The sequence below is a fragment of the Sceloporus occidentalis genome, unplaced genomic scaffold (genome assembly GCF_023333645.1).
Source record: "Sceloporus occidentalis isolate IW3139 unplaced genomic scaffold, rSceOcc1.0.p SCAF_69, whole genome shotgun sequence".
In the NCBI taxonomy this organism is placed as follows: domain Eukaryota; kingdom Metazoa; phylum Chordata; class Lepidosauria; order Squamata; family Phrynosomatidae; genus Sceloporus; species Sceloporus occidentalis.
The window spans coordinates 2,952,916-3,173,916 of record NW_028317049.1 but is presented as its reverse complement, the minus strand read 5'-3'; the positions used below and the strand labels follow the sequence as shown (position 1 = coordinate 3,173,916).

At 44.8% G+C, this 221,001-nt stretch overlaps 3 protein-coding genes and 1 non-coding gene across 13 annotated transcripts in view; 3 read left to right on the top strand and 1 right to left on the bottom strand.

Moving 5' to 3' along the window:
• The window catches only part of LOC149286408 (BTB/POZ domain-containing adapter for CUL3-mediated RhoA degradation protein 2-like), a 19,925-nt gene extending 3,354 nt beyond the window's left edge, over window positions 1-16,571 (top strand). For 4 of the 6 annotated variants that reach the window (XM_089494040.1, XM_089494039.1, XM_089494037.1 and 1 more), the window contains exons 2-8: window positions 887-964; window positions 8,455-8,793; window positions 9,284-9,453; window positions 10,888-10,977; window positions 13,150-13,202; window positions 13,673-13,868; window positions 15,373-16,571. In XM_089494040.1, coding sequence (XP_089350166.1) covers window positions 8,580-8,793; window positions 9,284-9,453; window positions 10,888-10,977; window positions 13,150-13,202; window positions 13,673-13,868; window positions 15,373-15,594 — 945 coding nt within the window. In that variant the 5' untranslated portion in view covers window positions 887-964; window positions 8,455-8,579 and the 3' untranslated portion in view covers window positions 15,595-16,571. Of the gene's footprint in view, window positions 393-886; window positions 965-5,633; window positions 5,715-8,454; window positions 8,794-9,283; window positions 9,454-10,887; window positions 10,978-13,149; window positions 13,203-13,672; window positions 13,869-15,372 lie in introns of those variants that run through there. The other 2 variants (XM_089494041.1, XM_089494042.1) reach the window with 2 other exon arrangements.
• Window positions 16,572-39,500: 22,929 nt separating this feature from the next.
• LOC149286407 (U2 spliceosomal RNA) lies at window positions 39,501-39,697 on the top strand. The gene has a single exon (XR_016277636.1). It is a non-coding gene; the product is annotated as a U2 spliceosomal RNA (small nuclear RNA).
• Window positions 39,698-89,538: 49,841 nt separating this feature from the next.
• Window positions 89,539-146,730, top strand: LOC149286406 (small G protein signaling modulator 2-like). 4 transcript variants are annotated; one of them, XM_089494077.1, is made up of 22 exons: window positions 89,539-89,696; window positions 96,072-96,236; window positions 99,626-99,693; window positions 101,267-101,412; window positions 103,381-103,515; window positions 109,446-109,570; window positions 112,339-112,406; window positions 115,758-115,921; window positions 116,765-116,900; window positions 118,638-118,772; window positions 123,525-123,675; window positions 125,856-125,920; window positions 126,384-126,529; window positions 129,752-129,880; window positions 130,072-130,248; window positions 131,989-132,393; window positions 134,151-134,275; window positions 136,243-136,325; window positions 138,234-138,343; window positions 139,343-139,439; window positions 140,631-140,705; window positions 144,339-146,730. In XM_089494077.1, the coding sequence occupies exons 1-22, from the start codon at window positions 89,560-89,562 to the stop codon at window positions 144,425-144,427; spliced, it is 2,931 nt and encodes a 976-aa protein (XP_089350203.1). In that variant the 5' UTR covers window positions 89,539-89,559; the 3' UTR covers window positions 144,428-146,730. The 4 variants fall into 4 exon arrangements, with proteins under 4 accessions (XP_089350203.1, XP_089350202.1, XP_089350204.1 ...); XM_089494076.1 differs by having other exon boundaries at window positions 140,538-140,705; XM_089494078.1 differs by lacking the exon at window positions 118,638-118,772 and having other exon boundaries at window positions 140,538-140,705.
• A 4,355-nt stretch (window positions 146,731-151,085) lies between these two features.
• LOC149286405 (max-binding protein MNT-like) lies at window positions 151,086-220,534 on the bottom strand. 2 transcript variants are annotated; one of them, XM_089494129.1, is made up of 6 exons: window positions 220,188-220,534; window positions 192,425-193,007; window positions 189,102-189,143; window positions 186,858-186,969; window positions 154,736-154,928; window positions 151,086-152,690 (listed from the first exon to the last, which is right to left on the bottom strand). In XM_089494129.1, exons 1-6 carry the CDS (start codon window positions 220,258-220,260, stop codon window positions 151,978-151,980), a joined length of 1,716 nt encoding a protein of 571 aa, XP_089350255.1. In that variant the 5' UTR covers window positions 220,261-220,534; the 3' UTR covers window positions 151,086-151,977. The 2 variants fall into 2 exon arrangements, with proteins under 2 accessions (XP_089350255.1, XP_089350256.1); XM_089494130.1 differs by lacking the exon at window positions 189,102-189,143.
• Window positions 220,535-221,001: the final 467 nt, after the last annotated feature.

The following is a 221,001-nucleotide window of genomic DNA, read 5'->3' as shown; positions in this document are numbered from 1 at the left end:
ATGTACAGCGAAGAAAGCAGCTAGGAAGAAAATCAACTCATTTGAGATGTGATGCTGACGAAGTTGAAACAAAAAGACAAACAAATGGGTTCTAGAACAGATCAAGCCTGAACACTCTCTGGAAGCCAAGACGACTTAAGTGAGGCCGCTATACTTTGCCCATATCATGAGAAGGCATTAGAATAGGCAGTCATGTTAGGGAAGGTAGAAGGTAGTAGAAAGAGAGAAAGACCACATGCCAGATGGTTAGACTTAATCAGGGAGGTCACAGACCTGACTTTATAGGACTTAAGCAAAGCAATGGAAGACAGGGAGACTTGGAGATGTCTTATCCACAGGATCATCATGAGCCAAAGTCAACTCAAGGGCAGCTAACACCAACAAGGAGTTTGGTGAGATGTTTAGCCTTCCCTTTCAGAGAGCTCTGGTGCCCCACCAAACTACAAACCCCAGGATTTCATAGGATGGAGCCGTGGAAGTTAAAAGTGGCGTCAAAGTGCTTTATCCCTGCAGTGTGGCTGCAACCACACATAGAGGTGTGGTAGGCTACACCAGGTGAATTTTTGCTGGTTGCAGTAATGCGTAGGAAGGCTTGGTAAACAAAGGTGGTTAGGCGAGGAAGACCATTGGAGGTTGTTGATGTTGTTGTTGTCGTGTGCCGTCATGTCGTTTCCAACTTATGGCAACACTAAGGCAAACCAAGTCATAGAATCATAGAGTTACAAGAGACTACAAGGGCCATCCAGTCCAATCCCCTGCCATGCAGTAACTCACTGTCCTATCTGTGAAGCTTTGGAATATATGATACACTTCTGTTGACTTTCTGAAAACTGTTTAAAACTTTTTAAGTAAAGTAAATGGTGTGTATTTTTTCTTTGTTTTACAGAGGAGTGAGTATCTTACCACCAGCACTGCCTATCCTGCCTGACCAGTGTCTTTTATCTGCTGGACAGAAATATATCAGGTATGTTATATCTCAGCGCATAGCGATGGGGAAGTTGAATTTCTGCTGTGTGTTAAGACAAAACAGCTAAGGTGCAAAACGCACTGCAGAAATAATCCAGTTTGAGACCGCTTTAACTGCCCTGGCTCAGTGCTAGGGAATCCAGGGAATTGTAGTTTATTGTGGCACCAAAGCTCTCCGACAGAGAAGGCACAATGTCTCACAAAACAGTTCCCAGAGTTGCCTAGCACTGAGCCAGGGCAGTAAAAGCAGTCTCAGCCTGGATTATTTCTGCAGTGTGTTTTGGAGCTTAGTAGCTTTTCTGCTCCAGAAGGAAAATAGTAATTCCAAGCTGAGGAAGTGGTTGGAGAGGAGAAATTCACTTCTGGATTTGAGGACTATCTGAAGTAGAACAGGGCTGACTTATAACTGAATACCTGCAGGTGGATGGGGTGCAGCCACAGATGTTTTTCCACCTGAGATGAAGGATAAGATGCCTCTTTCCCTTGTATAGAATTGAATCAGGAAGGTTGCTGAATTTCATTCAGTGGTGGTGATAGGAACAAGCTCACTAGCAACAGAAAAGTTTTGGCTGAGCAAGATATGGCCCACACAGCCCTCTCCTCCAACAAAGGGGATTGCTTTTGCTGCTCCCACATTGGCCATTTGAGGCAGCTGCTTCACTGGAAACTACCCCTTATGAGGTAACTATCCCCTATTAGGTAACTGGATATATTTAGTCTAGGTAAGAGATTGTTAAGGCAGTGATATGACAGCCATGATTAAATATTTGAAAGGATGTCATATTGAGGATGGAGCAAGCTTGTTTTCTGCTGCTCCAGAGAATAGGACCCAGAGCAATGGATTCAAAGTACAGGAAAAGCAATTCCAGCTCAACATTAGGAAGAACGTCCTGATGGTAAGAGCTGTTCGGCAGTGGGATACATTGCCTTAGAGAGTGGTAGAGTCTCCTTCTTTGGAGGTTTTTAAACAGACGCTGGATGGCTGTCTTTCAGGAATGCTTTGGTGCATGGCAGAATGGGGTTCGATTGAATGGCCCTTGGGAAACTGTTCTGTCTTGGTGATTCTCTGATGCTCTCTAATGGTAGACAAGCATTGAATGTAGGAGAAGGAAAAGGTGTACTACCCCAGGAGCAGTTGAGACAACCATCTCTCTTGGGAGGAAGGAAACTGGACTGTGCATTTCAGGGTTATATACCACACATTATGTTGAACGTGTGTCGGAGTGACGTATCTGGATGCTGTGCTTACTGTCTGTGTGCTCATTGCTGCCTCACTCCCAAAGTACCCAAGGATTGCTTCACACATTACTTGAAACATACAAAACACATTTTTCAAATAACTCCATAACACCAAGCAATCATGCAGAGTAGATCTAAACTATAGCCTTTCGATATCGCTTTAACTTTCACGTCTCTGTCCAACCAAATCCTGGGATTTGTAGTGTGTGTGGTAGCTGTCCTTCTCTGCTGCAGAGCTGTAGTGCGGTGGTTTTCGATCTTTGGTCATCCAGATGTTTTAGACTCAACCAGTTTGGTCAGTTGAAATCTGAAACTTCCAGAGGACCAATAGCTTTGTGGCTCGGCAGGGATTTGAACATGGCTCTCTTGTGCCCTGGTACTATATTCAAACCACTAAACCCCATGGGGTTTTAAACAGCTTATCCAGGTGGCCTTAAGATTGCTTGCAGCTTCTCATTGCAAAGATACAACAGTATCTGTGTATGCTGCTTCAGGGCTAAGAATGTAGTAAGTTAAAAATAGACAACGGGTTCCCACGCTCGTCCCTCTCAGTATGGACCAGGTCCAGAATTAAACCAGTCTTCATTTTTCCCAGAGCCCTAGAACAGATTGTTCCTAGTGACATGTGTGGGGGAATCAGAGAATGAAGGCTTCTCCTTTGCAGGCAGTGGCCTTTCATGGGCCTGTTCCAGACAGCCAAAATAAAGCTGCTTCGAGTCACAGTGGAGGTATGGTGTTTCAATGATGCACCATCCTAAGAGTCCAGAAGCCACACCAAAGCCATGATCCAGTCTTGAGCGTGGCTTTGGTGCGACTTCTGGACTCTTAGGACGCATGCATCATTGAAACACCATACCTCTACTGTGACTCGAAGCAGCTTTATTTTGGCTGTCTGGAACAGGCCATGGTTTGTCTTGTGATGCCTCTCACAGAGCAGCTTTTTCTGTGGCTTGGGCCTCTATGCATATGCTGGGGAAGGAAAGATCCATTTAATCTGTGCCAGGACTGGCCTAAACCTAGACAGACCAGGATTAACAGTTGTTGTTTTGAGAATAAAAGGGGAGCAGATTACAACCAGTCCTCCTTTCTGTCCATGGATTCAAGCATCCACAGCTTGAAAATAGTCAGGAAATAGTATAAATTCCAAATAGCATACCTTGGTTTTCCATTTTAAATAAGGGACACCATTTTGCTCTGCCATTATATTTAATGGGACTTGAGCATCCACGGATTTTGTTATCCGCAGAGGATCCTGGGACCAAATCCGAGAAGATAACAAGGTCCCACTGTATTTCTGCAATGCATTTTGGACCACCATCAATTTTTTTCATTCTTTCTCCTGTATCATTTTTAATACCTTTGGCTGATGAAGAAGCCATGCATAGCGTGCATTTTGCAACATGTGTAATGTGCGTTTTGGTTGGTCCAAGGAAACTATCACTGTTTTGTGGATTTGGGATGATATTGTCCTTTTTTTATATATATAGCCAACACGGCTACTCCTAGATATGCTTCCAGGAGTAAAGAGTGTGGATGCTTCTGACAGAGCTGAGCCCAGAAGTATTTGGTGTTTCAAGCGGACAAGCAAAATGCTTCTATCCACCCCATCTTGAAAAACTGCTACCAGTCGGAGTAGTCAGCACTGAAATACATAGACCATGGTTTTATGACTCTTGGGCCTGTTACAGACTGCCAAAATAAAGCTGCTTCGGGTCTCTTTGGAGGTATGCTGCTTAAATGATGCATGCATCCTAGGAATCCGGAAGCTGCACCAAAGCTGCACTCCAGTGCTTAGGAATGGAGTGTGGCTTTGGCGCGAGCATCCTAAGAATCCGGAAGCTGCACCAAAGCTGCACTCCAGTGCTTAGGAATGGAGTGTGGTTTGGTGCGAGCATCCTAAGAATCCAGAAGCTGCACCAAAGCTGCACTCCAGTGCTTAGGAATGGAGTGTGGCTTTGGCGCGAGCATCCTAAGAATCCAGAAGCTGCACCAAAGCTGCACTCCAGTGCTTAGGAATGGAGTGTGGTTTGGTGCGACCTCCGGACTCTTAGGACCCATGCATCATTTAAATAGCATACCTCCAAAGAGACCCCAAGCAGCTTTATTTTGGCAGTCTGTAACAGGCCTTGGAGTCTCTCCCAACCCTAGGATTGGGATTTGTAGTTTGTTTTGCCACCAGAGCTCTTTGACAGAGAAGGCTAAATATCAACAACAAATCCCAGGATTTCATAGGATGGAACCATGGCAGTTGAAGTGGTCTTATGCTGTATTATTTCTGCAGTGTAGATACTGCCTATGGCTCAGTTGCACAACACTTGCTTTCCCAGCAGAAGGTGAACCGTCAGTCCCTGGAATTTCCTTTTACAAAGCATTAGGGATGAAGTAATGGTCCTTTTTCAGACTGTGATTTTGGAGACTTCATGCCAGTCAAAGTGGACCATACTGGGATAGGTGGAAAAACAATCCAACCTGGTAGAGTCTCATATTCCAGCTGTTTCTTGGCCACGTAGTTGCAGCAGTCCATATCAAGGGAGGGCAACTTCTTTCAGCCAAGGGACATTTAAGAGAACTTTTTCAGAATAGTATCGTCGTAATGCACAGGCCCAATGACAAAAAGGTGGGGACCCAAATCCCAGCTTATTTTAAGCTTGAAACTCTCACTGCCAATATATGAGACTTTCGGAACGGAAGGGAAATGGACTCGTAAAAAAGTTGGGCAGTCACTCAAAAAGATGGTAGAATTAAAATATACAGCCATGTTAGTCTGTAGAATCGGTATGCAGAGAGATCTTGTAGCACCTTTGAAACTCACCGAAAGAAAGAAATTGACAGTATGAGTTTTTATAGACTGAAGTAGACTGAAGTCTACGAAAGCTCATGCTGCCAATCTTTTTCTTTCATTGAGTCTCAATGGTGCTATAAGATCTCTCAAAAAGGTGGTATCATTCAGAAAGGGACTTGACCATCTGGGGAGGCTTAGAGGGCCAAATGCAGACTCTGGGCGGCTTGGATTTGGACCCCTTATTTCCAGCTTTAATACTGTTGCAGTGTCTGGACTCGGTTGCTATCAGCGGTTCAGCCAAGTTGTATTCTTGCTCAAGGTCTTGCACAGCTTGGTCCTCTCTTCGTTCCCATGAACTCTGGTATTTCCACAGCCGCTCTTGTCAGCCTTGCAGATGGCGCACGCCCTTTCCGAATACCAGTGGCATTGCCTGGCGAGGGAGATCAACGCAAGCGCTGTTGGAAGCTGAAGCTTGTTAAGCCTTTGGGTATTTCCAGTGCATGTTTAAACAAACAACACACAAAAGCAACAAATGCCAGAGCTGAGCCTCCGGTGGAAGGGAAACGGAGGAAGTGTTCCTATTGTATGGGACAGGCTGAGTCAGACTCATCACAATATCCGGCAGCGCTGTGATGCAGTGGGCTGAATGATGGACTTTGCTCTCATTTGGAGGGCAGTTTTAGTAGCTGGAGGGCCACCCTGAAGAATTGCAACTGGGAAAACGCAGGTATCGCCTTTTTCTTCTTTGCTTCCTATCCAGTCCCCACCCCAATGCCTTTCGCCTTTTACATGTTCAGTCAGAGTCGGGGTGTTTAATAAGTCAGCTCAATAGCATCCTTTTGGATTGAATAAAAACAATCCAGTAAGCTAACCAGGCAGATTCGTCCCCTGTCCCAGCAGTAGGACACTTTTATGAATCCTACTTTGGCTTTACCGGTTTGTAAACCTTTGACTTTACAGGTCGTTCTAGGCTCATCTACCATGAATGAGGGATAATTCTTCAGCTTCCCTCTCCCTGTCTAAGGGATACCAATTTACTTTGGCAAGGACTCTCTGAAATGGTTTTGCCTGTTCATAGGCAAACCTATAGGACAGTGTATGTGATGGATCTCTTCTCTGAGAGGTCAGGCTTGTATTCTTCCTCTTCACAAACCAAACAGCCATGCAGGCATACCTCAGTTAACAAAACCTCTAGTGAAGAAGGTTCTTTTAATAAAGTTTTTGTGCCTCCCCAACCCATACCTTTTCCTCCTTTTACTTTTTAAGCAATATCAGCATTGGCAGGAAGGTGAAGGAGGAATGGAGAAACAGACTTTATTTCAGGTTGCAGTGGCATGCCTGCAGTAAGCAATGCAATGAAGCTTGATCTGGGAAAGAATGGGATTCTGTTCTAGACAGTCCTACTATATGCCTATATGACAGGCAAGGTAAACAGTAGCTGACTCTAGATTTGGCCACCAAATGGCTGTCAGCAACTCATCTGAGCCATATAGCCAATGCTGGCATATAGCAGAGTATAACTGGCAAATTCAGAAATGTGGTTCACAGCCCTCAGTAGAGATAACAGCAACTGCATGTCTTCCAGGAACTGAAGAATGCAGGAACCTCCGGGGACTCTCAGCAACCGATGCCAGGCTTCAGCTGATTAACAACCAGACTAGCCAAGTCTCCCGAAGTGCTATCCTTATTTACAGAGTGCTATCCAAATCACCAACGCTATAATACAGATCAGACGAATACCAACTCCTACCACAACCCACAAGCAATTCCTGGAAGCCCTTGAGTTTATATAGCCTTCAGACCATGCGGTCTCCCAAACTCAGTCACTTGCTGTCCCACACTCTAAAGTGTCCTCCTGTGCAATCCAGACACATATTTTGTCATCCAGGTTTAGTGCACGCAGGCACCAGAGTGTCCTTGAGCCTATGAGCATCAGCTGTGTATGATCAGCCTTGTCCTTCCCAGTGCTGGATGCTCATGGTCAGACCCACACACATCTAAGCATTTCCCAGTGTGCTGACTTTAACCCTTTGACAATGGCAATGATAACAAAAGAGGGGGCATTCAAAGAAAAATCTCATTTTGGAAGAAGCTTCCAAGGCATTTCTAGAAGGCTCAGAATGTTTCTGCTTGCTTATGTGAGGCTTACCCGGTCTGGTTGTTTCATTTCACATGTGCATATGTTCGATAAAAAGTTTGCTGTTGAACTACTCTTCTTTTATTTCTGCATCTGATACCAATTTCTGAAAGAATACCCAGGAACACATCTATTTCTTAAACCAGGGTTTGCCTGTATCTTTCTGTAGTCCTTTGCTTAGGCTCAACATGAAATCTTCAGTGATGCTGCATGAGTGATGAATGAATCCTGGTCGGAGTTGCAGTCGGAATCCAGGGAAACCCTGGCCTGTTACAGACTGCCAAAATAAAGCTGCTTGGGGTCTCTTTAGAGGTATGCTGTTTAAATGATGCATGCCTCCTCAGAATCCGGAAGCTGCACCAAAGCTGCACTCCAGTGCTTAGGAATGGAGTGTGGCTTTGGCACGACCTCCGGACTCTTACGACCCATGCATCATTTAAATAGCATACCTCCAAAGAGACCCGAAGCAGCTTTATTTTGGCAGTCTGTAACAGGTCCCTGTTTTCTTTTATGATCTGGATTTTTTTCAGTAAAACAAGCAGATAGTTCTAATGGCTGTTGAGGGGGGAAAAAGTTTAGCCAAATATGACCTGCAAGTTTGCAGAGAGGCTGAGCAAGAGTTGCAAGCTTAAAAAAAGAGAGAAGGCGGGTTTCCTAAAACATAAGCCCTAGCCAGTGATGAAGAATTATGGGAATTGTGGTCCACACTTGCCCACCGTATCATGCAACCTCTCCAAAACCCTACTAAGGGGATCTAGTTTGCAACCTAGGAGTGGGAAACATGTGGCTCCCCAGAAAATATTGGACTGCAACATTCATAATCTAATCCATAGCTGTGCTGATAGGAGTAGGAGTCAACGTATGTGTATGTAGTTGTTTCTGACTTATGGTGACCCTAAGGCAAACCTATTGCAGGGTTTTCTTGGCATGTTTCTTCAGAAAGGGTTTGCCATTGCCATCCTCTGTGACTTGCGCGAGATCTCCCAGTGGGTTTCTATGGCCGAGTGGGGATTCAAACACTGGTCTCCCAATGTCCTAGTCCAGCACTCAAACCGCTACACCACACTGCCTCTCAGGCGTCAACATAGGAAGGACCTAACCCTAGTCTGTCTTCATCAGTCAGGAGGTTTTGGAGATTTGGGCATCCCCATTTTCCCCTCACTTGCCCTAAAGATCAGATGATGACCATGACCTCAGCTGCGGAGATGATGCATATCTAAATTATCAGAATTATTTTGCTCTTATTGTCACTATGAAAGGGAATTTATAGTTCTTCCAACTGATCTTGTTTCTAACCTCTATTTCTCTTCTTTGCCTTTTTATTTTTCAGCTCAAGGTCCAGCAAAGATCCTTTCAGCCCCTCAAACTGGTGGCCCCGCATCCTCCCAGCCACCCACCACGGCGGAGTCTGTCAAGCCCACCCTCTGTAGAGTCATCATCTACTTGCAGAAGGAGATGTCCGGGGACACTTGCCTGACAGCCCTCTGCCCCACATCAGGAGCCAAGCCCAAGGGCTGCGGCTTCAAAGCAGGTGCCCCCGGCAACAAGTATGTGCGGCTCAATGTCGGCGGCTCCCTGTACTATACCACGGTGCAGGTGCTGACACGACACGACACCATGCTGAAGGCCATGTTCAGCGGCAGGATGGAGGTCCTCTCAGACAAGGATGGTAGGTCCCCATTCTGATGTCTTACAAGGATGGTGGGTCCCCATTCTGATGTCTTACAAGGATGGTGGGTCCCCATTCTGATGTCTTACAAGGATGGTGGGTCCCCATTCTGATGTCTTACAACAATGGTGGGTCCCCATTCTGACATCTGATGCTGAAAGCAGAAGGGTTGCATGCTTCATCCTCAGCTGGAGGGAAGGCTGTTGTTCATACTCCATTTCACGCCTCCTCTTGAGAGAGATCAAACAGGAGCATGTTCCGTAGATTGTAGGACCCATGTTCTAGCCATGTTGGGGGCCACAGCACCTCCTGAAAGTGGGGGAAGGCAGAGGTCAATCTTAAAGTTTCCTTTAGAAAAGTGCGGGGCTTCTTAGTTGAAACAAAGTGCCTAGGGACAGCAAGCAATGGCATCCTCTGGGATAACTCATGCAATGTGTTAGATGCGTGTGAGACACCAAACTTTGTGCCACCTTTTCTCTCTTTCTCTCAGGCTGGATCCTCATCGACCGCTGTGGGAAACACTTTGGGTCTATTTTAAATTATCTCCGGGACAACACAGTTGCCCTGCCAAAGAACCGACAGGAGATCAAAGAGCTGATGGCTGAAGCCAAGTACTACCTCATCCAGGGTTTGGTTGAGCTCTGCCACGCAGCCCTTCAGGTAAGGGGCCAGAGCTCCCAAATTCCCCATCATGCTTGGAAGCTGTTGGGAAGGGAGAGCTGTTGATCAGGGTGCAAGAAGCTTCAAAATAAAACATACAGGTTGAGTCTCCCTTATCCAAAATGCTTGTGACTAGAAGTCTTTTGGATTTGTCTCCCCCTTCCCAGATTTTGGAATATTTGCATATAGAGTAATAAAATATCTTGGAGATGGTACCCATGTCTACACATGAAATTCATTTGCGTTTTGTATACCCTTTATACACATTGTCTGAAGGTAATTATATACAGAATATTTTAAACATTTTGTGCATGAAACTAATTTTGTGTGCGCTGAAGCATCAGAAAGCAAAGTTGTTACTGTCTGTGCCAACCATGGGGACAATTCTGGAATATTTTGGATTCTGGAATTCCAGATAAAGGAGACTGTAATTGTTTGAAATGTGTGGCTCTCTCTAAAGGGTTCCAGCCAAGATTTTTTAAAGTGATTGAGATCCTTTTTTGCAGAGCAGAGGGTGGTGATGGGCCTTTTTTGTATTGGGGGGGACAGACAGAGATACAACAGGAGCCTGGGGTGCCCTTTGCCCGCCTGATCCTCACCCTATTCTTCTGAGCTACTTCCCAAAGAGCAAGGATGATAAATCTCTTTCAATCCAAGAGCCAGGTTCCATTTCAGAAAAGTTCTAGGGAGGTATATTCCAGCATTTGGCAAATAGCTAGGACTAAAAATATTAGCATGTTGTAGCTTAAAGATCTTACTGTCAGTAACTAAAGCCTGTTCCAGACTGCCAAAATAAAGCTGCTTCAGGTCTCTTTGGAGGTATGCTGTTTAAATGATGCATGCATCCTAAGAATCTGGAAGCTGCACCAAAGCTGCACTCCAGTGCTTAGGAATGGAGTGTGGCTTTGGCGCGACCTCCGGACTCTTAGGATGCATGCATCATTTAAACAGCATACCTCCAAAGAGACCTGAAGCAGCTTTATTTTGGCAGTACCTCCAAAGAGACCCGAAGCAGCTTTATTTTGTTCCTCTGTAACAAGCCAAAGTATGTAAAATTTCAGCTTTCTTCTCTCCTATGATAAGTCTCTCAAGGTGTTAAATTATTTTGCTTTAGTCTTTGTATTGATAACCTTTTCCTATTTAGTATGCAAACATGTAGCATGTTTGAGACTAACTGCAAGAAAGAAGCTGATAGCATGAGCTTTTGTAAACTGAGGAAGTAGATTCAAGTGTACAAAATCTTATGCTACCAGCGTCTTTCTTTCCAGACTAACATGGCTATGTCTTTGAATTCTGCCAGTAACTAAGGATATATCCACAGCGCAGAAATAAAGCAGTGTAACACCATTTTAACTGCCAGGGCTCCATCCTGTGGAATCCTAGGACTTGTAGTTTGATGGGATGTCCCTTTGTTGCTGTGTTTCTTTTGCACAGGACAAGAAAGAATCCTACAAGCCTGTCTGCAACATCCCTGTCATCACGTCCCCCAAAGAAGAGGAGAGACTCATAGAATCTGCCATGAAGGTGCGTGAGTCCCTAAATCATCATCTTGAACTCGAATGTCAGCTTAAGTGTTTTTCACTAATGACTGGGAACTTAAAAAACGAGAGATAGGAAGGGCTGCCCTCTTTCAAGGATGGGCCTTTCTCTGTGTTGCCACCATCTTCCCATAGGTAAAGCTTCTGGGCTACATTCCTGTATTAAGAATCCAAGTCCCATTTGGCAAGTACCAGCGCACACTGCTAGAGATCTTAGCATCTGTTGTTCACTTCTATGTCTGTTTCTTTTTCTTCTTCCCCTTCTTGACCCCCCTTTTTACCTACTACTGGCCAGTCAGGGGAGAGTCAGATACTCTCGCTAGAGGCTTTTGCTGATGACTTGGAGAGTTGCTTTCAAATTAGACCAAGGGCCACAGATCGTCCACCCCTCTTCTATAGGAACCTGTTTCTTGGAAGCCATCTGCAATAAGCCTCTTGTTGTTGTCAACCCAATAAATTATTAACATACCACCATCGAAGACCGGCTGTCACCCACGTGAGTTAAAGCCTGGCTCTTTCCAGTTGGTCCAGGCAGACTTTTCCCAGCATTCTGTGGGCTGTTGCCAAGATGATAGCATGGCTTGTCAGATGTCTGTTGGAAGGGGCTGGAGGCTTTGTCAGGCTCGTGGGAGCCATCCCAAGCAGATACTTGTCCCTGTTGTACCCTCAGAAAGCACGGTCTGTATGCCAAGTAGCATGTAAATGATAAGTATATAATCTAGAAGAGTGAAATAGCAAAGCTTTCCTGTTTATATGTCCCCTTTAGTACTTTTGCTGCACAGAGAGAATTGGCATGCTCAGCTAAATCCTTCTCCCAGCTACATTAATTTTTGTATATGTAGGAAATGGATGAGAGTGTGCAACTGAATGCACAATTCCCTTCTTTTTCTCCCCTTTCCTTGCCATCCCTGAATAGTACAGTCTGGGAAAAGTTTTACCAAGTGGTTGTGCTGAATGTATCCGGCCCTAAGAAAAGTATTACTGCCTTGGTGATTCTACAATATCAGGACCTGTGGCCTTCCAGATGTTCTTGCCTTCTAGCCCCAATCACCCACAAATCATTGGCCATGATGGCTGATGTGCAGCAGGTTTCCCAGGACTGGCATTTGCAGTGGCCAACCATATTTCTCTAGGAAACTAGGAAGTTATGACAACAGTTAGCATTTGGTCTTTTTGCAGAAGTACATACATTGCTGTAGAATTAAAGGCAGACCTGCTAGTTCCTAAGGTACTTGCCAAGTTCCGCAGCCATTTTAGGGGCCACCACCATTAAGGTCTGCCCTCCCCATTCCCCTCCTATATCATCCTGCTGGATTTGGAGTGACCATTTAAACTTCCCACAAATATCTTGTATCATTATCTGGCAACCCAGGCGCTGTGAGAAATTGCAGTGGTGCTTCCAGTCTCCCTTCTGAGTGCTTCCACAGTGTACGGGTTAAGCTTCATAGAATCATAGAATCGTAGAGTTGGAAGAGACCACTAGGGCCATCCAGTCCAACCCCCTGCCATGCAGGAAATCCAAATCAAAGCATCCCTGACAGATGGCCATCCAGCCTCTGTTTAAAGACCTCTAAGGAAGGAGACTCTATCACCTTCCGAGGAAGTGCATTCCACTGTCGAACAGCCCTTACTGTCAGGAAGTTCCTCCTAATGTTCAGGTGGAATCTCTTTTCCTGTAGCTTGCATCCATTGTTCCGGGTCCTGTTCTCTGGAGCAGCAGAAAACAAGCTTGCTCCCTCCTCAATATGACATCCTTTCAAATATTTAAACAGGGCTATCCTATCACCTCTTAACCTTCTTTTCTCCAGGCTAAACATCCCCAGCTCCCTAAGTCGTTCCTCATTGAGCATGGTTTCCAGACCCTTCACCATTTTTGTCGCCCTCCTTTGGACACGCTCCAGTTTCTCAATGTCCTTTTTGAATTGTGGTGCCCAGAACTGGACACAGTATTCTAGGTGGGGCCTGACCAAAGCAGAATACAGTGGCACTATTACTTCTCTTGATCTAGACACTATCGAGATCATTAACTTAAAAGCAGAGCTTGGAAGGGTTTTTGTTTTAGACTACAACTCCCAGAATCTCCCAGTCAGCATGCCTAGATTTTTCATATCACACTTTTCCCTTGAAGTGACATGTCCCTTTTCTTCCCTCTTCCCAGCCTGTGGTGAAGCTGCTTTACAACAGGAGTAACAACAAATATTCATACACAAGGTAAATTTCTCTGCATTCCACATTGAGACTAAGCTTAAGGACACAAGAAGAGCCCTGCTGGATAATTCAAAAAGGATTCTCTAATCCATCATTCTGTCCCTGCAGCACCTCTGGGAAGCCACTAGCATCCTTCCACTGGTACTGCAAGGCAATGTGTTTGGCATTCTTGGTGCCAAGCAACCCACTTTGGGGGCCAGTGATAGAGCATATATAGAAGGTTCCAGATTAAAAAGAAACAATTTTGGGGACTGGAAAGCACCCACAAGTCTATATAAAGTCCCACCTGTTGGGAATGTTTTGATGATGTATACCTGCATGGCAGAATGGAGTTGGAGTGGATGGCCCTTGCAGCCTCTTCCAGCTCTATGATTTTGTGATTCTAAACTCATATACAGAAAATTAAAATAGGCCAAGTGGACACTTGCATTCCCCAATTTCATGTTGACTTTTCTTCCTCCCTGTTGTTTCAGCAACTCCGATGACAACTTACTGAAGAATATAGAACTGTTTGATAAGCTTTCCCTCCGCTTCAATGGGAGAGTCCTCTTCATCAAAGATGTGATTGGGGATGAGATCTGCTGCTGGTCCTTCTACGGTCAGGGACGCAAGCTGGCTGAAGTCTGCTGCACCTCCATAGTTTATGCTACAGAGAAAAAGCAAACCAAGGTATGAAGACTTTGGCCTACCGTTCAGCACAGACATTCCTTTATGCATGGCTTGTTTCTCCCAGGCAAATTTTCAGCACTCGTGGTTGATTATTTAACAGGGGCTCCATTACTAGGGGAAGCAGGTTAAGTGGAGTTTGTCAAATTGGTGTTGACAACAATGAAACAGAGGCACTTGTGGAAAAAGAGGAAAGCACATGACTCAGTCAGCTGTATCCTGGTTGATCAAACATTGGGTTCTACCAGCATATTTAGAGTCAAGTGATGGAAATTAGAATCATAGAGTTGGAAGAGACCCCAAGGGCCATCCAGTCTAACCCCTTGCCATGCAGGAAATTAAATCAAAGCATCCCTGACAGATGGCCATCCAGCCTCTCCTTAAAGACCTCCAAGGAGAGAGATGCCACTACACTCTGAGGAAGGAATGTGTTCCACTGTGGGACAGCCCCTACTGTCAGGAAGTTCCTCCTAATGTTGTGGAGGAATCTCTTCCTCCAGTTTACATCCATTGTTCCAGGTCCAGTTCTCTGGAGCAGCAGAAAACAAGCTTGCTCCTTCCTCAATGTGACATCCCTCCAAATACTCCAAATCCAGGCTAAACATACCCAGTTCCCTAAGTCGTTCCTCATAGGGCATGGTTAGGTGGGAAGCATCTTTTTGTCTATGCATATGATTTCTCTTTGCATAACTCCTGCTGCTTATGGGGTAGACGCAAAGAGCTAAAGGCAGAAGCTGTGAGCCCCTGAAACTCTGCTCAGCCCAATCCCTGACTGCCTGGTTTAGTGGGGGGAAAGGATGGGAAGCAGGAACAGATCTCACAAATGCTAATGTTTGGTTTATTAGAATAATGACTCATCCATGTTAATCATTGCAGATATTATAACATTAATGTGTTACGTTAATCATTAGCAGCACATGTTAGAGACGTGTCACCTTTAGGTATTGGTGGGGGCTTTAAGAAAAAATGGAATGAGTAAAAATAGTCAACTGTGCCCCAAAGCTACAAATTAAAATAACATGAAGCATGGAAGCATTACTCAGACCACATTGTTGATGATAAAAGGAGTAAAATAATATAGTTGTATTTTATTGCTTAACAAAAACTATAAGGAATTATGGGCAGCAATTTGATTTTGAATCCCAAGGTCTGGCCAGGAGATGCTAAATAAACCAGCTAAGTCTTTGGCAGCTGGTCTCTACTGCAGGAAGATTTGAACATTGGACCATGACTGGAGACCAGGGTTCAGTTCCTAGCTCAGCTAGGAAACCCACTAGGTGACTTTGGGCAAGTCACATACTCTCAGCCTCAGGGGAAGGCAATGGCAAGCCTCCTCTGAACAAATCTTGCCAAAAAAGACCATGATAGGGTCGCCATAAGTCAGGAATGACTTGAAGGCACACAGCAACAACAGAGAGAGCAATAGGCCTGCAGAAGAGTCTTTGGAGAGCATCTGCTTCTCTTGACGTATGTGTGCACGCCTGCTTTTGTCTCCTCTGTCTCCCAGGTGGAATTCCCCGAGGCCCGCATCTATGAGGAAACGCTGAACGTTTTGCTGTATGAGACCCCCAGAGTACCCGACAACTCCCTTTTGGAAGCGACAAGCCGGAACCGAAGCCAGGCTTCCCGGAGTGAAGACGAGGACGGCAGCTTCGAGTTGCGCGACCGGGTCCGACGCATCCACGTGAAGCGATACAGCACTTACGATGACCGCCAGATGGGCCACTAGGGACCGCAAGGCGCGGCTTTGCAAGGTCCTTCTGTTGGGGAGTTTTTCTGTCTTCGAAGCACAGGCCTGTGCTGTTCCTGGGTTGGCCTTTCTCTCTCACAGATTGGAAGTGGGCTCATAGGCCGACTTGGCTTTAGTTTCAGCAAGACTCCCACTTCATGTCGTAGGAGGCCTGCAGTGCCCAGCGCCAGCTGGTATAAACCATTTTTAGTTTTAGGCACTATTTTTTTCTTTTTCAAAGAAGTGCATCTTTTCTAGAAGCTGACACCTTATTCTACCTTAAGAAAGAGGCCATTAATTCCTTTTCCAGATTCAAGATTGGTGCTTGCAGAGGAACTTTCTCAAGCAGAGTGCCTCCAACTCTGCTTGGAGAACTCTTTTTCATTTTTAAAATCCAGATGCTGAGGACAATGAATGTATTCTGAAACACTACAGCTTCGTAGCCGTGCGTCTCCTTTTGTTACGAAACTCTCCTCGCGTGGCGACTTCTTTTCTTTGTTTCTCTCCGATGGATGCGATGCTGCATTTGGTGCAGCCTGAAGCTGGGAGAAGTTGGAATGTCCTTTGGTGCAATATTTGCAGCTTGGTGCCAGAGCACTGAAAAACTCCATGGGAATCTCTGCCAACATTTGTATCTGATGGGAAATTGGAACTGAAGGGGATGGTGGCATGACACAGAATGCCTTCTCTGGATCCTTTCACCCAATCGCTTGTAGATTTGATGGTTTGTGTATTGTGAATGGGGATGGTTTTCACATGGTCAACTTGCATCATGGAATCTTGGGCCTTTTGTTTTTGACCACATTTGCTAAAGGCAAGAAGAGAAAAGGCACTAAGAAGGGCAAAATCCTCTCAGGCCTATGGACAGGAGCGGCAGTGAGGTGGGAGTGGGAAGCAGGTCAACTGGTGAAGCCTGGAATGTACTGGAATAACCCAGAATAATGTACTTCTGATAAATGATTTTTGTCAGCTGAGAAGTTTGTGTGTGGATCTCTGTGAAGCGGATCCCCTTGGGTGAAGTGCGTCCTACACGTTTCTCAATGTCTTCCACTGTCAGGAAGTTCCTCCTAATGTTGAGGTGGAATCTCTTTTACTGTAGATTGAATCCATTGCTCCAAGTCTTATTCTCTGGAGCAGCAGAAAACAAGCTTGTTCCATCCTCAATATGGCACCCCTTCAAATACTTGCAGCCATGCATTAAGGTATAGTCAAAGCATTCCCAACAGATGGTCATCCAGCCTCGGTTTAAAAACCTCCAAGGAAAGAGATTCTCTCACTGTTGAAAAGCTCTAACCATCAGGAGATTCTTCCTAATGTTGAGGTGGAATCTCTTTTGCTGTAGTTTGAATCCATTGCTCCATGTCCTGATCTCTGGAGCAGCAGAAAACAACTTGCTCCCGCCTCAATAGGACATCCCTTCATATATTTAAACAGGGATATCCTATCACCCCTTAGCCATCTCTTCTCCAGGCTAAACATACCCAGCTCCCTAAGTCTCTCCTCATAGGGCTTCATGGTTTCCAAACCCATCACCATTTATTCACCCTCTTCTGGACACATGGCTCCAGCTACTCAACATCCTTTTTGAATTGTGGTGCCCAGAACTGAACACAGTATTCCAGGTGGGGCCTGACCAAAGCAGAATAGAGTTTCACTATTACAAAGCAGAATTGAGTGGCACTATGACTTCCTTTGATCTATACTTGTATTGATGCAGCCTAGAATCGCATTGGCCTTTTTAGCTGCCGCATCACACTGTTGACTCATCTTCAACCTGTTGTCTACTTGAACTCCTAGATCCCTTTCACATGTAGTTTCATTCAGCTAGATGTCCCCCATCCTATATCTATGCATTTCATTTTTTCTACCTTTATGAATAACGTGTCATTCTGTAACAAGCAATGGTTTATTTAAAACTGTATAAAGCATAGCAATTCTTCACAGAGTTGGCCTGCAGACATGTGCGCATACGTATTTGTGTGAAGGTGCCACAAGCAAAGTGCAGCCATTGCCTGGTAGTTCTCCTTGGAATTAGCTACTAAACAACTTGACGCAAGAACACAAGGTACATCTGCGCCGCAGAAACAATGCACTTGGATGCTGCTTGAGCTGCCTTGGCTCAGTGCTATGCAATTCTGGGATTTGTCGTTTCGTGAGAGATTTAGCCTTCTCTCTCAGCTCTGGTGCCACAACAAACTACAAATCCTTGGATTCCATAGGACGGAGCCATGGCACTTAAAGCGGTGTCGAACTGCATGAGTTCTCCAGTGTATCAGCATCTATAGAGAACATCAGAATTCATCAGACTTCATGGCTAGAAACCTGAGTTTGAGATTTTTCTTTTTAAACCAAACCACAGGCCTGTTCCAGACTGCCAAAATAAAGCTGCTTGGGGTCTCTTTGGAGGTATGCTATTTAAATGATGCATGGGTCCTAAGAGTCCGGAGGTCGCGCCAAAGCCACACTCCATTCCTAAGCGCTGGAGTGCAGCTTTGGTGCAGCTTCTGGATTCTTAGGATGCTCGCGCCAAAGCCACACTCCATTCCTAAGCGCTGGAGTGCAGCTTTGGTGCAGCTTCTGGATTCTTAGGATGCTCGCGCCAAAGCCACACTCCATTCCTAAGCGCTGGAGTGCAGCTTTGGTGCAGCTTCTGGATTCTTAGGACGTTCGCGCCAAAGCCACACTCCATTCCTAAGCGCTGGAGTGCAGCTTTGGTGCAGCTTCTGGATTCTTAGGATGCTCGCGCCAAAGCCACACTCCATTCCTAAGCGCTGGAGTGCAGCTTTGGTGCAGCTTCTGGATTCTTAGGATGCTCGCGCCAAAGCCACACTCCATTCCTAAGCGCTGGAGTGCAGCTTTGGTGCAGCTTCTGGATTCTTAGGATGCTCGCGCCAAAGCCACACTCCATTCCTAAGCGCTGGAGTGCAGCTTTGGTGCAGCTTCTGGATTCTTAGGATGCTCGCGCCAAAGCCACACTCCATTCCTAAGCACTGGAGTGCAGCTTTGGTGCAGCTTCTGGATTCTTAGGATGCTCGCGCCAAAGCCACACTCCATTCCTAAGCACTGGAGTGCAGCTTTTGGCACACCTTCCGGATTCTTAGGATGTATGCATCATTTAAACAGCATACCTCCAAAGAGACCCGATAAGCTTTATTTTGGCAGTCTGTAACAGCCCATAGTTTATTAAGAAATCAGCAAAAGAAGATTACAAATAAACCATTTGCTAAAAATAACAAAATATAGACCAAATGAAACGACGTAATTCATAGTGACTCCAAGGGACACATTTCATCATCTGCCATATTTTATATATGTGTTGCTTCTTTTCTTTTTACATCATTATAGATTGAGAACACCTGGTACCAATTCGAAGCTTGGATTCAGCTGGGCTGAAGGTACATTTTCTTCCTTACAGTTTGAAGAGGAAAGGGATGAGCCCATTTTATGCCATTTGTTTTCTCTCATTAAGACGGCGTTCATCTTAACCGGAGCTGGTTTTGTTAGGAGTGGATTTTAGAAATCGTCCGTTTGGAGGCTGACATTCCCAGAAAGTCCTAACAAAAACAGCCGGCAGCCATGAAGGCTGGGAAGATTTTCAGAGCTGTAGTCTACAGAGGTACGTTAATCATAAATAGCATTCCATCATTTTCTTTTTCAAAATTCATTTTTAGTGTACCCCGAAAACAAACACACAATAGAGAAAGAGAAAGAAAGAAAAAAGGAAAGAGAGAGAGAGAGAGAGAGAAAGAGAAATCATGTGTTTGTTTTGGGTGTAAGTCTACAGAGGTAACTTAATCATAACTAGCATTCCACTATTTTCTTTTTCAAAATTCAATTTTTAGTGTCCCCCAAAAACAAACACATTATTTATATATATCAATCATGTATGTGTGTGTATACACACACATACACATATATACAGATATATCAACCATGTTTGTCTTGGGGGTAAGTCTACAGAGGTAAGTTAATCATAACTAGCAATCCATTATTTTCTTTCTTAAAATTCATTTTTAGTGTACCCCAAAAACAAACACATTATATGTGAGTATACCTCAAAAACAAGCTCTCTCTCTTGCGCTCTGTGTGTGTGTGTGTGTGTATAGCGCATAATATCGTTGATATGTATATGTATGTACTGTATATCTTTGATTTTAGTGTACAAAGAGGATGGATAGTGCATGGGTAGTGGGCATAGTGGTTTGACTTTGTGATTCTGGAGACCAGGGTTCGATTCCCAGCTCAGCCATAAAGCCCACTGGTTGACTTTGGGCAAGTCACACTTTCTCAACCTAGGGAAGGCAATGGCAAACCTCCTCTGAACAAAGCTTGCCAAGAAAACCCCATCATTTTAGGATTGACATAAGTCAGAAATGACTTGAAGGCACACCACAACCGTGTGTGTGTGTGTGTATACAGTGGAACCTCGCCATAGGCGGGCGCGCCATACGCGGCCTTGAGCATACGCGCTCAAGCCGCGGCGCGTGCGCGGGGCGGAAGGGGTGGCGCGTCCCATTCAGTTGAATGGGCGCGCGCGCCCGTTGCGCCCTGCGCACCTCCGCACCGCCGTGCACGAGCCCCATTGTTTACAATGGGGCTCGAGCATAGGGGGAAATTGCCATACGCAGCGGGATCCGGAATGGATCCCCAGCGTATGGCGAGGTTCCACTGTATATGCATGTCTAAAACTACCATACCCTACATACTACAAACAAAACCTTTAGCATACGATAAGTGTTTGTTTTACTGTTCGGTCCTTGCTTGTATAGTTCTGGCATTGCACCCTTTGCATAAAACAGTGTGATAGGTAAACATTATTTGTGAAACAACACAAACCTAACAACTGAACGCCTAAATACAAACACCTCTGACTTCCTAAGTGATGGATACATCCCAGTATTAGCTTGTTGTTATTGCATGCCAAGTAATGCTTGATTTATGGTGACTGGAAGGCGAGGGTTTTCTTGGCAGGTTTCTTCAGAGGGAGGTTGCCATTGCCATTCTCTGAGGCTGAGAGAGTGTGACTTGGTCAGGGTGGGTTTCAAAGCAGAGTTTGGAGTCGAACCCGGGTATCTAGAGATGTGACCCAACGCTCAAACCAGTGCGCTGGCTCTCCCGCAACTGCTTGACCACAGAATTTAATGTTATCATCCTTATGGTCCCAAGAGATTTTATGTTAAAATAATGAAATAAATGCCAGGGGAATGGAATGCTACAGACAGATAAATGTCCCAGACGCAGAAGCATAAATGTCAGAGTGAAGGTTAAGCATTCGACATTTATCAAACTGCAAGAGACAGAGATCCATCAAGGCCACTGCGCGAATCTCCTAGTTGAAAAACAAGGACTGGGAACGTCTAGGAGCAACTGGGAAGGAGGTTTCGGGGATGCTTCCTTCTCAAAATGGATCTGGTACCAATGACAAAACCTTGCAGAGGTATGTGCATTCCTTAATTCAAGTTTTTGTTCACCGGCCATGAGCCACACATTTGCACCGAAATAACAGAATCAATGGTTAGGGTGATTGGCTGAGACTTGGCGAGACCTGGGTTCTAGTCCCTCCACAAAGGCATGAAACTTGCAGTGTGATTTTGGAAGGTTTCTCTTTCTCTTAGCTTGACTTCCCTTGTAGGGCTGTTGCGAGAGTAAGGGAAACCTTCCAAAATCACTCTGCAAGTTTCACACTTTTTGTGCAGGGACTAGAAATAGAGATTTGATTGAGAGTTCCTGCATGGAAGAATGAGGTTGGACTGGATGGCCCTTGTGGTCTCTTCCAACTCTATGATTCTAAGAACCCAGATCTTGCAAAGTCTCAGCCAAGCGCCCTAACCATTGCCCTCCAATGATTCTGTTGTTTCAGGTGCAAACGTGTGGCTCATGGCCGGTGAATGAAAACTCGAATTAAGGAAAATACACACAGAGTTTTGGCACTGGCACCAGACCCATTTTGGGGAGAAAGCATCCCCGAAACCTCCATCCCAATTGCATGTACACCACATTTCTTGGAGGAAAGGCCAAAAAGAAGTGCAACTAATACATCATCATTATCATCATCATCACTTAGGTTTTTTTGTGGGTTTTTGGGGCGATGGGGCCATGTTCTAGAAGAGTTTCTTCCTGACGTTTCGCCAGCATCTGTGGCTGGCATCTTCAGAGAATGCGGGCATGGAAGTACCCCAATTGCCCTTTTCACATCCATGCCAGCATTATCTGAAGATGCCAAAGCCACAGGTGCTGGCAAAACGTCAGGAATAAACTCTTCTAGACCATGGCCACATCGCCCCAAAAACCCACAAAAAGCTATGGACGCTGGCCATGAAAGCCTTCGATGTCACAATAAAAGCTTAGGTTTCCAATAAAAGCAAAGCAGATTCTGGAAGCCTGAAATTTGCCCACCCCAGAACTAGGTTGTTGTTGTGTGCCTTCAAGTCATTTCCAGCTTATGGTGACCCTAAGGCAAACCTATTCTCTTGGCAAGTTTCTTTGGAGGGGGCTTGCCATTGCTATCTATCCTCTGAGGCTGAGACAGTGTGACTTGCACAAAGTCACCCAATGGGTTTCATGGCAGAGCCGGGAATCGAACCCTGGTCTCCAGAGTTGTAGTCCAATGCTCAGACCACACTGGTTCTCCAACAGCTACTCCACCACCATCACCTCTTTAATTTAATTTAGCATCATCCTTATGGTCCAAGTAGACTTGTGGGTTTCCATGGCTGAGCTGGGATTCGGACCCTGAGCTCCATAGTCCAGTTCTGAAACCATTAAACCACGTTCGTGGTCCGAATTAGGTTACCTAAAGACTCCACACAAGGCAGTTGGTACCATGTTCCTGAATTATGTCTGCCGTACTTTTGCATGCACCCAGTTGGTCGGTTTCGGGGTTCTAGTAAATCCTTGCTAAAGTTACATTTTGGGGCCTCAGCTCCCAGAATCCAACACGCCTCCAAAGTAAAAAGTAACTTTTCCAAGCTATGGTTCTAGGCGCATTTCCCTGGCGCTCCAGCAGAGGATGGCATCACTCCTGGTCTGGAGAAAAAAGCTCAGTGACTGGATTGAAAAATCAGATGTGATCTACTGACCTTTGCAGCAAATCACTAAGGGTTTCTGTCTCTGAACTGAAAAGATTCCAGACACCAGATTAAATTCTGGCTGGAAATCCATAGTAGTTTGGGGTTATTTTAATTTTTGAAAATGTTAATATCAACATTACATAACAAAAAAAGTCATATAACGAATTACAATTAATAAAGTAAAACGAACATAAGGGCAAATGAAAGTTTTTCTTTCCCATCTTTTAATATACTCTTCTTTCAGTACTTCCTTTCTTATCTATGCTACATATTATTTATACTGTTCCTTTTCCGATAATACTTCTTGATTCTATCTTATATAACCGATTATGTTTTAAATGATTCGACCAACCTAAGTTCCAAATATACGTACAATAGTCAGTTTCCATTAGGCCTTGAAACCAATAATTGATATGTATCATTACCGGTTCCCTATTTCCTATAGATTGACCTAAGCTTTCACGTTTCATTAACCACATTGATTTATCTAAATCTGCCACATCTCAATTAATTTTTGTGACCAATCTTGTCTTGAAGGGATTGAACTCTCTCCATTTCTGAGCTATAGCGATTCTAGCTGCTGATGTCAGGTAATGCAATATGTACACAAGGATTTGTATACACAAGGTTTGTGAATTTTGGTTATGGAACTGATGACAAACTCATAGTAGGCACTTCACAGGTGCTCAGAGGTACCTTAGTTCTCATTTCTTAGCACATGCCTACCTAAGCACCCAGACCTCATAAATGGGACCTAGCAAAAAGCAAAGAGCACATAGGCCTGTTACAGACTGCCAAAATAAAGCTGCTTCGGGTCTCTTTGGAGACATGCTATTTAAATGATGGATGGGTCCTAAGAGTCCGGAGGTCGCACCAAAGCCACACTTCATTCCTAAGCGCTGGAGTGCAGCTTTGGTGCAGCTTCTGGATTCTTAGGATGCATGCATCATTTAAACAGCATACCTCCAAAGAGACCCCAAGCAGCTTTATTTTGGCAGTCTGTAACAGGCCTTAGTTTGGTAAAGAGACACAAAAATGTGGAATTCATCTGCCTCCGCCTAATTTTAGAGCCATTTGAAAGGGATAGATACTTGGCCTAGGGCTTGGGAAGCATATTTTGGACCACAGCTCCCAGACTCCCCCAGCCAGCATGGGCCATTTGTCACAAAACACCACCAGCACCAAAACTGCATTATTTCTGCAGTGCAGATGCAGCCCTTGCCTTCATTGTATGGAGCTGAGAAAGTTCGAATCTCTGCAGGATGTAGCTCCTTATCTCCAGTCATTGGAGATAAGGGCAGAAGCAGCTCTGTGAGACGGATGGGGAAACGTCTGTGATCTGGGTTAGGCTTGCAAGAGCTTTATGGTGGAGATGTGACTAGTGGATATATTAGCATAAATTATAGTATCGGGGTCAGTTTCCTGTGGGAATCTCAGGCCCTGGGGCTTCCCCATACAGTCATAGAGCTGGCAGAGACCCCAAGGGCCATCCAGTCCAACCCCATTCTGCCATGCAGGAACTCACAATCAAAGCACCTCTGTCAAATGGCCATCCAGCCTCTGTTTAAAAACCTCCAAAGGAGATATTCAGCTACACTCCAAGGCAGTGTCTTGTCCGGAAGTTGCTCCTAATGTTGAGGTGGAATCTCTTTACCAGGAGCTTGCATCCATTGTTCCGGGTCCTGTTCTCTGGAGCATCAGAAAACAAGCTTACTCCATCCTCAATATGACACCCCTTCCAATACTTAAACATGGCACTGTCATGTGGTGGTTTCCCAGTTTAACATGTTGTTTCTCCTTTCTGCAAGGCTTTTCCTAAGGCAAAGGATGCACCTGCACTACACAGTTGCAGCACTTCGACGCCACATTTACTGTTATGCTTCCATCCGATGGTATTCTAGGATCTGTATTTCAGCGAGGTACTTAGAAATTGGTGCCAGAGAATTAGAAAAGCCATTTGTTTTGTTGGAATTACTATTTCTCTCTCTCTTTTTTTTTTAGTTGTTTGTTCAGGATATTTTTTTTAAGTGAGTATTTCTCGATGGTAAATATTTTCACCAGTGGAAGGTACGAAGTTCATAGTCTGTTTTGCTCACTCCCTTCCTGGCTGCTTTCTGCCTTTCGGTTTGCAATCAGCTAGCGAGAAATGTGCTCTTGGCAGAAGAAGAAGTGTCAAAACGCTTCTTGGAAGAAGCAGTTTTTGCAAGCTCCCTGGTTTGTTTTCAAGCTGCAAAGAAAGTTTATAGGAAGCAGATGGCCCAGCCGGCTTTAAGAAAGAGGGGGATCCCAAACCGGCAGAGAAACCTCTGCTTTCCACCCCAAAAGTTGGAAGGATGTCCCATCATTGGTGCCATTTGGAGACATTGACTCCCAAGATCCATCACTGTAGGGCTGCCATGGACTGGAAAATAATAATGTAATAGTAATAATGTAATAACATCGTTATTATTAATATTATGACTATCATTATTACTGTGTCCCGCATTTCTCCCATTTCTCAAGGTGGTGAATTTGGAAAAATGTTCCAATGGAGAAGAAAGACTGTCCTGAGATCTGTAGTTTTGCAAGGTCTTTAGCCAGGTTTCTGTAGGATGGAGAGATGGCAGTTAAAGTGGTGTCAGACTGCATTATTTCTACATTATTTCTCGGGACGCATTCCAGCTTGTCAGCCTCTGTCTTGAAATGTGATGTCCAGAACTACAGTATTTCAGGTGAGGCTTGACCAAAGCAGAATAGAATCCTAGAGTTGGAAGAGACCCCAAGAAGGGCCATCCATCCAACCCCATTCTGCCATGCAGGAACTCTCAATCAAAGCATCCCTGACAGACGGCCATCAAGCCTCTGTTTAAAGACCTCTAAGGAGGGAGACTCCACAACACTTTGAGGAATGAGTCTGTTCCATGGTCGAACATCCCTTACTGTCAGATTCTTCCTAATTTTAAGGGGGAATCTCTTTTCCTGGAGCTTGCATCCATTGTTCCAAGTCCTGTTCTCTGGAGCAGCAGAAAACAAGCTTGCTCCCTCCTCAATATCAGATCCATTCAAATATTTAAACAGGGCTATTATATTACCTCTTAACCTTCTCTTCTCCAGGCTAAACATCCCCAGCTCCCTAAGTCTTTCCTCATAGGGCTTCATGGTTTCCAGACCCTTCACCATTTTAGTCGCCCTCCTTTGGACACATGGCTCCAGTTTCTCAATGTCCTTTCTGAATTGTGGTGCCCAGAACTGGACACAATATTCCAGGTGGGGCCTGACCAGAGCAGAATAGAGTGACATTATTACTTCTCTTGATCTAGACACTATACTTCTATTGATGCAGCCTAAAATCGCATTGGCCTTGTTAGCTGCCGCATCAGACTATTGACTCATGTTCAACTTGTGGCTTACTAGGACTCCTAGATCCCTTTCACACGCATAAGTCTCCTTAAACCAGGTGTCCCTCATCCTATATCTATGCATTTCCTTTTTCCGAAAACAAAATGCATAGGTATAGAAATACATAGAAAACAGAATAGAGCGGTACTATGACTTCCCTCGATTTGGACACTATACAGATGATGGAGCCTAGAACTGTATTGCAGGGAAAGCCAGAGGAAGAGAAAGAAATTGGAACATTTTAAAAGCATTGGAATCATCATCATCACCACCACGAGCTGAAAAAGTGGATCAACAGAGGATTAATTGGGACTGTTCCTACCAAGTCGACACAGTTGAATGAAATACGTGGTTTTACTTCTTCAAATATCTGAAGATCTGTTGTGGGGAAAGATGGGGTGAAGCCAAGTCTCCAGGACCAAATGAACTACATCCAAAGGTATAAAAAGAACTGGCAGAAGTAATCTCAGAGCCATTGGCAATAATCTCCGAGAATCATAGAATCGTAGAGTTGGAAGAGACCACTAGGGCCATCCAGTCCAACCCCATTCTGCCATGCAGGAAATCCAAATCAAAGCATCCCCAACAGATGGCCATCCAGCCCCTGCTTAAAGACCTCCAAGGAAGGAGACTTCACTACACTCCGAGGAAGGAGTGTGTTCCACTATCGGACAGCCCTTACTGTCAGGAAGTTCCTCCTAATGTTGAGTTGGAATCTCTTTTCCTGGAGCTTGCATCCATTGCTCCTAGTCTCTGGAGCAGCAGAAAACAAGCTTGCTCCCTCCTCAATATGACATCCCTTCAACTATTTAAACAGGGCTATCATATCACCTCTTAACCTTCTCTTCTCCAGGCTAAACACCCCCAGCTCCCTGAGTCGTTCCTCATAGGGCAAGGTTTCCAGACCCCTGGAGAAGTCCCAGCAGACTGGAGGAGGGCAGACGTTGTCTCCATCTTCAAATAGGGGGAATAAAGAGGATCCCAACAGTTATCGTCCAGTTAGTCTGACGTCTACACCAGGAAAGATTCTAGACCAGATCATGAAACAGTCAGTCTGTGAGCATCTAGAAAAGAATGCCATAGAAAAAGTCAACATGGGTTTCTCAAAAAGTCATGCCAGGCTAATGTGATCTCCTTTTTGGATAAAATGACCAGCTTGGTAGATGGAGGGAATGCTGTGGATGTAGTATATCTTGATTTCAGTGAGGCCTTTGACAAGGTTTCCCATGACATTGTTGCAAATGAGCTAGTAAAAGATGGGTTAGACAATGCAACTGTTAGGTGGATTTGTAACTAGTTGACCATCCAAACCCAAAGGATGCTCAGCAATGGCTCCTATTCATCCTGGAGAGAAAGCGTTTGCCGTTGCCTTATCTTCTGAGGCTGAAAGAGTATGACTTGCTGAAAGTCACCTTGTGTTTTTCAAGCACTGTATTTTCAGCACATGGGAAGGGTCCTCAGGGGCTTGGGGACTGTCTTTTGGGGAGCGTCTCCATTACCAGGTTGAAAGCAGAGTCCCAATATCCAAGACCGCTGGCCCCATAAAACTGGATGTCGAAGTTGTCATAGTTCCTCTGATGATGAACAAGTTAACCTCCTTGACAGGAGTAAAGCGCATGAAATAAGAAACTAAATCAGAACTACTTTCTCATATATGTGTGTGTGTGTGTGTATATATATATATATTGTGTAGCCAGTCAGTACGAATGAAATTTAAATAGTGGTGACATGTTCCCCCCGCCTGCATTGAATCCCCAAAGAATAAAAAGGACCCAGATGCAGAAAAACACACACACGGTTTTGTCGATTTCACACTGGACAACTCGAGGGGAAAAATAATTTGTTGCCACAGTTACCGGTGGAGCATTCACCACCTGAGCATCTCTCCCCCATGCGGTATAACCTTCCACCTTCATCTCCAAGGGAGATGATGCTTTACATATATATTTATATGGCAACATCATGGGTGAGTCTCTCAAAAAAAGATGCTGCATCCTGGAGCGAGACGAACAACGCAAACCATTTTTATGGGTCTCATTTCCCGGAGTTGAATTGCGACGCTTGCCTCCCACTCCTGGGCTTGTTTTATTTCTTTTGCCCGTATTCATTTGACTAGCTCCCAAAGGCCTTTAGGCAGGTTATGACCTATTAAATTGTGTACAGCAGCTGCAAGATTAATATAAACCAGGGATCATCTTCACATTGTAAAAGAAATCAGTCGATTCACTGTTACTAGTGGACAGATCCATCGACTTTTGCATTGAAAGGGGAGAAGTGAGTGTTGCAAAGAAAGAAGCATGAGGAGTTTTCTAGCAATGCACACTTATGTTGCAAAGACAGAGGCATGCTTCATTTTTTCGCTGTGCACACCTATGTTGCAAAGAAAGAAGCATTATTTTTTGGCAATGCACTCCTATGTTGTAAAGAAAGAGGCATTTTTGGCAGTGCACACCTATGTTGTAAAGCAGGGGTCGGCAACCCCTGGCCCACGGGCCGGATGTGGCCCGCGGAGGTGGCAGGACCGGCTCCAGCCCGGTCCTACCGCCGCCAAAGCCGCCTCCTCCTCCACCTCCTCCTGGGCCGCACGAAGGGGCCCGCGGAAGCGGCCTGCCGCCTCCGTGGGCTCCCCCCAGGGCCCTTGCGGCCCCAGGCCTCTCCCTCCGGAGGGAGGCCTGGGGCTTCATGGGCCGAAAGGGGGCCCGCAGAAGCGGCCTGCCGCCTCCATGGGTTCCCCCCAGGGCCCTTGCAGCCCCAGGCCTCTCCCTCCGGAGGGAAGCCTGGGGCCGCACGGGCCAAGAAGGGGCCCGCGGAAGCGGCCTGCTGCCTCCTGGGCTTCTCCATGACCCTTGGAGCCCTTTTGGCCGAAGGGAAGGGCCTGGGACAGGTGCCCAAGCCCTTCCCTTCGGCCTCCCTCCCCTTCGGCCAAAAGGGCCCCTTGGAGCCCGTTTGGCCGAAGGAAGGGACTGAGGAGGAGAGGGCAGGCACACGCCGCCTCCTCCCCGCGGGGCTTCGGTGGAAGCTCCGCCCCTGGCATGTGGCTCCGCCCCCGGAGGGTGGAAGCTCCACACCCCGGCTTCGCCCCCCCCCCCCCCAAGTTGTCTGAGGGACAGCAACCCGGCCCCTGGCTCAAAAAGGTTGCTTACCCCTGTTGTAAAGAAAGAAGCATTATTTTTTGGCAATGCACAGCTATTTTGTAAAGAAAGGCATTATTTGCATATCTATGTTGTAAAGAAAAAGGCATTATTTTTTGGCAATGCACACCTATGTTGCAAAGAAAGAGGCATTTCTGGGGCAATGCGCACCTGTGTTGCAAAGAAAGAAGCATGATTTTTGGCAATGTGCACCTATGTTGTAAAGAAAGAGGCATTTCCAACTATGCACACCTATGTTGCAAAGAAAGAACCTTGATTTTTTGCAATGCACATCTATGTTGTAAATAGGCATTTTTGGCAATGCGCACCTATGTTGGAAATAAAGAGGCTTTTTTTTTTGCAGTGCACACCTATGTTATAAAGAAAGAGGCATTTTTTGGCAATGCACACCTGTGTTGTAGCAGACATAGTTTTAGGGGGGCATTCCCCAAAGACCTCCGAGAAGGGATGCTGCTTCGTAGGCTGCATCTGCACCGCACAGATAACCCAGTTTGACACCACTTTAACTGTTACGGCTATGGAATTCTGGGAACAGTCATTTGTTGTGGCACCAGAGCTCTCTGACAAAGAAGGTTTACAGGGTTGTAGTGAAAGGAGCCCTTAGTCATCCAGGCCCTTCACCCAGTGACCCAAGCTCTTGCCAGTGGATCTCTTTATGTGGAAGAGCCTCCTTCATAAAGGCACTTTGCCCATGCTCAGGCGCCTCTTTTCAATGTTGTCGAACCTTTCCAGGCAGGGTCCTTTTGTCTGCATCCAAACATACCTTGCAGGGTTGTTAAGAAGATTGAAAGGAGATGCACCTTGGTCTCTTTAGCAGGAGCTGAAAAAAGGAAAGAAAGAAAGACATGGATCCTTTGATGTCAAAAAGCCTTGTTCCAAAAGGCACTCTGCCCATGCTCAGGAGCCTCCTCCCTAGGGAGTGCCCTTTTGTATGCGTACAAACAACCAAAGGTGCTGAGTGTCCTACTTTGCAGGGTTGTAAGGAAGGTTGACAGGACCGGAACCTTGGTGTCTTTGGAAGAGGAGAAGCTGGATCAATGAAAGAAAGAGGTGGCATTCCAAAAAGGGCACTCTGCCCATGCTCAGGCGCCTCCTCCCAATGTGGTCCAGCCTTTCTAGGGAAGGGCCTTTTGCCTGCATGCCAAGCAGACCTTGCAAGGTTGTTAGGAAGGTTGAAAGGAGAGGCATCTTGGCCTCTTTAGCAGAAGAGGAGCTGAAACAATGAATTAAAGACATGGATCCCTTGACATTCCAAAATGCACTCTGCCCATGCTCAGGAGCCTCTTCTCCAGGGAGCTGTGTTGGGTTTTCTACCTTGCAGGGTTGAGAGGAAGGTTGAAAGGAGGGGCACCTTGGTCCTTTTGGCAGAAGAGGAGCTGAAGCAATGAACTAAAGAAAAGGATCCTTTGACATTTCCCAAAAAAATTGCACTCTGCCCATGCTCAGGAGGAGCCTCCTCCCATTGTGGCCCAGCCTTTCCAGGGAAGGGCTCTTTTGCAGGGTTGCAAGGAGAGAGGCATCTTGATCTCTTGGGCAGAAGAGGAGCTGAAACAATGAACTAAAGCCATGGATCCCTTGACCTTCCAACAAAGGCATTCTGCCCATGCTCAGGAGCCTCCTCCCCAGGGAGGTTCCTGGCCTTTTGTCTGCATGCAAACCTACCTTGCAGGGTTGCAAGGATCTTGATCTCTTGGGCAGAAGAGGAGCTGAAACAATGTACTAAAGGATATTGATGTTCCAAAAAGAAGGCACTCTGCCTATGCTCAGGAGGAGCCTCCTCCCAGTGTGGCCCTGGTCCTCCAGCCTTTCCAAGGAGGAGCCCTTTCCAAAGAGCACAGAAACTCTGATGTGTTATTTTCCCCAAAGTCCTCATGGCAGCCCTCCATCATCCTCATCATCATCATCCTGATACTCCTATTAATCCTCATAAGGGCCCATTATGACCCTCCCTCTCCTTGTCCCTCCCCCTCCCTCCTGGGGGAGGCCCTGAGTGACGTCAATGGAGGGGGCGGGGCGGAGCAGGGGATGCCCCCCTCCATCCCTTGCATTGCATCCCTCTCTGGCTGCAGGAGAAGAAGAGCCTACCGTCACCCCAGATCCCTTTGGATCCAGGATTATCTTCTCCCCAGATCCCTCCTGGCCTTATCCCCTCTGGCACCATGAGCTGCTCCGAAGAGGCAGCCAAAGAGAAGTTGCTCTGGAATGTCAAGAAGGAGGTAAGGAGGGATAAGGGAAGAGAGGGAGCACTAGATCTCCCTTCCTTTGCTGCTGCACCTTTGGCATTGGGGAGCCAAGGGGGAAGGGAGGGGGCAAAGGCTTCCCCTGCTGGGTTCCACATTGGGGCACATGCATCATCACCATCATCATCACCATCACCACCACCCCCACCATACCATCATCATCATCATCATCATCATCAATATCTTACATTTACTGATAAGTGGGGTGGACATGTACTTGCTGTCCCTTGCTATTGGTATCAATTTAGTTTCAGGAGGGACCCCATGGCGGCTCACAGGAAAAAAGCCACCATATAATATATATATATATATATATATATATATATATGCACATGCATATGAACTTCTCGGGTGTGTAGTTTATATGTAATAGATAGATAGATAGATAGATAGATAGATAGATAGATGAAATATATAATATATATGGACTCTTGGGATATGTATTTTATGATATATATATATATATATAGAGAGAGAGAGAGAGAGAGAGACTCCAAGCATGTGTGATATATGTATATGTATATGTGGACTCCTGGGGTGTGTTGTTTATATGTTAGATTTTATATTACCTATAAAATAAAATACACATCCTAGGAGTCTCTCTCTCTCTATCTATCTCTCTATCTATCTATCTATATATCTTATGGACTCCTGTGATGTGTAATTTATATGTAATATAAAATGTGTGTGCGAGTGTGCAGTTCTGGGATGTGTAGTTTATATGCAATATATATATGGGCTTCTGGACTGTGTAGTTTGGCCAGGTCTTTTAAGCCTTCTTTGCCGAAGGATGCTATGCATTCCAGGATCTTGTAGGATGCAGCCTTGGCAGTTAAAGGGATATCTAGCTGCAGTGTGTGTGTGTGTGTGTGTGTATAGTATATATAATTACAATCATCACCTTGCTTTGTGTGTGTGTGTGTGTGTTTGTGTATATATATATAGTATATATAATTACAATCATCACCTTCCTTTGTGTGTGTGTGTGTGTTTGTGTATCACAAACAGCTAGGGTGTATCTACATGGTAGGAACAATGCCTTGAGTCCTATATGGACCCCTGGGATGTGTAGTTTGACCAGGTCTTTAAGCGTCCTCTGCCCAAGCATGCTATGCATCCCAGGGTCTTGTAGGATGGAGCCCTGGCAGTTAAAGGGGAGCTCTGGATAAGCTCAGAGACCCCCTTTTCTCATTGTTGCATTGAGGGCAGTGCTGATAGGTTTGAGTGAAACCCAGCAACATGGTTTGCATGGGCTCCATGTATTTCTTGTTGTTTGTTGTGTACCTTCAAGTTGTTTCTGACTTATGGCAAGCCAAAAGCAGCCCTATCCTGGGGTTTTCTTGGCAAGATTTGTTCAGAGGAGGTATCCCTGAGGCTGAGAGTGTGAGACTTGCCAAAGGCCACACAGAAGGTTTTATGGCCAAGACGAGACTTGAACTCTGGTCTCCGGAGTCCTAGTCCAACGCTCAAACCACTACACCATGAAGGCTTCATAGGCGCTGGTGTCCAAAAAGTTGAGATTTACCTTCTTCGGTGACACGGTTTGTTACAATCAATCAGTCAATCAATCAATTCATTTATTATGGCAGAATTCAAAGATATAGCCGTGTTAGTCTCTAGAATCAGTATGCAGAGAGATCTTGTAGCACCTTGCAGACTAAAGGAGCTACAAGATCTCTCAACATATTTATTATGGCAAATAGCCAGCATAACAGTTTATTACAGCAACTGCGTTGTAAACCCTCCCTTTCCCCTATGAAAGCTTGTGCCAAATAACACTTTTTAGCCTTCAAGGTGCTCCTGGGCAATTTAAAAAATACTAATGTTGTGACATACTAACACAGCTACTCATCTGGTTAGGAGTGCATCAGCCCTTTGCAATAATACTGTTTTGATGCGAACCTCTTGAATAAAGTGCATGCATTTGATCCACTTTTCCATCTAAATCCCCCTCTTTAGAACATGGAAGATGTAACTAGAGTATCCGGGGCATGTACAGAGTGTTTTTGTGTTCCCATACAGGAAAGCCCACAGCCTGTTTGTTGCATCTGTTGTTGTTGTTTCCAGATTAGGAAAGCATGAATTTGTTGTTGGTGCACATATGTTGTTGGTGCAATGTGCGGAATGTGTCCTAATCCAGTGGTAGAGAATATGCTTTGCAGGCAGATGATCTCAGGTCCAGTCTTTGGTATCTCCTATTAAAAAGAGGTTGCGGGTACCCGAAAGTCCCCTAAAGACGCTAGATCCCATCTGATCTTGGAAGCTACGCAGGGGCAACCCTGGTTGGTACTTAGATGGGAGGCTGCCAATGAATACCAGGTTTGCTGTTGTGTGCCTTCAACTCGTTTCTGACTTATGGCGACCCTATCATGAAGTTTTCTTGGCAATGTTTAGAGGATGTTTGCCATTCTCTGAGACTGAGAGGGCGTGACGTGCCAAGGATCACCCAGTGGGTTTCCATGGCCAAGCCAGGATTCAAACCCTGGTCTCCAGAGTCATAGAATCATAGAGTTGGAAGAGACCACCAGGGCCAACACTCAAACCACTAGACCACGCTGGCTCTCCGAATCCCAGGTGCCATTGGTTATATTTCGGAGGACGGAACTGGCAAAACCGCCTCTGAGGATTCCTTGTCTGAGAAAACCCTGCCAACATTCATGAGGTTGCCGTTAAGTCAACGTGAAGCTTGAAGGCGCACATACACAACACAGCAACAAAGACATCCCCTCTGCCCATAACTTTAGAGAATTGCTGCCAGCTGGAGTCACCAGCATTAGACTAGATGCACAAATACTCTGGGTTGATGCTCAGATCTTTACGATGTACCGATATAAACCCACTGGGTGGCTTTGGGCAAGTCGTGCGCTCTCAGCCTCGGAGGATGGCAACGGCAAACTCCCTGTGGAGGAACCTTTCAAGAAAACCCCATGATTGGGTTGCCTTGGAGTCGCCTTAAGTCAGAAATAACATGAAGACACACCACAACAACTATATGAAGTGTGTGCAGAAGTCTAGACTCCGCTCATGGTGGGTTGATGGGGACGTTTCCAAATGGACGCATGTGTGTTTTTAAGACGCTAGGCCTCACCAAGGAAGATTACCCTTGTCTCAGTCAATGAGAAAGTCATAGCAAGCTGAGGAGATTCATCTAACCCTGGTTGGCAGCATCTCTCAAGACATGCTTGAGATTATCTGGACCCATTTCAAACCGGCTTCAGAGCAAGATACGGAGTTAAGTCTGCCATGGTCGCCTTAGTCGATGATCTCCGTCTGGGCATCGACCTGGGAAGTGTGACCTTGTTGGTGCTCTTGGACATCTCAGCGGCTTTCGATACCATTGACCACGGTATCCTTCTGGAACGCCTGAGGGAGTTGGGTATCGGGGGCACTGCGCTCCAGTGGTTCCGATCCTATCCCTGGGGAAGATTCCAGATGGTGCAGTTGGGGGACATTTGCTCCTCTAAGAGGGAGCTGACATCTGGCGTCCCTCAGGGAGCTATTTTGTCCCCCTCTTTGTTTAACATTTACATGAAACCGCTGGGAGACATCATCCAGAGTCACGGGGCGCGGTGTTATCAGTACGCTGATGAAACCCAAATATGCTTCTCTGTGTCTCCGACTAAGGATGGCGTCTCTCCCCTGAATGCCTGTCTGGAGTTGGTAATGGGCTGGATGAGGAAAAACAAACTCCAGAGAAAACAGAAGTACTTGTGATAGGTTCCCCAGACCCGGAGAAGGAAATTTATCAGCCTGTCCTGGACAGGGTCACACTTCCCCTGAAGGGCGAAGTTCGCAGTTTAGGAGTGCTTCTGGACTCGTCCCTGCAGTTGACATCTCAAGTAGATGCAACGGCCAGAAGTGCTTGCTATCAACTTTGGTTGATATGCCAACTGCGACCCTACCTGGGCCAAAGGGACCTTGAAACAGTGGTACATGCTCTGGTAACCTCTCATCTAGACTTCTGTAATGTGCTCTACATGGGGCTACCCTTGTACCAAGCTCAGAGGCTACAGTTAGTACAAAATATGGCAGCCAGATTGGTCACCGGTGCATCCAGGTTTGACCATATAACACCTAAGCTGAAAGATCTTCACTGGCTGCCTATTCGCTTCCGAGCACAATACAAGGTGTTGGTTATCACCTATAAAGCCCTACATGGCTTGGGCCTGAGATACTTGAGGGACCGCATCTCCCCATATGATCCGCCCCACACACTTAGAACATCTGGTAAGAATTTATTGGAGACACCATCTTCCAAATATGTCTCCTCATCTCAAAAGGCCTTTGCAATGATGGCCCCGAGGTTGTGGAATAGCCTTGCTGATGAGCTCCGTCTCACGACCCCCTTGGAAACATTTAAAAAGAGACTTAAAACCGTGCTCTTTCACCAAGCTTTCCCCCCCGAGGAGTGATAACCAGTCTGCCTGTCTGACAACGATATTCTGCCCTTGCCCCTGGAGGTTTGATAAGCTATTGATGTTGATGTATTCTGATTTTAGTAGCCTGTAACCCCGCTTCAATCCATCAGGAGAGGTGGGGAAACACAAATAAATTGGAGGAAGGTCTTTTTTTCCTATTAGCTTGGCAAGATTTGTTCCGAGGCCGAGAGAGTGTGACTTTCCCAAGTCACAAAGGGAACCAAAGCAAGGGCTTCCTGCATGACAAAGAAGCTTCTCAGCCCCTGAACATCTCATGAATAGGACCTTAAAGGCTGAGAGAGGCTTCATTTCAGAAGGTTTTTCCAACTGGGCAGAAGATTGGTCTGGATTTGCTGGAAACTGGGGAGGACCTGCGATCCTCTGTTTTTGGACAGTTGCAGCAAAAAGACCTCCAAATCTATAGGGTCATTTGAAAATGTACCTTTATGGTTTCAATTGCATATGGGATTGTAACTGGAAAGATCATTTTGGATACTGTCTCTTGGCACATGGGTTCCCGCATGAAAGGGTTGCACCCCTGTTCGGCTCTTTGTTGTGTGTCTTCAAGTCATTTCTGACTTATGGCAACCCAAAGGTGAACCTATAGTGGGGTTTTCTTGGCAAGATTGGTTCAGAGGAGGCTTGCCATGGCCTTCCTTTGAGGCTGAGAGAATGTGACTTGCCCAAGGACACATTATTATTGTTACTAGTAACATTAGTATTTATTTATATAGTGCCATACGTTATGCACGGCACTTGACAATCCCAAAGGATTTCATGGTTTAGTTGGGAATTAAACCTTAGGGCCCATACAGACAGGCCAAAATAAAGCTGCTTCGGATCACTTTGGAGGTATGCTGTTTAAATGATGCATGCGTCTGAAGAGTCCGAAAGCCGCGCCAAAGCCATGCTCCAGTCCAAAGGACTGAGGCGCAGCTTTGGCACAGCTTCTGGCCTCTTAAGATGTGTGTGTCATTTAAACAGCATACCTCCAAAGTGACCCGAAGCAGCTTTATTTTGGCCTGTCTCTTTGTTGCCCTTAGTCTCCAACATTCAAACTACCGTGCCACGCTGGCTTATCTTCGGCTCTTGCACTCGAATCCTTGGCTCAGAATGACTTTTAACTTTAAGCATAGGTTTTTGGGCTCTAGGCTCCGGCCGATGGATCTTTATTTCAGAAATCCCAAACATCAACCCTGCAAGCCTGAGCTCTGCCAGTCCTTGAACACAAGGGATGGCATTATGAAATCCTTTTGGAAGCATATTCACTTTGCATTCCTGGCAAGGGTGAGAATCATGTGCCCTTCCAGATGTTGCCAGACTACAACTCCCAGGAGTTTGGAGCATTATAACCAGCGGATGTGGGATGCTGGGCGCTGAAGTTCATAGCCAATGGTGAGGGTTGTGTGTCTCCCGCTCCTGATTTGGAAACCTGGTAATGCAAATATTGGAGCCAAACAGTGTTGGCAATATGATGTCGAAAACTTTCATGGCCGGCATCCATAGTTTTTTGTGGGTTTTTCAGACTTTGTGGCCATGGTCTAGAAGGGTTTATTCATGAGGTTTCGCCAGCATCTGGCATCTTCAGAGAAAGGGTTGGCAGTGTTTCTTTTGCAAATGCTCTCCATTCCTCTCTCTGTGTGTCTCCTTTTGAATGAATCTTGAACCAAGATAGACAGCTGCTCTTCGGCATGTTTTTAGGACCAGGATGGTCTGCCTCTGGGGCTGGATCCAGGGCCTGTCTCATTGCTGTCTTTTCTCCCCCGTGCAACGCATGAAATGACGCAAATGCTGCTGCTGCTATCTCGCTTCCCCCCCCCCCTCTGTGTGTGATGGAAAGAGGGAGGAATGAACATTCATTCAAAAACAAGGACAGCTCCATATAGCTCTATGCCACTGATGCCATTTGAGTCACACTCTTTGCCTGATGAAGATCATCTTCCTCCATTAACCTGCACTGAATGTTAAGCCGTCAGTTTGTTAAAAAGCTGCATGGGTTTGCATATGAATTTTTAAGCAAAGGTTTTTGAAGGGAGGGTAGGCGAAGCAATGTCTCTTTGGTCTGTAATTTTTTAAGGCGATGCAGAAATGTGTTAGTCGGAGGAGCATTAGTCAAAGGAGGCCTTTTCTTTGGTGAAGACGTGTGTGGGACTGGGAAAGTGAAGTCTAGGAAAGTTCATGTTGCCAACTTCTTTCTTTCAAGTGAGTCTCAAAGGTGCTACAAGATCTCTCTGCATACTGATTCTACAAACTAACATGGCTATATCTAATAATGATAATTTTGGCCTGTTACAGATTGCCAAAATAAAGCTGCTTCGGGTCTCTTTGGAGATATGCTATTTAAATGATGCATGGGTCCTAAGAGTCTGGAGGTTGCGCCAAAGCCACACTCCATTCCTAAGCACTGGAGTGCAGCTTTGGTGCAGCTTCTGGATTCTTAGGGTGCATGCATCATTTAAACAGCATACCTCCAAAGAGACCCCAAGCAGCTTTATTTGGGCAGTCTGTAACAGGCCATAGATTCTTGGTGATGGAAGTGTGTCGGCAGCAAACAGTGCAGCAAAGCCCGAAAAACCCACAAACAACAATGCAATAAAGTGTTAGCTGGAAAAGAATGGGGTTTTTCTCTAACTGATCCTACTGTAGTGACGTATGCTTCCCTACAACAGACAAGGCGAACAGCAGCTGCATCCAGTCTCCATTACTGAGCATGCGCAAACAATAAAACAGAGAGCAAAAAGCATAACAAATAAGTGTGTCTCACTATTCCACATGTGCATCTTGTTAGTCTTGCTGAAGCATTTTCAACCCCTCGTCGTCTTTTTTCATGATGTAGGAACCCATCCTCCTCCTTTCTATGCGATTTCGGCCTCTGCTACCGAATTGTCTGTTAAACAAAGTAATGGTCAGGAACGCATCGACTTTGTTAACTGAGGTATAACTGGTTCTCTGCGTCCATGGATTCTGGAAAATATTTCGTGGGGAAATTAAAAATCACACATAACAGATCTTGATTTTGCTGTTTTATATAAAGGATCCCATTTTCCTACTTCCATATCCACGGATTCCTTATCCACGGTTTGAAACTATTAAAAAACATATATAGATTCCCAAACACAAACCTTGGGTTTGGCATTTTATATCAGGGACAGCATTTCCCAATGCCACTGTATTTAATGGGACTTGCGCATCCATGGATTTTGGTATTCATGGTGGATCCTGGAACCAAACCCCAATAGATATCAAGGGCCCACTGTGTGTGTGTGTGTGTGTGTACAGTATGTACAATGTATGTTCAGGCTGGATCTTTAAAAATAACATGAGCATGACTGTGAACTCACATACCATATCTTTGACTCCAAATCTCCCTACTGTCCAAATCCATCTCCTTCATAAATGGCAAATGTATATAGGCCTGTTACAGACTGCCAAAATAAAGCTGCTTTGGGTCTCTTTGGAGGTATGCTATTTAAATGATGCATGCATCCTATGAATCCGGAAGCTGCACCAAAGCTGCCCTCCAGTGCTTAGGAATGGAGTGTGGCTTTGGCGCAACCTCCGGACTCTTAGGACCCATGCATCATTTAAATAGCATACCTCCAAAGAGACCCCAAGCAGCTTTATTTGGGCAGTCTGTAACAGGCCTCTGTCACTTCTTGGCCTTTTGGCTAAGATCAAGTGCAGTATAGTGGGACCTTGCAATCCTCTGGGATCTGATTATTATTATTATTATTATTATTATTATTATTATTATTATTATTATTATTATGTATAGCCTGTTCTTTTCCCAGAACTGGTTCCCAGACCCCCGTGGATAACAAAATCCATGGATGTTCAAGTCCCATTAAATATAATGGCAGAGCAAAATGGTATCCCTTATATAAAATGGAAAATCAAGGTTTGCTATTTGGAATTTATACTTTCTTTGAATATTTTCAAGCCATGGATGTTTGAATGCGTGGATAAAAAAATCCGTGGTTAAGGAGCGCCGACTGTATTAATAAGTAATCACAATTTTGCTGGAGTAAAATTGAAGTGCAAGGCATTTCTGACTTATGGCAAGCCTAAGTCCATAAGGTTTTCTTATGGCAAGATTCTGTGATTCTGTATTGTGATTTCCTGCCTGGCCCTTGTGGTCTCTTCCAGCTGTATGGAGTTTATCACACTGGAGCTGATTTTGGCACTAAAGAGAGATTAAAGCGCATGTGAAGCATCCCACAAACAAAGCGACAGTGGCGAGTAATTGCACGAATGATTATCACGCGCAGTTGTGCAAATAATTTGATATTGGAAATGCATTGTCGCTGAAATCCGAAAGTAAAAAAGAAGGGTGTTAATGTTTCTTTGTGACCACTTTAATGTCAGGTTTTGTGCAACGTCATGTGAAATCGTTCACACAATTCATGATTTTTCCGGGATATTCACGGGATAAACTGCCGATCACCTTCGTCTGTTAAACTCGGTGGAGGTTTGCCATTAAGTGTTTTGATTCTTGGACTATGACTCTGGAGACCAGGGTTCGATTCCCGCTCGGCCATAGCACCCATTGAATCACTTTGGGAAAGTCACACTCTCTCAGCCTTGGGGAAGGCAATGGCAAACCTCTGGACAAATCTTGCCAAGGAAAACCCCATGACAAGTGTGCCTTAAGGTCACCATAAGTTGGAAGCGACCAGAACAAAGTGGCATATTAATAACACAGCGCTCTGCAAATAATAAGTAAGGTTCACCCATTACTTTGAAATGAGTAAGTACAGTAAAACATTATGTAAAAGAAATATATCTTTTCAGACATTGTCCGGCAATTGAACCATAGGCCTGTTACAGACTGCCAAAATAAAGCTGCTTCAGGTCTCTCTGGAAGTATGCTATTTAAATGATGCATGGGTCCTAAGAGTCCGGAGGTCGCGCCAAAGCCACACTCCATTCCTAAGCGCTGGAGTGCAGCTTTGGTGCAGCTTCTGGATTCTTAGGATGCTCGCGCCAAAGCCACACTCCATTCCTAAGCGCTGGAGTGCAGCTTTGGTGCAGCTTCTGGATTCTTAGGATGCTCGCGCCAAAGCCACACTCCATTCCTAAGCGCTGGAGTGCAGCTTTGGTGCAGCTTCTGGATTCTTAGGATGCTCGCGCCAAAGCCACACTCCATTCCTAAGCGCTGGAGTGCAGCTTTGGTGCAGCTTCTGGATTCTTAGGATGCTCGCGCCAAAGCCACACTCCATTCCTAAGCGCTGGAGTGCAGCTTTGGTGCAGCTTCCGGATTCTTAGGATGCTCGCGCCAAAGCCACACTCCATTCCTAAGCGCTGGAGTGCAGCTTTGGTGCAGCTTCTGGATTCTTAGGATGCTCGCGCCAAAGCCACACTCCATTCCTAAGCGCTGGAGGGCAGCTTTGGTGCAGCTTCTGGATTCTTAGGACGCTCGCACCAAAGCCACACTCCATTCCTAAGCACTGGAGGGCAGCTTTGGTGCAGCTTCCGGATTCTTAGGATGCATGCATCATTTAAACAGCATACCTCCAAAGAGACCCGAAGCAGCTTTATTTTGGCAGTCTGGAACAGGCCATAGAGTCCAAGGGGCCTCAGAAACCATAAAGTCCAACCTCATTCTGCTCTCCAGGTAGATCATCTCCAAGAGATACCTGTCCAACCTCTTTTGGGAGACATCCAAAGAGAATCATAGAGTTGGAAGAGACCCCAAAGGTCATCCAGTCCAACCCCATTCTGCCATGCAGGAACTCTCAGTCAAAGCATCCCTGACAGATAGCCATCCTATGCTTAAAAGCCGCCAAAGAAGGAAGCAATTGGTTACCCACCTCTCTGGGCAATTGGTTCCATTCTCAAACAGCTCTTACCATTTTTAATTTCTTATAATGTGCAATTGAAATCTGCTTTCCTGTAACTTTAAACCACTTGACCTAGTCCTAATGCACCTTCCTCCCTTTTCAAAAGGGGCTGCTGAAGCTATCTTGAACTCTTTGTGTCCGTTTCTAGACCTTTGTGCTCATCTTTGAAAGACGCCTTGATTTTTTATCCTTTCCACGGTTGCGTTGTCGACGGCCTCGAGTTGGAGATGCGCTTCAGAAACGCGTGAAACAAATACACGAAATAGACGAAGCATCCATTCAAGTGCTCCTAAAATCCCATCCCAGCTCTTGCTGTGTTGGAAATATTTGGATTTGTTCTTAAATGGCTTATTCTCAAATGCTGTGCCGCTGAAAGAGTCGGTGCGACTCTTGAGTTTGCAAGAAATGCCGCCACTGGTTTTAAAGAAGCGGCTTCCATTGTAACGCTTGGTTTCTTAGGAATGTGTGGCTTGTACTGGAAGCTGTTTCTTTGTCCTTGGATCATGGAAACCAGGTAAATATTTTCATATCTTGCCCTTGGGAGATGCTGCAGAACTTTATTGGCATTCGGTCTTGCCATTCTCCCTCCCTGCAGCGGATTTATTTCTTTGGCTTTAATAAAAAAAGACATGCAGGTAGTCGGTTTTGAAAATGTTGACTCTGGCCTGTTACAGACTGCCCAAATAAAGCTGCTTCGGGTCTCTTTGGAGGTATGCTATTTAAATGACGCATGGGTCCTAAGAGTCCGGAGGTTGCGCCAAAGCCACACTCCATTCCTAAGCACTGGAGTACAGCTTCGGTGCAGCTTCCGGATTCTTAGGATGCTCGCACCAAAGCCACACTCCATTCCTAAGCGCTGGAGTGCAGCTTTGGTGCAGCTTCTGGATTCTTAGGATGCTCGCGCCAAAGCCACACTCCATTCCTAAGCGCTGGAGTGCAGCTTTGGTGCAGCTTCCGGATTCTTAGGATGCTCGCACCAAAGCCACACTCCCTTCCTAAGCGCTGGAGTGCAGCTTTGGTGCAGCTTCTGGATTCTTAGGACGCTCGCGCCAAAGCCACACTCCCTTCCTAAGCGCTGGAGTGCAGCTTTGGTGCAGCTTCTGGATTCTTAGGATGCTCGCGCCAAAGCCACACTCCATTCCTAAGCACTGGAGGGCAGCTTTGGTGCAGCTTCTGGATTCTTAGGATGCTTGCGCCAAAGCCACACTCCATTCCTAAGCGCTGGAGGGCAGCTTTGGTGCAGCTTCCGGATTCTTAGGGTGCATGCATCATTTAAACAGCATACCTCCAAAGAGACCCCAAGCAGCTTTATTTTGGCACTCTGGAACAGGCCTCTATTATCATTGCCTCTGAATCTGCTCTTGCAGTGTTTCCTTTCTCCATGGGAAAGTGGCCCATGACATGAAGCTGTGCAAAGAGGGATTTGCTCACATTCCTTGGTAGGGTTGCCAGGGTGAGAACTGGAGTGGGCGCTTGCACCTTTAATGGTTGTAGAATTGAAAGATGTTGCCTGTAGGGTCAGTATGTAGAGAGATCTTGTAGCATCTCTGAGACTGACTGAAAGGATGAAGTTGGCAGCATGAGCTTTCCTAGACTTAAGGCTACTTCTCCAGATGCATTTAATGGTTGTGTTTGTTGTTGTGTGCCTTCGAGGCGTTTCTGACATACCGGGACCCGAAAGCAAACCTATCACAGGGATTTCAGAGCTTTGCCAGTGCTATCCTTTGAGGCTGAGAGAGTGTGACTTGCCCACCCAGTGAGTTTCAATGGCTGAGCCGGGATTCAAACCCTGGTCTTCGGAGTCATAGTCCAACACTCAAACCACTATGCCGCTCAAGAGGCCATTTCAGCCGGTGTTGGTTGCGTGGCAAGCTGCATCTGCTTCACTGCCTCCATTCATTTCTAACATATGGCTGACCCTATCACGGCGTTTTCTTGGCATGTTTTGTTCAGAGAGGGGTTTGCCATTGCCGTCCTCTGAGGCTGAGAGAGTGTGACCTGCCTGGGTCTCCCAGTGAGTTTCCATGGCTGAAAAGGATTCAAACCCTGGTCTCCAGAGTCATAGTCCAAGGCACAAACTACTACACCACATTGCTCTTGAATCGTGCCTTGAGTAAGCTTTAGCTTTTCTGAGGAACGTTGGTTTCTCCTTTAAAAAGCTGCTTTAGACCAAATCCTTCCAAATGCTTGAGAGCAAAGCATCACAGCTTTTCTTTTGGCAGAATGCAAAGATATAGTCATGTTAGTCTGTGGAATCAGTATGTAGAGAGATGTTGAGACTAACTGAAAGAAAGAAGTTGGCAGCATGAGCTTCCCTAGACATTTGGTTTTGCCAGCTGTGCCCTTGGGACTTTGTGCCACTTGATATAACCATCTGCTGCCCTCTGTCCCGGCTGCTCCTCTCCGAACTTGGCTTGTTCCCAATGCATAAAATGCCGACTATTGTCGGGTGGCAGGTTGCGATTCTCCTGCCAAGGCAAACACTCTTGTCCAACCGGGGAGACACCCTGTTAGGTCAACAAGGGTGCCCAGGTGTTGCCAGAGTAACGAGGCTACTTAATGGGGCAATTTCCATTCGCTGTTGCTTCTTGCAAAGCCTAAGTACTTTAAAGGCACCGCCTGATCTTGGATGGTAAGCCAAGTCATCCCTGGATAGTAGTCCTTGCATGAGAGAATGCCAGGGAATACCAGCTGTTCTGTTTCAGAGGATGGAACTGGCCAAAGCACCTTGAAGGCTTCCTTGCTTAAAAAAACCCCATACAATTCATAGTGTTGCCAGACGTCAGCAGGGGACTTGAAAGCACACAGAGGACACACTATAGTGTTTTGGGGGTTATGTAGCCATGCTCTAGAAGAGTTTATTCCTGATGCTTCGCCAGCATCTGTGGTTAGCATCTTCAGAGAATGCTGGCATGGAAGATGAAGATGCCTGCCACAGATGCTGGCGAAACGTCAGGAATAAACTCTTCTAGAATATGGCCACAGAGCCCGAAAAACCCACAAAAAGCTATGGATGCCGGCCAGGAAAGCCTTTGACTTCACAGAGGACACACCGTTTGGTCGTTGGCCAACCGTCCGCCTCCTACCATTTCTCTGGATTTGGCTTGTGCCCAGTGTAAACAGTGGCACAGCACGGTTTTGTGTGGCAGATCGTGCTTCTGGATTGCAAAACCTACTACTACTACTCCTGATATTATAATAATTGGCAAACTTGAATGTGCATCCCTGAAAAGTTTAGCTGAAAGAAGTTGGCAGCCTTTATCTCTTGTAGACTGCATTTGAGAATAAATGAATCTAAGGAAGCAGACTTAAGTCTTTGAAAGCTCCTGCTGCCAATGGCCTGTTACAGACTGCCAAAATAAAGCTGCTTCGGGTCTCTTTGGAGGTATGCTGTTTAAATGATGCATGGGTCCTAAGAGTCCGGAGGTCGCGCCAAAGCCACACTCCATTCCTAAGCACTGGAGTGCAGCTTTGGGTCAGCTTCTGGATTCTTAGGATGCATGCATCATTTAAACAGCATACCTCCAAAGAGACCCCAAGCAGCTTTATTTTGGCCATCTGTAACAGGCCAATGTCTTTCTTTCAGTGAGTCTCAAAGGTGCTACAAGATCTCTCTATATACTGATTCCACAGACTAACACGGCTATATCTTTGCATTTGACCAAAGAAAAGTTGTGATCCTTTGCTCTCAAACGGTTGCCAGAACATGGTTTTTGTTGTTCTTTCGTTTTGCCTTTGGCTTCATCTACCCCTGGAATGCATCTCTGAAATCGAATTTGGCCCTCGGGTTGCAAAACGTTTCTCTTTTTGCCATAAGAACATTTCTTATTTCATCTGGTTGCCTCCATCCTCTCTCTTTCTCTTTTTCCTACCTGTATCCTCCATTTCGCTTGCAAATCATCATCCATTCCATTTGCTTTCTGGTGCAGCTGGAATATTAGATGATGCCAGCAAGTGTGTTGCTCCTGAATTGTTGCTGCGAAATGTCAGAGGGAAAAATAGCAAAGCAAACCTGAAACATGTCTTCTGACACAGCCGCCGGGTCAGTGGGCCCGATTCTGGTCTTACACATTTGTTCTGATGTGCCGGAAAGGTCAACGCAAAACCTTTAAGGAAATGTGTCTCCTCTCTTTGCAATTTGGGAACCTTTTAGGGAAGGTGTGTGTTGCTGCAAAGCAGCTGAAAGTGCCGGATAAAAGCACTATCATCTTGAATGAACAGATGCAGGGATGCTGAAAGATGCACTAAAGGGTTTGGGTTTGTGGCTCAGACTGATCATTAAAGTGGCTTTGTATGTTGGACAGAAAGAGGAGTTGCACACACATTGCATCCTTTAGGTGTGCTGGACTACAATCCCTAGTATCCCCAACCAGATTGGCCAGGAATTGAGGATGGCAGGAGTCAGACACTCAAAACATCCCGAGGTCTTCCCATTGGTAAGTCTGGGGCTTATGGGGATTGTAGTCCAACACATCTGGAGGATGCTGGGTTGATGCAACAAGACAGTTACTTAGGCGTGTTACAGATTGCCAAAATAAAGCTGCTTTGGGTCTCTTTGGAGTTATGCTGTTTAAATGATGCATGGGTCCTAAGAGTCCGGAGGTCGCGCCAAAGCCACACTCCATTCCTAAGCACTGGAGGGCAGCTTTGGTGCAGCTTCCGGATTCTTAGGGTGCATGCATCATTTAAATAGCATACCTCCAAAGAGACCCAAAGCAGCTTTCTTTTGGCAGTCTGTAACAGGCCTTAGGCAGCATTTGAAGCAAAGTTAAAAGTCATTCTCTCTTGCTGAATGTATAGATAATAATAATAATAATAATAATAATAATATAATAATAATAGTTTATTTACATAGCACCATAGGTTTTGTACAGCGCTTTACATAGTCATCAAACAAGATGCAGATAAAAACCTGCCTATGGCGTATTATTATTATTATTACTATTACTATTACTATTCCTGAATCCTGGAGTGTTGCTACCATTCAAAGTTTGCCAGAAAAATAACGGTTCAGTTCACAATAAAACACATTATATGGAATATAGCTAATCCAATAGCATCCAAACAATGATCCCTTCATTGGGCCAAGCGAAATGTACAACTATATGTTGCAAGCTTTCGAAGTCACACTGGCTTCTTCATCTGGCAAATAGGAGAAAGAAGTTGAAGATGTTAGTCCTAGGCCTGTATTTTCTGTTTCTGGTCTTAGTTCAGATGGTAGGGAGGGCTGTAAATAAACCGTATGAAAGAATTTTATCTCTATATGAGTGCTTTTAGTTTTAATTTGGTGATGTCCTTCACGGCGCATCCGGATGTTGGATTGTCCACCACTGCCACCTTTCCTCTTTGCAGGTGACCAAACTGCAAAGGAGGGCAAAAATATATGAGGCTCAAGCTAAAAACGCCCATCTAAATTGTAGGATAAATGGCCTGGGTGAAGACAGCTACCTCTCTTTTCTCCCCTGCAGCATTTTTATGCCTCTGCCGCGCCAGTTTCCATTAACAGCCGCTGCCTTTCTTTTTACTTTTCAGGTAAAGCAAATAATGGAGGAAGCAGTCACCAGAAAGTTTGTCCATGAAGACAGCAGCCACGTCATTGCGTTGTGTGGTAAGCGACAAAGCCTCCAGGCGGGTTGTCGTTCCTGCCCCAACTTAGTCGTGATTCCTGTTGTGCAATGTGTATATTTTCATTTTTTATGATTTGCTCTTTTGGCTTTAACTTTGAAATGTGATTCTCTTTTCCCAACGCGTGATGCAAATAGCCACTTTTGCAAGCATTCAAGCCACTGGGAACTTTGGAAGTGGGTTGGTGTGGTGATGGGGATGCGGCATGCGCTGGATCAATGGCGCAGGCTGCCTCCACACTGCAGAAAACTTGAACTGCCATGGCTCGATGCTAGGAAATACTGGGAATTGTAGATTTGTGTGACATTTAGCCTTCTTTGTCAGAGAGCTCTGGAGCCACAATAAACTACGAATCCCCAGGATTGCGTAGCACTGAGCCAAGGCAGTTAAAGTGGTCTCAAGCCGGATTATTTCCGCAGCGTGTTTTGGACCATACTCACACTGCCACTTCTTCTCTCCCTTTGAGGTTGGGATGGAGGAATGGCCTCTTTTCTTTGGGAAAGAATTTGAGGAGAAGGAGCATATCTGAATGAGGAAAAGTCTACATGTAAATATGCAAGGGATCTCGTTTTTGGATGAACGGAAAATGTATCTGAAAGCGGTTCAGAACCATTGCTTCTTGCGCACCAAACTACCAATGAGATCTATAACTGGATGTTTTGTTGTTGTACGCCATCATTTCCAATTTATGATGACCCTAAAGCAAACTTATCATGGGGTTTTCTTATTTATTTTATTTTAAAATTTTTTGGCAAGGTTAGTTCAGAGGAGGTTTGCCATTGCCTTCCCCTGAGGCTGAGAGAGTGCGACTTGCCCAAGTCCGCCCAATGGGTTTCATGGACGAACAGAGAACCGAACCCTGGTCTCTAGAATCATAGTCCAGTCATCAAACCATTACACTGGCTCAATCTGAATATTACTAAGCTTTTATTAAGCAATAATGCACTTTATTTTATTTTTTTAATCATTTGTATTAAAACATACATTACTGTCAAGCAATACATTATACAGACATTTTTTTTACACCTGGATGGAAGAGATATTTGACATTGTCACACACAATTGGACACACAAGCGTGTCCAAAGGAGGGCAACAAAAATGGTGAAGGGTCTGGAGACCATGCCCTATGAGGAACGACTTAGGGAGCTGGGGATGTTTAGCCTGGAGAAAAGAAGGTTAAGAGGTGATATGATAGCCCTGTTTAAATACTTGAAGGGATGTCATGTTGAGGAGGGAGCAAGCTTGTTTTCTGCTGCTCCAGAGAACAGGACCCGGAACAATGGATGCAAGCTACAGCAAAAGAGATTCCACCTGAACATTAGGAGGAACTTCCTGACAGTAAGGGCTGTTCGACAGTGGAATGCACTCCTTCCTCGGAGGGTGATATAGTCTCCTTCCTTGGAGGTATTTAAACAGAGGCTGGATGGCCATCTGTCAGGGATGCTTTGATTTGGATTTCCTGCATGGCAGGGGGTTGGACTGGATGGCCCTAGTGGTCTCTTCCAACTCTACGATTCTATGATTCTATGATTCTATGATTCTAATTCATATTGTCGGGGCAGCAGAAAACAGGCTTGTTCCATCTTCCATGTCATTGCCCCTCAAATATTTAAAGATGGCCATTGACATCACCTCTCAGTTTTCTCTTTCGCTGGTTCAGACATACCCAGAAACTGTTCCTCGTAGGACTATGGTTTCCAAACCTTTTACCATCTTGGTCACCCTCCTCTTGAGAATATAAAATGGGTGACACCTGATAACAAAACACATTAAAATGACTTAGCAGACCGCTGGTTACAATGAGCCAACAGTGTGATGCAGTGGCCAAAAAAGCCAATACAGTTCTTGGCTGTATCAACAGGAGTACAGAATATCAAGGGGAAATCATAATACTATTCTATTCCGCATTGGTCAGATCTCACCTGGATTACTGTGTCTGGTTCTGGGCATCACAATTCAAGGATATTAACAAGCTGGAATGTATTCAGATCAAGATGTTAAAAGGTCTGGAAACTAAACCCTAAGAGGAATGGCTTGGGGAACGTGGAGAAGATAAGGTTGAGAGGTGATCTGATAGCCATATTTAAATACCTGAAGGAATGTCAGGTAGAAGATGGAGCGAGCTTGTTTTCTGCTGCTCCGGAGACACAAACCAATAGGTTATATTACAAGAAAAGAGATTTCACCTGAATATTAGGAAGAATGTCTTTACTGTAAGAACTGTCCCAACGGCGGAAAGGACTGCCTTGGAGGGTGGTGGATTCTTTTTCTTTGGAGGTCTTTAAAGAGAGGGCGAACGGCCGCCTTTCAGGAGTGCTTTAGATGTGTATTCCTGCATGGCAGCAGGTTAGACTACATGGTCCATCTCTGTGATATCCAACCAGGACTGTTTGAATCTCCCTCTACATTTTCTTTCATATTAGTTCAGGCCATAGTATGGTTTAGTATAGGAAATGTTCTTTGTATAAGTTGTGGGAGGAGCGGTTGGATCCCCTGCATTTTTCCAGGTCTGGATTGCCCTTTCCCAGCAAGCTCTGTTTTAGCTAGAGGCTTTTTAGTTTGGAGCAGTCTTTGCTGTGAGCTGGCAGAGAGCTGTATTTTGGTGGCAAATAGGCCCAGGCAGCCGGAAAGGGCATTACTTACATGTTAGCCAAATCAGTTACCAGGTACAGTGCTACCTCGGGTTACGAATTTAATTCATTCCGCGGTGCCGTTCGTAACCCGATACATTTCGCAACCCGAAAAGGCGCTGGAAAGCGCTAGCCGCGGCTTCCGATTTGAATTTCACGCCAAAATTAATTTCGTAACCCGAAAAATCTTTCGTAACCCGGAACAGTTTTTTCCAATGTAACTTTTTCGTATCCCGGAAATTTCGTAACGCGGTGAATTCGTATCCCGGGGTACCACTGTACTAGTTAGCCAATTCAGGCCTGTTACAGACTGCCAAAATAAAGCTGTTTGGGGTCTCTTTGGAGGTATGCTATTTAAATGATGCATGGGTCCTAAGAGTCCGGAGGTTCCTAAGCATTGGAGTGCAGCTTTGGTACAGCTTCGGGATTCTTAGGACGCATGCATCATTTAAACAGCATACCTCCAAAGAGACCCCAAGCAGCTTTATTTTGGCAGTCTGGAACAGGCTTCAGTTACCAAGAACAAGTTAGCCGATTTAGTGACCAAGAACAAGTTAGCCAAATTAGTTACCAGCATCAAAGAAGACAAAGAGATCAGGAGCTGAAAGACCCTGCACCAGCTCCATTGAGAGAGGAGATCAAACCAAGATCAGACCCAGAAAGATGAGACCCTGAAGATTGCTGAAAGTCTGTAAAGTATCTTTTATCTAGAGCTGGGGAGGAGAAAACTCTTTTTGTTCTTTAAATTAAACTTCCCCCTTTTTGAACTTTACATTCAGCATCAGAGCCTTTTTGGGTAAAAGAGTTTGATCTCACCAGGGTACCGGCGTTGCACACCCAAACCTGCCACCACCTTTAGCTGGGTGTGTCTTCACAATCTCTATGGAGTTTATCACACACGCACCCGTTTCTGCACGGGATTTTACCAATCTGCCCTCCGTGTGATAAACTCCTATGATGTGCAACCTCTGTGAAAGCAAATAACTTACATAACTATTTTTACTCGAGTACAGTGTCCCTCCAATGATTTTAATGGCTCTCCGTGGCTGCGAACCAAAGTGCTTTCCCTTTTCCTGCATTGATTTTTAAGGCGCGATTTCTTTTCTTATTTTAAATCGTCTCGGTGTAACACAATCCAGCCTGCTAGGCAAATATATATATATATATATATATATATATATATATAGTTAAGCCTGAGATGCAAAAGAAGCTGGATTCTATGCTCAGCAGCACATTCCCTGCTCTTACAAGGAAAGTGCAGTCAATACACAGCCCTGATGAGAAATGGCGCTGTGCTGCCTGCTGGCAGGAATCGATACGGCCGCGGCACCCAGATCTCCAGCTCATTTCAGTCAGTTGGCATTAAACAGCCTTTGAGCATTGCCTCTAGTAACGGACTTCAGGAGGTGTTTGGGCACTGCCTCCGGTGCTTAGAGTTAAAATGCCCTGTTATTAAGCTGATTTCGGAAGGCTAGCAAGAAACCGCAGTCGGGCAGAACTTATGTGTGTTGTGCTACTTTGCAATTGTATTGTATTGTTTGTATTGTTGCTTCCTCCTATCTCTGAATTGTGGACAAACTCCTGGGTGGAACAGTTTGACTCAGCCATCCACCCTTTTGTAGGTTGGTCAAATGAATCCCAAGCTTGTTGGGGTCATAGTAATCCAGTTCTGTGTCCAAAACTGGACACAGTATTCCAGGTGAGGTCTGAACAATGCGGAATGGAATGGGATTATGATTTCCCTTGATATGGATTCTGTACTCCTCTTGATAGAGACAAGAACTGTATTGGCTTTTTTGGCCACTGCATCACACTGTTGGCTCATTGTAACCAGCGGTCTGCTATGTCATTTTAATGTATTTTGTTATCAGGTGTCACCCATTTTATACTCTCAAGAGGAGGGTGACCAAGATGATAAAAGGTTTGGAAACCATAGTCCTACGAGGAACAGTTTCTGGGTATGTCTGAACCAGCGAAAGAGAAAACTGAGAGGTGATGTCAATGGCCATCTTTAAATATTTGAAGGGCAGTCCCATGGAAGATGGAACACTCCTGTTTTCCGCTGCCCCAACGGAAACGGAGTCCATTCATTTTTAAATATTATTCTCCTTTTCTTATCATGTGGAATAAACATTTAGTAATAAAAACAGGGTCTAAAAGTGAAAGAGTCAAAAAATTGCAAACGGACAGAAATGAAATTCCAAGTAAACATCTTGACAGCAGGAAAACATATCCATCGCTTATGTCAATTCCATGGAGTCTGATTTACAGACTGGAAACTGCTTAGAGAGTGCTGAGTTCACTATGAAGCGTTACAGAAATGTAAATGCTATTGCTATTATGCATTAGGGGAGTGCGGGGATGTGGACCACATCGGGTGACAACATCGGAGGGGTGATACTGGGCAGCAGTGAGGCATCCCAAGCCCTGGACCTTTCTCTCTGCTCCCCAATCCCATAGTCTCCTCCTCCTGATCTATTTGGCTCCTTTCCGCTATTGTGCTCTGGGGGCGTGTAAGTTGTTTGCTGTGTCTCCCTTTATCCTAGAGGGTGAAGATCTTTTGTAGCTATAAGCTGTCCTTGCTCAGGGGGGCATCTCATATTTGCTGTCTTGGATGCAGGGGAACAGTGCTGTCAAACAGTTCATATGGTCAAGAGCTTCTTCCTAATGTTGAGCTGGAATCTCTTTCCCTGTAATTTGAATCCCTTGCTCTGGAGCAGCAGAAAACAAGCTTGCTCCCTGCTCAATATGACATCCCTTCAAATATTTAAACAGGGCTATCATATCATATCACCGTCTCTTCTCCAGTCTAAACATCCCCAGCTCCCTAAGACTTTCCTTATAGGGCATGGTTTCCATCACTAGTCACTAATCTGATGAGAAATGTTGGGACTTGCAGTCTAGCAGCACCCAAACGGTCACACTTTGCCCATCCCTGCCTTGTTGTTGTTGCGTGCTGTCAGGTTGTTTCTGACTAAGGCAAGATTTGTTCAGACGGAGCCTTCCTTTGAGGCTGAGAGAGTGTGGTTGCCAAAGGTCCCCCGATAGGTTTCCCTGGACGAGCGGGGATTCAAACCCTGGTCTCCAGAGTTGTAGTTCAATGCTGAATCCACTACACTGGCTCTCAACATTTTGGCATACTCTGTGAAACCTTCCTGTGTATTATCTGTTGTGGCGGGAGGAGATGAAGTATGACAACCACTTGTTTAAATCTGTTGTTCACTGGCATCAAAGGAAGGGGGAGAAACTGAGTTAATTTACTGCAACAGTTAACAGCTAGCCTTTGTCCCTTCTCCAGTTCCCTTGGCCAAATTTGACATTACAGGGGTGAGCAAACCGACAGCTTCCAGATGTGTTAGACTTCTGTAATCCTTGACCATTGCTGGTTGGAGTTAATGGGAGTTGTAGTCCAAAATATCAGGAGTTTCCTCCCAGTTTCCTCCCCTGTGATGACATGAATGTTGTCCCCAGACACGCTCCCTCTTTACCCTTGCTTTAGGTCAAGCCTATTGATAACAGTCACCCCGCCAAAACAAAGTGTCAGGATGGGAAGTCAAAGGCTTTCATGGCCGGCATCCATAGTTTTTTTGTGCGTTTTTCGGGCTATGGGGCCACGTTCTGGAAGAGTTTATTTCTGACGTTTCACCAGTATCTGTGGCTGGCATCTTCAGAGAATGTTGGCATTGAAGTCACACACTATATATATATATATATATATATATATATATATATACATATATACCCCACTCACTTCCATGCCAGCATTCTCTGAAGATGCCAGCCACAGATGCTGGCGAAACGTCAGGAACAAACTCTTGTAGAACATGGCCACAGAGTCCGAAAAACCCAAACAAATAATGCCAGGAGTTTCCTTCCAGTTTCCTACCCCGACAAAGCAAAATATCAAATACCGATACCGATACCAATATTCTGCTTCGGTGGGTTGGGAAATTGGGAGGAAACTTCCGATCTTTTGCTTCGACAGGGTGGGAAACTGGAAGGAAACTGCGGATATTCTGCTTTGGAGGGGTGAGGGTTATCAATAGGTTTGACCTAAAGCAAGGGTGAGGAGAGAGTGTGTCCAGGGATGGGATTTCATTGTGCTTTTGGCCTTCTCTTGGCCATTTTAGGCCCAGGGACATTGCTCCGATGTCCCCTTGGAGAGGTATTTGGAGGTAAAATTCAATGAAAGAAAGGCTGTAATGGAGGAGTGTGGCCCTCCGAATTCTCCTAGGGGTCTAATATAACCTCTTAGGTGTTCAGGTTAACATGTATGCTAGCCAGTTTGCCGTTGCTAAGCCGCCTCTCCAGCCTGAAATGTGAGCGGGTGTCCAAAATGAATCTTTCGCAATGGCAAAGGTGAAGTTGGGTGTTACGGCTAGCTGAGAATGAGAAACATGATCTGCCATTCCAACAGGTTTCGAAGGATGGCCTCCTTGGCTCAAGATCGCTCTTTTCTCTCTTTTCCTTGTTCTCCCTCTCCTCAAGCTCATTGTGAGTCTTGTTCCCTTTCTATTTTAGAAAGCCACCCCGCTCGGAGTGTGAGTCACTTGCTGCCAGTGCGGCACTTTGTACTAAAGAGTTTCTGTTCTTCTGGCGTGGCGGCGGCATGATGATTTGCGCCACCGTGGAGCGGAATCTGGGAACGTTTCCCAGACAGCATTTCGGCACAGGCAATTCACTCTCTTTGCTAGGATTGTTTACGGAGCAGATTTGAAGTATAGGGCACTATATTATTTGAACTGGATATATATCATGTTTGTAAAATATAGAGATTTTATTCTGTTTGGGATGGAAACATATTTTTTGGACATGTGCAGTAGCGCTATAATGATGCGTGCATGAAACATCCAATCATGAATGTGGAACATGACTTCATTTTTGTTGGGCAAGTCACACTCTCTCAGCCTCAGGATCGTGTCCAAAGAAGGGCGACTAAAATGGTGAAAGTTCTGGAAACCATGCCCTATGAGGAGCGATTTAGAGAGCTGGGTATGTTTAGCGTAGAGAAGCGAAGGTTAAGAGGTGATATGATAGCCCTGTTTAAATATTTGAAGGGAGGTCATATTGAGGAGGGAGCAAGCTTGTTTTCTTCTGCTCTAGAGAATAGGAGCCGGAGCAATGGATTCAAGCTACAGGAAAAGAGATTCCAGCTCAACATTAGGAGGAACTTCCTAACAGTAAGAGCTGTTTGACAGTGGAACACATTCCCTTGGAGAGTAGTGGAAGTTTTTAAACAGAGGCTGGACGGCCATTTGTTGTGAGTTCCTGCATGGCAACGGGTTGGACTGGATAGCCCTTGAGGTCTCTTCCATCTCTGTATTCTAAGATGGCAATGTCAAACTCCCTTGTGAAGAAACGTGCCAAGAAAACCCCATGATAGGGTTGCCATAAGTTGGAAACAACAAACCACTCCCTAAATTGCAAATCCCATGATTCCATAGAATGGAGCCATGGCTGGTAAGGTGGAATCAAAGTGCTATATGTGGGCAGTATAGATGCACTCTTCATTTGAACGCACCCATTCCTAGCCTTGCCTTGCCTTGTCCCAGATGCCTTCATCAGCATGTGCCAGTAGATGTTCTTGTTGGCACAGAGGTGGCAAACGTGATGCCTCAATCTCTCACTGTGGTTTATTCTCTCTGCTTGTTGCCGTTTTTCAATCCATCGACCAGCTATTATTTTGCAGGGAAACCATGGGGATCGCCTGGCTGTTTTGGCACATCATAACAGGAGCTTTCTTGGATTTCACCTGCAGGTCTGGTGTTACTGCCATCTTGCATAACCTGCAAAGCACTCCTCCAAAGGTCTAGTGGCTCCTGTCCTTGCTTGGATTATTGAAGCCCTGCTAATGTCCCTTTGCAGAGGAAGTTCTTCCTGTGCCTCGGTCCATTAGGTACTATTAATAGCCACCGAGGGTACAATATAATTGTCGTGCAATATTTATTACTGGCAGGAATCAGGAAATGGCATCTGATCGCTGGGTTCTTGGTGGGCAGAGAGAGAGAGAAAAAGCGTGCGTGGGACAATCTCTCTCTCTTACGGATGATACAAACAGCAAGCATCCACCTTCCGCCTCCAGGAAAACAACTGGAAATGTTTGACTGATCTGCTCTGACATGGCACTGTGAGAAAGCAGTGCGAATTAGAAATCTGTAGGGAAGGCCGGGTCAGATGGATTAATGGTCTGATGCTGGTTTCAGGCAGGATTTTCTGTCCTTGCTGCCATAGATATGTGGGTTTAATTTACCAAACATTGCTGGGAAATGCTTGGGCTTCGGAGTGAAATGCCTTCGGCGCCTCAGGTTCAGATGGCAGTCTGTCGACCTCCATGTTTTGGATTCTCACACTGGTCCAAAACACACTGCGGAAATCATTCAGTTTGAGACCGCTTTGACAGCCCAGCTCTGTGCTAGGAGTTCCTGGGAATTGTAGTTTATGGTGGCACCAGAGCTCTCTGACAGAAGGCACAATTTCTCGCAAAACGACAATTCCCAGAATTTCCTTGCATTGAGCCAGGGCAGTTAAACTGGATTATGTCTGCAATGTGTTTGGGATCAATGGCCTGTTACAGACTGCCAAAATAAAGCTGCTTCGGGTCTCTTTGGAGGTATGCTATTTAAATGATGCATGCATCCTAAGAGTCCGGAGGTTGCGCCAAAGCCACACTCCATTCCTAAGCACTGGAGGGCAGCTTTGGTGCAGCTTCCGGATTCTTAGGATGCATGCATCATTTAAATAGCATACCTCCAAAGAGACTCGAAGCAGCTTTATTTTGGTAGTCTGTAACAGGCCAATGACTCCAAAAGCCTTAGAACCGGGGTGTGCAAAAAGACGGCTGGGATCGCTGGGTGGTTTTTAGTGCATCACATACAGTTCTTTAATGTTAACAGCAGCAAAACGACTCCCTGGAAATTAAATAAGACCATGAAATGCAGAGAAAGTGGGGTACCAAGAAGCTGGTTTTTGTGCAACGGGACTCAGAACTCACACTGGAAAACAAATCCCTGGGCTTGAAAGACAAGTTAGATTTTTAATTCCCAAAAGTGTATCCTTTTGACCTGACTCAGACTGGAGGATAGTAGGGACCTAGTTAAAATAGCAAGAAAGTATGCATGATACAGTGTCCAGTTTTGAGCACCATAGTTCAAGAAGGATATTGACTAGATGGACTGTGTTCAGGGAAGCACAGCCTAAATGTTGCCAGGTATTGGAGATGAGAAGGTTCAGAGGTGATATGATAGCCAAGGCCTGTTACAGACTGCCAAAATAAAGCTGCTCGGGGTCTCTTTGGAGGCATGCTATTTAAATGACGCATGGGTCCTAAGAGTCCGGAGGTCGCGCCAAAGCCACACTCCATTCCTAAGCACTGGAGTGCAGCTTTGGTGCAGCTTCCGGATTCTTAGGATGCATGCATCATTTAAACAGAATACCTCCAAAGAGACCCCAAGCAGCTTTATTTTGGCAGTCTGTAACAGGCCAAGTTTAAATATTTGAAGGGATCTCACATTGAGGATGGAGCAAGCTTGTTTTGTGCTGCTTCGGAGACTGGGACATGGTGCCATGGATTCAAACTATAGGAAAAGAAATTCCACCCCTACACCAAGGTTCTGTAAAGTTCTTATCATGTAATCCCAGTTTAAGCTGTAAAAAGCTTTATATGCATCCATGAAGAGCATTCCAAATTTCCTTTGGATGCTTTTTTCAAAAAATTCAATGATGTTTATCACGGTTCTAATGTTTTGTTTTAGATGTCTTGCAGGTAAGAAACCTGTTTGATCTTGATCTATTTGAGATACTAACACTCTTTTTAACCGTTCTGCCAGAATATGTGCAAAGATCTTATAGTCTATATTAAGTAGAGAGATTGGTCTATAATTCTCCACACAAGTGTTATCCTTTTCCTCTGCGTCTTGGATTGGACTAGATGGCCTTTGTGGTCTCTTCCAGCTCTATGGTTTTACGATTCTGCGATCACAGATCTGGAAACCAAGCCTTATGAGGAATGATTTAGACCGATGAGTGTGTTTAGTATGGAGAAGTCAGATATAGCCATGTTTGTCTGTCGAATCAGTATGCAGAGAGCTCTTGTAGCACCTTTGAGACTCACTGGAAGAAAGAAGTTGGCAGCAGGAGCTTTTCTAGACTTCAGTCTACTTCCTTAGATGCATATATAGGGTCAAGTATGTGGAGAGATCTTGTAGCACCTTTGAGACTCACTGGAAGAAAGAAGTTGGCAGCAGGAGCTTTTCTAGACTTCAGTCTACTTCCTTAGATGCATATATAGGGTCAAGTATGTGGAGAGATCTTGGAGCACCTTTGAGACTCACTGAAAGAAAGAAGTTGGCAGCAGGAGCTTTCCTAGACTTCAGTCTACTTCCTTAGATGCATATATAGGGTCAAGTATGTGGAGAGATCTTGGAGCACCTTTGAGACTCACTGAAAGAAAGAAGTTGGCAGCAGGAGCTTCCCTAGACTTCAGTCTACTTCCTTAGATGCATATATAGGGTCAGGTATGTGGAGAGATCTTGGAGCACCTTTGAGACTCACTGAAAGAAAGAAGTTGGCAGCAGGAGCTTTCCTAGACTTCAGTCTACTTCCTTAGATGCATATATAGGGTCAAGTATGTGGAGAGATCTTGGAGCACCTTTGAGACTCACTGAAAGGAAGAAGTTGGCAGCAGGAGCTTTCCTAGACTTCAGTCTACTTCCTTAGATGCATATATAGGGTCAAGTATGTGGAGAGATCTTGGAGCACCTTTGAGACTCACTGAAAGGAAGAAGTTGGCAGCAGGAGCTTTCCTAGACTTCAGTCTACTTCCTTAGATGCATATATAGGGTCAAGTATGTGGAGAGATCTTGGAGCACCTTTGAGACTCACTGAAAGGAAGAAGTTGGCAGCAGGAGCTTTCCTAGACTTCAGTCTACTTCCTTAGATGCATATATAGGGTCAAGTATGTGGAGAGATCTTGTAGCACCTTGGAGACTCACTGAAAGAAAGAAGTTGGCAGCAGGAGCTTTCCTAGACTTCAGTCTACTTCCTTAGATGCATATATAGGGTCAAGTATGTGGAGAGATCTTGGAGCACCTTTGAGACTCACTGAAAGAAAGAAGTTGGCAGCATGGGCTTTCCTAGACTTCAGTCTACTTCCTTAGATGCATATATAGGGTCAAGTATGTGGAGAGATCTTGTAGCACCTTTGAGACTCACTGGAAGAAAGAAGTTGGCAGCATGAGCTTTCCTAGACTTAAGTCTACTGGGGAGACTTAAGTCTAAGAAAGCTCATGCTGCCAACGTCTTTCTTTAGTTAGTCTTAAAGGTGCTACAAGATTTCTCTACATATGAAGACGAAGGCTTTCATGGCTGGCATCTATAGTTTTTGTGGGGTTTTGGGGCTATGTCGCCATGCCCTAGAAGAGTTCATTTCTGCTGTTTCGCCAGCATCTGTGGCTGGCATTGTCGGAGAAAGCCATCTTCAGATGCCAACCACAGATGCTGGCGAAACGTCAGAAATAAACCCTTCTAGGGCATGGCCTCATAGCACCAAAAACCCACAAAAAGCTATTTCTTTACATAGTTTGGAGATGACCTGATAGCCATCTTGAAATATCTGATGTTCTGTTCATCACTCAGAAGATGGAGCAAACTTGTTTTCTACTACTCCAAAGGCTAGACCACAAACCAGTGCATTCAAATGACAACAAAAGTGATGCCATTGAAACACTGGGAGGCATTTAGTGACTGTAAAACTGTTTTGACAGTGGAATACTTTGACTGTACTTTGGGTGGTAGTGGACATGTTGTCTTCGGAGATCTTTCAGCCGAGGGTGGCTATTTTTGGCAGTGCGTTAGCTGTGTATTCATTCATAGCAAAGGGTTGGACTACATGACCCTTAGGCACCCTTCCACCTCTGAGATTCTATGATTCTATAAATGAGTCTGTTGGAAATTTACTCTTCCCCAGCTCTTGCTTCAGGATACTTGACAGATTGGCTTGTTTAATGGATCTCTTTGGTTTCTGCATGGCAGGGGGTTGGACTGCATGGCCTTTGAGGTCTCTTCCAACTCTGTGAATCTTTGTTTTATGATTATGATATTGCACATTTTCCTCTTCAAAGTGCAATGGATGGCGGGATAGAACCTTTTTTGGAAACTGCAGGTGACATCCATTAGGAAGGCTCACCTTGTTCCTCCTTTCAGACCCTTGTTAGGCTTCAGGCGTTGAGATGAGGTGGTCTTGTTCCAGCAGGCTTTGGATGTCTCCGTCTGAGAGTTATTCCTTTGTTGCTTTTTCTGGATAAGTGTGTTAAATGTTGGATTTTAGTGCTGACAAAGGTACTCATGATTCCTCTTCCTCTCCTCTCCATAACCCTCTTGTAAACACAATAATGGCTGGAGAGGGACTGGGTAAAATGTTCTTTTAAAAATAAATCTCACACATGCCAGCTTCAAAAGAAAGCAATCGTGGGGTGCCACCATGCTGAGACTTTTAGGGTGCCACTATGTTAAGACTTATGGGATGCCACCATGCTGAGACGTATGGGGTGGCACTATGTTGGGACTTACGGAGTGCCACTATGTCAAGACTTATGGGATGCCACCATGCTGAGACGTATGGGGTGGCACTATGTTGGGACTTACGGGGTGCCACTATGTCAAGACTTATGGGATGCCACCATGCTGAGACGTATGGGGTGGCACTATGTTGGGACTTACGGGGTGCCACTATGTCAAGACTTATGGGATGCCACCATGCTGAGACGTATGGGGTGGCACTATGTTGGGACTTACGGGGTGCCACTATGTCAAGACTTATGGGAGGCCACCATGCTGAGATGTATGGGGTGGCACTATGTTGGGACTTACGGGTGCCACTTGTTAAGACTTATGGGATGCCACCATGCTGAGACGTATGGAGTGGCACTATGTTGGGACTTATGGGATGCCACTATGTTAAGACTTATGGGATGCCACCATGCTGAGACGTATGGGGTGGCACTATGTTGGGACTTACGGGGTGCCACTATGTTAAGACTTATGGGATGCCACCATGCTGAGACGTATGGGGTGGCACTATGTTGGGACTTACGGGGTGCCACTTGTTAAGACTTATGGGATGCCACCATGCTGAGATGTATGGAGTGGCACTATGTTGGGACTTATGGGGTGCCACTATGTCAAGACTTACGGGATGCCACCATGCTGAGACGTATGGGGTGGCACTATGTTGGGACTTACGGGGTGCCACTTGTTAAGACTTATGGGATGCCACCATGCTGAGACGTATGGGGTGGCACTATGTTGGGACTTACGGGGTGCCACTTGTTAAGACTTATGGGATGCCACCATGCTGAGACGTATGGGGTGGCACTATGTTGGGACTTACGGGGTGCCACTATGTCAAGACTTATGGGATGCCACCATGCTGAGACGTATGGGGTGGCACTATGTTGGGACTTACGGAGTGCCACTATGTCAAGACTTATGGGATGCCACCATGCTGAGACGTATGGGGTGGCACTATGTTGGGACTTACGGGGTGCCACTATGTCAAGACTTATGGGATGCCAAAATGCTGTCTCTTGTTTCCAGTAGCTACAACTCCTTTAAGGTCCTATTTCAGTCTCCAGTTTTCTTCTCAACAGACCTGCCTGGTTGATGTATAAAGTGGGGAAAACACCCTTACTGCTGGAATGAAAAATCTGTTCCCCAGATAATGGTGGACTAAATCTCCCATCATCTCTGGTCTGTGCTGGCTAGGGATGATGGGAGCTGGAATCCAATAGCATCTCAAGAGGCAGTGGATCCTCTATCCTTGCTTTATTTTGCTGGGATTAAAAATGGGCATTAACAGCTTCGGGGTTGTTGTTTTTTGCTCTCGCACATACACACGCCATTCGTATTTTGACAGTCTAGTGCAGCTTACAACGTATCCGTAGCAAAACGGCTGTTTTAATTGCTTTGTGTAACTGACATTTGGGTCTCTAAATCTGTCACTTTCGAAAGTGGAGATCAGTCTCGTTGTATATTTTAAAAAGAACCTATTTTATGCATGAGTGCAAAAGCCTATTACCAGCAATTAAACCGATTGGATTTTGAAATGGAGAAGCTTTCCAGACCGAATGGAAAAGCCCACACACGCACTTGTCTGGAAGGCTTATCTTCCCCAAAATTGGCTTTGGCGGTTTTGAAATCTCACTCGAGGAAATTATGTTACGAAGGGGAAGAAAGAGAGCGGAGATTCTTTTGAAGCGTACCTATGAGAAGGAGAATCTGGGGAGAAAGGGTCTGCGGGATGAAATTTGGATCTAAGGTTGCAGAAGAGTGTTTTGTTCATTGCCGTCCAAAACCTCAGGACTAGATCGCATAGGTGTAAGTTACAGGGGAGTAGATTTTGGTTGAACATTATGAAAATGCATCTGAGGAAGTAGACTTAAGTCTACGAAAGCTCATGCCGCCGACTTCTTTCTTTAGTTTGTTTCAAAGGTGCTACAAGATCTCTCTACATACTGACCCTATATATGCATCTGATGAAGTAGAGTGGCGTCTGCGAAAGTTCATGCTGCCGACTTAGTTCTTTAGTCAGTCTCAAAGGTGCTGCAAGACGTCGCTACATTATGAAAATGGCTTTTAAGATGTGAAAACTGCTGAACTATCCAGCCAGTTACCTAGACTGGTGACGGTCCTTCTTTCTGGAGGTCTTCAGGTAGATGTTAGACAGTCACCCTTGGAGATGCTCCATTGAGTAGATACTGTTGGACGAGATCCCCTCCAAATACATGCACTTTCTTTATCAATTTTGTTCATTTTCATTGTTAGCATTATCGTTTTCATTAGTCTTCAAACCTGCATGTTGTCCATATTGATTAATAATGTTTAATAGAGGAGTTATTGATTCCGATGGATTAGATAAAGTAATTGTCATATCATCCGCATAGGTTTGACTTTATGTTCTGTGTTTTTGACCTTTATTCCTGTGGTAAGTCTTTCAAATACATGCACTTTCCACCTCCGTGAGGCTAAACCCTTTCTGAAATGTTGCAGCCAGGACCGTCCGCTGTATTCAAGATGCCCTGACCCCACCGAGAGAGTTGGGATTAGCTGTCTTATTCACTAGTAAAGCAAACATAGGCCTGTTACAGACTGCCAAAATAAAGCTGCTTGGGGTCTCTTTGGAGGTATGCTGTTTAAATGATGCATGGGTCCTAAGAGTCCGGAGGTCGCGCCAAAGCCACACTCCATTCCTAAGCACTGGAGTGCAGCTTTGGTGCAGCTTCCGGATTCTTAGGATGCATGCATCATTTAAACAGCATACAGTACCTCCAAAGAGACCCCAAGCAGCTTTATTTTGGCAGTCTGTAACAGGCCATTAGCTATCAATCTCTAAATAAATAAATAAATAAATAAAAGTTTTATTTATATACCGCAGCCTTCCATAGATCAGGGCGGTTTACAACAATGAAAAATACATAAATCAACAAATCGCGCGCAAACAGTGCATCAAAAAACAATAAAAGCAATGAAAAGGATAAAACCCCAGTTAGCCCTTCCTCATGGCCACGGAAGAGGAGGGAGGCCCTAAAAAGATGTTCATGGGGGGAATGCTTGATGAAATAAGAAGGTCTTTAAATCCTTCTTGAATTGGGCCAGGGAGGTAGTCGAGCGGAGCTCAGCGGGCAGCGTATTCCAGAGGGCCGGGGCGGCGATGGAAAACGTCCGCTTAGTGACGGAAGAAAGCCTAGCCCCTGGCACCTTCAGGAGTTGCTGCCCAGATGTTCTGAGGGTGCGGGACGGAATATATGGGGAGAGGCGGTCCTTCAGGTATCCTGGACCCAAGCCATTTAGGGCTTTATAGGTAATTACCAACGCCTTATATTGAGCTCGGAAGCGAATAGGCAGCCAGTGAAGATCTTTTAAAATCGGTGTTATATGGCTGGTCCTGGGAGCACCAGTGACCAGCCGGGCTGCCATATTCTGCACCAATTGTAGCTTCCGAGTTTGGTATAAGGGTTGCCCCATGTAGAGTACATTGCAAAAATCCAATCTTGAGGTTACCAGAGCATGTACGATCGTTTCAAGGTCCCTCTGGGCCAGGTATGGGCGCAGCTGGCGAATCAGCCGAAGCTGATAACATGTGCTCCTGACCGTCGCACTCACCTGAGCAGTCAGGTGAAGCGACGAATCCAGAAGCACCCCCAGACTGCGCACGGAGTCCTTCACAGGGAGCGTGACCCCGTTCAGGACAGGTGGAACCACCGCCATTCCTGGACCAGGGGAACCTATCACTAGTACCTCCGTTTTCTCTGGATTCAGCTTGAGTCGGTTTTCCCTCATCCAGCCCATTACTGACTCCAGACAGGCCACGAGAGGAGAGACACCATCCCCAGTCACTGCATCAGTCGGAGACATAGAGAAAATAATTTGGGTGTCATCAGCGTACTGATAACCCCGCGCCCCATGTCTCCGGATGACCTCTCCCAGCGGTTTCATGTAAATGTTAAATAGCATGGGAGACAGAATGGCCCCTTGAGGGACCCCGGTTTTAAGGGGCCTCTCGTCGGAGCACACGTCTCCCAGCTGCACCATCTGGGACCTCCCAGAGAGGTAGGACCGGAACCACTGAAGCGCAGTGCCCCCGATTCCCACCTCCGCTAGGCGCCCCAGAAGGATACCATGGTCTATGGTATCGAAAGCCGCTGAGATGTCCAAGAGCACCAGCAGGGACACGCTTCCCCTGTCGATACCCAGACGGAGATCATCGACCAAGGCGACCATGGCCGTCTCAACCCCGTAACCCGCCCGGAAGCCAGTTTGAAATGGGTCTAGATAATCCGTTTCATCCAAGACCGCCTGAAGTTGGATTGCAACCGCCCTCTCGATCACCTTCCCCAAAAATGGCAGCAGCGAAACTGGCCGATAATTATTATATACCAGGGGGTCGAGGGAGGGCTTTTTCAGAATAGGTTTTACAATGGCCAATTTGAGTTCTGATGGAAATTGGCCCTCCCTCAAAGATGTATTAATAATCCGGCGTAACAACGAAGTTACCGCCGGTCCCCCCTGGGCCGCTAGCCACGAGGGACAGGGATCGAGAGAGCAGGTCGTCTTCCGAACTCTTCCGAGGATCTTGTCCACATCATCGGTACTCACCAACTCAAATCGATCCAGTACAATAAAGTCCACGGAGGCTCTGGACACCTCTACCCTAGGTTTTGCTTGAATGTCGGCGTTAAGACCTTCGCTTATCCGAGAGGTTTTATCCGCAAAAAAGTCGTTAAATTGGTCACAGCAGGCCTTAGAAGGTTCAAGGATCTGGTTCAGGGAGGGGGGGAGCTGAGTTAGCTCCCTGACCACCCTGAACAACTCTGCTGGACGCGACTCTGCGGACGCAATGCGAGCAGCATAGAACGAATTCTTTGTTGCTCGTATTGCCTCTCCGTAGTCCTCTAACAGTTGGTCTAGGAGAGCCTTGTCGTCTAAGCAAAGGTATTTCCGCCAACGGTACTCTAGCCGTCGCAGTGCCCGCTTCCTTGCCCGGAGGTCTTCCGTATACCAAGGCTTACATTTGGAAGCGGGCCTGAGAGGGCGCTTCGGGGCGATACTGTGTATAGCCCTTGAAAGACCGGTATTCCAGATACCGGTGAGGGCATCAACAGAATCGCCGTCGCTACCAACCATGAGCCCCTCTAAGGCCTCTTGGAACCTTCCAGGTTCCATCAGCCTTCGAGGGTGGACCATCCGAATAGGTCCACCACCCCCGGGGGGGATCTGGGTAGAGACCTTGATTTTTGCCTCTACCAGGAAATGATCCTGTTACAAGCCCCTTCTGAAGCAAGCATGGATATTTATTGAAGGTCCTCCTGAACAGTAGAAAGAACAGGGACAAGGGCATTTTAGTTTCCCCAAGCAGGGAAATCTAGCGTTTAGGAGCAGCCACCAAGAACACTCAGTCTGTCCTCTCCACCAAATGTACCTGAGAAGGATCATGGCTGAAGATTACAAAGTCAGGGAGGATAATATGGAAACTACAGCCTGTTACAGACTGCCAAAATAAAGCTGCTTGGGGTCTCTTAGGAGGTATGCTGTTTAAATGATGCATGGGTCCTAAGAGTCCGGAGGTCACACCAAAGCCACACTCCATTCCTAAGCACTGGAGGGCAGCCTTGGTGCAGCTTTCGGACTCTTAGGACGCATGCATCATTTAAACAGCATACCTCCAAAGAGACCCCAAGCAGCTTTATTTTGGCAGTCTGTAACAGGCCATAGCTAGTTTAGTCAAGCCTAAAAAACTTTTTAAAACACCTTTTTACTCACCTACCAAAACAGGAATATACTAAAAACATTCAGGGGTAACTTTGTTGGCCATTTAACAAATGCAAACAAAAATCCATCAGTGATACCTTTATCAGCCAAGCAAAATGCACAATATACTTGTTGCAAGTTTTTGAACCTTCCTGGGCTTCTTCGTCAGGCAAAATGAAGGATATTTCCAATTGTTTTTTTCTTCTTGTCCTGTTTGGTTTGTAACTTCTTGCCTGATGGAGCTTCGAAAGCTTGCAACAAGTCTGTTGTGCATTTTGGTTGGCCGATAAAGGTATCATGGATGGATTTTTGCTGGAATATACTAAATACTCTAAAGGCACCAGATGCATCAGATCTTGGATGCTAAGCAGGGTCAGCTCTCTTTTGTACTTGGACTAGGGCCCAGAGCAATGGATCCAAGCTACAGGAAAAGAGACTCATCATCGAATCATAGAGTTGGAGGAGACCCCCAAGGGCCATCCAGTCCACCCCCTTCCATGCAGAAACTCTCAATCAAAGCATCCCCGACCGATGGCCATCCAGCCTTTGTTTAAAGACCTCTAAGGAAGAACTTCTTGATGGTGTGAGCTGTTCAATAGTGGAAGATGCTGCCTTAGAAACTGGTGAAGTCTCCTCTTTTGGATCTTTTTAAACATAGGCTGGATGGAGGTTTTGATGGGGTCTTCCTGCATGGCAGAGGGTTGGATTGGATCTTGGGGGTCTCTTCCAACTCTTTAGCTAGCCTCAGTCCTTCAGCAGATCCTTTCCACTCAATAGCACACACTCCAGTTAAACAAGAAGTGGTCCTCGCTTCCCTTTATGGATGCATTTGGGTCTAGTGGCATATTCGGTGCCACCCTGCACTCAGAGTGTGCCACGTTGTGCAAAGTACATCTGGAAGCCCTGTCACACTCCCCAGCTCCTGTTTCATTTGTTGCCATAGTAGCAACTGTTGCTTCCCCCGGATGGTTTTCCCTACCTCTCCCGCACCTGAGGACGTGAGGATGCTTGGCGTGTTGTGTTCTCTGATGGAAGATCCGATTATCAGTTAATTATTCTTTGTGTATCAACAAGCCCCTTTCCCCAAGCTGGCTAATGACAGACCGTGATGCTAACTGTGATGAGACAATTAATGCAATCTGGGCTCTGCCCCACCTGCTTTTAAGATCTCTGTTTGCATCTCGTTGCACATTTCTTTGCCTAGGAACAAAGGAAGCTAATGCTGCAGTTTCATTTTATGAAGGCCTGGAGGGTGAAAAGGGCTGGTGCAATTCTCCGCGCCGGGCAGCTTTCTTCTTTAGTTAAAACACCTCTGAACCTTAGCAGTTGCCGTTCGTTGCACAATCCTTTCAGGGGTGAACATGTGATAGTCTATTGCAGCAAAAAAAAAAGTCTGCGTTGTGACAGTCTGCATTTCTCCATGTACCGATTCAAAGACTGTGGGGAAGTTACATGTTTTAAATTGTTAAATTTTTGTTTTGGCTTGAAATGCTAGGGCAATGCAACCTATGGGGATAAGGCCATTCAAGGAGTGCTAGTCCGTATAATAATCTCTGCTGTAGGAGGGCTCAAATTATGGGCCATTGCGACTGCATGGCATGCATCCCAGTCCCATTTAGCATCAGCAAAGGAGGAACTGAGGTGCATGGTGGCACGCCATAAGTCTCAACATGGTGGTACCCCATACGTCTCAGCATGGTAGCACTCATAAGTCTCAACATAATGGCATGCCATAAGTCTCAGCGTGGTAGCACCGCACAAGTCTCAGCATGATGGCACCCCATATGTTTCAACATGGTGGTATCCCATAGGTCTCAGCATGGTAGCACCCCATAGATGTCAACATGGTGGCGCTCGATACATCTCAGCATGGTACCACCTCATAAATCTCAGCATGGTGGCACCCCATATGTCTCAGCATAGTAGCACCCCATAAGTCTTAACATAGTGGCACCCTATACGTCTCAGCATAGTAGTATCCTATAAGTCTCAGAATGGTAGCACCCCATACATCTCAGCATAGTAGTATCCTATAAGTCTCAGAATGGTAGCACCCCATACATCTCAGCATAGTAGTATCCTATAAGTCTCAGAATGGTAGCACCCCATACATCTCAGCATAGTAGTATCCTATAAGTCTCAGAATGGTAGCACCCCATACATCTCAGCATAGTACTATCCTATAAGTCTCAGAATGGTAGCACCCCATACATCTCAGCATAGTAGTATCCTATAAGTCTCAGAATGGTAGCACCCCATACATCTCAGCATAGTAGTATCCTATAAGTCTCAGAATGGTAGCACCCCATACATCTCAGCATAGTAGTATCCTATAAGTCTCAGAATGGTAGCACCCCATATGTCTCAGCATAGTAATACTCTATAAGTCTCAAATTGGTCACCTCATAAGTGTGTGTGGGGGGATGTTCCTGTGATACTGGTAATGCCTTCTAAGCTTTGTAAGTGGCAATGGGAAGGATTTTGTTGGTAGCTGATTTTGTTAAGTTTGGTGCACAAATCAGGTCTTAAATTGCGAGGGGCCTCTTTTGAAACAAACGTTATCGTTTACCAACGATTCAGCTATAGTTTTGGCAACCCTATGCGTGAGATACCTCCAAGTTCCTTGGTCAAGAGCCCTGCTCAGGTCTTGCAAACTCAGGGCAGCCATGGCTTCTCAGTGCCAAATCTGGCTTTCTATGGCACAAAATTCAGAGATGGTGTTTTTGTTTGTTTGTTTGTTTGTTGAAGGTGCTGTTTTTAGATTATTTTTTGGCATGTAGTATACTCAGCTCTCCTGGCAATCTTTGGTCCTCTTTAGAGGAAGGTAAAGAATGTTTTTAGGATCCAGAATTTACAGCCCATCAAGGACTGCAGATTAGGGTACCTGTAATGTGACGCGTAATCATAAACCATTCAAATGATAAAGACAGATCAGAAAACCAAACGAGATAAAATACCCCATAAATGATTCACAGTACAGACTGAAAGCTTCATCAGAATTTAAATCTCCGAAGAGTGAGTGACAAGATACATATCTTTAAAAGCTCACTGATTGTGTGATTTTATTTCAGAAATGCTAAACCTGATATTGAGCTGTTCATACATTACTCACAACAGACATGTGCAAGAAGCAAATACGTACGTTCCAATCCAAAAACATTGTGTTTCGCCTATGGCAACATTGCAGAGAGTTGTGCTCAGGGGGGGAAAACGATCCAAGTCATTGGCGACTTGATTTCTGATGGATGCGCTTTCCAGGATTTGCAAATGCTTCCCAAAAGCTGAAGACCGTTTATTGGGTATAGATTCCAAGGATCAATAGGAAGGAGGAAAACCAATTTACAACATGAGCGCTCAGAAACCACATCCCATCCTCCAAATGCAATATCATGATTTGCATTCATAGAAAGACATGGAAACATGGTGTGTGCTTGTGTTCTTTGATGTCTTATGTTTTGGGCCTGCAAAGCAAGCAAGCGTTGGCTGTCCCTATCCCTGGGGTCAGTGTCCCGGATTAATAAATTATTATTATTAATAATAAATCCAGGACTTTCTGGATTTACTATGCATAAGACCCTTTCCTTCCTGTCCTATGCATAGTGAACTCTGGGATCAATATTTCATGAGTGTATGGCACAAGGAAACACAAATCCCTGCTCCTTCCAAAGACTAAGTCCTAGTTTTTGGATAATAATTAATAATAATTTGTTTTATTTATATACTGCTATTCCAAAGATCATAGCGGTGAACAGCAGGTAAGCTAATTAGCAAGTAAGCTAATTTGCCCCCAACAGTCTGGGTACTCATTTTAGCTCCCTCCTCGGAAGGATGCAAGCCTGAGTCGAGCTTGGGCCCTTTGCTGGTCTTGAACTCGCAACCTTGTGGTTGAATGGCTGCAGTACAGGCATTTAACCACTGCGCCACCAGAGACTGTGACTCTGGAGACCAGGGTTCCGATCCCGACTTGGCCATGAAACCCACTGTGTGACTTTGGGCAAGTCACACTTTCTCAGCCTCAATAGGGGAAAGCAATGGCAAACCTTCTCCAAACAAATCTTTCCAAGAAAACCCCGTGAAAGGATTGCCTTAGGGTTGTCGTAAGTTGGAAACGACTTGAAGACACGCAACACAAACACAACAGATGCAGGTGTCAGAATGTTCCAGAGCTTCTAAGCTTTGGTGATAACCCTATCTATGCTCCATGGCTTCCACTTGTTACTCTTGAGTTCGTTTTTGTCCACCGTGAGAGAAGATTTGTTTTACACTCGTCCCTCAACATTTGCGGCTTTGACTTTTGTGGCTTTGATTATTCACGGATTTTATTAATAGGTTCCCTCTAGGAATATCTAGGTCCTCCAGCGCAACTCTGTGGTCAACTTTAACCAAAAGTTGCACTGAAGGACCTAAAGATTCCTAGGGAGGACACTCCACTAGGACTTTGTAGCTCCTCCAGTGCAGTTCTATGGTCAGTGTCTGGCAGACGTTGACCGTAGGGTTGCGCTTGAGGACCTAGGATTCCTAGAGAGGACACTCTACTAGGACTTTGTAGCTCCTCCAGTGCAGTTCTATGGTCAGTGTCTGGCAGACGTTGACCGTAGGGTTGCGCTTGAGGACCTAGAGATTCCTAGAGAGGACACTCCACTAGGACTTTGTAGCTCCTCCAGTGCAGTTCTATGGTCAGTGTCTGGCAGACGTTGACCGTAGGGTTGCGCTTGAGGACCTAGAGATTCCTAGAGAGGACACTCCACTAGGACTTTGTGGCTCCTCCAGTGCAGTTCTATGGTCAGTGTCTGGCAGACGTTGACCGTAGGGTTGCGCTTGAGGACCTAGAGATTCCTAGAGAGGACACTCCACTAGGACTTTGTGGCTCCTCCAGTGCAGTTCTATGGTCAGTGTCTGGCAGACGTTGACCGTAGGGTTGCGCTTGAGGACCTAGAGATTCCTAGAGAGGACACTCCACTAGGACTTTGTGGCTCCTCCAGTGCAGTTCTATGGTCAGTGTCTGGCAGACGTTGACCGTAGGGTTGCGCTTGAGGACCTAGAGATTCCTAGAGAGGACACTCCACTAGGACTTTGTAGCTCCTCCAGTGCAGTTCTATGGTCAGTGTCTGGCAGACGTTGACCGTAGGGTTGCGCTTGAGGACCTAGAGATTCCTAGAGAGGACACTCCACTAGGACTTTGTAGCTCCTCCAGTGCAGTTCTATGGTCAGTGTCTGGCAGACGTTGACCGTAGGGTTGCGCTTGAGGACCTAGAGATTCCTAGAGAGGACACTCCACTAGGACTTTGTAGCTCCTCCAGTGCAGTTCTGTGGTCAGTGTCTGGCAGACGTTGACCGTAGGGTTGCGCTTGAGGACCTAGAGATTCCTAGAGAGGTGTCCTCTCAAGTAAAAACACAGTGGTTTTGTTATTTGCAGTTGTTCCACATTCACAGGGGTCTTGTGCCCCTGACCCCAGCGAATGTGGAGGGACAAGTGTACTTCCTTCCGTACTGAATAGTGCTTCATCACTCTTTTCACATCTTCTAAAACCCTCTAAAAACGCTCCATGTGTGGTGGGAACCCTCTGATGGTACTGGCTTTGCTTATTATGCCTTGGCAAACATCTTATTCAGACCTGTTTCATCTACCACTGAAATGGCCTCTCATTCCTTTGTAAGGCTGTGGACTAGGCAGTCCAAATAAACCTTGTACAGAGACTGGGGATGTATAGCCTAGAGAAGAGACGGTTAAGAGGTGATAGGATAGCCCTGTTTGAATGTTTGAAGGGATGTCATATTCAGGATGGAGCAAGCTTGTTTTCTGCTGTTCCAGAGACTAGGACATGGAGCTGTGGATTCAAACTACTGTACAGGAAAAGAGATTCCAGCTTAACATTAGCAAGACCTTCCTGACAGTAAGAGCTGTTTGACGGTGGAAGACGCTCGCTTGGAGTCTGGTGGAGTCGTCTTCTTTGGAGGTTTACACAGGTTGGATGGCCATCTGTCAGGGGTGCTTTGGTTGTTTGGTTCATACGTGGCAGGGGTTGGATTGGATGGCCCTTGGGGTCTCTTTCAATATCGGTCTATCGGCCTATATTGCTTATTGGGGTGACTATTAAGACAACCCAACAAAAGTATCCTCATCAACATTGTAGGACAATTTTGGGTTGACATTTCTGAGATACATTTGGACACCAGAGGTTTTGTTCCAGCCCAATGGAGAACTTGTTCAGTTCCTTGGTTCCTTCAGCCTCTTCGTCCTACAGATATACTCCCCTCCTGCTCCTCCGTTTCCAAGATATGTAAGGCTCAGACGGGCTGGAGAAGGCCTTCCCATGATAATGACCAAGAGATCCAGAATTGAAAGGAAGGAAGAACAAAGACAGAATGAATTTTGTACCAACTCTGCTGCATCAAAGAATACATTGATCAGTGCCTCCAGACGGACGGTGATCATCATGCCTGCTTTGAGTCCAACGTCTCCAACTGTGATTGATTTGATGCCTCTGTGTTGGAGGAGATGGGGTTTGAACATACTCTTTTAGAAAATTGAATGAGATTCTCCATGCTAGTCATTACATCACCCCTAAAAACATTCACATCATCTTCTGCGTCATCTATCAGAGAGATGCCTTTTTTCCTGTAACTGTCAGGCCACAGCATCACACCTTTTTCTGTTGTGTAACAGGTCTTTTTGGACGAAGCCTTTCTTTCAAAGCACCTTGTTCCCTTACTGAGTGCATGGTAGCTATAGTTTCCTTTCCCAGAGTTCAAGAAATATTTCCTTGCGCAGGCAGCTGACTCCTTTCCTTTTCAGAACGCAAATTGCTAGGTGATGTATATCGTGTGCTTCCAGTGCTTCAGGGCCTGCAAGGCAACCTAAAGAACATGATGCGGTCCATGCTTCTTGTATAGTCCCTGTCAGACAAAGTATATTCAAGCATAGTTTGGATGCGTTTTTCGGGCCATGTGGCCATGTTCTAGAAGAGTTTATTCCAGACGTTTCGCCAGCATCTGTGGCTGGCATCTTTGGAGAATGCTGGCATGGAAGTGAGTGGTGTGTGTGTGTATAATGTGTGACCCTGGGTTGGGAGGAGTGATTTCCATGTTAATCTGTGTATTGTTCAGTTGTTGAATAGCAAGGTCTCAGGGCGGGAGGATATGCAAAAAAGATTTGTGTCTGTTTAGGTAAGCCGTTCCGATTGCTTATACAGAGAAGCAGGATACAAATAAAAGTTTTATTAATTAATTAATGAATTAATTAATTAGACATTCTTTGTCTGCTGGGGAAAAACCCTGACCCTGAGTGGTTTTCATTTGCATTTTGCTGGGTCTTGATTTTGATGTTTTTCAGGACTGGTCGCCAAACTTTGCTAACTTTAAGGGTTTCGTCTTTCCTGTTGAAGTTGCTCTCCACACAGGGCTCAGATGTGTCCTTTCTCAAAGGCAGGCATTGCTGATGGGGTGCCCTGAGCTGTAATAATAGATCCCACAGATCTACTATGGGGCATGAGTTTGGGTTGCCAGCTCAGGATCATCCCAGACCCTGAGGTTTTCTGGCCAAAACTTGTGACATAGAGACGGCCCTAGGTGATGCCATTAAGGATTAAGTACCTAACACAGTTGCTGACATTTTGTCATTCAAACCCACATACACAGAGGAGTAGGAGAGCAAGAGAACACATTTTCCTGTTTGGGAACTACAACAGCAGTATTAATGTCTTCTCGCTTACTTAGGGAGATGGGATAAGCAACAATTAATCTAGCCCACTTACTTCTACCCAAAAGATGGATACAGACTAGAGTGGAGTGTTTGGGGATTTCAGTGGCTTCCCTGTGCATTCTGACCTGATAGTTGTTGGCATGGTCCAGAATTTCAGTGTTTTCAAACAGCATTTTGTGCCCAGGATGGTTTATAACGTGTTCTGCTACCGCTGATTTTTGTGGCCGACCCAGTCTGCAGTGTCTCTCATGTTCCTTGATTCGTGTTTGAACGCTGCATTTGGTGGTCCCTATGTAGACTTGTTTGGAGCTGCATGGTATGTGGTAAACTCCTGCGGCCGTAAGAGGGTCCCTCCTATCCTTTGCTGAGTGCAGCATTTGCTGGATTTTCTTATCTTGGTTGGTTTGTAAACCATTTAGAGGTTGTGTTTTCTCACCTGTTTCCCTATTCTGTCTGTGACTCCTTTAATATATGGTAAAAATACATTCCCTTTGGGTTGTTTGCTATCCAACTGCACAATACAGGATGGATTTTGGGGATGGTGGAAGGAAATGTACTAATTCATAACCACTTATCTAGCTACTAACTCCAGCAAAAGTGTGCATTTACCAACTTGGGGTTAGGGTTGCCATAGCGCCGGACCTCAAAACCGGGAAAAATGTAGGACAAAATTTTCAAATGTAGGACACAAAATTGTGTCCTACATTTGAAAATTCTGTCCTACATTTCCCTGGCGATCGCGGCAGGGAGCGAAGGCCAAGCGGCGAAGGAAACCCTCCACTTAAGGAGGCTTTCCCTTCCCGCCTGGGCCCCGGGCCTCACCGCGATCGGAGGCCAGGATCGGGGCCTCTCCTCGTTCCTGGCCCCCGCTGGGACCAGGAAGGAGGGGAGCAGGCCTGCGGCGATCGCCCCGGCCTCTCCTCGTTCCTGGCCCCCGCTGGGACCAGGAAGGAGGGGAGCAGGCCTGCGGCGATCGCCCGGCCTCTCCTCGTTCCTGGCCCCCGCTGGGACCAGGAAGGAGGGGAGCAGGCCTGCGGTGATCGCCCCGGCCTCTCCTCGTTCCTGGCCCCCGCTGGGACCAGGAAGGAGGGGAGCAGGCCTGCGGCGATCGCCGCGGCCTCGCCTCGTTCCTGGCCCCAGTGGAGGCCAGGAAGGAGGGAGGAGGCTGCAGGGAGGCGGGGAGGTTGACGCGGCTGCGCCCAAGAGGCGCTGCCTCCCTGCAGCCTCCTCCGCCCCAGGCCTCGCTGCCCTCCTTTTCCTCCGCGCGACCATGCGCGATGGAGGAGGAGGAGGACAGCGAGGCCCCAGGGTTGCCCAGCAACCCTGCTGCAACCGGGCTTTTCCCGGTTTTTGGCTGCACCCGTGTCGTGACCGGGCAGGTGCAGCCAAAACCGGGAAAATCCCGGTTGCAACCGGGTTATGGCAACCCTACTTGGGGTGGGACCTGGAGGGCACATGATACTTTCGCCCATGCTTTGGATTGCAAACAGGGGCGTTTGCGTTTGTTGTATAAGAGTTATCCATGAAGATTTAAGGCTGCTCTGTCTCCATCGGCTGCAAAAGCTGCCTCTGTGAGCCTCCTGCAGAAGGAGCAAGATTGTGCTGGAAAGATAATTGGATTTCACTTTTTGTCTTAGAAATGCAATTAGGAAACTCTGGTTGCCTGATTTCTGAAGCCGGCAGTTGTGCGCATCCATGTGTGTGTGTGTGTGTGTGTGTGTTTTGTGGCCTGATCTACGGTGTGAGTAATGCAACAACAGCCTTTAAACACCTCAGAATGAAAAGCAAATTGGATGAAAAATCAGGACTTATACCAGAAGCCAAGGTAGCTAGATGTACTCTCCCTCGGCTGTGAAACCCATTGGATGACCCTGGGAAAATCACACTTTCTCAGCCTCAAAGGATTTGTCTTCTGAACCAATCTTGCTAAGAAAACCCTGTGATAGGTTAGCCTTTTGGTCTCCAAAAGTTGGATACGACTTGGAGGCACACAACAGCTTTGTATCTCATACCCCCATATATAGGTATACCTGACTTCACAAAGTAGATATCTTCCTTCTTTAATAGAAAAATTGGTACCAGAGGCAGAAATAGCATGGGAAAAAGGAGAGAGAGGTTCCTAGACCAGATGTTTCAACATGCTTCAGGAAACCTTTTGTTCAGAACTAACAATGTGCACACGTGAAATGAAACATCCAGATCAGGTAAACCTTGAAGAAGTAGACAAAGCCATGTTGGACTTGCTAGAGAGCGCTTGAAAGCTTCTTCCAAAATGCATCTGTTCATTATCCTAGGCCATGAATGATACTTTCCCCAGCATCGCCAATAGGAGAACACACCCCATCATCCTGCTTGAGTGCGTATAATGCTCAGTTACGACAGTTACGCAATGTAGGGCATACCATATATACTCAACTGTAAGTCGACCTCATATGTAAGTTGAGGACAGGTTTGGGGGCCAAAATTATGGGTTTTGACATGACCCGTGGATAAGTCGAGGGTAAAACTTAGGGCTACGTAAGGAAGGATGTAAAGGAGAAAGCAATGGAAAATGATGTCAAAGAGCTTACACAATTTTAGCAGGAATAACTATTTGTATTCATATTAAAGGCTGGATGGATGAGAGAATAGAGCGGGTCAGTGCTTCCAGGGCAGATTAAACTCTTGCCTTTCACCAGGGGATGGTATTTAGATAGACAGACAGACAGACAGACAGACAGACAGACAGATAGATAGAGTACGGTACTTACATTAATCCGTGGATTGGGTTTTTGGGGTCAGTTTTTGGGGTCAGCCTGCCTCTACTAGAAAATTGCTATCGTTTTAACAGGTTGAATTTTTAAACCGTATTGTATTTAATCCTGTTTTAAAGGGGGGGGGGTCGATTTATTTATTGAGCGTATGTATTATTCCAATATATTCTAGTCACGTAAGCCGCCTTGATTGCTGCAACAGAAAGGCGGGGTATAAGAATAAAGTTTATTATTATTATTATTATTATTATTATTATTTTAATCTAAATTTCTAGACTTATACATGAGTACGGTCAACTCCTCCTAATGCGCAGATCCAAGATCTGCATTCTTGAAGATGCCACTTGCAAGGGTGCGCACCCTTGCCCCGCGCACAAGGGCGTGCTCCATTCAAGCCTATGGGGCTTGAATAAGCGCAAGCCTCCATTTTCGAGGGGTGTGTGTGTGTCCAGAACGGACCCCCTGCAAGAACGGAGGGCCAACTGTATATGCAGTTATCTTAACAGGCACTCTGTTCCATACCGGCTTTGTCCCTGAGCCGTTGTCTCCAAAGGGCAAGTTTAGAATAGCGTTATTAAATGGTTAAGTAACCTCGCACGTTTCGAGGCCGGATGAGTAGTTAAGTCTCCATGATCTAGGAACTCTTGGTTCAAGTGGTTGAGTGGGAGGAAGCAAGGAGATGCTCATAGGCATGCCCCAGGCCAGCTCTGAGCAGAAGAGATGTAATGATCTACTAGAGCAATAAGAGAGAGAGCTGAGCAAAATTGCAACGGGAGAGGTCCAGTTACGTTTCTGTGGTCCGTAATCGTCACTTTGTCGGAAAGCCTCCCGGCCGAGTCCTGGGTCTTCTCCTCGTGTCGCCCTCGCCTTTTCCTTTTGGATGCATGCGCCATTATCTCTGCTGACACGCAGCGGGCCGGTTGATGTACGATTTCATTCGTTTCCCTCCCAGTCTCTCCAGGTGTCGTGCCAGCGCGAAGCTGCTTTTGTGGCTCTCCCGGCGAATTGCATGGACATTTGCACTCCTTAATATTCGGTGACTGCCTTGCCTCTGGGATAGCAGCACAATCCTGGTGAGAGCCGGGATGCTACAAGTCCCAGGGGCCCTTTTTGTTTCCTTGCCGCGTCTGCCTGAACCAGGATAAATCTCATTTCTAAATGGGTGGTTAGACATTTGCTTAGGGCCTGTGAAGATCTCCAAGGCAGCATTTATGCAGTCAGTAAGGCAAATGGGATCAACGCAGAATTCAAAGATATAGCCATGTTAGTCCATAAAAGACCAGCATTAAAACTGGACTTATTATTATTATTATTATTATTTATATAGTGCTGTAAATTTACACAGCGCTGTACAATCAATCAATTAAAATAGATTAAATGAGCCTGCCTATGAAATTACAAAAATAATTAATTAATAATACATATTAATACAGGTTAACACTCAAACAATAAAATGTAGCCGACAACAAATTAAAATAACATTAGATAACCATCATGGAACAATCATGGACTTGCTATTTCACTTCCATGCACAAAAGATTTTGAATTTGAATTGAGAACCTCACATACCAATGGCATATATATGTCTGTCCTTGGCTTCCACTCCACCAAATGCATCTGAGGAAGTAGACCGAAGTCTAGAAAAGCTGATGCTGCCACTTTCTTTCTTTTAATGAGTCTCAAAGGTGCTGCAAGATCTCTCTATATACGGGGCCAACATAGCCAGTTTAATCCCCTTCTTTGGAGGCCTTGAACCAGCTTAGATGGCTCTCTTTCAGGAGGGCTTAAATTGGGTATTCCTGCATAGCAAGGGGTTGAACTGGATGGCCTTTGGGGTCTCTTGCAACGCTTTGATTCTTTACTATTGCACTTTGAACTCCCGCCATTGAAATATGCTCAGGACAAAAGGGGGAAAGTGAGAGGAGGCAAGAGGAAGTGGAATGTTTTACATTGCAGCTGAACAAGTGGGATGACAGATTTTCCAATGCTATGATCCTCTGTACCTGGATGCCAGGGATGTGCAATGATTAGAGCAGCTTTTCCCCCAATGGGATTCCCTCCAGATGTTTTGGATCAGGGCTGCAATAATCCTTCACTGTTTAACATGTTATAAGTGGCTGATAAGGAGGTATAGGCAAAAACGTCTCCAAAGGTACATGGTCCAGTCTGAGCAACCAAATTTGGGCCATGAGCCGATCAGGGCTGCTGGATGCCACCTGGCCTTTCCCCAATCCCTGGCATAGAGAGAAAAAGGAACACAACAGGTTCTAGCAGCCCTTGAACACCAGAATAGGGCCAACATGGACTTTGGCTGTTTTTGGAATACCTAACATAAAGGCACTGTGAGAAGAGGGACTATATACATTTGTCCCTCCATATTTTCTCGGGTTAGGGGCACAAGTAGACTACAAGTTGAACATGAGTCAACAGTGCAATGCGGCAGCTAAAAAGGCCAATGCGTTTTTAGGCTGCATCAATAGAAGTATAGTGTCTAGATCAAGGGAAGTCACAGTGCCACTCTATTCTGCTTTGGTCAGGCCCCACCTGGAATATTGTGTCCAGTTCTGGGCACCACAATTCAAAAAGGATGTTGAGAAACTGGATCGTGTCCAAAGGGAGGGCACACAGAATGGTGAAGGGTCTAGAAACCATACCCTATAAGGAATGCCTTAGGGAGCTGGGGATGTTTAGCCTGGAAAAGAGATTCAGATGTGATATGATAGCCCTGTTTAAATACTTGAAGGGATGTCACATTGAGGAGGGAGCAAGCTTGTTTTCTGCTGCTCCGGAGACTAAAACACAGAACAATGGATGCAAGTTCCAGGAAAAGAGATTCCACTTCAACATTAGGAGGACCTTCCTGACAGTAAGGGCTGTTTGACAGTGGAACAAACTCCTTCCTCGGAGTGCAGTGGAGTCTCTCTCCTTGGAGGGCTTTAAACAAAGGCTGGATGGCCATTTGTCGAGATTGCTTTGGTTGAGAGTTCCTGCATGGCAGAATGGGGTTGGTCTGGATGGCCCTTGTGGTCTCTTCCAATTCTCCGATTCTATGTTTCTAAGAGTCTGTAAATGGGGCTAGCTGAACTACTGCTTTGGTGGCCATCTTCCATGGCGGTGAGGGTACAGGCAGAGATAGGTATGCATACATGCACGCATTCATGTGGGATGCCGCCACAAAGATTTATCAATAAATTTATCATTTATCAATAAATAATAATTATGTCTGTCTCTCAAGTCCCACTCCAGCACTCTGGGCACTGTCTTAAACAGGTTCGGTTTGTTCAATCAATCGGTCAATCAATCAAATAATTTAGTTACTGGACCAGCATTCGCATGCAATCGATCGCAATTCCTGCAGCGTAAGGTAGCAAGTGTCGGGGAAGCTGTCTGCAGTGAAATGGCCCTGATGGTTAGCTGGAGCACTTTGAAACAATTAAAAACATCATCTGCTTTGTTGTGTTTCGTTAGTTTAATGGGATGCTTTTTTAAAAATGTAAACGGTGATAGCCAACAGCACAATTCCTTGTTCCTAAGCAACACAACCACTCCTTGCGCCACATCTTTTTCAGAAGCTTCATTGAGAATGTGCAAAACAGCTGTTTATTCCTTGCATTTTGGTTCTATTTGGTTCTGAAATAACAAATCCAGCAGCGTTGCATGTGGTTCGCTTGGTGCTCATTTCCCAATGATCCTTTCCTGGAAGCCAGTTATTCCCCCTTCAAGATTCGCCTCTTTTGGGTTCAGCGCATGCCGCAGTCATGCTAGATGCCTCTACAGCATGTATGTGTATTGTGGTTGCGCAGCATATAATATCTGCAGCTCATATATGTTGCAGTTCATTGTATATTGTGTGTCGTGGCTGCCCATCATATATTTGCATTGCCATTGCATGTTGCAGTTGTCCTTTGTATACAAGATTTCTTGACAGTAAGAACAATTCAACCACGAAACCATTGGCCTTCCCCTTCCCTGGAGGCCAAGGCAAAAACAAACTGCTGCAGCCTTCCCTACCTTTCCTATCTATTCCTCATTAATAGTCTTTGCCATCTGAACCACACTGCGATGTTGCCTGATCGCATGTTTCATTTGTGAAATGTTGGCCTGTTACAGACTGCCAAAATAAAGCTGCTTGGGGTCTCTTTGGAGGCATGCTGTTTAAATGATGCATGCATCCTAAGAATCCGGAAGCTGCGCCAAAGCTGCACTCCGGTGCTTAGGAATGGAGTGTGGCTTTGGTGCGACCTCTGGACTCTTAGGACCCATGCATCATTTAAATAGCATACCTCCAAAGAGACCCGAAGCAGCTTTATTTTGGGCAGTCTGTAACAGGCCGTTGAGTTGTACAATATTCATGGCATCACGGACTTGGAAGAGACCCCAAGGGCCATCCTATCCAATCTCCTGCCATGTAGGAAGGTTTATTGTTGGACTCCCATAAATGTCACATAGTCAGGGATGGTGGGAGTTTATAGCTCTTGGTGGGTTTTTTGGGCTCTGTGGCCATGTTCTGGAAGAGTTTATTCCGACCGTTTCTCCAGCATCTGTGGCTTTGGCATCTTCAGTGAATGATGTTGGTGAAACGTCAGGAATAAACTCTTCTAGAACATGGTCACATACAGACCCACAAAAAGCTATGGATGCCGGCCATGAAAGCCTTCGACTTCACAGTTATATTCTAATTTCTTCATCCATGAACTAGTCAAAAGGCTCCCCTCTCCTCTGAGAAAATCTGACGCAACTATAGAACTATTTTATAACACATTAAATGTCAAAATGTACCAGATTTGCCGTTTACTGTCCACGTTTGTCTTCCTCCCCAACGCATCTCCCTTATTGAATGGTGCAGAAAAGAGCTTCTTTCCTTGCTTTAAGGATGCGAGGCTTGTTGTGTGTTTTCATTTTGTCAGGGAGTTGCTCCGTCGGGGATCTTCTGTCATCTCTTAATGCAATCGCTCCAGCCTTGCATCCTGTCTAATTGTATAATTGTCTTGCACTTATCCAATTTCCTACCTTTTATGTTCAGGCAAGGTTTTTACGCTTTAGACGTCTTTGTGTGTTTCTCCAGGGTTTTATCTTTCAAGGGAGATCTCTCCTGATATATATATATATTACAGCAGGCCTGGACTCAGGGTCATGTTTGGTGTTGGTATCAGGACTGCGACATTTAATCCATTAACCTTGCAGGGGGGAAAACCCCCAAAACCTTCCTTCATACTGATGTTAAAGCAGTGCCCCTGATATATTGGACTGCAATTTAAAGGACAATAAAATTAACAGCAACCTGAGAGTGAGAGTTGTTTCACAATGGAATATGGCTTCCTCGGAGTGTGATGGAGTCGTCTTCTTTGGAACATACTGCCAAGTTGAAATGTATGGATGCCTCTTACGGTCAGGACGTTCTTCCTAATGTTTAAGTGGAATCTCTTCTCCTGTAGTTTGAACCCATTGCTCCATCTTCTAGTCTCTGGAGTAGCAGAAAATAAGCTTGCTCCATCTTCAGTGTGATATTTTAGTGGAATCTCTTCTCCTGTAGTTTGAACCCATTGCTCCATGTTCTAGTCTCTAGAGTAGCAGAAAATAAGCTTGCTCCATCTTCAGTGTGATATTTTAGTGGAATCTCTTCTCCTGTAGTTTGTACCCATTGCTCCTAGTCTCTAGAGTAGCAGAAAATAAGCTTGCTCCATCTTCAGTGTGATATTTTAGTGGAATCTCTTCTCCTGTAATTTGTACCCATTGCTCCATGTTCTAGTCTCTAGAGTAGCAGAAAATAAGCTTGCTTCATCTTCAGTGTGATATTTTAGTGGAATCTCTTCTCCTGTAATTTGTACCCATTGCTCCATGTTCTAGTCTCTAGAGTAGCAGAAAATAAGCTTGCTCCATCTTCAGTGTGATATTTTAGTGGAATCACTTCTCCTGTAATTTGTACCCATTGCTCCATGTTCTAGTCTCTAGAGTAGCAGAAAATAAGCTTGCTCCATCTTCAGTGTGATATTTTAGTGGAATCTCTTCTCCTGTAATTTGTACCCATTGCTCCATCTTCTAGTCTCTGGAGTAGCAGAAAAAAAGCTTGCTCCATCCTCAATGTGACATTTTGGTGGAATGTCTTGTAGTTTGAACCCATTGCTCCATGTTCTAGTCTCTGGAGTAGCAGAAAACAAGCTTGCTCCATGCTCAATATGACATTCCTTGAAATAGTCAAACATGGCTATCATGTCACCCCTTAACCATCTCTTCTCCAGGCAAAACATACCCAGCTCCCTAAGTCTCTCCTCGTAGGGCATGGTTTCAATAACCTTCACCATTTTGATCACCTTCCTTTGGACACGCTCCAGTTTCTCAATGTCCTTTTTGAATTGTGGTGCCCAGAATTAGACACAATATTCCAGGGGAGGCCTGACCAAAGCAGAATATAGTGGCACTATTACTTCGCTCAAATCAAGACATTATACTCCTAGGAAGAGGAAAAGGAAGAGAAGGAGGAAGCTGCAACCGTTTAGATGGAGTGGATGGTGCTGTCAGTTGCTATTTCTACAGCAACAAAGCTGGAGATGGGACTGCAACATGAGCCACATGCATCCTATATCATCATCATCATCATCATCATCATCATCATCATCATCATCTTATATCTTGCCCTTTCCCCTAAACTGGGACTCAGGGCAGCTTAGAATATTAAAGAACAAAGGCAGTATGTTATCCACCTCTGCATTTTCAGTATGACAGAGGTATGACAAAACCCATCATTGGATTTCACTCTTCGGGTTGTCAATCTACTTTGTTGACAAGCTGCGCCTTCTCTCTTATTCGTTCTCCTATTCAGAGCCGTTACCTCGCTTGCCTTCTCTTTCTCTTTTGCATTAAACTCATCCATAGTCATGGCCAGCCTGTGTGTAGGAAACCTGGAAGGTGAAATCGCTGCTTGGCCTTCTCTGCCACCCACACAGGCACTGGCTGCAATCTGGTGCCTAACCGGCATGGATGCCACATCCAGGCACCATGTGCAACCAAAACAGAATTAAGACGCACGCAGCTCAGATGGTTCCTGTCAGGAAGTCCACGCATTACAGCCAAGTTGGAAGAAATGCGCTTTGCATCCAAGGTTTCCATCCATGACGTCAACCTGCGGTTGGGATTACCTTCTTTGGAAGATGGTTTTGCTCAGCTTGATATGTCTGGATCATGACAAATCAAGTGTCGTTTACAGGAGAAGAGTCTTCGTTGGCTTGGAATGGCAAAACATATGGCTTACCAAATGAGTTTTTAACTGCTGATTGCAAATATTTGTCTAAATCATAGAATCATAGAGTTGGAAGAGACCCCAAGGGTCATCCAGTCCAACCCCATTCTGCCATGCAGGAACTCTCAACAAAGCATCCCCGACATATGGCTATACAGCCTTTGTTTAAAGACTTCCAAAGAAGGAGACTCCAAGGAAACGTATTCCACTGTCAAACAGCTCTTACTGTCAGGAAGTTCCTCCTAATATTTAGGTGGAATCTCTTTTCCTGTAGCTTGCATCTGTTTTTCTGGGTCCTATTCTCTGGAGCAGCAGAATACAAGCTTGTTCCATCCTCAATGTGACAGCCTTCAAATATTTAAACAGGACTATCATATCATATATCCTATCATATATCATATCAGGGCTATCATAAATGCTAATCATGGCTCAGACAAAGCTGGGCAAAGGCCCCCAAAGCCCAATTTCTAGGGCTCCAGGGCATCATACAGTCCCTGCATTAACTGGCACATGTCAAAGAAGCTTCCAAGCATGAAAAACAAGAACTTTAAAAAAACCCAAAACAAAAATAGGAAATAAGGGCCTGTTACAGACTGCCAAAATAAAGCTGCTTTGGGTCTCTTTGGCGGTATGCTGTTTAAATGACGCACGCATCCTAAGAGTCTGGAAGTTGCGCCAAAGCCACACTCCATTCCTAAGCACTGGAGTGCAGCTTTGGCGCAGCTTCCGGATTCTTAGGATGCATGCATCATTTAAATAGCATACTTCCAAAGAGACCCAAAGCAGCTTTATTTTGGCAGTCTGTAACAGGCCAAGCTTAGCACAAATAGAGCAGATAGCAGTCCCACTCACTTTTGGCTCAGGCCCTGCCTTGGCTGGCTTAAGCCCACAGCAACCATACAGCCTTTGGCAAGGGAATGGGAACTTAGATTAAAGGTGGCTATAGTTACACTTTTCAAACATTTGAACTGTGTGTTCACAAACCAGATGGAACAGTTTTGTCGGCGGGAGCTAAAACAGTGGATTAAAACAGAGATTTTGATTGATCATTGACGGAAAAAAACCAAACTTCCCAGTGTTAAGAGGTGTTTGGCACAGAGAGGATGACTACACGCAGCTTTTACAGCCGGAAAAAAGTGGCTTTGGAGATACTTATCGCAGCACGACACCTCCAACCCATAGCTGCTGTCCCCAAAGTGAGGTTAAGGTGTCCCTTTTCATTGACGGGGGAAACCCATCAATGGCCTCCCAATTGACCTAATCCACAAGTGCGAAACGTCGCTGCAAGGGCAGTTGCGATACTGGCAGTCATCCAGGGCCAGCATTTTCTATTCTCCCCCATCTTCCTCTTGCTTATGCTTGGTTCACACATAGCCACAAAGCTTAGCTTAGAGCTGCCTGTATTCTTTTTTCTCCTTGCCATTTAAGGCGATGTGGATTTTATAGGTATTTATTGATTGCTGCGGCAGCTGTTAACATCATCCATTACGCTTTCATTCCAGCTCTTCAGCTGAAGCCCAGCTTTGACTGAAGGAAAGGTAAATCTTTATATATTTTAACATTACATGTTTGCTGCTACAATTGGTGTAGAGGTTGAACCTCATTTCCCATCAATCCCAAATACAGGCAACGCTGAAGGATGATGGTCGTATTACTGTAGTTCTTCAACTCTGGAAAGTTGAAGGCTCACTCCCTCCAAGTTTACATACTTGCTATTTCAGGATAACTTTCCCACCGATTCATGTTTCATGTAGTGTAATTTTGGCACCTGCAAACTTTCTGTACCCAAAGGATTTTGAATTTGAATTAACATTCTCACATACCTATGGCATATATATATGTGTGTGTGTGTGTGTGTCCATCCCTGGCTTCCACTTCGCTAAATGCATCTGAGGAAGTAGACCGAAGTCTACAAAAGCTCACGCTGCCAACTTCTTTCTTTTGGTGAATCTCAAAGGTGCTACAAGATCTCTCTACATATTGATTCCACAGATCAACATGGCTATATCTTTGAATTCTACAAATCCCAGGATTGTGTAGGATGGAGCCATGGCAGTTAAAGTGGTGTCAAAGTGCATTATTTCTGCGTCAGGTCAGACCTTAATTTCACGACTGACGCCATTAGCTTTCTTTGTTGGGACCACAGTGGAATTATACCACTCAAATGAACACAGAGACTTGTTATTTTTCCATTGGTCTGCTATAGCTGGTTTGAGTTGGTTGGTGTATGCGCATGCATTAAGAGAGAATTTCAGCCTTTTAGAAAGCAAAAGAATAGCTGTCTTTTGCACTGAATTGTTTCTTCGCTCCCCAAAGCTGGTTTGCTTCCCCAAAGTCTCAATGCAGTAATGGATACAGCTGAACACAAAATATTGTGGTTATATCAGTCTGGAAGAGTTTGATCCAGCTTTCTCTCTCTCTCTCTCTCTCTCTCTCTCTCGTTCTTTCTTTCTGGAGGTGTGGGATGAGTTGGAGAAATCTGCATGCCTCTATAATTCTTTTAATCACAGATCAACAGGGCTTGTTCATGGATGAAAACGCTCTGTGGGTGTCGAAGTGCCAGGAGAGCTGGGTAGTTCAATTGAGTGGATAGCTACCAGATTAATGAAGTGGGCATCTTCTGGAGCGGTGAGCAAAGGGGAAAGAAAAGGAGCCAGTTTCTACCTCGAGTAATTTTACAAATGCTTTATACAGGCCTGTTACAGACTGCCAAAATAAAGCTGCTTCTGGTCTCTTTGGAGGTATGCTGTTTAAATGATGCATGCATCTGAAGAATCCAGAAGTTACACCAAAGCTGCACTCCGGTGCTTAGGAATGGAGTGTGGCTTTGGCGTGAGCATCCTAAGAATCCAGAAGCTGCACCAAAGCTGCCCTCCAGCGCTTAGGAATGGAGTGTGGCTTTGGCGCGAGCATCCTAAGAATCCAGAAGCTGCACCAAAGCTGCCCTCCAGTGCTTAGGAATGGAGTGTGGCTTTGGCGCGACCTCCGGACTCTTAGGACCCATGCATCATTTAAATAGCAGACCTCCAAAGAGACCCGAAGCAGCTTTATTTTGGCAGTCTGTAACAGGCCACAGTGTGTGAAGATGCCTTCTCTGTTGTGGTGCCCGACTTCTGGATTGCCCTTGCCCAATCTTGCGGGCCGGATTGGTACTGAGGCTAGTTTTTATTCCAGCACCAAGTTAGAACCAGGTTCATTTATTATATCTTATGTTTTAATATGTTTATTAGTCATTTATAAAATTAATCACGTCGTCCATTTCCAGTCATTACAAGGCGCGATTTCCAAATCGAATCAGACGTTCAAAATAACATTCATTTTCCAGTTAAGTATTGCTTCTGTAGGATCTCTTATATTAACTACTATATGGTATATATTAACTACTATACAGTATTCCTTCTTTTCGTACTTACATACATTACTTCATTCATTGCGGTCTTCTGAATTTTATGCCAAATTTCTCTTCTTTTTGGGCGGCTATCACGTATTTCATGTATGACTTTTCACCATGCACCCACATGTTTTAAGCTATACATTTTATCTAATTATCTTTCCGTCTAGTATTTATTTTCTATTTACTTCAAATTATAATGTCCCCCCACTCTTTCTTTAAATATTTCATGACCTTACTCCAGGTTCATTTACTAATAGCTTAATTGTTCTTGTTCAAATTTTTGTTTTGTGCGTTGTTTTAAAGGCTTCTGATACATAGCTTAACTTGTTAAATGGTTAAATGTGCTTTTAGTTTTACACATTTGTCTGTTGTCTTGCAATTTTAAAGGGTTCAAATTGATTTTATTTGTAGGTGTATCTTGGAATCCTGTGATAGAGAATGGGATAGAAACAATATATATGCATACATGTGCATGGGAGGGTTGGTGTCCTGCTATCATGCTGCGACAGAATGCCAAAAGTGCAGTAGCCAAAGCAACAAGCAGTGTCTGATAACAGTCTGAGGTCAAGAGCTGTAAATTAAAGCAGAGTCCAAGTAGCAGCAGCAAGATATCAGAGTCAAGAAACAGTCCAGGGTCATAAATCACAGGGTTGTATTTCACAGTAGATGTAGAGAAACCAAATTTGCTTCTTGCAAACTAAGTGGGAAAAGGCCCCTAACTTATAAAGCCATCCAACTCAGCCCCAGCCCAACTTGCAGACCTTATTTCAGCTGCACGCACGCAGCCTCTCCGCCTCTGAGTTTGTGCCAAATGCTGAATCCTTTGCCTTTCCCTTTCCCAAAGACATGGAGCTTTCTTTCTTACCTCTTCCTCCTCTGTTTGCCAACCGTCAAAGCCAAAATAAAGCTGCTTCGGGTCACTTTGGAGGTATGCTGTTTAAATGATGCATGCATTCTGAAAGTGCGGAAGCTGCTCCAAAACTGCGCACTAGTCCTTAGGAGTGGGTCGTGGCTTTCGCGTGGCTTCTGGACTCTTAGTAAGCATGCATCATTTAAACAGCATACCTCCTAAGTGATCTGAAGCAGCTTTATTTTGGCATGTCTGTATGGGGCCATAGATTGTAATTGTTTGCATGGAGCCGCAGATGGGTTACTGCTCTTCATTCCAGAATTCTGCTTTCCCTGCCAGTGTAGTATAAACGTATGGTGGAATAGAACCTAAAAGGAGTCATGCTGGTTCAGATCCAAGGCCCATCTAGTGCTGCAGTTAGTCTATTATGGCTCCCAATGGCAAATCAGGTGTCTATGGCAAGGCCACAAGCAGGAAAGGAGGTCCAATCCAATTCTGAAAGCAAAGGAATAGGTATGTTGTATACATTACAGGAATGGGCAGATGGCATATCATGGCCTACCAGTAGATCTCTAGGTGATCCTCTGCTGGATCAACTTGAACTGTGAAAGGTCTTCCTTTGAATATCACTTGAAAGAGAGATTCAGAGAATGGGGACAAAGCTGTTTAATGGAATGCGCTCTCCATTGAAGTCTGCATGGTGCTTTCAGTGACAGGTTGCACCAGTTGCAAGACATTTGGAGGGATGTAGTTACCCCAGAGCAGTGGTTCCCAACCTTCCTAATGCAGCGACCTTTTAATACAGGTCCTCATGTTGTGATGATCCCCAACCATAAATGTGGGCAGACCTCCTCAAGACGGATAGAGGAGTGGTGTTTTCCAATGGTCTTCGGCGACCCTGTGAAAGGGTCCTTTGACCCCCAAAGGGGTTGCGGCCCACAGGTTGAGAGCCGTTGCCCTAGAGTCAGACATATCATGCTTGTGCATCTTGTGGGATAGTAATCCATGTTTGTCCAAGGAGCTTATCACACGAGGAAAGAAAGCGGACGTTCTGCCAGATAGTAGCGCCTTACCGCATGATGTCGTAGTTCTTCAGTTCTCTTCCCATGGGAGATGGTTGTAAAACTTTGATCAAATGGGGTGATAAAAAAGGCTTGCTTTTATGACTGTCTCCCATGGGAAAAGAACAGAAGAACTACAATATCATGTGGTAAGGCATTAGAAAGGCACAACTCTCTAGCTAAACTTTATGTTTCTTTCTTCACACGATTAGACCCCAAGAGAGCTGCCCTCTGGATTGGGTTGGCATTGCTTATTGGCACTCTCTGTTTGCTTTTCCTCTTCCAGGGGTGGTGGAAGCATGCCTTCTGCACATGCTGAAGCGGCGGGCGGCTGGTTTCCTGCGGACTGACAAGATTGCCGCTCTCTTCACCAAGGTTGGCAAGACATACGACGTGGCCAGCGATATCTGCAGGAAGGCGCAGGAGCTGCTGCAGCAGGTAGAAGGCAGGTGAGGGCAAAAGTCTATCTCCAAGGGACACCTAAAACAGAGCAGAATATCATTTTGCACAATGCAGTCCCTCTTGCTCCCTGGGAGGGGGGCACCGTTGTAGGAAAGGGCGCCTCTTGGACCACACTTTGCTAAGGGCTTTCTGTGCCACCTTCACCAGGGCTAGCATTGGTCCTTTCCCCTTTATCATTGCCAGAGAGATTTGGACACACGTCTCCGTTTGGGGAAGCTCGGGGTCCTTTCACACTGCAGAATTATAGTGCTATGGCTTTAACGTCCACGGCAACATCTTATGCAATCCTGGGATTTGCAGTTTGGAGTGGGGTATTTGGTATTCCCAGCCAGAGAGCTCAAGTGCCTCACCAAACTACAAATCTCAGGACTGCGGTCTATTATTTTGAGTGGTTGGAGGCTTGGCCCAGCTGATTCTGAGCTGAAGCCTAGGGCCAAGTTACATCACGATTGTAGAACTGGGGAATTGTTATCTCACTTCTTTCCCTGATCGATCGTTCCCAAATTCATAGAATTAATTGCAGGTAACTAGTTATTTCTCACTAGTTATTTCAAACTCCGTTGGGAATGATGAAGTTTTAGGTGGCCCTGATCCCAGACAAATAATGGCCTGTTACAGACAGCCAAAATAAAGCTGCTTCGAGTCACAGTGGAGGTATGGTGTTTCAATGATGCATGCATCCTAAGAGTCCAGAAGCCACACCAAAGCCACACTCCAATTCTTAGGGCTGGAGCGTGGCTTTGGCGCGACTTCTGGACTCTTAGGACGCATGCATCATTGAAACACCATACCTCCACTGTGACTCGAAGCAGCTTTATTTTGGCTGTCTGTAACAGGCCAATAGCAATAGCAGCTTAATTTATATACTGCTTCATACCGCCTAAGCAATCTCTAAGCGGTTTAGAACTGTAAGCTAATATAATCAATATATAATAATTATAATAATAATCAATATATTTCCCCCTGACTGTAACCTGAACTAGCCACAAAATAAAATGTGCCCATTTTTTCCCCACTTTTTCAGGTCATCTAAAAGAAATTGGGAGAATATAGGCAGGAGGTTCAGCCATCAGACAGCACTTCTCTCTCTATTCAGGTTATTAGCTTAAGTCAAGCGAGAATAAGATAAAAGAAGAATGCTCTTTTCATTCTCTATTATTGTCTGGTGAATTCTAAGAAAGAAAGTCTTATTTGATGGATTCCTTTCCTCTCCATCCTTCCAGTTTCAACTGGAAGTGTAGTCTTCAACCAGCATTTCTTAACGTGGAACGCTTCACGTATGACGGACTACGTCTCCCATCATTCTCCAACCAGAATACTGGCTGTCATGGAAGTTATAATTTGATACACTTTGAGAGTTGGGGAAGCTAAGCCATCCATCCAAATTTTGGTCCTCCGGGTGTTTTGGATTTTAGGTCCCAGATGCCCCAGCCAATTTGGCTAACCGTCAGGAATTCTGGGACCTGAAGTCCAAAATAGCTGGAAGACCAAACATTGGAGCTTTAAAAAGTTATTTTTCTGTGTGCAGCACTAGGCTGGTGCCAAGATGATTTGGAGACTCTGGAAGTTGTAGTCCATAGAGTAACTTTTCCAAGCTCTGCTTGGGGAAGAAGTAGGTCTCCAGAGGTTTTGAACCCGAACTAACATCATCTCCTGCCAGCATAGCCAATGGCCAGGAGGATTGTGGAAGCTGAAAGTCTAAAACATCTGGACCTCTATGTTTTCAACTGCACTCTTTCATGGGAGCAAAGCTTGGATGTTAAATCTGTGAGCGGGACAGGACACATGTTATTCTAGTGCTTGTCTTTGCAAATGCGTGTGCATGAACTAAGGTAGAGAGAGACTGGAGTAACAGTTTGCATCACACAAAAGTTAGTGGCATCAAAAATATCCCTATTTTCATCTGGGAGAGCATAGCAGGTATGCACAGGATCTATGGGAAGGAGCAATAGGGGACTGCAGTAGATGCAGGAGAAACGTCAGGGACAAATTCTTCCAGAACACAGCCCAAAAACTCACAAGAAACTGTGGATGCCAGCCATGAAAGTCTTTGACTTCGTAATAGGGGTCTGTGTAATGAGGCAGCGTGGTTTGAATGTTGGACTATGACCTTGGAGAACAGAGTTCGAATCCTTGGTCAACCATGGAAATCCACTGGTCACACACTCTCAGCCTCAGAGGATGACATTAGCAAACCCTCTCTGAAGAAACTTGCCATAAGTCAGAAATGACTTGAAGGCGAACAACAACAAGGATACTGAAGTTGTAGCCCTCTGCCCAACCTACAGTCGTTTGGGATTATATTTGAGTCTAGTCTGCACTGTGGAAATATTCCAGTTTGACACCATTTTAACTGCCAGGGCTCAATGCTATGGAATTCTGGGATCGGTGGTTTTGTCAGCCCTTTAGATTTCTGTGTCTGAGAGCCCTGGTGCCAATGACAAACTACAAATCCCGCTGTTCCACAGCATTGAGCCATGGCAGTTGATTTTGCAGAACAGACCCAAGTGAGTGTTTCTTCTGGAATCCAGAGGACCAGAAACTTGTGTGTTTAATCCAATGAAGAAAAGAGATAGCAATTTGGCGTGGCATTCATGGAAGGCTGTTAAAACAAGAGAAACGGTGCATTAGGCTTTATTGTTTTGGGAAATGAGCTCCGTCATGCCGGTCTCTTATTCCTGCATCCCTCCATTCCTTCCTCGCTGAAGCTTTTCTTTTGCAATGCCTGGTTGGCTTGGCCTTGTAAGCATTAGCATGCCCGCAAGCGATCTTTTTGTCATCGCCTGTCATCATATCTGGAAAGGCTCTTGAATCATCCCTATAGCATTAACTTGTCCATATGCCTACAGAGGAAAAGGAAAAACATGGAGGCGGAAGGTGTTCAATAAGCTGTTATGTCTGTTTGAGAGCGGCAGACGTACCCTTGGTCCCCCCCCCCTTATAAAATTTATTGCATTGCTTGGGAGAAGCCAGCAGATCAAATGCCATTGTTGGAGCAATAGGGATCAATGGCGCAGGAATCAGACCAGATAATCCAGACTTGGGACATTATGGCAATGTTTTGCAAAAATGGCAGCAAGCCTGAAAAATAATATATGGCTGCTTCTCCGCTGTATAATGACAGGGAAAAGGGCAATGCACAAGACAAAAGTGGAAGAATGATGGGAGATGCCAGTCAGCTCAGGACTGGAGTGGCAAACATCATACAAAGAAAATCCCATACTCAACCCTTGTCTGTTTTGCAAAATTGTGATGATCAAACATGCAGGTTGAGTCTGAAATACTTGGGACCAGAAGTGTTTCTCAACATGGAGTGTGTATGTGTGTATATAGACACGCACATATATATATATATACACACACATACATACATACACAGCGGGCCCTTGTTAGCTGGATACCAAAATTCGTGGATGCTCAAGTCCCATTAACTACAGTGACATTGTAAAATGGTGTGCGCTGTATAAAATGGTAAAGTCAAGGTTTGCTATTTGTAATAGCTATTTGGAATTTATACTTTTTTGGGGGGAATATTTTGGAATTTATACTTTTTTGGGATATTTCCCAGCCTTGGATACTTGAATCCGTGGATAAAAAAATCCGTGTCTATGGATGGCTGACTGTATATCTGTGTCTGTGTGTGTGTTTGGATTTTGAATTACCTGTATTTGCACATATGCACAAAATGAGATATCCCAGGGATGGGATTTGTCTAAACACAAAATTCATTTATGTTTCATATGCACCTTATATACACACAGCCTGAAGGTTATTATACTGTATCCATGGATTCTTTATCCACGGATTCAAGCATCCATGGCTTGAAAATATTCCAAAAAATACATATAAATTCCACAAAGCCAACCTTGATTTTGCCATTTTAATCATAATAATTAATAATTTGTTTTATTTATATACCGCTATTCCAGAGATCATAGCGGTGAACAGCAAGTAAGCTAATTAGCAAGCAAGCTAATTTGCCCCCAACAGTCTGGGTACTCATTTTAGCTCCCTCCTCGGAAGGATGCAAGCCTGAGTCGAGCTTGGGCCCTTTTGCTGGTCTTGAACTCGCAACCTTGTGGTTTTGAGTGAATGGCTGCAGTACAGGCATTTAACCACTGCGCCACCATAAGGCACATCATTTTACTATCTATTGTATTTAATGGGACTTGAATATCCATGGATTTTGGTATCCACAGGGGATCCTGGACCCAAACCCCAGAGGATACAAAGGGCCAATTGTATGCAATTTTTAAAAAGTAATTATGGGCTTGAAACAAAGTTTAACCATCAGATGGCAAACATTTCGCTATCTCAACGACTCATGGGAAAGTTTTGGGTTTTTTGAGTATTCTGGAATTATTGATAAGGGGGACTCAACCTGTAATAGAAAAGATAGATTACAAAAATACATTTCTATCTATGTTTATATAGAACCGTAAGAATCTTAGAGCTGGAAGGCAACATAAGGGCTATCCAGTCAACCCTTTTGCCAAAAAGGGACAGTCTGAATATCGATTCCAAATCTTGCAATCTACTAATAGCAAGCTCATCCCCTGATCATTTCTAAAAACCTTTTCTACATCTTTATAGAAGAGATTGGTTTGCTTTGATTGAGAGTTCCTGCATGGCAGGAGGTTGGACTAGATGGCCCTTGTGGTCTCTTCCAACTCTATGATTATATGATTATAGGTATTTAGATACAAGTCTCATGTATCTAGGAGAGCAATAGAATAGCTTTAACATAAATTAAAACAAGGAAACAAGGTAAAATAGCAAACCTTCTCTGAGTGTTCATCCTCTTGTGGCCAAAATGACGCAAGATGGAGGAATAAGTGGGCTTGGGAGAATGCTCAGCCTTACGGAAATGCACACGAGGCTGGGTTTTCTCTCCGGCAACCACCTCCGTTGTGACATTCCCCTTCCTCAAGGAATTCTAATTTCCTTCTGCAAGGAAATCCCATCCTTCCAGAAGATGGTCGCAATTTATATTATCCCATGCAGCATTTTGGTTTTTTAAATGGTTTTAAACTTATATTTTTATGCTTCTTGGCTGCATTCGCACTGCAGGCATAATGCACTTTGACACCACTTCAAGAGACCACTTGGACCGGAATTCCACAGGGTTGAGCCATGGCAGTTAAAGCGGTGTCCGACCGCATTATTTCTGCAGTGTGGCTGCCGCCTTTATTGCATGCTAATTTGTGGGTCCTGGTGAACCATAAAGGAGTAATACGTTAATAAATACTTAGAATCATAGCATTGGAAGAGACCTCAAGGGCCATCCAGTCCAGCCTCATTCTGCCATGCAGGAACTCTCAATCCAAGCATCCCCGACAGATGGCCATCCAGCCTCTGTTTAAAGGCCTCCAAGGAAGGAGGCTCCACTACACTCCGAGGGAATGTCTTCCACAATCAAACATCTCTTACTGTCAGGAGGTTCCTCCTTTTGTTTTGGTGGAATCTATTTTCTTGTAGTTTGAATCCATTGTTCTAGGTCCTTTTCTCTGGAGCAGCAGAAAACAAGTTTGCTCTCTCCTCAGTATGGCATCCCTTCAAATACTTAAACAGGGCTATCATACCTCTTAACCGTCTCTTCTCCAGGCCAAACGTTCCCAGCTCCCTAAGTCTCTCCTCATAAGGCTTCATGGTTTCCAGACCCTTCACCATTTTGGTGGCCCTCTTTGGACATGCTCCAGCTTTTCAACATCTTTTTTAAACTGTGGTGCCCAAAACTGGAGACAGGATTCCAGATGAGGCCTGCCCACAAGTTAAACATGAGTTGCTAGTGTGATGCAGCAGCTGAAAAGGCCAACACAATTTTAGGCAACCAAACAAGGTTGGCAAACAAAATGGTGAAGGGTCTGGAAACCTTATGAGGAGAGACATAGGGAGCTGGGTATGTTTAGCCTGGAGAAGAGACAGTTAAGACGTGATATGATATCCCTGTATAAGTATAATGTTATATTGAAGAGGCAGCAAGCTTGTTTTCTGCTGCTCCAGAGAATAAGACCTGGGGCAATGGGCTCAAACTACAAGGAGATTCCACCTAGACATTGGGAAGAACCTCCTGACAGTAAGAGGTGTTCGATGTGGGAATATGCTGCCTTGGAGTGTGGTGGAGTCTCCTTCTTAGGAGGTTTTTAAACAGAGGCTTGATGACCATCTCTTGGAGGCATTTTGGTTGTGTATTCCTGCATGGCAGAATGGGGTTGGATGATCCTTGGGGTCTCTTCCAGCTCTAGGATTCTATGATGGCATGAGTCAATTTGTTTTTTAATTGCGTTGAAACAGATGCCAAGACCTACTTCTTGGCTTTGGGTACTCTTTTCAAGTCTTGAACTTGTGTTTTTGTTTCCCAGCAAGAAGTACCAGCCGGCTGGCCAAGAATCCCTTAAGCGGCAAAGCTCTACCACAAGCAAAGCCCCCAGCCTCACCCCACAAGCTATCAAGCACATTTGGGTGCGCACCGCTTTAACGGAGAGAGTGCTTGACAAAATTGTGCAGTACATTGTGGACAATTGCAGGTAAGGAGCACTGCAGTGAGAAGTGGGCTTTATGGATGCTGTTGGTTACACTCTCAATAAATGTGAAGCAACAGCACTTATTTGGGAAGAGTATTCCCTTTGCCTGCTGGAGGTCCCGAGATCAGTCCTTTGCACCTCCAGTTGTGAAACAATGCAGAGCTTGGAGACGTTAATGTTTTGGACTACAACTCCCAGAATCAACCACAGGCAGGGGCTTTGCTTGTTGGAGGATTCAGGGATTTGTAGTCCAAAAGGTAACAGGTCCAAGTGTAGCTTTCCCCAACTTGGCACCCACCGAATGTGCTGGGACACAGCACCCATCGTTGCCAGCTAAAACAGCCAGTGTTTGGGGAGATGATGGGAGTTGCAGTCCTACACAATGGGTGGCAAGTTAGGGAGTGCTGTTCCAAGAGAGCCACCAGATTTTCCTTTCTGTCCGTCATGTGAAACATGACATCGTCCACTTTCATGCCACATTTCAAAGATGCCCAAAGGAGTTCTGAGGATGGTGGCATGGTCTGAACTCTGCTACGATCCTGCCCTCTGGAAATGTTGGGCTGCAACTCCCATCAATCCCAACTGGGATGGAAATGCAATTTGCAGGCTGACACATCTGGAGATAGCAAACCATCCATAGTGGTTGGATCTTACCTAGCTGAGATTTATTTCCTAACATGGAACCCAGTTTATGATACCCAGCATTAGAGTTTAGAAATGTTCTTGTTGGACTACACCTTCCAGAATCCCCATCCAGCATGGCCACTGACTTGTTGGCTAGAAGAGCCTTACAGCTGTGGTCCTAAAAGCTATTTCCCTGGCCTCTGTTTTGTGCGGGGCTAGACTGAGAAAAGAAATTGGATTTTCTCCATTGGACGCAACCCATGGTTGGACAGTGTCCCAGGAGGTCAGGAGAGCCGCTTGTTACAACATGAACCACAAAATATATATGTCCGTGAATGTGAGTGTGCTCATCTCTCCTTTGGCTTGTGTTGAACTCTTCAATATGTCCAACACACAGCCACTGCTTCTTTTTGTAGCAGGGAAAAAATAGTTTTTGTGGGTTTTTCGGGCTGTGTGGCTGTGTTCGGGAAGAATTTATCCCTGGCGTTTCACTTGCATCTGTGGCTGGCATCTTCAGAGGAAATATGTGGGGTATATATATTGTGTGACCCTTGGTTGGGCAGATAACATTAACATGTAAATCGCCCCCATGGGTCACACAGTATATATACCCCACTCACTTCTGTGCCACCAACCTCTGAAGATGCCAGCCACAGATGCAGGCGAAACATCAAGGATAAATTCTTCCAGGACACAGCCACATAGCCCAAAAAACCCACAAAAAACTATGGATGCCAGCTGTGAAAGCTTTCAACTTCACATCAGAAATAAAAATATTTCTGGGCTGAAGGAATGACATCACTGTGTTAGCATCTCTGAGCACGCATGGCTTAGGAAAGATGCTCCTGCCCCATCTAGTGGTACATTATCCCCAGCATTCAAGGCTGTACATCTTCACAGGAACATAGGACGCTGCTTTATACCAGGTTAGACTGCACAATGTCACATTACGCTGTTGTAGCGCTCTTATTCCACTTTAGCTGCGTGACAATACCCAACAGCATAAGTACAGTCAGCCCTCCATATCCACAGATTCTTGACTCACAGATTCAAGCACCCATGGCTTGAAAATGTTTTAAAAAGCATAGATTCCAAATAGCAAACCTTGGTTTTGCCACTGTATATAAGAGACACCATTTTGTTACTCCATTGTATGTAAAGGGACTTGAGCATCCATGGATTTTGGTATCCATGGGGGGTCCTGGCACCAAACTCCAGTAGATACCAGCGGTCCTCTGCACATAACAGCAACAATACCAAAGCCCAAGTAATGCCCAAATGCATCTGAAGACTAGGATTTTGCCATTGTACATAAGGAACACCATTATTGCTACATCATTGTATGTAATGGGACTTCAGCATCCACAGATTTTGGATGGGGGTCCTGGCACTAAACTCCAGTGGATACCAAGGGTCCTCTGTACATAACAGCAATAATAACAAAGCCCAAATAATGCCCAAATGCATCTGAGGCAGTAGATTGAAGTCTAGGAAAGCTCATGCTGCCAATCTCTTTCTTTCAATGAGTCTCAAAGGTGCCACAAGATCTCTCTACGTACAAAGCCCAGATAAAACAATGAAACAATTAAAACGAACAATTTAAAAGCAGATAGCCTCATATAGAATCCTAATGTTGGAACGGACCCCAAATGCCATCCAGTCTAACCCCTTGCCATGCAGGGAGACACGATCCAAGCACTCCCGACAGACATAAGCAACTAGCAACATTAAAATGGTACCTTTAAATTGCAATACCCTATGCACAGCCTAAATACACATTATCCGATGTTCTTTCCTTTCTCCTCCCAGTGAGCCTCACCCCATTTACCCCATTTTTTCCACTGAGTTCTGATATTTTAAAGGGATGTCAGAGCCTGTTTCTACTGCAAGACAAATATTGGGGAGCAGTGGTGTCACCCCACTTTTAGGGTGTCATCTGGTGTGGTCTGTATCCCTTACACTCCCCTACTGAAACCCCTATTGAGAGGAAAGAATTGGCAAAACCACCTTGGAGTATTTCCGACCTAAGAAATGAAATTCATGGGGTCGCCATAAGTCAACTTGAAGACACTCAGTCATGGCTAATAGATGGTGCTGGTGTAGAAGAGCAAATAAAGTCAGCCCTCCTTATCCACGGATTCTTTACCCACAGATTCAAGCATCCACAGCTTGAATATATGGGGGGGGGGGGGGGGAGATATAAATTCCAAAAAGGGAAGCTTGATTTTGCCATTTTATATAATGGACACCATTTAACTACCTCATTGTGTTTAATGGAACTTGAGCATCCGGGGATTTTGATATCTATGGAGATCCTGGAACCAAACCCCAGTAGATACCAAGGACCCAAAGTAGTCTGTTCTGGTGTAAGTCATACAGCTTCCTACAATAAAAAGCCACCTTGCTCCATTCAAAGTAAGACTGTTGTTTTTGTGTGTTTTTAAATAACCAAGCAGAGGTTTTAAAATATAGCTGTGTTAGTCTCTGAAGTCAGTATGTCGAGGGATCTTGTAGCATCTTTGAGACTAACTGAAAGGAAGGAGTTAGCACCATAAGCTTTCATCGACGTGAACCATCCGAGGAAGTAGACTTAAGTCTACAAAAGGCTCATGCTGCCAACGTCTTTCTTTCAGTTAGTATCAAAGGTGCTACAAGATCTCTCTCTATGAGCAGAGATGGTTTGCAAAGCTTTCCATGCATTACAAAATGTTATTATTGCCTGTGAAAAGTATTTTTGTTCATTGTTATTTTGGGTTGGTCTCTTCCAGCAAATATTATGAAAAAGAGGCCTTATTGGCAGATCCAGTCTGTGGGCCCATCTTGGCATGCCTCCTGGGTAAGTCTCTTTTCAAAAACGTTGTTTTTGTGTGGTTTGGAAGAGCTCTGTTTTGACAGTCCCCGTGTGGTTTGTCAAAGACGTTTGCAGAAACTCTGCCTGTGAGTCAGAAATTTGACGTGATTCGACCAAAAGAAGGAGAAAGGCGGAAATGAAAAGATGCTTTTGTTAAGCCTTATCTTCAATTCAACTAGACTTTAATGCTGGAGTTAGAGTTTATATATGTGTGTGTATATATATAAATGAAAGTAAAACACATACGGCATCCACTATTTCATGCGGAACTGAAGATGTGCCTTTGCAGCAAAGGAACAAACAAGAAAGGACAGGTTGCTTACCTGGAACAGTATTTCTTCGAGTGGTCATCTGCGAATACATACAAATGGGTTGCACTGTGCAGGCGCAGTAAAACCCATTTGTATGATTCGCAGAGACCACGAAGAAGAAAGGATAATATTAAGCTTGTTATGTTCAGCAGGATGCTTCTCCTCTGTTGAAGGAAAGCGCAGTTAATAAGGGATGGTTTATAAAGAAATGCTGAGAACTGCAGAACCCTGCAGCTCTCCAGATGTTCGTGAACTACAGTTCCCAAAAGCACCAGCTAGCTTGGCCAGTGGTAAAGCATGATGGGAGTAGTAGTCATCCATCTCCAAAGGGTAGGAGAGTCTCCACTCCTGCCTAAAATCATCGCCTGGTTTTCCCCGAAAGTCAAAAGAGATATGAGTGATAATTGGGTGAATCCACTAAATGCATATAAATTGATAGAATCCTAGAGTCGGCAGGGACTCCCAAAAGCCATCTAGTCGAACCGCTTGCCATGCAGGAATACACAATCCAAGCGCTCCTGACAGATGGCCATCCAGCCTCTATTTAAAATCCTCCAAAAATGGAGACTCCACAATTCTCCAAAGCAGCCTATTCCACTGTCAAATAGCACTTACCATCAAAGGATGTAGTTTGCATCCATTGCTCCGTGCCTCTGGAGCAGCAGAAAACAAGCTTGCTCCGTCCTCAATATGACATCCCTTCAAATATTTAAACGTGGCTACCATGTAAACCTTTAACCTATGTTTAAACAAATGCAAATAGCAATTGTCCAGATCTTGGACCTGTTTCTTCTTGAGTATCTCCAGACCATGTTAGAGAGAAGATTCTCGGAGCTGTATTTTAAAAAGGTCATTTTTTGAAACTTGGCAACCTTGAGAGAGAGGGGACCAGCAGCATCAGGATGGAGGGGAAAGGACTTTGGAGAGAGATGGCCTGACTTCTCTAAGAAGTTAGTTTCAGAGTCTGGGAGCAGCCACAAGAAAGGATCTCTCCTGTGTTCCTCCTAAATGTTCCTTTAAGGTGGTGAGTTCAAGATAAGAGCATCTTAGTACTTGGGCAGATGCAGATAGCCCAGAACTGGGCCATATAGGACTTTGTAGGGCGTGGGCAACCCTTGACATTGTGCATGGAAACAGACTGGCAGTGAATGGAACTGTTCTAAAACAAGGGAGTTGCATGCTCCCCACAATGGCTTCCTCTCCAAATAATGAGTGTCCGAGTATCGTTCTCTCTTTTCTATTTTCAGTTGGACCATGTGCCCTTGAATACACCAAGCTGAAAACAGCTGACCACTTCTGGACTGACCCCTCGGCGGATGAACTCGTCCAAAGGCATCGGATTCACGGCGCTCACGGTCGGCAAGACTCTCCGTCGAAACGGCCAGCACTAGGAGTAGGTCAAACTTGATATTATCCATTTAGACTTGAATTAATTTTATCTTGATATTGATAAGTTTTCTTGGCAACAACGAAAGACTCTCAAACCATTTCACTGTAATATAACAGGATTTATGGCAACATTATTGTTCCCATGAACTTAAGTTAACTGGATTGATGGGGTGTTGGTGTTGCTTTTGTGAATTGCCATTCATTTGGATTCAACTTATGCTGACCCTTATGAATGAAAGACCTCCCAGAACCATAGTTATTGACGGCCCTGCAAACTCAGGGATATGTTTTTTGTGGGGGTTTTGGGCTATCTGGAAGAGTTTATTCCTGATATTTCGCCAAAATCTGTGGCTGGCATCTCCTACTCACTTCCATGCCAGCATCTGTGGCTGTGGCTGGCATCATCAGCGAATGCTGGCATGGAAGTGAGTGGGGTATATATACTGTGTGACTTCCATGCCAGCATTCTCTGAAGATGCCAGCCACAGATGCTGGCCGAACATTGGGAATAAACTCTTCCAGAACATGGCCACATAGCCCCCCAAACCCATAAAAATCTATGCATGCCAGCCATGAAAGCCTTCGATTTCACATCAGGGATATGGCTTTCTAGATTGGGTTTATCCACCTACAATATGGTCTTCGTCTTTTCCTAATGCTTCCCACTTTACTAAGGATTATCGTCTTTTCTAATGAGCCACGTTGTCTCATGACATTGCCAAAGCACTATTGACTATTTTGGCTTTTAGTACAAATTCAGGCTTGATTTGCTCCAGGACTCATTCATTTGGAAAGATCAGAGAGTAGGAGATGGAAAGGATCTTCCTCTGGAAAGATGCTGCCATACAGAGCTAGATGGAATCATAGACTCTTAGTATTGTTAGTCACTTGGGCAAGAAGTCACACTCTCTCAGCCTCAAGGGAAGGCAATGGCAAACCTCCTCTAGACAAATCTTGCCAAGAAAACCCCATGATAGATTCACCTTGCAGCCTTGAATAGCAGTCATGGGCAACACATGGCCTGCAACCCACATCCCTTTTTGTAGGTCATCCTCAACCACTCTTGGCACAAAGGTTCTCTTCCTTTGGGTTGAAAGAAGAGAAAGAGAGAACCAGCACAGTGTACTGGTTTCAGTGTTGGACTAGGATACTGGGAGACCAGGGTTCAAATCCCAGATCAGCCATGGAAACCCATTGGGTGACCTTGGACAAGTCACACAATCTCAAAGGAGGGCATTGACAAACCCCCTTTGAAGAAGCCTGCCAAGAAAACCCCACAATAGGTTTGCCTTAGGGTTGCCATGAGTCGGAGATGTCTTGAAGGCACACAACAAGGGGAATGCACATTCTTGGAAGTATCCAGGAGTTCCAGATCTTTTCTAAAGCAAGGCCCTGAGTCTTTTGGTAGGAGATTCCCAGAGATCTGGATATGATCCACATAGCATCAGGGCCTTGGAAGATCTCACTTGCCGCTCTGACACCTCTGTGCACCCCATACTCTTTGAGAAAATTGGCCACTACCAGTTTTTTGGGGGGAGGAAAGACCCCCATAGCCAGAAAACAAACACTCATTGCCATATAGGACAAAATAACCCATCTTCACTCCATTTTGGCCCTGGAAGCTGTGAAGGCTGGATTTGACCCACAGGTAGTAGCTTGTTGGCCCCTCTTGCACACCTTCTTACAAGGTGCCTCCAAAACTGGAATTTCTAGGTATGTCCTGTATGGGAAGGAACCCCACATTTTTGGCATGGGTGCTCCTTGTGGCAGATCCCAGGGATCCCTAGCCTCCCAGAGCCACCAAACTTGCCCATCTCTATTGTCCAAGGTAGGTTCTTCTGATACTTCATTAAGTGCATGATATAGACTTGGAAAGGTGGTAAGTATCTGTAGGTCACATGTATGACTGGTATAATATATGCAGTTTGCGATTGATGTAATTTGTGATGCTGACACTGGGCTCTTGTGCTAGATAAGGAAACGGCACTCGAGCGGAAGCATGTCGGAGGACCGTTTTGCTGCTTCAGCCAGAGATTATGTGGAGTCGCTGCACCAGAATTCAAGGACACATTTGCTCTATGGGAAGAACAATGTGCTGGTTCAGCCGGTAAGTGCTTGGGCGGGAAAAGCTCATGCGCATGACACGTGGCATGGGGTGTCAGGTCCGTGTTTTCAAGTGAGTGGCAGGATCCCTTCCTTTTGCAGAATGTTTCATAAAAGCATAAGATTGGCAGGAATTGGGAGGCAGAGTGTTGTGTGTGTCTGTGTGTGTGCCTTCAAGTCAGCTGTCGACTTACAGCAACCCCATTAATTTCATGGGCTTTTCTTAGTCCAGAGGTGGTTTTGCCATTTCTCAAATACAGCCTACAGCATCTGGTATTGGTTAGCGGTCTACCATCCAAGAACTAACCATAGCTGGCCCTGCTTAGATTCCAAGATCAGATGGCTTTGTCTTGGCACCTTTTCAGATAACCCTTCATGTCATCCCTTCCAATATTTAAAGATAGCTATCATGTTACCTCTCAGTTGTCTCTTCACCAAACTAAATAAGGTTTATAATTTTTTGTGGGTTTGGGGGGCTCTGTGGCCATGTTTTAGAAGAGTTTATTCCTGATGTTTTACCAGCATCTGTGGCTGGCATCTTCAGAGATGCCATGCAAGAATAAAGAGATGGCATCTTCTGAAGATGCCAGCCACAGATGCTGGTGAAACATCAGGAATAAACTCTTCTAAAACATGGCCACATAGTCCCCCAAACCCACAAAAAACTATGGATGCCAGCCATGAAAACCTTTGACTTCACATTAAATAAGGATTGTTACAGAAAATTTTAACTGGCCACAAAAGAAGATGGCATAAATCACAGTTTCTCAGCCACAGTCCACCTTTCTTATAGTATAATGATGGATTTTATACCCCAAAGCAGTGTGGTAGATTGGTGAGAACAGCCATCTCCAATTCTGGTATCCTCCATGTATATTGGACCAATTCCCATCATCTCTAGCTAACAAGGTCAATGGCAGTGCTGGTTGGGGATGATGGGGGTTGCAATTCAGCGCGTCCAAGGAACAACAGTTTGAGGAAGACTGGGTTAAAGTGTTGGGCAAGGATTCGGGAGACCCGAATTCAAATCTTTATGGACTCAGTTATGAAGCTCACTTGGGCCAAGCACCGTCTCTCAATCTGACTTGTGATTGCAAAAAATGGAATGAGGTGAGAAGGAACTATGTCTCTCATACTGAGTTTCATGGAGATAACACAGGGCGCGGTGGGTCCTTGGTATCCACTGTAGTTTGGTTCCAGGCCCCTTGTGGATACCTAAATCTATGGATATTCAAGTCACATTGTATACAGTAGCACAGTAAAATGGCATCCTGTATATACAGTGGCCAAAATCAGAGTTTGCTTTTTAGAATATATATATATATTCTAAATATATTGGATGTTTTCAAGCTGTGGATATTTGAATCCATGGATAACCCGTCTAATTAAAAATAATAATAATCGTAAGCCTCTCTTAGAGCCTTTAGGGCTGAAGAAATAAATACAATAAAGAATCTGTGGCTGTGAGGGGCCGACTGTGTGTATCTCATATTGAACTTCTTGAAGATAAGACAGAATATAAATGTAATTACTTTTGACACTTCCCACACCTGTTTTCTATTATATCACAATGTATGAAGGAGGCTTTTTTCTGGTGCTAAAATATGAGGCAACCATCATTTAAACTCATCTGTCTCTGAGTCATGCCAAGGAGGAAAGAAATGTTCTCCCCCATCCAATATAACATCTTTCTTTATAAATGGTCTACCAATTCACAACAGATGCAATCCTGCAGCTTACTCCCAGATCAGTGTGCATACTAAATCTGAATTTAATTTATTCCTCCTACACTATCGGTTCGAAACCTTTTTAGGGGATGTAATTCTAAAAGACGTTTGGAGAGTGCCATTATCCAAGGATATTTTTTTGGTCATGGAGAGGAGTATTGAAAGAGAGAGCGAAGAAATGAAGGTATAACTCATCTCATTAGCCAGTGTCACGATGCCTCTCGAGCCTGGAATATTAAAGTACAGCATTGCAAGCCTGATCGGGACTCGTGTCCCCATCAGAATAAAAGCTAGGAACCGGACACTGATAAGTGAGAGATGGTTTAAGGACATGAGTCATGAATGGGCGGCGAAGCAAGAAACCGGGGGATGAGTCACCGATTCATGTGAGTCAATGGAGGAAAAATGAAATGCCAGTTTCGTTTATATCTAACCAGCTGGGTCACACAGACCTCTGCCTTTGGCATCACGCTTTAAAAAAAATGTTGTCAGGGCATCTCAATCTTTTGCATTCCCACCAGATCCTTAAGATCTTGCTGGCCACATTTCCAAAGTCTTTCTCTTCTGCACAGTGGGCGAAAAGAGCTGGCCGTTTCTGCCAGAGCAAAAAGAGAGCTGGTTTTGTTTTGGGTGGAGAACCTCTTTTCAATCCAAAGGCTAAATCCATTTTTGGGGTCCGCATTCGAGCTGACAGTGGGTTGGAAGGCAAAAGGATGGGACAAAAGTACAGGTTGAGTCTCTCTCATCTGGAACTCTGAAATCAGAAATACTCCCAAATCCAAAATGGTTTACATGGGTGGCTGGGACAGTGACAACTTTGTTTTCTGGTCACTCAGTGTACACAAAGTTTGTTTCATGCACAAAATTAGTTAAAATATTGTGTATAAATGTATAAATATTATGCATAAAATTACCTTCAGGCTATGCATATAATGAGGTGCATATGAAACATAACTGAATTTAATGTGTATATTTGGGACCCATCTCCAGGATACCTGATTACCTAACCCCAACCTTAACCCTCAATATTTACACACATTATATATATGTGTGTGTGTGTGTGATAATATATATAATATTAATATATATATTAATAATAATATATAATATTGTGTGTGTGTGTATTTTATTTTATATTTTATATTATATTATACATTTGGCCCTCCGTTTTTGTGTGGGATCCATTCCAGACCCCCCCCCCCCCCCCGCAAAAATAGAGGCCTGTTATAGACTGCCAAAATAAAGCTGCTTCGGGTCTCTTTGGAGATACGCTGTTTAAATGATGCATGCATCCTAAGAATCCAGAAGCTGCACCAAAGCTGCACTCCAGTGCTTAGGAATGGAGTGTGGCTTTGGCGCGACCTCCGGACTCTTAGGACCCATGCATCATTTAAAGAGCATACCTCCAAAGAGACCCCAAGCAGCTTTATTTTGGCAGTCTGTAACAGGCCAGAGATTCACCCATAGGTTTGAATGGGCATGTGCCCGTGAGTGTGTGCAGGGCGTGTGCCACGAGGGTACGCCCCATTGAAAGTAACAAAGGTCGCTCCTCCGTCAATATTCAAGACTGCAGCTCTCAAATCCGCAATTATATTTGCAAATATTAGACAATATATATGGATATTGCATACATATAATTTCCATATATTTTCAAAATCTGAAGTACTCCAAAATCCAAACCATTTCTGGTCCCAAGCATTTTGGATAAGGGAGACTCAGCCTGTAGTGGCATATTTTTGCTTCAAGCTCTTTAAAGTTGCTTAAAGCTCAGGAGGTGCAAATTGACCTTTCAGAAGCGGGAGAAGCCCGTGCAAAAGATGGAAAGCTACCAAATGGTGATGCGGAAAGAGGAAAGGGGTGGCCATCTGGAGAACTCCCAAGAGAGCTGGATTTGGCTTCAGTTGAGGCCAGTCATGCAAATAGGTTTGACACCAGAGACGGTTGTAGAAGACAAGAGATCATGCTCACTCTGCCAAATGCCAACTCAGAGGAACTGTTGCCAAGCAGCATAAGAAGACACTACTCAGGGTCAGACCGCAGATCTGTGTCATAAGTGGGCAACCTTCTGGGCTACATTTCAAAATCCCAGTGCGAACGGTCAGTTCAGGTCTTCGGCAAGAGTGGTCTGTTCCAGCAGCTGAATTGATGTGAAGGAAGAGAGTGACAGGGAGCATTGAGAGAAAAGAAGAAGCCCAAGTGCATTTGAGATTTGAGTCTAGGAAAGCTCATGTTGCCAACTTCTTTCTTCATTAGTCTCAAAGGGACTACAAGGTCTCTCTACTTACTCTTTACTTAGATGCCTCATATCTGTCTTGACTTCACCTGCTGCTGATTTTGGCTCTGCTCCCTGCCAGCCCAAGGCACATCTTTGCCTGGCTTGCAAGGGAATAGTTTCATTTACAAAAGAAAAGTTGCCAACATCTGGTGGATCATAGGCCAGTATTTGAGCTGGGTATGTTTAGCCTGGAGAAGAGATGGTTAAAAGGTGATATGATAGCCCTGTTTAGGTCTTTGAAGGGGTGTCATATTGAGGAGGAAGCAAGCTTGTTTTCTACTGCTGCAGAGAATAGGACACAGAGCAATGGATGCAAACAGCAGGAAAAGAGATCCCAGCTCAACATTAGGAGGAACTTGCTGACAGTAAGATATGTTCAACAGTGGAACACACTCCTTCCTTAGAAAGTGATGGAGTCTCCTTTGGAGCTTTTTAAACAGAGTCTGGATGCCCATCTGTTGGGGTTGCTTTGATTCTGAGTTCCTGCATGGCAGGGAGTTGGACTGGATGGCCCTTGTGGTCTCTTCCAATTCTATGATTTATGATTGTGTTCCCCAGAAGCCAGCCACAAGCCCAAAAGCAAGATGTGAAAGCTGAAACACTCTCTCCTGCTCTTGCTTCCCAGCAACCTGTATCCAGAGATGCAGCACCCCTGAACATGGAGGTTCTTTCTCTAGTTGCCAACCTGAGAATCCCGCAAGCAGGATGCAAAGTGGGGCTTGGAGGCAGCACTTACACCTTGCAGCTTTTGCTGAGAAGAACACTGCGTCGAAATAGCCATTGTGTTTAGTACCACCCTGAGTCCCCGCTTTTCAAGGGCGACTTCTGGATGACAGGTGTGGGTTCAAATTCTCCACTTGTCATGGGAGAGAGAGAAGGCGGCATGCAAACCTCCAACTGGACATGTGGAGAGATCTTGTAGCACCTTTGAGACTAACTGAAGCAGCATGAGCTTTTGTAGACTTCAGTCTACTTCCTCAGATGCATTTAGTAGAGTCTACGAATGCTCATGCTGCCAACTTCTTTCTTTCAGTGAGTCTCAAAGGTGCTACAAGATCTTTCCATATACTGATTCTACAGACTAACAGGGCTATATCTTTGGATTCTTCCAACTGGGCAGAGAGCATTCTAGCCACTTAATGCACTTTGCAAAGGTTAATTGATTTAAATCAAGTCTGGCAGTTTGCAAAGACACTTAATTTCCAGCCGGGAAAAGACATTTCTCTCTCTGTCTCGGTCTCTCTCTTTGTGTGTGTATGTTTTTGAATGACAAAGCTGTAGACAACCGTGGTTGCTGATAATGCGTAATAGTTAATGTTATAACCAGGTCCTTCACCATGACATGACCAGAGTCATGACATGACCAGAGTAGGACTCAGATTTTGACCTGGAGATCTCAGGGCTTGGGATGATCCAGATCTGGAAACCTTCATTATATTGCAACAGCTTCTTTGTACCGTAATACAAAGCATACTCTTCAAATAGTGGTGGACAACTTGTGATTCTTCACATATTGTTGGACTGCAACTCTCATCAGCCTTATCCATTATAGTGAAGGTTGGGGATTATGGGAACTGCACAACAGCAATATCTGGAAGGAAACAAGTTAAAGGTTCCGCTGGAGATCTTGGGCAAGTCACACTCTCTCAGCCTCAGGGGAAGGCAATGGCAGACTTCCTCAGAACAAATCTTGCCAAGAAACCCCATGATTTTAGCCTTAGGGTTGCCATAAATCAGAAATGACTTGGAGGCACATAACAACAATGAATTGTGATGGGAATGCAGCCCTGCTGGATCCCAGTGGGACTAATAGAGGGGTCTCCTAGCCTCCAACACATGCGCACCCCGATCTAATGTTTGTCCTAGAAAACATGGCACACATTCCATTAGTTTCTCCTTGCTATTATTTCCCTTTATTTTTTCTTTTAATAGAAAGATGACATGGAAGCCATCCCAGGCTACCTCTCGCTTCACCAGGCGGCTGATTCTTTGACTCTCAAATGGACGCCAAACCAGCTCATGAATGGGACGTTGGGGGCTTCGGAACTTGAGAAAAGGTGAGGCTTGTTGGTGGAGGTTCCCTTGATAGAAAGGCAAGAGGTGGCCAAAGGAAAAAAACAAACCAGGTAGGTCTGTGTGTTTACTTGGCGCAGCAAAGATAGCCAAACTTTGCTTGCTGGGGTGCATCTATACTGTCGAAATAGTGCAGTCTGACTCCACTTTAACTGCCATGGCTCAATCCTACAGATTCCTGGGATGTGTAGTTTTGCGAGGCACCAGCCCTCTTTGGCAGAGAAGGCTAAAGACCTTGTAAAACTACAAACCCCAGGATTCCAGAGGATGGAGCTACAGCATTTAAAGTGGTCTCACGCTGCATTGTTTCTACAGTGTGGATGCACCCCTAGATCACTTGCAGAAGGTCTCTATAATCCTGTTTAAGGAACAGGATTATTTCATGCTCAGGCATTTATTTGGGGTTTTCGGACAGTCCTTCCACCCAAAAGGTTCCTCCAAGCTTTTTCCATTTCAGCACTATATTTTAGGGTGGAAAGGAATCATGTTGATTTTGTTACTGCCATTAGAGAGCAGGAATCCTCTATTAACGTACTGCAAATTGCCAGAGATCCTGATCTACCTACTTTTAACCCCAAATCTGTGAACTACATGCAGGGAATTTTTGTCGTCTTCAGTGGAAGGAAGCTTCCAAAAACAGTACATGAGCCAACAGTACAGATTGGTACCATCTCTTCTGCAATCTCAAAGGCTGCTGGCTTCAATCAATCTTGTATCTTGAGTAGGTTTTAAGATATCCTTTTTTTTTTTTTTACTGCATGCGGTTGCGCATGCTAGGGTTTCTGAGCTTTGTAGTTTTAAAAAATCACTATTAATGTTTCCAAGCTTGGACCCTAACTGCATGAGCCAAAAGGCCTGGTTCCCCATTTCTGGTGTTGTCCTTTTTGGACAACACACGTCCCAAATCCCAGTTCTGGTGCAAGCAGTCCAGACAGCATCTGGCATGTTAAACACAAGTACCTGGGTATTACAGCCTTAAACTGGTTCAATATATATACACACGTGCACACACAGTATATACTCAACTATAAGTCGGTCTCATGTATATGTCAAGGGCAGGTTTTGGGACCAAAACTGTGGATTTTGATATGATCCATGGATAAGTCAAGGATAAAACTTAGGGGCATCTAACGAATTGTGTAAAGGATGAAGCAAAGGAAAATAATGCCAAAGAACCTACAAAATTCCAGCAGGCATAACTACTTGTGCTCACACTGAAGGCTGGATGAATGAGAGAATAGAAGGATCAGTAGTTCCAGTACAGATTATATTCTTCCTTTTCCCCAGGGGATGATTCTTTTTTAAATTACAGTGCTCACATTGACCTGTGGATAAGTTGACTCATGTTTTTGGGGTCAGTTTTTTCACCTAAATGTCCAGACTTATACATGAGTATATACAGTACTTGTTGCTTTAAATCTTCTGGGAAGATCTGGAGCTTTCCGTTCCCACGCTGAGTTGCCTGGCGTGTCCGTCTCCATCATGGGTCACTCATTCTCAGGTCAGAAGGTGATTGCCATTGGGTGCCCTGTTCTGACCCAGATGCTAGTGACCCATGGCGATGGTGGACATACTAGGTGGCTCAGTGGGATGCCCATAGAGACAACCACGGCATTTCAGAAATGGAGTGACAGGTAACAGGGGTACGTCAGGGCAGCTGCAGGGCCAGGAATACTTGGGGCTATCCTGATGCATGCAGACAGGGCCTTGGAAGAGTGGTTAAGAATCCATTCCTCACTGTCATTTCACTCATTCCAGCTTTTAATCAGCTTTTGAAGCCTAGAAGGAAACAAAGGGGTTATTTACATGTTCTCTTTTGCAATGTGACTGTGTGAATAATCTCACGCATGCATTTTACAAAGGCCATTGGACAAAAGCAATAAAATTTGACTGACTGATACTCATGCATTTTGGATTTAATGGAGTGGAAGTTCCTGGACTCCACTCCACTAAATACATCTGAGGAAGTAGACTGTAGTCTCCGAACGCTCATGCTGCCAACTTCTTTCTTACTGTTAGTCTCAAAGGTGCTACAAGATCTCACTAAAGACTGACACAGCTATATCTTTGCATTCTGGGTTTCTTATCCACACTATGAAATCGCATCTATACACATCTCTGTTGCTCACCCATGTCAACACTGCGAATAAAGATGGGAGTTGATGATGCGGATGTGTATACGAAATACATTCAAGGCATGCAGAGTTTTATCCCAGGTCTATCCACATCTGTTACCGTATATACTCATGTATAAGTCTAGAAATTTTAATCAAAAACTTGACCCCAAAAACCTGAGTCGACTTATCCATGGGTCAATGTAAGTACTGTACTTTAACTCTTATTTAAAAAGGAACCCTGTTGCAAAACAAGAGTGTAATCTCCCCTGGAATAACTGACACACACATAGACTTTGCTTTCTTATCCATCCAGCCTTTAGTGCGAACGTGTCAATTCCTTGGCGTTGTTTTCTTTTATTTCATCATTTACATCATTTGTCGTGTGCCCCTAAGTTTTACCCTCGACTTATCCATGGGTCATATCAAAACCCATAATTTTTGCCTCAAAATCTACCCAGAATGAACAACACAGCGTGAACCCATGTCCAACCAGGATTATTTACACCATTTGAATAACCTAACGAGAGAAGGGATTGTGATGATTATAGCTTGATTATTTGATCAGACAGAACCTTTCATAAAAGGTTAACCTCTTCCATTTCTTTTCCCACCCGCTTCTGTTGACCCGCTTCCAGCATCTACTGGGACTACGCCCTGATCGTGCCGTTCAGCCAAATCGTCTGCATCCACTGCCATCAACACCGTAAGCCTTTCATTGCCTGGCAGCCTTGCCCAATGCCTTCCAGATGTGTTGGACTACAGCCAGCAGGAGTTGTGGTCCAACATATCTGGAGTTTGTCAGGCTGTATCAGTAAGGAAGGGGTACTGTTCATTTAGGAAATGCTGTTTAGCACTGTCATTGGGTTGGCTGAATCTTGCCTTGAAATTCATTAGATGCGTTTCTCAATTAATAAAGTGTGTGGGGAAGGCATTAGAGCATAGAAGGGGAGGCAGGTGCAAAAGAGCTTGGAGCTTTTTTTTTTTACAGCATTCAAACTAGTGTTTAGCCATTTGATCTGGATTTATCAAGGGTTTTCTGCTGCTCCAGAGACTAGGACTCAGAGCATTGAGTGCAAGCTGCATGAAAAGGAGTTCCACCTCAACATTAGGAGGAAGATCCTGATAGTAAGAGCTGTTCGACAGTGGAACATACTCCTTCCTCAAAGAGTGGTGGAGTCTCCTTCCTTGGAGGTCTTTGGATGGTCATTTGTTGGGGATGCTTTGATTTATATTTCCTGCATGGCAGGGGGTTGGACTGGATGGACCTTGGGGTCTCTTCCAACTCTATGAATCTGTGATTCTATGATCCTACGGGAGAAAAGAAGATGAACATGCATAATGATGACCATTGGAAATGGATCTCACAGACAGCCAGAATCAACTCCTGTCCTAAACACACACATAAGTAAATAATAACCACTTTTTCAGTACAGGGGATTACATGGAATCATAGAATCATAGATGTGGAAGAGATCCCAAGGGTCATCCAGTCCAACCCACTGTCATGCAAGAAGATGCAACTGAAGCACACCTAACAGAAGGTCATCTACTCTCTGTTTAAAAACCCTCAAAGAAGAAGACTGCACCATACTCCAAGAGAGAATATTCCACTGTCAAACAGCTCTTACTGTCAGGCGGTTCCTCCTAATGTTTAGGTGGAATCTCTTTTCCTGTAGCTTGCATCCATTGCTCCATGTTGTATTTGCTGGAGCAGCAGAAAACAAGCTTGCTCCATCCTCCTCAATGTCACACCTCCTCAAATATTTAAACATGGACAGCACATCACCTCTTTACCTTCTCTAATGTTATTAATTACATTTTAAATTACGTTCCAGGTTTGTTCTATTACGTTATAGCTGTACGATTATTAGCTGCCGCCAACTTATTACCCAAAAAATGATTTTTGGATAATATTGTTGTTTGGTTGGTTGTTTTTATATCTCACAGGATGGGAAGGCAGCTCACATCAAGTAAAGAACAAAGTATGCCAAAAACCTATTTGATGCAAAAGTTTTAAATGCATTACATAAAGAATTTCCTGAAAAACGCTCAATTGCAACAAATAAAAGCACATTGAAAGATAGTTTAAGAAAGAGACTACAGCTGTCCCTCCTGATTCGCGGACTTGGAGTCTGCGGACAGTAAGCAGGGAGGGAAAAAATGGTGCACGCGCCACCATTGAAACCAATGGCAACTCCAATGTTGGCGCTTTTACGGATTTGTGGGGAATCTCCCGTGAACTGGAAGGGCCGACTGTGTACCCCTTTAAAAGGATTCTCCACCAGCCACTTAAACACCAAAATATTTCATTTACAATAATATTCTTGCTTGTAACAAACTACTTCCAAGAACATGTTATTTGCATCATGTGGCCATTACATGCACTGAAACTATTTGGACAATTTCACTTTCCAGCTCCTAAAATTGCATCTGCATCTGAATTTTCTTTTGAATCCTCACTAATCCAAAGTGCCACTATATCAGGGGTAGGCAACCTTTTTGAGCCGGGGGCCGGTTTGCTGTCCCTCAGACAACTGGGGGCCGAAGCCGGGGGCGGGGCCGCATGCTGGGGGTGGAGCTTCCACCCTCCGGGAGTGGAGCCGCATGCCGGGGCGGAGCTTCCACCGAAGCCCCGCGGGGAGGAGGAGGCGGCAGCGGCGTGTGCCCGCCCTCTCCTCCTTGGTCCCTTCCTTCGGCCGAACGGGCTTCAAGGGGCCCTTTCGGCCGAAGGGGAGGGAGGCCGAAGGGAAGGGCTTGGGCACCCGTCCCAGGCCCTTCCCTTTGGCCGAAAGGGCTCCAAGGGGCCCTTTCGGCCGAAAGGGAGGGAGGCCGAAGGGAAGGGCTTGGGCACCCGTCCCAGGCCCTTCCCTTTGGCCGAAAGGGCTCCAAGGGGCCCTTTCGGCCGAAAGGGAGGGAGGCCGAAGGGAAGGGCTTGGGAACCCGTCCCAGGCCCTTCCCTTCGGCTCTTCCCTTCGGCCGAAAGGGCTCCAAGGGGCCCTTTCGGCTGAAGGGAAGGGCTTGGGCACCTGTCCCAGGCCCTTCCCTTCGGCTCTTCCCTTCGGCCAAAAGGGCTCCAAGGGCCGTTGAGGAGCCCAGGAGGCGGCAGGCCACTTCTGCGGCCCCCTTCTCGGCCCGTGTGGCCCCAGGCTTCCCTCCGGAGGGAGAGGCCTGGGGCCGCAAGGGCCCTGGGGGGAGCCCGCGGAGGTGGCAGGCTGCTTCCGTGGGCCCCTTCTCGGCCCATGCGGCCCCAGGCCTCCCTTCCACAGGCCCCTTCATATGGCCCAGGAGGAGGTGGAGGTGGAGGAGGAGGCGGTGGCCTTAGTGGCGGCAGCGGCGGCAGGACCAGGCTGGGGCCGGTCCTGCCGCCTCCGCAGGCCGCATCCGGCCCACAGGCCGGGGGTTGCCGACCCCTGCACTATATTATTTGATTTAAAAACACTGTCAGTTTTCCTCCAATGAGGAAACTTAAGGTGTGTGCTTGTCCTCCCAAGCAGTCTCCTATCCAAGGCACTGACCAGACCTTGGGTGCATCCACACTGTAGAAATAATTCAATTTGACACTACTTTTACTTCCATTTACATCCTACAGAACCCTGAGATTTGTAATTTGGTGAGGCACCAGCACTCTTGGGCAGAGAAGGCTAAGAATCCTTATGAAGCTACAAATCCCTGGATTTGATGAGATGGAGCCACTGCACTTAAAGTGATATCCAACTGCATTATTTCTAGTGTAGATGCCATCCAGGATTGCTTAGCTTTGCTGTATTAGGTACCTTCAAGCCGTACCTAGCATAGTGACAATGCTGTATATCTTTTGGTTGCTTGTTTTCCAAAAAGCTAATAATAAAGCTTTAATGAAATAACTCACGAAATGTATAAAATCTTTGCACCGATTTCATTGACTGATATATGAATGAATTTGAAAGAAAGTACAGTAGTAAGATATTGTAACAGAAATAGAAACCAACAGTGTTTATTCATTAATGTTTAATTTTTTAATGGAAACAAAGTTTAAAAAAGAAAAGTGAATACAAAAGCAAATTTCCTCCTGCAGCGGAACGCGGGGGGACCTTGGTGCTTGTGAGCCAGGATGGCATCCAGAGACCCCCACTGCATTTCCCTCCCGGGGGGCACATTCTCGCTTTCCTCTCTTGCCTCGAAAACGGTCTTCTGCCCCGTGGACAACTGGAACCTCCATTGTGGTCCCAACAAGGAAAGGTAATAGCGTCAGCTATGAAATTAAGGTCTTGATTTTGTCTGATGGCACATGTTCTTATGCTCTTCAGTCACTCCAACCCATACTCTTAGCCTCTTTAGAAGCTATCTAAGGCTGCATCCACACTGCAGGAGTAACGCAGTTGGACACCACTTCAGCTGTTCCATTGCTCCATCCTATGGAAAACTGGGATTTGTAATTTCTTGTGGCACCAGAGCTCTCTGAGAGAGAAGGCTAGATGTCTTACACAACTACAGAGCCCAATATTCCATACCATTGAGACATGGCAGTTAAACCGGTGCCAAACTGCATTATTTCTGCAGTGCAGATGAGCCCTAGCACAGCAGCTGTCCTTGCCTCTTAGGGCAGCAAAATCCCAGAGTTCATTTTCATTCAGAAACGTCTTTCTCGTCAGATGTCTGAATCTAGTGTTGGTCAGCTTCTTTTGCCTGAGCCCCTTCCCCATTGGTTCTTATGTCAGGCTAAGGGTTGGGCAGGCGGGCACCAACCAAAAGCTATCACCCATGTTAGCAATAGCAATAGCATGTACATTTCTATACTGCTTCATAGTGAACTCAGCACTCTCTCAGGTGGTTTACAGTCTGTAAGCCAATTGCCCCCAACAAGCTGGGTCTTCCTTTTACCATCCTACAAAAGGATGGAAAGCTGAGTCAACCTTGGAGCCACACAGGGATCAAACTCACATCTTTGCGGCTGCAGTACTGGCATTTAAACAATGCACCACCAGGGCTCCTTGTGCCAGGCTAAGGGTTGGGCAGGAGGGGACCAAGCAGAAGCTATCACCCATGTTTGCATGCTTTTTGATTGCCCTGCTTCTTTTATAGGGCAAAGTGTTTCCAAAACTTCGGAAACGGAACAGCCACAACAGATCCGTGGACCTGGAAGAAATGCCAGCGGTCGCGGGGACTACAACTGATTATGTCTTCAGGATCATTTACCCGGGTCACAAGCACGACAACAGTAAGAGCCTCTGCTGTTTTCTTCTCACCCATGAGGGCAGGTGGATGGTGCAATGGAACGACACGGGCCATTGGTTGGGTGAAGATGCTTTCCGTTCCAATTATTCTCGCGAAATTCAACGGTCTTGGAGAGTGGTGGAATCTCCTTCGGAGGTTTTTCAACAGAGGCTGGATGGTCATCTTTTGGGGGTACTTTGTGTCTTCTTGCATGGCAGAGGGTTGGATTGGATGACCCTTGAGGTCTCTTCCCACTCTGTGATCCTAAGATTCTATGAAATATTATTATTATACAAGAGAAAACCCTTCCAACTTCCTTACCTGCACATATACTCACACTTGTGTGTTCCCACACACGCAAAATACACACACATATCCGTACTTGGGATGGTTCATAAATGGGGTCGGAGCATCAATCCCTTCCCTCCCATAAAAAAAAACACCTGACTGTTGGATCTGAGCAGTGATGGATTTTATGCACCAGCCAGGTAAGTTATAGTTTAAAGCTAAAATCCATGAGAGTAATGGACATTAGTTGGTCGTGTTATATGAACACCATTTTGTTACGCCATTGTATATTATGGGACTTGAATATCCATATCATGTTATATCTTGAGCATCAATACCATGGTATTTCATGGGACTTGACTATCCATATCATGATGTATTGTGGGACTTGGGCATTCATATCATGGTATATCGTGGGACTGGAGGATCCTTGACCATCCATATCATGGTGTATCATGGGACTTGACCATCCATATCATGATGTATCATGGGACTTGACCATCCATATCATGGTATATCATGAGATTTGAAAATCCTTGAGCATCCATATCATGGAGTATCATGGGACTTGACCATCCATATCATGGTATATCGTGGGACTTGAAGATCCTTGAGCATCCATATCATGGACTATCATGGGACTTGACCATCCATATCATGGTAAATCATGGGACTTGACCATCCATATCATGGTGTATCATGGGGCTTGACCATCCATATCATGGTTTTATCATGGGACTTAAGCATCCCTATCATGGTATATTATGGGACTTGACCATCCATATCATGGTGTGTCATGGGACTTGAGCATCCACTTGAGCATTTGGGTATCCATTGGGGGTCCTGAAAGCAAACCCCAGTGGATACCAAGGGCCACCTGTATAATCCTATAGTTCCCTCTTCTTTGCAACAGCTCTAATGAGTTTAATAATAGTTAACCTAAAAACAAAAATAAAGAAAGCTTGGCCCTTCCAGCCTGGAAAGTCATCCCATGGAAGTTGACAATCCCTGACTGAGGTCCTCATGTGTCTTATGTCTAGATCTATTTCAATATGTTCCTTCTGGCAACACAACATGAAGCCAATTGTTTTTTCTTTCTTCTTTTGATATGCTTAGGACTAGGTGGTCCTCCTTTTATTGTGATGTTCTCTGTACTGGGCAAGAGGTGCAACCTCCTAGTAGCCCTTTGGTTCCCTGGCCATTGGGTAAGGCCAGAGAGTGTTCCCTCCAGTTCTTAGGTTTCAGTCTCTGGCAGCCGGAGCCAATTTCTTTGACAGTAGAGAATATCAGATTGAGTAGGGAATGGATATGGCTTGCTGGAACTCCTTGCTGTTGGAGCTTTCAATGGAGAGGATGACCCTTTGCATTAAACATGTCCTTTTAAGAGTTGATTGTAGATCCCAGCACCCATTTTGTTTTCTTATGCTCCTCTTTCACTATTTTCTTTGAGCAGTAACTATTAACTACCACCACTTAGCTGCCAGCCGCTCTGCCTCCGTCGACGATGACGAGGAGGAAGAAGATAAGCTGCACGCAATGCTATCCATGATCTGCAATCGGAACCTCACAGATCCTAAAAGGATGAAAGGTTTTTATCCTTCTCCTACCTGCCTCCCACCCACTGCCTCTCCATCCCCTCCTCCCCCAGTGCCACTGGAGCAGCAACGCACACACGAGGTACAACCGTGTTGGCATTACTCTAGCGTCCATGTGCTATTTGCAAAATCTTCCAGGTTAGAAGATCTGTGTGGTGTCTGACTTGGAAAGAAGGAGAGCTGAGAGACCCTCCACTTTCCATAACAACCAGTTACTAATCTTTATTTCATCTTCTTCATATATTGGGGTGGGCATTTTGGTGCTGTTATCCTTCCCAGTGTTGGCCACCCGCCCTGAAAACAAAACTCGAAGTGGCCAGGAGTTGACATTTTGTAAAAACGTTCTTCTTTAGAGAAATATGAGGCCATGTATGGCCACCTTGTTTTAATGAGAATCGTGGTTCCTGGAGGCTTTGTCTTTTTGTGTGTGTAAGTTTTTTGGGGAGGGCACTGAGCTTCTGGGGACTGCAGAATCATGCAAGCGGGTCCATGCAGACTAAATAATAATAATAATAATAATAATAATAATAATAATTTATATTGCCCACTCTGCCTTACATGCCTGTGGGCTAAAGGAGAAAGGCTACTGTTGGAAGGAATTGAATTACTAACTTGATTGAGTAGTGCTAGTACAGTTGGCCCTCCTTATCTGCAGATCCTTTATCCATGGATTTGGTTAAATCCATGGCTTGAAAATGCTCAAAAATGTATACACATAAACATCACAAATTCAACCTAGACAGTAAGGAAATTGAAGTAAAGATTTCCCATACCTTGGATCAAACATCGATCAAACATTGATCAGAATGGCAACTGCACTCAAGAAATCAAAGATTAGGAATGGGAAGGGCAGCTATGAAATATAGACAAGATCCTAAAGCTGAACACTAAAGTTAGACTTGTCCAAAGTGTTGTATTCCCCATTGCCATGTACGGATACAAAAGCTGAACAGTGAAGAAAATGGAGAAGAGGAAACTCAACTCTTTTCAGATGCGGTGCTGAAGATACTATAAACAGCCAAAGATACTATGAAACAGATAAAGCTGGAAATTTCCCTGGAAGCCAAGATGATCAAATTAAGGCTGTTGTACTTTGGCCACATCACGAGAAAGCATGATTCATTAGAAAAGACAATAATGCTAGGATAGGTGGAGGGCAATAGAAAGAGAGGGAGATCGTACGCCGGATGGATGGACTCAATTGGCATGAATCTACAAGACTTAAGAAGAGTGGTAGAGGAAAGGGGAGTTTGGAGATGTCTCATCCACAGGGTCGCCATGGGTTGAAATGATTTGAAGGTGGTTAACAAATTCTGCCTTGTTCAGTCCACACACAGAATAGTGTCCCCTGATCTGGGTACCACAGTTTTAGAAGGAGACAGACTATCTGGAACATCCAGAAGAAGGTGTCCAAGATGGTAAAGGGTCTGAAAACTATGCACTACGAAGAGGGAATTGAGGATGTGCAGCCTGGAGAAGGGAAGATTAGGAAATAATATACCAGTTTTCTACATATTTGGAGTGCTGACATGGGATGGAGTGAGCTTGTTTTCTGCTGTTCCCGACCTTAACCAGTGGGTTAGATTATGGAAAAGAGGTTCCTACTTAATATTAGGAAGGATGTCTTCATGGTAAGAGCTGCATGACAGTAGAATGATCTAACTTGGAAAGTGGTGGACTCTTTTTAAGCAGAGGTTGACTGGTGACCTCTCAGGGATCCTTAACTCTGGATCCCTCCACTGGAAGCAGGCTGGACATTAATAATAATAATAATAATAATAATAATAGCCCTTGGGGTCCCTTCCAGATCAATGGCTCACTTAAGGTGGAGGAATACTTAGATGCTTGACTTGTAGAAGCTAAGAGATGTGAAAATCGGTTTTACAGAATCCCATCAACATTCTCATCCTTCCCAAGTTCTTAGCAGATTCCCAACCCCATCCTGGACAAAAATTCACATATATTTTCATACATATTATTATTATTATTATTATTATTATTATTATTATTATTTATGTTACAGGGACTCAAGGCAGCTTTTCTGTTTTCTTAGTTCATAGGACTATGGTGTATGGTCCTCAGTGCCCTCTTCAGCAACATGGTGGGGAATGGTACCATCTTATTTCTGTGAAGTGTGCAGACAACTTGTTGGGATCATACTTTGTATGTACAGTCGGCCCTTGTGGCTTTGGCTTTTGCAGACTTGATTATTTGCGGATTTGATTAGCATGTTCTGTCTAGGAATCTCCAGGTCCTCCAGCGCAACTCTGCTGGAAATTGACCATAGAGTTGCACTGGGAAACTTAGAGGTTAGTAGAAAAAACATTTCTCTAGGCATTTGTAGATCCTCCAGCATGATCCTGTGGTCCACCTCTGGCAGATGTTGAACATAAAGTTGCTTTGGAGGACCTAGAGATTCCTAGAGATGTAAAAAAAAGTGTTGTTGTTGTTTTTAAATTTGTGATTTTGCCACTTTTGTGGGTGTCCTGTGCCCCTAATGTAATGTATGTAATTGGAGGAAGATTGGGAACGTATCGTATAGATTTCCCTCCTAAGATACTCAGAGGTCTCAGGCCAGGCTAGATTGGTGTTTGCCCATCTCCTTGAACCAGTGGCACCTGTGGGGCAGAAATCCAGGGCCCCACTGGTCAGTATGAGCAGCAGGACCATTGCCACCCTATGAATGCAGTAATGTTCATTGACTGACCCGAATTTGAAGCCTGCATGGTGTAGTGGTTTGAGCATTGGACAACATCTCTGGAGATCAGGGTTCAAATCCCCACTTGGCCATGGACTTTGGGCAAGTCACATTCTGTCAGCCTCAGAGGATGGCAATGGCAAACCCTCTCTGAACAAATCTTGCCAAGAAAACCCTGCGATAGGTTTGCCTTAGGGTCGCCATAAGTCGGAAACAACTTCAAGGCACACAACGACAATGCAATGGAGGACAGCCATAGGACCATTGGACTAAATCCAGGTGTTAGTTCCCAGTTAGAGTAGATACCCTGAATTAATGGTGTTACCGAGAAGGGTTGGTTTGCATAATCTCACTCATTCAGGGGATCCATTCTAATTGGGATTAACCATTGGATACAGTTGATTCAGTCCAGGGTAACCTAACCCCATTCATGCCATGAAAGCTTCACCCCAATGGATTAATGCCAACACTGTTGTACCCAGTTTGCTCCCCCAGTTTGCTTTGATTTCTTTGCAACCTCTTTCGACTCTTTGCATGTGACCGAAAATTTGGCAGAGACCCGCCACCGCAAACCAAACCAATAAACCTCATTCCGAAGATGCTGTTCACTCTAATTCTTCACTAATTCAGGTACCTTTCATCTGAATTCTTAGGTTCTGTGGGGTTCACCTTAAAAGGACACTGTTTCTATTTTTTGTTCTTAAAAAATAAGATGAAATCAAAAAAATTTTAAGTTCTTTGGTCTACGGAGGGGGAAAGGCGGAGGAGCCAAAAACACCACCACCACCCCTTTAAGATTGGTTGTCTTTAGGAGACGTTGCCATAAATACTGGCTTGTTCAGCTCGTTCCTGAAGAATTAAGGTGAAGAGCATTTTTGTGCCCGTTCTCTTTTGCATCCATGGTGTCGATGTGCTTTTGCAGCATGCTCTTTGTCTTTAAAAAAACACTAACCACATCTGTCCATCTTGTACCTCGCCTGTTAACACGCCTGTTACATTGCAAAAATGGCTAGATATGTTAGCTGCCCCATAACACCTCCCCAAAACCCACTTTTGGGGAGAATATGACCATGAAGGAACAACTAGTACAGTGCAAACCTTGGAGGGATGGTATTTAAAAACAAATAGCCCTCTCCTTCTTACCCAATATTGAAAAGCACTGCTACTTTTACCCCCCAAAACCCTAAAACTGACCCACATTTTGCTTCTCACACAGCTGCCTCTGCTGCCCAGATCTTTTGCCTTAATAGACATTGTGGATGAGCTGAAGGCCAGTCATTTATGAAAAGCATCATCCGTTGTTAGTTTTTAAAAATGGTTAAGATTTCAGAACTTCAGATGTTTCTAGAACAATTTGTAACGTTGGAAAGAAACAACATGCTAATACCATCTGGGAGATAGATGGGAGCAGAAGTTAAATACTGTATATACTCATGTATAAGTCTAGGAATACTAGTCAAGAAATTGACCCCAAAAACTAGAGTTGACGTATCCGCAGGTCAATGCGAAAGGCAAAGTATACATTGCCTTAGAAGCACTGACCTTCCTCTATTCTCTCATCCATCCAACTTTTAGGATGAGTACAAACACTTCTGGAATTTTGTAAGTTCTTTGGCATTGCTTTCCTTTGCTTCATCCTTTAGATCCTTTCTTATGTGGTCCTAAGTTTTACCCTCGACTTATCCATGGGTCAAATCAAATTCCATCATTTTGGCCCCAAAACCTGCCCTTGACTTATACATGAGGATGATTTATAGTCGAGAATATGGTAAGCTCATTTTTGGACTTCAACTCACAGAATCCTTCAGTTGCCAGGCTGGGAGTTGTGGTCCAACCTGTGTTTTTCCAAGCTCTAGATTGGAGCCGCACGATACAAAAAAAAAAAATGCGATGCAAAAAGACAAAAATGTACTGTTATGTCTTCTTTACCTATTTTCCTGGTTCATATCACAGCTGAATGGAAGCATGCTCTACTATAACCTGCCAAGGACCAAAAGGCTTTGTACATCAGCTTAACATTTCTCCATCCTTCTCTCCTCTTACCTAGATATCAGTGACAAGTTGGAGATGCAGGGCTTTGGAGCCGGTTTATTGTCGTGGCAGCTGGACCCTTGCAGCCAAGGATCTTCGTGTCTCTCATGTTCCACGGGCAGCTCTCCTTACGACATGCCGGCCTGCTGCAGCTGCATTCATGACAGGTGAAATCAGACTTTGGGATGGATGCAATGAGTTGCTGCCATAGTGCCCAGCCTTCCTCCCAGAAGGGGCATCTCTAGAGGAGTACAGGGGGTGCAGGCTGCTCCTCAGAGCAGGGTGACACTCAGTAAGGTTCACAATCCATCCCAAGACGCTCATCTTTTTAAATACAGTGTGCCTGCGTCATACGTGGCCACACCACACTGGAAGCTGCCGGAAAAAAGCCTCCCGCGTCCCAGAAGGAGTAATGGAGTGCGCCATGGGCACGAGCCTCATTGCTTCTTATGGGGCTTGAGCTTATGCGCATTTTCTCTTACATGGGGTGGTCCGGAACTGATCCCTGCACAAGAGAAGGGTGCACTGTAAATTCTTTTGGGGGATATTTAGAACTTCCAAAATCCCCTAACCAAGGCCTGAGACAGACAGGCCAAAAGGCACATGGTGATGGCGATACTAGGGTTCTGGACCACACAGCAACCACACGGTCTGGAACCCTAGTATGTAATGCTGGCGGCCTGATGGTGGAGTCCTGGCCACACGGCCGCCACCATTTTCACATAACGGAGGCATAGGCCTGTTACAGACAGCCAAAATAAAGCTGATTCGAGTCACAGTGGAGGTATGGTGTTTCAATGATGCATGCGTCCTTAGAGTCCAGAAGTTGCACCAAAGCCACACTCCATCCCTAAGGACCAGAGCGTGGCTTTGGTGTGGCTTCTGGACTCTTAGGACACATACATCATTGAAACACCATACCTCCACTGTGACTCGAAGCAGCTTTATTTTGGCTGTCTGTAACAGGCCACTGTGTCCACACATCATGATGCGTCCATTGTGTCACGGCCGCCTACAGACTTTCATTTTCGGGTGGTCTGTACTGCGCCCAGCGTAGCCAAGCGTTCTCTGAAAATGCCAGCCAATGATGCTGGCAAAATGTCACAAAGAAACTCTTCTAGAACATGGACACATAGCCCAAAAAACCCACAAAAAACCACAGCCAGAAACCTTTTCAAACTCTGAGTAAAAGAAATTCATCTGGGATTTTGTTACTTAAAATCTTTGTGCATCGCTTTTTCACCTTTACGGTATTTCCTGGGTAAAAACAGTGTTTTTGTGCCAAAATAATAATTTTTTTTTCATTCAGAAAAAACAATTGCCAAGATCCGTCACCAAGAGATGAAGTGACATTTCTATATTATTATTGTTGTTGTTATTATTGTTATTATTGTTATTATTGGTGTTTATTTATACAGCGCCATAAATTTGCATGGCACTTTACAGAAGTCATTAAAGCAACAGATGGCCTGCCAAAAGTCATGGAATATAAAATAATCCAAAAGTCATGGAATATAAAATAATATACAGTAATTATGCAATTTATCCATCTAAAATACAGCTATAAAACTGTAAAAATTATAAGACAGATAATGCATCATTAATCCATTTTATCAAAGAATATTTATATTGCAATCTAAAAGTCAGATTTAAAACCAGCTAGGGAAGTAATAGGGAAGCGTTTGCGAAGGCTTTCATACACCATTGCGATTAAAGCGGACTTATCCCTGCAATAACCAGGTAATAACCAGCAACAAATCATTCACAGGGAAATCCCATGAATGATTTGTTGCTGGTTCTTCCCAGGATAATTCTTCTTCAGTCGCGATGTATGTGAAAATCTTCCCGCAATCGCACAACTTTCCCGGGATAATGGCAGGTTAAATCCCCAATTTGCCCTCGATTTTCCTCGGTGTGATAAAATCCACATTATTATCTCTGTGCAACATCAACAGGGCGGGGGGAACATGCCCAAAAAAGACAATTTGCACACAGAAGAACACTTTACAGAACATGTGAGCATTTTTGTGTGTGTGCAAATTTGGTATCGTTTTAAAACAAAACCCCGATTTTGTACAAAATACGTTCCTAGAAATGGGGAGGGAGTTGCACTAAAAAATCAGTTGTTGCAAAGATAAAAATAAGTGACAACCTGGATATTGCCTATTCTGAGCAATAGTTGCTTTTTGACTGCAACTCACAGAATGGCTTGGGATCATGTTTGCAGGCGTTGGAGGCCAAAAAAGAAAAAGAGGAGAACATTTTTGCAAGCTTGTTCTAGGAACGGTGGACTAAAATAATGTAATTAAAACTGCTTCTGTAACGTTTCGGGCGTTTGTTCCAACAGGACCCCTCTGAAAATGTTGTGCCAAAGTATGAAGAGACAGATTGTTTCCAGAGCCTTCTACGGATGTAAGTATTTGCTTGGATGGGGTTGGGGTCTGGGCTTACTTAGCATTCCCCATCTTGATGCACTGCAATGTGTTAGACTCCTGTTATCTCAGGGAGTATGACAGCTCACCTTGTTGGTTGGACACATCATGAGAAGGCATGAATGTTAGGAAAGGTTCAAGGAAATAGAAAGAGAGGAAGGCCACATGCTAGATGGATGGACTTTATTAAAGAGATGACAAATATGAGTTTGCAGGAGCTGGGCAGAGCAGTGGAGGACAGGGGGTCCTAGAGATGTCTCATCCATAGGGTCACTATGGTCGCGATCTGTGCGAAGATGGTTTACAACAACAACAAAAAGCAAACCCTGCAGTCTCTTGTGTTTAAGAATTAAGAAAGCATGCATTTTAACATTTTGTATAGCTTGGCTGAAGTGCAGGCCGTTTCCCCATCTTTCTCTTTTTCTCTACCCCATTCAACACAGGGCTTGCTTACTGCCGGCACTTGTCCACGGTCCGGACACACTTGTCTGCTTTGGTGAATCACACAATCATCCCTCCAGATAAACCCACAAACGCTGCCGGTGGGCTGACCAAAGAGGTCTGGAGCAAATATCAGAAGGACAAGAAGGTAAAATATATGTTTTTGTATGTTTTTAAAGTGAAATTGTGCAGTTTGACATCACTTTAACTGCCATGGCTCCATGCTATGGAATACTGGGATTTGTAGTTCATTGTAGCACCAAGCACACTCTGACACCAAAGGACAAATATCTTGCAAAACTACAAATCCCAGAATTCCATAGCATGGAGCCATGGCGGTCAGACTGCACTATTTCTGCAGTGCAGATGCAGCCATGCACCATTCCCCCCACAGCATTAAGAAAATTGAGAGACACAAAAAATAGTAGACACTACATAGTGCACCCATGTAGTTGCACAGACAAACTCATAGAATCATGACTGGACGCATACACAACTACATAAACAACATCCATGCAAAATAGCACACACAAAGGCGCAAACCTCCAGCCCTTGCACTTTTAACATTTCAAAGGATGGGAGGATGGAGCAATCTTGTTTTCTGCTGCCCCAGAGAACAGGGCCCAGAGCAATGGATGGAAGCTACAGGAAAAGAGATTCCAGCTCAACATTAGGAGGACCTTCCTGACAGTAAGGGCTGTTTGACAGTGGAACACACTCCTTCCTCTAAGTGCAGTGGAGTCTCCTTCCTTGGAGGTCTTTAATCTCGGGGATGCTTTGATAGAGAGTTCCTGCGTGGCAGAATGGGGTTGGACTGGATGGCCCTTGGGGTCTCTTCCAACTCTTCTATGATTCTATGGCCTGTTACAGACTGCCAAAATAAAGCTGCTTCAGGTCTCTTTGGAGGTATGCTATTTAAATGATGCATGCATCCTAAGAATCCGGAAGCTGCACCAAAGCTGCACTCCAGTGCTTAGGAATGGAGTGTGGCTTTGGCGCGACCTCCGGACTCTTAGGACCCATCCATCATTTAAATAGCATACCTCCAAAGAGACCCGAAGCAGCTTTATTTTGGCAGTCTGTAACAAGCCTAAGATTCTATACTATTTGACTCCATGGTTCTTATGGTTTTTCCTATTTGTACCCATGTGGAGCCTAAATCGTGCCAGCCACACCTAAGAGGAGACATGGCAGCTGACATAGGGGAGACCAAAGGTGTGTAGAAATAAATAGGTATAAAATCTTGACAAAAATAACCAAAAAGGCTGGGGCATGCAAAAACAGCAGAGCAAACAGCAGGGCTGACTTACTGAGTGACCAAAAAATGTTAGGTGTCCAATGTTGGGACTGGCTTACCAGTTAGACTGGCTCAGATGCAGAAAGGTATAAGCAACAAGTGTTGGAAATGCCGCCAGCAATTGGGGACATTTATCCACATGCGGTGGAATTGCAACTATGCAAGAATTTATTGGAAGGATAGACATAATTTAGTCACCAAAATTATTGTCTTCTCAAGAAAATATGGACCCCAAATATTCTTCGTTGGGGATGTGTACAAATGAATCACTGGAAAGAAAACATGGGAAACTTTTATTCTGTATGGCTACTGCAGCCGGAGTCATATATGCAGCTAAATGGAAAAGGAGAGAAAATCCAGGAATGGTTATTGAAACTGTCAGACTGTATGGTGGCAGATAAACTTGACAGTATTAATGAGAGGAGGATCGTAATTAATAATAATAATAATAATAATAATAACTATTCATTTGTATCCTGCCTCTCCCTTTTGAGATTGGGAGCTTTGATACCTTTGATATCTTTTCTGAAAGAAAATGAATATGAACAAATGATTGTAGAATTATAGTTACGATAAAAGCTTTTTGTTTTGAAATTTAAAATGGAAGGACGTAGTATAGATGAATGAGATGTGTAGGATTGTTAATACAAGATGGCATTACAATTTCACTTTAATAAGATAAGGAAAGGATTGGAAGAACTATAATTTGGACGTAAGAGATTAGGTTTAAATGCAGAAGCGAGGGATATAATACGAAATACTGAAATAACCTAGGAAGTTGTTAAATGTTTTTTTTGTTTCTTGGTCTGTTTTTGTTGGTGTGTGTACAAATGGATAGGTGTATGTACAGTATTTATGCAGTTATGTATTTAGTCCTTCCTGAATCTTCGTTCGCAAAGCAAAGCCAGAGAGAGAGAAATTAAAAATAAAGTTAAAAAAAGAAAAACAGCTTAGAAAAAGAGATTCAGGTTAGTTTTTGTCTATGGGACAGTGTTCATTGCAGAATGCTATGTTCATCCACAGTGTTAACGTTATGTTAATACATTATGTCTAGGTCAAGAGAAGTAATAGTGCCACTGTATTCTGCTCTGGTCAGGCCCCACCTAGAATATTGTGTCCAGTTCTGGGCACCACAATTCAGAAAGGACATTGAGAAACTGGAGCGTGTCCAAAGGAGGGTGACTAAAATGGTGAAAGGTCTGGAGACCATGCCCTATGAGGAACGACTTAGGGAGCTGGGGATGTTTAGCCTGGAGAAAAGAAGGTTAAGAGGTGATAAGATAGCCCTGTTTAAATATTTGAAAGGATGTCATATTGAGGAGGGAGCAAGCTTGTTTTCTGCTGCTCCAGAGAACAGGACCCGGAACAATGGATGCAAGCTACAGGAAAAGAGATGCCACCTGAACATTAGGAGGAACTTCCTGACAGTAAGGGCTGTTCGGCAGTGGAATGCACTCCTTCCTCGGAGGGTGATAGAGTCTCCTTCCTTGGAGGTCTTTAAACAGAGGCTGGATGGCCATCTGTCAGGGATGCTTTGATTTGGATTTCCTGCATGGCAGGAGGTTGGACTGGATGGCCCTAGTGGTCTCTTCCAACTCTACGATTCTATGATTCTATGATTCTATGAATACAGTAATAACACATAGACATGTGTCCGCTAAAACAAATCAAAGACAAGCAGAACAGTTACTTGCATATGGCAAGGGGATAGCATGGATGATTGAAGATCGATGATATTGATCATTCTAGGCTCCATTAATAGCAGTGTAGTATCTAGATCGAGGGAAGTAATTCCCCTGCTGAGGTATTCTGGGAGTTGTAGTCCAAAAGGTAACTTTTCCATACTCTCAGCATAGTTGAGAGTGAGATGCAATGGAATTTTCAAGAAGAAGCCATGGTTAGCTGGCGGGAACATTGAATAAGAGCAATTCATTTTGCAACCTTTTCTTACAGGTCTCGCTTGTTTTGTCCAAAAATTGTGGCTTTTGTGCGTGTTTGTGTGTGCTTTGATTTTGGAAAGGAGAAGACCCTTGCCAATTTTCTCATACCATGTATTTCTTTTTGTCGTGTTAGAATTACAGAGAATTGGAGCTGCTGAGACGGGTTTACTATGGTGGTGTGCAGCACGAGATCCGAAAGGAAGTTTGGCCTTTCTTGTTGGGACACTACAAGTTTGGCATGAGCAAGAAGGAGATGGACAGGGTGGGTATTTGCACCAGGATTTAAAGGAGAATATTTGGAAGCGGGGTATGTTGACACATGACTTGAAGGCGCATATGGCGAGGGCGCACTGAATCTGTAATCTCAAATCCATCAACAGTGAGTTGAACAGGCAATGGCTTCCTAGCACGGTACACATACTATCTTTCTTTTCTCTCTCACTCTTTGCACAGGCGGATGAGGAAATTGCACTCCAATATCAGAAAGTGATGGCTGAGTGGAAGGCCTGCGAAGTGATTGTAAAACTCCGGGAGAAAGAGTCGCAAACAGCCCCCAAGTTTTCTTCTGGCAGTAGCATAGACAGTCATGTCCAGCGGCTGCTCCATCGGGACTCCACCATCAGCAACGATGTAAGTCAATGAGTCTCACCAACTCAGCTGGGATCATAAGAACATCACAAGACCCTGGCAGGATCTGAGTAAAGGTCCATCTTCTACTCCAGGAATAAGCATCCTAGTATCCTCCAGCTGCTTGGTACTACACCTTCCATTAGCTCCAGCATCCATTTGGTAGAGGTTATAGCCCAAAGCATCTGGAGGACCTTATGTTGACTACCATCATCTAGTTCAGTGGTCACCAAACTTTGGTCTCCAGATGTTTTGGACTCTAGCTCCCAGAATTCCCGACAATTGGCCAAGCTGGCTAAGGCTTCTGGGGGTTGAAGTAGTAATAATAATAATAATAATAATAATAATAATAATAATTCTATTTCCCGCCTCTCCCTGCGGATCGAGGCAGGATCCCATCAATATCAGCTATACAATTTACAAAATACACAACAGATTAAAAACATCATCATATAACCACAATATACAGTAAAATATAATACAATACAATACTAGTCAACGCTAGTCAGCCAGCAATATTACAGTAGGGGAAACAACACATCTGATTCATCTGTTTTTCCATATAATCAAATCGGGGTGGGAATCTTCACTATAGCAGGTCGCTGGAAGAGATCCGTCTTTAATGCCTTCTTAAAGGCTTCTAATGATGTAATGAGACGGATCTCTTCTGGCAAGTTGTTCCATAATTTTGGGACCGCGGCTGTAAATGCTTTTTGGGAAGTACAGTCCGACCCCGCCTTACGCAGGGATCCGTTCCGGACGCGCGCCGCGGCTTGAGCACATACGGTCAAGTCCGCGTATGCCACGCCCGCGTATGCCGCAGGCACACTGTAGTGACCAATCTGGGGTTTGTTTGTTTTTTTGTACTTGGAAGACTAAGCTTTAGGAACCATGATCTAGTTGAACTTCCCTGTTTGCCAACACTGGCCAAACAGAAGCTTCTGGGAAGCTCAGACATAGGACAGAAAGTAGGCTTTGGCAGAAAAATGCTGCAGCTTCCAGAATCCCTGGCATGACCACTGGCTCTTTGGTGTTTTCTTCAGATACATTGATAAAATACAGTGTATGCCGTAAGTACTGTATATACTCAACTATAAGTCGACCTCATGTACTGTATAAGTCGAGGGCAGGTTTTGGGGCCAAAATTATGGATTTTGATATGACCCGTGGATAGGTCGAAGGTAAAACCTAAGGGCATGTAACAAAGATCTAAAGGACGAAGCAAAAGAAAACAATGCCAAAGAAATTACAAAATTCCAGGAGACATAACTGTATTCACACTAAATGCAGGATGAGAGAGTAGAGGGGATGGATTATATCCTTGCCTTTCACAGAGGATGGTTCCCTTTTTATAATTAGAATTAAAGGACAGGACTTAAATTGACCTGTAGATAAGTCAACTCTGGGTTTTGGGGCCAATTTCTTGACTGAAATCTCTAGACATATGCATGAGTATATGCCGTATTTAAACACAGTTGCATAGGTCTGGGGTCTATATGAAATCAGTCTTTAAAAAGAAACCCCACTAAACTTATCCCCTACCCCAGTTTCCTTGTTTTACTGAAACACATTTATTTCTTTGGTAGCTGTATTCGTATTCTTAAGTGAATATTAGAATGTTTTCAAGTCTTCCTCTGCAGGATGCCTGATTCTTCCTATCCCTGCTCCATTTCGGCAAATCTACACATACCTACCGGATCCCTTCATGCTATTTTAATCTTTCTCTGTGGTCACCATTTTCAGGTGTTTATATCTGTTGAAGAAATGGATTCGGCAGAGAAAGACCCAAAGGCACAGGAAGACGCATCCATGGTGGGAGGTTGCATCGATGCGCCAACGGTGATTGTGGCAGTGGAACAACAGCAGTCAGTAGAGTTTGACTCTCCAGATTCGGGTCTCCCGTCTTCCCGGAATTACTCAGTCACTTCAGGCATCCTCTCCAGCATTGATGATGGGCAGAGTGTCTGCTTTGAGGATGGGCCGGAGGAGGAGACGGTCCCTGATCCACAGAGGCCGGATCCAGAAAACAGTCTGCAAATCAAGGGTTTGGAACTCAAGGGATCGGAAATGGAGGCGCCGATGGGTCCTCAGACGGACTGTAAGCCAATGGCAGAGGAGAGCATCTCTATGTGTTTGGCAGCTTATACGGTAGGTGACTGCTAGGTGTGTTATTGTATTGTGCATGCCTGTCCAAATACTGCATTTGTCCCCTGACTCTTTTCTGGCTTCTGTTACCATCTGTTAAATAGCTGGATGGATGATAATTGTGTCACTCTATTCTGCTTTGGTCAGGCCCCACCTGGAATACTGTGTCCAGTTCTGGGCACCACAATTCAGAAAGGATGTTGAGAAACTGGAGCATGTTCAAAGGAGGGCGACTAAAATGGTGAAGGGTCTGGAAACCTTGCCCTATGAGGAACGCCTTAGGGAGCTGGGGATGTTTAGCCTGGAGAAGAGAAGGTTAAGAGGTGATATGATTAGCCCTGTTTAAATACTTGAAGGGATGTCATATTGAGGAGGGAGCAAGCTTGTTTTCTGCTGCTCCAGAGACTAAAACACGGAACAATGGATGTAAGCTCCAGGAATGGAGATTCCACCACATTAGGAGAAACTTTCTGACAGTAAGGGCTGCTCGACAGTGGAACATGCTCCTTCAATGGAGAGTGGTGGTAAAGAGAGACTGGATGGCCATCTGTCGGGGATGCTTTGATTGAGAGTTCCTGCATGGCAAGAGGTTGGACTGGGTGGCCCTTGTGGTCTCCTCCAACCCTGCAATTCTATGATGACCAGGGTTGCAGTGCAAAAACAGAAGCAGGGGTGGTTTATTGTGGGTTTTTTGGACTATGTGGCCATGTGCTAGAAGAGTTTATTCCTGAGGTTTCACCAGCATCTGTGGCTGACATCATCAGAGAATGCTCTGAAGATGCCAGCCACAGCTGCTGGGGAAACGTCAGGAATAAACTCTTCTAGAAAAGGCCTCATAGCCTGGAAAACCCACCAAAAACTATGGATGCTGGCCATGAAAGCCTTTGAGTTCACAGAAGTAGGGGTGGCTATGCTAAAACTCAAATCAGAATCACAGGAAGGAGCAGCAGTCAGCACCAAAGCAAATCAGACTGCTCCAAAAGCACACAACTGCAAAACTGATGTGAGATAAAGCAATATACGGGCATGCGTCTGTTAACAAAGCCTCTGATAAAGAAGTGCCTTTTTTCCAAAGCAGCATGCCTGCAATAAGCAATGCAGTTCCCTTCATCTGGGATACAACAGGATTCTCTTCTAAGCAGTCCTACTGCAGCTGTGTGTGCATGCCTACAACAGGCAAGGTATGCATTCTACCTGCGCACGCATGAACAGCAAAACAGACAGAAAAGGGAGAGCAAAAGTCTGCTTCACCAGCCAAGCACATAAAAGCATAACTCTTGGAAAATTGAAGTTGAAAACATATGGAATAGTAAAGATTGAGAACCACTGGTGTACCTATGCCATGTTACATACAGGCACGCCTTTCTGCACCAGGGATGATCCTGATTATGTTGAGTTCTCTTCCAAGAGTATGAATATATAATTAACTGCAGAACCGAATCGATCCTACATTGCAATAGCCACAGAGACCTAAAGTTTTCTTTGTGCAAGATAAATACGATCTGAAAATAAAAATGCAGTTACTCCCTGAGCTTGAACAACATTAGCTTTGGCTGAAGGCCTGCACTCTCTGGTTTTGGTTTTTGTCTTTGTAGTAACAGCAACCTTTAGTGGCATCTCTTGTCTCCTTTCCCTGCAGATATTCATTTTGTAAAAAGGCAGACATCCTACTCCCATAGAAATGGATCATCTGAGATGGGAACGGCTTGTGCCCGGTTTTGTTCACCAACACGTTTGTGACTTTTGTTTGTATCTTCCAGATAGAAATGTTGGACACTGTTGCCTTAAACTTGCACAGGATTGATAAAGACGTTCAGAGGTGTGATCGCAATTACTGGTATTTCACTGCTGAGAACCTCGAGAAGCTTCGAAACATCATGTGCAGGTGGGTTAATTTGTAGTATATGATGAAGTTTAGCTTATGAAATGAAGGCTGTCAGAGTGGAGTGGAGCTTGGGACATGAAGAGTATATACGCTGCTTTAAAGGACAGAGCCTGGTTGTGCCTTGTTTCCCCCCAACTCCCTTGGACTTGCTTAGTCCAGCATTATTGTCACAACTCCCATGGGCTTTCAAATATATAATAATAATAATAATAATAATAATAATAATAATACTTTATATATCACCTCTCTGTCAATGACAATTGAGGCGGTTTACAAGTTAAAAATTACATACAGAATCCCATATCCCAATATTCCACCCTCCCCTAAAACATCAATTAAACAATTAACAATTTAAAATTGTACATTAAAATAAACAAATGGAGCAAATCGTGGATTCAGAGGGGTGGCAAGTTCAGGATTGGTGACCAAGTTTTCTGTTCAGGACAGGCCTGAATGCATTATTCTTGTATTGGTGTCCATCTGTCTCAGTTATTCTTTCTCATCTACAGTGAGCCCTCCACATTCGTTGGGTTTAGGGGCGCAGGACCACCCACTATTTTTTTTTTTTTATCTGAGAAAACACCTATTTAGGAATCTCTTGGTCCTCCATTGCAACTCTATAGTCAATCTCCAACCGAAGTTGACCATAGACTCATGCTGGAGGACCTACGAATGCCTACAGAAGTGTTTTCTCTAGGTATCTCTAGGTCAGTGATGGCGAACCTATGGCACGCGTGCCAGAGGTGGCACTCAGAGCCCTCTCTGTGGGCACATGTGGGTTTTGGGTTGCAATTTGGACACTCGGCCTCGAAAAGGTTCACCATCACTGCTCTAGGTCTTCCATTGCAACTCTGTGCTCAACCTCCAACAGAAGTTGACTGTAGATTCACACTGGAGGACCTACAAATGCCTACAGAAGTGTTTTCTCTAGGTATCTCTAGGTCTTCCATTGCAACTCTTTGGTCAACCTCCAACAGAAGTTGACCATAGAATTATGCTGGAAGATCTACAAAGAGTATTGTTTGCTCTGAGAATCTCTAGGTCCTCCATCATGGTTAACCTCTGGCAAAGTCACATTGGAGCACCAAAAGTCAAAGCTGCAGATGTGGAGGGATGACTGTACACTGTAGATATAATGCAGTGTGATACTACTTTATCTGCCATAGCTCCACATCTTAGAGAAACCAAGGGTTTGTAGTTGGTGAGGCACCAGCCCTCTTTGGCAGAGAAGGCTAAAGACCTTGTAAAATGTCATATCTCAGGATGGCACTACTGCACTTAAAGTGGTGCTAGACTGCATCATTTCTGCAGTGTAGATGCACTCTGAATGTGCAGTAGTCTTGTGTTTTGTTTTAAATGAAGGAATGATGAGAATGGTCCATCTGAGATGGACATGCAGCAAACATTCCAATTGAAGACACCTTTGAACCAAAGTCACACACACAGCATACCTACCAATGCTGCTCCTTTGACAGTGTCTCTTTGCTGTACATAGGATCACAACACCATCATACTCAGAGGACCCATTCACCCCAGTGTGATTTAAACTTTTGTAAATGTGCTTAAGTTTTTTGTGGGGTTTTCTGGCTATATATGGCCATGTCCTAGAAGAGTTTATTTCTTATGTTTCCCCAGCATCTGTGGTTGGCATCTTCAGAGAATGCTGGCATGGAAATGAGCGTTCACATGTGTAGGTTTGCAAATCCTCAGTCTCTTAAAGACTTCTCTGGGCATTACTCGGTCCTCCAGCGCGATTCTGTGGTCAAATTCTGTTGGAGGTTGACCATAGAGTTGTGATGGATGAAGCACCTCTTCAAATAGGGACTTGGTTCAAATAGGATCCTATTTTATTTGGGGACTCCTTCTGAAAGCATCCCCTGAACCAAACTCAGATAAAGTTTAATGTTCGGAAAACATATTCTAGTGTGTCCTTCTATCTTTTTCTCCAACTCATCCCACGTTTGCAGCTATGTTTGGGAACATTTAGATGTTGGCTACGTCCAAGGAATGTGTGATCTTCTGGCTCCTCTTATGGTTATACTTGACAAAGGTAAGAACATGTTGTCCTCATGGTCTTCCTCTGGTCATATGTCAGAGCCATGTGACATAGTAGTTTGAGTGTTAGACTATAATTTTGGAGGCCAGGGTTCGATTTCCAGCTTGGTCATGGAAACCCACTGGGAGACTTTGGGCAAAAGTCACATTCTCTCAGCTCAGGGGAAGGCAATGAACAACTCTTGCCAAGAAAACCCCATGATAGGGTTGCCTTAGGGTCACCATAGGTTGGAAACGACTTGAAGGCACACAACAACAACATCAACAACATGCCCATTTTATGTCATATCTACCAACAGAGCTCTCTCTTACCTGCATTTCAAACGTTATTTAGCCAAAAATGCCCCATTGTACACACAAAGGGGATGTCAGAACCCCTTCATTCATTTATTCATTCGGGGTTCTGTCATGATGAGGTAAAGAGTTTAGATTAAGTCATCTAAGTCAGAATCCACCTTCAGGCAGTCATTCAGGGTGCATTCTGCCATGAGGGTTGTAGAGATAGATAGATAGATAGATAGATAGATAGATAGATAGATAGATGATAGACTGCAGAATGGGTGCCAGTGAATAGGCTCTCACACACAAATAGGGATAGATATAGATGAGCGTCTATAGAGAGGGAGTAGAGATCTTGGCCTGTTACAGACTGCCAAAATAAAGCTGCTTGGGGTCTCTTTGGAGGTATGCTGTTTAAATGATGCATGCACCCTAAGAATCCGGAAGCTGCACCAAAGCTGCTCTCCAGTGCTTAGGAATGGAGTGTGGCTTTGGCACAACCTCCGGACTCTTAGGACCCATGCATCATTTAAATAGCATACCTCCAAAGAGACCCCAAGCAGCTTTATTTGGGCAGTCTGTAACAGGCCATAGATAGATAGGCATTTTTGGGAAGGAGGACTGCCACCATGGGTCACGTATCACCGACAGGCAGTTTTATGAGGGCTGGATGGGTAACAGATACCTTAGATGCATACCTCCTTAGATCTTTCCTAGTTAAAGGAACTAGGAACCAAATGGCTACTTCTCCCCTTCTTCCCCCCTTCAGCACAAAGGGAAGAATTTTACATCAAAGCTGACCAGAAGAAAGTGCCATTTGAAAAAACAACCAAAGGGGAGGGGTCTGGAGGATTTTAAAGTGCTGTCTCTATCTGGAGTTCTCCAGATTCTGCAAAGACGTGGTCCCGGGTGCTTCTACATTATCTTTTACAATAAACTTCTTGTTTTACATTAGTTTGTTGTGGATTTTTGGTCAGAGCAATCCCAAGTCTCACAGGGGAGATAGCAGGTGGCTTGGAGGAACCCAGATGTTTGCAACTTGAGTGATTCAGGAGTGTGATAATGGGAACTGACATGTTACGTTAATGGGGCGTTTAGTTTCTCATTTCATACTTTGCATGCATGTTCGGTTAGACCGTTAGAGGGTTTAAAATGGATTTGTCACATTGATTTTTGACAAAAGGTTTATGTCTTAAAACGAAGAGTAAATTGGCTTCCCCCCAAATACAATTAATATAGGCTGTGCTATTGCAGAGTTATTGCAAAAGGGTTTATTAGTCCTGAGATTTATTTTAATAGAAGTGCTTGATTGGTTGGATTAGGATGCAGATCTAAATCCTGTCAAGGCCAAATCAAGTCAACAACAACAACAGCAACAACAACAACAATAATGTTTTCTTTATATCTCACCTCTCTAGAAGGATCTAGCAGTATAGTATGTAGAGTATGTAGAAAGATCTTGATGCACCTTTGAGACTAACTGAAATAAAGAAGTCCTAGACTAAAGTCTGCTTCCAATGTCAATGTATCAAAGCATGTGAGGATTCATTAGAAGGCCGATTAATAAATATCTTTTTATGGTCATAGTTCACATAAATTAAGAGCTCTTTGGGTCTTATTTCAGATGAGTTGGCCTACAGCTGCTTCACCCATCTGATGAAACGGATGAGCCAAAATTTCCCCAATGGAGGTGCCATGGACACACATTTTGCAAACATGCGGTCCCTTATCCAGGTAAGTCTTTGTAGCCAGAGGCTCAGTCCAACACAGTTGTCCAGTTTACTATTTAAAATGAAGGTGGACGAAATGAGGGATTGGTAGGTTGCAATATGAGACAGCATAGGCAATGGGAAGGAATGCTGGGAGCTGGAATCAAATAACAACTGGAAGGCCATACTTTGCTTGAATTAAAAGATCTGTAGCTTCTTTGTTTTGCAACAAAAGTTCTGGCCACAGAGGATTCACCCACCTGGAACTGAACTTCTTGTCATTGCCTGTTGAACAAAAATGCCTCTCATGGGCCCCATACGTTCTGAAACTGTCCCCAGGTCAACTGGATGGGCATTGTGGTCATCTTGGTACAAAAAGGGTTTTGGTAAGGCATCAGAAGGGTGCCCCCTCCATAAAAAAAAACCCTTGTGTGCCAAAGTAACCTTGCAACCTCTGACTGTTTCTCAAACCCCAAAGAAAACCAGAGGCACCTTAGAAACTGCAAAGCCGAGGCTCTGCTAATCAGGGTGCATCCACACTGTAGAATTAGGGCAGTTTGACACCACTTTAACTTCCATGGCTCCATCCTACAGAATCCGAGGTTTGTAGTTAGGTGTGGCACCAGCACATTTTGGCAGAGAAGACTAAAGACCTTGTAAGACTCCAAATGATGTTTGGAGCGTTTATGATGTTCCAGCATTTATAAGTGGTGTTGAACTGCATTATATGTACAGTGTAGATGCACTCTAAGTCTTTATCCCTCCTTTGAAAAATGGTCTGGTGTCACCTTAATCACTGCAAGGCTCCTTCCTTGAATTCATAGGCAAAAACTTTTGGGGGCTGACCTTGCAATTCCTTTTTCTGTGGTCTTCGATCATCAAGATTAAAATCAGAAAGCGTTGCAAGTCACTGATCGTGAAGTTGTGTTTTGTCTAATACTCTCCGTTCATCACAATAAGACCTGAAGCATGATTTCATTTCCTTTTGGTGTTTATGGTGTGGGTTGTTTTTATTATTTTACAGATTCTGGATTCTGAACTCTTTGAACTGATGCACCAGAATGGAGATTACACTCACTTCTATTTCTGTTACCGCTGGTTTCTTCTGGATTTTAAAAGAGGTACATTTTTTGCACCTAATAATGATTCTACAGACCTTGGAGAGGAAGAAAAATACCCCTCTTATTTTGGACCACAGCTCTCAGAAACCCCATGCTGGTTGGAGGGGGTCTGGAAGCTGTTGTTTAAAAGTAACTTGTCCAAACTCTGATAGTCTCATCACGTTTTAAACTTTGGAAAGAATATTAGAGATCATCTAGCCAGTGGTTCTTAACCAGTGAGTCACGAACCCTTTCACAGGGGTTGCCTAAGACCCAGGGTTGGCGCCATAATCTATGGCCAAAATAAAGGCCAAAATAAAGCTGCTTCGGGTCACGTTGGAGGTATGCTGTTTAAATGATGCATGTGTCCTAAGAGTCTGGAAGCCATGCCAAAGCCATGATTCAGTCCTAAGGACTGGGGCACAGCTTTGGAGCAGCTTCCGGACTCTTAGGACGCATGCATCATTTAAACAGCATACCTCCAAAGTGACCCGAAGCAACTTATTTTGGCCTGTCTGTATTGGGCCTATAATACTCTAATGCAGTGGTTCTCAACCTGTGGGTCACAACATTATGAAGGTTGAGAATCTTAGCCTTCCTGATTCTGTGTCACGTTTCACAAAAAAGTCAAATGGCTTTTGGACTACAAGTCCCTGAATGCCAGCTTCCATGTTGCTGATGACAAGTGCCAGTTTCCAATGTTGGCTGATGGGCATTGTGATCCTGACTGGCAGTGAATTTCAAGGTCCCTCCCCATTGTTTTTCTGTCACTTGACCTCTATCATTAAACACAACACATTCACACACATACACACATACCAGGGATGGTACCAGGGACCTTGTCCTTGCCAACCATGGCCATCTGGATGGTCATCTGTCAATGGGGATGCTTTGATTGAGAGTTCCTGCATGGCAGGGGGTTGGACTGGATGACCCTTGGGGTCTCTTCCAACTAGGATTCTGCGATTCTATGCTTCTAACCATGTCCTCCATCGCTATCAACTCGTCCTCGGGGACTTTTTATAAACTTGATGATCCCCCATTATGGGGAAAACTGTTGACATTTCTATGCGCTTGAGTAATTGGATGCTCTTTGTAATGTCTATTCCTCCCCTTCAGAATTGTTGTACGAGGATGTATTTACAGTGTGGGAAGTTATTTGGGCAGCAAAGCACATCTCTTCAGAACATTTTGTACTTTTCATTGCCTTAGCACTGGTGGAGGCCTACCGAGAGATTATCCGCGATAACAACATGGACTTCACCGATATCATCAAGTTTTTTAACGGTAAGGGAGCAAAGTTCGGAGTGGCGTTGGTGCTGGTTGTTTTTCCATACAGTGTGTGTGTGTGTGTATTGCTTTCAAGGTCTAAACATCCCCTTTTGGTTTGCAGCGCAAGACCACAAGCTTGGTATCTTTGGCCTGTTACAGACAGCCAAAATAAAGCTGCTTCGAGTCACTTTGGAGGTATGGTATTTCAATGATGCATGAGTCCTAAGAGTCTGGAAGCTTCACCAAAGCTGCACTCCAGTCCTTAGGACTGGAGCGTGGCTTTGGTGCGGCCTTTGGACTCTTAGGACACATGTATCATTGAAATACCATACCTCCAAAGTGACTCGAAGCAGCTTTATTTTGGCTGTCTGTTACAGGCCTTTGTTCTAAGCAAAGATTAAAACTAATCTTTGCTTCATCTTTGGGGGTTTGAAAGAGCCTTTTGTGCTCATGGCAGAAGATCGGAAAAAAAGGAACGACGAGTTTGCTTCCGCTCACTGCTGTTTTAAACTGGCTCCAGTTTTACTTCTTAGGGTGCCTTATGTTTTGGACAACTCCCATAGGCTCATAATTACAATGCGAGGATGAAATAATAAATGAAATACAGTTGGCCCTTGTTATCCGCTGGGGTTTGGTTCCAGGACCCTCTGCGGATAGCAAAATCTGTGGATGCTCAAGTGCTGATATATACAATGGTTCAGTAAAATGGTCTCTCATATAGGTTTGCTTTTTGGAATTTATATATATATACAGTGGGTCCTTGTTATCCGCTGGGGTTTGGTTCCAGGACCCTCTGCGGATAACAAAAATCCGTGGATGCTCAAGTCCCATTAAAGACAGTGGCATAGCAAAACGGCGTCTCATATATAAAATGGAAAATCAAGGTTTGCTATTTGGAATGTACACCTTTTTGGGAATATTTTCAAGCCGTGGATGCTTGAATCTGTGGATAAAAAAATCCGTGGATAAGGAGGGCTGACTGTATTTTTAAATATTTCCAAACCCTGGATAGTGGAATCCATGGAGATAAGAAATACGTGGATATGGAGGGCTGACTATAGTAATGACATATATAGCAACTAGGGTGCTACTTACTTTGTGACTTTGAGCCTATGGAAGTTGTGTCTAAAACACTAGGATGGACCACAAACAGATAATTGGATTAATGCATATCAAGTATATTGCTCCAAGAGCCCCTTAATCTCTCCAGCAAACTGGTCCCATATACATCTCAGGTAAAGTGGCCTTTAGTCAGATCTAGCATTGATTTTACTATGTTGTTGCTATTGTTGTTCGGTTGTTGTTATGGCTGCCTGGCTTTTAGGAGTCAGATAAGATATGGAGGTGTCCGGGAGCCCTAAAAAGAACCCGCTCCTGGGTTAAAACTTGATCACATACTTTGTTGTGTCTTTTATAACCAGTGCTATAACCGGCTTATTGAGAGGCAAGCCGGGTCGTTCTGAATTATTTTACATTTTATATTAATTATTTTGTATTTTATATTGTTGTTGCAAGATTAAATGGTCAGAGTGGATGCAATCCCATGTCCACCTTGGAGGAAAGGCATGGTTATACATGTGGGTTTTTGCTCAGATCTCCAAGGTTTATTTGCTAGCAGCCGCTCCTAATCCCATCACAGGGTTATGTTTAGAGGGAATATTAAAGAGGGGCATGCCCCATATAATGTTCCATGTCCTATGGGTGCTGTAGTTTGCACCTTATTTCTTTGCATTCCCATGCGCTGAGCCTCTTTGTTTCGCTCTCAGGTCTGGGAGTATAGCTCCAGAGTGCTGTGGGATTTGCATGTTGCTCCATGGGACAAAGCTCAGGCCAAGCCTTTAACCTCTCCAGCAAACTGGTCCCATATCTCTCCACATACTGATTCTATAGTTTATCACACTTGCTATGCTGCCAACTTCTTTATTTCAAGATAAGATCTTGCTACATACTGATTCTTAGTTTATCACACTAGGGAGATCCCGAAGAAAAACGGGATTTCAACTAGATTTAAAGCACAAAAACCTGCAAGTGGCGAAGTTTATCAGACGAAGTCTTTCGGAACTTCCCGAAAGTAAAACACCACCGTTTTTCCTCTGCTTTGCGTTTGGTGTAACTTTGCGTTATTTCACTTTGGGGGTCACTTATCTCAGGTAAGGAGTGGATAAGGAATTTGGCTCGTAAGCAAGATCATGCAACCTGGGGTACTCCAAACGTTGCAGAATGGCAACGTAATGGTGGAATTCCAAGTATAGAAGTTTATCACACTAGGGAGATCCCGCTGAAAAACGGGATTTAAACTAGATTCGAATTTAAAGAAAACTTGCAAATGCGGGGAGTTTATCACACTAAATGACCCCCAAAGTGAAATAACGCGAAGTTAAACCGAACGTAAAGCAGAGAAAAACGGCAGCTTTTTACTTTGGGGGGGTTCCGACAGATGCCGCCTGGTAAACTTTGGGCATTTGCAGGTCTTTTTGCTTTAAATCTAGTTGAAATCCCGTTTTTCTTCGGGATTTGTGATAAACTGTAGCATCAGTATGTAGAGAGATCTTGTAGCACCTTTGAGACTGACTGAAATAAAGAAGTTGGCAGCATAGCAAGAGCTGATGGGCAAGAAAGAAAATGGCCAGATAAGCCACTGACAACTCCTTGTGTATCCAGGGCTGTGCAAATACTATAATTCCATAGGAGATCACAAAGGCCTGAATACTATTGCTAGTCCCAATTGAAGTGGACTCAATGGAATTAATGGGATTTACTTTGGATGACCTTATTCATTTGGTGGATCTATGTTTGCTGGGACTGGCCAGTAGAATTTAGTAAAGGAACGGGAACCATGCAACCCTCCAGATGTTGTTGGACTGCAGGCCCCAGCAACCCTTGCCAACCAGTGGTAAGGTGGCGCTGAGAGTTGCAGTCCAATGGCATCGGAAGGGACACAGCTTTCCTATATGATTTAACTGAAAGAACTCTGAATGTGGCTTTCAACTTGGTTGCAAAGACCTGCACTTTGGAGATGTTACATTTTTTTGCTTTGAATCCAGCCACACTGGATGCTGGGAACTGTAGTTGAACGAAAAGGAACTGTTCCAAGAAGTGTTGAGGCTACAAAATGTGGTGGCCTGTGTCTATTGAATGTCAGAAGCCAAAGGTGGGCAAGGCTGAACAGAATGCTTTTAAAGAACGGCCTGGGGTACTATATTGTTTTAATGTATTTTAAGCATTTTTATCTTTTTAAAGCATTTGAAATTTTTGCATTGAATTTGTTTTAGTTATTATAGTAATTTAATCCTATTTTAATGTAATGTTTCTGTCTGGTGTTTTTTAAGGTTGTAAGTCGCCCTGAGTCCCAGTCTTGGGAGACGGGTGGGATATAAATACTACTACTACTACTACTACTAATAATAATAATAATAATAATAATAACAATTAATAACTGTGGTTGTGAAGTGAAACAAGGGATCTTGCAAAGCTCACTGCTCCCCCAGAAGTGGAACCATTATTCACCATTACTTAATGGGTATAATCTCCATTGATCAAGCTTTTCTGGGTGGATCTTTTCAAAAAGACATTCAGCACAGCATGCACAGAGTCCCACTAACATTTTACTAACCCCCTGCGTCTGTGTGCGCATGTGCTTTTGTGCAGAGATGGCCGAACATCACAACGCCCAGGAGATCCTGAAGATTGCAAGGGACTTGGTCTGCAAAGTGCAAACGCTGATCGAGAACAAGTGAGCCCAGAGGCGAGCGGACGGAGGAGCAACTGGCGTTGCTGGCGAAGCCTTTCTGGAACTTTGTTGGGGGGGGAGATGGGGAGAGCGCATACCTGCACTGGTCACTTCAACCGATGTTTAAATTGCATCTTCCATGTAATGTAGTAAATACGTCAGATGTTTCATCAGAAAACAAGGGAAGGTTTGGAGAGCAGCCCAAAGGTGGTGTGTGTGTGTGTGTGTGTGTGTGTGTGTGTGTGTGTGTGTGAGTCCTCATTCTGATCAGTGAATGTTGGCACCCTCCAAGTGCTTCTTGCCTATTTTGTTTTCCCCGTCTGTTGCATTTCTCAGTCGCTTAAGTGCCTCCCCACACTGGGATGCCCAGCCGGTAAGGTTTATAGGAAGAATCTTTCCTCCTTTACCACCATGCCAGTTGCAAGTTGAATCTTGCACCTAAATTTTGCAAGGCTTGTCGACTTCATAGTACCCCAGTGGAGAGGTAACCAAAGGCAGCCTTGGCCATGCAAGAACATCTCCTGTTCGAAGCGGTGGAGGTTCCTACAACTCTTTCTCCTCCTTGGATGGGAATCTGAGTAGGCCGAGTCAGGGCCTCCTTTTGCTTATAAACCCCCAGTGCCTCTGCAGCTTGTGCAAATGAGAGGCAGTCATCTCCCTCCACTTCTTCCCCACCTCCCACTTTCAAGGCTTACTGGGAAAAGACCAGTGGGAATAAGTGCCAAATGCAGGTTTCCCTCTTGTTACGAAAGGGATTTCGTACTTCGCTCTGGAATGGTTTGGTTAACCATTTGGGGGGCATCAAGAAAACAGACCCCGGCAAATACAGGCTTCCCTCTTGCTATGAAAGGGATTTCGTACTTCGCTCTGGAATGGTTTGGTTAACCATTTGGAGAGCATCAAGAAAACAGACCCCGGCAAATACAGGCTTCCCTCTTGCTATGAAAGGGATTTCGTACTTCGCTCTGGAATGGTTTGGTTAACCATTTGGAGAGCATCAAGAGAACAGACCCTGCCAAATACAGGTTTCCCTCTTCCTATGAAAGGGATTTCGTACTTCACTCTGGAATGGTTTGGTTAACCATTCAGAGGGCATCGAGAAAACAGACCTTAGGAAAGGGAGTTCATATTTCACTCTGGAATGGTTTGGTTAACTGTTTGGAGAGCATCAAGAGAACAAAGCCTGCCAAATACAGGTTTCTCTCTTCCTACGAAAGAGATTACATATTTCACTCTGGAATGGTTTGGTTAACCATTTGGAGAGCATCAAGAAAACAGACTCCGGCAAATACAGGTTTCCCTCTTCCTATGAAAGGGATTTCGTACTTCACTCTGGAATGGTTTGGTTAACCATTTGGAGAGCATCAAGAAAACAGAGCCTGTGGTCCATTAAAGGTGAAAAAAGAATCAGAGTAGAGAACATAGCAAGCATTCTGGGTGATATGCCTAGGTTTTTCTCCTTAATTCTGAGGGCTAGAAATTTTTTTATAGATTGGGTGTTCAAAGGGGCATTGAATTCAATGGATGCATGGGGCGCAAGTTATGTGAGAGAGGCATCCTTCTCTAGTGCCAGTCTCATGCCAGTCTCAGTTTGTTCTGTAGATCTGCATGATCACATGGGGAAACGGCATCCTTGGTTTGCACAGCCTTTCATTTCCAGCTTGCGGTGTGCGTATGCGCGCGCATGTGTGTGTCTCCGCATGTGTCCAATTTGGAGTTGAATTTTCTAACTGCAGCCACCCTCCCAAAAGCCTGCATGGTGGCGCAAGTGCCACAGAAGGGGGAGTGGGGCACATGCCCTGAAAGCATCATTGAGCTGTGTCTGGGTGCTCTTTCTTTTCTTGTTTTCCTTGGAATCCAAGACAAAACTTCTATCAGGAAACGTGACTTCTTTTGTAATGCTGGCATGCTCGCTGTCCCTTCTGTCTGTCAGGTTTCACCCCCTTTTTTGTGCCCAGTGTTTGACCCATGCATGGTTCTGCTGGACAGTCTCATGGCAGAGGACAAAACGGCGTTCTTCTTTCTCTACGTTTTCACTTAGCGGAAAAGTCTACGTGACAAAAAAACAACAATACCCTTCGCACCGAGGGGATAGATGTTTTACAAAATCGAAGCATTGCACTGTGTTTTTGGAGAATGTATTATACGACACTTTACTACGTAAAAAACAACAACAAAAAATTAATGATTTAACTGTGGAAACTTTGTTGTACTTGTTTATTATACCGTCCTGGCATCATGGGTATTTTATGAATATTGTGTACTGCCTTATTTATTTTTGTCAGGAGCAGAATATTTTCTTTATTGTTTGAGAGTTTATTTATAAGTGCAACCTATGAAAATATATATATATATATATATATATATATATATATACACATATCGTCAAAAGATTTTTCTAATGGATGCCATGTATTCTTTTTCGAAATGTGCCGCCCATCATCCCCTTGCATGAATGTTAAGAAAAGGCCCGCTGGCTCTGGCCAGAGGACCATCTGCGCTGGCAGGACGCTTCCCATTGTGGCACGAGCTCTTCCCTGGCACCAAGAGTTGGCATTCAATGGCACCCTGAGCACCAACTTGCAAGCCACCTCGTCCTCGTCCAATCCATTTGTTTGCAAGGGATGCAGGATAGGATTTGATATGCAAGTAAGAGAGAAAGTGAGGTGCCACATGGAGAGTGGCAGAAGCCACCTCTTCCATCTGGAGGGAAATCCGACCGTTGCATTGGCACAGTGCGTGTTTGTCTGCCGCTCTCCTCGTCTCGGAGAGCGCCAGCTGGCCCAAAATGGTGGAGAGATGCTTCTTTTTCTTTCTTTTTGTAAAAATGATAAATTGTCCAAGATAGGAAGCTGCTTTGTAACATGCTGACCCAACCGTGCACCTACTTCCGTAAAGGCAACATGGTATATTGCAATGCTCCAAGGTGCCCTGCTGTATTTGGAACAGGTAAGAATCCAAACTCAGACTTTGCCCATGCAAAGAGGAAACTCACCTGGAGTCAATGGTGGAGGACAAAAATTGTGGGCAGGGAGATACAGGCATTGTTGTGTGTCTTCGTTTCCAACTTATTGCGATCTTATTGTTATAAGAACAGACTGGGATGTTGTACCATCTCAAAAAAATCTGATACGATTTACATATGTCTATCTATCTATCTATCTATCTATCTATCTATATACACAGTATCAGATTTTGAATGCCAATTCTTGCTGCCAGGGAAGAGCTGATGCTTATCTTTTAAAAGGTGATTTATTCTTTTATTAACTATCTGTTTTAATACTGTAATAATTTAATTCCTTTTTAACGTACTTTTTCTATGTTTTTAATCGTGCTTTTTTTTAATGCTGTGAATGCAGAGTCCCATTCCTGGGAAAAGAGCAGCATACAAATAATAATAATAATAATAATAATAATAATAATAATAATAATGAGAGTGAGTGGGTTTCCATGGCCAAGCGAGGATTCGAATCCTGGTCTCGAGTCACAGTCCACTCTTCAAGCTGACAAGAGCCATGCTGGTTCTTATTACTAGCCATCAGACCTTCTATTATTACTATTATTATTATTATTATTATTATTATTAATTATGGCGTATCTGTCCTGTGTTTTTGTTGGTCGGATTTATTCAGAGGTTTGCCATTGCCTTCCCCTGAGGCTGAGAGAGTGTGACTTGCCCAAGGCCAGCCAGTGGATTTCCATGGCCAAACGGGGATTCGAACACTGGTCTCCGGAGTCACAATCCTAGTCCAAGCTCCAAGCTGGTGCCAGTACTGAGACCGGAGGGTGAAAGTTACAACAAGCTTTCAGGAAGCTCTTCACAAGAGGGTGCCTGAAAAAAGGAGGTTTGCCATCAAACTGAAAGTGGGAACAGATAGCAGAGAGGTAACACTTAATGGATGCGAGGCACAGCCATGAATCCAAAAGTGTCATCAGGAACTTCAGCACCAGCGATGCGGGGATGCTTTGTGAGTTCCTGCATGGCAGAATGGGGTTGGACTGGATGGCCCTTGGGGTATCCTCTGACTCTACAATTCTATGAATATGTGCCCACAAAAACCCAGCTCCTAAGAAATATGGAAACCCTTGGTGAAGTCACCCTCTCCCTGAGAGGAAAGCAATGGCAAACCCACCGCAGGCAAATCTTGCCACGATAAAGATGAGACAGGTTTGCCTTCATGTTTCTGTAAGTCGGGAACAACTTGAAGGCACGCAGCAATGGCCAAGAACCAATGAGGTCTCCGAAAAGTTCAGGGTGTCCCCAAATTTGCAAAAGTAGGGAGAGGAGAGAACGAATCCTCCCAAACATAAATCCGAAAGGCTACCTGTCGCAGCTTGTTTTTTAGGTGCTCCAGCGGAGATGCCCTGAATCGAAAGGTTCAAATTGCAAAGGAGGAGATTTCAAGACAGCATTCCTGATGGTGAGAGCTGTTTGATATTGGGACAGATTGCCTTGGTCGGTGGCGGGTTAGAATCACAGAATCCTAGAGTTGGAAGAGACCACAAGGGTCATCCAGTCCAACCCCCTGCCATGCAGGAACTCTCAATCAAAGCATCCTTCTCTGGAGCTTTTGGAGCATGGCTGGGAGCCACCTGAAAGTTTTCTGCAATGGCAAGGACCTATGGACCCATTCTGATTCCAGTTGAGGTCAAGCATACTAGAAAAGGTGAAGCAGAAACTAATTTGAACCGTGCAGGAAAAGGAGTCTTGGAGACCTCTCATCCACAGGGTTGCCATGGGTCGAGATCAACACGAGGGCAGTTAGCACAACAAAAATGGTCAGTAATCAAGAAACGTGTGTGCAAGGTGCTAGTGTGAAATGATTTTCTGGAGGAGGACATGACAGTCAACTGAAACCCTGAACAGTCTTGCTTGTATTAGGACAGAACTGAGTTGGACTCCCAATTTAAACGTCATTAGTATAGGTTGACTTTTCCTATGCGTTTCACATTTAGATCTGGGTCCCGTCTTCAAGATGTCTCATGATGTACATGCAAAATCGGAAAAACTCTGCAATCCAAAGCATTTTGGATAAGGGAGGCTCCACCTGTGTTGCCATCTAGTGCTACTGCAATCCAGTAGTTCTCTGCTTTAGCACTAGGTGGCAAACGAATCTCACTTTCAAGGCAAGCCAGACGCAACAAGTGGAGGGCTATGATGAAATATTGCAGTACACAAGATTGCGACTTGGTCTGCCAGCCAGGCATGCCCACGTCTAGAATCCCGCAGCCAGGCGTGCCAACTTCCAGGAGCCTTGAACGTACGTTGGATCTTTTGACCAAAGATTTGGGTATGTGTCCTGCACTGAACAGTTGCCAAGATGGCCTGTGTGGGTCCTTCCAAGTGTATGGTTTGATAGGGCCTTATCTCTTTGCTCCAGTTCTTCCTCTTCCATCTACTAATCACAAAGTTGTAGAGTTGGAAGAGAACCCAAGAGGTCATATAATCATAGAGTTGGATGAGACCACAAGGGCCATCCAGTCCAACCACATTCTGCCATGCAGGAACTCTCAGTCAAAGCATCCCCAACAGACGGCCATCCAGCCTCTGTTTAAAGATCTCAAAGGAAGGAGACTCCACTGCACTCAGAGGAAGGAGTGTGTTCCACTGTCGAACAGACCTTACTCTCAGGAAGTTCCTCCTAATGTCAAGCTGGAATCTCTTTTCCTGGAGCTTGCATCCATTGTTCCAGGTCCTATTCTCTGGAGCAGCAGAAAACAAGCTTGCTCCATCCTCAATATGACATCCCTTCAAGTATTTAAACAGGGCTATCATATCACCTCTTAACCGTCTCTTCTCCAGGCTAAACATAATTTGTTTTTTTTATTTTTATTTATTTATATACTCAGCTCTCTAAGGCGTTCCTCATAGGGCATGGTTTCCAGACCCTTCACCATTTTAGTTGCCCTCCTTTGGACACATGGCTCTAGTTTCTCAATGTCCTTTTTTGAATTGTGGTGCCCAGAACTGGACACAGTATTATTCCAGGTGGGGCCTGACCAGAGCAGAATAGAGTGGCACTATTACTTCCCTTGATCTAGACACTATACTTCTATTGATGCAGCCTAAAATGGCATTGGCCTTGTTAGCTGCCGCATTGCACTGTTGACTCATGTTCAACTTGTGGTCTACTTGGACTCCTAGATCCCTTTCATATGTTGTCTCCTTCATCCAGGTGTCCCCCATCTGTGCATTTCATTTTTCCGCCCTAAGTGCAGAACCTTACATTCCTCCCTGTTGAAGTCCATTTTGTTAGCTTTGGCCCAGCTTTCTACATACATGACAGTTGACCATCCAACTCTGTTTACAACAAAGAACCACCCGCCACTGCCCAAGGTTGACTGTTACACTGCCAATCTCCTCTGTCAAGATGTTTGTCTTAATGTTTAGTTAGAATCTCATTGTTTTGGGTCCTATCCTCAGCAGCAGCAGAAAACAAGTTCGTCTTCTATTTGACCGCCCTGTAAATATTTAAAGATGGTTGCAGTACTATTATTCCGCCTGGATCTACATGCAAACCCATTGAGCCACCCTGGCTCTCACTATTTCAGCATACTTTTAACCAAAGGAAACAGCAAGGAAAAAAAGATAGTACCAGAATCATTGCTAAAACCATTTTTCAGACTCACAAGCGACAAGGTCCAGTTGTAAGTAGTAGTTTGGGTTTTTGTTTTAAACCTTTTTATTAGACAGAGGATTTCCTTAAAATGCCATAACAAGTCACAGTGATTATAGATGGTTTTACTGAAATGCAAATATACTGAAAGGAAAAAAAATCGTAACAGGTTTTGTTTTTTTAAATATGATTTACCCTGGTCCACCAAACCATCTGTTTTTCGAAAGATGCTTATTTTAGTTTTAAAAGGATGCTCTGTCTTTTGTCACCGAAAGGAAAAGGGATCTGTGTTAATGTTGTGTCTAATATTCCTGCAAAAGAATCAGCCTTATTAGCAAAGGCCTTCATTCATAAACGTAGTTATATATATATAACTAGTTATATATACATATATATATGTAGCTACAGGCAGGTAGATATATATATATATATATATTTCTAGGATTTCATTTTTTTTCTTCTTAATCTATGCGAAGTCTCGGTAAAGAGATCAGCCGTTTAAAAAAGAAAAACCTACAAAGAAGCAACACATCAAAATAAAAAAAGGTGGTGGTGGAAAACAAAATTAAAAGTCTTAAGAACATTATTATAGTCATATTTCACTGATTACATGTAAAAGGGGGGAGAAAGTTAATAATCACCGTGAAGGACTGTCCATTAAATGTTTTTGCTGATTCGGGGAAATTCAAGTGCTGAAGCAGCCCTGGGGGCTCTCCCGTCCCCCCACATTACCAAGTTGCTTAAGGTAAATCAGAAAAGGGGGATCAAAAATGGGGAGGGAGTATCTTCTGCCTGTATCCCCCCCCCCCCGACCTCTTGCACAATCATCTTGGCACTCTCTCACACTCACTCTTGCATACACACACATACACAATCTTTCTAACACATCTCAGAACAGGGACACGGTTGGAATGTACGGAGTTGCTGCTGGCACGGGTTCCTAAGCCAGCTTCAAGGTGCTCACTGGGAACGGAGGCATCGTGACCATCGTCACGGGGTTCAAGACCGTCTGCCCCACCAACTGTTGGTGATGCACCACCTGAGTCCCGACGGCAGGCTTGGCCATCACCGCCGGCTGCCCGAGGCCGGCAGTGCCGTTGACCTGCTGCTGAGAAATGGTGTGGCTGATGTGGCTGACCACCGGTTGGCTGACGGCCACGGGCTGCGGGTAGAGGGGGAGCTGCTGGCTCAGGTGGGCGACGTGGTTGAGGGCGGCCGGGTGCACGGTGATGTGGCCGATGGGCTGGGCCGTGGTGGTCAGCTGGACCGGGCTGGCAGTGGAGGAGGGCGCGATGTGGGCGATGTGCTTGGCTTGGGGCCCTTGAAGGACGTGGTTGACAGTCTGGATGACCGAGGCGTGAGTGGTGGCCGTGTGGGCAATAACAGTCGATTGCACCGTGGAGGCTGCCACCAGGTGAGTCTGTGCGGGGACCATGGCCTGCTGGGGCTGGAGTGGTGGGTGGGTGTGGGGCAGGGCATGCTTCTGCGCCAGAGGCAAGACTGACGGGTGGTGGGTGGCGGTGGTGGGCGCGGTGGCCGCAGCAAGGGGGGGGACCACTTTCAAGAGCTCGGGGTGCTGGCGATGGGTGAGTTTTGGCATCGAGTTCACAGGCCGGTCGTCCTCCATATCCTCATCTATGTTGTCTTCGCCTTCTGCAAAGGGGGAGCAAAAATAAATAAATAGTGAGTTAGTTAACATTCACATATCCACATTTCACGAAAATTTCATAAATATAAAACACTTCATTCACATATGCACACGTCATTCACATGTGGATGATGTGTGATTGAATATGTGATTGATAGAATATATGATTGATTGATAGCATATGTGATTGATAGAATATGTGACTAATATGTGATTGATTGATTGATTGATAGAATATGTGATTGATAGAATATGTGATTGATTGATAGAATATGTGATTGACAGAATATGAGACTGATAGAGTATGTGATTGATTGAATATGCAACTGATAGATAGAATATGTGATTGATTACTTGCAAGGAAAGTAGTTGCAAAATAAATCAATCAAAAATTATATATATATTGTTAGAAAAACTGGGAGTATCCTTCATAATTTTAACTTGAATTGTAAACTGCCCAGATAATTCTTCTGCTATGTGATTGATAGAATATGGGACTGATAGAATATGTGATTGGTAGAATATTTGACTGGTAGAATATGTGATGTGGTCCAGATCCAGGTTGACCAATTCTGTAAGAATAAGGCCTTTGCAGCAGATTTCAGCATGGAGGACAAACAGAAAGAATCCTCAGCAGCTGTTCTCAGTGACAGTGGTCCAAAACACTGCAGAAAGAATCCCATTTGAGACTGCTTTAATTTCCCTGGTTGAATGCAAAAGAATCTTAGGATCTGTAGTTTATTGTGGCACCAGAGTGCTCTGAGAGAGAAGGCTAAATGTCTCACAAAGCTACAGTTCACAGAATTACCTAGCATTTAGCCAGGGCAGTTAAAGTGGTCTCAAACTGGATTGTTTCTGCAGCATGCTTTGGACAAGAGAAAGTTTTTTCCTAGGGCTCATTTCTACTTGCATTAGTTGAAATACTATGGTAAGTACTATATATACTCAACTCTAAGGCAGGTTACAGACTGCCATTTAGGACGCACTCCGTGCATCCTAGGGTTAGGAAGGGGCATGCTAGGGTTAGGAAGGGGTGCCCCTTCCTAACCGGCCCCGTTCCCAACACGCGCAGAGCGCGTCCTAAATGGCAGCGCCCATCCACATGGGGGCTGCCATTTTTAGGTCTTGGACGCACAGCGTCCAGACGTGGCGCACCGGAAGTGATGCCGCGAGTGCGTGCCTCGCGCTTTGTGGCGCCACTTCCAGGGGCCAAAAAGGAGCGCCATTTCGGCACTCCTTTTTCGCTGCGGCCAGAAACCTCGCGGCCTGGCCGCTGAGGCTTCCCGCTGCAGCTAATAGCGGCGGCGGCAGACCACCCGCTTTAGGGCGGTCTGTAACGTACCTAAGTCACCCTTATGTATAAGTCAAAGGCAGATTTTGGGGCCAAAATTTATGGATTTTGATATGACCTGTGGATAAATCGGAGGCAATACTTATTAGGCACAGGTGGGGGTGAAAAATAAACACATGCATATCAAAACGGATGAAAAGGCAAAGCAAAGAAAATGGTGACTATATTAGCAGTGACTATATCTTGTAACGTTGAATTTTAACCCAGAAAAGATGACCAAACACAATTGCATATATAACTGTCATATACAGAGATGTCTTATTCAAATCTTTCAAAGCCCAATTCCACTTGGGGCTCCTTTGAGGACAAGAGCAAAAGAGTCGTCACCACCATTTTCCTGCCTAGGCATATACAATGGCAACAATCAAGGTTTGCTTCTTGAAATTTGTATGTTTCAAACCATGGATGCTTGAATCTGTGGATATAAAATCCATGGCTACAGAGGGCTGAATGTACAGTACTTACACTGACCCATGGATAAGCTGACAGAGTTTTTGGGGTTAATTTCTGGACTAAAATTGCTTGACTTACACATGAGTATAAGCAATAACTCATGTCAAAAAAATAAAAGCAAAGGAATGGAGCAAGCAAACAGGTTTGCATGAACAGGTTTTGCTCTTAGGTGCACAAATGTGCAGACACACAGAGCATGGTGCAGTTAGAACCAAACAACAGTGCCATGAGGCATTTCTGCCGTACCTGATGCAGTCGAGGTAGATGCTTGATCGTCCTCTGGCTGAACTGTCTGTCGGATAATCCGGTCGATCTCCAAGATATCCATCCACTGGCTCAATTCATTCTTCAGCTCTGCCAGCCGCTGCTGTGTGGCAATCTTCTCTCTTGCCAGCCGCTCCATCTCATGTTCATACTCTTTTTCCTTGCGCTTTAAGGTCTACAAAGCGAACACGCCAATCATCATCATCATAATCATAACAACAACACAATATCCATTTAGAAACACTAATCTGAAAATGTGAGAGTACATATACAAACAAGGATATGCAGATTACCAACACAGCGAACAACTAACCATATTCGGAGGGCCAGGTGCAGATTTAAACCAGTGGTGTTGGCCAACCAGCTAAACATTAAATACATTAAATCAGTAAAGGTTTCTATCATCAGGCTTAAATGTTATACTAAGTGACCTGGCAAGTGAATGGGGAACCTGAAGGGTTCTAGTATTCATGTACTTAAGTGTGTTTTTAGTGCACCAATAGTGCACCGGGGAAGGGCAACCTCAATGAAAGCATGCTCTAGTGCGCATTGCACCTTGAATTCGTGTGGAAAAAAGGCGAGAAGAAAAACGGTATGGAAACTATCAACCCCTATGAGGAGTGACTTAGGGAGCTGGGTATGTTCAGCCTGGGAAACAGAAGGTTAAGAGGTGATATGAGAGCCATGTTAAAATACTAGAAGGGATGTCCTGTTGAGGATAGAGTAAACTTCTTTTCTGCTGCTCCAGAGCCGCAACAGATTCAAGGTACAAGAAAAAGAGATTCCACCTAAACATTAGGAAGAACTTCCTGACAATAAGAAATGTTCAACATTGCCTCGGAAAGTGGTGCTCTCTCCATTTTAAATAGAAGCTGGATGGCCATCTGTCAGGGGTGCTTTGAGTGTGTATTCCTGCATGGCAGAATGGGGTTGGACTGGATGGCCCTTGGAGGTCCCTTTGGACTCTAGTATTCTATGAAGAGTTGGAAGAGACTCAAAGGGCCAATCGTGGGTCAGTGGCAATTTTACAGAGATTATTTTCAGACCTACGACTGCACACTTCCTCTTCTTTGTGCCCTTCCAACCCAGCCCTTGTCTTTGCTATAACTAATGTTCCAGTCCAGCCTTCCCACAAACTATCAAACCTGCAGCAGAGCAGCCGATGAAGGACTCAAGTCCTGCAACGCAGAAGCCAGGCTGGCTGGGAAGCATGAATGCATGAATCAAGTTCAGTCATGACGTTGCTACGGCATTCATGGGCGAGAGGGAGGGAGGCAGCGAGAGCGGCTCCAAAGGATGAGATCAGTCCTCCAGCCGCACGTGATTTGACTCTGCTCCTCCACCACTGTGGTCTGAGTGGAGACTCCAGAGGCCCACGCAAACCAAGCATGAGACACATTTGTAGTGCAATGCAGCCAGTCTTGAGTGCAGCAGGCTCCCTGGTGTAGCTTGGTCTTAAAGCACTAAAGGGGACATTTCCCTGTGGCATCTGACAGCAGGTATTGCTCAACAGTGTTACCCATGTCTGGTAGCATTTAGCAGTAGCATGTACATTTCCATACCACTTATCAGTGAACTCAGCACTCTCTACACCATGTAAGCCAATTGACTCCCCCCCCCCCCAACAAGCTGGGTCCTCATTTTCCTGACCTGCAAAAGGATGGAAGGATGAGTCAACCTTGGAACCCTGGGATCGAACTCAAAACCTTGTGGCTGCAGTACTGGCATTGCACCACTGCCACAAGGTTGTGAGTTTGATCCCAGGGCTCCAAGGCTGACTCAGGGCTCTTGTGTGTCACCACTAGGCACTGCTGTCTGTGGCATGGAGTGCAGGAAGCTTGGTGCATAATGAGACAAACCGTTAGGCTAACTAGCTCAGTGCTGGTCACTGGCAGAGCCTTGGTTTAGTTTATTGGCACCGTGCTCCAAGTCCCAGTGAATGCCACCTATTGTATGCTATAAGAAGCTGGCTCATGCACAGTCAGAACATAGCTGCATTTTTGGACTACAACTCCCAGTATCCTGCAGTCAGCATGACACCATGGGATTTGGGGAGCCATACTACAAAAAAGGTGAGCTGGCATGATGGAGTGGTTTGAACGTTGGTCTAGGACTCTGGAGAGCAGGGGTCAAATCCCAACTCAGCCCTGAAGACCCAGTGGGTGACTGTGAGCAAGTCACACTCTCTCAGCCTCAGAGGAAGCCAATGGCAAACCCCCTTGAAGAACGTTGTCAAGAAAACCGCCATAGGATCACTGTATGTAAGGAATGACTGGACTACTGTGTCCAGTTCTGGGCACCACAATTCAAAAAGGATGCTGAGAAGCTGGAGCATGTCCAGGGGAAGATAACTAAAATGGTGAAGGGCCTGGAAACCATGCCCTATCAGGCAATGCTTAGGGAGCTGAGTAATTTGGAAAAGAGAAGGTTGAAGGGTCACCTGAGTAGTAGTAGTCGTAGTAGTAGTAGTAGTAGTAGTAGTATTTATATCCCGCCCTTCTCCCAAGACTGGGACATGAGAGCCATGTCTCAGTATCTGAAGGGTTGTCATGTTTAGGATGGAGCAAGCTTGTTTTCTGCTGCTCCAGGGAATAGGACCTGGTGCAATGGATTCCAACTACTGGTAAAAAGATTCCACCTCAACATTAGGAAGAACTTTGAATCACAGAGATGTTGCAACAGTGGGATACCCTCCTTCAGCGTGTGTTGGGAGGTTTTTAAACAGAGGCTGGATGGCCATCTGTCAGGGGTGCTTTGATGGTGAGTTCCTGCATGGCAGAATGAGGTTGGACTGGATGACCCTTGGGTTGCCTTCCAACTCTGATTCTATGATTCTCTACCAAAAGCATGCCCCTTTCTTACACACAATCTAAGCCAGGGGTAGGCAACCTTTTTGAGCCGGGGGCCGGGTTGCTGTCCCTCAGGCGACTGGGGGGCCAAAGCCGGGGGTGGAGCTTCAACCCTCTGGGGCGGGGCCACATGCCGGGGGTGGAGCTTCAACCCTCCGGGGCGGGGCCACATGCCAGGGGTGGAGCTTCCACCCTCCGGGGCGGGGCCGTGTGCCAGGGTGGAGCTTCCACCCTCCAGGGGCGGGGCCGCATGCTGGGGGCGGAGCTTCCACCCTCCGGGGGCAAGGCCTCCCCATCTTTGCTGGCCCCTGACGGGGCCCCAGGCCCCGTCAGAGACCGGCAAAAAAGCTGGGGGGGCCGCCAGCGCTGGAGGGCCCCCTGGAGGGCCCCAGCGACGGCACCGGGCCTCCCAGAGGCCCCCTGCCCCCCTCGGAGCCCTCCTGGAGGGCCCCAGAGACGGCAGCGGGCCCCCCAGAGGCCCCCTGCCCCCCTCGGAGCCCTCCTGGAGGGCCCCAGAGACGGCACCGTGCCCCCCTCGGAGCCCTCCTGGACGGCCCCAGCGATGGCACCGGGCCTCCCAGAGGCCCCCTGCCCCCCTCGGAGCCCTCCTGGACGGCCCCAGCGATGGCACCGGGCCTCCCAGAGGCCCCCTGCCCCCCTCCGAGCCCTCCTGGAGGGCCCCAGAGACGGCAGCGGGCCCCCCAGAGGCCCCCTGCCGCCCTCGGAGCCCTCCTGGAGGGCCCCAGAGACGGCAGCGGGCCTACTAGAGGCCCGCCACCACTGCCGCCCATCGCAGCTTTTTGCCGCTCTGGGTGCCACCATTTTGGGCGGCAAAATGGCAGCACCCATAGCCCCAGAGGCCGCTATGGGCACCGCCATTTTTTCGCCCAAAATGGCGGCGCCCAGAGCGGCAAAAAGCCGTGATGGGTGGCCGCGGCGGTGGTGGCGGAAACAGCTGCCAGGGGCTGGTCGCCAGTCCTCCGTGGGCCGCATCTGGCCCGCGGGCCGAAGGTTGCCGACCCCTGATCTAAGCAAAGCTCTGTTTGCACCCTCGCACCCACTCTTCCATGTCCAGCACTAGCACAGCTACAAAAAGTGAACAACTTGAACTTCTCCTCCTGTTGAGAAGCAACGTAAATCAGAGGGTAGAGCAGCAGCTGCTCTGGTTTGGCAAACCCACGTCTGCAGTGTTGCCGGCTTCCCTCCATGCCACCCACGCAATCACAGCACCAAGGTATGCATCCCATGTGTTCCACTTCTGAAAGACAGACATATCAAATGAGATATTTCACATTAAGCCTCCCAGCCGCAATGTATTTCCCTTAAGTAAGTCCTATTGATTTTGATGGAGTCGGCTCGCAAGGCAGCAAGGTGTAAGATCGAAGACTTATTTGTTGTGTTGTTGGATTGCTAAATCCACCGTTGTAACCCGCCTTTATCTTTGGAAAGGCGGGCTAGAAATAAAGCTATTATTATTATTTATTTGGGATTTCTGCTTATGGTTGAGTTATATTCTTATGTGAAAAGTGTCTGTCTTTCAGTCAGGCGTCTGAGTAGAGAAATCTAGCATATTGGCTGTGGGTTCTGAGAGCCGTATCCCCCAAAGTAACTTTCCCAAACTCTCACTTCCACACTTCTGCACCCTGAAATCATGCAGGAAGGCACTAGGAATCAGAAACCAGCCTCAAAATATGTCAATATCTCCCTGACTCCCTCCTAAATCCATGCAGAGGGAATATAATTAAAAACAGAGCTTTCTGCTTTCAAAGTCACAACAACCATGCGCCCTGAACACACAAATTCAGCATGGACCAGCAAATATTCCTCTGTCTAGCCCACTTACATACAGCCAGCTGCAAAAGAAAAGTAACTCCTGGAATCAAGGTTGAATCCTTGAATCAAGATTCAAATCCACCCCGTCGCCCCAAATGATGTGCTCCCTCCAGTTACACCAGCTCCCAAGGGACAACAACAAACTACAATTTCACAGCATGGAGCCATGGCAGGGAAAGTGGTGCCAAACTGGATTATTTCTGCAGTGCGGATGCAGCCTCAGTCAGGCAAGGTGGAAGGGCACTGCAGGAAAGGTGGCTAATTCAGATGTTGGGGAGGAGAGAATGAGAGGGACAAATGCAAGGTGCCCATCAAGTAGCAAGGTAGCCATCAAGGCTCAAAGGTTAGCTGTCTTTGATAACTATAACAACACATGGAAAAGGGAAGAACACTTTTCTCTAACCAGGTCACTCCGGATATACGGATCTGTTCAGTCAACTGCAGAACGCTGACTTAAAAAAAGACTTCAGTCATGTTGAGGGTGGGTAGGATGCTGCCCACCGGAGGAGACGACAGACTCCATGGAGCAATGCTCTGGTTTGGTGTAAGACAACTTGATATAGCAACTTTCCAGGGTATCCAAAATGCTGTGTCCAGCTCTGTAATGCAGCTAAGCCGGAGCCATAGGGATGCACAATGCTCTTGGGCTAATTCCAAAAGCTCTTTGCAAATCAACTATTCAGACTTTTGCCGAGACCAAACAGTCCTTTCCCCAGTGCTTGAACTACCATATATACTCGACTATAAGTCGACCAAATGTATAAGCCGAGGGCAGGTTTTGGGGCCAAAATTACACATTTTGATATGACCCGTGGATAAGTCAAGGGTCAAATGTAGGTAACCAAGGATCTAAAGGATGAAGCAAAGAAAAAGCATGTGAAAAAAACTTCCAGCGGGCATTTAGGGTTGCTCACCCTGAAGGCTGGATGGATGGGAGAGTAGAGCAGGGTCAGTGCTTCCAGGCCAGATGACACTCTTGCCTTTTCACCCTTTTTAATAAGAGTTAAAGTACAGTACCTGTCGATAAGTCGACTTAGGGTTTTGGGGGGTCAATTTTTGACTTTTTAAAAAATTACATTTAAATGTCATACATTGTACAAGTTACGTACAGAAATCTAGATGCTCTTGACTTAAAGAATAATGCTAATTTAAAAAGCTGGTATTTTTGACTAAATTTTCTGAATTTATACAAGAATATATAGTATACAGTAGGTTTTGTTTGACTGGGAAAAGGCATAGCTGGCACATCAGACAAAGCTGGGCCCAAGTACTCCTAGCCACAGAGCCCACCTGGACCTCCAGAAACAGAGATCGATCCAAGATTACTCCTAAGTTACAAACCTGCTCCTTCAGCTAAATGCAACCATTCAGAGCAGACATCTTACCCAGTTTCCAGACCTGAGAACCACCAATCCACAGACCCTCCATGGATTAGGATCCAAATTATGAGGGTGTACAGACTAGTACTTTGTGCCGCCCTGGACCCAAACTAGGATTCAGCGTGGGCCGAGCGTTTACATGCTTGAAACTCTTGTACCGGCACCCAGGCACCATCTTGGCGCACGCCTGATATGCAACCATGATGACATCACTCATGCACAGCGCCCAAACATGGTGCTTATGGTGCCCATAGCAGTGCAGATAGGAGCCGCAGCTCCTTTTCGTACTGGGTTGTGCAGTTGCCGCATCCCCAATCCAGTGCTTTGAGGGGTGGCATAGAGTGTTTGTACAGCCCCTATGGTTTTACCATTGCCCTTCCCCAAACTATACCAAACAACAGGTCCATTACAGAGAAAAAGGCTCAACGGCAGTTCATAATCACAATGCAAAGTACAGGATGCACAAGACGTATTGCACATATTGCACCATGAACAATCTCATTTTGAGTAGCCATGTCTTATTGGCTCAGGAACAAAGAGAAAATTGCACAACTGCAGTTCATAGCCACAAAGTGTATGCAAAGTATAGGATGCACAACACACAATGCACCATGAACAATCTCATTTTGAGTAGCCACATTTTATTGGCCCAGGAACAAAGATAAAAATGCACAACGGCAGTTCATAAGTGCAATGCAAAGTATAGGATGCACAACACATAATGCACTATTAACAATCTCCAATTAACAATCTCATTTCGAGTAGCCACATTTTATTGGCACAGGAACAAATCATGGATCTTCCCACTCCCTCTTGCATGCACAGCTCTGGTGAGAACACCCTGCTTTCTTAAACAGTTTCAATGGATACCCAACTGGCATGCCTTAAGGCAGTGCTTCCCAAACCTTGGTCCTCTACTCCTCTGGATATTTTGGATTTCAGCTCCCAGGAGTCTTGCCTGTTGACCAAGCTGGTTAGGACTTCTGCAAGTTGGAAGTTCAAAACCCCTGGAGCACCAAAGTTTGGGCTTTAAGACCTTTCTCCAAACCTGGATATTAAAACCAGACTCAGATCCTGAGTCGGAGACAACTTCCAACATGGGCACACGGATGGGAGAGGGTGAGACTGTATTGGCACACAACTTGCTCCAAACTTTGATAAACCCTGGCTGAAATCTGATTCAAGAGTTTTACATTGGAACCTGCAAACAATTCAGGTTCCCAAAACCCATTCCAAACCACAATTCTCTGCTTCTGCTTTTGCTGCGCAGTTGCAAACCGTCATTTGTTGCAATGGTACGCATGAGTTAAGCATTTGTAATTGGACATATTCTCTGAGCTGAGCCAAAAAGAATGAAGTCAGGGACAGAGTTCACTGTACTTTTACAGAGATTTGCCCTGGTCCAAATGTTTGCTCAGTCATTTTCCATCAGTGGGCATAAACCAGGCAACATGACCAGTTTCATTTAACTTCCATCCTAATTCCTGGAAAGCAATCACGGTGACCTCAAGGCTAACACAGCTGAAAACTGCAAGCAAATACCATTTTATGAGCATGACCGGGGGACGGGGATGCAATTATTCCTTTTTTAAACAAAGACAAAAAACAAATCTAGGTATATTTTTTTATCTGGATATAGACTTAGGTAGGGGTACACTCCAGAGCAGTGGTTCCCAACCTTTGGTCCTCCATTTATTTTGGACCTCAGATCCCAGAAGACCCAACCAACTTGGCCAACGGTCAGGAATTACAGGAACTGGAATCCAAAACATTGGTGGCAGGACTTCCATATGTCCAAAAATGGAAAAATAGTGACAAAAGAATGGATTGTGAAAGTCACGGGAATGGCTGAAATAGATAAACTAGTCATATGCATCAAAGAAAAGTCTCTAGATTGGGAATTGGGGTCCCATCTCCCAAGATCGCGTGTTATGTATATGCAAATGTTCCAAAATCCAAAACCCGTCTGGTCCCAAGCATTTCATATATGGGAAAACTCAACCTTTGCTTTGGAGATCGGGAAGTCATCACTCTACCTTAAGCTCTGCATCATATTCCATGGTTAATTTTTGATTACTATACAATGTATATATGTTTGCTTGCATATAATGTATATTGTAAATATATAATTATGTAAATATATAATAAAACAAATTATATGACACACGCACACACAAGGCATTCTCTCTCGAGGGAGTGGTTGCTGTAGCAACCATGCACCTACAACACTGGGATGCTGTTGCTGCAGAGCTGCATCTCTAAACTGCATTTGGCACCTGGATGGTTTGGATTGTTCTTATTTTGCTGCTGTTACCTTTACAGTTATTTCCAACCGGCATGGCTACCAAATCATACTTGAATGTCTCAATGGGGAGGGGAAATGTCCATACTCTGACCAGAAAGCAGAGAGGGGGATGCCCCAACATATATATTTTATTAAAAACCAGAGGCATGCTGGATGGGGCCAGATCCAAACCGCTAGAGCTGACTTTGGAGGTGCCAACATATGTGCCAACTGCAGACAGGGCAAGAAGGGAATTCAGGAGGGGCAGAGGAACTGCAATGAGGTGTTTATCTGTCCCTGTGTTGTGTGTCTTCAAGTCATTTCTGACGCACGGCGACCCAAAAGCAAACCTACCATGGGGTTTTCTTGGCAAGATTTGCTCAGAAGAAGTTTGCCCTTGCCTTTCCGAGTGTGACTTGTCCAAGGTGACCCAGTGGGTTTCCATGGCTGAGCCAAGAACTGAACCGTGGTCTCCAAAGTCCTAGTCCAACACTCAAACCACGCTGATGGCTCATCTCTCTACATACATACATACATATTTAAATACATGTTTAAGTGTGGTTCTTCCCCATACCCTTCCGAAGGATCACTGTTTCTCCTGCCCATGTGGGTTGGACAAAGAGCAAAGAATCAGGCCTCTAAATTGTCTATACCCTACCAGAGTTTCTTACACGCCTCCGTTCACCTGTTGAGGATGACGTGTCCTGGAAGAAAGCAACCCATCGTCGTACTGCAAGTTCCCGAAAGATCAATAGACTGAGTCATCAATTGAATTTGCACACTGATAATACAGAAGATGGATTCCCTGGTTTTTTTAGGTAGGAATATGTGCCACATGTTCAAAATGACTCGAAGCCACACAACACACACAAAGGTCTGGTGCCACAACAAACTACAATTCCCTGAATTCCACAGCATTGAGCCATGGCAGTGGAAGTGGTGCCAAACTGGATAATTTTGCAATTCGGATGTAACCTCAATCTCTGTGCTATTCCTTCCCACTCTCCAATCCATAGTTTGAGCATGATCACAACAGGATAGCCAAATAATATCCAGCTTTCTAGATATTAGAAATTAGTCCCTGGTGGAATAGACAAGCTCTGGGTGTCGCTTCCATCCAATGGATCCCTAGATGAAGACCAGAAAGAAGTGCAACACAAAACCTGGGACTAAATGACTGTCTTCAAGGGATGGTTTGTTTGCTACAACATCCTTAAAAAGTGGCAAAATCTTGCATCCGGGTGCAACCCGCCTGCCGCAACTTTGGCAAATAAGAGTGCCAGCGTCTCTTGCACAGTGGCTTGCATTTGTCACTGTACACATATTTTCACATTTTTACAGCCGACTGTAATTAAGTCACTCATTCTTGCGTCTGGGTGAAGAAAACAAAAACTCCAGGGGCATTTCTCGCTCTGCCTCGCCTCCAGAACTGCGTTGTGCCGTGCCATTTGTATTCAAGGAGGTTTCTGTCTTAAGGGTCTTACTACAAAAAAGGGGGGGAAAGAAGGGGAATAGCAAACTGCTCGCAAACACTGGAGTAGCACATGTAAAAAGAGTATTGCGACAGGTTAGGCAGACCGAGATGGTAGATTATGTACCTATACGTCTCACACTATGGGTGGAAAGGGCATGATTTTGAATGCTTCACCTACAAGGGAAAAAAATCCGTAGTCTACAGAAAGCTAACAGATCAGGGAGAAATATTGATTTGCACTGCTGTGCTAGCTTGCACATGCAGTGAGCTTTTTACTACGGAGCGGTCGTGGTGTGTTGTTTTAAAGTATATGTTTTTATACTTTATGATATGATTTTATCATTTTAAAATGGTATTCTATTTTTAAACCAGGGGTTCCCAACCTGTGGGTCGGGACCCCATTGGGGGTCACAAGGCCCTTTCCCAGGGGTCACCTAGGACCAGCAGTGAGGTAATGTGTGTGTGTGTGGGGGGGGGAGCCTTCGGGGCCAGGAGGAGGCGGAGGCGGCGTTGCTTGGGAGCAGAGCCTCTTGCCGGCCGTTTGGCCCTTTGGGGCCTGCGGTGGAAAGGAGGCGGCTGCGATCATGAGGAAAAGCAGGGGCTCCTCTGGATGGTCCTGGCTGCTTACCCTTGGCTCCCTCCCTCCTCCTCCTCCTCCTCCTCCTCCTCCTCCTCCTCCTCCTCCTCCTCCTCTGCCCAGGTGAGCGACTTGTCCACACTCCCTCGCTTTTCTTTCTCCCTCCCTCTCTGCACTTTGAGACCCCTTTCACTGACCCGGCTCAATGCTCTGGAACTCTGGTGTCTGTGAGGCATTTGGCCTTCTCTGTCAGGGAGCTCTGGTGCCACAATAAACTACAATTCCCAGGATTCCATAGCACTGAGCCCTGGCAGTCAAAGCAGTGTGTTTCAGACACAGAGATCCTCCTTTTGTGAGTTCACGAATGAATCTAGTCCTTAGCCTTTATCTCTCTTCTCACACACACTTCAGGAATAATAACCCACTTTGAGACTGCTTTAACTGAATGCTAGGGAATCCTGGGAATGCGAGTGTTTGGGAGACATTGAGACTTCTCTGTCAGAGATGGCTCAGAGGCCACAATAGACTACAATTCCCAGGATTCCCCAGCACTGAGCAGCCTCAAACTGGACCATTTCCTCAGTGTGGATGCACCTGGTGAGGCATTCTGGGCACTGCAGTTCAACTACATTTGGAGGGTTATGTGACTCCCTGTCAGAGATAGCTCTGGGGCCACAGTGTACTACAATTCCCAGCATTCCCCAGCACTATCCCATGACAGTTAAGTCACTCTCGAACTGGATTCTTTCCTCAGTGTGGATGCAGCTTTGGTTTGGAACTCTGGGCATTTCAGTCCAGCTATTTTGGACCAGAGACAAGGTGACCAGACATCCTCCTCCTTTTCCAGGACATGTCCTCTTCGGTCAAATTTCAAAATGTCCTCATTTGGATCATGGCTAAGAAGCATGGATTTATAATTAGATGGGTGTTTTTAGCTTTTATTTTTGGCCATGTCCTACATTTTTTGCTTGAGTGCCCTACATTTTGGGGTGAGGGCATTGGTCACCTTGGTCAGTGAACTTTACAGGGGTTTAACTGCCATTCTGCTGTGGTGCTGGAACAAACCACCATTCCCAGAATTCCATAGCATTCAGCCGAGGCAGTTAAGGTGGTCTCATACCAGATTATTTCTCCAGTGTAGATGCAGCCCAAACCTTTTGCCGCTCTTATGCCTGAGATTTCAAAGCCCAGCCCTGGCACCACAACAAACTACAAATCCCAGGATTCCATAGGATGGAGTGATGAGAGTGAAAGCAATGTCAAACTGCTTTAATTCTGCAGTGTGGCAGCAGCCTAAGTGGGCCTAATGCAGTTCTTAACATGGTCCACCTCTTGCATACCGAGTCTTGCAAGACTTTTTTAATAACTTGTACCCACTAACTCCATTTCATGTCTCCAATACAGGCAAAACAAGGCAAAATTTAATTAATTGATTGATTAATATCCCACCTTTCTCCCAGTACAGAAACCAAGGCAACATACAACTTCAAAAACACAATACAATTCTTAAAAATCCTGTTAATACAAAAGTTAAAAAACAACTAAACCAACTTTAATTTAAAAGAGGTCTATCATATATTGTATTGCAGTGGTCTGAGTGTTGGACTAGGACTCTGGGAGATCAGAGCTGGAATCCCCACTTAACCATGGAAACCCACTTGAACTTGGGCAAATCACACTCTCTCAGCCGCGGAAGAGGACAATGCCAAACCCCCTCTGAGCAAATCATGGCAAGAAAATCCTGCGATACGTCACCCTTAGGGTCTGCCATGTATCAGAAATGACTTGAAGGCACAGAACCACAAAGTGGAACAGGACTGGATCCAGAAGGTTCTGCAATGCTGTGAGAAGACTAAAACCATCAGAAAACACATATTTCCGATGCTCTTAGGAACCAAGACCCCACTCCAATATAGTTGGGGGTCACCGCAACATGAGGAACTGTATTAAAGGGTCGCAGCATTAGAAAGGTTGGGAACCACTGTTTTAAACGAATGATCTTTTAAATACTGTAATGGTTTCATACTATTCTAATTGTCAATCTGTAGGTTTTAACGGCATTGTGTTCTTTAGACTGTAAGCCGCTTTGGGGTCCCAGTCTTGGGAGGAAAGCGGGGTAGAAATAAATATGATGATGATGATGATGATGATGATGATGATGATGATGATGTAGCCTTCTCTGCTAAAGAGCCTGGTGCCTCACAAAACTACACATCCCAGGATTTTGCAGGTGAAACCATGGCAGTTAAACTGCACTATTTCTACAGTATGTAGAGAGATCTTGCAGCACCTTTGGGATTCACTGAAAGAAAGAAGTTGGCAGCAGGAGCTTTCCTAGACTTCAGTCTACCTCCTCAGATGCATTTGAGAATAAATGCATCTGGAAAGTAGACTGAAGTCTATGAAAGCTCATGCTGCCAACGTCTTTCTTTCAGTGAGTCCCAAGATCTCCCTGCAAACTGATTCTGCAGACTAACACGGCTATATCTTTTTATTTCTGTAGTGTAGATGTAGCCTAAGGTTTCGCCAATCCACTCCCATGAAGTCCACAGACTTTACTTACTGAATATACTCACGGTATCCGTCTAGAAATTTTAGTTAGGAAAGTGAAGATATTAACTGTCAAAGTGAATGTGTGCAAATGTGCACCGAATGAGCACAAATAGTTATGCCTGCTGGAATTTTGCATGTTCTTTGGCATTGTTTTCCTCTGCTTCATCTTTTAGATTCTTTGTTACATGCCCCTGACTTATCCATGGGTCATATCAAAATCCATCCTTTTGACCCTCGACTTATACATGAGGTCGACTTATAGAGTTGAGTATATATGGGTATATATTCCAATACTAAACCTTGGTTCTCAAACTTCGGAGGTTCAGATGGCAAAGCTTACAATAAAGCCCTCGTCCATAAGGTGCCCAAGGAACAGAAATAGAGATCCTGCAAAGATCTGGGTACCCATCTTACGGAAATGGATCTACCCAATCATGCAAAGCCAGCCCAAGCCTATGCCTGTTGCAGCATGGCATCCCAGAGCGCAGCAGGGTGATGCCACGTTGTGGCAACATTGCGGGATCGGGCTCTCAGCACCAGTGAGAGATCCCGATGCTGATTTCATATTCTACATGTGTGAAAACTTTGTCGGTTTCCTTGGGAACCAAAGCTAGGGTTGCCATAGTGACAGTTTCCTGCGACCGGCTTTCAGACAGTGGCGCCGACGGTGGAAAGAGGTTCTTTCCGCAATGCTCCTGCCACAGACGCAACAACTGGGCACCGGGTGGCGGCGGGGAAATCTCCACACTATCGTCGCATACGCATGCAAGAAAAAGGAGAGGAGGTGAGAGGCATGGCAGCACAGAGGGACATTATAGAATCATAGAATCGTAGAGTTGGAAGAGACCGCAAGGGCCATCTAGTCCAACCCCCTGCCATGAAGGAACTCTCAGTCAAAGCATTCCAGACAGATGGCCATCCAGCCTCTGCTTAAAGACCTCCAAAGGAGGAGAATCCACTCCACTCTGAGGAAGGAGGGAGGGTATTCCACTGTCAAACAGCCCTTACTGTCAGGAAGTTCCTCCTAATGTTGAGCTGGAATCTCTTTTCCTGGAGCTTGCATCCACTGCTCCAGGTCCCAGTCTCTGGAGCAGCAGAAAACAAGCTTGCTCCATCCTAAACGTGACACCCATTCAAATACTTAAACAGGGCTATCATATCACCTCTTAACCTTCTCTTCTCCAGGCTAAACATACCCAGCTCCCTAAGTCGTTCCTCAAAGGGCTTCATGGTTTCCAGACCCTTCACCATTTTAGTCGCCCTCCTTTGGACACGCTCGTTTCTCAACGTCCTTTTTGAATTGTGGCGCCCAGAACTGGACACAATATTCCAGGTGGGGCCTGACCAATCCAAAATTTTCTTCTTTAAGCAACTAAAACTTCAGTGCGAGAATGCTAGCTGCACTGCCACAAAAAAAGAAAGAAACAGACCAGGTCCATGCATAATGCACAATGAGAGAGAATCACAGCACACTTCAACCTGGAATGGACCCCATGGAGCATTTCATCCAATCCTCTGCCATGCAGGAATACACAACTAAGGTTAATCTACATAGACCCACAGAGCTGGAAGGTACCACAAGGGCCATCTAGTCCAACCCACCATTCTGCAGGAAGACAAAACTAAAGTACTCCTGGAAAAGATGATCATATATATAGATTCTCATAGATATATACACAAACATACTCGCTGTTTTGTCATATTGAGGAGGGAGCAAGCTTGTTTTCTGCTGCTGCAGAGAATAGAATATGGAACAATGGATGCAAGCTATTCCAGCTCAACATTAGGACTTCCTAACAGTAAGGGCTGTTCAACAGTGAAATACATTGCCTTAGACTAGAGAGTGGTGCGAGTCTCCTTCTTTGGAAGTCTTTATGGCCATCTATCAAGGGTGCTTTGATTGTGAGTTTCTGCATGGCAGAATGGGGTTGGACTGGATGGCCCTTGGGGTCTCTGCCAGCTCTATGACTGTATGGGGAAGCCCCAGGGCCTGAGATTCCCACAGGAAACTGACCCCGATACTATAATTTATGCTAATATATCCACCAGTCACATCTCCACCATAAAGCTCTTGCAAGCCTAACCCAGATCACAGACGTTTCCCCATCCGTCTCACAGAGCTGCTTCTGCCCTTATCTCCAATGACTGGAGATAAGGAGCTACATCCTGCAGAGATTCAAACTTTCTCAGCTCCATACAATGAAGACAAGGGCTGCATCTGCACTGCAGAAATAATGCAGTTTTGGTGCTGGTGGTGTTTTGTGACAAATGGCCCATGCTGGCTGGGGGAGTCTGGGAGATGTGGTCCAAAATAAGCTTCCCAAGCCCTAGGCCAAGTATCTATCCCTTTCAAATGGCTCTAAAATTAGGCGGAGGCAGATGAATTCCACATTTTTGTGTCTCTTTACCAAACTATGTGCTCTTTGCTTTTTGCTAGGTCCCATTTATGAGGTCTGGGTGCTTAGGTAGGCATGTGCTAAGAAATGAGAACTAAGGTACCTCTGAGCACATGTGAAGTGAGCACACACTGAAGATGCGCATTCTGAATAATACCGTAAAAAGGATCTAAAGCAGAATACTACACATCTGACTCACACACGCACATTTCAGTTCAAGAGAATTGTACTCGCTAAAAGTATTTCTCGCAAAGACTTCGTTAGCATTGCTCACACATTTCCAAGTCTTAACAGTAGACAATATTGCTATTTTGTGATACTTTTGCTTTTGGGGATTTCTGTGTTTTTGAACATTTTCAGGCCATGGATGGTTGAATCCATGGATAAAGAATCTATGGATACAAAGGACCAAGTTCTCCTCTACTAAGTTTCTTAGGGAAAGTGAAGTTACTTTTTAATGAACTGCAACAGCAGCTAGTTACTTTTTGTAGGTTTGGGATTGCAACTTGTTTCCAAAACCATATTTCCAATGACCAGCGTCAGTTCCCGCTCCTCTGGTTTCAATGTACATCCACCTGAGGGCACAGATATCTCAAAATGCTGGACCATCAAGGATGCCCAGGCTGGATGGCAAAGGGGCAAAACATGGGCAGAGGGGGTACAGGAGAGTCCTGAATGCCAGAGAAGTGGGTATGGGGTTCAGTCTACAAAACCCAGCAAAGCACTAACAGATCTTTTGGGCATGCCCTCTCCGCTTTCGTGTGGCATTTGCACAGGGCTGCGCTTGCAAGGCTTATAAAAAAAAATCTAATCTTGCCAATGGCTGGTGTCCTCTTGACCTACTTTTGTGTGCTATTAAATGCAGAAGCAGCCAGCTAAGGGTAGGAAAAAAGAGTGCGACACACACACACACACACCCCAAACACACATACACAAAGTGACAGTGATGTGCGAATGGCTTTTACTCCAAGTCTCGAGTCTCTACCTTCAAGCTTCAAGTTGAGCCTCAAGTCCTTGCAAGATCTTTTCAAGCCTGGGAACCAACTTTAACAGAAAATTAAATTAAATTAAAAAAGGAGGAGGTGGTGGAGTGTATGGAGTTTTATTAATAACTATAAAATCAAGATGTGCAAAAAGTTAGGTTTTCAAAAAAATTAAATTCTCATAGGCAATTTATCAAGACTGCATGAGAACTACAGCCAATCCTCCTTACCCATGGATTTTTTATCCATGGATTCAAGCATCTGCGGCTTGAAAATACGTTAAAAATATACACATTCCCATAAGCAAACTTTGATTTTGCCCTTTTATAGAAGGGGCACCATTTTAATACGCTATTATGTTTAATGGGACTTGAGCATCCACAGATTTTGGGATCCACGGGGGGTCCTGGAAACAAACCCCAGCGGATACCAAGGGCCCACTGTACTTGCTCAGCAGCCTGTCTCCACTGCACATCGGAGGAGCTTTCTAAAGCTTTTCCTAAGAGCAGCAGCAGGCAAGACTCACCCCAATAATGTGGGGTGGTGGAGCACGAAGGGGAACAACAAATGCACTGGCAAATGCACTGGCAATGGGCTTGAAGTGGAAGGATCCTTTAGAAGGCTCCTCCAATGTGCAGTGAAGACGGACTGCTGAGCAGATGTCAAGCCCATCGCTTAATGCGTTTGCTGTTTCTGCATTTAGTTAGTTGCTAAAAATATAGACATTGCGAGTCGAGACAAGTCAGAGCATTACTTATTACCAAGTCGAGTCCGAGTCAAGTCACTGAATTCCAGTCAAAGCAGACCTCAAGCCCATCGCCTAATGTGTTTACTGTTTCGGATTTAGTTAGGCCAAGACATCAGTTGCTAAAAATATAGAAGCTGTGAATCGAGTTGAGTCAGAGCATCACCTATTGCCAAGTTGAGTCCAAGTCAAGTCACGGAAGCAGCCTGAATTCAAATCAAAGCAGACCTCAAGTCCATTGCCTAATGCACTTACTGTTTCTGGATTTTGTCAGGCCAAGACATTAGCTGCTAAAAATACAGACATTGCAAGTCGAACTGAATGAGAGCATCACTTATTGCCAAGTAGAGTCCAAGTCAAGTCACGGAAGCGACCTGAATTCAAATCAACAATATTTGAATGAAAACAAAAATCCATCAAGGATACGTTTATTGGCCAACCGAAATGCACAATGTGCAAGGTTTCAAAGCTTCATGGGCTTCTTCGTCAGGCAAGATGTCACAAGCCAAACAGGAGGGGAGGAAAAACAATTGGAGATGTTAGTCAGATAGATGCCTGCATGTTTCGGTCCTTAGTAAAGATGTTATGATGAGGAGGATATCTTTAGCAGCAGATTCCTCTTTCTTCTAGCCATGCTGCAATAGGGAGATTTTCAGAGTCCAGGAAATTTGAGGTCCATTTGCATCTCAACAGGGACTCCTCTTTTGCAATCTAATATGTCTCCTTTCCAGAGAGGTCAGAGGCCTCTTTGTAGGCAGAGTCTCCCTGTTTTTGCATCAGGAACATTTTGGTGACGGAGAGGTAAAATATGAATGAAATGGCTAGAAACTGGATCCCAGTAGCAGAATTGCAAAAAGAGACACTGCTTGGAATGAGCTACATTATCAAGTGATACCTCGCATCTGACTCACTGACAGTCCAATGACAGTAACAACGATGATGGATAGGTATCTACATCAAATCTACATCGCTGCAGAGTGGAGCTTTAAAGCCATTTGGAAATGGTCCTATCAAAATGAAAGAAGAGCCATGCTAAATCAGGCAGAAATTACATCACTAGTGCAGACTTCAGCTTCCAACAGTGTCCAAGTAGATCTATGCCTACTATGAAACCCACAAGCAGAGCATGAACACAGCTGCCTTCTCCTATTCCTGTTCCCCAATAACCCAAGGCACACTGCTTCCATGTTGAGCCACTGGTCCTTTTAGCTCAACATTGCCTTTTAGGCTGCATCTGCACTGCAGAAATAATGGCGCCGGACCCCGCTTCAACTGCCGGCTCCATCCTATGGAAGTCTGGATATATGTACTTTTGCACAATCCCTCCACATTCACGGACTTTTTTTATTCCCAGATTCAAGGCTTGAAAACATTTTTTAAAAACATACATTCCAAAAAGCAAACCTTGATTTTTGCCCTTCTATATAAAGGACACCATTTTATTATACCATTGTGTTTCATGGGACTTGAACATCCGTGGATTTTGGTATCTATGAGGCGTCCTGGAATCAAACCGCAGCAGATACCAAGAGCCCACCATAAGACATTTAGAGAGCTCTGGTGCCGCAACAAACTACATATCCCAGGGTTTCATAGGATGGAGCCATGGCAATTAAGGTGGTGACAAACTGAATTATTTCTGCAGTGCAGATGCAGCTTAAATCAATACTTCTCAAGCTATCTGCTATCGTGGACCAGCACTTTTTTTCTCCCATGGACTGGTACCGTATTTGTGCCATATTATTTTGCACCTGTATTTTCCTGGGACCAGAGGCAGCCTGTGAACCCTCACTTGGAGGAGCACTAGTCTACAGCTGCATCTGCACTGCAGAAATAATGCAGTTTGACACCACTTTAACTACCATTGCTCAGTGCAGTTCTGGAGTCTGTAGCTTTGTGAGGTATTTAGCCTTTTTTGTCAGAGCGCTCAGGTGCCACAACATGCTACAAATCCCCCGTGAAGTGGAAAAACAGAGGGCCGTCCCATGGAGAACTAGGACCATTACTTTTCAAACGTAATTGAAAATCCCAAAGGTAGCTCAAGCAATGTTAAGACTACGACGGGCTTTTTAAAGCAATGCACTGCATTACTCTTGGCACTATTCATATTGCAATTTCTGACTGATGGGAATGGTTTCATCTTTAATAGCAGTCACTGGTCTAAATCCAAATTTTTCTGACGACAGAAGACAAACTGACAATTGCTGCAGTAAGCACATATCTATCCATCATCGTTGTTATTGTTGTCGGACGATCAATGATTCAGATGTGAAGCATGGCTGGGTAATGTGGCTCATTCCAAGCAGTGTCACTTTTTGCAACTGTGCTACCAGGAGCCAATCTATAGCACATTTCATTCATATATTGTGTCCGTCTGCTTGGAATTGGTCCCAGTGCACCTATCACTACTGGAACCACAGTTGTTTTCTTTTCCAGAGTGCTGAATCTGACTGTAGGTCTTGAGATACACACACACACACGGATTATAGATGTGGCAATCCTGGAGGACAGCAGAATCAAGGACAAAGAGAAGGAATATATGTGTGTGTGTATGCATATGTATACACCCACACATGTACAGCATGCCCACGTTATACACGGGCTCGCTTTACGCGGACTTGAGCATATACATTCAAGCCGCAGGAAGTGTGCGGGATGCAAGGGGCTGCATGTCCCATTCAAACGAATGGGGCACACACCCATGGCGCCCCATGCACTCCCGCGCACAAGCCCCATTCAAATGAATGGGGCTCAAGCATATGCGAAATTAGCCTTACACGGGGGGTCCAGTACGAATCCCCCGCGTAAGGCAAGGGTCCACTGTACACAGACTGTACATATGTATGAATACACACACACTTGTTACATCTATAATCCAAGTTTTGTCTTCTCTTTTCTCAACCACACTTATAGTTGACATACTACGTTTTATGTGTTTGTCAGTCCGATTTTTACATCACCATTTTAGACAACTTTCTCCGGCTAATTGTCTCCTTTCTGTTGTTGTTGTTGTTGTTGTTATTATTATTATTATTATTATTGCTATCAATATTAACCCACCTTTTGACCAAGACCAGGACTCAAGGCAGCTTGGAAAAATAATAAAAGCACATACAAGTGTGTACATTAAAACATACAAAAGGTTATTTGTAAGATGCAATTGGCTGAGAAGTCAACAAAAGAAACTATTAAATCCCTTGCAATCACTTCCTAAAAATCCATAATAATAATAATAATAATAATACGTTTTATTTATAGACCGCTATTCCGCAATGATCATAGCGGTGTACAATAAAAATTACAATACAAAATTAGCCCCTACCCACCCCCTCACTCCCTCCAGGCTGGACGATGACAGTTGGCCGTGGAGGGAGGGCTCTGTCCCTTCAGGGCGGTCTCGATGGTGTTGGACCCGCCCCCTCACTCCCTCCAGGCTGGACGATGATAGTTGGCCATGGAGGGAGGGCTCTGTCCCTTCAGGACGGTCCCGATGGTGTAGGACCCATCCCCATCAGAATAAGCATCCTAGCAGTCCAAATGAAGCTGTTGTAAAGCATGAGAGCAGCCACCAAGGAGGCCCTCTCCCATATTCCCACCAAACATGGCTGTGAAATTACAAAATTCCTATATGTTTACTGGATCCGCTTTAGCTGGGTTTACCAATTGGAGTAGGACATGCTTACTTCTGTTAGCATCGCTATGCTGTCGGTGAAGATAAGAGGTAGGTTGTGTTTCTATGGTAAAGGCAACCCTTGAACCCAGGACTCTTGGAACTGAAGTCACTCACTAGTTCACTGGTAGTGGGAGGAAGGCGGGACGAAGGTGAATAAAATAATAATAATAATAATATTGATCCATATCATGCTATCTCTGTTCCCAAACCTGAAAATTAAAGAGACTTCTTCAGGCATAGCAAGAAAGGTGTGCGCCTTGAGATTCTCGCCCTTGTGGCACAGAAAATTGTGGCCCTGCTGGTGGATGAAAGGAAGAAAAAGTTGCACAACTTTCAGAACGAAGGCGGAACTAAACAAAGACATCTTTCATAAACATTGCATTGTAGCATCTCAGAGTTGGAAGGGATCCCAAAGATCATCTAGTCCAACCCTCATTGTGCGGCCCACTTTCAGTTCTGATCCCCGCTTGGTGATGCGTCGCCATCATCTATGTGTTACGATCATTTTCCAACAGCAGCCAGAAAGGAAAAACCTCTGATCTCTAGCTGGCTATTTAAAGAAAGCAGGCTCTGACCTTAATCAGTTCTTTCCTCTCCTCGCCAAAAGAGCCATTTTAAAAACAACAACGCTTTGCCCGGGGTCAAGACGTTCGCCGCCAGACTGCCAACTATATGCGTTAAAAGGTGCAATCGCAAGGACCAAAAATCATAGTTATCCAGCACTTCCAAAAAGAGCCATGCTTCTAGTCCTCATAGTTAGGGATAGACCAAAGTTTCCAAAGTGGGAATAAAGTGATGGGTCTTGCACCAACTACACATTTGGTTGTACCTTCCCCTATCCCCCCAAATCCATTTACCTTCCTCACTTTGTTCCTCCAAGTTCCTTTATTTTGTGTGTCACACATCGGAAAGCATTTTGCGCATATATTGTTTTCAATTCATTAAATGCAATCGGGGAGGAGGTAGCATTTTCCAAATTGCAACAGAAGAGTCTGATCTCCAGTTTTTTTATCTTTTCATTTATGAATTCATTTATGAATTTAATTTTTTTCAATTATCAATTCATAAATAACTCTGCTGCTTTTGAAAAATTAAATAAATTGTATTACCTTTATTGTGTGGCACAGTGGTTTGAGTGTTGGACTATGGCCCTGGAGTTGCTGCGTGCCTTCCAAGTTGTTTCTGGCTTATAGCAACCCGAAGGCAAACCTATCCTGGGGTTTTCTTGGCAAGGTTTGTTCAGAGGAGGTTTGCCGTTGCCTTCCCCTGAGGCTGAGAGAGTGTGACTTGGCCAAGGTTACTTAATGGTTTTACATGGCTGAGCTGGAAGTTGAACCCTGGTCTCCAGAGTCCAATGCTCAAACCATGGTGACTCCTGGAGACCAGGGTTCAATCTCTGGCTCAGCCATGTAAAGCCGCTGGGTGATCTTGCGCAGATCACACTCTCTCAGCCTCAGGGAAAGGCAACACCAAACCTTCTTTGCACAAATCTTACCAAGAAAACACCTTAGGATTGCCGTAAGTCGGAAACAAACTTGAAAGCACACCACAGCTCTAGGGCCATAGTCAAACCGCTACGCCACACCGGCTCTCCATCTAGAAAGGCAATGCAATGTTATTTCATTTTATTTTTCAACAAAGCAGCCCGCTTATTTATTTCAGTGGCTTGGTAAATGAAAAAATTAAAAACGTGGCGATCGGACTTCTCTAGCGTTGTAATTCTGAAAATATAGGGTCCCCGTAAGTCGGAAAAGACAGCCACAAATAAAATGCCGGTTCTCCCCTCCAAACCCTTATAGTGTTTATACCAAAAGGTTTTCAATTGCATGCCCTCCATGCTGTGTTTTCCCTCCCCTATGCCCCCCCCAAACCCCAGACACCGGCGCAAACAATCCTTTGACGGCTGCACATGAACCGAGGGCATCAATCCAGACTGCCTACAACTGGAATATCTTTTATTCCGCACTGTAAAATTCAGGCTAATGAGCCTCAAGGCACTGAATAGATCAGGCCTGGTGAACAAGAAGGGATGGCACCGCTTGGCACGTGAGGGTCAAGCACATGGGGATCATGGATGGAGGAGGAGGAGGAAGACGAAGAAGAAGAGGCAGCTATCCCGGCTATGATCAGGCCCAGGTTTTATGGGAGGCTGTTTTCTTGCCTGGAGGTTACTACGTGATGCAAAAAGCAATGAGGTTAGAGACAGACTTCTCTGCAGATCAGGGATGTACCATGCGCTTTCAGTGCCACATCCCTTCTACTTCACTCAAACAATTCAAATTTGACGTTGTAGGGATTCTGAAAGGTTTCTTCATCGGGTCCCCCCCCCTTCTTCTTCCTATTTGAGTTATTAAAATTAAGACTAAACTGAATATAGGCATTCCAAATTACCAACATTGATCCCTGGAAGTTAAAGTGGTGTCAAAGTATAGATGCAGCCTCAGGCAGGTTCATATATGGAGATAAGGACTTTCAGATAGTCTCCATCTCTGCTGTGTAAGGTTTTGCCAGTTGCAATCAGCTTCTAATGTTTGCAAACCATTTCTGGCTGCATCTATATTGAAGAATGAATGCGGTTTGACACCACTTGAATTGCCAGGGCTCCATGCTCTGGAATTGACTTGTCGGAAACTTCTTGGAGGCACACAACAACAATAACAAAGTAAATGTTTGGGGCCTTGCACAACCATCCTCTGGCCTCCTCCTCTCACAAATCGAACAAGCTAAGCTGGTCCTCTTCATAGCAGACATTCCAAAAGATGGAAAGCAAAGTCCATTTACCTTAAGTCTCTTGCACAGATTGTGTCCAAGATCTGGAAAGAGGCAGACTACTTGAAACTCTATGTACAGTGGGCCCTTAATAATAATAATAATAATAGGATTTATTCATATACCGCCCAATCACTGGGAATCCGAGCGGTTTACAACAGAGGGGATAATAGACGGTTCCCTGCCCTCAGGCTTACAACCTAAAAAGACACGACACAAAAGGAGAAGGGAATGGTGAGGGGGGAAGGGGATCAGGTCCAGCAGTTCGTCTCTCCCTCTGAGTAGGGATGCCATATCCCGCCTGTAGGCGGGGCAATCCCGCTTGGGGCGGTGCCATCCCGGTCCCGGTCCAGTTTGGTGCCAAGACCGGGACGGCACCACCCGCGGCCACCTCCGCCCCCGCGTGCGCCGCGGGGTCCTCCAAGGCCTCGCTGAGGCCTGGGAGCACTCTCCGTGGTCGGAGCTCCGGTCGCGGAAACGCTCCCTACCAGGCCACAGCGAGGCCTTGGAGGCAGCTCCGCAATCACGGGGTCCTCCAAGGCCTGCAATGCCAAGCGGCCCCCGCGCCCCTTCCCAGTCTGGGAGCAGGCCTAGGCTTCCTCCCAAGCCGGGAGGAGGAGGAGGCCGCTTGGCACCGCGGCAATCGCCGCGATGACAAGCGGCCCCCGCGCCCTTTCCTGGTCTGGGAGCAGGCCTAGGCTTCCTCCCAAGCCGGGAGGAGGAGGAGGCCGCTTGGCACCGCGGCAATCGCCGCAATGCCAAGCGGCCCCCGCACCCTTTCCCGGTCTGGGAGCAGGCCTAGGCTTCCTCCCAGGCCGGGCAGAGGCCGCTTGGCACCGCAGCAATCGCCGTGGTGCCAAGCGGCCCTCGCGCCCTTTCCCGGCCTGGGAGCAGGCCTAGGCTTCCTCCCAAGCCGGGAGGAGGAGGAGGCTGCTTCGCACCGCGGCGATCGCCGTGATGCCAAGCGGCCCCCGCGCCCCTTCCCGGCCTGGGAGCAGGCCTAGACTTCCTCCCAAGCCGGGAGGAGGAGGACAAGGTTTAAAAATGTAGGACCTTTTTTAAATTTTCCTGGCCAGGAAATTTAAAAAAAAAAAAAGTCCTACATTTTCAAACCTTGTCCTACATTTGTCCCGGATTGGAGGTCCTCAGGTATGGCAACCCTACCTCTGAGGCCTGGACCAAGGCAGATGGACCGGAGGGAGGGCGCTCTATCTTCAGGCTAGCCCTGGGACCTAGCCTGCCTCTCTCTCCCTCAAGATGGTGGATGAAGGGAAGGCTTTCGTCTTCCAGGCAGGCCTGATGGACCCTTGGTACCACTGGGGTTTGGTTCCCGGACCCACGTGGATACCAAAATCCGTGGATGTTCAAGTCCCATTAAATACAGTGGCATTGTAAAATGGTGTCCCTTATATAAAATGGAAAATCAAGGTTTGCTATTTGGAATTTATACTTTTTTGGAATATTTTCAAGCCGTGGATGCTTGGATCCGTGGATAAAAAATCCATGGATAAGGAGAGCTGACTGTATTGTTTAAGGAGTATTCCCAAGTACCTGACTTTCCTGGTTAGTCTTTTTACGTTTCTTGGTTCAGAGACCTTTTGTGTACAAGGGCACATACCTACATTTCCCTTTTTGGTCTCCTAACAAGTAAACCATCATTATTCCCCCCTCCAAAAGAAAAATCCATGTGCAAACACACAAAAATAAATTCAAAGATTTGGCCGTGTTAGTATGTTAGATCAGTATGTAGAGCTCTTGTAGCACCTTTGAGACTCATTGAAAGAAAGAAGTTGGCAGCATGAGTTTATGAAGGCCTAAGAAGACAATACGATGAATACACCCAACTTCAGTTTACTTCCTCAGATGCATATAGTGCATATAGATCCCCGAAATACATCTAATAGACTGAAGTCTACAAAAGCTCATGCTGCCAATTCCTTTATTTCAGCGAGTCTCAAAAGTGCTGCAAGATCTCTGTACACAAAGATAAAGGCTTTTTAAGGAACTCTGAATCTGCTTCTCTCTATCCCCAGCCAGAGACTGACTGCGTATTGCAACTCCTTTGCTGCCAAGGAAAAGAGAGGCAGGCGGGCACTAAATAAACACAGTTTAAAAAAAACCCCAACAGAGTGAAATGGTGCAATAGCATAGAGATGGTTGTGCAAACAGGAGCCTTTTGCCAAATCCCGCCTGGGCATCTTTGCAAAAGAGCCAGCCAGGCAAGCATGCACCTTCCCTCCCCCACAGGCCGCAGCTGGACGGACGAGTAACCTCATGTGGCTTGTTCCAGCTTGCAATCCCCCTCTGGGCGGGCAAGCCCTGGGTGACGTCACCCGGCTGGGGCTAGCCATGTGTTCCATGTACACGTGGCCATGCTGTCGAAAGCTTGGAGATGGGAGGAGGGAGGCAGGAGTGGCCAGACGGGATGTGGCCAGGAAGGCCGCCTCGGTGACCCCCCGGCCACAGGTCTGAAAGGGAACCGTGCATCCTGAGCAATAGTAAATACCCATGCGCACCAAAAAATATTCCTTCCTAAGAGCAGATTCTAGGCCCACCGCCTTTGATAGCCAAATAACCACACAGCCGACTGCACCGCACAATTGCAAAGCATGTGCGGTGAGGGGAGGCGCACAAAGAGGAGTGCCAACATCGCCCTATAGGATTGCCCAACAGTCAATTTTAGAAAAAGCAATGGGAGAAGAAGACAAACACATGCAACGAGCAAAGCTAGGAAGCAGAGCCTGGGCCAAGATCTGTGCAACTAGGATAAGATGCAGATTTCCAGCAAGATACCTGGTACAATAAACGCACAGAGAGGGGTTATTCCAATGTTGGGTTCTTTTAGTACAACGACGCAAATCATCTCATGCATTCTGGTTGTTGTCTTTTTAACTGCCTGCATTTTAATATGATGTATGTATATATTTATATATGTATATACAGTCGTCCCTCCATTTTTGCGGTGGATCCGTTCTGGACCTCCCCGTGAAAACAGAAATCCCCGATATTCAAGCCCTATTGGTTTGAATGGCGGCACGGCCCCACGGACAACTGTGGGTGCGCACCCCGTTTTAAATAAATAATAATAATAAAGTTTTTATTTATATACTGCCCTTCCATCAGATCAGGGCGGTTTACAGCAATTAAAATACAATAATAAACAATTAAAAACATACCACAATTACAAAAGACATAAAAACAAAAGGCCCCAGGTTAGCCAGTCCCGTTGCCAGTGCGGCGGAGGAGGCCTATAGGACCTTATTCAGGGAATGCGGTCCGGAACAGAAAGGTCTTTAGGTCCCGTCTGAATTGGGCCAGGGAGGTAGCTGAGCGGAGCTCTATGGGCAGCGTGTTCCAAAGGGCCGGGGCGGCCCTTGCTCCTTGTGAGTAAGCGAGGGACACAGATCCGAAGTCCGCACAAACGGAGGGATGACTGTATTTATATTATCTTACATATACACGCAAAGAAGCCTATCGTTCCTTCTCAAAGTATCACCTACCATGCCAAATACATAACATTCCCAAAATTCTTCTTGCATTCTTCCTGCACTTCTGATTCCTTCCTCCTTGGCAGGCTGACATTTTCTAATTTCTCCTGCTGTTCATTTATTACTGCTTCTTGCACCAAGAGATGCTTTTGTAACACCTTTGAGGCTAACTAAAGAAGTTGGCAGCATGAGCTTTCGTAGACTTCAGTCTACTTCCTCAGATGCATTTGGTGGAGTGGTAAGCCGGGGAGAGGCTTATATATACCTTAGGTGTGTGCTAATGTCAACTTGAATTCAAAATCCTTTGTGCATGGACATATATGGCATATATAACTCTGTCCCTGGTTTACCGCTCCACCAAATGCATCTGAGGAAGTAGACTGAAGTCTAGGAAAGCTCATGCTGCCAACTTTTCTTTCAGTTAGTCTCAAAGGTGCTACAAGATCTCTCTACATACTGATGCTACAGACTAACACGACTAGATCTTTTATTTCTACAGTGTAGATGTACCCCAAGGTTTCATCAATCTACCCCCATGAAGTCCAGAGATTTTACTTAAATTTTCCAAAACTAGACCTTAGCTCTCAAGCTTCCGAGGTTCAGATGGCAAAGACTATAATAGAGACCTGGATCAGAAGGAGCCCAAGGAGGCTAACATATTTAAAACAGTCCAAGCATGCAGACCCAAAGCTTGACTAGTATGGACACTGCTATCATTTTGGCACAGATCAAGATCTACTCATTTATCCTTGCATTTTAAAATTTGATGCAGGCATTTATTGCATTTTGCTCTGTTTTTAATGTTACTGGGTGAACCTTGGGCAAGTTACACTCTCTCAGCATCAGAGGCATTCCACATTAAGTATCACCTCCTCTTCTCCTGTGCGATCATCGGACTGGCGTTTTGCAAGTTGGAGAAGTACCAACAGATAGCTGGACGTCCGTCTGTCGTGGATGCTTTGATTGTGAGTTCCTGCATGGCAGGGGGTTAGAATGGATGGCCCTTGGGGTCTCTTCCAACTCTATGATTCTATGATTCTAATATGTCTTTACCCTTTCCAAAATTTGGGTGCTTGGCTTGGCAGGGGTGAAGGAGCATTTCCCCTTTTACCTTTCTATAAGCTTTGGCTAAAGCAATGGTGAACACATGGCTCTCCAAATCCCATCAGCTCGAGCAAGCATGACTGTTGGGGTTTATGGGAACTGGAGTCCATCATCTGGTAAGCCACAAACATCTCACCCGGGGGCATTGGTGGCGCATCAGATGATACTATTTCCCTGTTCAATGAACTCAGAAAGGATGCTCTCACCCCTCCGAGAAGCAGCTGGGTTCACAACTTTAAAATGCGACGCAGCCAAAAAAAGCACATGCAATTTTGCAACCTCTTCCCCAGCCGCTGAACTTAGAGAAGACTGCGAGGCGGAAACCAATATGGGGGAAGGGAGAGAAGGCTGGTAAATGGCTTTTACCGCAGCCAGGATTATATTTTGGCTTGCTGTACATGGGGATTATGTCTGGCAGCCATCTGAGGACAAGGCGCTGGCTTGCGCTCATCTCTCACGGAGGGCGAGAATAAGAAAAGAGATGTTACTCCTTCTCTTAACCAGGGGAGGCAGTGGTCACTGGCGGCAAAGAAAGGTGCTGAGATTTTAGGATGATTGGCGAGCACATTACTTCAATAGGGAACGGGCGGTGAGAAGGAGGATAGCAAAAGTACTCTGCCAGTGCCTTCCAAATAAGATTTGCTGGATTGCAAAGGATGCAAGAATCCTCCAAGGGATCAGCAGTTGCCCATAGATGGGGAAGGGGGGGGGGGGGGAATCAATATTCACAGAACGTGCTGGCTCACGGCACTGTAGATATTCCCATTTGTGAGACCTACACAACAGCGAGGGGAAGGGATTTCTGTCCCTTTCTTGCCAATAAAGGATCCACCTAAACCTTCAACCCAATCCAGATCAAACAGATCAACTGAGCTCACGCTTCTTCTGCCGGACATTTGCATCCTAAGAAGAGCTCTAGACTTGATCAGACCCAAAAGGTTCATCTAAACCAGTTTGGAAAGATGACTTCTTAGGACTAAAATGTCACAAATCCTGCAGTACTTTTAAGCTCTGGATTCCCCAAGCATCCCAAAGGTCATGAGATGCCCCCAGGAATCCTTCAGAACTCATTTGGATCAGGCCGAAAAGGTCCATCTAAACCAGAGCTTGGAAAAGCTGACTTTTTAGGACGAAAACTCCCCAAATCCTACAGTACTTGCAAGCTCTGAATTCCCCAAGCATCTCAATAGTCATGAGATGCCTCCAGGAATCCTTCAGGCAGGACTTGGAAGCAACAGACCCTCTCACATCCATGCCCACCCTCCCACCAATCCAGGGAGACAAGGGCTGCATCCACACTGCAGAATTAATGCTATGGAACATATATGGGTGGCCTTGGGAAAGTCACAATCTCTTGGCCTCCAAGGAAGGCAACGGCAAACCCCCTCTGAACAAATCTTGCCGAGAAACCCCTGTGATAGCTTCGCCTTAGGACGGACATGATAAATTGTTATCCACTGACCACAACCTCCCTGCATGTCAGCCCTTCGAAACTGGCCAGAGGATCACACAACTGGTTCATCCCAAAAGCTACCTCCAGTAGATCTTCATGGACAGGCAATGTGAACCACCAGAGATTGTAGCTCACAGCATGCATGAACACTTCAGATCCTCACAATAAATATCAGACAGATAGGAATACTACTGAGCCACAGACTGCAGATGTGTCACATTTTTCATATACTCCTTGATATCTCTAACAAGGAGTCCCCCCCCCCCCCCGCCCTTCCATCAAGCATGACCTGGGTTGTCAGTGATAGTGCTTTGATTCAGCTCTGATAGCAACACCACAACATGGATTTTTGAGACCAACATCAAAACCACAACATGGACTTCTGAGACCAACATCAAGACCACAACATGGGCTTCTGAGACCAACCTCAAGACCACAACATGGACTTCTGAGACCAACATCAAGACCACAACATGGAGTTCTGAGACCAACATCAAGACCACAACATGTGCTTCTGAGACCAACTTCAAAACCACAACATGGACTTCTGAGACCAACATCAAGACCACAACATGGACTTCTGAGACCAACATCAAGACCACAACATGTGCTTCTGAGACCAACATCAAGCACAACATGGACTTCTGAGGCCAACATCAAGACCACAACATGTGCTTCTGAGACCAACTTCAAAACCACAACATGGACTTCTGAGACCAACATCAAGACCACAACATGGACTTCTGAGACCAACATCAAGACCACAACATGGGCTTCTGAGACCAACATCAAGCACAACATGGACTTCTGAGGCCAACCTAAAGCACAACATGGACTTCTGAGACCAACATCAAGACCACAACATGTGCTTCTGAGACCAACTTCAAAACCACAACATGGACTTCTGAGACCAACATCAAGACCACAACATGGACTTCTGAGACCAACATCAAGACCACAACATGTGCTTCTGAGACCAACATCAAGACCACAACATGGGCTTCTGAGACCAATCTCAAGACCACAACATGGGCTTCTGAGACCAACCTCAAGACCACAACATGGGCTTCTGAGACCGATATCAAGACCACAACATGGGCTTCTGAGACCGATATCAAGACCACAACATGGGTTTCTGAGACCAACATCAAGCACAACATGGACTTCTGAGACCAACATCAAGACCACAACATGGACTTTTAAGACCAATGTCAAGACTACAACCTAAACTTTTAAGCTGCCACTGTCAGCATTTTAAAAAGTCAACATCCAGGTGTTCCCACAGCACAAACTTTAGGAAATCTTCCAACAGGTTTAGCCATGGTAGAGCCAGTGTGGTGTAGTGGTTTGAATGTTGGACTACAACTCTGGAGACCAGGGTTCAAATACCTGCTCCACCATGGAAACCAATTGTGTGGTCTTGCATGAGTCACACACTCTCTGACTCAGTGGAAGGCAAAAACAAACCCCCTGTAAATAAATCTTGCCAAGAAAACCCCACAATAGGGTCACCATAAGTTGGAAATGACCTCAAGGCACACAACAACAACAACAACAACAACAACAACAACAACAACAAAGATTTTTCCAATGAGAAGACTGTAATAGCACCACAATTACAATAAAAACAAAAAAGGCAACCCACAGCACATGGAACTGGAGATTGAAAATGCTGAAGGAAACATTGTCAGGATAAATACAAAGCGTAGTGCTGCATTCGGACATCATATCAAACAAAGTATAAGGAAGATCAATTATGTCTGAATTGAACATACCAAGTTTTGCTTCAACCCACAAACCAAGAATCAGGAATCAAGATCTGCAGATGGGTTTGTAAGCCATGAGTAGCACTAACTTCAATAGAAAGAAGCGAACGGCGGCCATCCAGATGCTGATGGACAGGTGCTCCCAGAACTTGTCTCAATCGGCTATGCTGGCAAGGCTGATGGGACTTGCATTCAGACAACATCCAAGGGCTGCACTTTTGCCCAACTCTGGTCTACCTATTTATCAAGGTCTGAATTGATAAACTGTTTCTCTGCCTCCAGAGGCTGGATCACCAATCATATAAATGCTGAGATAATAAAAAGCAACACAACAAGAAAGTAGATATAAACCATGGCTCAGCTCAGGTACATTGCCACTGAGAATGGAGGGTCCACTAATAATTTCCTCTGAGGTTCTCCTTCATGAATTTGTTCTTTTAAAACCAATACCACACCTTAATCAAATTCCATAAATTAAGTTATACATAGTGTCTTTCCTTTTGTGTACTATCTATCTCCTATCCATCACAGAATGGCTGACACAATCTTCCAAAGTTCAGGAGGAGATGGGCAAGGAAGAGAATTCTGTCCATTTCTTCCATATCATGCATATTTTTTTCATAACCCAAATCACAAATCACATTCATGTGCCACCGCTACCCTCAGAAACCAAATGGCCAAAAAGAACAATGCATCAGCTCTGCTAACATAAGATGCTCAAAGAGCATGAACAATATAAGAGGTCAAATACATGAAAGAACAAAGTTTGAGGCCCTACCTGGATATATCTCAAGGCACTCCTTAGGACGCTGAGGTTTGAGGTTTTCTTGTCATCGACGTTGGGGATGTTCCGCTTAAGGGTCTCAAAGCATTCTTTCAAGTGGGCACGCCTATGGAGACAAATCCCAACGTCAGCCCTTCAGCCTCGAGTTCTTTGGTAAAGATGCAGGAGTAAGGGATTCACAGCATGCAATGCAACAAGGGACGAAACAGAACCAAGGGGTTGTGTGATCAAGAAATTATGGGTAGAATAGTCAAGACTGTCATGGCTGTTTGGCTTAGAAGCTATGTTCAGTGATGTCTACTGAAATGGGATGGAGAGGATCAGAGCTCCAGTGGCAGAACAAATACACCGGCGTACAATATTTTTTAATAATTATGTGCCTGAAACAAAGTTTGCGTACACCAAAGCATCAGAAAGCAAAGGTGTCACTATCTCAGCTACCCATGCAAAAGGTTTTGGAATAGTTCAGATTTCGGAATTCCAGGTAAGGGAGACTCAGCCTGTATCACATTTTGGGCTTTTTGCATCATCCAGAAGCTGGCTAACAGTTTTGGGTACAGTCTAGGTACAGTTTTAGATACTATTTCACAGTCTTCTGTGAAGAGGGAAGATGTTTAGCAGCAGAACACAAGCCAAAAAATTATCTACTGTGGGGCAAACCAAGGCCTTCCGGATGCATTTGATTCCAGCTCCCAACAGCCTCAACTAGCATGATCAAGGATGATAGATGCTGTAGTCTAGCACCATAGAGGAGCCTTGGGTTCTTTATCCCATTTTAAACCTTGCTTGATGAGGGGCAGAGGAATTTTAATCATACCACAATGGTCCTTCCAACCTGAAAAAGTGGACTGCAATGGCAAAGTGGTCAAGAGCACATGGTGGTAGGGACAGAAAAAGGGAGTGGAGAACTGGAAGCAAGACAGCTGTGCATACAGTACATGGCAAATACAGATGGTAATGCTGGAAGGCAGTGATTTCCAAATTCTGGTCCTTCAGGTGTTTTAGGACTACAGCTCCCAGAAGCTTCTGCCATCTTGGCCAAGGGTCTGGGATTCTGGGAGCCAAAGACCAAAACACTTGGAAAACTAGAGGTTGGGAATCACTGCTGCAAGGAATCAAATTAGGATATGCAGTGAAGAGTTACCAAACTGATATAACAGGTGGTGAAAACTGTAAATTTGTAAATCTACCAAAGTTTCATACTACAGGAGAAAATAAATCATCGCAGACAAAGCTGGTTCAGACGACCCACCCCACAAAAGAAGATCAACTATGGTTGGGCACAACGTCTGAATTCACAAACCATGGCTTGCAACTGGGCTGGCAACAACAGAGAAACAGAAATGATGGTTTGAAGCAGGTTTGGAAGGCACGGCTTGGGCACCATGCGTGAACTGGCAAATCTGCGCTTGGAGAGCCAACAACCAAATGAGTATGCAAAAGCTACGACAAACCATGGTTTGTGATTCAGATGAGTTTGGTGTAAGATGGGAGTTGAAAAGTCGGTGGTTGCTGTCGTTCTGCATCTGGAGCAAAGAAACAGCAGCCTGGGGTGGTCAGAAAAATCTCCCCCTTTCTTTGCCTCCAAACCCACTACTCTCTCCATTTTCTCCAGAGGTATCCACATTTCTGTTCCAGCGGTCAGTGTGCATACAACCGAGAATGCAGACGGAAGAATGGATCTTGATCCCCTTCACTCCCTTGCTGTGCTTTTGGTGCAGAGACTGAACTGAGCTTTTGTCACCTTCCCAGGCAACCCAGTCTTCTCTGGGAGCAACTACTGTATATACTCATGTATAAGTCTAGAAAATTTAGTCAAAAAATTGATCCAAAAACCCTGAGTCGTCTTATATAAGAATTGTACTTTAATGTCAATGAAAAGGGAACCATCCCCTGGTGAAAGGCAAGTGTCATCTATCCTGGAAGCACTGAACCTGCTTTACTTTCTCATCCATCCAGCCTTTAGTTTAGTTAAGCCTGCTGGAATTTTGTATGTTCTTTGTTACATGCCTTTAAGTTTTACCCTCGGCTTATTCACGGGTCATAACAAAATTTGTAATTTTGGCCCCCAAACCTACCCTCAACTTATACATGAGGTCAACTTATAGTTGAGTATATACAGTACTACAATAACCATTTATTCCACCTAGAAAGCCCAAAGCTCTATTGGCTGCATGCCTTCATTTTGCAACTTGAGTGCGGGGTTTTTAATTTAATGTTTTTTTTAAAGCTACATACCTGTTCTTCTCCAACTTATTATGGACTTCCCTGGTGCCAACCCTAAAATCCAAAACAAAAAGAAAAGCAAACGAGTAAAAAATCACTGTCGGCATGAAATGTCATGTAGCCTCTCTGCTTAAACTGAGATGCTGGGCGATTGAGAGGGCTGCAAAAGAATCTGCAACTATTGGGAAGCCGCTGTTGGAGACCTTACTACAAGGAAGAAATTCTGCACACAGTAAGGATGTGTGGAAGGAATATATGCTGGCTGCCGTGCTTCCCTCGGCTGATTCATAGTGATCTCAGCATCTGGGTTTCCCTGGAGTAGCAAGCATCATAGCCCGTTTCCATAGGCTCGCATGATGTGTGTGGTGCACTAATGGCCACAGCCCTGTTGCCTTGGAAACAAATGCATTTGTTGTTTGCAGCCGGTCTGGGGAGAGAAATATGCACCGCCAGCCACATGCATGCAGACCCACAACAACCATGGATTCCCATGCACCATGGACAGGCAGTGATCTGGCCACAGAATGTAAGAGCAAAGCCTTAGAGGCCTTTTAATCCCATCCACATGAATGGACTTTTCATGTTGCCTAAAGTGGGTCCCTCTAGTTGGTTGGAGGACTAGAACACCCATCATCCCCCATACTGGCTAGGGATGGTGGACATTGCAGTCTATCAACACATTTGGCTGGGGTACATTGTTATCCAGAATTATGCTCCTTTCTATAACTGGGTTTGCTTTCTTAGTTCACGGAAACATCATTGTTGGCATGTATGAGTCTTCCATAGGGTTTTCTTAGGCAAGGAATATTCAGAGGTGGTTTTGCTATGTGTTGCTGTGTGCCTTCAAGTCGCTTCCAACTTATGGCGGTTTTCTAGGCAAGATTTGTTCAGAGGAGGTTTGCCATTTCCTTCCTGAGGCTGAGAGTGTGTGACCCAGTGAGTTTCCATGGCCGAGATTCGAACCCTGGTCTCCAGAGTGACAGTCCAGCACTCAAACCACTGTGCCACTCATAACAAAAATACGCCTGCCTAGATTTGGGGACACTGAATACACAAACTCAGTCGTCCCCCAGAGGTTTCCATGATTAAGTTCCATTTATATTCCACCTCTCCTACAATGGGCTTGAGGTTTACATGGTTCTCCTGCTCACTACTTTCTCCTTACAACAACCCTTTGAGGTAGATCAGGCTGGGAATCACTGGTCCAAAGCAACTGATCAATTTTCAAGTCTCAATGGGGACTTTGAACCAAGATCTTCCAATTTATGGGACCATTTAAACATCCCAACCACTGTCCCAACCCAAGTGCCATCCTATAGAATCCTGGGATTTATAGCTTTACAAGGTCTTTAGCCTTCCCTGCCAAAGGGTGCAGGGGTCTCACTAAACTACAAATCCCAAGTTTATGTGGAATGGAGCCATGTGAGTTAAAGTGGTGTCAAACTGCATTGTTTCTACAGTGTAGATGCACCCTCCAAAATAAAAAGAGAGGATATTGATATCAGATCAGTGCTATCCCCCCACAAGCAAATCAAACTAGAAGAAGAGTAGGACAAAGTGCCGTCCTTTAAACAGTGTTGGACTACAACTCCCAGAGGCCCCAGCCATCATGGATAATGATGGGGAATGCTTGGAGTTATAGCCCAACAATATCTTGTTGGGCTTCCCACATCCCCAAAAGGGCCACTCTTTGGGGATGTGGGAAGAGTACAGTTGACCCTTGTTATATGCTGGGGTTTGGTTCCAAGATCCCCCATGTATAACAAAATCCGTGTATGCTCAAGTCCCATTAAATATAATGACAAAGCAAAATGGTATCCGTTATAAAAAATGGAAAATCAAGGTTTGATATTTGAAATTTATACTTTTTTTGGACATTTTCAAACCGTGTATGCTTGAATCCGTGTATAAAAAATCCTTGTATAAGAAGGGCCGACTGTATATCTAAGTTTCCATATACAAAGCAGGAGGTTTAACCCCTGGTTAACCTGAAGCATCTAAAGACAGGATTTATTTTAAAATAACAGTAATAATTTCACGTTTATGAGCCGCTCTTTGACTCAAGTGTCAATCAATCCACAATGTGAAAAATGACACGTAGGGCTTTGTGACGGAACAAAAGCAGAAAGTCACTGCACCAGTGCAATGTCCTATATATTTAATTTCCAGATTTTAAGTCTCCACAGAGCAAGAGGAGTTGTTTTTAAAGCAACAGGGATGTTATTCCAGGCTTTAGTCCAGAAAATGAATTTTTCTGCAGTTGATGGTGCCTACATTCGCTTAATACCAGTGGCTCACAACCTTTGGGCCTCCATTTGTTTCAGACTTCAGCTCTCAAAAGTCCCAGCCAACTCAGGCTGCATCCGCATTGCAGAAATAATCCGGTTTGACAACACCTTAATTGCCATGGCTCCATACTATTGAGTTCTGGCATCTGTAGTTTTGTGAGATACTTAGCCTTCTCTCTCAGAAAGCTTTGGTGCCACAATAAACTACAAATCGCAGGATTCCATAGCATGGCACCACAGCAGGTAAAGCAGTGTCAAACGGCATTATTTCTGCAGTGCAGATGAGACCACAGAGACCTGCCTTTATCAAATCAGATTATTTATCCATCTACCAAACCACAGTTTGCTCTGACTGGCAGCAGTGCTCCAAAATCTTCCATGGAGGTCTCTTTTAGTGGAGGCATGCGTTTTGAACTTGGGACCTACTGCATGCAAAGCGTGGGCTCTACCACCATTGAGCCATGGCAGTTAAAGTGGTGTCAAGCCGGATTATATCTGCAGTGGGGGTGCAGTCTTAGTCCACAACAGGGATTGCAGTTGGCCCTCCATATTTGCAGTTTTCACCATTGTAGATTTGATTATTTGTGGATTTGATTAATACGTTCTCTCTAAGAATCTCTAGGTCCTTCAGAGCAACTCTGCCAGAAGTTGACCATAGCATTGTGCTGGAGAACCTAGATGTTCCTAGAGAAAACACTTCTCTGGGCATTTGTAGGTCCTCCATCATGATTCTATGATCAACCTCTGGCAAACATTGACCACAGAGTTACACTGGAGGATCTGGGAATGCCTTGAGAGGTGTTCTCTTAGGTAAAAAGAACAGTGTTTTTATATTTGCCGTGTTTCCACATTCATGGTGGTTCTTCACCCCTAACCCCAGCAAATGTGGAGGGACCACACGAACTGAAGTCCCAAACATCTGGAGGATCTAAGGTTAGGTACAACTGACTTATACCATCCTTGCTTTGGGGGGAGAAAGACAACAGGGAAGCACATGGGGAGAAACATGAACCTTTGTGACAAGGGGCTCTTGGTGACGCCACTCACCCGCCTGGTCTCTTCTTCTGCTCGCTTGGTTTGGTGTCTTCTGAGGGGGCCATCTTGACCCCGAGGGGTTGTGGGGGAACCTGGTGCGGCTGTAGAGGCGGGTGCGGGACCGGAGGCTGGGGCTGGATAGGTTGCTGGACCAAGTGATGCTGGGAAATGGCCAGTACCGGGGCAGCGTAGTGCGGGAGCTGGCTCGGGCTCCCCGACGGAGGCGTAAGGACCTTGATGTCCGGAAGAATGGGCCCAGAGGCCTTCTGGATCACGGGTGCCACCAAGGGGGCTTCCTTGCCAAGGCCTGGAGTGCTGAGGGGCTGGTGGTGTCGCTGGATGAGCGGGGGAGACAAGGTGTTCTGGGCCATCGGATGCGGGGGGCTGGTGACCACGGGGATGGGGATGACCGAGATGGGGGCCGCCAATGGTGGGGCCGGTGGAGGGGCCGGGGTGGCCTGAGACAAGGACCCCACCGGGGGGACTTCGACGTGGGGTTCCTCGTGGGGTGCAGCATGGTTGACCCTTTGCACGCTGGCCTTCTGGTGCTCCTGTTCGCGTTCCAGGCGGAGTTTCTCATGCTTCTCATTTTCCTCTGGAGAGATTTAAAAAAAAAAAACCAGAGAGGGAGGGAGGAGAGAAAAAGAAAGAGGAAATGATGAGTGCTAAAAGAAATGTAAGAATCTCTGCATGAGTGCAATGGAAACGTTCACCAGGAAACTGATAATCTATGCAATACCCAGTGAAGCGGGATAATGAGGCGCCTTGACTCTTGGAAGAAGTACCTTTTACTTCAGCTGCATCCACACTGCAGCAAGAATCCAGTTTTGACACCGCTTTAAGTGCCATGGCTCAATGCTACGGGATTGTTGGATTTGTCATTTTGTGAGATGCGGTGCAGATATAGCCTAAATCAGTACTTCTCAAGCTAACTGATATGGTGGACCAGCAGTTTTCTCACAGTGTGCCATGGACTGGTGCCATATTTGAGCAATATTGTTTTGCACAGTTTCCTGGGACAAGTGCCAGCCTGTGAACCCTCACTATGAGGAGCACTGGTCTAAGGCTGCTTCCGGACGGCAGAAATAATGCAGTTTAACACCACTGTAATTACCATGGCTCAATGCTCTGGAAATCTGGAATTTGTAGTTTTGTGAGATATTTAGCCTTCTTGGTCAGAGAGCTCTGGTGCCACAACAAAATACAGTTCCCAGGATTCCATACCACAGAGCCCCAGCAGTTAAAGTGGTGTCAAACTGCATTATTTCTGCAGTAAAAATGCAGCCATAGAGCTGGAAGGGACCTCAAAGGCCACCTACTCCAACCCCCATCATGCTGCAAGACAAAACGAAAGCACTCTTGAAAGATGACCATAGGTTTACATGCGCATGGATTTCTGAATATACACACAAACATTCTACAGAAGGGAATACTGCTAATGGAATTCCAATTTTATCTCCTGGACTTTGGAATGCTTTGCTCCCAGTGCCACATATCCAGGAGGAGGGACCGGCTTGCATAGATAATCCTATACAGAACAACATAACAACAACACCTTGAGAAAATGCAAGCCTGGGACTAATATTGTCTTTTTATAATTCATTTATGTATGATTTTTTAGCACCTTGGCCTGAAGAAGAAGCCAGCAGAGCTTCGAAAGCTTGCATCATGTATCTTGTGCATTTCAGTTGCCCGAATAAAGGTATCACTGTTTTGTGGATTTTGGATGTCACTGTTTTTTTGTTGTTAGGTTTTGTGTTGGAAAATATCTATTTATTTAAAAAAAACCTATTTCATGAATGTTAAGCTTTCCCTGCTAGCAGGAAAAAACCCTTTAGTGACAGGTAAGGTGTTCCAAATAGTTCTGAATCAGATTTGCCTCTGTCTGAATCTGAGCAAACTCCTGCAAGTGATTCTACAGACCTGGAGCCTTCGCCAAAGTGAATTAAACTCTGCAGAAAGTATACACAGGAATGATCCCAGTGTATCTTGCTGTGATAAAATTCCTGGGTCAACAGTCCTTTTGACTTTAATTTGAACAGCTAATGTCAGGGATGTACAAGCTATCATAAAAACGCATTTTAAAAAGGCAAATATTCTACAGCCTGAGTATCCCTTATCTGGAATTCTGAAATCCAAAGTCGCTGCATTTCTCTCTTAAAGACATCTTTCTTGCTCATTACTGTTCAAGTCGTTTCCGACAGCTGGCAATCCTAAGGCAAAGCTATCATGAGGTAAGATCTGCTCAGAGGGGATTTGCCTTTGCACACCTCTGAGGCCGAGGGTATGTGATTTGCTCAAAGCCAAACAGTGGGTTTCCATGGCTGAGTGGGGATTCGAACCTTGTTCAGTGCTCAAACCACCCCATGCTGGCTCTCATTACTATGAACTCATTAATTCCCTCTTTCTCAAACTTTTACAAAGACACCTCAACATGTTGTTGAGCTCTCTGACAGGGAAAGATAAACAGCTCACGAAACTACAAATTCCAGAATTGCATATCATTGAGTCATGGCTGCAGTGAGGTCAAACTGGTTCATCTCTGCAGTGCAGACACACCCAAGGTCTCTGGGCAGAGGTTTTGTGTCTCTTTGGCCTTACACTCCATGCGCATGTGAAAGGCTCTGGGTTCAATCCAGGGCAGCTCCAAGCAGGACTAGGAATGATCCCTAACTGAAACAACGGAGAACCACGGCATTCATCTGAACCCCATGACTCCATCCCAGAGTAATTCAGCCACGTTTTGCTTTGCGTGTGACATGGACCTGCAGAACCGGTTCTCTTTCTTGCAATGAAATCCTGTCTGTGGCCCTTTTCGTGGCACCCACTGGCCTACCATGTGTTTATGTTTGACAACACACCATGACCGAAGTAGATAAATGAGATCTGGATGTCCTGACTTGCCAAATGAAATCTTACGAAGATTTATACTCCTGTCTCTCTGTGCATTTGGATCGACGAGGCAGCTTTACAACAATAATATTATCAAGCAGTTCAGTCAAACATTTTGGTAAAAAGCAAAGACAATGAGAATCTGCTATCTTATGTCTGCAGGTATTATCTGGAAAAACAAGGCATTAGCCTGCCTTCTGAATCATACAAAGGAAGGAAGAGTTCCTACTGATGTTAAATGAATTCAGGTGCCACCACCCAAAAGCCATCATCTCACGCAGCCTCTCAAATAGCAAGGAGATACAGAGCAGAGCCTCCAAAAATGTTATCAGAATGAGTAGGTAGGTACATACAAGAAAAGGCAGACTTTGCAGCAGGACTTTGAGATAGGCTGCTGAATTAATCTAGTGTGACACTGCTTTAATGGTCATAGATGAATGCTATGGGACCATGGGATTTATAGTTTCTTGTGGTAGCAGAACCTTCTGACGGAAAAGGTTGAATGGGACACAAAACTACAAATCATAAAATTCCATAGCATTGAGCAAAGGCAATTAAGGAGGTGTCAAACTGCATTAATTCTGTTGTATTATTATTATTATTATTATTATTATTATTATTATTATTTTGCCTTGCAGAGGGTTTGGTCTTCCAATAACTAGAAATCCCAGCCATCATGGCAAATGGAGGATCTAAGGATTTCCACATCTACTTTGAAGGTTCCCAGCTTCAGTGTCGCATCATAGCACATTCCATGGTTTGGGGAGTCACTGTGCAAACAGATGCAGTGTGTTGAAATGGACTTTGGAAAGTCCGCAGTGTCCAACCCTAGCAGCAAAGAAAATCCACCGCAACAGCGTCTCTTGCAAACAGCCACCTAACCTGTCTTTGGAAATCTCTAACAACATCGAGCCCATCCCCTTCCAGGGCCGTCCTGACTTTTTCAGCAAGCTATCAGTGGTATTACTGCAAGAAAGAGAACATTGTTCAGTATGAAAGCAGCAGACATATCAAGAGCAACCATGCATCTCCAAGAAAAGCACACTACTGCACTTGCCCACCTTGTCATTTGTGAGGATATATTTTCTTCTAACTGGAGTATGAAATCAAACATACACACGCAACCCACCCAAAATTATTCCATGTCAAGTAACTTGAAGATCTTCAACAGTACTAGCTGGATGGAAAGAACAGCCACAGTTTTCCCATAACATTGCGGTTAGCCTTGGAGATGCTCAGAAACCCACGAAAAGCCCTTCCTCAAAACATCTGAGGTCTAGCCAAAGTGTTCCCTTTTCTCCTCTTCTAAAAGGTTGCAAGGATCTCACCCTCCGCACATACTGTTTGGTGGGTCTTCGACGCAAGGCAGCATCGGAGGACCCTGTCTTTTCCATCTGGGAACCACGGTTTGCTGTTGCAACCAGGATCAGGGGTCATGGTGACCATATTTCTTCCTAGCTGCAACAGCAAACCATGGTTTCTTAATGGCAGGTCTCCAACCAGGAGAACCTCCCTCTTTGGAGGACATCTCTCACGGCACAGCCCTGCATTTGAGCTCCCACCCAACTGTCGCAGGCAGCAACTTAGAGGTAACTTATGAAGCTTCATGGCAACTTTGGCAACACTGCCAAGGAGAGTCCCAAAAATGTGTTGATCTGCATTTTTTAAAACAAATTTTAAGGCGTTGTTCGCCTCTATGGAGAGCAGCCCTCTTGCAAAATGAAAGGCCCATAAATCCTTGTATTCCAGGCATAGCTGGTAACAATTTACCGTTGCTGGGAAATCCCATTTCCCTTCTACCTATGGTGAGGGATGCATCTGTCCTCAGAGGGTACAAGGGAGTCCATAGAGATATCATAGTCCCTGATAATCGACACATCTTGGGGCTTTGACTTTGCAGCCCTGGCTCCACTATACCACTGGCCATAGGTAACCAGGAACTACATACAGAGGTCAACAGCTGGATGAGGACCAAGAGAACGGTCCACGTTTCTCCTGTGTCCTCCATAGAGAAACCATGCAGAAGGTGCGAATGTCACCTCCTCCATCCAGAGAGCAGCTCTCTCCATCCTGTCTCTGCCAGAACTCAGCAGGGAAGGAACTTTCAAGGTCTTCCTTACAAGACTGTTGTGATAAATACCAAATTCTTTAAGGGCTTCTCTATACCAAGCACAGAGGAACCGTCCTTACCCCACTCCTGCAACCAATACACAAAACTAGGAATGCTTCCCTTACATCCTTAGGCAAATGGATTACCTTGTTCTTTATTATATACTATATATAAAATACATATATATTATATAATATCAAGGTATCATGTCAATAATAAAATAGTCAAATGTCAAAATCCAGAACCAGCATATAATAAACAGCAAGATCTGTCTGTCTGTCTGTCTGTCTGTCCATCCGTCCATTCATCCATCTATCTTGCTCTTTATTAAATGCTGGCTGTGGGTTTTGACTTCTGACTATTTTAATATTATGCGATGATACCTTTTAAGGAAAAAATAAGATCCAAGAATGGTAAAACAACATCAATGTCATATTATTATCATTATTTTGGAGTTTGGGATCACTGATAGTTCAGATGGAATTCTGCTCTTGTGACCCCGTCTATGGCGATTTCGTTCAGATGTGTTATCACATCTTATTGCTGTTGTTATTACTACTATTGCTATTATTATTATTATTATTTCAGTATGAATCCAAGTACACAAATCTGTTCAGAAAGCATCCTTTGAAAAAGAAAACAAAACCATAGAGCCGATGCTATCCGCTCCTTATGCAAAACCCTCACTCGACCTACCACTTGCTCATCCATCACCATGGAAGAGGTTATCACCTACAGGCAGAGTCTCAGAGAACAGCCCCGACAAACGCCAACCTGCCACAAAACACAGTATTTTGACAAAAGTGCCATGCCTTTTCTTTATCAGGATTATCCCCTGCCCCACTTGCATACGAGAAAAGACAAACAAGCCTCCCTTGAAAGGAAACAAAAACAAAAGCATCACTTTGGAAGATGCCATGAAGAGACAGTGTGGTGTAGTAGTTGGAACAGGACAGAGATAAAAGCATCTCCAGCCCCATCATTATAGCTGGATACAACCACAAAAAAGGACTGGCTTGAAAATAAGTGCGTGGATCACTGGTCTCCCATGGAGAGCTGCAGATACCATAGTCCAGGACCCTGGGCTTTGCACCCATTTCCAAACTGTTCCTTTTCTGAGGTTTGTTGCATTGACTAGAATGCTTTGTCCCTTCTTTTCTTTATACAGTATTTGTACGTCATGAAGGAGCAGGGACATCACTAGGAGGGTGCGGATCGTACTGGGTGACACCACAGAGTCTGTCCCAAGAGTCCCCTGGCAGCCCACTTCTGCCAGCCAGGGTGCCTATGCCATCCATCAACTGCGGTTACCATCCAGCAGTCTATCCTCACCAGCGACTGCTGGTGGGAAGGGGCTGCCTTCTGGGTCTGGCAAGTCTTGACTAGTGGACCCCCCAGACCTGGAAAAGTCTGCCAGGTGGTAGCAGAAACCCACTCTCAGTATGGCAGACGTGGTCTAGCTGGTGAAAGGGGCATGTGCAGAGTGTGCCAGGCAACCTGGAGGTGATAGCAGGAATTACTCCACTGGGCTGACACCCACCCTAGTGATGCCACTGTGATCTAGTTCAAAACATGACAGTTATCCACAAATATTTATTGAACCATTTTTGCTTAGTGCTGAACTTTTTTCCTACCTTTTTTCCCCCTTGAAGAACAAAACTCCAACAGGTTTTGATTGGGGACACTGTTCTTTACAGGAGTCTGTTTTCTCCATACCCTGGGTTAGTGTTGGATGGGAGCTGAATTCCCTGAAGGCACCAGATCCAGTTTGATCTTGGAAGCTAAGCAGAGTCTGGCCTGGTTAGTACTTGGATGGTTGGAGAGTATTCAACAGACAACTGGAAAGCACATGATCATGAACATGCACATACACACTGAAGACTTAAAGGACCTGGGTTTGATTCCTGGTCAGCCATGCATTTTCCCTAGGGCTGGGGATGAACATGCAACCAGCCGCATGTCCCTGGAAACCAAATCCAATCAGCCTCAGCCATGATGGGAACTGCAGTCCCACGACGCCAAAGATTCCACGCCACAAGATTAAACCAATTCATGCCAAGTGTGTCTAACCATAGCTATCGTAACATGAACAACGGAGAATCACCATGCTCAAGGGCAGTGTGTTGCTAGAAATGCACTGGATGGAGACAGAGTTATCTTCATGACCCTGGGGGGGATTTGGTTTTGAAAAAGCTTTGCTAGACTACAACTATGGTTACACCTAGGGTTGCCATAACCCTCCTGGCGGCAGGACATTCCTGGTTTTTCACCACTAGGGGGCGTCCCTGCACGGTTTCCTCCTTGACTCAAGTTTGCCAATCTGGTGACTTTCACGCCAAAATGGGTCCTTTTCAGAGCCTTTGGTGTGATTTTGGTGGTTGGTTTTAATGGTAATTTTGAGAGTTGAAATAAGTTCCAATTATTTTTATTCAATTAGGGCTACGTTTTATTGCCATATTAACATTACAGGGACTTTTCAGGGATTTTGACTGAATATTTGGTGAGATATGGGGGGATTTGGTGAGTTTTGGCCAAACGTTTGGGGAATTATCTTCAAGGCTTATTGGCAACAGGAGGTTGCCAGACTCAGGGGCCCTATACAGACAGGCCAAAATAAAGCTGCTTCGAGTCTCTTTGGAGGTATGGTGTCTCAATGATGCATGCGTCCTAAGAGTCCGGAAGCTGCACGAAAGCTGCACTCCAGTCCTTAGGACTGGAGTGTGACTTTGGTGCGGCTTCTGGACTCTTAGGACACATGTGTCATTTAAACAGCATACCTCCAAAGAGACTCGAAGCAGCTTAATTTTGACCTGTCTGTATCAAGCCAGGAAGAAGAGCTCCTCCTCTGTTTGGTCCCAGCAAGGCAGCAGAGCGGAGAGGGCCATTTCCTTTGGCACCAAGGAGAGGATGATGATGAGAAAGAGGACAAATGTCAAATGTCAAAATGTCCTCTATTTTGATCATGCCTAAGAAACATGCATTTATATGAACATTTTTTAAAAAATCATCAATTTTTTTCGCATGTCCTCCATTTATTAAAACTGTGTCCTACATTTGATAATGTTGCCATACATTTGTCCTACATTTGTCCCGGTTTGGAGGTCATGACTTATGGCAACCCTAGTTACAACACAGTCTGCCAGAAGAGGATGATAGGATCTGAATCTAAAAAACATCACCCCTAATTTCCTGCTTTTCGAAGGGCTTGTCTTGCTGGACCAAAACAACATCCATCTAAACCAGATGGACTGTTTGCATTTCCAGCTGTCCAGACTCCTAGAGGTGGCTTGTATGCAAAGCAGAAAGGTACTATTATTATTATTATTATTATTATTATTATTATTGATATACCGCCTTTCCAAGGATCAAGGCGGTTTACAAATTATAAATCCTCCCCAGGCTCCCTCTCCTCCTCCAACATCCTAAATTCAAGGTTAGACAGCCACCCAACATAGAGCCTCCATCTCCTTTTGCTGGCCCCAGATATGTTTATGCGCATCAATGCATTAAAAAGACGGAGGCACTTCTGCAGAGAAACAGGGCCAACAAGGTGCAAAACAGGTGAGCCAAGGCAGTCCCTGGCCCAGGAGAGGCTGGCGAGAGGGAAAACTCCTCTTTGCAGGAAAACACAGGAGGGCAGGGAGGCTAGTCCTCAAGCACGTGTCTCCCCGCTGTACACTTTGGAACACAACCCGACAGGTCAGCTGGATGGCAGCCAGCGAGCAAAGCTGCCCAGCCGCTCCCTCGCATGCGACACCCGACGCGTCACCAGAACCATCTGTCCAACCAAAGCATGCACAAACGCTGACAGACGCAGAGCAGGGGAAACCGAAGCAATGGAGACAGAAGAAACCATTCCTTGGCACAATTGGGGAGCTGCAAAAAATGGCATGAGACAACATTAATCCAATTCCGGCACTCTGCAAGCTTTTATTAATCTACATCACGCTGCAGTCTGCCTCCAAGCTGTTCCTGACTTAAGGCAAACCTTTTCACAGGGTTTTCTTGGCAAGAATTGTTCGGAAGGGGTTTGCCTTTTCCCTCCTCTAAGACTGAGAGAGTGTGACTTGCCCAAGATCACCCAGTGTGTTTCCATGACTGAGCAAGGACTCCAACCCTGGTCTCCAGAGTCATAGTCCAGTGCTCAAACCACTATACCACATTGTACATCGTACATTTGTGGATTTATGCATTGTTTATTCTGCAGCCAAGAAAAGAGAGGAGGCTATGAATTTCACTGGGGAATGCAGCTTGACCCCACCATACAAATGTTATTCAAACATCTTCCCAGGTTTGTATGATTATCAGGAATTTTCCAAACTAGAAACCTATAAGGATAGCAATACTGGTTTCAGCGTTGGACTCTAGAGACCAGGGTTCGATTCGCAGCTCAGCCATGAAACCTACTGGATGACCTTAGGCACATCACACTCTCTCAGCCTCAAGGGAAGGCAATGGCAAACCTCCGCTGAACAAATCTGGCCAAGAAAACCCCATGATAGGGTCCTTAGGGGGACCATAACTCAGAAACAACTTGAAGGCATGCATTTGTAAGCTGAGGTTATATAATTCACAGGTTTCTGTCCTGGATCCGAAGCCCAAATTAAGCCAAAAGTCAAACTAGGAGGAAGGAAAGAAGTCAAAGTAATGGGATGGGGATGTGGGATTACTCCGTCAAAGAAAGAAAAACTGTCAGAAAGGGGCAGTTTTGTTCAAGGTATTTGGGCGCACAACAAAATCCTGCTTTTGCTGTGCCAAAAGAATCACACTGTTGCGGGCAATGCACATTCTTATATAGAGTCATTATAGATTGCTTTTCGATCCGAGAAAGGGCCCGTCGGAAGCAGCTTTCAACACTATAATACAAGCAATAATCAATAGAAGACGAAACACTGCCATGAGTTTAAAAACAGTCACAATCATCAAAAGTCTTCATTTACTCCTCCAAGATCCCTCATATTAGACTCACAAGATCCCTCTAAGGTAGACTGGAGAAGACAGACAGAGATTGAATCTGGATCACCTAGCAAGTTTCATAAAGATACAGTGGGTCCTTGGTATACTCGGGGGATCCGTTCCAGACCCCCCCCCCCCCCCGCGTATACCAAAATCCGCGTATGCTCAAGTCCCATTTGTTCCAATGGCGGCGCGCGTGCACCTCCTCTCCAAAAAAAGGCGAGGAGGTGGGGAAGAGGACGCGCAGAGGGCAGCAGCACGGGAGGCCTTCAAGGCCTCCGGCACCGTCACCCAGCCTCCTCAGCGCCGCGGAAGGGGCGGGTGTCGGTGCTGGGGCCTCCAGCACCGGTATCCGGCCCTTCGGCAGCGTGAAGGCCTGGAGGAGGCTGGATGCCGGCATGGGAGGCCTTGAAGGCCTCCGGCACGGCACCCCTGCTTCCTCGCCGTCCGCCGTGGGAAAGGCCCGGTGGCGGTGCTGTTGTAGGCCAAGAGGCCTCCAGCACCGCCATCGCGCCTTTTCATGGCAGCGGCGAGGAAGCTGAGGCTTGGTCTCCGCCGCCACCCGGCTTCCCTCGCAGCGGCGGCAGTGGAGGCCAAGCCGCTGCACCGTAAGAGTAAAGGTAAGTAAGGGGAAAGGAAGGGAGGGAGGCAGGGAGGGAAGGAAGGAAGGGAGAAGGGAAGCGAGGCAGGGGAGGGAGGAGAAGGAAACTGTCCCCAATGGCGGTGCGCGTGCACACATGCCGCCATTGGGGACAATTTCCCGATTTGCCATCCGCGGATGCTCAAATCCGTGGATGGCAAATCCGCGTATAAGGAGGGCCGACTGTATCCAAAACTTAAACTTTTGTCACTTGCAGGGAAACCATGTACAGGTTGAGTCTCCCTTATCCGAAATGCCTAGGGCCAGAAGCATTTTGGATTTTGCAATTTTGGGGAAGATTTTGGAATACTTGCATATGTGTAATGAGATCTGTTGGGGAGGGGACCCATCAAATTCATTTATGGGTTGTATAATACACCTTATACACATAGCCTGGCGGCAGTTTTATAGAAAATATTTTGCATTTTGGAATAGTTTGAATTTTCTGGGTCAGGGAGACCCAACTTGTGTTCAAAGTCACACTCAGAAAATCAAGTGGACATTTCTGGATTTTGAAGTATTTCGGATTTCGAGATAAGAGAGACTCAACCTGGACACAGAAAAACTGAAAATATGTTTCTGCAGAAAAGTAAAAATGGATCCAACTTCCAAAGGTTGACCACAATGACTTCCTCCTTCCTGCCCCAACTTCAAGGATCTCCTTGAAGATCCTGACTCACGGCATGGAGGAGAAAGAACGTCATGCCAGCCCTACCTGGGTGGAGATCCATTGGTCCAATTCAGGTAGGCGGCACTTGACCTAGATGGAAACTTGAACCAGGGAGTCATCTGCCATCCCCAAAAATAATCTTTCCCACTTCCTGTTAGACAAACAAACCCAAAGAGATGAGCCAACTTGGGTTCCTAGACTGGCTCGGGTAAGGCGTTCCAATCTTTTGGTGCTCAAAGACATCCAAGATTGGCATTCAGAGGTTTGTTCAACACGCCAACACTGGGCAACCCTTCTCCATTTGGGTGGATAAACAGAAAACCTTCCCAAATCAAATATCAACACCCACATCGAAGAAAATTTTGAGAGAACTCAGAAATTATACCAAACCATTGTTCCACACTGTCAAAACTGACCCGCTATTTAAGAACCCCTTTGGTTCGATGCCCTCTAAGTACCCAACAAAACCTGTAACATCTGCAGGATGCAGTACAGTGCTACCTCGGGTTACGAAATTAATTCGTTCCGCGGCGCCGTTCGTAACCCGATACATTTCGCAACCCGAAAAGGCTTTCCGTTAGCGCTGGAAAGCCGCTAGCCGCGCTTCGGATTTGAATTTCGCGCCGAAACGCGCCGAAATGATTTTCGTAACCCGAAAAATCTTTCGTTACCCGGAACAGTTTTTTCCAATCTAACTTTTTCGTACCCCGGAAATTTCGTAACGCGATCAATTCGTATCCCGGGGTACCACTGTAGTTTCCAAAGGTGGACCTATAACTGGTTATACTATCCTCACATTGCCACCAAATTATGGTTAGGCCAAACCCGAGTTTGCAAACCCATATTGCAAAACCATGTTTTCAAGAGGAGATGAACAGGCAAACACAAACCATGGTTTGTCCACTGACACATCAAATCAAACCAACGTTCGGTTATTCTTTATCACTGTCCGAATTGAGAACTTCTTCCTTTATTCTCCACTTTTGTGCATACAGAGAAGAAACAGCAAGAATTTCCTACGTTCCTCTTAAAAGATGGCCTTTGTTTAGATCAGTGGTTTCCAAACTTTGGTCCCCTGATGTTTTGGACTTCAGCTCCCAGAAGGAACGTAGCCAGGATTTTGGGAAAGGGGGGGGGGGGGGGGGGGTCCAGACTAAGTGCCACCATTATAATAGGGCTTGGGTATGGCGGCGCGGCAGCACACACCATTCATTTTATCTAATGGAAGGGGGGGTCCGTACCCCAAGAACCCCCCCCCTTCGCTACGTCCCTGCTCCCAGAATTCCTGACTGCTGGCCAAAGTGGCTAAGGCTTCTAGGAATTGAAGTCCAAAATACCTAGAGGACCAAAGTTTGGGAATCGTGGGTAGAGACCAACTGAGATGGGAATCTTAATTTATGCAAAAGGACCCATAAAAACATATAATTTATATCCCTACATAAGGCTGGGCAAGGCCCCAGCATGATCCTTTAGAAAACTCCTACAAGTGAGCAAAGATTGCAGTAGGAGACATATGGCTCTTCCGACTGTTGGGACCGCAACTCCCATTACCCCTCTCCTGCAGGACTAATGGTGGAGGATCATAGGATCTGAAACCTAAGAACAGTTACAAATTAAATGCCCTTATCCCTGGCATATATAATACAGAACCAGATAAGAAATTCATTGGCATAAAGCACTTTCTTTTGCAAACAGCGCCACTGAACTCGCAGGGCAAGCTCCAAAAAGGACCAAATGAATCATTATTTTCCAAACCAAGGATTTTTGGGGGGAACTCCCAGTACTCAGTACAATCAGCTGCTTTGTCACGCTTTTATCATCACCAGCTAACTCCAAAACAGCCTATGAATGGCTAGCTTCAGGCTAAAAAGGAAAAGATTCAAATAATACCCCTTGTTCATGATCAAGTAAATAAGGCGGTTAACTAGAAAGAAAGCCATTGAGATCTAGAGGTTGTTGTGACAGATGTAGAGCTGGGTTTAGAGCAATGGTTCAGCCACAGAACCAATGGGCATCCTTGAGTATCAGTCTTCCCGCTCTCTTATCCATAAAATAGGAATAACCAATCCTGCATTGGGAGACATACAAATTTTAGAGCAAGTACCTCGCCAAGAGTACATCTTTGCACATCATGTTGCTAGTCTTGACTAGTTTAGACCCACTGAATCAATGGGATTTACCTAGCTGCTCCACTCTATAGGTATCACATCTATTAATTAGTTTCTCCATACTTTATAACACGTATAGCATATTCATTTTGCTATTGTTGTGTGCTTTCAAGTCATCCCTGACTTATGGAGACCCTACAGCAAATCGATCACAGGGTTTACTCAGCTTCCTTTGAGGCTGAGAGAGTGCAACTTGCTTATAGTGGGTTTCCATTACCAAGTGGGGATTTGAACCTTGGTCTTATAGAGTCCTAGTCCAGCAACTAGACCAGCAATAACAGACAACGCTCAAAGACATTGGGGCAAACCCTCAACACTGTCCCTCTCTAGGATTTTTCAATTCAAGAATGGTAGAGCTCATTACAATTGAGAACTTCTTCTTTGTGGATATAGAAAAGAAACAGCAAGAATTTCCTATATTCCTCTTTAAAGGAACTAGGCCCATTTCCATAAATTAAGATTCCCATCTCCGTTGGTCTAAACCAGTGTTTCCCAAACTATGGTCCTCCAGATGTTTTGGATTTCAGCTCCCGGAAGTCCTAGCTTGTTTGCCCAACCATCAGGAATTCTGGGAGCTGAAGTCCAAAACATCTGGAGGACCAAAGTCTGGGAAACACTGGTTTAGACCAACAGTGATGGGGATCTTAATTTACGGAAATGGGCCTCGATCCAATATCCCGCCTCGATCCAATATAAGGAGAGGCGGGATACAAATAAATATTAGTAGTAGTAGTAGTGGTAGTATAAAACATGTAATTTATATCCAGAAGGATCCAGATCCAACCTCTAGTATCCCTGTGTAAGGCTGGGAAAGACCCCAGCATGATTCTTTAAAGTGTGCAACTATTACTGTAGGAGATATATGGCTCATTATAAACCTTGGGCAAATCACACTCTCTCAACCTTAGAGGATGGCAATGGCAAACCCTCTCTGAAGAATACTTGCCAAGAAAGTCCTATGATAGGTACGCCGTAGGGTTGCCATAAGTTGGAAACAACTTGAAGGCACACAACAACATCCAAGAGCTCAGTTTGCAATCTTGGATGAGCAGCATTGGTTGCGACTGTTCCCATTTTACACACCAGGGAGATGGAAGACCGACACTACAGGTTATCCATGGCTGAACCAAGCCTTACCGGCAACACACCTCGAAGCTAACTTCATCGTATCTCAGCTTGTTCTCTTTCCCACTAAACTGATGGCCACTATGCTGAGCTGAGATCTGCAAGTCCATGAGATTTTCCTTTTGAGCTGCTGTCGCTGGACATCAACCCTGCTTTTAAAAGACTTCCAACAAGAACATTCAGAGGGGCAAAACATTTGCGGCATTTTAGGAATGCTGACCTCTAGGATAAATCCACAGGCAAAGGTGATAATGGTAAATCTGTATGTGTGCGTTTCTCCATAAAACCAAGCCCTTTAACAGGGCTTCGGTCAAAAGGGTGGTTGGGGAACAATTGCCGTAAACCCAGCACCCTTTACAGATGTGGGACTACGATTCCCATCACTGCCAATGGCTGTGATGGAAGTCGTAGTCATACACACCAGAAGAGTGGGTCACAACCCTTCCTTGGCAAAGGTGAATAGGAAAGTACAGCTTCACAACTGCCCTTGAAGGTAGGTCAAGCCAATGCAGCTGTGATGTAACAGAGGAAGTTGTTACTCAATGAAACCATGTGGTTCCACACGGAGAGCTTCATCATGACCAATGAGGAACACATTTAAACCACTTGCAAAACGTAACTAGTTTTAATAAAATAAAACAAACCAAAAACCAGTGAGACAAAATGGGAGAGGAGGAAAACTGCAAAAGTCCAACTCTTAATACAGAGAACGGTTGCTGTTGTTGTGTGTCTTCGAGTCATTCCTGACTAATGTAACCCTAAGGTGACCTGATCATGGGGTTTTCTTGGCAGGGTTTGCTCAGAGGTGGTTTGCCCCTGAAGCTGAGAGCATGTGATAGTCTTATCTCAGGATAAGAGGGCATGGGACCTTTGAACAGGGGGAGATGTCCAGGCCTGCACTCAGCAAAACGAATCAAATGCAAAAAGTTTCCCCAGTTGCACCTGAAGACATTATACACTGTCTGCACCATATTCAATACCGATCCATTCTGCTTTGGTCAGACCGCATCACAGCATCCTAAGTCCAGCTGTGGGCAACACAGTTGAAGGATACTACTACTGACAAAATGAAATGTGTTTGAGGAGAGTAACTGAGATGATAAAAGGCCTGGAAATCAAACCCTGGGAGGAACACTTAAGAGCAGTAGATACGTTTTAGCCTGGAAAAGAAAAGAACAAGAACTGATGGAATAGTGGTGTTGTATGCCTTCCTATCGCAGGGTTTTCTTGGCAAGATTTGTTCCATGGCTGTTTGCCATTGAGGCTGAGAGAGTATAATTTTCCCAAGGTCAGATTCAAATCCTGGTCTCCAGAGTCATAGCCCAGTGTTTGCCCCACTACACCATGATGATGGGTTAGCTATCTTGAAATTTTTGAAGTCTCACGTGGACGATGGAGCAAGCTTGTTTTCTGCTGCTCCAAAGGAACGGATCGATGGATTCCAAATTACAAGGAAGGAAACTCCCAGGAACCATATCTTGATCTAAGAGCCATTTCACAGCGCAACAGACCAAGGCTACTCAAAACAGTGGTCCTTGGACCAGTGTGGATTCCTCCACCTCAACAAACTGATGAGACTAAACCAACACTGAGTACATTTCAACAGAGTGTAAGGTGCCACAATTAGACAGGAAAAACCAGACACACAAATATAAGATGGGTGACCTGACATGATAGCAGCACACACAGAAACGTTCTGGAGTCTCGGCAGATCACAAGCTATGCATAAATGTTATTACGTGGTGGAGAAAAGGAATTTTGCTCTAGGCTGAGTCAACAGAAGTATCTGTCGTGATCAATTGAAGTTATAGTACCATTCTATTCACCAGAATACTATGTCCAGTTCGGGCCATCACATGTCAAGAAGGATACTGACAAGCTGGAACATACCAGGGACCAAGATGGTACATGGGCCAGAAACCAAGAGTGATGAGGAGCATTTGAGGACACTGGACACATTTAAGCCAGAGAGCATTATTTGAGCATTGCCATATGGAGGATGGAATCGCAGCTCCGCAAGGAAGGATCCAAGCCCATGCATCTAAATGATATAAAAAGGGAGATTCTCACAAGACTTGCAGACAAGTAAGGACCATTTGAAAGTGAAATAGACTGCATCAGAATGTGATGGGACTCGACAGCATTGGTCATCTGTAAATGATGTTTTTTACCTATGCAATCCAGCTTAACGCCACAAAATCATCCTTGCACGGACACATTTCACCCGCCCCTGTCCTATAGGTAACAAGGGATGAGAGTTTCTCCATAAGTCTGCAGTGCAAACAGAAAAGACAGTCGTGGATATGGTGGACCTTGCTATACACAGATATAGCTGTGTTAGTCTGTAGAATCAATATGTAGAGAGATCTTGTAGCACCTTTGGGACTCACTGAAAGAAAATGGCAGCGTGAGCTTTCCTAGACTTCAGTCTACTTCCTCGGGTGCATTTGGTCTGCATCTGAGGAAGTAGACTGAAGCCTAGGAAAGCTCATGCTGCCAATTTCTTTCTTTCAGCTAGTCTCAAAGGTGCAACAAGACCTTGCTATGCCAGCCAAAGATAGCTCTGACTTACAGACAGAAGGTCTTATCATCAGGTAAAAGACAGTCAGATTCAAAAGCCCCATTGCTTTCCTTGGTAAACAGCATTGGTCCAGAAGGAAACGTGGAAGGGATCCAACTTTAGATATGGAGGCTTCCTAAATGCATATAATCTGGTTCTATTTTATTACAAAAAAAGGTAAGGAGGAGAAAGAATGGGTAGGAAGAGGAAGCCACGCAACTCATCCTTACGCCTGAACCACTCCGGTGGGTGTCAACAGAGTATATGGGCGATGGCTTATCCATCAGATCTCAAGCCTTTTGCATTGTTTTGTTGCTGGGAGAACATCCTCCCAATACACCTTTCCTTGACTCACCAGGGAATGAAACAGTCAGGCTGCCACCCATGGCCTGTTACACATAATATGCACATCTGATCCTCCTGCGCAGGTTGCAGGTGAACCCAGCCTTGCGGAGAGCGCTTGCTGCTGTATTTGTGAACACTAAGCAAAGGAGGAAATCCCTGGGATCTCAGCAAGGGTTGCCAGTCAGCCTGCCAGGATGGCTTTTGTGGGAACAAGGAGGACAGCTTTGCATTTCAGTTTCTTTGGACGGTTTCATCAAATAGCATAAAGCTGGAAGAGTCTGGAAGTGCCTTGCAAAGCCAGCTTGCCCACCAAAAGCAAAATAGTACCCAAGCCTCCCCAGGATTGCACAAAATTAAATGTTTCACCAGTGGCAGAGACAGCATTCCTCTTTGTGCCAGGCAAGGGGCAAAATGTGGGTATGTGCTCATATGTGAATGTCACATTTTAAGCATGCAATTCAAAGAAATTTCTCCACCAAACTGCTGGGGAAAGGGGACTGGACCAGTCACAAAGGGAGGCAGAACTGCTAAACCCCAGGAGACAGCATTATGGCCAACAAGAGATGACATTCCCAGCATTGGGCCTGCAAGTGCACACCCTCATGCTGTTGGCACTTGCAACTCCATCCACCCCAGCCAGCATGACCAGTGGCCAGGATGATAGAAAATACAGTCCAACAACATCCTGAGATGATACCTGATTTCTGAGCAAACAGTAGTCTCGGGTGAGAATCCACCACATGGAGGTCTGCATGACTCCCAAAAGGTGAACAACATCCTCTGGACTAGGCAGTGCTTAGAGAACCTTTTCTAGCTCCATCAATGGTAAGGTCACCAGACCCTTCCCAACACTAGAGTCACACAATGAGCCATGTGCCTAGATCCACCAAATTTAGCATCCTGGCCATTTTAAATTCATCTCTTTAAACCAAGTACGGACAAACAGGTGGTCCCTGCAAGCCGCAGGTGGCTCCGCAGGCTGGTATTATGCCTGCCCCATAAAGTGTCACCAAAGCTTGACAGTAAACCACCAAGGACCATTAAGACATGTATCTAAAGGGTCTCGTGGTTTACCAGCAATATGTACAAGCAAACAAGGAACAATCCCATAAAGCAAGCATTTCTTGCTTGTTCTGATGTCCATACCTAGCTAGTTTAGTCCATGGAGAAGGCTGCTTACAAGGCTTAACAGAACCCATTCCAAGCTATTATGTCTTCCTGCTCTCCGTTTTGTTTTAAGTGTTGCCTCTGCTGGGGCAGGCCACTTTTTGGCTTTCTTTGGGTCTGACCATTCACACATGCGTTCTAGGGTTAGCTACTTTTTACCTTGCCTGCTGTAGCCAAAAATACACAACTACAGTGGGATCAGATATAGAGCAAAACATCGCTATGTGAAGTCATTGTGTATTCTGTACTGCAACAAAACAGTTTTATTAATTTTATCCAAATTTTGTAAGGCTACGTGGCACATTAGGGGCCAAATTTCTAGCTGGGTGAGAATGTCGGTGCGTTTGCAAAAAAACAACAACAACCTGGGTCTGCCATAATGTATCGTAAAGCAGAACATACCTTTCACATTTCCAGTCTTTCAGTGCCATACTCCTTACTGGTCAACTTCCAATGTACTGGTCAATATTCAATGGTCAACACCTTTTGGAGGAGCAAACAGGCTGACAGACGTATCCAGATTATTTCATTAAATATTGTGCATAACAGCCATCCTTTCAAAGGGGTCAACTTGAAATTAAGGTTAATCCATGCAAGACTTTTTAAAGATAGGGTGGAAAGCCACATAGGTCCAAAACACACGAATAATCCAGTTTGAGACCGCTTTAACTGTTTCAGTGCTACAGAATCCTATGAATTGTAGTTTATTGTTGTTCCAAAGCTCTCCGACAGAGAAGGCTCAATGTCACACAAAACTATATTTCTCCAAATTCCCTAGCATTGAGCCAGGGCAGTTGAAGCGGTCTCAAACTGGATTATTTCTGCAGTGTGTTTTGGAGCATAGTCTTCCATCGCCTGTTCAACGAGGTACAGCGAAATCAAACTTAAACATGGGAAATCTCTTTAAGCAGCAAGCCGAGTACGAATGGAAGAGGTGCAAATGCCTCCTTCTGCAGGACCCGCACTCAGATCTACTTGCATCAATATTCTCACTGTATTCCTAGCTGCAAACAAGACCGATATCTTGATTATGAATCAAGAAAAAGAAGAAACCAAATTTCAGCCTGAAAGGTATCTGATCTTCATTGCACACACACCGCAACTAGCGTCAGGGGCAAACCTCAGTTCAACCCTCCGAGAAAAGAAATCTGCTTTATACAAAGTCTTTTCCCTTTGACTTCACTGTTACAGACTGCCAAAATAAAGCTGCTTCGGGTCTCTTTGGAGGTATGCGATTTAAATGATACATGGGTCCTAAGAGTCCGGAGGTCGCGCCAAAGCCACACTCCATTCCTAAGCACTGGAGGGCAGCTTTGGTGCAGCTTCCAGACTCTTAGAACCCATGCATCATTTATATAGCATACCTCCAAAGAGACTCGAAGCAGCTTTATTTTGGCAGTCTGTAACAGGCCATAGCGATGTTTTGCTCTATATCTGATCCCACTGTAGTTGTGTATTTTTGGCTACAGCAGGCAAGGTAAAAAGTAGCTAACCCTAGAATGCATGTGTGAATGGTCAGACCCAAAGAAAGCCAAAAAGTGGCTTGCCCCAGCAAAAGCAAAGATCAAGAAGTCTGGCTACCCAAAGGGAAAAATGAAGAGAAGTGACCAGTGGGGTGTCCAGTGGGGTTCTGTCCTGGGCCCAGTGCTATTCAACATCTTTATCAATGACTTGGATGACAGAATTGGAGGCATACTTATCAAATTTGCAGATGACACCAAACTAGGAGGAGTAGTTAGTACCCCAGAGGACAGGATCAAGATTCAAAATGACCTGAATAGACTAGAAAGCTGGACAAATGCTAACAAAATGAATTTCAACACAGAGTACTGCATTAAGGATGGAAAAATGAAATGCACAGATATAGGATGGAAGACACCTGGCTGAATGAAACTACCTGTGAAAGGGATCTAGGAGTCCAAGTAGACACAAGTTGAACATGAGTCAACAGTGCGATGCGGCAGCTATAAAGGCCAATGTGATTTTAGGCTGCATCAATAGAAGTATAGTATCTAGATCAAGTGAAGTAATAGTGCCACTGTATTCTGCTTTGGTCAGGCCTCACCTGGAATATTGTGTCCAGTTCTGGGCACCACAATTCAAAAAGGACATTGAGAAACTGGAGCATGTCCAAAGGAGGGCAACTAAAATGGTGAAGGGTCTGGAAACCATGCCCTATGAAGAATGCCTTAGGGAGCTGGAGATGTTTAGCCTGGAGAAGAGAAGGTTAAGAGGTGATATGATAGCCCTGTTTAAGTATTTGAAGGGATGCCATATTGAGGAGGGAGCAAGCTTGTTTTCTGCTGCTCCAGAGACTAGGACACAACGGAACAATGGATGCAAGCTTCAGGAAAAGAGATTCCACCTCAACATTAGGAGGAACTTCCTGAGAGTAAGGGCTGTTCAACAGTGAAAGAGATTCCTTCCTCAGAGTGTAGTGGATTCTTCTTCCTTGGATGCTTTGATTGAGAGTTCCTGCATGGCAGAATGGGGTTGGACTGGATGGCCCTTGCAGTCTCTTCCAACTCTACGATTCTATGGTGAAAGAAATAGTCATCCCTGGATGCATTTTGGAAGAAGCAGTCTCTACAAGACTCAAGAGGTTTTTGCTTACTTATGTAAAGCTTACGTTACTTTCATTGCAGCTAGGCTTAGTTTGGAATAAAAAGTTTGCTAAAACACATCAAACTGCTCTTTTGTCTTTCTCTTGTTTTATTTTTAACACCTTCATCTGCCTGAGAGCTTCGAAAATTTGCATCACACATTTTGTGCATTTCGGTTGGCCAATAAAGGTATTACCGTTTTGGGGATGTCGGGCGTTTATTGTGTTGCGGATTTAACTTAGAACCAGAACCAAAACCTGCAACGATTGTACTTTTGCTCTTTCGTCTTCTTCTTCTTTAGAAGCCTCTCCCTATTCTTTCCATGCTATATCTGCCTCTGGTCCCAAATTTGCTGTTAAAGAAATAATGCCCAGTTAACTTGCACTAACTGATGTAAACCTGTATTACATGAAAGCAAAACATACAAGCGGTTTAAAAGGAGGCCTAATAGGTTGCAACAGATAACAAACCCACATCTTACACAGAGAGAGAGAGACACAAAACACAGGTTTTCAGGATAGTAGTGTTTTCAGCATTGGACTATGGCTCTGGAGTCCCAGAATTCAAAGATATAGCTGTGTTAGTCTGTAGAATCAGTACATAAAGAGATCTAGTAGCACCTCCTAGACTTCGGTCTATTTCCTCAGATGTACTAGAGAGATCCTTGGACCTAGAGAGATCTAGTAGCACCTTTGAGACTAAATGAAAGAAAGAAGTTGGCAGCATGAACTTTCCTAGACTTCGGTCCACTTCCACAGATGCATTTGGTCCTAGAGAGATCCTTGGACCTAGAGAGATCTAGTAGCACCTTTGAGACTAAATGAAAGAAAGAAGTTGGCAGCATGAGCTTTCCTAGACTTCGGTCCACTTCCACAGATGCATTTGGTCCTAGAGAGATCCTTGGACCTAGAGAGATCTAGTAGCACCTTTGAGACTAAATGAAAGAAAGAAGTTGGCAGCATGAGCTTTCCTAGACTTCGGTCCACTTCCACAGATGCATTTGGTCCTAGAGAGATCCTTGGACCTAGAGAGATCTAGTAGCACCTTTGAGACTAAATGAAAGAAAGAAGTTGGCAGCATGAGCTTTCCTAGACTTCGGTCCACTTCCACAGATGCATTTGGTCCTAGAGAGATCCTTGGACCTAGAGAGATCTAGTAGCACCTTTGAGACTAAATGAAAGAAAGAAGTTGGCAGCATGAGCTTTCCTAGACTTCGGTCCACTTCCACAGATGCATTTGGTCCAAATGCATCTAAGGAAGTAGACTGAAGTCTAGGAAAGCTCATGCTGCCAACTTCTTTCTTTCATTGAGTGTCAAAGGTGCTACAAGATCTCTCTACGTTCTGGAGTCCAAGGTTTGATTCCTTGCTCAGCCATGAATATCTGTTGGGTGTGACTTGGAGCAAGTCACATACTCTCAGCCCCAGAAAACCCCATTAGGATCACAAACAACTCGGAGGCAAACAACAACAGTATTAGGGTCTCGTAGCAAACAGTATTTGATGCTAGCCCTTGGTTTTCTTCACCAGTTTAGAATTCTGGACACATTAAGCCATGCTTTTAATTTCCCATAATGCCCCTGAGACAGCATCATCCTGATGCATTGTGGGAAACTCAGAACAGAGCAGCAAGAACTAGTCTCATTGCTGCCACTGTGGATAGATAAGTCAATAGAGTGCCATCCAACCAAGGTGAAAACCCTGTAATAGGGTCACCTAGGGTTGCCATAAGTTGGAAACAACACCTTCAAGGCACACAACAACAACAACAACAACAACAACAACACAGCGTTTTGTGTTCATAGATGTAACATTTCAACCATACAACCGCTCACTGGGAACGGAATTACGTTTTCTGCAAAGGATAAATATAATAAGAGAAAGCTGCAAACATATAAATAGCCTCAGAAAAAGAGAGAAAATGTTAAAAGGAAGTGATATGGAATTTGCACGAATTGTTGGGAATAATTTAATATAAAATATAAAATAATTAAATATATATATTTGTATATTTAAGTAATTTTTAAAAATATATTGTGTATAAAATTAGCTTCAGGCTCCGCAACTGAAGACGCAAAAATGGTTTACTAGGGAAATACTAAAAGGAAATGATATGTCATTTGCACAAATTATTGGGAATTATGTTTGGTTTTGCTTCACTGATTTATATATATATATATATATATATATATATATATATGTATTTTTAAAAATATTGTGTATAAAATTAGCTTCAGGCTCCACGCCTGAAGACGCAAAAATGGTTAACTGGAGGAATACTAATTTCCACAAATTGTTGGGAATAATTAAATATAAAATATAAAACAATTAAATATAAAAATAAATAATTATATATATATATATATATATATATATATATATATAAAAGTATTTTAAAATATTGGGCATAAAATTAGCTTCAAATTGTTGGGAATTAAATATAAAATATAAAACAATTAAATATAAAAATAAATAATTATATATATATATCTTAAAAAGTATTTTAAAATATTGGGCATAAAATTAGCTTCAAATTGTTGGGAATAATTAAATAAAAATATAAAACAGTTATATATATATATATATATATATATATAAAGTATTTTAAAATATTGGGTATAAATTAGCTTCAGGTTGAAGACACAAAAATGGTTAATTGGAGAAATACTAATTTGCACAAATTATTGGCAATAATTAAATATAAAACAATTAAATATAAAAATTAATTACATATATATATATATATATATATACACATTTAAAAGTATTTTAAAATATTGGGTATAAAATTAGCTTCAAATTATTAGGAATAATTAAATATAAAATATAAAACAATTATATATATATATATAGATAGATAGATAGATATAGATATATAAAATCTTGTGTATAAATAAGCTTCACGTTGAAGATGCAAAAATAGTTAATTGGGGAAATACTAATTTGCACAAATTATTGGGAATAATTAAATATAAAATATAAAACAATTATATATATATATATATATATATATATATATATAGTGTATTTTAATTGGAGAAATATTAATTGGCACAAATTATTTGGAATTGTAATTAAATATAAATTATTATTATTATTATTATTATTGGTGGAGTGTTTTGGAATCCAGGCTCCACCTGTTTCTAAATGCAAAATAAAAACAATATAAATAACATGAATAATAAAAACTAAAAAGCAGGCTTATGGAGGCGCGCTCCCGCGCATAGCAGCAGCAGCAGCAGCAGCAGCCAGAAAGGAGTGCCCCCAGCGCACGTGGTCGGGGGCGGAGCCGAGACACGTCACCTCTCCCCCGCCAGCCAATGGGACGAGCTTGGAACGCGGAGCAAACACGCAAAGCAATGTTCCAAAGGGCTGCGCGGGGAAGGGAGGGGCTGGGAGGAAGAGGAGGAATAGAACCCTGGCGACGCCAACGTTCCATTGGAACGCGCCCAAGGCTTTGATCTCCCTGCATTCTCCCAGAACAGGGGTCCCTAAGCTCTGCCCCTTTAAGAGAGTTCCTTTTTGTTGGACTACATCTCCCAGAAGCCTCTGCCATCTTGGCCAATATTTGTGTACACTGTATATGTATGTGTATATAAAGGCATATTATCTACATATATATGTGTGTGTGTATAGCTATATATGTGTATTTATGTGTGAGTAGCTGTATATAGAGATATGTGTGTTATGTACCCATATATGTGTGTGAGTATGTATATATAGAAGTATATGGCCTGTTACAGACTGCCCAAATAAAGCTGCTTGGGGTCTCTTTGGAGGTATGCTATTTAAATGATGCATGGGTCCTAAGAGTCCGGAGGCCGCGCCAAAGCCACACTCCATTCCTAAGCGCTGGAGTGCAGCTTTGGTGCAGCTTCCGGATTCTTAGGGTGCATGCATCATTTAAACAGCATACCTCCAAAGAGACCCCAAGCAGCTTTATTTTGGCAGTCTGGAACAGGCCAATGTATCTTTATATAAGTGTGTGTGTATCTATATATGTATATAGAAGCATGTGTGGATATGTCTGCGTGTATATGTATGTTTAAGTATATGTGTGTGTATCTATGTGTGAGTAGGTGTATATAGAGATGTGTGTGTATCCATGTATGTGTGTGAATGTGTGTATATGGATATATAAGTATCTATATATATATTGTGTGTATATATATATATATATATATGAATAAGTATATGTGTAGATGTATATATAGATACGTAGTTATGTATCTGTATGAGTGTGTGTATGTATGCATACATATTGATCTACATATGTGCACACACACACACACACATATATATGTATATATGTGTATCTATATACAGTATGTGTGTCAGTGTATATACAAAAATGTATGTAGGTCTATATATGTCTGTGAATGTGTGTGTCTGTATGTATATATACCTGTAAGTATATGTATCTATATAGATGTGTGTATCTATATAGATGTGTGTGTGTATAGATGTGTATCTACAGATGTGTGTGTCTGTATAGATGTGTGTGTGTATACCAGGTGGTTGTGTGAGAGGGAGGTTTGGGGTGCATGAAGCCTATTCATCCCCCCTTTTATTGGCGCATCACTACACAACACTGGAACTGAGACTCGAACTCAGAGCTGACCCACACCCAAAAGGGGATCCTTCAATTCAGAGTTTTTAAACCTGTCAATAGGAAAAGATGTTTATTGGAAAGAAAGAGACTCCAGAGAATGGGCCAGTCTGTCTTAGACAACAATGAGGATCATAGTAGTAGTAGTAGCAGTAGTAGTATAGGAGTTTCCCCACCTTTGACAGCAAATGCAAAGCCAAAACATAGAAAGAGAGGCACCACCTGGCAGGCTGCAATGCAAAGGGTCTGCACACACACACACCCTAAACTGGGCTTCCTTCCCAGTAAGACACACACAATCCCAGTAAGATTATGTTGCTGGGCTGCTGCCACCACAACCACCACAACTCCCTCCCCAGTTGTTGTTTTTCCCCTCCCTTCCCACCTTGTGCAATCCTTCCTAAACCCAACACCAATAGAAAGATATATAGATATATGGATAGGTCTTGGGTTTTAGGAAGGATTGCGCACACACACACACACACACACACGGAAAGAGAGACATATGCACATACCTTCACACATATAGACACTTTTTAGCAGCCCTTTCCTGTTGCAAAATGAAGATTGCCAAATAGATAGAAATCCTTCAAATATAGATGTATATAATCTATATCTATATGACTAATACATAAACACTAGATGTATGTGTGCAGCTATACCGTATAAATATGTATAGCTCTCTCTCTCTCTCTATATATATATATATATATAGTCATGTAATTCTAGATTATATATGTGTGTGTATATATACACACACACATTTGGGGAATTTCTATCGATATAGACATCAAGCAACTTCTTTAGCTTGGTATTTATACTATACATATAAATACATACATAAAACTAACTCTCTACACACACACACAACTATATGGCATGATGTATGTGCATATATATATATATATATATATATACACACGTACACACATATTATGCCATGTAGTTGTGTATATACACACACATTACATTTTAATGTCTACACACACACACACATATATATACAATGTATGTTTGTATGTATATATATAAACTATCTATCTATCTATCTATCATAACTGCATGGCATTATATACGTGTGTACACACACACACATATATCATGCCATGCAGTTTTATATATATCTATACCTATATGTAGTGTGTGTATAGACACACACACACATATTATGCCATGTAGTTTTATATATAGATCATGTCATACAGCATATATCACCACACATTATGCCATGTAGTTTTATATATCTATATCTATATATATAGTGTGTGTATAGACACACACACACACACACTCACATATTATGCCATGTAGTTTTATATCTATATAATAATAATAATAGGATTTATGTATATGCCGCCCAATCACTGGGAATCCAGGCGGCTAACAACAGAGGAGATAATAGATGGTTCCCTATCAATATATAGTGTGCGTGTGTATACACACACATCATGTCATGTAGCATATATACACACATATATATATCATGCCATGCAGTTTTATAGATATCTATATATAGTGTGTGTATAGACACACACACACACATTATGCCATGTAGTTTTATATATATATATAGTGTGTGTGGGTGTATACACACACATCATGTCATGTAGCATACACCCATATATTATGCCATGTAGTTTTTCTAGACACATCCATATGTACCTACAATCTATATCTATATGTATCAGTCTCCCTTGCCCCTCCCTTTGCAAGGCCTGAGAGGGGAGAGGACAAAAGGGACCGACCCAGGAATCAGGTGATTCCTCCCTTCCTGGCTTTGCCAAGAGGGAGGAGAAGCCCCCGCAAAGCATCCAAAAGAGGGCGCTGCAACGCCAAGGGGGGAACCCCGCTCAGGAGAGGAGAGGAGAGGAGAGGAGGGTCGGACCTGAGTGAAGCCTGCGGGGGTTCCCTTGGCCTTGGCCTCCCTCTTACCACGTGCTCTCTGTTGCTGCTGCGCTTGCCATTCCAGGAACCGGGCCGCTTCCAGCAGGGTCTCTATGCTCATGGCTCGCAGGGAGGGGGCTCCGCGGACAAGACCGACGCCAAAAATCACCCTCTCTAGATATGTAGATAGATAGATATTAATATAGATATAGATATATATATATATTAAGGGTGCAAAGCCATCTTCCTTGTTCCTGCTGCTGCAGCCTTGTCCTCCTCCTCCTCCTTCTTGCCCTTCTCTGTCCCGGTCCCTTGGCAAGAGCAGCCTTGCCTCCTCCGCTGCAGACAAGGGCTTTGCAACAAGATGGCGATGCGGAGGAGCAGCAGCAGCAGCAGCACCAATAGCGAGCAACACAACAAGAAACCAGCCCTCTCCCTCTCGCTCTCTGCCTCCAGCCAGAGCATGCCCAGCCAGGGAGGGAGCCAAGAGGCGGAGCACGGAGCGCCGGACCGGAATGGACTCCGAGGCAGAGAGAGAGAGAGGCGCAACGGAGACACTCAAAGGCTGCAGTGCATAACATAGCAGACAGTATAGGGTGGGTATATATACATATAGATGTGTGTGTGTATAGAAATAGAGAACTGTATATATGTGTGTGTGTGTATATATATATATATATATGCGTATATGTTCATATATGTGTGTGTATATATATATATATAGAAATAGAGAGGTGTACATATGTGTTTGTATATATGTGCACATATGTATATATATGTGTGTGTATATTTATGTATGGATAGATAGATGTATATGTGTGTGTCTATCTATCTATCTATACACACACACACACACACACAG

Coding starts and splice junctions, on each gene's coding strand:
- LOC149286405 (XM_089494129.1), bottom strand. CDS start 220,260: ATGAGCATAGAGACCCTGCTGGAAGCGGCCCGGTTCCTGGAATGGCAA. Junction 193,008..220,187: donor GCAGCAACAGAGAGCACGTG/GTAAGAGGGAGG, acceptor AAATCTCTCCAG/AGGAAAATGAGAAGCATGAG. Junction 154,929..186,857: donor GTGCCTTGAGATATATCCAG/GTAGGGCCTCAA, acceptor TTCGCTTTGTAG/ACCTTAAAGCGCAAGGAAAA.
- LOC149286406 (XM_089494076.1), top strand. CDS start 89,560: ATGCTGAAGCGGCGGGCGGCTGGTTTCCTGCGGACTGACAAGATTGCC. Junction 99,694..101,266: donor CATCTTGGCATGCCTCCTGG/GTAAGTCTCTTT, acceptor TTCTATTTTCAG/TTGGACCATGTGCCCTTGAA. Junction 123,676..125,855: donor TGCAGCTGCATTCATGACAG/GTGAAATCAGAC, acceptor TTGTTCCAACAG/GACCCCTCTGAAAATGTTGT.